Raw genomic sequence first — 240,884 nt, 5'->3', positions numbered from 1 at the left:
GGACCCATTGAAATCCTAGGTCCAAAGTTTTCTGATTTTCCATGGAATTAGTGGTATCCTTAAGGCTTAGTTTATAATTTTCACTTGTGGTATATATATGTGTAACCTCACAGCTGTAGCTTACCAATATGTTTTTACACTGTTATTATTTTTCATGACTACTATTTATTTTTAGATGTGATTATTAGACTAGCCCAAGTCTAATAAGTCCAAGTCTAAAAAGAAGAAAATATTGGGGGTATCTTTGTCTCTTAATTAGGATAAGCTATATCATAATCCTAAATCCTTAATTCCTAAATTCAGAAGGCTTCCATCAGTCTCACAGTACTTTGTGCTCTGAGGTGCTCAGTAAAAATGTTGGTCAGAAAGAATGGGTTAACTCTGCTTTCACTTCTATAAAACAAATCCCGAAAGCACTGAGAAAGAGAAATGCTGTCTTTCTGAAAAGTGTGCTTTGCAGGGTCGATCTAAGCACAGTAGAAGACAGCTCAAAGACATAATTTCTCTATAATCCTCATAATTCCCTAGTGGTAGAGCTGGTTTTTGTAGTGGTAGAATGTACATACACATGAAGTTTTATGAATATGGAAAAATGTATTTTGGGCAAAAGAGAAGAAAACACTAACATGAGCATAGCTTCAGCTGTTTAAGAGCACAGCCAAGGCTGATGGGGGATTCAGGAAAATGATCCATTTTAGGCTTTGATTCTCATTCTGGGGCACTGAGAGATGCATCTGCCACTAGTAATAGTGCTCATCTCAGAGTTGCTCCAACCAAAGCCACCTCCAAGCTGAGATGCTACCACCAAAATGCACTGGCACCACAGCTCCCATATAGCATAAAGGAGCCTTAGTTCAGCCACATATCATGTGTCTTCATAAGGAATAGATATTAGAAGCCTTCTGCTTCCATTTGCCCATATATTAACATTTCTACTGCCATGCAGCAAGTCACACAAGAATGTTTTTCATATTCCTAACTTGAAAAAGTGCCCCCACAGACAGCAATTCCATTGCTGGGTCCCAGATAGCAAATGAAAGCTCTCACTGAAAGGGACCTACACAATGACCTTTTCAGCTTAAATGCTGTACAGCCAGCCCTTTCTTAGAGCAGCTGGTGCTCTGCTAGCAGCCAGACAAACTGAAAAGAGTGTATATTTTAATATTGCAGCCATTTCTAGCTTGGGGCATCATCCTACAAACCTTACCGGTCACCCCCAAAGCCTTTCTAATTACACATCCCTGAGCTGCACCCGTACTGGTTTGAACAGATGACCCTTCCATGGACCAACTTCTAATAAATAAATGCTCAATCTCTTTGTATTTCACCAATGTACAGGAGTCAGTATGATATAAAATATACCTTGCCACCCTAAACAAAATGTAAAAGCTGCAGTGTCCATGCTTGCATTCCTGCAAGCTCCAGGGTTGAAGTTTCTTATTCTCCTTGTGCTGTGTTTTTGTAATTAGCTCCACTCTGCTTGTGCTCAGAGGTCGTGTTCTTGATGCTTGTATAGAATACCAATGTGATAAATAACACTGAGAGTTTGATACATGGGGCTCGCAGAAATATTGTGGCTGTCCTTTTAACTTGTATCATTTTTCATTGATTTACCATGAAAATGTAAGGTAAATGCTTTTATTGTATAATGTGACAGCACTTTGAGTTGCTAAAAAGACATTTTAAAGTTCAAAATGTCACAAGCATGGGGACTTTAGAAATGAGCATTTCAGTGTTGTCTTTTCTAACCTAGTTGCAGAGAAAATAAGTTCAGCAATCATAAATTTTCACTTTCTTTTATCGTCGTTAGAAATGCCTTTACCTACAACCCAGTCAACAGCAATTCAGCAGTAATTCATGGTTTTAAAGCCTGAATTGTGACAAAAGAAGTCATAAATTGCAGGAATTATTTTACTTTAAAGATGATGGAGTATCTACTCTGACCAGAAGGCTTTTAATCTATTATATTTCTTAAATAAATATGCCTAAGCAACTAATCACTTGCTATTAGCAGTCTCCTATGATCACTTCAACTAGCATAACACTGTATCACTTAAATAAACTGGCAGAGTCCACAGGAGAGATTTATGGGACTTAATTTCTCAGCTCACACTTGCATTCACAGCAAATCCTAGAATGTAGCTGGCGGCTGATGTTTGTTGGAGCTGTTTATTTCATATTTGGAAAGAAACTAAAATACTTGCCAGCTAGTTTTTTCCCTTATATATTCTGTACGATAAATTAAAACCTATAATAAGTTTAAAAAAGGAAAGGAAAGGAAAGGAAAGGAAAAGGAAAGGAAAGGAAAGGAAAGGAAAGGAAAGGAAAGGAAAGGAAAGGAAAGGAAAGGAAAGGAAAGGAAAAGGAAAGGAAAGGAAAGGAAAGGAAAGGAAAGGAAAGGAAAGGAAAGGAAAGGAAAGGAAAGGAAAGGAAAGGAAAGGAGAGGAAAGGAGAGGAAAGGAGAGGAAGGAAGAGGAGAGGAAAGGAAAGGAAAGGAGAGGAAAGGAAAGGAAAGGAGAGGAGAGGAGAGGAGAGGAGAGGAGAGGAGAGGAGAGGAGAGGAGAGGAGAGGAGAGGAGAGGAGAGGAGAGGGGAGGAGGAGAGGAGAGGAGAGGAGAGGAGAGGAGAGGAGAGGAGAGGAGAGGAGAGGAGAGAGAGAAAGGAGAGAAGGAAAGGAAGGAGGAAAGGAAAGGAAAGGAAAGGAAAGGAAAGGAAAGGAAAGGAAAGGAAAGGAAAGGAAAGGAAAGGAAAGGAAAGGAAAGGAAAGGAAAGGAAAGGAAAGGAAAGGAAAGGAAAGGAAAGGAAAGGAAAGGAAAGGAAAGGGAAAAGAAAAGAAAAGAAAAGAAAAGAAAAGAAAAGAAAAAGAAAAGAAAAGAAAAGAAAAGAAAAGAAAAGAAAAAGAAAAGAAAAGAAAAGAATGGGATGACAGCAATGCCTTAGGATGACACGATGGCATTGCAAAATGCTTCTTTTTTTAATCATGACATCATGTTATCTCTCCAATGGAACAGCAGCGGTTAGGGCCAGCAAATGCTTTGTCACTCTGCTTGGAGTTACAGAAGTCCTACTGATGTACAGAGGGACCTTCCCAGGAGGGTCTGGGCTGCCCCAGCTAGCAGATCTCTACATGTTCTGATGGCTTGCCATCTGCATGGTGCCCAAGCAGGTCACATTAGAGCTCGTGTGATGAACACAGGCCATCCATCTGTTGTGGTCAACACAAGTGATGTACGGGAATGTTTTTTAAAGTTGTTCCACGTATGGAGACAACAAAAGAAAAGTTGAGCTGACAGGGAAAGACGCAACTCTTAATGCAACCCTTTTCTCATCCTTCACCCTCCCCAAAAGCATATAGAAGTCCCCAAGGTAGGAGAGACAGAGTGACTGGGGGACATAGGAAAAGGCCAAAGCATCCACATTGCTTCATTCACAGAAGTCCTGGCAGCCCTACCAGCACTTCTTGCCTATAACCACCAGAGCTGCGGATGGAACAGATATTTTTTAAATGCTAGTTGAAAACAAACTAAATAAAGGACAAACAACAAGGGAGATCTTTATTTTGGGCTGATCCAATGTTAATTGCTTTCAGCCCGCTGAAAAATTTATTAGGGATTAAGCGCATTTTCTCAGCCTTAAGAAATGATTTTTCTTTGATTTAGAATTTTAATTTAAAGAGATCAAGAACAAAAATCCAATCTGAATGGAAATCTGCCAGATAATCTGAAACATTATTTGTACTTTGCTTCTTCCAGCCTTTTTTGTGGGGAGCTATTGGGGGAGCTTTAAAGGACAAACAACTTGGCAAAAATTAAATCTGATTTTGTAAAATCTTATGATATCATCACATCTGTATTTTTCATAGAAAATTTTGTAGCCAGCTCTAACAAACAAAGCTAGTAGTCAGAAGAGGCATATGGCAACCACAGTAAACACAGCTCAGAAAAGTGATTATTTCCCATTATTAAACAGTACATCAGCTGGAAGTAAAAATATAAATAATTTCTATTTGTAGGACTTTAGTTTCTCCAAGCAGCATTTCTTTCTTCTTTAATCACTACTTCCAAGTTCTTTGCAGTTACAGAGATGCGATAAGGCACCACAAAGACACAGAGAGGCAGATGGAAAGCAAATGCAGCCTTTTCATGCCTTGAAGTAACAAGATGCAAATGCTAGGGTGGCAATGGCTGGCCCAGGAGCAACTCAGACACCCGAATCCTTGGATAACTGGTCTTGCAACCTTGGTGTGGTTCCAGAGACCAGAAGAGAGGCTCCCCACATGCCCTAGGCTGAGAGAAGGATGGTGATGGAGCCCAACAGTGCTGGGGCCCATGAGGGTCTGCATGACATCGTGAAGCCCTGCTGTGAACTCCAGCTGTTTGCTCCTCACATCCTCTGGGAGCTTGCATGCCTTTCTAGATGGCTGAAGGACAGCTTCCATGGTGGTTACTCACCATTCATGTTCTTCAGAAGTGTCTTTAAAGAAACATGGCCTGGTGTGTCCAACTTCTTCTACTATATCAGGCTCAGTGACTCGTATATGTGGTTTCTGCAAGCATTTTCTATTGGTCCATAAACTTCCATTAGCTTCCTTGGTGCTTGCAGGGAAACCACTTATTTGGGAGAGCTTGTGGTATTTCCCACTCTAGATTTTCTTTGGGAGCTTTAGCTCTTCACCTCGAGTAGTCAATCTGACCTTGGTAAGAAAGGTAGTTTGCAGTGATTGAGTAGTAGTCAAGCACAATGGCATCCATGCAAGAGTAAAATTTCTTGTAAGAATCAAGAGTGCTTTTGTGTGGTAGTATTTTAGAAGATGAATGGCCCAGTATTAAAGGTTTTTGTTCTTGTTCTTGCTGTTGTTTTAGTAGGCTCAGACTCTCATTCTGCACGTTAGGTGATACCTGAAGAAATATTGTGTAGAAGGCCAGTGTTTCTTGCTAAGGCTTAAGCAAAAGGATGGCAAAAGAAATCTCAAGATAAGTGCCATTTCTTAACCTCTTATCCCAGCTAAGAAGAAATAGTGCTGGGTTTAGATTTAAGTAGCTTCTGTGGAGGAGTGGGAGGACAATGGAACATCAGTATTTATCTGCTGGCAAGTTACAGATCAGTCTCAAGTTCTTCTATTTTATCAGTGACTTAACTTTTCAAATGTTGACTGCAGCCATCGCTAATTTATTTTGGACACTGCAAGTAAAGAAGAAGAGGAGAATTGACAAAGATAGCAAGATTGCACACTTGTGCATCCTTACCCCTGTCCATCCACTCTGGGCTATTTCCAGTGCTATGGCCCTGACCCACATTCATTTTCATTTTTAAAGACTTTTGAAGAAGAGCTCCCTACTCTGCATAGTTCTGGTCTTGATTCACTATGTCAGAGTGAGATACCCTCCTCGATCCTTGTGCTCAGGCATTAGTAAGCCAGGGCATCTTCTTTGGTCCCATTTGAGAGAACAAAGATGTCTCCCGAATAATATTGAAATGCATGGTAATTTAACCTGCAGGGACATGCCTTCTCCCTGCTCACATATTCTGTTCACATCATCCTTTAAAATTAATTGGCTAGGTTCTGTAGGAAGTAGTTTTCCAGAATCTAAATACTGCCTTTTATTTAGTTTGTGCTTGTTTTATGGAAAGCAACATGTTTTCAGGTCAGTGGTCAATGGAATTCTTTTTACAGCTGCCTCCTCCTGTTTATCTTTATCTGTCAGTAAAGTAAACTCTCTTCTAGTTGTTTAGAAATGAATGTATTCCGCACCACTGTATCTGGGCATGGCTCTGTTGAGGCAGAGCACGAGCCATCATTAACATTACAGGCAGTGTCAGAAAGCACTGCCCAACAAGAGGCACAAGCCTGCTGCAAGATAGGTATGGCACAAGGGCTCCTGCATTGCTGGCTTTGCTTCTGAGTACTCAGAAGCAAACTAGAGCCTCCACTTAAAGCCTCAGCCCAGGGCTGGAACAGTCATTCACTGAAAAGCATCACTGAAACACTTCATGCCTCAAAGTGATAGCCTTGTGTTTATGAAGGAAAACAAACAGCCGACAACATGCCTATGCTCCACCTGGCTTGTGTATTTCCATGAGAAAGCATATCCAAGAGGCTGCATTTCTTCTTTTATTTGTCCACATGCTCTCATTGTAGTTATGTTCTTTTCATAACAACCCTATGCTAACCATACATTATTAGCCCCTGAAGACAGAAACTTTATTTTAACATTTTTCTGTAAGCACTGTGCAAACTGAGGGTATAGCACTAATGTCTTTTTTTCCCCTTTTTCTCTGTCTATTCTTTAAATATAACTGAAAGGGAGGTCAGCTTTAAGAAAGAAACAAAAAACAATTGAAGGTGGAGCATCCAAATCTGAATTATATTCTGATAGAAAGGAGCATGCAGGTGGTAAAACATTTGTTCTCTCTCTGGACTTTAGGTATCCAGCATGGGCTCATGCTTAGCAGGTCTTTCCTCTTCCATATGTGCTTCTTACAGAAAGTTTAACATTTGCTTGTTGGAATCTTTGCAACATTTTAAAATTCAAATTAGTCATAGAAAAATGATGCAGGTGTTAAATCACAACAACATTATTTTCCATAGCTTCTGCAGTGAAGATTCCCCTCTAAGTTACAATAGCAAGCACTTTGCCCTGTGCAAAGTTTAGGAACTCTCCTAATAGAGACACCTGTGCTGTCCCAGTGCTTTAACATGCTTAAGAAAAAAAAAAAAAAAGCATTTCCAGCCCTTGTTTCTGCACTTTAGGGCAAGAAAGTTGCACCAAGACATCTCAGAAAATCCTGCAATGTCTTGAAAGTCACAAGATGAGGTCTGTCAGGATATAATTAACAGATGTAGACAGCCGCTATCTCAGCATGACTAAGCTAGTTTTATGCTGGATAAACCCAAATTGTATTTATTTTCATTTCACAACACATTCATAATTTTAATGAGCCAGTGTGAGATACAAACAGGAAAGCAAGGCACTGTGACCAATCCTCCCCCCTGAACTGCTGGGCTTGGTATGTTAATGGACAAAACCAACACAGAAATTTCAATGAAACACAAATTGTCCAAAAAGATTGAGCAACGCAGCTGGCAGGGAGGCAGCCTCTATCATTACCCACTTCTGATCGGATCAAGCAGTTGCAGTAACAAGATCTTAAGAGTATGGTACTTCACTCCAAAGTACTCTGTGACAGATGCCAACTGCAGTAATTAGTTAGCAAAATGCATTTGTTGGGCTGAAACAGAAGAGGTGTCTTTTCATCGAGAGCAACAGTACACAAATATGTAGTAAAATACATGGGGAACAAGACACACACATGGGAAATGGAGGAAAATGCATAGGTGGACAAAGGGCTCCAACGTAAGCTTGACCTGAACCATCTGCAGCTTTACTGTTTCTGCTCCTGAAGCTGAAAACGAATTTTCTAATCCGCTGGCCACTGTTCGGCAGCTCAAAGGTGCTCCACAGTTGTACTTGTCCACCAGCACTGTAAATGCCAGTGCTGTCCAAGTGTTCACTGCCCCAGATAAGGCTTTTTCTTTGCAGCAGTCACAAACTTATGCATCTTATTTAAAAAATGATTGTGTGGTATCATCAGAACATCACATTGAAAAATCTTAATACAAAATCTCATAACACTGGCTGAAGTCCAGCACACTTTGTGGCACCAAATGCCATGGTCACACCAAAACCACTACTTCACCTCTGAAGACTGAAGAAATGGTGGGTTAGTGCTGGACTACTCAGGTCTGAGCTTGGATGGAAGGAGACAGTGATTGTATTTGTGCTGTGGAGTAGGAGGACTCACCTATCCTTAGGACAGGGCAGTATGGAGCGCCGAGGAGTTAATAATCAGCATTGCACAGAAATCCACTCAGTGCTTGCAAGCTAAAATTTCCTAGGTTGTTGTTCACCAATTTATGTAGGGATTTCCCATTTGCTCTTGCAACTGCTTTACAGACAGGCATACAACAGCCTGCTACACCCAAGGGAACTTTCACAGCTGGCTTAAGCTACAGTTCTACTCTCTTCAGCACATGTCTCCAGCACTGCTGAGTTGCATAGTGACAGGTAGGAATGGGGTAATAAGGGTGGTGATGCCCCCAGCATTTGTCCAGGCTGCAGACGCTGCCATCTCAGGGGACTTCCAGAGCCAGTGTATAGTGACCCTTTTCCATACTTCCCTTCCCATTCCTCTGGGAGCTGTGTTAGCCTTCAACATCCACAGTATCTTTTGGCAGGGAGCTCCAAAGGTCTACATCGCGTTACATGAAGAACCACTTCCTTTTATTTATTTTTGCTTGTTCTGTTTTTTGTTGGCTCTAGTTCAGCTTCCTTTGATGCTCCATTATTCATTCCCTCAGATATTCCTTGCAGCTTCTTGCTACTTTCCAAACCCTTTTTACTCATACTGCAGTTGTGCATCCTCATACACATCCTCTGCACATGGCAGAATCCAGAGAATACTGCAGTTGACCCAGGATTTCTACTCAGGATTTTGAAAGGCCACAAACTGATCCATCAAAGATCTTACAACATGGCTGCATGAGGTTTTGGGTTTGTGTCAGTTCTAAATTCAATTGATACACTCAGTTATACTCACAAGTGTGAGAGTTTATATTCTGAAATTATACAAAGCCTCAATCCTGTTTTACGGTACTGCTGGACAGCTGAGAGCATTCCTCAATGGAGAGAGCAGGCAGAGAGGGATGACTTCTCAAGCTGCGCCCATCACCAAAATGTACCAAAGACAAATGCAGGACCACCAATGGTAACTCAATCTGCAGCCTAGACTCTTCTCTCTTGTGGGTCAAAAGTCAAGCTCACACTTTCCAAAACCTGGGCCAGAAACAACTCCACTCCTTCAAAGCACAGCTGGGAATGCCCATTTCTGTGCGTTACCCAGATCATCTGTGTGCACCATGTGCTCTGCTTCTATTCCATCTTCTCTGCTGTGCAGTGCCCTGCTGAAATGTGGCCATCTTTGTGGACCCTAGGGAGTACCCGATCACATCCTTGCTATCCCAAAGTCTGCGTAACATTTGGGTTTCAGTGAAGTGAGGATTTGATTCATGGACACTCTTACCAAATTTGTCAAGTCATTACGTGCTACAATTGAAAGCCACTCATTATAAAAGGGCCAAAATAAAAATCTAGACAAATGCAGAAAAAGCAGCACTACCACTAGAATTTATGGAGATAATTTTGAGATCCTCAGAAGGGTTTTCTTTCATGGCAATTTTCTATTCAAATTATAATCATAGGACTGGGTGTGGAGTAACTTCTCCTTGGCAAAAGGCTCCTGGACAGAGGGAGTCTGGGCATGCTGCAAGGATAGGGAGAGGGACTGAGGTATGGGCATCCCCTGCAGCGGTGCTCTCTGGGCGTTACACATTAGAAGTTGCCTCCACTTTAGCCTGATTTTCATATTTCTCTCAAAATCACTAGTATGCTGAGGAGAGGAGGAAGGGATAGGAGAAACTTATTGTGAAACCTGCATATATCTTTTGTGAAATCAGAGACCACGTATTTCATTTTTGGCTTGTGTATCGTTTTGTGTTAGTGAAGTTTCGTTTCTCACTTTCTGGACTTAAGCCGGAGCAATGAAACCAGCCAGGGTCACCTCCCACTGAGAAGTGCCAATGGTTTTTATGCATAAAACTTCTATTTCAGCTGTTTAATTTGGGGATTTTAACTTCAGAGATGTCTTCTAAGGAGGATTCTGAAGGTTCTTCCACAGTTTCCAGCCCCTTAGGAGGAACCTCACACATTTCTTTTCCCTGAACATTCCTGACAGACTTTGTGTGCCCACGTGTCACAACAGCAATGCTGACAATGGACACTGTGACAGGGAGTGTTGCTGGGCTGGAGAACAGTACCAGGGTTCTATCACAATTCTGAGCCAACCGTTGCATTGAAAGTCAGTCCCCTCCAGAGTTGCCTGCATCTTTCTTTGGACTGTTTCAAGTCCATCTTCTGGGAACACCAATCCCCAACATGTGCACTCATACTTCACATTCTAGATAAAATTTAATGAAGTAACTACATCCATTAAAATAAATAAGTGAAGAAATGACCTAAGTGCAGGTGGGCCATCAACTGAAATCTTTGATAGCAGCAGGAGAGGTCACCAGATCAGTTGTAGCTGGAGAAAGCAGGCTGCAAAAACAGAGAATTGTGAGCTTTTTCTTTCACACGTGAAACTGAAAGAAAAAAATCACAATTAAAAAAAAAAAAAAAAAAAAGGCAAAACAACAGCTTATTCTGGCCATACTGCAGCTTATAACTGAGCAGTTGCAATAAATCACCATCCAGCTTGGCTGCTCAGCTCGGCTCTTCTCTAGCAGCACAAAGTCGGGGGGGAAGATGCAGCATTCCTGGGATTTGTCATGAGGAGGTTTGTCACATCTTCCCAAAGCTTGCGTAAGGAGACAGGCTGCAGAAGGCCAAGTGTTAGGCAGAAATTATTTCACTTCCTCCATGCTCTTGCAGCATGAAATATTTCTTGCCATAAATCAGCTCTGATTAGTTTATTGTGGATGTTTAGGTTAAACGTCTCAATTGCTCTTTTGTTCTTGGGAATCCAATCTTATTTTTATAGATATTTATTAGTACAGCTTCTAGACAGCTGATTTCATTTCCCATCCCATTCCCATATTTCTGGCTGCACTGTGGGAAGGACTGTGTCATAAAGCTGAAATTCCTGCAGACAGAAGCAGCAGGACACAGGCTGTCTCCATCGGCCATGCAGACGCAGGGCTGCGCGGTTAGCCAGGCTGTGTGGGCAGAACGTGAGGCCATGCAGAAAACAACCCTCCTCTCCTCCTCTCTCCCACAGCCTTTGGGGGAAATGTGGTTAGCCAGGCACGGCTGCTGGGCAAATTCTAAGTTGCTCTGGGACAGGCAAGCATGCTGAAAAATCAGTGTGTAGAAATGTTTCTCCAATCCCTATGTAGGAAAGGTGCAGAGCATGGAACAATTTAGTCTCTGCATTTCCCCGGTTTAAAATCACTGTGCCAGAACCTCCTGGGAGATGAGCTGGGATGGTCTGATCTGAGAAGAAGGCTGGTGCTCCAGGCCACCAAACCTCCTTTGCTTCCACACAAATTCCTTGGTGAGCTGCTGCAGGGACACAGCTCACTCACCCATGCTGCAGGACTGCTCATTACATAGCATCAGTTGTGGAGAGTGATTAAACAGCAGAGAGTTTAATTACATTAAACACTGCAGAAGTACAGATGTGCCAGATGTTGCTTATTTCAGTTTTGAATCTTGCTTGCTCGATATCAGGGCCCTGCAACCCATGCTATGCACCTGAGTGCTCAGCTTCACAGCTTCTCTCCTGCAGATCGGTTGCGCTGCTATGCTCGCTATGTCCACACCTCATATAACACTCACACTTGGCTTCCACTGCAGCTGTTGAAAAGAGGGTGGAGTGAACTTGACTTCAACATGTCTGGTAAAAGTTCCCTGCAGACAACGTCTAACAAGGTTTTGATTTTCCAAAGTAAACTTACAGCAGTTCGCACAAATGCAGAGCCCCTTCTGCTCCCGTAGCATCCCTTGACGGAGTAGCTTGCACTGCCCATGGGCAGCCCAGGAAGAAGAAAGTGGTATTTATAACAGGGTGCAATCCCAGTTGCCAAAAGCCTTTCCAGCAGGTTACAGAAAAGGATAAAGATTAACTTCTTCCCTCTGCATGAAGGAAAAGTAATCACGTGCTCCGTGTGTGGAAATGGTACCAGAGAGTGTTACTAGCACTTCCTCTCCAAGAAGTCAGAAGTAGAAAAAGAAGTCACTTGAATGATGTAGGAAACTCATAAAATGTGCAGCTCACACTTCTCTGCATTACTCATCAAGAATCCCAAACCAAGTAATCTGTATCGTAGATGGGTTCATGCTTGACCATATTATTTCATAGTTTGATATTACTTTTTTTTGACTGTTTAACATGCATATTCCTTTGATTCTTCTTCATTTCATGGTGTAAAAGCTCCTCTAGCATCTCTGTAAATAAAAACTTAAAGGTGGCCTCCTCTTCGAGCTAATTTTTCTTGTTATTGACTCATAAGGAACAAACAGCATGACCATAGGAGCAGAACATGTTTTTCCCTGAGTGCTGCATGACTGGACTTGGTCCAGATATCAGTGCTAAGGAGAAACATCAGGGATGGCATTCAGACTGCTTGCAGATTAATGCTATGCCATGACTTCTTTTGCCTTGAAAGTGTCTGATAACTCTGGATGTCAAATTCCCTGAGTCACTTCTTTGCTCACAAGACCATGAAAGCCATACCAACGATGACTACCTACTTCTCAGGGGTTATCCATCCAGCTTCATCAGACACAAGCTTCAATGTTTGCCATCCATGTTGCTTCTACTCATGCAGAAAGCAAGTGTTAGTTCCGGAAGCTAGCCATACTATCCTAAAATAGTTACACTGAAGATTGCCATCTTTTTCTTGGTGTTGAAAGAATCTGGGTGACAATTTTAGGCTGAACATCTCAAGCCACATGTTTTAATTTCAGGCCAGAGTTTTCTCCTTACCTACATCCTTTTCACACAGCAGCTGGTCACCACTAAAACCATTAAGGTTTAAAAAGACCTCTAACATCACCTAGTCCAATTGACCTCCTACTACCAGTATTGCCCACTAAACTATATCCCTCAGTACAACATCTAAATATTTCTTGAACACCTCCAAGGTTGGTGACTCCACCACCTCCCTGGGCAGCCTGTTTCAGCACCTATCCACTCTTTCAGAGAAGGAATTTTGCCTAATGTCCAACCTGAACCTTTGGCTCAAGTTGAGGCCATTTCCTCTTGTCCTATCACTAATTATGCAGGAGAAGAATTCTTCCCTGAGCTGCTTCTTCTCCAGACTGAGCAATCCCAGCTCCCTCGCCACTTTCCATCAGACTTGTGCTCCAGACCCCTCACAGATTCACTGTCCTTCTCTGGACACACTCCAGAGTCTCCACGTCTTTCTTGCAGTGAGGGGATGCAGTGGCCAAGAAACTCCAGCAGGCACTACTTTCTCTTTCCTCCCAAACTCTGTCCACAAGTCACCTCTCAGACCTCTGTTGCAAATCTTCTTGTTTTCACCACAGGTTTGGCACAAGAGGGATGAGGTGGCCATGCTTGAGAGACAGGCCTTCCAAGTGAGATTTAATGTAACAGGTGACAAAGGACAGTGTGGTACCATGCAATTCATTCAGAGAAAAGTCAGTACTCAAAGCTGTTGCATTGCTACATGCTGAAGAGTGGATAACTACATCTAAATTCACCTATCAGATATTCCTCTATATTTTTGAAAATATATTTTCAAAAGAAGAGATCACTGTGTATGATTCTAGAACCAGAAGATAATGATAGTAGTTTTAAGCATAAAAACTAGAAGGGCTCTAGATAATTTTCTTGTGAAGGCTGTTCTAGCTAGAACTCACTCGTTTAAGTCTCAGCAGAGGTATAAAGGTAAGATCTAGAGGAAATTCTTTACAGCACTTAAGGTGCCTGTAAATACTTTCATCGGAGACAGGGAGACACTGGAGTTAATCTTGTGACTTCAGAAAACTTCAAAATATGTCAGCAGAATGAATGGATGTCAGTCAGAACTACTATTAAAGCATTTCAGAAGGTGCAGACAAAATGTATTCTCTGTTTATTATCCAACTGATGGGGCACAGCCTGAGAAACTTGGTTTGGTCAACCCTTCTCTGAGCACTGAACCAGGCAGTTTTCTCTTTCACTCTTTCTCTTTTCAGCTGTCCTGTGACTCCGTGATATTGTAATTATGATGGTAAAATCTTTTTCAGACAAATATTTCTGCATGAGACAAATACAGCCATAAAACAAGCCAACAAATACAGCTAACAAACAAACAAGAACAAAAACAACAAAAAAGTAGAACTATTCTTCCTTCTGAGGAACTACCCTGACAACAATATGTTCATCCTTTTTCTCCAGGGCATTAATGAACAACTAATACAGGAGGCTGTTATACCAGCTTGACAAGACCTGAGAATTCTGGCAAAAAAGGGCAATTTCTGGTGAGTGTTAACCCTTCTGACCATTTGCATTAGCAGGTAATGCAAGATCAGACAATGCTGCAATCCTGCTTCCCAAAGAGACTGAATTAAATAGGGTCAACTGTCTCTGGTCATTTCTCATTTCTTTTTCCAGCCATATGCGGGACAAAAGTGCTTCCACTTTCACTTTTTTGTCATCTCTCACATGGTCGCTGTTTCTTCCTTAGGCTTATCCAGAGCTTTTCCCAAGCATACCTTTATTTTTTCATGACTTTTTTTTTTTTTTTTTTTGCAGTCTTTGTCATCCTTGTACAAGCAAACAAACTGCCATAACACAACACCTACCAGGAACTACTAATCTTGCAATACTTTTTCATGCAAAGCTTAAAAGTGTTGGCTCTTATCACTTCAGAAACCAAGCAGGTATTTCTCATAAAGCTTCCCAGATACATATCATCAACGGATTTCATTGAAGTTCTTTCTTTCTGTGTCAATGCTATGAAAGAAAATGTTGAATGAGATTGGGATCAAGACTCATATTTAGGTCCTCCACAAGTAATCTTCCTTCACCTTGGTATTTTCCTTTGCAGTTGTATCAGTTTTAAAAATAGATTGAGTTTCATTTTCCTTACACAAGCAGATTAATAGCAATACAGTTTATGAATTAAATTGACTTTGGAATGTAATTATAATAGCTGGGAAATAATTTAATGATTGCAGAGAAGGATGAAAACTCATGTTGTCCAACATTATATGGAAAAGGAATGACACAGAGGATGGCAGATTACTAAAGGGAAATTTAGGAGAAAGATTTGATGAAAACTCAGACTTTGTGAAGCGAATTGGAATAAAATTAAGAGCAGAAAAAATTGTTAGCAGAAAAGAGGAAACAACCTCCATGAGAGGTTTCATGCATTACTGGAGACAAATGGAAAAAGAAGAGTGTTTCCAGAAAATGAGGAGACTGTACTTGCTGCTCCTCTTTGAGTATGATAACTATCTCCTGGCAGGTTTTTCATAGTTCTACTCAGAAAATGTTCAAACACATTACCTTCAGTCTCTAGGCAGTCTGGACATGCATTTATTAACTTGTTTTCTTACGATTCTTACTTCACAGTTTCAACATTCTATTTTTCCCACAAAGAAAAATAAAATTGAGAAAAAAAAGCCACTTAGCATCTGAATTCCTGTGAATGAAGTTTTTTGTCCCCTTCAGGTACCTCAAATCTCTTCAACCATTCTTCAAAAGATGTCAAAGTAGACTGTACTAAATATTCCAAGAAATTGCAATTATAAACACAATCATTTGTACATTAGTGGTAAAATGCAAGGAAGAGCAGCATATCTAACATACACACACATGTAGATAAGTGTCTACTTTTGAGATGATAACTGAAAAAATGATTTGAACTGCCAAAACATTATCTCAAAATCAAAATAATATTTTCATCCCAACAGTACTTCCTCAAGAAAGCAGGCAGTTTATTTATTTATTTATTTTGATTTGTTTTGTTTACAACACTTTTTTTCTCTCTTTTGAAAAACAAAAACGTTGTAAATCTTTTTGAACTAAATGATTTACTGGATAAACCCAGACCTCAAATCACAAATTTTTATGTTTTTCACTGTTAAAGTAATTACACTGAAAGTATAAAAGTCTAGATGAGTCTAAATCTTTAAAGAAAGGTGGCACGTTTTCCCTCCTGTAAAAGAATTATATATTTTATCTTTCCCTTAGGTTTAAGGGAAGGTTTAAACTGCAGAAAACATTCACCTAGAAAATCATTTTCAGAGTAATATCAAAGTGAAGTACTAATTAGGAACAGCTTTTGAAGTTTGATCTGGATTTCTTAACTGTAGTTAATTTCCTGTCTTGAAAAACCATTTGTGGGTATGTTTCTCTATTTTATCTTCCATCATCGCTAAAATATTTTGTAAATAGGAGAAATTGACTGACATCTCATGTCAGGCTGTCCCATCTGCATCCCTGGAAAACATGGTCTTCCAAAAAGTGAGTTAGAAAACCATGCTCACAAAGTAATTCTCAATTCAGTAACTACAGAAAAAATGAACGCAATGAGGCTTAATATCATAAATCATAGAACCATAGAATGGTTTGGATTGGAAGAGACCTTTAAGATCCCATAATTCCAACCCTCCTGAATCATAGAATCATAGAATCACAAGGTTGGACCTGCAAGATCATCTAGTCCAACTGTCCTCCCATTACTGTTGCTACCACAAGCCTCTAACCATATCTCATAGATAGATCCTCATCCAGATGCCTCTTGAACACTGCCAGGGACAGTGACCACCACCTCCCTGGGCAGGCCATTCCAGCACCGGACTACTCTGAAAGAAAAAGTTTTTCCTTATGTCTAATCTAAACCTCCTCTGGTACAACTTGTGGCCATCTCCTCGGGTCCTGTTTGTTGCCTGGGAGAAGAGGCCAAACCGCTCCTCATCACAACCTCCCATCAGGAAGTTGTAGTGTGCAATAAAGTCTCTGAGCCTTCTCTTCTCCAGACTAAACAATCCCAGCTCCCTCAGCCGTTCCTCATAAGACTTGTGCTCCAGACCTCTCACCATTTTCGTTGCCCTTTTCTGGACACGTTCCAGGGCCTCAACGTCTTTCTTGTAGTGAGGGGCCCAAAACTGAACACAATATTCAAGGGGCGGCCTCACCAGTGCTGAGTAGAGGGGGATGATCACCTCCCTGCTCCTGCTGGCCACACTATTTCTAATGCAGGCCAGGATGGCACTGGCTCTCTTGGCCACCTGGGCACACTGTTGGCTCATGTTCAGCTGAGCATCAACCAACACCCCCAGGGTCCCTTTCCTCCTCACAGTCATCCAGCCACTCATCCCCAAGTCTATAACACTGCATGGGATTATTGTGGCCCAAGTGCAGGACCCGGCACTTAGCCTTGTTGAACCTCATCCCATTCACCTCAGTCCAGCAATCCAGCTTATCTAGATCTCTCTGAAGGGCCTCGCTATCCTCAGGCAGATCAACTCTACCTCCCAGTTTTGTGTCATCTGCAAACTTACTGAGGGTGCACTCAATCCCCTCATCTAGGTCATCAATAAATATATTAAACAAGATGGGCCCCAGTACCAATCCCTGGGGGACACCACTTGTAACGGGTTGCCATCTGAACTTAAATCCATTAACCACTACCCGTTGGGCACGGCCCTCTAAACAGTTCCTTAGCCAAAGAAGAGTATACCTGTCTAGGTCACAGGCAGCCAGTTTCCCCAGAAGAATATAAGAAACCATATCAAAGGCTTTGCTGAAGTCTAGGTAGACTATGTCAACAGCCCCGCTATAGGCAGGGACTCTTCCCACTAGACCAGGCTGCTCACAGCTCCATCCAGTCTGGCTTTGAATGCCTCCAGGGAGGGGGCATCCACAACCTCACTGGAACTCCAGTGTCTCATCACCCTCACAATAAATAATTTCTTCCTGATATCTAGTCTAAATTAATTCTCTTCCAGTTTAAAGCCATTTCCCCTCATCCTGTTGCTACACGCCTATATAAAAAGTCCCTCTCCAGCTTTCATGTGAGCCCCATTCGGGTACTGGAAGGCCACTATATGTTCACCACAGAGGCTACTCTTCTCCAGGCTGAAGAGCCCCAACTCTCTTAGCCTGTCCCTGTGGAGGACGTGCTCCAGTCCTGTGATCATGAAGATTCATGACCATCCTCTGAACCCACTCCAATAGCTCAATGTCCTTTTTGTGTTGGGTGCCCCAGAATCGGATGCAGTACTCCAGGTGGGGTTTCATAAGAGCTGAGTCGAAGGGCACAATCACCTCCCTCGACCTGCTGGTCACACTTCTCTTGATCCAAACCAGGATACCATTGGCCTTCTGGGCAGGAGGAGCACATTGCCGGCTCAGGTTGAGTCTTTAATCAACTGACACCTCCAAACTCTTCATCATAAATATTCAGTGTTTTCATTAATGGCGTGCATATCAGCAATAGGGAGCTTACTACATGTCATTGGTTTTCAGGCTGGTTCTGCCTGGTTCCATGACTAGGGGGGGAGAGAGATTTTGCAAATCTGCACCTCTGGAAAAGGGAAACATGGGACCCAAAAATAATTAAAAACAGAAGCAACTATCTGAAGAGAAACAAATTAATTTACTAAATACGGTATCAGAATGCAAGATAACATATTATAATACAATATAACTAGAATTGAAGCTAATAAATCAAATATAATGAGAGAGAGTGTTCAAAAGGTGGATAGGCCTCACCATAAAACTGAGGTGAGATGCGCAGTCTGGTTGAGCAGCAGGGAGGAGAGCCTGATGAAGAAGAGAGGTCAGATTACCTACCAAGGCCTTATATGTTCCTCCTGAGCAGAAATAATAAGAATATAGCGAACAGTCTTCTGGGGAATGTAGTTCTTCTTCTCTTCTGGAACAGATACACAGAACTGGAGCATTAACACTTTAACTTCCAGTGCACTACATGATGTTATGATGTGGAATACCAATAACCAAAAACCATAAAACCATGACACCATATTTGCTATGAGCAATCTGGTACCAAAGTACCAAAAAGTAACAAACTGAGAAAGAATAAGCATTCAAAATCATCTTGACAAGCTAGAGAAATCAGCTCCAAAAGTAAGATGCAAGCCAGTAAGGTGAAATGCCAGTTATAAAACTCACTGGGGAATTGTCAAGTACGCAAACACAGAGAGGAAAACCAAGTGACTATCTCATATCTCTGTACGTAAGACCCTAAAAATTATGGTGGTTCACAAGAGCATAAACCGGTGAAAGTTTTGTCATTGTGAAGAAGGTGAAGAATTATATTTGATTTACAAAGAGCAGTACCGTTTATTGACTCACAAGGGATCCCTTCTGCTCTGTAAGCATTGGAAATATCCCACAAGAGCTCCATGAGCATGGAGGAATTGCAGAGATTCCAGCTTTTCTCTGAGACTTCACCAAGAATGACAACATACCATAATGCCTTAGCAGATTTTTTTTACAATGTGTTATGAGGTGTTATTACTGAATTCTTGTCCCAAAGATCATGGGTTACTTTGAAATAGATTTTAGTTGGCATGGGCTAAGAAGGCCACTGGGCCCATTTCAGTGCATTGGGATGAATGAGTTTGTGGATAAAGTGGATGTCTCCACCACTCGCAGATAAATATGCATTGTAAAGAAGTTTCATTCTTCTTCTGTAGTTTCTGTAATACCACCTCTGTTCTCACAATTAATGTGTGCTCATTTTGGCATTATAGTAAGAGGATCTTTCCTAAAGACAATTGGAAAATGCTACACTCAGTTGGCAGATGTAATAATTCTGTCAGATTATTTGCCACCAGTATCCTGGGGTACATCAACTACTGAGTCCAGGTCTGGGAACCCAGCACAAGAAAGACATGGAACTATTGAAGTCCAGAGGAGGGCCAAGAAGACAATCAGAGGGCTACAGCACCTCTTCTATAAACAAAAGTTTTGGGGAAAGTGGTACTGTTCATCCTGGAGAAGGTTCTGGGGAGGCCTCACTGTGGCCTTCCAGTACTTAAAGGAGAGACTGACTTTTTACATAGGTAGGTAGTGACTGAACAAGGGGGAATGTCTTTAAACTAAAAGAGGGGAGATTTAGATCAGACACTAGGAGGAAATTTTTTACTCCAAGAGTGGTGAGGCACTGGCACAGCTCCTTGAGAGTCATGGTGCCCCATCCCCAGAGGCATCCAAGATCAGACTGGATGGGGCCCTGGGCGGGCAGCCTGATCTAGTGCGTGGCAACCTGCCCACAGCAGGAGGTTGGAAATGGGTGGAGTTTGAGTTCCCTCCCAGCCCAAGACATTCTAAGATTTCTGTTTTTCACTGGAAAAACACTACAGCTTCTTGCACAAATTCTTCAAAAAGGGGCATTTCACTAACACAGTCTCACACAGTTGTGGAGACTGACATGTTGTAAATGGTTTCTGATGGAGAGAGGGTGTTCTAGTGTATACAGACTGGCTTAGCTGATGGGAAACTGGCTCTATATCATGGCTACTCTAACTAGATGTCATGTTCAGTCCAAGGTACGTCCACCATCATGATGTTTTCTACAGAATTCCTGCCTTGATTCATGGCTCAAAGAAAAGATAAAGTAATACGTATTCTAACAGAATTACTACATCTGCTGAGTGTAATATTTGCTGTTTTTTAAATAACATTTTACTATTAGAAAGCAACAGTTTCTTGAGAGCAGAACTTTGCAGGATGTTCAACTCTATTCACCTTCATTTTCTGCTGCAGGCAAAACTAAACCCCGCTCTTCTATTTCAGGTTAAGTCATGGAAAATTTTCACCTTAAAATTGCAACTATATACAAGTTTTTGTTGAAAGCATTGTCAGATCAGCACTGGAAGATTTTAAATCAGGCAATACCTCTGAATGAGTGTATGAATAGGCCTTTTGTGGTCCTGTCATTTCTCAGGCACAAAGTCTATGTAGAAAGCAAAATATTTTGGCCATTCAAGTTTTCACTGTGTGATTTATAACATTTCCCAGAGACCTCTGTGAATTTAAAATGCTATGACCATGCTTTTCAGAAAGGAATACTTAATTTTAATATTCCCAAATCCTCATTTAGGTTTTTAAATGAGTCCCTGATTCTGCAGATACTGACATGGGTGCTTTTTAGTTAAGTATAGGATTGAATTTTGGCAGGATCAGGGCCTAAATAAACTGGAATTTTAAAAATATGAAGTGGTTTCCAGGGTTCATTGCAAGCCATAGAACACAGAAGTGGAACTATTTTGCACAGTCCTGGTGATTTCAATGGAATTATTCAAGTGTAAAACTCTTGTTTCTTAGACAGAAGAATAATAATTAATAAAAATTGATTTGAGCTTTTAAAATTGCAAAGCAGAAACTTGATGTACATGCTTAGTTCTCCACACTTGTTGTTCAACCACTGAAAGTAAACAAACACTGCTAACTTCTTAAATCTAAATGAATTCATCAACACCATTCAGGAAGAGGTTATGCTTACAGCATTTTGCTAAGTGGTGCCTTTCTCATAGATTGTCTAAGCAAATAAAACCAAAACCAACGCCTTTTTAGAAAGCATTTTATTGTTTCAGAAAAATAATTAGGAAAAAATAATGAAATATGAAAACTTCAGTTTTAAAGGCTACCAGTTTCTACAGAAGCTTAAAAAAGATTCAGTCTTAAACTTTATTCCCGAATGCTAGAATGTACTTTGTAATGTATGATACTACAAAGAATCTTCAAATAAAAATAAAAATGTAGCTTCTTTGGATACTTCATTTTTTGAAAGATATATATCTCACTTAAAGTCAAGGATGAATTAGCTAGACCATGTCTAAGGTGAGCTCCCCAGGAAAGGGGTAGTATATAAGGTAAGTACAGTGATGTCCTTAAGTCTTCCTTTTGTCTGAATGATTCTCGGGGAACATCTGAAAAACAGTTGATCCTGGATACAGTCAGCAGTCAAAGACTGTTATGATGCAAAAATGTTGTGAGCGTGCTCTCTTTCCCCACATAAAGATGATAAAAGATCTGCTTAGAGGCTGAACTGATTTCAAGGCTGGCACAAACAAAGCCTTAGGAAACCAAGGGATCTGCAGCCGTGTAGTGAAGGATGGGGATAAGGGCAGTGCAAGAGGATTAGAGCAATATGTCATCACATACCGTAAAGATTTCAGCTGAGTGTATAACAAAGCTTTTTAGTTTTATAGCTCAACATGGTGTGGAGCACCAGTCTCTCAGTTTCTCAGCCAACACATAGCTAGATGTCATCAAAGAGATCCTCTGGCTCACAAGTGTTTTCCAGTGTTTCAAGAGACATCACATCCGGGGAGTGCTTGCCTGCTGTCTTCTGTGAGGAGAGATCAAGTCTGGAAACATAAAGCAAAGAAACAGATCTGAAATAAATACAGATACAGATATAAACAAATCCAATGTATGCACTGTCAAGGTGCACATTTAACAGTGTGTTTTGAGATTTTTGTTAGTGTTACGTGTAAGAGACCTAAATATGTGCTGAAATGACAATGGCAAAACAAACAGATGAAATTCAGTTTATAAATATCAAGCCTTTAGTTATTTTCTTACAACTTTCAAGACCCTGAGAATGATCATTTCACCCACCAGATCAACACAGCGAGCTAGGGAGAACAGAACAAATGCAGAAAAAATCTTGAGGACCTGTTCTGCTGTCTCTATACAAGATGTTGCTCAGCTAACTGCTTTTTATTTTTTACTCTGGTACTAAGCATGTGTCTGCTGTCCATCAGTTTGGCACAGAGGCATTAAGAAGATTCATACTGAGATGTCTCAAAGCTCTATTGAGGGTGCAAGCCTGACACCAAACTGCAGAGCAGAAGAAAACAAAGGTAAGTGAGAAACCACACTGACAAATACAGAAGATTACATTTGTGACAGCTTCCAATCCCTACAAGAATTAGTATGTGTAAACTGGATCCACAAAAAATCTCTGAATCCTGCACAGACAAACTTGTTTCGTAGCTTTAGGAAGAGCATTACTAATTACTGGATTTCTCACTGATGTGATCTTCCAGGGTGGTATCACTAGCAGCTTTGAAAATGGGAGCTAATCTCTTAAACTTTTTCACAGTAGACTGTAGGGAATTGGTATAGGAAGCAGGGAGCAGACTTGATGTGCTTGCACTTTAAGGTTTTATGCTGGTTGGAAATTCATGAGGATTGGTGGCTTTGTGCCCAGGTATATTCCACTAGTGTAATTTTGACAGAAGTTAAAAAATCTTATATTACCAAGGCTAACACATGATCCACCAGGATGGGAAGAACTAGACATGGTGGAAAGTGTTACACTGAAATGCTGCCATATGAGGGCTTAGTGTAATGAGGCATTCAAAAGCTATCTTAATTTCTAGACTAATTAAAACCTTGAACTACTCCACAGCTGCCAATATAGTTAAGTAAAATCAGGACTTTTGATTGCTGTTGTGTAATCTGGCTTTATAGAGATTCAGAACCAAGTTTTCCCAAATTCCCATTCTTACAGGAAAGCTCCAAGGAACAGAAAATTTAAAAAAAAACTGCAGTCTTCCAAATGTATTAATTTTCCCAAGACCTCAGCCACTACCTGATTCATAGCTTCTTACCTTTCAAGTTTATCAATTCATTGGAAGTTCATAGCTCTCACTACAGTGTTTCCTACTCTGGACTTGGAGAATTATTTCCTCTTGGAGGTGAACCCTTTGTAGTCCTTGGGAATCAGTAAAAACTCATTAAATGCTGAGTCTGGGATGCCTTCCCTTCCTACAAACTTTCCAGTTCTTAGAAGAGTTTCCTCACCACTGTATCTGTCATTCTAATTCTGCAAACTGTTGTAAGTTCAACATACCATTTTTTTTTCAGGTTCTGATCATTACTTTCTCTAGAAATCTAACTCGGTTCTTCCATGAACTCTTCAAAACTCTCTTGTTCACATCTGAATATATAGTTTAAAAGCATGCAGTGGCACCTGGAGAAAGAGGGCGTGACATCAAAAGTCACTTGTACTAAATACAAGCAAATCCTGCCAGATTCAGACAATTTAGCCACCAACCTCTGGTCAGCAGGATCAGATCATTCTGTATTGTTCTCATTGCCAGTGAGCAACTCATTTGTATCCTATTTTTTTTAAGTATAGTTAGTATAAGTCAACATGATGCGATGTTTGATTTAGCCAATGAAAAGGTGCATTTCTTTTACCTTTCTGGGTTGGTTTAAAGTGATACATCTTCAGTGAGAACAAAGGCGAACCACATAGAGTGTAGCAGCACTCCCATCAATTAATTCAGAGTGCTCTCACCAGCAAACAAATTAGGCCACGAAAGATCTCTATACCATCACAAATTTCAGATACTGGAGGTCATATTTAGAGTAGCGTAGGAATTTTTCACTGTCCATATGCCACATGGGCATTATGTTAAGAGTTCTGAAACCCCAGATTTGTTAACTTTCAGGTACCTGAATTTTCTAATTGTAAAAAGTAAGCTTGACAGTGCATAAGAACGGCAATGCCAGTAACAATTCCATCATCATTGGGGAAATGAACTGTTTTCAACACTAGACTTGAAAGCCCATCTATAAGCCAAGTCACTAGTGGGTTTTAACACTGCACAGCTAGAACTATTAAACTTCTGTGTTCTTGTAACAACATGGTCCTCATTTGATCTCCAGAAGCTGTAATACCATGCTTATGAATAAACCCAACTGCACTTGCAAAGTGGAAGCATTAGACTCCTTGTATGAAGTTCATAAGCTACTTAATTTTGGCTTTAAGACTGGATGATTCATATTTGCATGGCAATTATTCACAACATGCCAACAGCTTGCTTTGTGCTGTGAAATTATTTTCAGTCATCCTCGGTTCTCACTGGAGCTTTATTACCATACCCTGATGCATAACATAGTTAATTTCTTTAAATTGCAGTGAGTTGTATAGCCCTGTCTTGCCAAAAAGCCTGTAAGTAAGGCATTCTTCTTGAAAGTTTATTCTTCTGTTGGATCACTTTTTGAAGTCTTGCCTTCTGGTAAACTTAAACTCCATTAACACATCTGGAGAACTGCTGACTCTAAGAGATCATTTCATATTTCCTGACATTTAGTTCAAGCCCTTCATAAACTGAGACAGTAGACCAGATCCACAGCTGGTGTGAATCACTGTAGCACTAATAATGTCAGTGGAGCTCTGCTGACTTACACCAGCTGAGATTCTGGCCCAAGATTTGGAAGAAAGTGGTTACATTACTTGATATTTCTTTCCACAGCTGAGTAAGAGCCATAAGAAACAGAAGACATGCAACACAGCACTTAACTAAGCAGTACAGTAACAGCATGATGGTTTTGCAAAGCTTGGGAGAAAAAGCAGCACCTTCTTTTGCAGTTGGACAGATGGACCAATCCTATTTGTTTCACATGATAAATTGTTCCTGAATTCACAAAGACCCCAGAAAAAATCAGTCCTGCTGCAATACACAGCCAGTTCCACTTGGTAATGTTTTTGCAGGAGTTTGAAGGAGAAAATAATCTCTAATGTGACTGCTACAAAGGACACTGTTAAAATGAACTTCCTAGTAGTAAAAGGATCAAACAACTTGTAGCTGCTCTGAAGCAAAACCAGGTCAGAGGCTGCAACTCTGCAAAATTGCTCATCTTGAGGTATTCTTGCCGGAAGGATGAAAGGCACAGAGATATGTTTGCCAGTGTGCATACCTTGCTTGCCCTCAGTGCTGCACATTGTGGTTATGCTTCTACTAAAGATTTTGTTCTCATGCAACACTCATGGGACTGGAAAAGAACAGCACTTTGGTAAATTAACATAGCTACTACGAAAGCTTCCTAAAAAAAATTAAGCAAACTAAGAGCCATTCTTGTATCCTTAACCCACAACATTATCTTCCCCATATGTCTTGATAATTCAAAGAACAACTTCCAATCAAAAGCTGAGATTTTACTAAAATGAGATTTCAGCTCTCCCAGCTGTGCAGTTTTTTGTTGTTGTTTTAAGGAAAAGGCTGAAAGACTTGGTGTGTGTATGCCTCTTCTTTGTTAGGTTTAATGGTTCGTTCCTGTCATTAATGTGAAAAAACACAAAGACTTCATGAGTAGATATTAACATGGGATATAATCTGATGTATACTTTCTTCAGTATCATAAAAAATAGATGGCAGCAGAAGCACATAAAGAGAAAATTGGTAGTCATTATAGCATAAACTGTGAAACAAAGGTGATGCACATTAAATGCTAGTGAGCAGCTGCACTGACTGAGAGGACAAAAGCTGAGAACAACATTCTTGCTCTGCAGATGATCCGCCTAGCCCACTCTGAGAAAAGATTTTTTGATTTATCAGCAGTCTGCTGTCTGGGTGAAGACAACTCCGTCTTCACAGAAAGTCTACAGAAGAAAGGTACTCATCAGCAGTCATTCATAAAGAAGGATTATAAAAGGAGCTTTATGTATAGACCTGGGTGAAACCTCAAAGACCTTGTGGCTATATGTAAAACCTTGGTCTTAAAAAATTTTTTTCCCAGGGGGTCATCACATGGGCTGCCTACAGCTATTGGCAGAAAAGAGGAAAATTGAGACATGAAAAGTAAAAGAAATGGTGTGGAGGTAGAGAAAACGCTTCTTATATTTATAGATGCATCAAGAAAACTATGTGCAAACATATATTTTTAGAGACGAATTTGAAAATATACTTTTTTCTGCTACTTTCAATCATCTGAAGAGACCAGGGGCCTCAGGCATCATCACAGCCCCAATTGGAAGCTGGCCCCAAAACAAATTAACAGAGGACAGAGAAACATGCTCAACAAAGAATATAGATAGAAAAAAATAAAGATTTCTTAGTTAAGGAATATAATCTCCATTCCTCTTAGAGAACTTTCCATGTGTGGCATTTTCACACATTCAGCATATTAAACAAAATGTCTAGACACAGTTGAAGTCAGCAGACAAACAATAATAATAGTAAGATTGTTCAATTATACTGTAAATGAAGAATATTTCCAATGCAGCTACTAGGAATTTAACTTTCAGCCAGGGAATCAGTGTTCTTTAATAAGTTTCCTCTGGCTGCAAGCCAAGCTGCAGCTGCACCTGTGCTCATCATAACCATGTCGAGAGAGGTACGTCTGTAATTCTTGCAGAGCACAACGCTTAAAGCATAACATTTGAAAAAAGGACAACTGCTAAACCCTATATTAAGCTCTTGTGAGTGCCCTTTTTTGTTCTCTAGAACTACAAACTAGCAAAAAGAGGACAATTTTGTTTTAAGTTATGCAAGTTCTTTTCTTCAGGTGTCACTCTGCAATCTTTCAAAATGAGAAAAGCCAAATGAGAATCTCTAAACTGTGGTAGAAACAGACACATTTATTGAAGCAAGAACAAACTTGCAAACAAATCTGCTATGCTAAGAAAATAACCATCTCTCCCTTTTAGACATACTGATGACCAGCATGGATGAGTTCTCAAAATCATTTTCATTTTCTTCTCTATCATCTACTTAGTCCTGAAAAAAAATAAAATAATAATAATTCTAAAGATCCTAGAAAACCCCACATAATGTCTAAAATGGCTGTGCAGACAACATATCATGTAAATGAACAACTCTGACAGTACTATTTTAGGAACTTCCATTCAGTTTCAAATTTCTAATTAACTTCAGTTGGCATAGGTGCAGGCCCTTCTTTGAAAAGAACATTCGAGTTTAGGAAGATAAATATAGCCTTGGATCTTTTTGTCTAATCAAACACACTTGCAGATGCTTACTAACAAAGATCTACTTAAAAATGCAATAATAGATGTGACTTGAAAGGAAAAGCCTGAACTATATTTGTTTTAGACAAGTGGCATACATTTCTGTGGCTCATTTCCACTTAAACTCCCTCTTGCTTAAATAAACTAGACTGCATTCAGCTTGAGCAACACGCTAGCACCACAGCCTTCACTGGCAAAAAATACAAATCTCTTAATCATAACTACAAGCCCATGCAGTAAAGGAAAACTTGGTTTGTTTAGGAATTTTGTCAAGGCCTTCAATAAATCCGGTACTTTGCGATTTTTTCTGGCAAACGTGAGAAGCAATTTCTCATAGTCATTAAGCACTATTTATCACACATACATTTATATAACACCAGCAATGGCTAAACTGTGTCATCACCCTTTTCCAGACTGTCAAATCTCCGAGACTGCCTTCTCTCCTTGCTCTTATTCCCTAGGGTGATCATGAACAGTAACAAAAGGCCAAAGGCGGCAAATAAGAATCCCCAAATGAGCTTCTCACACAGAAATACACGTCCTTGTTCTCCTCCACCTGCTGTCCCAAGCCTGCCTCCATTTCTGGGACCCATCCTTCCAGTCAAAGCATGGGCTGGCTCTTTGCTCTGGTTGTAATAATACCATGCTGATGATTTCCACTGTCATGACAGCCTGCAAAACTGTGTTGAATCCAATCACAAAAATAAGGCATTTAACCAAAAGAAACTCAGAAACAATGAAACCTAAATGGCAGTTGAAACCTTTCATGTCCTCTCCGCTCCTTTCTAGTACTAGATTCTAAGTGGCTGTTTAAATCCCACTGACTTCATCTGTTTCTAAACACTTGCTTAAAGTTAAGCATGTCCTTAGAAACTCTCCCGAACCATGGTCTCAGCTTATAGTTCCCCAGGGCCTACTCGTTACACTGACCACCACATAAGGAAACTTAAGAATATAATAAACCAGTAAAATTAAATAAGGTCATTCTTACAGAGAAATGGGTTAGTCCAGCATTCATACAATGAAAAGTCTTCTCTTCAAGTCAGGCTTGATTAGTCTGATATCTTTACAAAATAACTAGGTACAGTTAAAAAAGATCCAGCTATCTGAAGGGTGTAAGAGAATACACAGATGTCATCTTAAAACTGTATTTTAAACACTCTCATGACTAAATTAAGTATCCTTTTTCTTCCCGCTGGACAATTTGTACATATATACTTGGGCACTGGCAGAAAAGTATTATTGCCTAGATTACGTATTATCTGCAGATCTGCACAGGAGGTTTTGAATCATTTATTTCAAGCAGTTTACTGTAGAAAACCAGTTTGAACTAGATACAACTTATGACAAAATTAGCTCCTGGAAAGACAGAGCTGCAGTGAGTTCTCATTAAATATATGAGCAATGAATTGAATGAACTAGGAGCAGGTTCCAATTTACGAGTTATAGCACAGCAGATGAAGTGTATCAGGCTTTCCCCCTCCGTCAAAGGTTTCTAGTAGGTCTCTATTGAACATAAAATTATTTTCATAATGAGAATTGTCTTTTCCTTTCTCAGAACTCCCACTCAATCTGTCCTGTGTTCCTTCTGCTCTCTATCAGCCACAGACTGGATTCATTCACAATTTTCTTAAAGAAGTTCAAACTTTCGACATTTAAGATAAAATCTTTGCCTATAGTGATGTCTTGTAAACTTTCCTGCTACACTGCACATCTATGAAAATGTCTATTTATTTGGCGGAGTAAAGAAACCACTTTCAAAATATATCATCTATTACTATAAAAAAGCAGGAATCATCTGCAGACCATGATGTGGTTGCTGTAAGACAGAGACAACAAACATGCACTCTGGTCTCTTCAAAGATTAATTTTTCTCCTTTAAAATCCCAAATGGTCTCCATCCGTTCTAGCTCTTGGGGTCTGCCTTGGCGGTGATATCTGCACTAAGTACTTTACCAGGAACACTTAACAATGGAGCAAACAGCCAAGCCATTACTTGATGGATAAATGCTGTGAAAGAGTCTAGACTATAAGATTTTAAAGAAGGATTGTACCACCTCCAAAAACAACAAAATCCCACCTAACCAAGAGGACTGGCCTGGCCCTGTGTGCTTCCTTCACAAAAATTGTTATGTTAACTGGATTTCTCTTTGTAACAAACCTCTTTACTTTTTTTTTCTTTTTCTTTTTCCTTTTCTTTTTCCTTTTCTTTTTCCTTTTCTTTTTCCTTTTCCTTTTCCTTTTCTTTTTCCTCTTCTTTTTCCTTTTCCTTTTCCTTTTCCTTTTCCTTTTTCTCTTTCTTTCTTTTTTTTTTTTTTTTTTTTTGTTTGTTTGTTTTTTGTAACTGCTCAAAGTCACAAAAACGTTTTTTAGCCCTAAAATTTCAAAGATTTCCCTTTCTGGCAGAACAATTTTCATGCATGTTGCAACTGAATTAAGGGACACTCTCATTTTACTCATGCATACTTGCGCATCCCTTATTGTTGTAGTGATAGAGCTGGAGACCTAATTGCTTCTAACTCTAAAGCACATCCTAATTGGCCATGACTGTGCTGGGCTTGCGAAGATCTGTCTACAGAAGTCAAATGGAGGGGATGCAAAATGGAGAACACTCAAGATATGCCTCTGCTTTAGCAGGCCACTTATCCCAGTCATGAGAAAAGAAATGAGACAACCAGTAGAAAATATGAATTAATGAATATGGCAGGCTGAAAGACAGTAGTCAGCCCTACATTTTGAATGGAATTTTTCAGTTACTACTTTTCCATGAATATAGGCCCAGTTTCAGAGAGCCCTTATTCCATCAGTCCAATTGCCAGATTTTTCTGCTCCAGCTCAAGGCTTTTAGAGATGCTCAGTCAACCCGGAATTAGGAGAGGGTCTCAGAAGGATTGTAGGTCACCTGAGACTATCAGCTTCTTCAGTACTACCAACCAAATACACAAATGCAACCCTGAGAGTATGCAATGCTAGTGTCAGACAGCCAAGCCCCCAGTGCTCAACACTGTGACTTGGGAGATCACCTTACATTTCATACTCCAAGCCTGCCCAGCACCTGCCTAACTTGGCACTCAGCTTGGACACCTGCAATTTCTATTTCACACACATCATAGCAAAAAACATTCTGCCATTTTGGTCACTGTGGCCTGAACTAGACTGAAATAAGTGCCTTCCTGGAATGAAGAAATAGGTCGTGTCAGCCAATATGAAACAGATAATGAAAAAGATAATTTGCCAGACTGCTTAGAAGATTGGAACAGCTGTCCTAGGTCAACCCAAATTAGACCAGAACCTCATCTCCAACAGTGGCCAAAAACAGACACTCTTTGAAGCATGCAAAGTGCTTTTTCAGTTGCCAACTGATTGTATCTCAGAGATTTCCTGAGTTATGGTGTGTTTCTATGTATTTGACAACATTCAGCATATGTCTCTGTCACAAACTGGCTCCAGAGCTCACATGCACCTCTGATAGTCCCAAAACCTTCAAGGATTTCTACATGTAATACACAGGAATGGAAAAAACATGGCAGAAAACACAGAATGAGATAAACAGAGGAATGAAATGTGACAAAATAGATCTGAAACTAATGTATTAGTCTTATTGTATTAGATTGATATTCTCCAAAAAGTTGTTTTAGGTCAGCATCCTAAATCAGATTTTAACTTATCTTGTGATACATTACTGTACACCTGAAATAGCTCCAGCAACATTTTCTTGTATTGGTCTGGTTCAAACCAGCATTCAGACAACTTTATAAGCTTTATGAGCTTTATAAAACTGCAGCCTGTAGAGAACACTGATAATTGTGCTGATACTGTGCTGCTGACAAATTGAGGTGGCTTGCCTTTTTGTCCTTAAAAGGACTTTTTATCTTACTAAGAAAAAAGGGAGCACTGTATGGGTGGGCAGCTGGGATTTTATTAGGAGAATGTGGATGCCAATCAGAGTAGATTAATCATGTTGTATGTGTGAAACAGATACTGCTTGTGTAAATAAGCCAGCGTGCTACACACATGAATCTCTGAAAATGCAATTCTAACTGTATCTTTAGTCATTGGTAATATACTTATTTGAAACCCATAGTATAATCCACACTACAGTATCAGGGAACAAGGAATGAGTAATGCCCATTTTTTAGGTACACTTTCTCACCTAACACCTCTTTCCTGAGAAAAAATCAGAATCTATAGTAGGTTTGTAGTCCAGCATCATATGGAAATCACTGTCCTCTGCTAATTAAGATTTTGACAGTTTTTACATTTGGAAACTTGTTTTTGCCCGAATTACATTGTCTTTACGAGAGAGAGAGAGAGAGAGTAAGGGGAAGAAAGAAGGAGTTCAGTGCATTAATTCCTCAGCCATTGCATAAATTCTTGTGATCAGAATGAACACTACAGATAATACAAATGGATGCAAACAATTTAGAGGACTATATGATTTAAAAAGCTGTGTTTTTTTTCTTTTTTCCTAATTATTTTTTTTTTAATAAATAAAAATGTCTGTTTGAAAAGCTTCCCAATAAATCTAGCATGCAGAAAGCATTTCCGGTATCATTAAAAAACAAAAGAGTTGTCCAGAACCCAGTCTGAAACTTAAATTTTCAGCTCAAGAATAGCTTAGCTCTTCTTTTAATAAAATCTGCTTCACTCAGAGCAGAGTTGGGCTAGCTAATTGGCATTTTTTTAAAGATATGCACATTGAATTACCAATGCTCTGCTGCTCTGAGGACACATCACAGGGGTGACAATTTCCTCTCTGTTGTTGCTCCAGCAGCAGTAGAAGGTGTGCTGCTGCTCCCTTTGTGACACTGCTGGCACAAAGCCTTCCTAATCATCAGCAATTCCTCACAAGAGTTTTATTATCAGCAATATGCAGCAGAGCAATTGACTGTATTGCATATACTCCTGCATGCTAACAATTATAGATCTGGTCATAAAAGATGTGGTCATGATATACTAACTAAAACCCACTGGAATCTATGTGAATTTCCCTATTGACTTTGTTTTTCTTTGGACATCTTCTTTGTACACGACAAACCCGTATGAGCCTCCCAAAACAGCATGGGCTGGTGGATTGTTTTTGTAATCTGTATCCACAATTTGCTTTTTTTATTTTTCACCGGTTACCTCTGGACTCATCAGTGAGGCAGCATTCCAAAGTATATAGCCTTCTTGTTTATCCTTCAAAACAAGTGACTCAAACCAGAAGGGAACCCCAAGCACAATCTGCTCACTGGTTATGTTTTGATGGTATTATTTATACATTAACATTTGTATGTAACTGCTCCTGCTATGTTCTTTCAGATGTTTCTCTGAATGTAAAGTATACAGGAGAATCAACAGAGGAATTAACAGATACTGAAAAATAGATTTTATTCACATTTTTAAATTGTGAGAACATATAAAAAGTAATGAAATTATAAAATATTTGACAATGATCCCTACAGAAGTCATGATGTAAAGTAGATAGTTAGTACAAAGCAAACTGGAAAGCTTATTTATTAGTGAGGTTGTTTAATCACCAACATGAACTTTAAAAATGATTTATCAACCAACTTTCTACCATCTGCTATATAAAGAGGAATCCATTCTATCTTTTCATATTCAGTATTGGTAAATGCAGCAAGCTATTCAGGCAATGGTAATAAAAGCTCATTCTAAACTTGGTGAGAACTGATGAAAGTGATTATGGTGAAAGCCTAGTACTGTCAAACTGTCAAGTTTTATAATTAATGTAACTCTTCAGAGTTTATGCCTTTCCTACTCATGAAGAAAAGGACTGCAAGCCAATTTCCATTGAGAATGCAATGAGGTCAAGGAAACATCATTTAGCTGTGGAATGCTGAAAGAGTATACAATGAACCAATAAAATTTTATCTCATTTCACAGAAATTTTTCAAGAAGGGAACCATCTTGCACTTCTGGATATTAGTAGTGAAAAAAATATGACTACAACCTTGAGGTCCTCGGCAGGGAGTGCTAGAAATTTCAGAGGTCTATGAAGAGCATTCATTTAAATTTTATCAATCATTTCTGTTTTCCTAGGCTGGAGAAATGTTCCTTTATGGAGGATATAATGTAAAAAAAAACAAAAAACAAAAAACAAAACAACAACAACAACAAAAAAACCCGACAAACAATGGGGAATCATTAGGTTTAGTCTGAATATTGCCCTTTCATCAGCAGATAATATTTTGACTAGCCTGCAGCACTATCACTGACGCTAATACTCTATACGCACACACTTACAAGTTGCACAAGCTTTCTGATTATGAAACACATCAAAGGAGATGCAGTCTACGTCCTATTCATACGAACAACTCAAGTATGATGCATGCAGTAACACTGACAGTACAACTCCTGATGTGTGCTTCATCTAAACCCCAGAAGAGTTAGCTCCACAGAGCCAAGAGGCCCTTCATGAACAGCAAAGAGCAACTGGTCTGTACATCAGCTTCGCCTTGGCTTACCAGCTAACGTTCCTTGTGATGGTGAAAAACAGCTAATGATGACTGGATGCACGAGGAGGCTGAGTATTACTTCATCTATTTGCTTCAAATATTCCATGAAATAACAGCAAACCTGATCTGCAGATTAAATTTTTGCTTAGCTTACAGTGAGTAGTCAGCAATCATAATGATCCATGAAGTTGGTGACATTGGAGGAAATATTCCACTGTTTTAATTCTGAGGGAATGAGATTTTCTTTTTTACAGTGGTGCCTGGCACATTAATCTTTATGAAAGATAGGACAGCGTGGGGCAACAAACAGGACCTAACCAATGTGAAAGGGGTTTGGTAGAGATACAAAACCTTGGCAGGCACAACTGTTTCACCCAGTTCCTACTTTGTGAGTATCAAGGTGCCACCTATGTCTTTTATGTTTTATCTGCTTTCCTCTGGCAAAGAGGAGGTGTGGCCAAACTATAGATAATGGTACATAAATTTTCTTCATATACCATTACCTATAGTTTGGCCATATACCATTATCTATAGTTTGGCCACACTTCCTGAAATCTTTATAGAACTAGTATTAATAATTAGTATTGGGTAGTGAAGGTTGCTACATTTTTTATCTTTAAAACTTTCCTATAACAACAAGATAACAATAATAACAATAGCAACAACAAAAAAAAAAAAAAAAGAAAGAAAAAGAAAAAAAAGAAAAGCAAATGTGTTAAGTTTACAGCCTAGGGGACTGTTTAGGGAATAAATTAAAACACGTATGTCCCTGGACATAAGGGGCAGAAAACAGTAAATATAAAGCCACTTTTGGGCACAATATCATTTGCTGCTCAAGGATGCTGAGCTACAGAAATGGATTCTGTTCCAGACTTAAAACACTTGTATTCTTTCCTGTACAAAAGCTTTACTAATACATTTAATTGATTCCTACTTCATAGCAGGAAGTGAACTAACAGACAGAACTTGGTAGACAAGAAACAAAGAATAAAATTCTTATTTGATTAATACAGTTGTTGCAAAAGCAAGGAAGAAAAAATATTCATGCTTCCAGATACAATTTGTTTTCTAAGATGTTATTTTGCTTGCTGCAGACATATTGGAATGGTTCCTAGTATTACCAAAATGAGCAGATTCAGAAGGCTTGGACTTGGATTGGAGGCTTATCAAAACTACCCGGACCTAAGGCCACTAGGCCCAGTAGAAAATAATGAAAAAATATGCATCTAGTGAGATTTCTGTATTACTGCTTTCAGAAATATGAGAGGGGGAAAAAAGCAACACCCTTGCTACAGACTGGGATGAAAAATGGAATAACATGAACACTCAGGACAATTCTTTTGAAGTTTGAATCAAATTTGGAGTGGGAGGAGAGAACAGAAAGTTTCTACTTTCATACAACGAGTCATTTATTTTCAGCATTTCTGTGTGTTTCTGAAGTGTCAATAATCACAGATTAGACAACAAAATTGTGATAAAACTAGCCATTCCTTAAAACCACTCACAGAATATACATAACTCGAAGGTGCTGTTTTAAAATTTTAATTGCTAGCTGAGAAGACAGAAACTCTAGTGAAAATGTCTCTGTTGAATAGTTCAGTTCAATGCAAGGAAAAGATCTAGAATTTAATCAATAAAGGGGAGAATGAAGTCAAACTATTTTACTTAAAGAAAAAACCCTAAGTGATTCAAATTCCCTCAGAGATACTGCCTTGCCTCACTGGAGCTGACTGACCTCCACAAAGTGTGAAACTGATGAGCCACTGTGCTGATAGAATATGTTAAAGAAAAAAAAAAAAAAAAGATTTTGTCCGGTATTCTCTCACTATGGGTATAGCCTTTAGGGCTCCCACTCTGTCCACCCCATGATCTGAAACCCTCCTTCAATCCTAATACGGATGAAGGGTGAAAATTGAAGTGTTACAAATCTAGGTGAGGGAAAGAAATGCATCTGTCTCCTGAGAATCACTTGAAGTAATGAGAGTTTGTACAAAAATCACATTGGTGCCTGAAGGTGGCTGCTAGAGAGAGGAGGACATCATTCTATGTAGTAAAAGCAAGTTGTTATTGGCACAACTTTAGAATAGCCACATTGCATACGTACATTTAAGCTTCAGTGCCTTATGCAGCTTGTCCCAAACAAGCACCCAAAACACCTATTTTCCCACCAGTCCTCTCCATGCATTTCATTTATTGCTTCCACCCTCATCTTCCAGCAGTCCAAATAGCAAAATCCAAGCACTGCCTCTGACGGCCTCTGGTGGGAACAGTAGCTGGCTGGCATAAACCCAGTGCAGGTCCGAATCAGAAGCTGGATTGAGGCCAGCTACAGAATAGGCAGCTTTTGGTAACAGGAATAGGTTTTAAAGGTTATGTATACCACATTTTAGCAGAACATCCAATGGATGTATTGCTACCCTGTCCAAATGTGAACTCCCTTAATAAAGAAGCAAGTTCCAGAATCACTAATTTGCTGAGGTAAAGCATTAATACTACTTCTTTGAGTTATGGGAAAGAGAATCTTAAAAAAAACAAAACAAAAACAACACCACCAAAAACACAAATCCCAAACCCAAACCAAACCAAACAACTAGACAAATGTACAAAAAAACCCATCCAACCTTGGGAATGAAAGCACCCGGCAACCCAACCTGAACATTTGTTGAGATTTTTACTGAAAAGAAAAACTGGGAAAAATCATACAAGACAAGTGTTGGTAAGACTGTTATTACAAACAAAAACAAAAACAAAAACAAAAACAAAAACAATCAAACAAATAAACAAAAACAAAAAACAACATAAGCAATGCATACTGAAGTAATGAATATCTTGCAAGGCCAAATTCCAACTTCATAATTCAAGAGAAAAATAAAACAACCTTAAACATGAGATTGGGAAAGACTCTTCCAACACATCTTGAAGCCAGTTTGGTAAGAAACTGCCCAGTTATCCATGCAGACTTTGGGCTCCAGCAGTCATCACATCCTGCAAAATTCCACCTCTTACAAAAACTCCAAGGAAAAAACCACAATTCAGACACATCCTGAACTTGACCCCTCTGTGACAGCTGTCCTTTGCGGCACAAGGGGAGTACCTCTAATTCTGAGCTACCTGAAACTGGAGGCTACTGAGTAAATTTCATAAGGAAATATTCTTGCTGATATTTCCTAGGAATAATCTATGTGTTTGAAGTCAGTCACATCTGTGTTCTCTGATTGTTTTTCAACTAAATCCAAAATACATATTAGATACAGAACCAAGGAAATTTTAAGGAAAGTTGGGAAACTAGGGCTTTGGGTTCATAATTATACTTGTCCACATACATCATTTTTCCTATTGGTGACACATGAAATGGCTAGCATACTTTACAGTCCTTCCTGAAATTTGTTGTGCAATGTTCCTGTCATAAGTGGTACTCTGTTCTTCTTCATAAAAGGACTGGTTTAGAGACTAAACCACATACATTGTCAAAAAAGTTGTCAGGCCTCTCCCAAATTTAAATACCTAATTTCTGAGAAGAGATATTAAAGCAGGCTTACAAAATAAAATGGTATGTTACACTGTTCAGCATAAATCTTACATCCAGTATTGATGAACATCATAACATACTCCACCTCATCTTGATCTGCAGGAAACAGACAAAAAACAACATCTCATTGGATTATTTTATCAATTCTATGCATTTTGCTTGATGCAGCACTGAAGTTGCTACCATTACCCAGCATCAGTCTGTCAACCTTGTATCATGCACAAGGTGAGGGTTACTCAGATGAGTAAGAATTTCATCCGGAAAAATGCAACAGCAATGAGCCATTTCCAGTAACATAGAATCATAGAATCACAGAATGGTTTGGGTTGGAAGAGACCTTTAAGATCATGTAACACCATTCCAACCCCCTGCTATAAACAGGGACACCTCCCACTAGACTAGGTTGCTCAAAGCCCCATCCAGCCTTGAATGCTTTCAGGCAGGGGCATCCACGGCACTGCTGGGCAATCTGTTCCAGTGTCTCACCACCCTCACAGTAAATAATTTCTTATCTAGCCCAAATCTACTTTCTTCCAGTTTAAAGCCATTTTCTGTCATCCTGTTGCATGTTTACAGGTGTTTACAAAAAGTGAAATGCAGATAATACTCTCCTTTGTATCTGAGCTTTTAAAAATGTTCTGCCCGTTATACAAAGCCATTACTGTTTCCCTTTAACATCACAGTACAATGGGAGCTGTCTAATGAGTGAAGGCAAGAAACTCATTGATTTTATAGGTTTGCTAGACAACAAATAGAAATGGTGAGTTAAATTTGTTTTTGAGTCATCTTGTCACAGAAGCAAACAGATGAGTCATTCTACTTGTTCCTGTGATGGGACAGTCTTTATTCTCAGACCTCAGCTTCTCTCAAACATGCTGAACGTGCACTTCAGTGTGGACAGAACAGAGTCTAGATGTAAACAGTAAACTGATAATTATTTCCAATTTATGAAATAGCCGTTTCCAAAACGAGCTTTTACTTTCAGCCAGTCATTTCAGTACATTAGTCACTTGAACTTCTGCACTAATGAGAGTTTACTAGGACAATGTAGTAGAAATTAAAAATCCAACATATTTTTCCCTATATATTCATATGTTAAAGTAGTATTTAAGAAATAGTAGTTGGGACAAATACTCCAGTCTGGACAAACATAGCTTTAAAGTAAATGAAAATCTCCAACAGGACTATAGTTATTTTAACAAAAAATATGTTGAAAATCTTTGCATATGTTCATTCTACCAATTCATTCCCACATAAATATTTTTAATCTCAAGTGGTTCATTTTTGAACAGAAAGAACTGTACTTTGGTTTCAATCAAGATGAACACTGACAACACATAGTGCACAGAAAATAATCCAAAATGAAAAAAAGAGATTTTGGAAAATGACATTCACTTGCTCAGCCAATGATGAGTTGTTCTGGGTTGGGGTTTACTAGATTTGATTTGAACCACAAACCATTCCTTAACTTACAGCTCTATGCAATAATACTTCAATGTGACTGTGGCAGATTTCCCATGCTAAAAATGTAATTATTTTCTTGGCCTAGTAAATAGTGGCTTGTTTTAATGATGACATTGTGAGAAATTCAGACTCTTAATTAAGTGTAGTGTAGTTGAAATGAAGACAGATCACCTTTTAAATTCATTTGGATTAGTTGGCATTAATTTTCCATAAAAATATCACGTTGGTTGCTTTTTCTATGACTTGATTTTTTAGAGATGGATTTCACAGACTAATTAGGATCTCTGATTCAGACAATACCATGGTTTTCCCTATATACATTTTCCATATGGCACTTGCAAGATTACAGACATCTCAGGCAGAAAGCTGTAGGAAATACCTTCAGAAACTCAAGTTCCGTCATAATAGGTTCAAGAACGAGGAGTTTTGCCTCCTTCCTATCTGTGCTCTCCAGACACAGCTGAAATTCATAGCCATCAGTCTGCATAAGCACTAATTTTTAGTACCTTGCATGAAACAATTGACCAAATTATTTTACAAGGATTCTGAGGAATGCACTAATTTCCTTCCCTATTTCTTCTGGTTTTGGTCAAATACCTCTATTTGTCGCTCTCTGCTTTGATACTGTGCTCTATGCTACAGTCAGTTACTGTTGATGTACGAACAGCTGAGCCAGGATTACAAACTCTGACTTTGGACTCTGCCAAGACTGTAAAAGCTCAGTACGAAGAAGCAGTTCAGTGATACGAAGTTCCTGTTGCCTAATCGGTCCTTTCACCCTTGCTATGAGGCAGACATGCTTTTGCTGTGGTTTTGCAAAAAACATGAATTATACAGCAGTACAATGAACTATTAATTACTGGCCCAATTTGCAATGCTGGGAATCAAATCCCAAAGAATTTAAATGATCAAAGAAGAACCGTAGGTTGCAAATTTTATTGCTATATTTTTACTGGAACACAGTTTACTCCTCTTAAAGTCATCCATATTAACACAATACTTGCATGGTCTGGAGATGTTTAAACAAAACCTCCTTCTATAGCTCAAAGTTTCAAGGAAATTAGCCAACTAATAAGACTAAACATTTTCTTAGGAGTATTAGGAAACATAGAGAAAGTTTTGAAAGTTTAACTTTTGACCCTGAAGACTTAAATTGGAATAATTTGGAAGTCAACCACACAGCATATCTTTTCCAGGTAATGAAAGGTATTTGCAATGGATTTTACAATTAGATGAATGAAAATTGTTATAGAGTCTGTTAGAAATTATCAAACAAGTGTAAGGAATTCACTACTACATAAAATCATTTATTTTCTTGTTAACATTTTAAACTGTGGAAAAAAAGCACACTAAGAAGATAAGGACTTAATTTAATGCAGAGAGCAAAATATGAAGGTAATAAATCAGTTTAGGGGATGCATATAGCGTATGCATATGCAGCAAACAACACTTTGTTTTCATTGTTCTCATCCACTCTACATCCTGTTGCTGGGAAATCTGAATGTGCATTGCTAAAATTACTGGAAGCAGACAAAACACAGACTTGCAGTCATGTTAGCATGAGCAAGATTTAAACAGATGAATGTGCTGAACTTCTTGTTGCCACCATCCATGCTTTCATAAAAGGAGCTTTAGGAGATAAAGAAACTCTGGTAGCTTTCCAGTGAAGTTGAGCATCCAGGAGAAATTTAGGCAATATCAGACTGTAATCACAAAAGAACACCCCTTGTGAATTCTAATAAGGTTCTTCCTCTGGTTATGTAACCAAGCAATGTCCTTACCCTCTGACTGGAGACAGAGTGTGAAAAAAAGAACTATTTTGGAGGAGACCAGAACAGCATATGTCTGAGAGAACTTATTTCAAGCTGCCCCAGGGGCTTCCTGCTCTTTTTCTATAATTCTGCATGCTGGAATCTTGCACTTGAGAAAGAAAGAAGGAACTTTGGAGTCTCTGCTAGCCTTAATCTGGCTACCATAATCCCACTGAAAACAGTTCTTCTGCAACCAAGAATCTGAGAAGACATTCAAAGAGGTGAAACTCTCCTGAACATGCAGAAAACACACTTTTTTTCAGTTGAGGTAAATAGGGAGTAAAATGGATTTAACTAATGATTTGAGAATATAAAAGGAATTGGAAAGAAAAAAAAAAGAAAAAAAAAGAAAAAAAAAGAAAAAAAAAGAAAAAAAAAAAAGAAATCGAGTGAATAGATGCATACATCAAGGTGAAGTAGTTTTGTAGGATCCCATAGGAGCACCAAGCAGGAAGTTCTACTGTATGCCAGGCATGTTGACCTGATCAGTAGCTTAAAATAATTACACAGGAATCTGAACATAAGGACTAAGACACAGCTCCCATCTTCGGCCAGCTACCAGCACAAGACAGACTCATACATACATACCTTTTCAGTCTGCAACCTCACATGCTCTCAAATTGAACAGTATAAGCAGACTATTCATAATATACTGCAAAAAACCTGTACTGATCTTACAAAAGATGCACACATTATATGAAATGCTTTCCTAAAAAGCACTGAAAACTGAAGATCCCATAGCTCTTCTGTGTGCCACTGCCAGGAGAGACCGGATGATTCATTTTACCATAGTTCGAACAGTTGCAGAGCCCACCTGCCTAGAATGAAATGAGAAGCACCACAGAAAGACATGTTCTTTCCTTCTGCACATCTCAAGTAGTTTTACAGAGCAGTTCTGTATATAGGTTCACCCTCTATGCGCTATCTGGCTATGTTTCCAGGCTCACTAAAAAGTAGCAGTGCTTTAGTTCCTGAGAGTCTCAGTTTTCTAGTGTTTTCAGTGCCTCAGAAAACTGTATCCTTTGCTTACAAGAGAACGGTATTTTTTGCTTACAATAAATCTGATACATGATGATTACTCGAGAATTTCAGGCTCAGACAGTAGAGGAGGCACATATTCTCATGCACTGAATATATTGTAAAGTTCTTTTTACAGCATCCAAAGACGATTTTTAAAATCAGATGAATTCATATCAGCAGAAACTACTCCTTAACACAGATGTGGCTACCACACATCCAAATAAGCATCACTTGAACTGGTTGTACTGCTAGCCTTAATGAAACCACAACTTACGATCATGTTCAGCTTAATAAATCCCAAAACAATGAAATGTAATTGGAAGAATCACAGAGAAAGAAACTGAGGTGACAATAATGGAGAGAACACACTTTTTATCCATATAAGCTATTTCTAAGAAAATAAAATGCATGACAAGGAAGGAGGCAGGATGCTCTGGCAATTTGAAAAGAATTTTGCTAGAGACCTCAGTGTCTACAGCTATCACACAGTGCTAGTCCTTGTACTGGTTCTCTTGCATCTCACACTAATTCATTTCTCTAACTACATTCGTTTTCTGGAACACAGTACTAGAATAGTACTTATTTACCCATAATTCCTTACAAATAAACTCTGTGAAGTTAGCACTTGAGACAAATGCATCTGTTTTCTGCTACAGAAGAACCTTCCTCATTACTTGCGTTCTTGCAGCACAGCTCTAAACAAAGTAAGAGATGCAGCGTCTTTTTTCTTTGGAAATGTTATTTTGCAAGCTAATAGATATAAATGACAAATTCTTAATACATTGTTCAAAAGCTTTTTTAAATTTCAACTCATCTTTCTTAATCCCTTTTCTCATATTAAATTCTCTGCTTCGTTTTGATACCCTTCAAATATTATCAAAAGTTTTCTTTGTTGTCCTCTAACCAACCTGTATGTATTTAGCCTAAAATTGTTCTTTAGAAGTCTTGGCTCCAAATACCTTTCCCAAGTTCTTCTCTCCATCTCTCCAGCTGTCAATATCTTACTGCTAACAAGACTTCTGTATCCCAAGAGACAGGAGAGCTCTGCTCATTCAGAATAGAATCAAATTGATCTTTATTGCTGTCAAATCAGCATGCTAAATTCATGTGTAATTTGCTGTCAGCTGTTACATTTAAGTTTCGTTTGGCACGACTTCCTTCAAGTTTTCTCTCCTCCAAGGTTTCTCTCATTCATAGGATCTATCTCTCAGATCATTTTTTCCCTTAATAGTCCTGCACTAATTAACACATCTAAATTGATTTTAAAATGGAAAGTATTATATAAATATTAACTGTTGTTATCTATAATGAGGAACATGGTCCATTATAGAAACTTCATATCAACACACTTTATACATATTTCTTGGTTATGGACACAACACTTCCCTAAAAAAAACATCACCAATGGAATACATTAATGGGAAATACATGTAGGCTATGAATGCATAAGAACTGGGGCAAACGTATATGCTATGCACACAAAATATAACTCAAACAACTCTATCTGTTGTTTATGTATATATATATTTCATATAAACGGAAATTTCATCCAGTTTGCAATTTTGCATATATATTTTACACTGATTTTTACTGTATAAACACTGTCTTACTGAATTATTGACTGCCTAACAGTGTTGGTGCAGGGAATTGTTCAGCACTGAATGAAATGACATTTGGTATGGTTAGGCATCTTAGGTACTAATTATGGGGAAAAAAAAAAAAAAAAAAAAAGCAAAGTCAAAACATTAAGAAAAAATCTGTACTTGTGCTTCTTTGTATTTCACAGATTTGAATTGTGTGCGTACAGTTCCAGAAAGAAATGCAAAATATATGTCTGCACTTCAGCATCCTTAAACCACAGGCAATTAGGAAGACTGCAAGCTCTGTTATTGCAGATACAGTGTGGCACCCATTCTCAGCAAGGAGCCAGTGTCACACGGTGCCCTCGGGGACTCACAGTTCATGGCTTATGGGGACATCACAAAAACACATGTCTGAGGGGCCAATGAGCACAGGAGAGGCAAAGGAAGGAAACTGACCCAGATAATTCGTTAAAGTAGGCATTAAATAGATTAGCAAGGTTTGTTCTTACTAAATGCTGCATACTTGGTCCTGCTCCAGTAACTCACTTACCATAGCAGTCAATTGAAGTATTCAGAGATGTGAAGGTTAAATTTGTGTTTACATATTCTTTTTGGTCAGGATCTGCACAGTCGGCATAGTTCAGGACTGTCCCACCATTTAGCAAGGTTTTTTTTTTTTACCCTATGAGCTTGTGACTCAGAAAGGATTGTGACAGATTTTCTGCAAGTCTCACACTGACAAGAGGTGGACAGAATAGTTTCACTTTTCTATTTTTTTCCAACAAATCTACTTAATATGGAACATTTTTTGAGGCATTTTAACATATTTCACCTTTTTCTGGAACAATGTCCATCTCCAAAATTCAGACCAAAGAACAAAACCAGCACTTAATCTTCTGAAAGACTGCAAGTAAAGCATTCTATTCAGCAGCCTAATGCCTTTGTATGATAGCTTATATTTGCTGAAGCACACCTTGTGATGACAACTTACAGTGTGATACCTGCGTGGTCATGTGTAATGGCCACTATTCCTTTCCACAGGTGGTGGCTGATACACCTGTTTCATATTTGCTAAACCATGGTTTCAGATAAAACACACCAGCAGATTGCTTATTTTGGAGATTTTTTAGGCAGAACAGCACACAGCCAACGTACCCGTCATGCCACCACCAGATCAAAAAAGCTGTGTTTGCCTCCCTTATAAAACACAGAAGGAGGCCCTAAACTCATATAAAATGTCTAGACTTTGGATAAACAGTACCAAAAGCCAGAACTGCTGCTAGCTACTTAACTGCCATGAAGACAAAGCTGTACCTCAATTGTATCTAATTCAACATCAAGGATGAGAAGCGGATTTAAGATCATCTGTGTCTTCTACAGCCCCGAAGGTGTGGTGACAAGAAGGCCTCCCTGTGACAGCAGTAGGCCTGGGCAATCAAACTCCATGATGTTCAAGCAGCTGAAGAAGCAGGTGGTCCTCAGCCCTGTCTGCTCATTGACTGAAGCACGTCTCATCTCCTGAGGCTCAGCAGGAGTACGAGAAGACATTCACATGCTGTATCTCTACCCAAATCTCTTTTGCTATTTATAATTTTGTGCACTAGTCTCTTCTGTAACACAATAAAACAGCTCAATAAGTTTGCAAAGGACTCCCCTTCCTGCTAGATATATTCATAAAATTCATGTCGAATTATTATGATTTCAGGATAATCTGCACAAGCACAAGGGAAATCTAAGGTGAATCAACAAAACATAAAGACAAAGGACATACTTCTCTAGACACAAATAGTTTCTTTCAGTAGTATGGAGTACTTTGTCCTACGTCAATCTCGTTAACTTAATCATGCAAGTTCAACCTGCTTTAATGTATACACACTCACACAACACTTTAAGTTGAATATTTCTCTCCATGCATTTTGGTGTGTTAAAATTGCTTCATATTTTGCTTCTTGGAAGGAAGTATTTAAACTATGACAAGGCAGCTTTGGAAAAAATTTCTGCATTCTTATGGTTACGCAAACAAAAAACACATCAAATTTTTATTTGTACTATTATTCATACTTAGAATTATATTCGCAGAAGATAAAAACAGAATTGTTCACAAAAGATAACTACTAAGACGATAAGGATTATCACAAATGACTTGCATGGGATTTTTATAAAACATATAGTTGAGATGATTACAGCATCCACAGTAAAACTGTTGAAAAATTCAGACAGTTTAAGAAAGTGATAATGCTACATAAAACAAACATACATATCAGTAATGATTTTGTTTTACAAAAGCAGGAAATATAATCTACATGAGAAGTTAATGTTTGCCTTTGCCTTCAAATAAAAAGTAAAGAATGCAAAAATTAAAAACCCTACATGCACTTCCAATTAGATATAAAACATTATCCATTTTCAACAGTTTAGCTTGCTGCTCAAGAGCATTACTGCAATTCCAACAGCTGACTGCTTCCAAAAAGACCACGGATGGTGGTATCTCAGGAAAGAAGACAAGAACAGAGCTCAGCACAGAAGAGACAGGATACCTCCAGACAACAACCTTGCTTCCGTACCTGTACTCAGACCCCACTAGAAAGGGTGTGTTTTTCTGAATTTCAGCTCTTGTGAGAAAAGGAGGCACAAATCTGGTAATCTTGAGAATTAATCCAAGAACAACTGTTCTGATTCTGACTTTATTGCAAATGCTCCTTCCTTAGCCTCCTTAGCAGAGACTGCAGGAGCTGTAACAAGTTGGCTGTCTGCATCAGTGTGTTCCCTTCCTATGTAATCTACTCCATATTTTTTGTACTGCAAAGTACAAAAACCAACCTGATGGTGAGAAAAGCACCTGTTGCCTTCTCCACAAGCAGCAGTTTTAAAAGATCCAGAAATGGAGACAGATTGGAAAGAATTTTACAAGTTTTTATACAGGAAGGCCTGTACTTTTGCAGAGAACTAGGTGGGCTCCGTACTTCAAAATGGTTTTGCACTTCTTAATCAAAGAATCTGATGACAATGGGAAATATTCGGAAGATTTAGGATAAGAAAATCAGATCCATTTACATCAGTGACCTTGCAGCACCTTGAATCTGGATTTAGATATGAAAGGTGAACAAGTCCATTCTTTTCTTCTGCTCATACTTCAAGCTACAGAAGCATAAACAGATAAATGTGGAAATAAAATTCATTTTCTTTTATTGCACAGTAAGCTCTTATGAGTAACCAATCTCTCCCACCACATTCTTTTTCAAGAATAATTAGTTCATAGTTAAAAGGCATGTATGCCTAGTTTCACCTCAAAATAAATTTTTTACAGCAAAGTTATAAATTTTTGAAAAATGGGTTCTATGTATTGACATACACTTCACTATTACAAGGGCACAGGTATCACTGTAACAAACGATGCAAAGTTTAGTTTAAACATCAGACCTACGGAAATCCTTTGGAAATCACCGAAGGTCACTAATATTTTATTTTTAACATTTTTAAGAAAAAAAAAGAAAAAAAAAAAATTCCCTTCCTTAACATTTCAGTCTTTTCCCCCTACAAAGCAAAGAAAATGCAGATTTAGATTCTTTGTAATTAGCAGGATTGTGTTTTTAATGCTAAACAAAGGACAAGAAATGAAAAGTTAACAAATCATTAGACATCATACATTGCACTGGAAGAGAACTGTAGCAAACTGCAAAATAGCTCAGGATACACGAGCATGAGGTCAACTGTTTTCTGTAGATAACTGTAGGTATAAGCATCTTTACCTCATGGATAAGGCATGCAACATAACACAGGAATATTCTGGCATTTTCAGAACAACTATATTTGCTTTCCATGTTATTCTGACAAATACAGAAAATAAGGTCACTAATCAAAATTAAAATGTAAATATTACAGTTTTTTTTCTTTCTTCTCCATTCCACCTATTTTTTCTGCATGCCATCACAGTTTCCATAGCTACACTGTTTACACCACAATGGCCTTGTCCCTCTCTTTGCTAAGACTTCATGATGTTAAAACGCACTTTAACACCTACTTAGCTTTGAAACTAGGAGATTCCTATGAAAGCCGTGGTACTCTGAGGAGATGACTAGATGCTTCACTCAGTGCAGGAACAAAAAGAGAATATACCATGTGACCTGAACGAAAGGAGAAATGCAACTGTCTGTTCACTCTTACAAAATCCTCCTTTTCCAAATGCCCCTCTGTTAAAGTGCTCAGCTTCCAACAGGTTTCACATGGTGATTCCAACTCCCCTTGAGCCAGTTCAGGGTTGCATCTGGTAGCCTCCATGTGCTAACAACGTTGTGGACTGATCAACACTGTACTTTACATATTGCTGCCATCAACATTTTGGCTAACTTATAGCAAGTGCAATCTTTGTATTTAACCAAAGGCACCCTCTGAGGTTCTTAGAGACAGCATCAAGCCTTGGATGTGAAAGCCTCTGACAGCTCCATGGTATGGCCCAAACCATACAGCTCTCCTCCATAATGGATACTTGACCAATGCTGCAGAGCAATGTACACTACATTAGAAATCAACCAGTTGGAGGAGCTGTGCATCCTCATCTTCCCAGAGACTTATGCTCCATGAATGGACATATTCATAACCGCCAGTGTAATGACAGACATCATATTATAACCTTGCATGTAATGTACACAAAGAGGGACAATACCTGACAACTTGCCCCCACAAGCCAACACAGCTGCAGGTAACAGAATACACTGTGAGCCGAGGGCAGCAAAGAAGAAGTCTTGGTGTCATCATGTGGACAGGTAGGTGTTGAGATGCCTTGGAAATGTGACAGCATTCTTGATTCCTCCAAGTCACTGTGAATGTGCCACACACTGCAGCCAACAATTCACTGAGTTTATCCTAAACTGAACATAATAGCACGTGTGCTCTTGAGTGTCCTCAATCTCAATTTATAAATTTGATCTCAAGCAACTTCAATCGTCATGTAACACGCAATGTCACACCTTTCCTCCATCAATAAGCACTTCATACGGACCATCTGGCCTGTATTTCTTCCTGGCTACAAAGGTTTTCTCCCCTTGAAAATTTGGCCATCTTCACTAACTGATTTTCTCAAGCCACCCACAGAACTCTGGCATAAGGGCAGTGATTTAAACTCAATGTGCAAAAAATAATAATGTAACAGCACCAAGTCCAAATGTCAGAGAATATTAGACAGGCAATACTTACCATGTGAACAAAATAATTCAGGGAGATTTGCCAAATGGAAGTTCTAGTTTTTAGTTTTCTCTTGAAAAAGAGAAAAAGACATTACTTGGGAAAATGGGGGAAGTGTACACTAGCTGTGACTGAGTCTTACTACTTGCTTTGCTCTTTTAGTTTTTCCAGTTCTGCTAAGCACTCTTTGCACCACGCATCAGGAAACAATGACTTTATTGTCCCCAGCAGCTTCCTCCTCTACAGTTGTCATGGCTGCTTCCTGTGGCTTGTCCTCTCATTCACAGGGCTACAGAGAATCACCTGGCCAAGCTGCAGATGCTGCTGGAATCATCAGCTCCATCACCTCCTCCTAAGAAAAGCAAGCAGGCTGCAGGCTCCAACAGCCATGTACTCAGCAGCTGCTTGCTTCACCTGTGCCTGAAGCTAGCTGATATTTAAGCTCTTCCTCTTCTTGAAATGAACATTTTAATCCAAGAAATATGAATATTATCTGTTAGACAGTTTCTGCAGCTTTTTGCTTCGTCATAACAACTCTGGCTCTGATTCAACAATGCACTTAAGCAGATGCTTAATTTTAAGTAGGTGAATAGGCCTGTTGAAAATATGCTACATTTAAATATAAAATTGATAATGTACTTTGGTGTTTTGGATTAGGCATTAATTGCAGGAAAAGTTTAAAGCCACATTGTATAACATTTAAACACTGACCCACAGACAAGCTTATGCTTCCCCTTAAAACAAAAAGTTACTAGTGCTCCCTCCAAGAAGCAAAACATAGTTTTGAAGACCTTCAGGATGAAACTAGTATTACTTAGAAATGTGATAGATGGACTAGGAAAAAAAAAAAAGGATAAGTGATTTTTCAGCTAATCTTTCTTGTCACAGACAAAAGTCTTTTTTTTCATCAATCTCTGTAAATTTTATTGTTTTGAAATATCAGCACAGTTAGGGTCTTTTTTTTTTTTTGCTGACGTGCTCTGCACTCAAGTCCAAAATGCAGTAGTTCACATCATTCACAATTCTGACCACAGTTATGTCAGCACTTCTTACACAATTAACTGGAAAAATATAATGCTCTGTATTCCTATCTTCCTTATCCTACTTTTAATACAGAACAGTATGATAGCCTTATTGTGAAATATCCCAAACAAACTCTTTAAATGACAAATAAACAGCATAAACAAGAACACTGAATACATATTCTTTTTCTCTTTCATTATTAAAAATGTTTCTTCTGTATACACTTAGCAAAAAAAAAGGAAATTTGTTCCAGTCTGAGAAGTATCATCCTGTTTAATTTTAATGTTTAGGATGGTGAACTTCATTAATCATGGTGAAATGACAGTCAAAAGTCTAACAGAATTCTTAAGCCAAATCTAGAAATTGGAAGCACTTCAGCACATCATTGATTTCTCAAGTAATGAGATGTGCAGAATTAAGATGCTTTAATGAGAAAAACTTTCTAGATATGATTATAACCTAAAATGTGGACTGGGGATAAAGATAGATTCAAATTACTGAAGACAAAAGATGAACTTTGGTACTAAATGAACAAACGAATCAGTCATGAAGCACAAAGCATGTGACTGAAATCCAAGAACCAGAAGGACTGTGAAGTTCCTAAATTAAGGAAAATGCTGGGTCTGCAGCCCCAGCCTTCAGCTCTCTTCAAGTCTTCTTCAGTCACTTCTTTAATAGCGTAGATTACAATTGTACCTCTCATTTCTGATGAGGTCCTGAGCAAGGCATGGGATGACGCATCAGCTGTACCAGTTACAGGAAAATATTTATGGAGTAGTTGATAGGAAAAGCACACAGCAAGAGGAAAGGATTAAAGAAAACCAGACGACATCTCTCTCTGCAGTTGTCAGTAGGAGGCTGCACAGTGAAAAAAAACTCCAAGAAGTTTTAGCAGCACTTAATTCTCAAGAGGCACAGACACAATGATACCTATTCAGTAGTCTGAGCTTCAGAAAAACAGAGAATTATACTTCACTCTTTCTCTGCTCACATACATTGTCAAACAGCAAACAAGACAGAGTTTTAGTAATAAAAAAAAGAATTATGTATTTTTGTACTCTCAACATCTTAGAAATGCCAAACTCTTATTCACAGCATCTACGTGGTAAGGCCTCTCAAAAGATAAAGAAAAATATTTTACCAGCCTGAATCAATACTGGACTTTCTCATCAAACTGCAGTACTTTATTCCTACAGGGTTGTCTGAGATCTAATGTTTGAAAGCACTGCTATCACATAAATCAGGTTTGTTTTTTTTTTTTTTAATTTAATAACAAAAATTTTCCTTGCAGTTTTAGTGGTAACAGTGTCCACATATTGATCTCTTTAAAGTATTTCCAGCACAGTCATGTATCTCTCCTCTACTTCACCTTTGCAAATAAAGTCCCTACAAGTTATAAGAAAACACTGCTGCTTGGTGTGCTGTGCCTCTGAACTATCTGATTTATCTCTCCTTCATTACAAAAGACTTTTTAGTGATTTTTCAATGTGTGAGATAAGCACTTTTTTTTTTTTTTTTTTTTTTTAAATCAGTCCATTAGATGCTTCCAAACCAAGCAAGGCAGTACAAACACTTCTCAGGGTAACATCTAGTAATCAGTGCTAAAGTATACTTAAAACATACGTCGAATAAAAAGTACTGTTGTTAAGATTGTAAGATAACTCCACTCATTGATTATTTTAAAATTTAAAAATTTTCCTTCAAAAATCTATGGAGATAAAAACAACCAGATTACTGGGACTAAAGATATTACAATATCTTTAGATATTTAGGTATCATTAGAAATATCTTTAGATATTTAGGTTTCATTAGAAAAAAAAATCTCCCTAGAGTATTTCAAAACATTTTTACTTAATGATTTCTTTCTTTTTTGAACTGAACATGCTTTATATTAGATGTGACTGAATCAGTATCTTCTTTAGATTATGTCAAAATGACATAATGACATTGCAGAGAAGAAGGCACCCCGTTATTCTCAGTCCTAATGAGCAACAGAAAGTAGCATAGGCTTTGATATGTGTACATGGTTGGTTGACTTAGGTTTGAACCATGATCATATAAAAAAGTATCTCTGGCATGGCATAAGGTGCCACAGCACAACCCAGTCATTATAGAATGAGATCACTGTGATTGGATCTTTTTGCTTGACAGAGTATAAAATCAGAAAGTGGGACAAAGGGAAGCACAACAAATTAGAGTGGCACCATTACTCACAGTTTCATATTTCATTAATGTTAAGGCTTGCACGCCTGAGTAATTTTGCATGCATATAGGAAGGACTAACATCCTCATATTCTTCTGAATTAAGTCATTATTGATTTATCTTGTATTTTTGTTCCTCCTCCATTCTCTTCAAATAAATGTACAGAAGGGAGCTTGTAGAGGGGAAAACTAACTTCAATAATACTTGGATGACAGGATGCAGAACATTGTTTTCTCTGATTTAGGTTGATCAAAGTAACAGTATCAGGGAATATAATTCTCTTAAGAGAAGATTTACTCTGCTGTGTGACTTAACTGTCATTACTTAGAAGACATTTAAAATTTCTCCTCATCACGCTATGTCCAATGGTACTGACATGGGAGTGTAATCTCTGGCAATGGATGAGAATTTTGAAAATATTGCTTTAATGATTACATCTGATAAACAAATAGTTTTCATCTTTGCAAAAAAAAAAAAAATTATAAATTGTATTACTTATATAAATTCTATGCAAAAATAGTTTTTTCATTTTTAGACCTGATAGTGATTTCAAAATTTCAAAGCAATATGGCTTCTGGGTGATGCAGCAACTTGTATATCTCTCTTAACGGCTTTTTTCTAGACAAGCTACATAATGCAATAAATAAAATCAGTGATTTTTTTTTTTTCTTTTTCTACACAGCCCAAGTAAACATTCAGAATGGTCTAATTCACTTTTTCCCTTGGCAATATCTTAAACAAGTCAAAGTGCTACAGATTTGATAGATTAATGCCTTAGATTCACAGCTTTTTTATGAAGCTACAGTTCACTGGTATACAGTAATGAGTTGAGTTTATCATACTGCAGTGCTAATAAATTGCACTGTATACACAAAGGTTGCTGACAACTTACTCCTAGGTGGACTCTTCTTTTGTTTTACCTAATTTGCCGTGGACTTAAAAATTGCATGAGCTCCACTGTGTGTCTTATCAAAATCTCTTTACAGTATTGCCATTTTTTTGGGGTTGATTTACAAACTGAAAGTGGATTACATCAAATCAGATTAAAAAATTATTTTTTACTTGGCAACAATATTGTGCTGCCATTCTCATCTTGATGTCCACAGACATAAAGTTAGAATTACAGAATTGTTTGAGTTAGAAGGAACCTTTTAAAGGTCATCTAATCCAACTCCCCTGCAATGAACAGGGACACCCACAGCTTGATCATATTGATCAGAACCCCATCCACCCTGACCTCGATGTCTTCAGAGACAGGGCAACAATCACCTCTCTTGGCAACCCGTGCCTGTGCCTCACCACGCATCTCCCCTCTTTTACTCTGAAACCATTTCTTCTTGTCCTATCACACCAGACCTCGCTAAGGAGTCTGCTCCCTCCTTTCTTACAGCTACCTTTTAGATACTGAAGGGTCACTCTCAAGTCTCCCTGGAGCATTCTCTTCTCCAGGATGAACGGCCCCAACTCTCTCAACCTGTCCTTGTAGGAGAGGTTCCATCCCATGAGTCATTTCTGTGGCCCTCCTCTGGATGTGCTCCCAAAAGTCCATGTCTCTCCTGTACTGAGAACTCCCCATCTGGACGGAGTACTCCAGGTGAGGCCTCGTCAGCACAGAACAGAGAAGCAGGATCATCTCTGTCTACCTGGCCACGCTACCTTTGATGCACAGCATACAGTTGGCTTTCCAGGCTGCAGTGGCACACTGCTCAAGCTACAGAGGGCAATGAACCTGTTGAAGTGTCTGAAGCACTTTTTATGAGAAGCGCCTGAGGAAACTGTGATTGTTTGGTTTGAAGAAGAAGTTCAGGAAATACCTTATTTCTCACTACAACACCCTAAAAGGAGGCTGTAATAAGGTGGGGATAGGCCTCTTCTCTTAGGCAACAGTGGTAGGAGGAAAGGTAATGGCCTCAAGCTGCACCAGGGGAGGCTGAGTTTGGAAATTAGAAAAAGTTATTCTCCACAAGAGTGATAAAGCATTGGAAGGGTCTGTCCAGGGAAGTGTCAGTCTCTCTGGAGGTGTTAAAAAAATGTATAGATGTGGCACTGAGAGATGTGGTTTACTGGACACTGTGGGGATGGATTGGTGATTGGACTGGATGATCTTAGAGGTCTTTTCCAACCCTTATGATTCTAAGGTTCTATGAGTATGTGGTGGTTAAAAAGGTTCACACTCTCTACACTATAATGTCTTCACATACAAATTTATTACAGTGGTATCTTAATGCACAACAAAATAGACAAAAAAAAAAAAAAGCGTTTTTCTTACTAGCATAAAGGAAAAAAATATTTTCCTGTTTTTTTAATGCAATGAGTAGAAAAAACAGTATGAAGATATTTCTAAATATGTTTTAAAATATTGTAAAAGTAGTAATAAGGTAACAGATTTTTTTTTTTTTTTCCCCCAAGAATGTGAATAACTATGAAATATACATGGAGTTAATGCTATGTCTTTCTGTAATGTGACCTGGCAGTATGGGTCTTAAAATACAGTCTAAATCCAAAAGGCATTGTTCTGTCTGTGACACACCAAATAATAAAATAGCAAACTCTCTTATTAATGTTTATTGGCCAATGGTTTACAGGCCAGTTTGGCCCAGTTCCATGACTAATGGGTTGGGAGGACTCATAGATCCACATCCCAGAAAAAGTGGAAGGGGAAAAGGTAAAAGGTAGGGAGATGGGTCTGAAAACAAAACAATGGCAACGAGCTAAGGGAGAATGATAACAGAATATGGGGTAACACAACATAATACATATAACTGGAATTTAAGATAATAAATTAAATAAAATGATAGAGTGAGTATCCAAAACTGAAGGCCTTACTCTAATGCTGAAGGTGAGACGGCTAGGGAACACACACCACGGAGACGAGCAGAAAAAGAAGGGACAGAAGAGAAGAACTGTATCCTCACTCTCATCTGTCTCCCCTGTGTTGTAGTCTGTATCTCTTTGTAGGCATCTTAATCCAAGACCAATGTTTTGCAATGTTTATTTGCAGGTGTAATTGCTACTACACCAAGGAGTCCCATTGAAGTCTGAGAAAACAATAGAAGAACGCATCCCAGGAGACCAGTTAAGTCTGAAGAATGTTGACAGGGTGTTTAGAGAGTACTGCACAGTGAATACTAGAACAGTCTGATATTTACGTAAATTTCGTAGTCTTTTCTAGCAGAAGAGACTCTTCAAACAGTTTAAAAGTACTAAAATGAAAGTTAGTTCAGGGTATGTCATCCTGCTTCAGAAATCTCAGCACTAAATTTTTAAGAGCAAAATATAAATGACTTGTTATTTTTTTTCCCCACTTAGGAACACACTCATATATGTAGATTTGTAACAAAGAAAACATCATTAGACTTTTCTTTCAAATAAATGCTAGGCTTTTGAAGCCTCTGTTTTTACTAATACAAAATAAAGGTGGATACTTGCACAGAATTACACTACAAAGACTCTGTGAGCAACCAGTTTTGAGCTGTCTTGCAGAACACACTTCAGATGGCTAGTTGAGAGAACATGTTTATTGTCACATGCCTAGCCTCTCTATGAACCCACTTTAAAAACAACAATAAAAGAAAATAACAACAGAAATCCTCCCAGCACTCATCAATACACTCAGGTGAGGCAAGTGGGCTTTCAGATATCTCTGTGATGGTTCTTCTCTGCCATGCAAGTTGCTTCTTTTGACATTAAAGTGCGAGGCAAACTTCATGAAATACACGTTTGGTTGCAGATGCTGAAATTTTAACATAGCTAGCTATGATTCTTTACTGCAGATATTTGCATCAGCAGCATGTGTTCCATTACATTTGGCATTCTGTGATATTTGATAAACTAACAGCAGAATGGAAATACATTTTAAATGAAGATGCGGCTAAAACAAAGAACCACCTCACAGGCTGGCTAGAAGTGATATGATGGTGGAGGAATACCACCAAATTGGTAGTCGACACAGCAGTGGTGTGGTGGGTGCAAATAGGCAGCCAAGAGCTTCCCGTACAAATACTGTCTTTCTTCCACTTCATAAGCCAACATTGTGCCTCCTGGAGTGAAAGAACAGCCTACACAAGGTCCAAACACGTGTTACACCCACACCAAATGAGTGAGTGGAGTTAAGTACTCACATTGTATAAAATACATTTGACCAAGTGACCAAGGATAAGTAGGTGAACAAAGTTTCTCTTTACTTAATATCTTGTAGGAAAACAAGCAAATAAATCACAAAAGGAAAAAAAGAAGTTGTAGAATTCAGATAGGGAACAATTATTTGCTTCAAAGTAATGAGAAAAGAACCTTCCACTAGGGAGGGTGGTTTTTGTGGTTTTGTTTCTTGATTTTTTTCCTTTGTATTTTTTTTTTTCTTGTTTTTTTTGCTTGTTTGTTTCCCCTGGAAATAGACTACAGCTGATATCACTTCTACCTTTTGCACTAGTTATTTTAAGAGCTAAAGATGATTCTGCTGCAAAACAAAATCATGAGTATCCTACACAGTGCATCAGAAAAGACAGCTTGAAAATGTAGTCTTTGTATTCTACAAATACTACTCACATAAAGCAATTCATGTTTTTTCAGCCTTCTAAACAGGTTTCCAACACCTTCAAATTTTATGAGCTGTCACTCATTTCAGTCCCAAAGGTACCACAATAAATATGAACTTAATGATCCTGGAAAGTATGACTGAAAATTCCTACTGTATAAAAAGGTAAATTTAAAACACATCAATAATAGAAAGTAAAGAAAACAAGAATGAACAAACAGAAAAATCCTAGCAATTTCTATGAAATAATATTTGTATGCCTTTGGATGCCAGCATACTGTGAAAAATCACAATTTGGTCTTTGCAGGATGAAAATGATTCTCAAAGACAGTAAGTGACATCAACTTAAGCCAATAAAGATAACAGAATACTTGGGTTGTTTTATTCCCACTTTAATCCTTTACAATATATTATCTTTCCATTTCACTGTATTCAAATTTTTATGACAAATAGAAAAAATTCTGTTAGCAATCAAGTTTTACATAGTAGCCTATACAGGACTTCTAAAAATCCATCCTAATGCAGACTTAGAATTTAAGCACTTTACATTAAAGATTGGGATAATCCATGCAATCTGTGCACTTGAAATTCAATGTGCTTCATTAAGAGAAAGCCAGCACTAAGAAGTCAAGTAAAATCACAGATATTGACTCTTTCTTAGGTGGTTTTTTTTTCCCAATTTCTTTTTCAAGGGGCTCACAAAGTGGAGAAATTAAATATTAATAATGCGTTCCAGGGCAGTGATCAAAGGAATCTAACACTTTAGCAGAAAAAGAGAGCGAACAAATAGCTACATCTACTGTGTTAATGTGCCTGCCTGCCTGCATAAAACTGACTGAGTACTTTATATACAATACTATGAAGAACTTATGTCTCCATTTGCTTATATGCTATCATGAGAAGCAGTGGAACTGTTAGAAATAAGTTAAAATCTGCTGGAAAATGTGTTATCAATTTTCCTTGCCTCTTTGTTCTAGCTGTTTTTTAAAGAACATTTGGGAGATTTCAGGTCAAAGGATTCAGCTGATATGAGTTAACACACTTCTCAGCTTCACTGTAAGCCACTGATTTACAGAAGCTAAAGTATCAGATCAAACCAGAAAGCATAAATAAAACAAGGAGATTTACCCTATATTTACCAAAATGTTCCATGTTACCAAGATGACAACTTCAAAAATCAAATCAATTACTCAGTCTGACCCAAATGTTCTAACAGTTGTATTTCTATTTATCAGATACTCGAGACTGCTTTTAATTTGATGAATAAATACAAAAAGATAGTATGAATAGTCAATGCCATACTACTGCTCTTTGTTTGATAGGATAAAACCAAGGTATTTTAAATTCATTTAAACTTGTTAAAAATCAATTTATTATTACAAAATTGAGAAGTAATGTACTTTTGCATAAGTTTCAACTAATAAAACCTACCAGGCAAAATGAGAAGAAGGTTGCCATCACTGATGACAAAGCTAGTAACACAGCAGCTAATGTGATTGCTAATGTTGATGCACATAATATTAAACCTGATAAGTGGAAGTGCTAGAACTACAAAGAGTTCCTGCTTAGCATGAAAAGAATAAAACATTTCATATGAAAACTTTTTAGTAATAGAAAGTACTGGCAAAGGACCTTATTTTCACCAAAAAAATCAACATTCAGATCTGTGATAGCAACCTCAAATTCTTCCCAGCTGAATGGGAGTAAAAGACGCTTTGTGGTCATCTTCTACAGATCTGACAGCCCTAGCTCCAGACAAATGTGGTGGGTATGGACAACATGGTCACCACTGCAACTGGTGCTTCACGTTCCTTGACAGGTTCAGCAGTGGACAGTGTAGAACTGAATGAGTAGGACAAAATATAAACAAGACAGCTTTGTGCCCACTTGTGTCCACTTCTGTTCAACAGAAACTATGATCTCAACCTTCAGATCTACCAGTTTGGATCTCCTTGAGTGCTTGTTCATTTTCTGTGAGGAAAACTGCCTTTAAACGGTAGGATGAGTTATGTCTACCTTTCAACAAAAACCAGTAAGCGCCTATCTGATCAGACAAACTGCCGCTATACATATTGGCTAGCTGTTTGTACAGTAGCTAAAAGAAAAGGGAAACAGTTGATAACATCATATCCTTGCTTATGCCAGTGTATAGAAAGTGTCCTTAATTTCTAAAAAATTAAGTAAGCAATAAAATGAATGAGCAAAAAGCCTACCCTCCAATAACTCCACCATATTACTAGAAGTGTAATTGCTTTTTTTATGTTCTTAGGTTGGTTTCACTAAGTGCTATTGATTTTCAGAAGTGTTAATTTTATCCTTCATTGTTTGGCTCTTCTTATATCATTCTTTTTCTCTGACCTAAAATAGAGTTCTGTAAAGCTTAGGAAGAATGTGAAATATGGCATAAAATAATAATGGTCAGAAAAAAAAATGGCTCAAATTTTGTGTGTTGGTTTTGCAACCTCACTGTGGACTTTCAGACAACACGAATCGAATGGGTACAGGCTTCACCCACAATGACGGCACTTGCTGTGAATTCTCAGTCTTCTTATCTTGATTCAAAAAGAAAGCAAAAATATCTAGGGACTATTTTATTCTTTTAATGTTTTTTTAAGTGTTGAAAATGGAGCACAGCTCCAAGGACCAGCTAATATTTAAAATAAAAGTACTTACAATCTATGGAGAAATTCTGTGGAGATCATACTAATATCGCCACAAAGAAGAACAATACCTGTGGGTAAACATGTGGCTTGTCACTGCATGTTTGCAACGATATGGTGCTTCTCAAATTCTAAATTTGTCTAAACATATCACTGAATTCTCAGACAGATGAACATAAAAATGGTCCTTATCTTGAAAGCACTCAACCTGTTACAGAACAATATCAAAACTGCACAGAGTTTTCCTAAAATCAAAAAACATTTAAATAGAACCTCCAAGACCATTGATTCCTTATCAAAACACTCCAGTTTCCTTGCCAACGTTCTAAGTTTTGAAAATCTGCAGTTGATTAATTCTAAAGCAGTGACCTCTGCAAGCTGAAGCTGCAGTGTGAAAAACAAGCAGATGTGAGGGAAGTGGATGGACATGGTGCAGTATTTCAACTGCTCATACTCTAAAAATCAGGTTAATATTTGTGCCAACAGTGGAAAATAAAGCATGCCAGCTTTCAGCTCCATCAGAAGCTTAAGGATTGTGATGTGATCCGTGATATCCAATTTGGCCTTCTTTTCCATGCAACTTCCTTCCAGACCATTTAACCATTTATTTCATAAATATTGACTTTAAACAAAAACACCACCACCAAACCAACAATTTTCCTCCCCAAAATTGAAATCTAAACACTGTTTGGTATAATACACAGGGACAGTGAAACAAATGCTATTTATAACATCCAGCAGTAGTAACCCAATATCATCAGGTATTCAAATGCATGCCTTCAGCTGCAGCATTTCCCTAAAGCATTCAATCCTTTTAAAGACTCAGGTTTTTTTGCAGTTAAGAAGTTAAAAAAACTTTTACCTGATTAAGAGAGCTATTTAACTCCCTAAAGGTACTAGATGTTACGTGTCAGGAATAAAGACAAGAATTGAGCCTTGTTTCACAGAAGAAATATTAAAAACACTAGACGAAATCAGTGTCACTGCAATACGTTGATGAAATACAGCGTTTGGGAAAGAGCTTTGGTTAAAAGCTGCTGGCTAGGACCTAATCCAGGAAACAGCAAAACCAACACATACATACAGAAAAGAAAAAAGAAAAAAAAAAAAAGTAGAATTAAAAATCAGCAAGCTGCTTGGAAAAGCTTTTAAAACTTGATAAAGACTATCAGCAAGGGTTTGTGCTCTCATTGTGAAAGAAGCAGGCAGATTGGAAGTCACTATGTCTAACCTCTCCACAAAGAAAGATTCAGTGTTAAGTGTCAACACAAAGTGAGGGTGGCAGCAGGAGGGACCTTCTGTACAGACTGACGGAAGAAACAAATCTGCTTACAAATATTAGTTTTATGAGACAAGTAATTTTATGCATGATAAATAATTAAGAAAAATAAAAGAAACAAAAGATGAATTCTGTCTCTCGTGTGCTGTAGGTCTGGGGTTGCTAAGGGGGTGCAGGATGAGTCAGATCATGACTCAAAGAGCACAGTATGGCAGGGATGGAGAGCCACCTTCTGTATTACTCTCAAAGTGGGTGATCTGGGCTCAGCAATGCTTACTATTAGTCATTTGACTGTATTAAATTTGTGAGACTTTAGAGAGTATTTGCCATAAACAAGAAAGGCCATAGAAGTAGAGAAAGGATAAAAGAGCAAAGAGGGAGCAACCATGTGGATGATCTCTTATAACACAGACCTTCTCAAATTCTGGGTGGCTGCAGACTCAAAAAACGTGGATAGGAATCACCTCGAAACCAACTCACAGCCTTTAAACCATACAGGGATTAAAATTCAGTCTGGGCTAGGTTACAATATAGTTCTATGTGAGTTTTATACCTCGCATGTGTTATATGTGAATTACATAACCTCACACTCAATGAGCAGTCTACAGTTCTCTTAATGAGCATGGATCTTTATACTGGTTTCAGTAGAACACGTCAGGTGTTGGGTGTAATTCTTATAATTCCAGCATTGGCCTTCATTAACTTCAAAAACAAAATTTCTTCTGTGACTTAATGTTTCCAAGTAAGGTAAGAGTTGCTGAAGGGTGAGGAAACTATATTCCTCCTGCTCAAATGAAGGAAGTTCAGAGACTTTAAAAGTATGGTCAGAAACTCAGACGTTCACAAGAACAAGACTAGAGAAATGGAACACTATTACCAAATGCCCTGTTCCAGCCTGAGGGCTTGTCTGCTGTGAACAATTCCTGAATTTTGGCAGGAATATATGCTAGCTTAATTTGCTTCTGCAAAATATTGTTTACTTGCAGTTCTTTCTTACTAATCCACAAGCTGTTTTGAGCTACCACTCCTACCATTATTAAAACATATACACAAACCTGAAAAGCATTTAGCTCATGGCTGCTTCATGGTTTTCTTCCTGAGGGCATATACAAACTAAAGGATTCACAGATTTTAATACATTCAATACGACTGAGAGCTATCTGTCTTAAAAATGACCAGGATAACAATGAAATTAATTAGAAGCTTTGAATTTTACACCACTTCTACTTGAGGCAAATAACCCTCATGTTAGGATTAAATCAATCTAAGTTGCATGGAATTAAATTTTTGCTAGCGACAAAGACTTCAGCATGACAGTGTCAGAATTGTCTGAAACTACAGAAAAATCTCTTATTAAAAAATTTAAAAAAACAAAGTCTGGAATTGATATTTAAATGTGGCAGTAAGATAGGACTGTAAACAAACATACAGAGAGCTACAGAACAAATTTAATTATTCATCATTGCAAAAGATGGGTTTTGTTGATTTAAGAATAAAAAATCATTCATCAGTAAAGGAAAATAAAAAAAAAAATTAACTTTCCAGAACATTTTCTGCTTAGAGAAACACAACCAGTTGTAACTTCCTTTTCTTTCTCCTTTGCTTGTCTATTAATTAATGTGGTAAGGTACACAGGAACATTCTAATATTTTCTAGCTAGGTAAAAAATACTGCATAATAGAACAAAATGAAATAACTTAATTTTCCATCCAGGATGTGGAAGATGTAAAAGGGACTGTGAGACAAGCCTTATTCCTTTTTAAAAAGGTCGCCTTTGTCTCCCTAAGATACAAAACCTCAAAAAATTAATCACCTGGAAAAAAAAAAGACATAAGCATTTCTGCTGCCCACAGTATGAGATGAAACTCTACTGAGGGTGCTTAACTAGCAGGAGGAAAGGAAGGGCAATGCAAGAACCGGACAAAAAGGAAATAGTGTGTTATCAAAGGGCTATTAATTGCTCCCAAAGTAAGCGCAAGTGATGATCTTCTTCCTTTATTTACTTGGACATTCGGCTGTTGAATCAAAGAAATGTTGTCTTGGTTGTGCTGAAAGAAAACGGTACCTTTTGTTTCAGTTATTGCCCACTAGACCTTAAGGGCTTTCATTTGATTGCTTTTATAGCTCACTACTGCACTTTAGAGAAAAAGAAGAACAGCAGACGGTTCCCAACATCAGCTTATATGGTCAGTAAACAGGAAAAGAATTACAGAGCAGCAGTTCAGTGATGTTTTGTGGCTTTCATTACTCAGTTGGCCGTTCCTCTAAAGCTGACATTTGAAGTTTTAGTGACTTTACTACGTTTGGAAATCTGACTTTCTAATTATAATTAGTATTAATATTCAAACCAATGGATTAAAAAAAATTAAAAACGAATCCCTTTCTCTTTCCACAGGGAAGGTTTAGATCAGTGACACAGAGTTGTTTTGGCTACCTGTTTTGGCTTTTTGTAATTTTTGTAATACTTTGGCAAGTATTACAGTGCTTGCAGATAGCTTCTGACAGAGGAAACAAACAGAAAATGATTTCTTACTACTCCACAAACCTTGGTGTATCAGATTCTTTACTTCAACTCTATAAGCAGAATGAAGAAAATATGGAAATGCCCCTTTTCGTTTTGTCTTTTGCTCTCTCCATTCCCCTTATAACATCCACTCACCAAAGAGTACCAAAGGCCTGACAGTATTAGAGCACTTCAGTTATTATAGAACTAATATTATTTTTTTTTAGATACTGACTAAGCAGGGTAAACTTTTCCTGGGAATTTGAGAATGAAAGCATACAAAAATATCCTAGTAAACTTATATCTGCATCCATAGGAACAAGACACCATCAAAACAGCCAATCTTCAGGACATGATTAAGCTCATGTTTTAGCAGGCCTGGCCACAAGTTTGACATCTTGGTGAAGCAAATGCACAAAAAGGCAGTCTAAGAAAAATCTTGCATCAGAACAGCAGAACAGCATCAGCTACAGGTCAAACTCTTACTTTCTGCTCCCTGTCCCTCTTCCCCCTTTGCCCTATCTGAAGGAATGAGCAGTGAGATGAAAGAGGAGTAATCAAGTGCACTAAAAGTGCTTAACTAGCAGAGATGGGAAGGAACATTTGCTGGAGCTATAGCAGGAAGCAACAACACAAGGTCATTGTGTCCCAAACTTGCCCAGACAAAGGCAGGTCTGTCAGTCTATTTACTTTCCCAGTTTGTCTTTCTTTGTGCCTTTGATAAACTGATAGAATTAGTTCCTCCAAGGACTGTATTCCCCAAAAAACATTCTCTGCCGGCCTCACATATGGTACAGCTTCTTGCACTTCAGAAGCCGCTTATGAGAGTTCTCACAAAAACACTTCATGTTTTCCACAATAATTTTTCATACTTTTTGCATTATTTCCCCAGCTGTGCTGTGCATGGACTGAGCAGTACTACAAATCTTTCCCTATAACATTGCTTACTCATAGCTAGTGCTGTGTTCTTGTGTGCCAAGTCACAGGCATATAAAAGAAACAAAGATTAGCTAGCAGAATGAAAATATAATTTCAGTGTATGCAAAAGCATTATCCAGGCACTGAAAATAGTAATTCAGATCAGTTCATTTGGCTGTAAAGAAGCTGAATGCTCAGCTTTCTCAGCTCCAGAGACATTTTTCAAAAGCTGATCAAGCAGAAGTACCTCTGAGAAACTCAAGCTCATGAAACATCTATTTGATAACAGTTTTTAAAGATCTTGAAAGAGCCAGGGCTTTTCTATTTCTGAAATATCCTGGAAGAGCAATTGCAGATCAATTTCTCATATGGAGCTTCTTGGGCAATGTGCCTGCCTCCTTGGGGCTAAGCTTTGTCTCCCTCGGAGCCAGAGAAAGCTGAAGTACAAAAAGTGACAGTTGTGGAGTAGGAGTGTCATTCAGAGACTTGTGCAATATCACTGCTCTTTAAATTCACTTATTAAATTAATAGCTTGTTTAGCAATAATTTATCTACGTAATCAGATTATAGCAAAGCCCAAAATACAAGAACTGTTAATACCAGGATGACTAAGCTGTCCAGTTGCAAAAGCCAAGGAGAGAAACAGGATAAAATGCATGTTTGAAATGTTCCACAATGAGAGTACAGAGTGGCCTTTTTCTGAAGAGTGGTGCGTGCTCAGCAGCTGTCACCGACCTCATTACACTCTGCTGAAATTAAACTTCCTTTTCTGGTGCTTTCCTAGCAGCATAAAGGAAGAGGATTTTAAACTTGCAAGTCATGGTTGCTTAGACATCTTCCTTCCACTGGTAGTCACAAGGACTCAGATGCTGAAACAGTACCTGGTGCTCTGCAAAACGTTGTGCCTAGCAAGCCAGCTTTCTGTTAAGCAGTTTTCACTTCCAATAATTTCACCTGCCCATTTTCACTCACCACTCCCTTTGGGTTTCAACAACTACAGTTCAAAATGAGAGATCACCTCTGGCAAACCTGAAATAGATTAGTGATAAATTGCTTCTCCACCTGCTAAGCTGTTTTTCAGCACATTATTCTAGTCAATTCACTAGGTGATACTTCTGACTGTGAAAGCACAGATAATTGACTGAATGAGGATGAAAGCTTTTTTCCCACAGATAACCATGGTACATTTTTGACTCATTAAAGGATCTTATCTAATTTATTAAACAAAAAACAGATTGTTTACAGTGCTCTCTAAATGACAACTGTAGTTGATTATCAGCAAATACAAATTCAAGCATAATCTATATTTGAGAACTTGTCCATGGCTGCATATAAGCATTGCTTGCCTGTCATCAGAAATTTTGAGCATTTTTTGTTGTATCAGTAAGCTTTCATTAACCTAAAGTAGCAGTGTAAATATTTGCGTCATGCACAATTCAAACTGATGGCTTCAGTGGGACAACATGCACCAATCTGAAACATCATGTTCCCATACCCTGCTCTTGATGTCACTGAAACTGTTCAAGTTAGGCACCAAAAGTGTAGCCTACATTATAATAATTCGCTGTAAAGCACTTTCTTTATAAAGGAGCTGCCATCCCAGTCAGCAGTGGCTTCTTGAGAACGTGGGAGTTCTCAGAAGTTCTGTCTCTGGAGACACACTGGAGGACACCTATACATCTTACCTAGCATTCTCATTCACACTGTCACACATTCACATTCACACTAGACTCTTGCAGGCTTTCAGAGAGAAATAAGATGCAGTGGTTTCCTATTTTCCCTTGTTGACATCATCTTGAATAGCGGTCATGGGTTGATTTTATGCTTTTGTAGACCGTATCTTTATAAGTTTGTCATCTGACAAAAGTTTTAGTGGAATATGGAGAAAGAGAACAGCAATTATATTTTCCTTTATTATTCTTTCACTTCCTTTCTATTTCCCAGTCAAAAAACTATGACATATAAAAGAAAGACAGATGAAATTTTGCCTAAATCTGAAAAAAGAGGAATCCAACTGTTCAGCAAAGTCATGCAGATTGTCTAAAATGGTAAGACTTACAATTTGGTCCTATCTTTTCTGAGACAGCAAAGTTATTGATCATCTATTTAAACAATTTCTGGAGAACACAAAATAGAAAATTGAAATTTCAATGCACATAGATAAAAAACTAGTTGTTTCTTCCAGCTCCATGTGATTATGGCATTCACAGAATCACAGAATGGCCAGATTGAAAAGGACCTCAAGGATCATGAATCTCCAACCCTGCCACAGGTAGGGTCACCAACCTCCACATTTAATACTAGACCAGGCTGCCCAGGGCCCCATCCAATCTGCTCTTGATCACCTCTAGGGACGGGGTATCCACAACCTCTCTGCACAGCTGTTCCAGCACCTCATCACTCTCTCTGTAAAGAATTTCCCCCTGATATCCAACCTAAATCTTCCCTCCCTCTACTTCAAACCATTTCCCCTTGTCCTGCAGTTATCAACCCTTTCAAAGAGTTGATTCCCCTCCTGTTTGTAGGCTCCCTTTAGGTACTGAAAGGCTGCAATGAGGTCACCCCGCAGCCTTCTTCTCTCCAGGCTGAACAAGCCCAGCTCCCTCAGCCTGTCTTCATTGGAGAGGTGCTCTAGTCCCCTCATCATCTTCGTGACTCTCCTCTGGACCCTCTCCAACAGCTCCCTGTCTTTCTTGTACTAACAAGAACCACATCCTGAAATAATAAGAGAATTCAAGCCACCAGAATAATATTTTTCTGCTTGTCTTCATTCTGAATAAAAAATCTCGGTGTGACTGCAAAAACGAGCAACCAGAGGACTGATGAAAGCATTCCATAGAGTAAGTTCAGAATGTAATGATAGAGGTGCATGCAAATGTACCATTCAAAGGCTAAAAGCAGGCCAAGTTCCCAGTGATTTTCTTAACTGATGGGACTAGGAGAACAGGCTGAATCCATAATAGGAATGATATTTATTTCAGATTGGAAAGTGTCTATATTCTCATCCATTTAATTATGCTGTATTGATCACGTGTTTGCTACAGAATTGATTTTTCCCTAATCTCAGTGAACTCCTTTCTATAGGCTCACTCTCTTATGCTTACTACTGTTAACTACATATGTTTTCCAAACTTTGAATGGAAAAATGCTAGAAGAGAAAATGGATGCATATGAAAACCTTCAGGCACTGCATAGTTAGGTCTACAATGGTCCCCTATCTTCTGCACAGTACTTTTGCAGCCTTACAAAAACATCACAATAACCTGAATAATTGCGTACTGTACTAGAACACAAAGTTACAATAAAATTAGTCTTATTTACCTTTGGTGAATTCAAAGAGAAAATATTATTCACTCTCAATATTTTCCAAATGTGAAGAAATAATTGTAAATTGCAAACAGTAAACATTCTGTGTTGAATAACTCTAGGGACCACTTGTCATGCATGCAAAATTTATTACTTTGTTCTTTTTTTCAGAGGCAGGTGAGCAAAATACAAGAAGCACTACAGCAATTATCAAATTGGGTTTGGGAGATTATCTTAAAGACAACTGTTTGGATAGATAAAGGAATATAAATAAAAACACACAGTAGATTTCATTGATTTAGTCCACTCCGAGTATGTAACTCATCTAGATGTTTAAGAACATTTAGATGTGTTGTTTGAACAGCATTCTATGTCTGTCAGTGTTTTGAATTTTAAATTCTTGCATTAGCTTCAGGGAATAGCAGTGGATGTACTCACTTGTATGAGGAAGAAAAATAAGGAACATCAATATAAAAAAAAGCAAGAAAAAATGCATTTTTCAAAGTGTTAATTATTAAGTTATGAAGCAAAAAGGAAATGAATAACCCAATGGTTAAATGAATGATAGTGATGGAGTTCACAGTATAAATATAAATTTAACTCAGAATAGAATACAGTTTTAACAGATATGTTTTCTAACAGACAACTGCTTTTTCAGTTTACAAAGTATTTTTCCTGGATTTCTGAATGCATCGAAAAAACCCTTACCTTAAACCTATCTATAATATCAAAAATCATACTAATTTGAGTAATGACAGCCGAACAACAACAATAACTGATAGATCATGCCTGAAATGGACTGAATATACTCATTTTGCTCTGAATTAGGTTCCAGTCTACAGTAATCGCAAGAAGCTACTCCAACAGGTGTACCCACTGATGTAACATATTGAGATAATTGCATGGCTGAGTGGATTAGATGAATGAGCTTAGCAGGCACTGACTTGTGAGACAATTAGTGCAGTGTTGTGTAGTCTTGTGGAAAACAAGGAGTTTTCCTGTTCTATGGGTTCATTAAAAGTCCAGGAGATTTTGTGCTTACAAGGTATCATCTACCCAGAAATTAAGAAGAGGTACCTGTCTGGTCTATAGGATCTGTACAGTGGTAGGTAAGGGAAAGTTCTGTACCATTAGGTCTCATTTTGGGAAATGCCTAATGGATGAGAAGTATGAAAGAAAATAAATATATCTTGCTTTCAAGTCTAGATATAAGAGCAAAGGGATGTGATGAAAATTGTGCACTCTAATCCGACTGATAATTGCACACAATCAAATATCAGAACCTCGGTCTGTTATTCACAGAAAATAATACTCTAGTTGGATGAATTGAGGACTCAACTAGTCTAAGTAAAATACACTGATGCCAGATTATTTCCTTAAAGCACATGCAAGATGAGGGGCAGTGGATCTTTGTATCTGCACCAAACAGAAGTAGTTCTGCCTTCTTTCCAAAATTCTCGTAAGCAAGAGGTACAAGCCACTGGGATTGGAAAGAGGAGAGGGGATGGGAAAAGGTTAGAACCCAAGGAAGGGACAAATACATTGAGTTAGTCCAACCAAAGAACAAAATTAGGAAAAATGCTACCAAAAAAAAAGGTTAACGTCTTATTAACTGGGAACTCCTCGACGAGAAGCACTGAGGCACACACTTGCCACCCAGATAATCTCTCCAGTGAGGTTTGCTGTCTCCTCAGAATACATGATTGAGACATCAAGAAGAGATTATTGGGTCTGACAAAGTCAGAAGACTACTATCTATCTACTCATTCAAGTTCAGTTGCAGGAGGCTTTAGAAAGGAAACTACAAAATGTTAAAAGAGTAAACTTTACATCTCTTGGAAGGATGCTGAAAAGATCAGGAATGCAAGTAGTGTTCTTTGCCCTCCCATTTGGAAGCTGGCAGCCGGGAAGAAAAAGGAGAGAATGAATCAGGTGAATGATTGGCTTTGTGGATGGTGCCATGCACAGGGCTTTGAGTTCTATAATCTTGGACAGGCCTTTGAGATATCAGGCATTTTGACATCATATGGGATGCAACTGACCAGGAGGGGCAAGAATGTTTTGGACAGCAAACTGACTGCACTGACTGCACTGATTAGCAGAGCTTTAAACTAGATTTGATAAAGGAAGGGGATGGACTTCTGGGTGACAGAGAAAAGCCAGGGAATGCCACCACACTAGAAATCAGCAGGAAAAAACTCAGATTTGTTCCCAAGGAACTCAGAATGGCTTCTGAAGGAGGGTAACACTGCTGGTAGCCACTTCCCATCACATTTGAAAAGTCATGGCTGTCAGGCAGAGACTGGAAAAAGAGAAACATCACTCCCATTTTAAAGAAAGGGAGAAAGGAAGACCCAAGGAACTACAGGCTGGTGAACCTCTGTGTCTGGTAAGATCCTCCAGGAAGCTCTGTCAAAGCATATGTGAGATGAGGAGGTGATTCGAGACAGCCAGTGAAGTTCAACCAAGGGCGGATTGAGCCTGATCAGTGTGATGACCTTTTACAATGTAGTGGCAGCACTGGTGGACAAAGAAGGGCAACAAATGGCAACAGATGTTACCTACCTGGCCTTCTACAGGGCCTTTGGCACAGTCCAACATCACATCCTTATCTCTAAAGAGGAGAGAGAGATTTTCAGATATTTATAAGCATTGATAAGATCTCCTCTCAGTCTTCTCCAGGCTGAACAGCCCCAGAACTCTCGGCCTTTCTTCATAAAGGAGATTCTCCAGATCCCTCATCATCTTCAAATTTCCCTTTGTCAGACTGTCACTCGAAATTCTTTCTCTCTCTTGAATTGAGGAGCCCAGGACTGGACATAGTAATGTGTTCTCACCAGGGCAGAGTAGAAAGGGAGAAAAACCTCCCTGCTGGCCACACTCTTTTTAGAGCATCCCAAGTCTCTAAACAGACGAAGATTTTCTTTTTTTGTCTCCCAATTATATCTATGCATTTCTTATGCCTAATTATGTTTTCTTCGTAAGAGCTTTCCAATAAAATTGAAGCCTTCTACTTAAGCTCTTGTCACACATCTGTGTCATACTTGTGATATCAGTTCAGTTATAATTAATAACCAGAGAGCTTTATGATCTGTCAGTCAACACTTATCTAGGAGGTTTTCCTATTTATCCAATTGAATAGGTATGCATTGTTAAACATTGCATGTATTATTTTCTTATTTTTATATTTGCCTGGTATTGAAGCACTGTAAAACTTCAATTGGTATGTATATACTAAAAACAGGAGAAAAGTACTTCTAAAATCAGGTAGTATTATAATAAAAAAAGGATCTTCCAGCTGGTCCTATCAATGTATGTTCATGTAAGCTTCATATATAAATGAAGTACTGAATTGTTATTACAAATCTTAATGTAGATTGTGCCTCAAATTCCTTTTTGAGTTAATACAAATTTTATTATAATTTACCCACAAATCTGGCAGGAAAACACATTTTGATGAAAGATGAAGAAGAGCAAGGAGATAAATGTTGTGCCATATTGAAAAGAATGGAGTATAAACAATGACAATGTAACAGTTTGAATGTAAATAAAAATGTAAAAATGTAAAAAAAAAACCAAAAACAAAAAGCCCAGGGACATGTCTGACTTAAACATTCACAGTAAAATTTGAATTTGCTGATTATATCCTAGCAATATCTTGTTTTGCACAGATTTCTGTATAACTAAGAATTAATTTTAGATACTCTACAATGGGATTCTAAAATTAAAAACAATAATAACCAACAAGAACCTTAGAGAAGACTTACAAATTCTTCTCTGCCAGCAGACCCATGAGAATGCAGTGTAGAAACTGGTATGTCAGTAACATCTGTAAGAGCTTATAAAAGATGAAGGACGTTGATTATGTCCTGTCACTCTGATGATTTGAATTAATTTATTCTATATCACAGAGTCCAAGTATGAAGAGTTTCCAAGAATACAGACATTGTCGTCAAAGTTTACTAATCCTCTTGAATACATGTGTATTTCAGAAGTTTTCAGTTAAAATGTGACTTCACACTACCAACATGATTCAATATATTTAGTTATATATGTTAATATTGGAAATTTTTTAAATCTCTGAATGATATTGCTCCACCAAGAAGTGAAACCATTCATTTAACAATTGAAATGGCTATATGGTATAAATATTTTCGAGTAATGTCCAATTTCACAAGCATCTGAAATCATTAAGCATGCCTAATGTGGCCTTGCACAGAACTCTCATATAATCTAGAATTAGCAGCTAAGCTCCATGTCTCTATCAAGAGAAACTTCTAGAAAAGAGGCTCAGAAACTCTGATGAAGCTCAAATCAAGTTAGTTATAAGCTCAACATAAATCACGTTGTGCCCCATTTTCTTATAAATGAAAAGAATTGCCTATTGGATGTTCAGGGTGGGTGTACTACAACTTTTTTCCAAATTCATCAGACTTTAAATATTCATATGGATCTGAGCAACTCTATGCGTCTCATGCTGAATCTTTATTAGATAAAACAGATTGTTCATTGCATTTCTTCAAAGGTTCCTACTTTTGTTGATCAACCTTGCAGAAATTTAAGCAGGTATGTTAATCAAACAAGACCTAAGACCAAACTTAAACTCAGCTTAGATAGTGGTCTCAATTTGACACCATTTATGGGGCAGAGTGGATTTCAAAAGCTAGTCTAAGATGCTAATGACATGGTTAGTTACTGCTTCCAAAAAAAAAAAAAAAAAAAAAAAAAGCAACTGTGGATATTCTGGATATCCTGTCTGTGTTTTTATCTTGTCCATCTAAATATTTAATTGAAATTACTCAGAAAGACAATCCGTCTTCTCTTACTTCCCAGCTCCTTTATACATTTTATGGTTGTCACATTTTTTTCTGGCAGACAACAGAAACACTGTTACAGGAGGCAACATAGTTTTGTAAGAATATACAATTGAATAATAATATTTGGAGATGTTAGGTGACTGCAAGTTAGCCTACATACAGGTGCATGTTTATGTAGACAGTGTTAGGTTCCATATCTCCAGATTATTTTCTCAATTCCACATCAAATTGACAAGGTCTAACAACTGTGAAGTTTTCAGTGTGAAAAGCACTTGTCAACATGACTCAGTCAAGGAACATATTTTAAAACATAGAACTCAATTACACTTAGGATGTCGGTGTCCTGCCTAGGACAGCAATTTCAGGTGTGGCAGAAAATTGAATGCTAATGATTTAGAAGTCCTAACTAAGACTCAGCTTTTTAATGAGAGGAAACAGCATTCAAATAAATACCGCTGAATGTTTTAAGACTAAATGCCATACTTAATCATTAGTCGTTAAAGGAAAGTCTAGCAAAAATGTGAAGATGTGAAATAAAAAAGTGAAGAGCTAGCTTAGATTCAGAAGTTTTCAAGTCGTTTGAAAGGCTTGCATTGAATATTCAAACTTAAACAGCCAACGAAATTTAGGCCTGCTTATTCTCCACAAAAACAAAAAAAAACTGATAGTTAACGTTACTAACACATTATATCCCTTAAATCTGCACTTTCTTTCACTCACATATTTCTCTACTGAATAAAGATATGTCTTTAGGTTGGTATGTCATGAAGCTTAAAAGGGTTTTGGTAAATTCTTCCCAAGAACTCATTGTGGCTCAACTTCATTCTTAAGGGAGATTTATCATTCATTTCTTCTAGGCTAGCTTCCAAAGTGCTTGAAAAATATTTTCAGTGTTCTCATTTTGAAGTCTTTTTTTGTAATGTTAGCTATAAAAACTCCAACAAGTCAAATACTAGCACAGGAAGATTCACATGCTGATACAACAAATATCACTGTATTCATTACAAACTATAAATTAGCAGGTTTTCCAGAGAGATCTCAGCAACAGAAGGGTTAGAATTATTGAGGAAACAAAATTAGTTTTTTTTTAAATCTTGGCAAAAGGAGAATATGATGGGCACAGGACTCACTGCAGAACTGGGAGTGATGTTCAAGAAACCATGAAAAAGAGAAGTGCCTGGCTAACAGCGTCTTAGACGAAACATTGAATTTTTTGTAAATCTAGTCTAAGAAAGGTTACAACAGCATCAGAAAAATCTCAGCTTTGCAGATCATCTCACTAGAGACATTGTGAACTTAGAATTGTGGTCTCTGGCAACATCCCACATCAAGTCACACTGAATAAATAGTCTAACATGCATTCCCACTTCTTCCTTGAGGGTGATGTCTGACTTGGTATTACAGCACAAATAGTGTAGATGCATATCAAGCATGCACATGCACACCTCTGAAGTGCTGTGCTGAATAGGAGAGAGCACGAATACAAATAGAAGACTGAGAGGTCTGACACAGAAGAATGAATAAAGCGTTACAAGGCTCAGTTAGGCAATGCTGAACTGTACTCCACATAATGATAATCTCTCCAGCTCTTAATTTTTCTCAGTATCTTGAGATCTCCTTCAGTTTTCCAAGACATCAGCTAGCATTCAACTAAAGGTACAGGGTCTAAGAACTGGACAACATAATGTTGTATGAGCATAGGTGTGTCATCAGAGCCATGGGTGAACTGTGTGTTTCACTAGGTCATTCAGTGACTGTCCATCAAGGGATAAACAGGACACTATTCCTCTGTGGCTTGTTGGCCCAATTAACCAGCACCGTTCCCAGCTTTGGGAAGTGTAATGTGTATAAATTTATAAATAAATATTATTTAGATATTTGCTAAAATTACTTATAAATATCTAAATATCACTCAGATAATTATAAATATCAAAAGGGAGATGGGAGATGGATGAGGCTAGGCTGTTCTCAGTGGTGCGCAGCAAAAGGACAAGGAGTAATGGCCTACAATTTGAACATAGATATATCTGCACTAACATGTGGAAGAACTTCTTCACGGTAAGGGTGATGGAGCACTGGAACAGGTTGCCCAGACAGACTGTGGAGGTATTCAAGTCCAGGCTGAATGCCTACCTGTGTGACATATTGTAGGGTACCTGCTTTAGCAGGGGAGTTGGACTCAACGATCTCTTGAGGTCTCCTCCAGCCCCTGCAATTCTGTGATCCTGTATAACGATAGTAAGTAGCGCAAAATGGATATGTACTGTAGCATGGATGTTTTGCTTCTTTCTGCTTCTCCCTTGCTTCTCTCCCACACCATTAGCACTGGTTATAGAGATACTGGTTTGAAAGTTGTCCTTATACTACTCCTTAGATTGCTCTGACTTGCATCAATGAAAGCTTGGTGCTTTTGGTAGTTTTTGTAACTTTGAATCTGGGGCACATAATGTACTTTGAACTCTTGTAAGGTGTCAGGAGGGAACTCATGATGATATTTTATTTACATTTGCAGATCTTCAGGCATTAGTGTAGCTAAACAGATACATAGATAATGGTGACTCTGTGTATAATAACAGAACATTTTTTAATCTGAAGTTTGATTATATCTTGCCAATGACATAGAATCTGAGCAGAAAAATAATTCTACATACTCATGACTGCCAGGAAATTAAATAAGTATATTTCTTGCAGAAAAAATATATTTAATGATGTACTTTATCCTAAAGACTTGAGAAGTTTATTTACATAAATACATATTTTTTAGCACATATTATAATTGAAGTAGAATTTGTCCAGGTAGCCTAATAGTTATTCAGGCAGCAAGCCCAGAGAGACGAAAGCATAGCCTGGCTATTTCACAACACCACAGGAAAATAAGTGACATGATTTATCATCACTTTATCTCAGTTTTACACTTTTGGAACTTCAAGGTTCAGGGAGCTGCAATGGAACACTGAAGTGATAAATCAAGTACGATATTCCACTCAGAGTGAAAAATAATCTCTATGAAAATATTCTGAAGTGTTCCATAGGAATCTGAGGAGCAGAAGGGGGAGTAATTTGAGTGGGGACATTCTAATGTAAATCAAGCATTGATAATTGTTTTCTTCCTGTAGTCAAATAATAATCCAGAAGCAAAATGATTATAAACTTTAACAAAAAAGTTACCAACTTTTTCAACAGTTTTCTCAAAATTATTTTCCCAAGTTAAGAATCTTTACTCTGCGTTATCTAGAAAAATTCAAAACAAGAAGTTTCATTTTAAAATGCAAAAGAAAGATCTGTCACCTTGAAGTGAAATTCTTTTTCATACCTACAGAAGTGGTATAAAAATATTTAGTTCTTTAGTCTTAAATAATTATCAGCTTTTAAAGAAGAAACATATTAATACTCTCATCTATTTCTATAATGGAATTATCCTCAGTAACAAAAAAATAGCATTTACATGCACATTTGAACCTTTTCCTGTTTTAATTGTTATTACTGTAATCATGCTAAATGTACAGAATGAAATATTTGTATCCGTGGTTAGACTATTGTTGGATTTTAATTCATCCTAGTATTTGATGTCTTTTGAATCATTAAGATCATTTCAAAAAGACTTATTCTAGCAAACTTCTGCTATTTAATATGCATTATAATGTTGGCTATTTTGGGTCATCTTTTATGAACACTGAACATTTTCCCTCAGTTTGATTCCAAATTAGTATTCGCACTTTTAATAGTTGCTAATTAGTAATAGCTAGAAATAATTGCTCATTAATAGTTGCTAGTTAATGATATGAAGAAAGTATAAGCATGTACTTAATTTCATAAATATATTTTTATTTTCAAAACATTGTACAAGCTGGAATGATGTAATAGCTACATGAAAATTATTATGAATAGTTTGACAGCTGAATAAAGTAAGGTACTTATTTAAGTGCTATTAGTTAATCAAGAAAGTCTTCTAGTGGTATTCTTTGTAAACAAGGATATTATTAATCCAATACTGTACATCCTGCAGCTTTTAAAAAGGTCTTGTTTTTGCTTACCTTTAAGGTAATTGAAACAGTGGTCAATTTTTTTAATACAGCTATGAGGTTAATTTGAATAATACTTTCTCTTTTTCTGCATGTTTTTAGACTTTATGCACAAGAATGTGCTTTATACCTTCTCATAGATGGCAGAACTTATCAAAAAGATACCGATTAATGTTGTGCTGGATCCTGATCCAAGTTGACAGAAACAGATGAGCTCTCTCAATGTACCATGAAAGTGCATTTGCTCATACCATATGTATTAGTCACAGTGTATAAATTTACGAGTATTTATCCATAAAGACCAGATTTGGAAATGTTCTAAACATTATTGAAAATCCACTGCCATGGATTTTAGATGTTAATGTACTGCTTCACAGAAATACATATACACGTGTAATAAAAAAGTAAATGCACAGTGTCTCCCACCATGCTCCCTCTCATCTCCCTGCTCATTCCTAGTGTCATTGCTCAACCTTTTCTGCACTACTCTCCAGACTTTTTCTTGCTCCTTCTCCAAGTCATTTTGAAAGACCAACCTCTTCTGTGAGGCAGAGGTTACAGGATTAAAACAAAACTCATCATAAGTCCTTTTATTCAGTCCTTTTCCCTTTGGTTTTTCAATATTTTTGCACTATATTTCAAGCATTCTGGAAAATAAAATCATTTTATGTCTGTATCTTATTCATTTTCAATAGCATATTTGGCAAATATGAAACAGTAAATTTGATGAACCTCACATAAAAGGAGGTGGACAGAAAGTCACGGTTACTGAGTCTACTTGATATTATACATTATATATTGAAGATCCAGCAGATTACTTAAGTCTCTATAATATTTCTTACTGGCTGGATTTAGTTGTTCATCATTACGAGTAATCAGTGAAATTAAATAGGTAAAAACAAGTAGGCCATTTAGACATGGCTTTCATAGTCTAAGGAGAGAAGTCACTATTTGACAGGTAAACTGCATGGATTTAGTTCTGTGGTTATTACACATAGGAGCAAGCACTTATTTTAACATAAAGAAAAAAACTGTTGCCACTCTAACTGGTAGCCTTGTAGTTTTGCATTACTGAGATGGGACTCTTTGGAGAACAGAAGCAAGGAAGAAAATACAATTTTTTATTAAAAAGCTAAGAGAAAGGACAATCAAAAAGATGAATAGCTTCATGCTCTGAATCCCACTTCTGAAAAGTCAGCACAAACTGAGCAGAAGCTGAGCAATTGCCTCAATGGAACAGGAGAATTTGCAAGTATTAATAAAATCATTTTCCAAATCCTACTTTTTAAAGTACTTTTCTGTATAAGATTTTCTCCAGAATGTTTTCTTGGATCCACAATGAGTTAAAACAATATTTATCTTCACAGACAGTTGTGCAGTATGAAATACTCTACTTTAATCCAGTGTAGAAGCCAAAGTTCATGATCAGTCTAATGAACAAGAAAAAAAATCTTGAAGCAGTTTTATCTCATTAACACGGCCAACCTTTCATCTCATATTCTTACGCACTATTTTTAATATCAGGACTGAGCACAGAAGCATGATTGCATAGGCTTTCCATCTCTATCCAGTGCATACAACCAAAATCTTAGGCAGCTACAATACCTGTTTCTTCCATTAAAAGTAATGTGAAAATAAGCATTCCTGATGAGCTGTTTTAGGAAATGTGTACTTAAATAACACCTTCATCATGTCCTTTACAGAAATGTTCATAGAATGGCACATTTACTGCTATATACCAATAATGAGAAGTTATGGGGGGCTTTTAAATACTTCCTTCTTTGTTATTTTTAATGCAAAGTCCTTCTTTTCTTTCTTCCCACTCCTCCATTCAAAAGTCTAAAATATTATAGCCTGCTCTACATCAAAAGACAGGCAATATTTCAATATTGCTAATTAGTTCAGGTACAAAGTCTTTCCTGTTTGTTACCTTAACTTACCCCTGAGAAGCAATTCTTTTGCTTCTCACATTAAAAAACACAGACAGGAATTATTTAATAACATAAAAAAGGAGATATTTAAAAGAAATAATCTATGGTGCAAAGATATAAAAAACAAACAGCATACCTAAAAGAGGTTTCAAATATAAAATTTAATGCAAACATCATTATGTTGTAAAAATAATATTAGAAAGGGAAGAGAACACTGAGGGTTTACCAGGTTTACCAGAAAGGTAGTAGAAAAGCACACTATTTCCATTCTTTAAGTCATCCTCTTATAATCTCACAGCTACCAGTTTCATTAAAATACATTGTAGATTAATCGTTTGAGACATACATGTCACCAGATTTGGCACAGCAATAAAATCCTGCTCTAAAGCACGTGCCCTGAGAAAACACAGGGTACGATCCTGTCAGCTGCACAGAGTAATAACTTATCCATCAACAGTCAATTATTAGACTATTACTAGAGAGAAAATTTGGTGAGATGTGCTACAAACTACAGAGATGAGTGGCTTTGCTCAGGAGAAATTGCAACCTCAAAGGTCAGCAGATAATGCTCGTTTTTCTCTGCCTCAGGCTTTCAGCCTTCATATTTTCCTATCTTTCCCTTGGGAACAGGGTGAAACGACGACATGGATATCAATTCCTTGCACTTTTGATGGAAATAAATCACCCCTTCCCACATGGATTGGGGAAGAGTTTCTAATTATCTACCATTCGATTAAAACAAAGACAGAAAAACAGAATAGAGTGTCTCGTAGGAGAAAGCAAAGGTAACAGTTCTGTGGTGCATTTATTTCTGCCTTGTCCATTCCAGATGGGCATAGAATTACTTTAGATGTTTTGCTAATGCTTTTTTTTTTTCCTTTTTTCACAGACATCGCTATGTGTTTTAATCAATGATTCCATTCTTTTGCCTCTGACTACACCCCATTTTTGTATTGCCACAAGTCATACAACACAGGTAATGAACACAGCCCTTCTTTTCACTCAAATGTTATGCAAGATTAAATATTTACAGAAAACTGTTCAGAAGATTAGTATCACTTATCAGAGCTCCCATGGGGCCACACAAAGTTACAGCACAATCTTTAAGATTCATGTGGGGTAGTCAAAACAGTCTATCTGGTAGGACTGGTGATCTACTGCTCCTTGCAGTGGCAAGGCAAAAAAGGAAGGAAAGAAAACACTCAAACTTAGTGAAGTCAACTCCCGTATGAGGAAAGGCTGAGAGATCTGGGACAGTTCAGCCTTGAGAAAAGAAGGCTGAGAGGGATCAATGTGTATAAATATCTGAAGAGTGAGTAGCAAGAGGATGGGGGCCAGGTTCTTTTAGAGTTGATCAGCAACAGAACAAGGGGCAACAGGCACAAACTGGAACAAGGAAAGTCCTGTCTGAACCTGCAGAAGAACTGCACTGTAAGGGTGGCAGGGCACTGGCACAGGTTGCCCAGAGTGGTTGTGGAGTCTCCTTCTCTGGAGATGTTAAAGACCTGTCTTATCACTTCCCTGCGTCACTTACTGGCGAACCTGCTCAAGCAAGACAATTGGACTCCTTTCTAATCCCCACAATTCTGTGATTCTCCACAGAAATTATTCCTGTTCTTCTTAAATAAGGAAATAATAAACATGAGTGAGACCCATAAAGGACTTAATTCAGTTATGTCTCATTTAATTGTCACATTTGATTCTCAAATGAACTTGACTGTTGACTTCTGAAATATTTCTTAACCTCTTTATATTACAACCTATTTAATTTAATTATCAAAAGCTTTATAAACACTGCATTTCATAAATTTATAATGATACCAAAGAGCTCATCCCTCCAGTCCAGAGGCACTACAGTAATGCACAAGTGCTTACACTGGTGATTATAGTCCTTTGTCTCACCCTGCAAAGTTCTGCCAGTTCTTTCCAACTGTATCAAATAAATACACTTACTGTATAAAAAAGTAGCAGGTCAACATGTACTATCAGAAAGGTCTTTCTTTACCCTTGGCAACTGTGGTGTTAACTTTATACTCCCCTCGGACCACGGGAGGTTATGGTATCGCTTTCAGTGGGAACTAAATTTCACTTGGTTAAACCTTTACTGGAAAAAATTACTTCACATGTGAGACAGTAATACTGATGTCTATGTGTATCCCTCTGGGAAACTCAAATTCCACGACAAATCTATGTTTTTGCTACCTGAATCATAGGTGGTGGCAAACCACATTTTAAATAAACTGTATGTTAGAGCTTAAAAATGTGACCCTCAAACAATAACTCACACAAACGCAGAGAGGATCTCATGGGGGTTCCTGGCAAACCACAGGCTCTGAGTGCTTTTAGAGGGGAAGGAGGTTATCAAAAGAAAGACAAATCTAGCTTCTTTCAGTGCTATAATATAAAGCTGAAAGTTTTGTTATTGATGTTTGTTTTTTTTTCCAAATAAATTATAGTATGGAGACTACAAAAATCTTTCAAAAATGTAGAAAGAGACAAGAGTATGAAAAGGAAAAAACAAACAAACAAACTTGTTTATGATTAACAGGTAAAAACTATGCAGCTGATCCTACACACAATTACATGCGTGACTAACTTTAATAGACCCTCAAGTCAAGCACAAACCCTGAATGTGAAGACCGTAACAATCTTATTTAAAGACTCAAAGTAAGAATGTCATTCTCACTTTGGCCTCCCCCAGTGTAGCAGCTGATGGCAATTCAGGTGGCACAAAATATCCTCGGCAGCTCAAGGCACTTCCAAGCACCCCATCAGCATTCTGTCCTGCATCTGAAGTTATCTTTACTTTCTTGACTCACTTTGTGGTGAAGGTACAAAATTCCTTCTGTTACCCACTTGCAAAATCTGATTATGATGTTTTCTTTCACAAAGATTTTTCTGAGAACTTCTAAATATATGGTGATCACTTCAAGCTCCCTGAAAAAGAAGTATTTGTATGTAAAAGAAGAAAGACAGTACTAGTGGCAACAGCCTTCTCAAATTCAGTGGGTTAATGGCTACAACAAAATATTTCAGAAAAATCAAACAAACTGAAGGTAAGGGAATGCATCTCTTTTCTTTGATGTAAATGTAGGCCTAATTGCAATAGTCATTCAGTGTTGTCAATCAAAGCAAGAAGAACTACACCAGCAGCAATCAAATTTAAATACATTTATAAGAACACAGAATAAAAAAATAAGACATTTTCTGTCTTATCCAGTAAAAGTTTTCCTCTAGGACAAACCTATGTATGAATGAGGACTATATACTTAAAGCCTTCAGTAGTAAAAAATAACAGATGAAAAATTGAAAAGTTTTTCATATTTCTGATTTATTTTTGTTTTAGACTACAGACTCTGGCACTGAGTCTAAGTGCCTCTATTAGCTCAGACAAGACAAATTTTAAAAAGCATTCTCTATCTAATGACAAAGCTTAGTTTATAAAATGTTATAACTTTTTTTTTTTTGTCATCATCTTCAGTAGGTATTATGTTTTCACAAATAGGCTCTAACATTTCTGAGCAAAATTATTTTAGGAATAATCAGCTATAGACAGGATTCAAGCTGTATACTTAAGCCTTTATATCACATGGATATTCTGCATAGCTAGTTGTGTTATTCATATGCAGTCCCCTGAGAGATTTGGGTAATGCATCAATAAGCGTAACATCTAAATGTGAATTGGGATTGCTTTTATTAATTTTTCTCCTCCAAGTATAAAATGCAAATTATGAAAAGTAGAATTTGCATCTTAACTTGCCTTACATATTATCTCTGCTTAGCACCTTAGGAAATTGCCAGATATTAAGTTACAGTCAAAGCTTCACAAATACCATCACAATTAACTGGAATAAGCATAATTTTATTTTACTTCCTGAGTCAATCATGCTATGAACTGTAAGAATCATCCTTTGTCGCATTTTAAAAATGCGTAAATTGTGAGATATAGTTTGACTCTTATCAACTATAAGTAATGTCTGTCTGCCTAAAGATGCATTTGCTTTCATGAAATCCCAGATTGGAAAGCAACCCACTAAAAAGACAGATAAATCAGCATCTCAGCAGTTCAGTGGCTGACTATTTATGCTGCATTTATACTTCATCCTGAAGACATAATTATCTCAGCAACTAATTTAACAGTTAATTTAGCAAATCTTGTGAAATAAATCCTAGCTCAGTTCTCTGATGATCTCGTGGCTACACTACTTTCACTAAGCTTCATATTATCCAAGTTTCCTTAAAAATTTTATTTAAGCCTTGAATAAACTGTCAAAATAATAATAGATGTCTATATAGACAAATACAATTCAATTCCTTTTTCTGCCATTGTACCCACACAAAAAGCGTGAGAGAGACAGTGCTCCTTTTGCCCTAATCTCTACGTTAAACAATTTTTATTTGCATTCTTTTCAGAGTTCTTGGTCATATCTAAGTATATATTTTCATTCCATAAGACTAAATAATTGCCACGTACCTAGCCTCAGAATCCATATATCTAAAATATTTGTGGAAACAGAATCCCTTCATTTGTCATGACTTTGTGTTTACTTAAGATGCTTTTAACTTTAAGCATAAATGGTACATTCTTAGCAGACTTAACAATCCTACAAGGAATAAATAAAATTTAAGATATAATTCCTGTTATGCGATTCCACGATGACTGTGTTGAAAAACACTACAAAATAAAAATTAAAAAAAAAAAAAATTTTTTTTCAAGAAGTACGTAGTGAACCCTCAGGTCCTCGTATTCGGTTTGGAAAGACAAATAGAATATAAGATGATCTAATTCTGCAAAGAGGTATTTTTTCTTTTCATTTAGGGTCTTGTATCAAGTTATGATCTAATAATGTAAAGGCAACATTATGCACTTAACATTTGCTTTATAATTGCTCTTTCATTGCCTAGCAAACATGAAGCAAGCACCAGTGATGTCAGAAAAACTTGCACAGAAATCACAACTAAATAAGCTTTAGTTCGTTAAAGCTAGAACTGTGGGATATGACTTTATCAGATAGCATCTTAAAGTATTTACATCACAGGTAAAGAATCAAATCCTTCTGCAGGTCTGTGCAGGAGAGTTCAGAAACATGGACTCAGTCATGCATTTGCGAAGGTGATTACAATCTGTCATTTGATCCGTCTGCCAAGCAGAATTGCATGTCGTGCTTCCAAGATTTGTGCATCTTTCATGTTTGTGATGGAACGTTTCCAAAGGTGAAGGAGTTAACTTTTCCCCTTCAAAACAGACTGGAGTGGTCTGCTTAGATTCATAATTTTTCGCTAAGTGACACAATACTAGAAAACATTTGGGGCAAGACCTCAATGTACCACAGCTTGAGATAAAACCTTTCATGTCACGAAAGATCTAGCCATCTGTGAGTAAAAATCATAGAAGAAGCTTCATAAAAGTAGACATCTGTACTTACAAACTGGATTACAACACTAATTCTACATTTCCCTACTACTGACAGGCTGAAGAGAAGTAAGAGTTATTAGCCAAGGAAATTGGTTGAACGCTTGATTAGCAGCCAGCAAAAGACATAAGATGAAATTCAAAAACCAAGAACTTAACATAGACATTGAAAAAAATAATCAGCTTACTTTTGTAATTTTCCTGGTAAACAAAGGAGATCCAATAATTTCTCATCAAATAAAGGACAAGTACTACCTCTGTATTTTAAATTAAATGAGTCAAAAATATATTTTAGTATTGAGTGATATTACATTTGATTTCCAAGTCTCTGAGGGATCAGAAAGAAGCATATGGCTTTTTATCATTGGAAAAACTTTGTAAAAGGTATGTCACAAGCCAAAACTGAAACCTGGAGTGCAAAGCAGTTGTTTACAATACAGTTCACACATAATAAATCAAAAGAAAAGCAGGGACAGAGACTTGATAGAACGAATGTTTTTTGTTCACTAAGCCCAACAAGATGACTAATCATGTGGTAGCCAGAAAGAACCACTCTTCAGTTTCAGCTTTGACTTGATTTTCTTGATTTTGCAAGCATATAAGAAATGCTCTACACAGTATGAAAAATCTAATGCTGCTCTATTTCTCTAAAATTTGCCTAACTTAAAGGAATTAAAACAAAAACATTGATATCATGTCAGTCCTTCTCCAGGGCACAAGAGTCAGAGGATTACTCAGCCCAAGGCATTTTTGTTCTCCTTTGTGATCATTTGCCTCTGTATGTTTTCCTTCCACAATCGATACTAAAAAGAGTGAAATTGAATTTCAGGCAAAGACGGCCAGAGTCTCAAAATCAAACTGTCTGACTGCATGCAATTGGCAAAGAGTGTAGCTCCTTGTAATACACAAGATTCTAGCAGCAGAGAAGTCTAGAATTTGATATTTTTCTGGACCGTTCTAAAATCTAATATTCTTTTACTAATAAAACAGAACTGTAACCTTAAATATTCATTGCCACCATCAAGTCACCATCTTTTAAGTCAAAATAAGATAATTCTCTTACTGATTTAAACAGAAATATTTGCTAATCATGGGAAATGTGTTTCCAGTCTATCTGTGTCTATGTGTGTTTAAAGAGTTCATTACACATTGCATACTACAGATTAACGGGTGAAATAATAATTTTCAAAACTAATTTACCGTAGCTTTTAAAAATTATCCATTTTTGAAGAAAATACCACCAATCAAAGAGCGGCTCTGAGGTAATTCTACGTATAAACCCCATTCAGGTCATGTAATAATATCTCCACATGTTAAGAGTGACAAAGAAACAAAAATATTTTTATCAAATGTATAAAATATGACCCATTGTGTTGAAGAGTGATTTTTTTTTTTTTAATCCCAAGTGATCTTATTTTTGAAAGAAGTCTATCTGGGTCTATTAAAGATAGTACTGTGAATTTATTTCACAGAAACTATAAAGACATATTACAGGATCACTGAGGTTGGATGGGATCTCTGGAGATTCTCTAGCCCAATCTCATTTCTCAGAGCAAACTCAACCAGAACAGGTTGCCCAATATATGATGCCTGGTTGGGTTTGGATTCCTTCCACAGACAGAGACTTCAGAATCACTCCAAGCAACCTATTCCTCTTTTGATCACCTTCAATGTGAAGAAAGACAATCCTAGCACTAATTTCCACGACACAACTTAGCTCAAGATCCCCAGCCTAGTTTCACACTCTAAGTGAATTTTTCTGTGACTGTACAGTTACAGGGTAATCCACAAAATATCATTTTAGTAGGCCTCAATCTATTTGCTTAAAATTATCTAAGTCACTTAAATGTATCTTATAATCATCACTTCAGAGATGTTCTAAATGGAATAACTCCTTGGGCCTGTCTACATTTAATCATTCACTTCTATTCAAAGCTGTCCTGAATTCATGTAAATAACTACAAAAAAATGCCACAAAACAGTGATTAGGTACCTGAATATTATGAAACTGCACAAGAAAACACAAAAAGAACAAGTATTTATAGATATAGTAACACCTCAGTACATTTTGAAAATGACTTACTTTTCCTTTGCTAGCTTTTCTGTCTCATAAGTTGCTATCTTAGCTTCTGTCCCAGTGGGATTTATTGTTCTTTGTCTTCTCTTTCGTCTTGGAGCAGTACTGATGACATCAGGACTACCCAGTAGGGAATCTCTTCGTTCTGGTGCTGCCAAAAGTAAAAAGAACAAAGTTGACCAAAGTCCTGAAGGTAAAACACTAAAGGAGAATTCTTAAACTATTTTTTAAAATTATTAAAATCACTATATTGCTAAAATGGACTCCAATTTGATAGCAATTGCTGTCAAAACAAAGTGATTATATAAATGGAAATTCATAAAGACCAAATTCAAACTAGAAAGATCAGCTTCCTTTGATACCTTTGTGTAATCACTGAAGAGTAAGATGAGTAAGTTTGGACTACAAACATACTGCTAGTCTCCTGATCCCTCCTTTTAGACTCTCAGGTGTCCCACAAAGACGCTGTATAGATCTCAGTTTCACCAACTTGAAGTTAGTCTTTGCAATCTCCAAATTAATTGAGAAAGACATGCATACAGAATGGGAAGAAAGGAGATTGGATGTTTTGCTTACTGTATGGTTTTGTTCAGAATCCCAAATCTGGGCAATGCACAATCAGAATGGAAGAGCGTCACAGAATTTTTTATATCCATTAGATTAAGTCCTTGAAAGAAGCTTACCGTTATAGTCAAGTACTCTGTTTTGCTATATAATAGTCATTCAGCTACCACAGACCACCAATCCATTCATCTCTAGGGGTTCTGCTTTTCCACCTGTAGACAGAGTGGACAGCCTGGTGTATGTACACAGAGGCAAGAAATCCAGCTGGAGCAAACCAGTACATAAAAGTACTGGTACACAATTTTTGTTCCAGTCATCAACACTTGCTAAAAGTGCTTTTATTTGGTATATCTGCTTTAAAAATAAACTCTTTAATTACTTTGAAATTTAAAGATAATGACATTCAGAAAAGCAAACATTTAAACTGAAATATATCAAACAATAATGAAGTGATTGAGGCTATGGTAACTTTCATGATTATTACTTTCTGTGTGTTTTAGGAAGGTTTAATCTTTACGTGGGTGAAAATCACCATAATTTGAGATTCTGTATTGAAGTCTTTTACTGAAAGTAAATAGTGGTGGTTTCTAATTTTCATTCCCTTCACTGAAACCGAAAGAGGCAGAAAATATTCAATAAATACTTTTCGTATTTTTTAAAAAATGGTGTTTCTACAAATATTGCTAAATGAAACATGCAGAAGCTCCCTAAAGCCCATGAAACTATTGCTTACTGCTAAGCACATGCTTAGGCATCGGAAACTCCTTACTTTTGCCAGCAGGAACTATATTTATGCTACACAGACTTACAGATTGTTGCAGAGTGACAACAAGCATAAGGTGACATATTTCCAAAGTACAAGATAATTAATGATTTTCAAAGTCCAGTACAGACAAGGTATGCTGCCTACAATAAATGTTGAAAAAGGTTAAGTTACAACTTAATCCTTTCCACTAATCTTTTACTAGCTATGCATACTTTTCCAGTGCTAACTGTTAAAAACATGTTCATGGGTGTTAGTTACTATTTAGTTATTATTTACTTACAGCATGCTCAGAGTAGTACACCAAACACTTATACTAATATTATCTCATATATTGCAGTTTCACTTCCTGAAGTCAGCCTCTTCTTAATTAAGATACATAAAATAATTTACAAGAAAGAATCGAGCATACATCAACAAATTCAAATAATTTAGTTATGACAGCTCATATCCTTCGTTGTTGCAGTTCTCCTCTCAGTCTCTGTTTTGTTAAAAAGTAGATAAAAACTAACCATTATTGATGGTAAATAATGCCTTTGTAATTCTAATTGTGTAATAGATAATGGTGCTCTGTAGACAAGCACTCATGCTTAGGATTGCCTAAAGCTTGTGTTCTTCAACTGTCCCACTGATGTTCATGTAAAGAAAATGAAAGAAAAATGTCAGTCTTTGCTGTAAAATGCATTTATTTCCCAACTTCATGTTGGGAATGCAATCTCATGAATAGTAACATAAGCATTCACCACCACAGGCTTTTTTGTCTTTTTGCTGTATTTTGTTTTTTAAGCCAAGCTACCTCTATGGTCAGAACCGCTAATAGAAAGATGACATACACTTGAAGCTTAAAGTATCACACATTATCATAAGACTTTAAAAACATACCCACTAGTGCTGCCCAGAAATGAATGCCATTAAGGGATTCATTTATAGTATTTGACTAAAGGCCAAAGAAAGCTTCAGAAAAATATTATTTATTACTTGACACAAAAGCATTTGGAATAATGAGACACATCTTGAATATAAATCTTTTTTTCATTCTGAAATCTTTTTTTTTTCTGTCTAAACTTCAACACCATTTTAAAGAAGCAAAGATCCTTTACTTCTCACTAAATTAAATTTCTTACTTTGAAATTATACGGTTGAGTACAAATTATTATTATACTCTTGAGAAAACCTGTATCAATTTCTATATAGGAACAAATGCTGTATGATGAAAGTCAGTTAATAAATCCTATAAAACAACAAATGTTGACCAAGAGAAGGAAATGTTCCAAATACACTATACCTCTTCAAGGTGAATAGTCAAAAGAAGGCAGATTGACATGATAGTAATAGGGAAATACCGCTTAAGCATTAAAAGAATATCTGTGCAAAGGTTTAAGATTTCAAATAAAAAAGTTTTCTATATTCTTCACTGTCATTTTGAAGAGTGCTATTTGACAGATTGAGGGAGTTTTAAAAAAATAAATAAATAAAAAGGACACTGAAAACAGAAAATACATCTCCTGCATCACATGCAGGAAAAATGCCAGTACTCGCTCCCAGAGAGTCAAGAGGCTTGGTCCACGGAATTGTGCATCCATACAGAACAGTTCTGGCCAGCCCACATTCCATGCTGTAAACCTGGCTCTACCTGCAAAACTGCTTGCCTCAGCCAGCACAGAGCAAAATCCTTGCAGCAATGAACCTGCTAGCAACTAGATGGGGCAGACAACACAGTTAGCTGCCAGCACAGAGGGCATGTCTGAAAATCTACAGAGAGGAACAACTTTCTACATTTTCCCACTAGTTAAAATAATTAGAAGTAAGCTTCAGGTACTATTTTCACATTATTGGGAAACTATCAGAAAAGAATAAGCATCTCATATCAGAATTAGATCTCTATAGGTACTATATAATTAATACTATATACTATATAATTAGATCACTATAAATACTACAAATAGTTTTGGACTGCTGTCATCTCTGGTTCAATAAGGGAGACTAAACTTGCATTTTTTTCCTGTAAAAGAGATGTTTAAAATGGCTGAGTGAAGCTCAGTCAGGTCTGTAATATCATAACAAAAACCTCACAGAATAACAAAAATGGTAACTTTATCTAGACACATACTTTGAAGAAAAAGTAAACGAGTTGCCAAAGCACTCGTTGATGAGACACCATGACTCTTGAAAACCAAAGGCATTTAGAAATGAAAATGTGTAGTTCAGTTAAAAATACATGTCCAGTTGTATTTTAAGATATTTATTATCTCTCAGGCTCTTGCATTTCTTTATATCGCTATGCAAAAGTGATCTGTCAAAACAAAAAGAAAAAAACTTCCAATCTATTACATTCACCTATAAACTCAGAAAAAAAAAAACAAATCACTTTCATTCTTTGCACATCATCACCTGTAATGAAAATTCTACAGCTCAGATATGTCTAATTGCTCACAACAGTACTGAACTCACATAAGAAAGTAGAATCCAGCCCTTCTTTGATTACAAATTCTACTCTCATTAAAGGACTAAAAACAATACTGAAAGCTTGGTATACATGGGAAAAGGTGAGCAGAATTTCAGCAGAAATATTTTACATTTGAGCAATCTGTTTGCCTGTAATGATTTATGTTCACATATGCAGAAAATACATTCTCAACACCTAAATTCCTTCAAGAAAGTAAAAAGTTGTTGTTTATAAGAGTTTACACATAAGAAACATAGTCATGGACAAAACTTTCATGGACATAACTTCCTATCACTTCACTCCGTTAGATTATATTCAAGATGAAAGAATGGATCTCCAAACTTTAAGACTTCATTTAATTCATTCATGTCACCCAAAACATCTGTTCGCACTGCTATGCATGCTTAGCTAAACTGCTCCTTGGAGTTTCAGATTAAAACCATTCTAATTGTATCTTGAAAATCATCTATTGCTGACTTTTAATGCAACAAAGGTGAAAACAGAATCTGGATCTTTCTATTTACTGTTGAAGATGACATCACTGTTCTCATTTAGTTTTTCACCTCTATTATTGTCTTTTTGCTTCAAAAAACACTATGGTTTTGACGATCTTAAATACTGTTGTTTTTTTTTCACTTGGTAAAATTGTTTTTTCTCTTAATGTTTGTACCCCTCAGCCTGCTGAATTACATTACAATGGGAAATGTCTTTTGCAAACAGAGCCCTACATTCATAAAACCTCACAGAATTAGTTCCCAGGCTTATAGAACTGATTTTAAGTTAACCAGTCCCTCCAGAAATAGGGATCACTAAATAATAAAATATATTTAAACAGCCTACTGCCATCAGCTTTATATTATTGAATTATCAGGACATATGACCATAATTCCAAAACCAATTAACAGTGTCAAATGAGTTTAAGGAAAATACACATTTCTGGCACGGCCCACTAAATAAAACTTATTTAGTACACTAATTTGCTTTGCTACCAATAATTGATTTGAAGTTAGAAAAAAACCTTTTCTATCTAGACTGGAATGGACAGGAAGAATTAGCAAAGGATATGGACGCTTCATCTTCAAGAAAAGAATGATCTTTTATTTAAATTATACAGATGTTACATACAGCAATACAAAAGTCTACCAGTTTTAAATTCTCTTATGAACGAAAATTTTCCCAATTAATTTTCCTTCAGAGTAACAAGGACTCACTCCTTCAGGGTACTAAGGACTTACAAGCAGTTACTAAAATTTCTTCACATTACCAGACACTAATGCTGCCATAGGTCTCTAAGTTCTTCTCAGAGTCCCCCTGTTAATGGAACAGAATCTCCTGCTTGAATTCCACCTAAATGCAGGTAGCATGTGGTAATCAACTGGACTTTCAAACCCTGCTGTCTCTCTTCAACACAGCAGATGAAATTACTCAAAATCAGTCCCTTGACTGAGGATCCTGGTATTTTCTTTATGACATTTTTTTTAAGAAAGCCACCCACAACAATTAATGCTTCTTCTCCTCCTGCCCTAGCACAGTGTTGGCAGCAGATAAACTGGCCTGAAAGCAGAAGAATTCTCACAGAACAGCCACTGAAAGCATGCTAGGTCTGTGTGTGACAGCTGCTACCCAAGCCACCAAATAAAAAACTAAAAAAAAAAAAAAAAAAAAAAAAGCAGAAAGGGAGCAAAACTCATCACTTTAATCCTTGACTATAGTGTAATTATGTGGTTTCTCAATCTCAGCCTAATTCCCAAAGGATCACCATAGCTGATAATAATTAGCATCTCTTTGACATTCTCAGCAGAGAGTCTCCTAAATGAATGGGTATTGAAATGAATGTGTCTGACTGATGTAGGCAATTCCTATAAAGTAGGATTAAGTCATTTCTGACAGGCAATTTAGGAAATACTACTTCTACCTATGCTAAAATTATCCTTTGTGACACACACATTGTGGACATGATTTTCACAAGGAATAGATCATATAGGTCACACAAAGATCCAAAATTACAGACTGATATTCATGGTTTGGACATATGCTTCAGTGAAAGTAACAGGAATGTGTCACTATTTCAATTTTATGAAAGTAAAAAGAATCATTCTCCAGTCTTTTTTCGCTCTACTTTATATTTCATTCTTTGTACAAATTTGGCTATACTGCACCATAATCCTCTGGGGCCTAAAGGCTGTTAAGCCTGCAGTTCTATAAATTCTCTGTCAGTCAGTTATTAACATTTATTTTTACAAAGAATATCTCCATGGGAAGTGTTTATGAAGACACATTTTAAAACAACTCTAGCAAAAAGTTTAGATCCAGCTATACAAAATTTATAAATTGTATCCAGCTCAGTACGGAAGTTTACATTTCACCCTGCTAGACTGTATTACCAGTGACAACATATACCAAATCCTCTGCAAAGCATGTACTCTTGCTCATGTCACCCTCTCTCAAAATCTTTTTCTCTTTTACAGTTTAAATGTCTTTTTAATTAAAAAATATTATTTCCAACTTGTAGGGAAACTTCTTATGTTTTAATAAAATCTGGTTGACATATGGTTTACTTCTCAATGCTTATTTATCTGAGACTGCTCAACCATTACTAGCTCACATTGTCTTGAAACTAGATGACAAAAAAATCAAGGCTAAATTTTACAAGCAAGTAAAAATTTTGACCAGGATGAAAGAGTCTTTTTCATATATCAGAATATGAGAGGGCAAAATAGGAATGAGCTTTCACAAATACCAAGGAATCTGAAATAGCTCATTAATTTTAATAATCAAAATCACAATCCCTAATAGAAAGTTTTCTTTTAAGAACACTTTGATATGGGATATTTTAATGGATCATATGTACTTTAATAGAAGAGAGATTCATTTTCAATTATCCTGAAAAATATATGTTGCTACAAATACTATAGTAAAGTCATAATTCTAAGAAAGTCACTCGTTTTTAAATTCCGTCAAAGGCTATGATCTATCAGTGATGTAGAGTTCTTGAAAGTCCTTATACATAGCCTATGAAAATGTCTCCAGCTCCTACATAGCAGTACTTCACTTACAATGTAACAGTGAAAGCTTTATAATATCCTTAAAAATCCTCTGAAATGAGTCACAGGTAGATGCTTAATTAAGAAGTTGTGAAAGCTAAGAGATTGCTTTTGCAATATCTGAAGCCTACTAACAATTAAGTTGCTTTCCCTGCTTTATTTTTTCTGGGTGCTTGAGAGAATCAGTGGCACTGCTGGTGACTCAGATGCTGTTGTGGTTTCTGACTGGCCAAAGGCAGTTCAGTAAAGAGTAAGGCTGCTCAGCAACAGCATGCTCCAGCCTTTCAGTATTCCTCTGGAAGTTCAGATTTATTACGTGCAGTTTTAGAAATTTTTCTCCATCTCTTGCCCTCAAATCATTTTGAAATCTGTACTGATGCGGCCTGGTGAAGCTCATTTCTGTACACCATGCTTGGATGTACAGTCATCTAGCATGCCAGTGCATCCCAGCTCAGGCAAGAGCATTAAAAAAGTCTTCATGTGTAAAGGCTTTGATGAGCTCACTGTCTCGGGTGTGACTATTCACTGCAGTCATTCTCTGGAGTCCCTGGATGTCCTATTTGGATCATCTGTACCACCCAGGGTGGAGGTAGGAGGCTTCTGAATAGCATTCCCAGGAGATATTAAAAAACATGCAGGTCAACTAAACAAAACAACAAATCAGATAGATGGAAGAATTAAAAACATGAAGCTAAGAAAAGCTTTGGAAAAGATGTCTGAGCTGTGATCCTTCAGTTCAATGTGATGTAATTGGAGCCCAATGTAATTTCTCACTATGCATGTAAAACATACACCTCTTGACTGAAATTCCATCCAACACTGGCACCACTCCTGCTCTACTAAATGTTTCTGTTGTCTACAGCTAATGTTGCCAAGTTCATCCAAATGAACCTAGCCCTGGCACTGACAGCTTTGAGCTTCCAAACATCACCTCTGAGGTTATCCTCTAAGTCAGACAGTATGTCTTACTTGCCAAACCCCTAGCTGTATGCAACCAGATATTTGAAAGCTGGTCCAACAGAACAGTTTGAATTACAGGTCGTTATATTGCTTATTTACCAACTTTAGATCAATAACAGATTTCTTTGTTAAGAGATCACCCTACTAACCTTATGCAGAATGGTAATCTGTAATGCTATTTAGGATATGTGTGTAAAATACAGCTGGTTTAGAAGATCATCATCTTTACACACTGTTCTTTATTCACAGAGGAATCACAATGCTAGAGAGATCTATCTACTGGGTACGGAAGGCAGTCTTTGAAAAACAGAAGAGCAAACTAAGGTCATAACCTCCATAATGACCTGAAGTTGCACCACAGTGCTTTGAAATAGTTGGAGCTTAGAATTCCATGTGATGGGAATGCTTTCTTTTGTCATTAAACAATTTTTGAGGAAATCAATACAACTCAAGGGAAGCTACAAGTTGTAATAACTCTGGAAAATGTATGTTTTCATGGTGCTGGCATTTTGCATTGAATAAATTACTAACCTCTACCAATAACTGTATTGTGTAGTATCTTCAAGACTACTCAGATTCTTTTTTCAATTATATTATAAATTCCATAATTGGACAGTACAGGTATTTTTGCTTCAGGTTCATTAATGGGGGAAAAATCTAAAAAAAGAATCTGTATTTAAACACGAACTTTAACTCCACATGGCTTAATACAGATTAGTAGTAAAATACAGTAAAATCTACACAAAGATTATATTCAGTTCAGAAGCTATTTTGCCACTTATAGTATACATAGCATTGCATAGTAACATAAATAATGTGTGGTTCTATCTGTTCTGTTTGAGAGACAAGACGGATTTCAAGTTTCGAAGTTATTTACTCTAAGAGTTTATACCAAAAGTGACACAAGCACTATGTCTCTTCATAAAGATATGCTTTTAATCTTGGGACTCCAAAACAGCAACAGTAGAAGTGTTCCTACATGCAAACATACATAATTAATGATTGGATAAAGCATAATTCAAAATTTCATCTTCAGAGGAATAACACTGAGAAAGCATTAGGGGAATAAAAAGGAAATAAAGCATCTCCTGCAGTTTACGCAGGGGTTCTGTATCACTAGGTATTAGAAGTAGCCTAAGATGCTTATATACTTAATATATATAAAAATTACTAACATGCCTTTTACATCTAATTCCCCACCTTTACTTCTATCTGTGCTCATGGCAACTAAAAGTCACAATTGCAATCAGCTGTTTTGGAGTTAATATGAGTTTATTTAATTTGATCAAGCCCTGGGAAGCCTTTGTTACTGATTACATGCTGATGCTCAAGTCATCTTTGGTTACCTACATGTGGATGAAATCTCTGAAATCTGTAAGAAGAATTCAGACAATCTCAAATCCTCAACATCTACAGTATTCTGGTGTCCCATTCTGCAAAGAGGTTTCTAAGGATCAAAATTATTCACTGTACAGGGGTTTGCACTGCAAACAGGACAAGGAATCTCTTCTTGATCCTACCAATACCTTGATGAAAATTGATGATTCAGTTCCTTGTGTGTAAACCACAAGCAATGTCTACTTGATTTTGTAAAATACCTTACCACTGAGAAATAAGGAACGTACAAGCCTTGTCCAAAGGATGGAGACACCTCTGTAAACACTGAAGAAGATAAGAGGCAGTATTACTATAGACACTTCCTGGTAATTCCAGTAAAGCACAAAGATGTGCACTGCTTGCTCTCCTTGATTTAGACTGTGTAATATGGAGGCTGACATAGCATGCCAACACAGACAGCATGGTCAGCAGAAAGTGAGAGCTGTGTGGAGGGAGATGAGAGAGGGCAGGAACGCTGGAAGCTGAGTCCTCTGTGGAAGAATCGGTGAGTTCTAGAGCAGGAAGGCATGACAATCTGGCCAGTTTGGTGAAAAGTCATGAATAAACTTTGGATCTAATGGCCTGGTGAGCCACTCCAATGGCCATCAAAATTCTTCACCATGAAAAAATGTTCTAATAATCTACCTATCAATGACAACAGAAAGGAGCTGAAAGAATTAAGTCTAACATAAATCATGCAGTACTGTTGACAGGATTAAAGGTCATGCCAGTACTACAAACAGTGAAATGAAGAAGAAGAAAAAAACCAACCTCATGAAGATGAAACTGCCTGAAGTACTCAGTGTCTTGAATAATGAACTGAATTGCTGGGAAGTTAGATATAAATCCACAAGACATTATCATAAAGACCTGTGCTTTGCTTTGGCATACTCTTCAGTGATGACTAATGAAAATTTTCAGTGAAGCCTGTAAGATTTGGTACTGCTTTCTTTTCTATCTTTTCACCTTTCCTTTTTCTCACTTCAATAAATTTTGAGAGACAGAATGAGTGTACTGAGGTGAATGATAAAAGGTCCCAAGCCCAGAAAGTGACTACACAGGGCTCCTGGCAGAATTACAGCAAGACTTCAAATACCTTTCTTCTGAAAGATTGTTTCATAAGAAGTTGGTGCTTTTTCTAAAAATCTTACTGCAGAAGTGATTTCTAGAATATTTATATCATGCAATATATGCAAGGTATAAATATACCTTTCATCTAAATTTAATAAACTTATTTCTATTGTATATATATTTTCTTGTTGTACAATCAGTACAACAAGATGCACTTCCAAGCTCTGGCACAAATTTTTTAATGTTTGCTATGAAACAAGAAACCTGATCTGAGATGCCAAATGTCATTCACCAAGAAAAAAAGTTCTATTTACAACACTGTCTTCCTGGAACCATTTATTTCCATTGAAATAAACATAAAACCCCCACTAAATCAAAGAAATACCAAGAATATTATCTAGAAATTGCTGTTAGCTGCTCTTTTCATACACTGTTCCTAAAAGGCTTTTCATGCTGTGAATTTAAAGACGGTATTTAAGATGTCATTATGGCATATCTTTATATACAGCTGCCATTAAGGTTTTATAATGGATTCAGAAATGATGAACATAGAAGGTGCACGTGTCTCAGTCAGACATGACATTAACATTTTTATGGCAGATGCACTGGTACAATTTCAATCAACATCACAAGATAATTTTGCCGTGGAAAATGCTACTGATAATTTTGGCTACTCTAGGAGGTTCTGAGAATATATTTAAACAAATTTAAAGACCTCAAACACTACCTTGAGAGCAGAAATACATTAATATTTATTATAACACTGAGCAGTGCTTTTGGAATCTGATAAAGATGTTTAAAAACATTAATATATAGCTAACAAACATTAATCAATTAACATGTTTTAATCAGAATAAAATAGGCTGGTTTAACTCATCACAACTTCTATTTATATTTAGAAGCTTTTAAACACTTAAAACACAGTCTTTAAGACACACACATGGCACAACTTTAAATTTTATTAATCTTTTTTTTTTTCACTATGAATGGATTATAATACTTACTATTGGACTCAGGATCAGTGTTTACATTCTGACCCAGGCTGGTTTTTTTTTTTACCTATTCTCTGGACATCAACAAAGCTTTACTGATTTGGCTGGGCTGTGCATGAATGCGAAGATCACCACTAACAGCTGAAGATGTAGTTATAAAGGAGTGCATCTTCACACTTCATGAAATTGTTGATCAAACGCATTCTTGTTGACAAGTGGAAAGATATTCAGGGAAATTTTAAAGGGCAATGATGTTGGAAAACGATGGCAAATAGCTTGGTCCCACGTTGGTCAGACAATTCAGGTACATGGTCAGGATGCAAGGCAAAGTAATTGTGTGGTATCATGGTAAATCACAGCCAGACTCTCTATAGAAAACTGGCTTTTACTCCCTGTTATCTACTAACTCTGAGATGGTCTTTCCCTATGGCAAAAACTCCAGGCTGAAGCAGAAGAAATAGGATCCTGCCCTGAGCTCTGTTACAGTTACATGTATCCTTCCCTAGTAGTCAGCAGGGCCAAGAGTGACCATGCAAATTCTTTATTAAAATGGAAATGACAGATTGTTGATTACCTTGTACAGTAAACCCAGTTGATAATACAAAACTGTGTTCAAATCCAGGAAAAAAGCAATTTTCTCCTGATGAAGAATCCTTCTGCTAAATCTACCTGATACTCGCACCAGTCTTTTGCAGCATGCAGCAACAAGAGAAATTATTCAATGGCAGCTTGTACTGGCAAAGCTCAAGTCAATTCCCTCACTATTCCCACAGTAAGCAGTGATTCTAAAAAAAATGGAGTATCTATACATAGGGAAAACATATTATTGCTTAGTGTTTTAGGAAAGCTCAAAAAACCTACAGAGAAAAAGAAAAGATTCTTCTACATTACGTACATTTTGAAATTTCATTATACTGAGAAATTTTTGTGCTTCTTTGCCACCAAAAAATAATTTAATTTTTTAAAATCCTGTGTAGATTTGAACACTTCCTGACATTGCTCCTAGCAGCCACTCTAATGATAAGGAGGTTTCATTATGAAAAGTAATACAGTCTCTCTGTAACTAAAGAGAGCTTGGAGAAAACACGATTTACATAGATGATCCTTTTCCCACTGAAATACTGAGGTTATCAGAAGAGCAATACAGACGATCAGTGAAGGATGAGAAGTAAATAAATCTTCATTATATAAAGAAAAAAATGGGATGCACGTAGATCTTTCAGACTAAATGAAAAAAAAAATACGGAGATCATTTCCTTTAAGAGGAAAATTACCTTTGATCACCCACGAAACAAAAGAGGTAAGAAAAAGGCAGTATGGCAGCATCTACCTTATGAGATAGCTGAAAAAGCAACCAAAAATTAATTCAGAAATAGCAATGCAGATAACTGTAGTTTCTAAAATCTCCTTCTGAAGACAAAGGAATAAATAACATACATACTCCATCAGATTAAGAAAAAAAAATGATCAGAATGCTAGAAACAGTGGACAATTTACACTGACAAACTGATCTAGGCTAAAGAGTTTTTTTTTCCTTTGACACCCTGCTACATGGAGAACAAAGAGACAAATCACCATGTTATAAGCCAGATACTAACCTATAGCAATTAAATACCGCAAGAGTTGCTGTTTTCAAATAAGGAATGCTGGTGGGTAATTTCTAGCAAAATTTACTTACAGTATTAGAAATCATGCATTGGCTTTATAATGACATTTTCTGAAGTAAAAAGAAAAAAAGAAAAACATGTTTTGGGCTACAAAGATTTATAAAATTAGGTTTACAAACAGTTGTATCAGAATGAGGTCACTAGTTTAAGTGGCTGATATGTAGGATGACAGGAAGCCATAAAAAGTTTCTTTAAGCAGAAAATTACTACTGTAATTTCTTCCCAAAGGAAAAAAAAAAAAAAAAGAGGAAACTTAAAACAGATAAGAATCTTGGAAATCATATTTTCTCACATTACAGACTATAGCTTGCGATTATCCCAGCCATCGTGAGCACTACATCATCTGGCAGTATGATTCTTGGAAATGATAGCATTGATATTATTTAATGTTAGATTTCTTGCCTTTAACTAATGTTATTTTCAACCATCTTAATACCTGTCTAAGTGTTGTTTAAGAACCTACGATTTTCTTTGAATGCAATAGATTAATCATTCTTTGATTGGTGTAATTGACTTGAAAAAAGAAATCACCAATTCCAAATCAGACATTTAGAAGTGTTTTATTTCCCTGTATGCTCACATTTAACCAATGAAGTCTTCACAGTACTGCCTTCAGTCCAACACTCACTGATTCTGGCTGTTATTTTGGCAGCAGTCTTCCCAGATAACCAAATCTGATTAGACTCACGGAGCAGAATACCATGCATAAGAACAAAAACATAAGCATAAAGTTCAAAAGCGCAGGAAGATTCATCTAATTCCTGCCCATGCATACCCTGTTCTGAACAAGACTCCCTTTGTTGATCAAGAAAAAACACATTAAAACATCCAGGACTGAGTATAAAATACTAATGTGAATAACAGCTGTTATGATGACTAACAGTTTTATTACATATTCAGAATTGAACACTCTGGCCAGAAACTAAGCCAGAATAAACCAGGACAGCCCCTCTGGAAGTTAATGAAGCTATAATGAATTATACCAATTGAGAATTCAGTGTATTATTCCGAGATGGTTTGCTGGGGAAATACACAAAACAAATAAATAAAACAAAGCTAATTGTCTGTGCCATGCATGAACATAGGATTTTAAATTTTATATCCTGAAAAGACAGATGACTCTTGACTTTTTTTTTTTTTGCTAGTAAAAGCTATATACCGTAGCTTTTAAAAGAAAAAAGTATGCTAAAAGGTTTACAGTAGATTCCTCTTTTTCCCCCAAAAGATCCAAATTAATAAGGAAAAAATCATCACCCTGTCTATACCATCAGACACAGAGTTTTAACTTATTAGCACAACACATCTCCCCCAGATCTGAAGTTCACTTTCTCATAGTAAGGCTTCCTCAAACTTGAACAAGTCAAAATGAGCTGTATGGCCATATCCACCCACAGAGGACATTCCCAGTGGCTGCTGAGGTCTCAGCTCATGCAGCGAGCCACTCTCCTGCATGGTTGCGTCTCAAGGCAGCCATTTCATGAAAAGGGAATTATTACATATCTTGTTGATCTACTCCCAGTAGCCTTTACTACAAAAGAGTAGTTTTTTCTCTAGAACTATTTTTTTTACAAATAATAAAAACTACTGATCTCATTATCCACGGATATCTACAGAAAATATAGCTGTTCTGTCTTTACCAGAAACTGCTCAGGCTCTTCCTTACCACAGATCACCATGTGAGCTCAGCAGTTCAAAATGCTGCTTTTTCACAATCAGGAATTTTAAAGTTTCTTGGGTTTGAGTGCAACAAGGACATGATTTCCTCTGAAACAGTGCCACAGATTTAAGTGGCTGTATGCTGCCATTTCTGAATGGCAGGGCAACAGAACAAAGCCTGACAGCAACACACCCCACCGCTAGCATGAAGGGCCTGTGTTTTGTTTTGCCTTCTGGTTTCCTATCGCAGACACTGGGTACAGCTATGTGACACAGATCAGGTTTAAAGCACTCTCACAGTGAAACAGCATCAAGAATGACTGAAGCTGGCTACTGTCAGCAAACGAGATTGCACTTTTCTTCAGTTCTACAGAATTATGGCACTTCACATTAAAGAAATGGGATGAAGCAGGAAATAGCTTACACTCAAAGGGGTGCCACTTTTTACCATCTGACACTGTACTTTGTAGAAAAATAAAAAACAAAAACAAAACACCTAAATAGAAACAAGATATCATCTGTTCTGCCTCAGAACAGATATAAAGACAGCAGCAGACAGTGAAGCAGACAGTCTGACCTCCACCAGGCTGGGAAAAGCTGCAGAAGAGCATCCCCAGCCTGCACCACGAGCTTCTTGTTTTGCATCTAGCTAGGTGGAGATGAGGATCATGGGTTCTCCCATCATACCCCAGTGCGGTGCTGCTTGCCCCATGCCAGCTCTTTTTCTTCCAGCTGAGCACAGCCTTGATGGCAGACAAGTTCCTGTCCAAGGGAATTGACAGGCTTGTTATTTTAAGGCAAGTTCTGTGTTGCTCATGCAGAGAAAATCCCCCTCGGTAGGCCAAAGATAGGGCCCTACTATGGCTTTAGCTTTAGAAAACTATTTAAATAATATACTTCAACCATAAAATATAAACATCTTCTGAAACTGCCTGCTTATCTGGATTCTCAGTGTAGCTCTTTAATATCTGTCACTTCAAAGTACACAGGAACACTCACAAAGTAGGCCTTTCTTTGTACATAAAAGTACCTTTAATTTCCCTAAACATCAGTCAAGCTCACAAGCAAGGCACACACTGAGGGATGACACACTACCTACTGTGGGGTCACTGCATCTCTTCCGTCATTACTTATGTTATCTTAGGGTATAAGCAGCAAAACAGTAAACTCTTTTGAGCTCTCCACAGCTTTATCGCTACCTCGCCAAAGACCGAGCATAAGGTAGACAAAGCCCTCCTCCCCTCAAGATGCTTCTTCTCAAAGTAAGGTGCAACTTTCAATTCTTACTTTCCTAGATTATTAAAATATAATTATGGCACAAAGCTAGTCAGGAAGTACTCAGATACTTAAACATCTTTTTGATGTTAATCTGCCTAGAAAGAGGTTTCTTTCACAAGGCATTTCCTAAACCAAATGCTATAGCTGAGTACAGAATAAAACATCACTGAGCAACCCAGCAGCCTCAAATCTAATGTAATTCATTCACAGAAGCACTAATGAGAGGCCATTTACAATTTTGACCTTGTGGACGCTTTTTGAAAGCAACTGACATAAAATCTCACTAATTTTAGGGAAATTGAAAGAACTGATAGCACTAAAAAAATTCCCCGTTGAGAATCTTGTCACTCCTGCCACATTTCACAGATAACAGAACTGTGACAGGATTCACAACTGTGACTTCACCCTTGGTTGGATTCAGTCATGCCATCAGTGTAATGCTTACCTATGCAGCAATACCTTTCATTTCATTCTCAAAAAAATTAGTTTTGATGCAGGCAAGTGGGAAATGGAAGGTCATACTTCCATCATTTATAACTCACCTCCATCTCAGTCCACAGAGAACATGCAGATTAATTCATGTCACAATTGCCAGAAGTTTTTATAAACACCTTTAACATCTCCTTAGAAGCTGAAAGCGTCAAGTATCTCTTGAAAATATAAACTAGAAATTCCAGGAGGAAAACAGCTCTCTGTTCTCTACTTTGATGAAAAGATAAATTATTCTCATACAAAGAGCTTCATCTGCAAAAGCTAAGTGCAAAATAGGAGCTTATCTCTCGTGAGCAACTGCAGGTGATGTGTACTTAATTTTCTTCTCCATCCCGGGGGCAACTTGACCTTGTTTAGTGATTTGTTAATATTTTCACTTCTGACAAACACTTGGCAGAACAAGTTTCTGAAGTTCTAGTTTAATAATATTTTTAAGCATGGGGGAGAGAGGGGGGAGAGAAGGGGGGGCGGGAAGGGAAGGGAAGGGGAAGGGCAGGCATTAACAAAAGTAGAAGGAAAATAAGGCACTTCATGGAAGAACAAATGACAGAAGCATATTGTAGTAGTTGAAACTGCACTCAATCTAAAAGTCCATCCACACTTTACATCTAACCCTTGGACCTGTTGGAGTGCCACCAGAGGAGGACCACAAAAACATTACAAGGGATGGAATACCTCTCCTGCAAGGACAGGTTGAGAGCCAAGGCTGATCAGCCTGGAGAAGAGAAGACTGTGGGGAGACCTGAGAACAGCCTTTCAGTGAAGGGTGGCTATAAGAAAGAAGGGGTCAGACTCATTAGCAGGGCCCGTTGTGATAGGACAAGGGGAAATGGTTTCAAACTCAAGGAGGGGAGATTTAGACCAGATAGAAGAAAAGGCATTTCAGCTCCTATGGCAGCATACTAATGCATACAAACTGCACTAAACAAAATGATCATTTCAGTAATATTTCTGAAAACCCACCACTTGTTTTTTCCACACAACCCTAACACTCTGAAGACAAGAGTCTTCTCCAGTGGAAATCAGTGATAAATCACCATTCATTTACCTCAGTGCATGGGTGATAACCATTCAGCCAGGGTTCTTGGCTTAAACTGGGTGCTGTATCCACAAGATAACTCACCTATTAGCAGCATAAATTTATTTTAAACAATAGGACTAAGGTATATCAGTTAGAATTTTCTTTTTAAAATCAAGGTAGCTGACAACTTTTGAGTCAATCATTTTTGCTGAACAAAACTGGATTCAATTTGGAAACAACTTACCAGCAGCTTGAGTTGGAGGATAAATGTTTTTAACCTTCCGCATAAAGAATCACTTCTAAGCAAACTACTGCACAAACACATACTCCTGTTTTGTAGGGATGTTTATTAAGCATACCTTGCTACACAATTGGAAACAAGTGAGCACAAGGTACTGTGACTCATATTTGCTGTTAAATAAGGAAATCAGGGAACTGTGTTTTCAGGCAGCCTACAATCTGCCTCAGTTAAAGCAAACTGTGAATAAGTGACAGACCTACGCCAAGGATTGAGATGAATAGAATGCTTTAAATGCTAATTTGAAGGAAGGAGCAGTGTTTGAATAAGCTGTGGATGAGGATTCATCTTTGAATAGAGATGAAAGCTAATGCCAAGCAAGTAATACACATGATGATCTAAGGCAGGTGATTTTGTCAAACAAAAGCTCTTTTTGCCAAGCTTTGTTCAGAACTGCGGCTACAATCAAAGTGACCTGTTGTGCAGTCTTGCACTTCTATCCCAACAAATGCAGTCAGGTAATAACCATAGACATTGCAGACCTACAGATAGTTCTATTCTAGCCATCTTAAGGTTTTTTTTAAAATAAACGGGCAAACATATCCTGTATCCAGCACCAAGTATTCTATTGGTAACACCTATTTTGTTCTTTTATATGTCAACGTTTCTTTTTTTCCAAAAATACTTAAAAAAAAATCTGCAAAGCTTTCACATCTAAAAATCCAAAATCATGGAAGACCAGGACAAATAGTCTACTCAAAAAAGTATATCCAATGACTCATAAAAGGTAACTGATGTTGAGAAACAGCAATCCAGTAAGCTATTCAGAAAGGTTCTCCCCTTTAAGCTCTCTTTCTTAGTGCACATACTCCTGCAATCAGATTCCCTAGCATAACATTTATTCTAATATACTTTAATATATGAAGTCATATTGGCTATCTGCCTCATTTACAATTCCTTTGGCATACACTGATATAGGATGCAAGAAGCCAGCAACTCACTTCTCAGAGAGCTGTCCCAAATCTCCTTTTTGCTATGACACATACTCCTTCCATGTCTCCTCAGCTGTGGGAAGTGACTAAGTGGCTTTATAATCTGCACTGTTTCTTCACATCTTAAAGAAAGAATAAAATAGCAAAAAAACTTTCATTTCTGTCAAAATTCATGAAGACTTGTTTAAATCAAACAACTGCCAAAAATATATGTATTTTGATGCTTTAAGCAGGAGTGATGAGCTACTAGAGAGCCATTTAGTTAACAATACTGTTTCTAAGGAAGACCATGTTTTCTGTGTAACTAAACAAGTTAATATTTGCTGAGATATAATGAAATAAACTGCCTTCAAGGACAGAAAATGCTTCACTTTGAATAATTTTCTTTTAAATGTATATTTTCTTTTAAATTACTCTAAAATCTTCATCAAATAAGATACATTCACATAACATGAAAATGCTTAATGCTGTTTTAATTTTGTTTCATCAACTGAGAGTGCTAGAATTCCCATATCACTCTTAAGCAAGGACTAAAGGAGGTTACAAATTAGATTAACAACTCTGCTTTACATAGTGCATCTGAAGCTCATACTCCAAAGCCTTCCAAATTGCCACACGTTTCCCAGGAAGGGTCTTAAGGAAATTGTCGGCAATCAGATATTCATGACCTGACCCTTCTCTTCCAGGAACTTAAGTAATGTGTATCCTTGTGAGAATTTGACTCATGGCCATAGATTAAAAGAATCGTTTTTTTCTGAGCCCAAACAACCATGCTTTTCCCCTACTGACTTAGAGATAGCTGTAACTTACAGAATCAGCGCAGGAAGTCTAGAGACTAACCTCTACAAGCAGAGACAATAGTTTAGTGAAACAATCAAACATGGCAGATCAAAACTCTCCATTTCTGGAACAGAGTTGTGCATTGAAGCACACTCGCATAGTTCCAGACTACTTTCCTTCTTGAAATAAGTAGATTCCTTACAGATATCTGGCTAAAAGAAGATAAGAAATAGCCAGCAGCTTAAAATGTTGATTATTCTCTCCATACACTCCATAATGCTAGTTCTAATTAATATTCCTTAAAAGAAAAGAAAAGAAAAAAACTCATTTAAAAATAGGTACCTGTTTTAATTTATATTTAGCTATCTAGATGTGTGCATTAATTCATAGAAGAATGGCCATAGAAGTATTGAGCAGCTCACTAACCAACCGAACATTTTTTGGATGAAGAGAGTAGTAGTGTGCTTCCTTTTCACACTCAGTAATGAATATAAGTTATAAATGAATTGTTTTAAGAAGGTCTTAAGATATCTTAATTAAGATAATTTTATAAAGTACAAAGGAAGAAAAGGTTAGCATCTTGTCTCTGGAGATAGCTTATTGGGAAAAATTTAAATGAGCGAGGAATACAAAGGAAGGCCCAGTAACTTCAGTATGATAACTAGTCTTAGGTGGTCATGATCACATCCACTAACTGCTATCTCACACTAAGAGATGTGAATTGGGGATGAAAAGTTCAGAAGATCATTTCTCTAATACTGTGTTTATTTAAATCTATCCTTTATTAAGAAAAGTATATGCATATGTAGGCATCAGGGACTTAAACTATTTAGAGTAAAAATAATCATGTATTAAAATACATACTGCAAAATATTAGAGGGCTTTCTTCTTATATGTGAAGCTCTGACTCCTGTGAATTTACTGTTGCCTATTCACAGAAGGTGTGAGGATCTGTCACATTATCCATGTCTTATGAGAATTAAATAAATAAAACATATAAATAGGTGAGTAAAGGGAGGGATTTGTAAACATGAGAAAGTACATTCTCTCTCTCTTTTCCATCAAATTAATAGAAAAATAAAAAACAGAGTTTATCAGTTTATCATATTCTCAATTAGGCATCATTCCCATTAATTTATACAGTAAGTCAAAAAAAACTACTAAGTTGCTGCTAGCAGCTTCAGATTTGAAAACATCTCTTTCCTCCATCAGGTCACATTTGAATAAAGCTGTCTTTCAGAGTGTGTAACATAACATTTGATCTTCTTTAAGACAAGCTTTTTAAATAATATCTTCTTTATGAGTTAATTTTGCCTTTGTTGGCAAAAAGGAGCATAAATCAAAAACCTTGGGTTAAACTTTGAAAACAAGCAGAATATACAAATATTAATAACTATAAAAATGATGCCTATTATATAACTATAAAAATAATTAGTCTTCATTTATCTACTCTCTCTGAATTATTTTAAAGTCATTTTTTCCTTTTCCACTAAGGAAAAATGTACCATATTTTACATGAAACTTGTATGGCAATGTATGTAGGGTTGTGCAGACTGAAGAAAGCTGTCCTGAAAGAGAGCCTTTCATCATTACAATGAAAAGGAGTTTCTCAGCTTTCCAGTATAATGCTCGACAAAACTGCTGTCCAAGAAATCTAACATTGTGTAAAACTTTTTCTGTGAATTTGCGGAGTTTTTATCAACTAAGGAACCTTGTCCTAAAACAATTTTCTGTCCCTATATCATTTCTCTTTCAATAGTTTTTAAACTGAAATACATGCTACTTTTAAAATAAAACCTAAAGGGTAAAAAGGAAGTGATTTGTGACTGAATCTGTCACTTGAGATGTATATAAACAGTAACAATGCTCAATAAAGATAAAGGAGAAAACAAGAAGGGAAGAAGGAAAAAATAAAACTCCCACACAGTAATCTGTGGTATTACATTTGCAAGCTTTAGCCTACAAAGCAAAAGGATTTTCTCCTTCTTAATCAAAGTCTTTTTAAAGGACAAAAAAGAAAAAAAAAAGTCATTTTCTACTCTTATTTTACATAGTAGGAAGGTTTTTATGTTTCTGTAGGTCTGAATTAAGTTTCTAGTCAAGTACTTATGGGATATCAGGATACAAAAAGTGGCTCCAAGAAGCATACCCAATTGGAGAAGCCAACTCTTAAGTCTAGCAAATACATACCAGAACCAGAGCATAAAGTCAGGTTGAGAAAAAGTCAAGTTAAATCAAGTAAAATGAAGTAAAGATGCATACTTTAACCTGTACCATGAATAAATCAAGGAAATTGCCATATGTTATAGCACAATCTTCAGTATCATAGCTGTTAATCAAGATACACTGCTTGCAGTGTCAAATAAGACATTGTAATACAGATGGGAAGTAATTAAGAGAATGTTAGACAGGTAGCTTGAGTAAATGCTTTTCTGGCATTTTGCTAGGGAACAGCAACATTTGAACTTCAGAACTGGAAGCTTGTTATTGTACATAAAATTAACGTAAGCAAAAAGCAGTGGAAAATTTTGGTTGCTTGTGTTACCACCAGTCATGACAAAACACACATGAAGCACGATATATATAATCTACACATATTAAAATGTGAAGAGATGTTTTAAATTGTGCACATAGCCAGAAGTTTCAAGTTATGCCAGCAAACTTAGCTTGAATGCTAACACAGAATTCTCAGGTCTGCAAGAGTCAGCATCCGGGCTTTGTTGGTTGCCACTGATAGGCAGTCTATTCAATAGATGAAGATAAGAGCTTTTATCCAAATGTTCAAGGTTATAGAAACTCACTATCTGTATTCCTGCAGGAGCTATTTTTCTCAAGAACCAATGCTTCCCTTTGATGAAAGGACATTTCTTCATGAGTTGATACTGCTAAAATCAAGACAAATTCTCCTAAAGTATGTCCATGCTTCCAAGTGAGAAAAGAACACAAATGTATTGTGTTATTATCATGTGAATTGTTTTATTTGATTTCTACATAATATGAAAAAATATTTAAAGATTTTGATGCCTTGCCTTCCTCTCTGAATTACCTACATTTTAAAACCATTCAGCCACAAAAGCAAATATCTGTCTTTGTAAACATGCCCAAGAAAACTGCCATAAATAAATGATGTGAACTAAAAATAAAATGAAAAATATTAAATTAGACACTATAAGAATGTATGCTAAAGACAGACGACCATAACACAATAAAAAGCATCAGAAATAAAATAAAAGTCTGTATCTCTGTTTTACTTTTGCAGAATAACACTCAAGAGAAAAAATGAACTTCTGCCTGTATCTCCAAGTAAACCAATTTATGACCCGCAACTCTAAGAATTTTTTAAACCATCTCCCTGTCCATGGCATGAGTGCACAATGAATCAGGTGCAGCATATATAAAAATAAAAAAATGTTGTTATGTTGCATTCTATTGTTTCTATCTTCTGTAGTACATGTACTGAAGTATATTTTGGTAAAAGAATAATAATTATCACTAGTTTTTAAATACAACAGATCCCCAGAAGACCATTATGCTGGATACTAAACAAATGCATAGAGTCAGGGCACTAAGAGCACAAGAACAAACAACATTGTTAGAATGGGGAATAACACAAGAAGGTTGCTGATGACTAGCAAAATTTTCCTATTTACTTGATAAGCAGTTGCTTTTTAACTATTTACTGAAGGAAGATAAAACAGTGAAGGGGTATTAGTTGCGTTATTCCAGCACCACTAATGCTCTGGTTTCACAACTTTTGAATTACATACTCATCCAATGTGTGTTGAAATAAGTCCTCTGTAGTTCATGAAGGATAGAAAACAAAGAAAAGGTCATATTGAAATAATGCTGCCTGGCAGATGGTCAGGTTACAGGATTTTGCAAAGGAAACCGGTATCAGAATGTGCATGTCCAGTGAAAAAGTACATCCAGTCACAGAATTTATGTCAAGCTCTTCTCTAATTGCAGCCTGTTTAGTACATGTACTTCAGTTTAGTACAAGTACTTTAGTACTTCAAGTACTTTAGTACAGATCAGTGTGAAATACGAGCAAGAACAGAAGGAGGCTTGACCTTGCCTTTACCTGTCCTGAAGGAACACATCAGTACTCACACAGATACAGTGTGCATTTATATCACTGCCTCTTTTTTTTTTTTTTTTTTCTAATGCAGTTTAGTAGTTTAGGCTCTCAAGTCACAGCTAAGTAAATCAAGATAACCAGAAGGAACATTAGAACTGTAGCAAGCAACAAACATAAAGCTGGCTTACTTCCTTAGGTGGAAAACCTGTTTATTCATGGAAGAACATAAAACTAATAAAAATACAGCTAGGTATTTTAAAACGATTGGAACTTCAAGTTATCTGTTAATGTGTGAAGGGATATATAAAACCTAAAGTAAAAACATACAGTAATTCTACCCAGCACCAAATTTATAATATTGCACTATGTAAACTATCTTTGTTATTATGTGGGGAGACAAAATACAGCAGTATGCATAGAAGGCACTATACTTGGACTTCAAATCTGTAATGATTCTAAAATTCACTTTATAATTAAACTTGATTTGATTTGATTTGGCAATGATTTGAACAGAACATTAATTACACATAAAAAATTACAGCCTACCAAAGAAACAGAGTTCCTTTATACTTAACATTAAGTAGTATGTTGACAATGCACCAAAAAAAAAAAAAAAGTTTTTATTCCTGATACTAGATAATGCCTTTGCTTCTAACCTACAGTGTGCTGACTAGTTTGATCAGTCATGAAAAAGTAATCCACAGTAATATTCTCAAGGCATAAATCCATTAATATTATATCATTGTGATTCTATACCCTGAATAAATATTAATTCATCCAAAGGCAACCACATTCAGGTAGATTACTTCATGTACTGACACATGTATACTAAGAAGCATAGCTGTACACAGTCTTGATAATTTTCAGAGTGATATATTAAAGTAAAACTTTAATAATGCCTCTCACTATAATATTTGTAACAGATGTTTTAAAGAGACATAGAATATTGCCATTTTTACTTTGACAGTATTTTGACCAGGAAATCTGGTATAACATGGATGGGAAGCTGCTGGGCAAGCATAGACATCTTGCATGCATAAAGACATCAGGTTATGGAAAAGTAGTGGATTTGGAGCAGTGTTTCAGATAAACAGCTTTAAGGGAAAGGGAAATGAGATTATTCTTTCGGACTAGCCATTTCCAATTATAGCTTGAAAAAAAAAAAAAATTAAAATAACAATTTAAGCCCAGAGTCAATTAAAATGGCCAAGTTCTAAAACTCCTTAAAATAAGCTTTAAAGGGGAAGCTTTGACAGATGGAACTTCAACCTCGCAGCACAGTTGGGTGCTGCTATAATAGGCATTTTTTAAAATAACTTTGATCAAAGCTTATTAACCAGCAACATCAAGCTATTGGAGGTTTGGACTACACAAGAGAACTAATTAAACTTAAATGGCCATAGCCTCCTGAAGGCACAACATTTAATCCGTAAGTAAGACAGTAAATGAAAAAGAAGAGAATATGTGCATATTAAAAAGTGAAAAATGGCAAGGTGCTCACTCTTATTTATTTTAGGAATTACTGAGGGCTTATTAGAACTACTTTGGTCCCCATAAGGAAACATTCAGAAATGTCTGAGTATTGCAAGTTCTAGAATTCAAATGGTATAGAATGTTTCCATGTAGATGGCAGAAAGCACAGAACATAAAAATTTCATTCAAGCCAGCAAGGACCATGAGGTCCTTCTAAATCCTAAGGAGCAATAACTTCCACCAATTTTAATATGAAATATGACTAAGGATTTCGTGGGCAAGAGAAAATTAAATAGAGAGAAAGCAAGCTGACTATAGATTGGTGCCCAATAGCCTCATTTAGATGGCCACAGATAATAGCATTATAAGTGAAGATAACAGCAGTCAATTACAAAATAGTTTTTTCTATTGCTTATCTTCTACCTGATACATTATCATTCACATCTATATAGAGTACAGTATATAACACCTATCCCCCAATTTCATCACATTCTTAGATAAAGGAATAATCATCCTTTCTAAGGTAATCTTCCAAATCCTGTGAAAAGGAAACCTTTTAGCCCTTGTCTACATTTCAGTTTCCTTGGAAGTAAGGAGAGAGGGTACGCAATACTTGTTTCTGTTTTAAAATCTTCCTGCCATATGGAGCACTGAAGTATTTTTCACAGTTAACCAAAAGGACTTCATTTGTCTAACATACACATGATTGCTAGTCAAGACATCAAATCTTGTTTTCTTAGTCTGATAGTCTTACTGTCTTTTTAAGCCTTCTAGGAGAAAATACTCAGACCAAATAAGAGTAAAAATTATCATTGAAAGAGAAATGGATGTGATGAACTGAGACCTCAGCTGGTCTGTTCTCTGGGCTGTCCTTAATTACAGTAAGTGTTTCTGCGTCACTCAGCAACAGGAAGCTTCTCGGTGTGTGGCTTCTGAGTCACCACATCAGTCTTGTGGGCTAACAGAAATATAGAGGTCAGAAAGACTGGCAATTTTCAGCTTTTTTTTTTTTTTTTTTTTTTAATTTTTAAACATCCTGTTAACAAAAGAATATGAAAAGAACTGAAGATCTTTAAAAGTCTTACCCCAATCAATATCTTTCTGTAATCATTTCAAGCCTGCTCCAGATGCTTCTATCTCTGTGTATATAATTCTTTCTGTTATCATGGGACCCAAACAAGAATGATGACCCTGAAACACCAGACACTTATCAAGCTAAACAAAATATCAGACCTTTGATTAAAGAGCCGAAGTACAAGCCTGGAAACAACATGTGAGCAAGAAGCGAAATAAATGAGATGGTGCTAAAGAGCACATCACTAGTAGCAAATGAGAGGAACCTATGAAGTTACTGGAACTTAGCCGAACTATCAATAGTTAAAGTAACAACCGTATCTCAGTTTTCCATGGTCCAGTTCTTACCTTACCAAACCTTAAAAAACAAAATAAAAACAATCTCTACCCAGCCCCAGGAAACATCCAAATGTTTCCTATTTCTGAAGAACACCCAACAGCAGGAGGATTTCCTTCCTGTCCTTCTTCTAAAGGAGAAACTCTCTCCAATAGAAGTTCATAGCCATTTACAAGGCCCTGGCACACCATTTCTAACTGCTGCTTAAGAATTCAATAAACTGAGTGAACATATGAGCTTAGTGTGTTTTTCAGTCTTGTATTCACAATACTAACCAATGCACCAAATGAATGTAGCTCATGCATACAGACTGCAGAGCAAAGATATTGTACAGAAAAACACATAGCATTACTTATAAACCTTGTACTTCTTATAAATATCTTATGTTTTCCTGAGAGCTGTATTTACTAATAACTTGCAATCCAATTTAAATTTGTTCATCTAGAGTACAAAGCATTAATGACATCAGTATGTAGATTTGAGACAATAATTAGCATATTTCAGTTGATTTTGGATTTAAGTCATGAAGTAGACTGCCATCAAAAAACAAACCATAAATCATACCTACTAATGTTACTATAAGTGCCAAACCTCTAAATTTTTAAGAAAACTTTTAGTTATAGATTAATCATTATTGTAGGCAAAAGGTCCTTACACAAAATTTCTGCAAGCTAAACAGATAAATGCAACCAGCTGCTGCGCAGAAGTTGAGAATTTATCTGACAGCCTGGAAGAAAGTTCAAGCATGAGTAAATGTCTGTACGTAGATGACAAAAAGGAGGCTTTCTTCTACAATTTGACTGTTCATCATATATCACAGAATCACAAAATCATAGGGACTGGAAGGGATCTCTGGAGATCACGTCCAATCTACCTGCTAAAGTAGGTTGCAAGAAAGTGCCCAGACAGGTCTTGAGTATTTTCAGAGAAGGTGTCAAGTTGCAGTTAGTCAAGTTAATTGATAACAGCTGGATAGAAGGACCATCTATCACTGAATCACAGAATCATCAAGGTTGGAAAAGATCTACAAGATCATCCAGTCCAACCATCCACCTATCACCAATAGTTCTCACTAAACCATATCCCTCAACACAAAATCCAAACGTTCCTTGAACACGTCCAGGGCCAGTGATTCCACCACCTCCCTGGACAGCCCATTCCAGAGCCTGACTACTCTTTCAGAAAAGTAGTATTTCCTAATGTCCAGCCTGAATCTCCCTCTGGCACAGCTTGAAGCCATTCCCTCTAGTTCTATCAATAGTTACACAAAAACTAGTTACACTAGAACTAATCTACTATCACAATGTCTCACCTGTAGTTCCTTTTAGTACATGACTACAATGGCTGTTGAAAATTTGTCTCAGTAGTTCATGTAAGTCATTTGCCTTCAATGTCATCACTATGTTACTGTCCCCTTCTTTCAAGTTTGGATGCTCAAATTTGATGCACTCCTCTGTCAAGGGGCAAAGTCTTGTCTTTACTCAAAAATCACACATTCACTTGTATTTTACTTTTTTAAATCACTGATTGCTCATTCTTTACTTCCCAAAGTAGCCTCTGCCAACAAGTAGAACTGGGAAGACACAAACTTATAGCAGGTCAGGCAGAGACTATATGAACCACTGTGGTCAAGTTTTAAGCAGCAAGGTCAGGCACAGCACTGCTGCAGTCCCATAATGGGTACGATATGAAGCAGGATGCAAAAGTTGTCCAACAAGCTCTTGGACTTGCTCTATGGGTCTGCAGGGGGAAGGCAAAGGGACAATACTCAGAGGTATCCATCTTTATGTAGTAAAAGGGACTGGACCAAGCAAAGCTAGAGATATTGCTAATCTTCTCAAGCAAAGGGCAGTAGCTATCAAAGCATTGCAAATCATTGCATTACACTATGTTAAGAGTACCTGCAGTAAGGTTACAGCCAGTGTTTCACAAATGCAAATTGGTTTATATAAATTATCTTCAACTTCATAATGTATAGACAAGAATGATAATTTTCCATTTGTATATTCGGATAGACATATTACCTTGTTTGAGAATCTATATACCATCTACTAGGTTAATTTCCACATTCTGGTTTCTTGAACAAAATGTGGAGCAGAATGATATCTTACAGAAGTCAAAATCCATTATTTTCTCTTTTTATCTTCTTCACCCTGTTGCTAATCTCATTACAGAACACAGAAGTATCTAGCTTGCATTCACCAGTTTCTGCACCTGCACAAAGATTGGAACTAACCATTTTTATTCTTTTTCTTCACATTTTTCTTCATTAAGACCTGCTCTGACATTTGCCTCAGACTGACATCTGAGTCATACATCCATAATTGAATATATCATTTAATTTACTTTTTCTTTTGGTCAATTTTGGCAGCTTCTTTTCCAAATCACCAGGAATCCTTTAAGTGCTCCAAACATTCCAGTAAAAATGTACTAGAAACTAAGAAATAGATAATGCAATTGAAAGAACTCTTTAGTCACAATCAAAGAACTTTATCTCTCAAAGGCAACAGAAAGCGTTTTTCTTTTACAGCTTTTTTAATCTGCCCTTCTACAAGATCATTCTAGGCGCATTAGGCATAACTCTGGGGACTCCATGTTGACCTGTATCAGCTTGCATTGTCTCTAAGACAGTGCAGAAATAAATATAATTTTTCTCAGAGATAGTAGAGGGAAATATGAGCTTTTTTTCTGTTTTCTCTCTTCCTAGGGATAGTATAGCTACAACACAGATGGCAATAGACAAAGAAGATAACCATGGTGGCAGCACTGAGAAGGAAAGTGAAAACTTTTTTTTAATTTAACCCTCAAATTTAAGTGAAAACTTTAGTGAAAATAAAAATGCACGTGTTGTTTTATTCCAGCAATATTGTTCAGTTCATACCCTCATTATAGCTTGAGCAGTGGAGTTTTGTTTCTGTTTTTTGAAATCATTTGTCTGTCCCAAACATCTCCCTGAGCTAGTTAAGTCCTGTGGAACCTCGCAAAAGAATCAGTATTTTTTTTTTTACTTCGCTTGTGTTTTCACTAAGTAGGAAGTACTGCTCTCAATGTTATTTGAGCTTACCAAAAATTACTTGAAATAAATGTTTTCTGAACTAAAGATCACATGCCAATATAAAATCATTTATTTCCATAGCTGCAGATTCTTTGTTTATTTTCTGCATTTGTCTGAAGCTCTGCCTGCTTTATATTAGATTAGAAAGTCCTCAACAAACAAACTTACGATTTACGAATTCTAATACCACTTCTGTCAGGGCCTCGGACATTTCTGCTTTCCAGCTGCACACTAAACAGTTGTTTATTGTTCTTAATTACCTTCATCTATAGCAGGAATAGAAAGCACCAGTGGGAGAACCTATTAGATCTGAGCAGAAGTTTATCATAACTATATGGCAAGTGCTACTGATGTTTTAGAACACTGATAGCATTTATCTTGCAGATTCTTACTACCTTGCCAAAAAACTTCTTATGATTCACGTATAAATATCTTATACCGCAGAGTGGGCTATGTTGCTTTACCAGTACTAGAAAACTCAGTCAAACTGAATTTTATGAGCACCTTCACAAGGACAAAGATTCAAAAGTGAGTTAAAATTAATTCTGCTATAAATACATTTTTATTCCATTTTATGATGCAAAATGAGTGCACAGCTTTTATTTATTTATTTACTTAATTGCAGTTAAACCTCTTCTCTTTCCCCTTTTTAAACATTGCTGAAACTGTCAGGAACTTCATTTTACATTTTAGCAGTTACCGGATATGCATCAAGATTCCTAGAATTTAAAATTAAACTGTTGATAGTTCAGGTACTATTAGACTGCAATTAGTTCTGCAAAGTATGCAATTTGTCATTTTGGAAGAAAAGACAGCACTTTCACTCATGCAATATGCATTTAAACTTCCTCTCTTTAATTTGAATATGCCAGTATTATACTCTTCTCAAACAGAGATATTTTTAAGGCTTACAGGTTGGCTTGTCATTGATTAGCTTGTCAGGTAGTATTTTGTCTTCATTAAGGTTTATTTTTACGAAGTGACTGTCCTCCCCATTATATTCCCCAAAGACAGTACATTCTGTCTTACCTGATGGTAACGAGGACTGTATTAAATTTTCACTTTCCTCCTCAGTGCTGCCATCATAGTCATCTTCTTTCTCTGTTGCCATCTGTGTTGTAGCTATACCATCCCTCGGAAGAGAGAAAACAGAAAAAAAGCTCATATTTCCCTCTACTATCTCTGAGAAATGATCTTTTCTGCACTGTCTTAGAGGCAATGCAAGCTGATACAAGTCAACATGGAGTCCCCAGAGTTATGCTTAATACGCCTAGAATAATCAGGTTGAAGGACAGATTAGAAAAGTAGATAGAAAACAAGGCTACATAAAAATGGTGAACAAACAGAAGCATGTTGTAGCATAAGAAAAGTTCTTAGACTACTTTTAAAATTAAAAGCACATAAAAACATGGAGATTTAGATGTTTTTGTTTGCCAAAGAGGAAAAAGGATCAAAGAATTGGAAAAGAAAGCGTACAAAAATACCACCTATAGAAATGGCACAATGTTTGGAAAAATCAATTGTACTCTAATAGAATACTGTAGATGAGAAATTCAATTAATATTTATTTATTTGCTATAGAGCCCAAAACAATACACTGCTATTTGCAATGACTCTCCAAAGAATCCTCTGCTCCCATGAGTGACATCACTGTTTTGGATAACCAAGAACTTTGCCAGAAAGAACTATCACTCAATGCTATGGCTAAAGTAACAGAACCAAAACATGTGCCAGATGTGACACCAAGTGTCTCGGGTAAATCAGGAGATACCTTGTACACTGGGTATCCACTGCAGATTCTTTAGCTTCATTCAACAATTTCTGCAAGCTTCTTATCTTCGTCTTCTTTTCATTCAGCACCAAAACAAACCGATTATAAAGATCTGCTTCTAGTTCTTCTTTAGCTTCTACACATTTTTCCAGCCTACAAGACAAAATTAACTGTTGCTTACTTTACACATCACATCATTTCTTTCTAAATATTTGTGTGTTTTTTGGAAGAAAATTCAGTTTTGAGGACAGCCTTCCTAATACAGAAATTCCCATAATATACACTGCATAACTAGTTCAGCATCTTTCAACTGAAACAGGCCAGAAGCAGCTTCTTTCACAGAAATGTGCAATGAACTTCACTACCAGAAGAACAGCATTTTCAAGGGGAAAATTTTCTCTTTATATATATTTATTTTTAATAGATTCTTACACGTCTCTCAGGCAACTCAAAGTTAAGTAGGCACAACTGCTTTTTCATTTCAGTGCTGAATTCACCAGAGTGGGCATAGCTTAGCAGGATACACATAATGAGATTACAAATAGATACGATTAAGCTTGACAGGCACCAAATCTGTCCTACATACTCTGACTTGAAATACACTTGAAAAGGAGAAAAACAAAAATTTCCCCCAAAACAAAAAAATAAGAAACAGATAGAACTCAGAGTCAGGCCAAAGTGCCCAACATACACTCCAGGACACTCATGCACATACACTCATACACATGTGGCTGATACAGATGTCGATTCAGTTGTTTTTCATCAGCAACTGAGCATGCCTTGCTCTACTGAACAGCAGCATGCAGAAACTCAGCAGGGCACTGGAGCAACACCTAATAGCACCAGTAATCCTTTTTTTCATTCAAAGGCAAAAAAACTAAAAACTCTAGTGTGGTGGATTCCACTTCCAAGAGATACGAAGCTGAAATCCTGTGGGCACTGGAAGCCACCATACTCCTGAACCAGTCAGAATTACTTGTTAGGATTAAATTTTTTATGAAATTATATGAAAATGGTCTTAAAGATGTCAATAATTTTCAGAGCAAACAAAATCTCTGTGTTTTTAAAAGTTTAATGTGCATCTGTAGGTAACTGAATTTCAACAGAATAAAGCACAATCATTTTTTAAAATTAAGAATGTGTATGTATACTGAGATATAGGAACGGCAAAACTGGAATATAAATAAACACAAGAACATTGAAGAAAGTGACTTTCAATTAATGTGCTCATTTAGTTATTCTAGTATTTTATAACTTTTTAATCCTTGGGTTGAATCCAAATATTTCAATAGCAGATGGTAACAAGTAAACATCTTGATGATCTTACTGATTAAGATAACTACTTGTATTACTTCAAATAGCAATAACTTATAAACAGCATCCTTTTCACCAGCCTGTGCAAATATGGTGAAAAATGTTTAGAAGGCTTATTTTGGAATTAAACACATATGCATAACAGATTTAAAAAATATTAATTTATAAGATTTCAACATATTTGCTATATAAATTCTGATTATTTCATTTGTAGATCAAAACCATATATGATGTAAGAAGAAAGACAACAGAAAATAATCTCATGAAGTATTAAGCCTACAGTGCAATGCTTTAGGGACATACTTGATAAATAATTCATCTAATTTAAATGCAAATAACAGAACATCATTACCATATAGATCGGTTCAATAATTCCTAAATGAAAGATCATATGTACTAATCAAGTATCAGGAGGCTTTCCACCTATTAAAGGAAAGTTAACTGTTTAGTGGTGAACAAACAGACAAAATATTAAAGCACAAAGGACCATAAAAATTAAGACAGGGCCTAGGCGTGCACTGACTATCTCACAGAAGAAGAAAGGTAAGTACAGGGATCACCTCATGCTTATCAAGTAGTTTTCAGACATTACAAAGAAAAAGAGATTAAAAAAAATAAAATGCAACAATTGGGCAAATTGTCATTTACATGCTTGAAATTAATTATTTCCATATACATAAAAATGGAAAATATATTTTTGTTCAATATGGTGAGCCTAGATGTATCAAGTCGCTTAGAAAACCCCCATCTCCCCCACAAACATTTTAAGTAAAGGAAGTGTTTACTGCTGTTCCTTTACTTTCACTGTGAACTGGGCAACGGCAGAGCAACTGACGTCGATTTAAACTGCTACATTAAGACATTTCCATTGCTTGGCCAAAATGGTGCCAGCAAGATAACTCCAATAAAGTCCTTTGAATTCTGCAAAGATAACTTCTCATGAAAATCCATGTAACAACCTCAGTGGAGTACATTTGATACTGCCTGGACATTAAGAAGCATAGAACCCATTGCAAGACTAGCTGGCTTCTTGATGCTCTGGAACAAAATAAGAGCATGCAGTCCCTATATGTATGTAAGAAAATATTAAGTGTTCTTGGTGGAAGGACATAGTAGGTAAAATAAACTTATAGAATGCCATTACTTAATTATACATGAATTTTCATTCATGTCGACATACTTTTTCCTTTTAAAAAAAAAAAATTGTTTAAAGGAATTCATGTATATATACATTCCTCACATACAGACATTTAACTGGTATAGCATTAAACAAAAGGGCGAGTGTGATATAGTTTCACAGTAATGCTGCACTTGCAAGTCATTTGGCTTTAAGTAATAATATTATGGGGCACACAATACCTAAAAATGTAGCAATCTTCTGCTGCTTGAGAACAGGGATGCACTGATTGCAATACAAATATGTGCATTTGAGGGGGTGGCTCTGGCTGCAGCTTGGTACAGCCTTTAGGATTCACTCAAGCATGCATTACCTGAATGATATACCACTAAGTAAAGCTGGCTGGGTTTCATCGCAATACCTCATCAGTTACAAATACAACCTTTCACTGCAATTTGTCACATGCCCGTGTCTGTGCGTGATTTGTCTCACCAAAATACAATCTCCCTAGATCAAACAAGGGAGCTACTGATCTCAAAGACAACTTTCAAGTATAATGAAAATAAACAGCAGTTAATGGCTAGAATGGGGTGAGTCTTATTTGCATGAGCTTTACGTTTTCTACTTTTAAGATCTGTCTTTTATACGAGTGCAATACTTAGTGAGCCAGTCATACAAGTTGACATCCATCTAAAAACTTGCACATGCTACACAAAACAGCTAGTATTAAGAATGATTATGGTAAGTAATTCAGAAAATAATGTACCTGTTCAGTCCTTCTGTGCTGCCTAAATGTAGAGATCATAGATGCTTAACAAAAATTAACATGAACTATGTAACTTGTTGACATTTATGCATTTTCCACACTCAAATATTAGAAATATGCTACCTATCTATCCTTGTCTTTCATGCTTTAAAATAATTGCTGCTCTTATGGCACCTTCTTACTACACTTCAGATTCACACCTCCCTTCCCCCAGCATTGGTGTTGGTATGGAATTTCAATGAGCTCTTGCTGAAGAGTCAATTTCAAGTGCCAAGCTACCTAACCTGCATTTTTATACGTTGTTTGTGGTTTAAACATACTGCTGCTATAGCTGACCACAACATCAATTTGTAGATATTTTGATTTTGGTTTGTCTACCCTAATTTTAGATGCTTGATAAAAAATAAATATCACATGCAAATATTTAACTTATGCTTTATTCACCAACAAATTATTTTGTTAAAGATTATTACTGTTTTACATTTATTACCTTAATTATCGACATGAAATAAAAGCTACAGCTACCCTGCTTTGATACTTTAATTCATCCATCTCTGAGGTGTTCATACACACACACCCACAAAAAAAATACTGTTCTGCAACATAGTCAGAATAATCCTTTTGAAAATTTCTACAGCTTTTCTATTTACAGCTTTCCAGGTCCTGTCTTAGAAGCATTTATTTTATGTTTATACATCAAACGCAGCACAGTTCAGCTATCCAGTAACTTTAATACTGATGCTCTCTACATACAGTCATTTCCTAAAAACAAGGAAAGCTTTTTCCAGGTAAAATTCTACTCTTCGATCACCAAGCTAAGAAAGACAATGAAAATTAAAGATGGTATATCTTCTGCCAGAAACACTCAACACATCAGACACCACACAGCTCTGAGTAGAATAACCTAAGTAATTAAGCAATTTGAGGATGCAGGCAATTTCTTTTCAAAAGGATTTTTAATGTTATCCTGACTTTTCCCTTTCTATGGACTTAAATCCCAAGGGAAGTGGCACAAGCCATTCCTGGAGATGTCAGCAAACTGCTGACAATAGCAAGCCGTACACAGATGAGTGGATTATCTCATATACATGGGTCACTCTGAAAATAACGCTTCCTATTTATTTCTATGGAAATAACAAAAGATACAAAGAGTACAATAACCCCATTTGATAGAGCAAATTCTCAGCTACAAAACATTATTTATCAGCATAGTCACCATCATTAGCTGTGGCAATGCACAAGAGCCTGCATGCTATGATTGTAACAATTGGCACCAGTGAAGGTAACCCACTTTTGCAACCACTGATGAAATGCCCCACCCATTACCTCACTGTGCTCACATCCACTCTTGGTCTCCATCAACATTCAGCAAGCATCAGTGAATGTTGATGGGTACCATTCTTTTCCACATGGAAGAATTCAACAACACAGCTTTGCTTTAACCGCACTTCCATGTCAGACACCATCTTGTCAGACTCCCCCTCTGCTTCCATCTGTCACGTGGAGGCAAAGTATAGTTAAATATTGGTGGGAAGGTTCAGTCTCTACTGCCATAGCACCAAAATCTGCCTCTGATGTCATAGGTTAACCTCACAATGGAGGCGTTACTTTCGGAGCAGCTTGTACATTCAGGCAATTGCCAACAGCAGATCAGGGTTGCATTTAGTCTACAGACTGCTCACGAGGCAGATTTAACTTTTTGAATGAAACTTGTTACTCATTTTATTGAGGCTATGGAAAGGGCTTTCAGGAGAACCAGGAACACTAAAGGATAAGGATTTTCCAAATCTGCTGAGCTGAGCTCATTAAACTTTTATGGGTGTCAGAAAATTAGAGAGGGAAAATGGAAAAGAGATGAGTGAATTATTCCATCTAGTTCTCCATGCTTATTATTCTACCTAAATTGAACAAAAAAGACCTTGCAAGTCTGCACTCTGTTTTGATTCTATCCTGAAGTGAGCGACTTTAAGTAAGGAGAAGTGTTTTATTTGAGCTGATTTGCCTTAGTTTCAGGCAAGACAGAGAGAGCTATTCTCCTACCATATGCTTCATACTCATCGTCTTTTTTTTTAATTCTCAACCACAAACTCAATACAGAATGTGAAACTTGAAATACTCTCTAGTGAACAACCACAGGCAAAGCTTTTGTGCAGATCCACTAAATTTTCAGCAACTTGGGCACAGCAACTGAGGCCAAAATAGCAATGAGGCACAATGGTAAACTGGGCTGAGGCAAGAAAAAAAGAAGAGAAAAATCTAATGTTTGGACAAAAATTATTTTTATACTCTAGAGAGCATGGTCAAAGTTTGACGGTGGCACAACTTTCAGTATTTATTTTGAAAAATCATATTTTTACTATCAAGATATACTAGAGAAAAACCAACAGTTTTTCAAAGCCTTGAATACATTGTTTTACACAGCAAAGGTTGTCAGGCAACTGTGAATCTTTCTTTGGGGTTACTCTTTAAAAGTGGTACACCACCATGGAAATTGATATAAGCACTAATGCCTATTATACATTTGTGTGTAACACAGTGCTGCATACTGGTTATACAATACACCATTGTTCAATACACTGTTAGGCAGCAAAAAACTATTTAGGAAGGCCATATGCTTGTTAGGGAGATTGTCAGGAAAAAACTGTTACTCACTTTAATGAGAGAGAAACAAAACTAACTCTTTCCAAAAGCTAGCTCTCCTTTTCAAGATAAATTAACAGCAATTAGCTACATGCTTTCATCAATCTTCCTAAACATGGTTCTTCAGATAAAGCTACACAAAGCCAAGATAAATCTCTGACTTTTACATGCTAACCACCCTATACTAGCTAAAGTAGGCATAGATGACTTCACTGCAGTGTGCAGTACCAGGCAATTCAGATCATAAATGAAATGGTAATTAATGAGATATGCCACACGGTCCTTTTTCCTATAACAGCATCCTCATTTTTTATTCTGGTTGCTTCCACAGACCAGATTAAAGCAATGGCAACTTACATACCAGTCAAAACTGTCAATGATTCGAAGTGCTAACCATAAGCATTAAAGAAGGGAAAGAAAAACATAGCCTTGCTGAAAAGAGTGGAAAGGATTCTGCAGAAAAGAGGAATTTGTTTTTCACAACATAAAGCTAAAAACAGCTTTAATGCAAGATATGGGATATCAGTGTTATCTTTGACATAGGAAGAAGACCACATACGCTGCATTTAGGTGAAGAACTCTCCTCGATCGAAAAAATATCATGTGCATTTTTCATTATATGACTCAAAATGTATCCATCAGCAAAGCCCACACTGACCACAGAATGGCCTAGGTTGGAGTGGACCTCAAGGATCATTTAGTTCCAATTTTCCTGCCATGAGCAGTTTGCCCCCCACCAGATGAGGGAGCCTAGGGCCCCACCCAACCCAACTCAATGCCTTCAGGGGTGAGTCATCCTTAGCTTCTCTAGGCAGCCCATGCCAGGGTCTCATCACCCTCCGAGAACTACAGATGTATGTGATTTTCTCAAGAATGACATATGAATACCCTTTCGAACTTACCTTTTCTCAACATCACTCAAATCACAGAAAAGCCTCTCATTTTCTTTTTGCAAGTGCTCATTTTTCACCTGGAGTCCTCCTAAGCAGTCCAGACAATAGCCAATCAGCTCTTTAACCACATCAGCTGGATGTGAAACTTTTTGTAGCTTCAGAGATCCAAGTCTAAACTAGGACAAAAGAAGAGACTGAGTTATTTCTTCTGTGAAGATCACAAAGCACCCTTCCAGAAAATTCACAAGTTTTGTAAGCGTAGATATAAGAAATACTTCACAGTCCTCATGTTCAAAAGGATACAATACATTTGTAACGAGAAGCAGCATGTGGAAGAATATACTTGCCATTATTTAAGCAGCTAACAATGTCTTACTGGACAACTGCCATTCAATATGCACAGGAAGTAAACAGTGACATAACCTTTTAAAGGTAGGAAAAGCTGTACAATACAGGAAGTGTAACATGACATAGTAACAATCTGCTCCAGGACAGAACTCAGGTAGACAGCAATATAAAGGTATAATCACAAGTTTTACAGAAGAGGCATGGGAGTAACAGGAGCTGAAAAACCTTACTGTGATGCTAGTATCGTTCTTGATATTTGACCAATGAAATATGTAATTTGCTGCCTGTTTTGGCAATTCCTGCATTAAAACAACCACAAAAATTAAAGATAAAACAAAAGAACACAAATTACTTTTGATTTAAAGTAGCTCTACAAATGCTCACCTATGATCCTTGCCTATACCTGATATACAGAAACTAGCCTCAAAGTTTTCCTATTTTGGGCTCAGTTGTAAAGCTCTTAATAATAAGAAGTGACCTTCAATTAAATTGGTAGCCTCAATAATTCACTGAGACAAAAAGATGGGATCTATAACAAACAATTGCATTTCTTCTGCAATGAGGATGATATATAGGATGTACAAGAAGTCTGAACAGCTTTGTTCTGTCTGGTCTGGCAGGCAGAAGGTTGTTGTTTCTAATGTTCCTAAAGGAGGAATATCTCAGCCATATGCACAAAGCTCTATGAACCAAGCTATAAATACAGACAGCTGGATGAAGATATAAATATGTACAACATGACTGGGAAAAGTGCAGAAGTATACAGAGGCTGTGTGAACGTGGTCACACACATGATCTAAGAGAAGCAAATCAGGAATGAAGGACCTGACTGGTGCTCTTCTATAGGTAAATGAAGGGGATTCTGAAGTGCCTTCGGCTGCACTTCTTTTGCTACTCAAGTACACAGAAGCCTTAGGAGGCACCACCATCTTTGCCTGACGTTTGAACAAGATAGCACAGAGAGCAAAGCTATAGAAAAGCAGATTGGGCTGGACAGCATAAAACAGACTTTGGCCAGCAAAAACTACAGCAAAAACTACAGCAAAAACAGATCTTTTGGAAACGGAGACACCAAAATGACTAGACTTTGATTGGAAATGCCTGCAGGAAGGTTGAGTACATGGAAGAAGAGTCCTTTTGCATGTCTTGGAATCTCTAAAAAGATTCACAGCTCCTGTGGCCACTCCCTACAAATAGAACTATTGCACCTCCTTTCAATTTTAAATTGTCATTAACTTTTAAAAGGTATAAGTGGTAAATGCTAGGGAAGATTTCAGTCTGTGTTGTGGCACCTCATCTATTAAAAACTGAATTACCTTTTCATACATTTTCTTCATTTTACTCAGGAAGGTATCGCAAACATCTAAGAAAAAGTCATCCATGAAAAGAGTAGCATTTGTTAACTTTCTTTTTTTAAAAAAAAATGCTTTTCTTAATGCTGATTTTAAAAATGAAGTTAACTGCTACTATATATAATGGTCTGCTTAAAAAGGCCATGTAGGAATTGCTCACCAAGACCTTTAGGAATGCTTGAAGTAAGTATCAGTTCTTCAGCTTAGATTAGATACTTAATCTGTAAAGGAATCTGCAACAAATGATGATGCTTCTTCAACGAGTCTAATTAATCAGAAAAGATTTTGTTTCAAATTCTCGTCTGATTTTTCCTTTGAATTCACATGTATAGGGTCTGACTTACTGTTTCCCTTTAACTTACGTACATCTGATGGCTACAGATAAGAAGATTCATTTAATTTATTTTTGGAAATTAGATTACATTATCAGTAACCCGCAAAGTGACCTGTGCTCCCTGGATATCACACTTGCTGTCTGACAGCATTAACGAAGATGGATATTTGCATAAAGGAAACTGCTTTTCATCACTTGCAAGCCACCATCACACTAGGCGGATAAAGAATTCATGCCACACTTTAGTACTAGCCACAGAGACAGAGCAGCATAGCAGCACGGATAAATAGAAACATGATCTTCTACTTACACTGTGGAGGAAGCAGCAAGAGTATTCAGTTTTGTCTCATACTTTAATATAATCAGTTGAGATAGGGTAAACGTAAGTATGTTTAATCAGGACAAATACACATTGTCTGACTTGCTGTTTACTCAGCATAGGACAATAAAATATGAATATTCCTAAAAGAGGTTAGTGGGAATGAATTTCAGCTGAAGGCTGGGTTCTGTTCACAATCAAAAATCACAGCAAATACATGGCAGACATTTCACAAGTACACAATTATAAGCAAACAGCAGTTCAGCTTCTTAAATGCATTACATAAGCTGATACTGCTTATGTCATCTGGGGCTTTCTAACTGCAAACTATATCCTCAGCTTCACAGACCACTGCCACAAAAGAACTTTTGAAAACCTGTAAGGAAAAATAGCATTCTTTCTACAATAAAAGCTGACTCACAGAATACCATGAGTTGGGAGGGGACCATAACAGTCATTGAATCCAACTGCTGGCTCCACACAGACCACCCAAACCCAAATCTTGTGTCTGAGTGTGGTGTCCAAATGCTCTCTGAGCTATAGCATCTCGGGGCCATGCCCATTGGTCTGGGGAGCTGTGCCATGCCCATCGCCCTCTGGTGCAGACCCTTTCCCTCACCCCCCAGATACACTCCCCCCCCAACACAGCTCCTTGCTATTCCCTCGGGCCCTGTTGCTGTCACAGAACAGAGTTCTGCGCTGCTCTCCTCTCCCTGTGAGGAGCTGCAGCTGCCGTCAGGCCTCCCCTCAGTTTCCGTGCTCTAGGCTGGGCAAGCCCAAGGGCTGCAGACACTCCTCACATCTCCTGCCTTCCAGGCCCTTCACTGTTTTTATAGAATTTTAGAACCTAGAGATACAAAAGCCAGCCTTTGGTCAAGCTACCATTTTGATGAATGCTGAAAAGAGAGAGGAGGAAAGTCAGGCTGCAGAGAGCAGAGCACATGGTGCTGCTGCTAACCCCTGAACCAGAAGGTGTGGGTGGGACACGAAGAATAAATGAGACATCATTTTAAGTGTTCGTTTTAGAGTCTGTCTTCTCAGAATAGTGCAATTGAAAGCAACACCTTACACCTCCATACTGACACCGTACCATATCACATTTTCTGCACATCAGTGCAGAAAAACTCTGGATATTTAATATGGCCCTTATTAAGCCAAAGGTAATGTGATGTCGGAGTTGTGGTTTTACTTTGCCACCTTCATACAGAATCTTACACATCCTGTACAGACAAGCCTTCTCAACTTGTTTCTTCAGCATGAAATTATTACAGCCAGCTACTATACTGCCAATTTAACAAACAGAAATGTTAACACTAACAATAGAAACATTGTTATCTGAGCAAATTACAACTGATTGGCACTCAATGTGGTACAGAGCCTAGTGCTGAGAGGCTGATAAACCGTAAAAGGCAGCCAAATCAGCTTTGCTTCCAAAGCATGAAGGTAAATCATGAGCCATTTCTAAAACAATACGAAGAAAACCAGGGCAGTTTTGCTCTAAGGTCCTTCTGCAATTCCAGACTGGAAAGCAAAGTGGTAAAGGAGCAAATGCACAAAATAAAAAAAATTTAGAGCTGAGCATTTTGAATTTGGGACAGACATATACACTGCAGCACTAAGACAGAATTCTTTTAAATTTTAATGTTTGGAGAAAAAAATCACAGAAAAAAAAAAAAAAAAAAAAAAGGAAAGCTTGTTTTTTCTACATATTATTCTTTTTTTCATAAGCACTTAAGACAAGAAATCATTCATTTGTCCAAAAATACACTTGTGAAATTGGATAGAATCTTAGAATGATTCAGAAGTGGTTTAAGATACCATAAAAACCAGTTAACTATTTAGCATCTGTGGAGTCCAGAGTTGCACTTCATGATCTTTATGGATCCTATCCGACTTGGGTCATTTTATGATTCTCAAGTCCCTTGCAGAATAGAGAAAGATCTTCCTGACTGTGTTGAGTGAAATGTCAACATTAACACTTCATTAAACTAATTTTACATACCACATATCTGATTTGGACTACATTCTCAAGGCAAATCTCATTTTGTAAATTCCTGGACGCTGCTGCTGCTCTCTAGATGAGTTTGTACTTCTTGCTGTTCTTCCAGCTGCTGCAGCTCTCTCTAACTTTGCATCATCTGCAGATGTTGCCTCTCACTTCCTCTTTCAGATAATTCAAGAAAACAATATGTAAAACAGTAAAGCATTGAACACTTAATTCACACTGAGAATGACCAGATTTAGAGCTCCCAGGGGACAGCAAACTGACTGTAATTGATATACTGCTCCTCTTCAATGTTTGCTTTATTGTTGACTGGTTTTGATGTTGTTTGTTGGTGGGTTTTTTTTTTTTTTGTTAGTTCCTAAAGATGCATTAATATGAATAGAGAGTAATTTAGAAAGTTGTGTCCTCTTCATCAGAAATCACAGCCAGCACTTATCGATTAAATTTTAGAAATAAGGACAACAATTAGATATTTGTAACAAAACCATCATTTTCCCATCACCTCTCACTCTGTCCAAACTCTGTTTTTCTTTACAGAGGAATAAAGAAGTGTTTTCAACTACAAGGCAAAAACCATTCTGGCAGTAAACTGAAAAGCTTCTCAATTTTTTCTTTTTATATTTTTAAAGCGCTGGTATTTAAATGAAGAGGCTTTGCTCAGAAAATATAGTGTCATTAAAACATCTTCCAAGAATCTTTTCCATGGAAAAGTTTGAAACCACATGAAAATTACTTGACTATAGAGGCAATAGACCTAGATTTTATTTTTCATTAGAAATGCATATATGCTAAATGATCTCTGCATCACCACATACCACCAGAACTGAGGGTATCATATCTAAAGCAGTAAGTACTAGAGGTCATGCACTGAAAGAAAACATCTATGCAGAAGTGTCTGAGAGCTCTTTTCCAAAGTACAATTTAAAGCTAGATACTAACATGGAAATAATTTTCAATAGCAATAATTTTTCATTATGACATACTGGTCTATGAGGACATGGGCTGCCTCTCCTATTCATTTTATATTCTTCATTCCTAACCCCAAAATTTTTGCTTTTTTTCTTTGCTTTGAAAATGATATTACAAAAAATATGTACAAATAACATATTCATAGATAGGTCTGATTTTTAAATCAAAAATATTTCCATTGTGAGAACTAATTAATGGAGTTTTAACTGTGTGAGTTAGCATACAGCCTGTTACAAAATCACAGTCTCATTCATCTTCTCACTCAGAGAACTCTGCGCTTTCCTTCAAATTGTGCTAACTTTCATCTGGTTTACTCAGCTAATAACTTTTACATCCTTGCAGACAGGTGCTGCCTCCTGCAAGGTACTGTCTAAGCATACGTCCTTTCACCAGGGAAATATTAATGAAGAACGTGTGTGAAAAAAATATGCCTGCATCAGCCCACCAGCATGGAGCAGCTGTAGAGTCTCTCCCAGCCTTTTTCATAAGCTGTAGTCCATCACAGCAGATGTGACCCCTGAGCTGAAGCAGGAAAGCCCTATAGACCCATAGAACAACAGATCCTTTTGTCATTGCCCTATCCTGAGTGTCTCTCGACACCTTTCTCAGGCTAGGATGGAGCAATGCTAGGAAGTATATTTCTAGATAGTGCTTCTTGCTTCTTTAGTCTTTCCATGCTGTTAGTGCCATTTCAGCTGGGTCTTTGGGAATTAAGTGAGATGGGGGGAAAATCAGTGTTTTTATTAATATATCCTCCACAGTCTGAAACTGTACGCTTTCAATGTTCAAAAAGCCTCCTAGATTAATTCCAATGACCAAACCAAAACAAAATATTTACTTTTAATTTTCCAGATCCTGCACAAATTTATACCTGGAAAATTTTGGATAAGTTGCTAAAAGCTATCAGCTAAATCATCCTTAAGTCATCAGCTGATCACCTTGCCTGTGGATGACACTGAAAAGAAATTCCTTACCGCACAGATAGAGATTAGCCATAACATACCAGACAACATTTAATGTTATGTTAATTAAAAGTAACACACCCCTTGCACCCTTAAATTACATTATCCAGTGTAAGAGACTGATTTTCTCCTCTTGGTTAGAGCTGGAACTCCTGAAGACAGACAGACTGTGATTTCTAGAGTTATCCTAATGTTAATACCAGCCAAACATCAACAATCTCATCTACTCCACGTAGGCACAAATTCCAAATTAAGATAAAACCAAAATTTTGATTAAAATTAAAAAAAAAAGAATTAATGAAAATTTGTAAGTATTTTAAAAAAGGAAAATGTTAAGGACAATTCATGTACAGGGTTAAAGAATATGATTACAGATGAATTAATGCCGACACTTAGTTGCTTATACAAAGGAAGTATTGTTACAAGCTTGTATCTGGAAAGCATTATACCATTTTTATTTCTTAAGTCAATCAGTGAGTGGTCTTGATTTTTTAAAGTTTTGCCACTATTGTCTCCAGGGAAATCATTCAACAGTAACCATAACATCCCCGGGTGTGGTAAAAAAAAAAAAAAAAAAAAAAAAAGAGTATACTGGACTTGCATAATACAGTGATGATAATATGTGAAAGCAGAAGTTGCTTTTGTAACAGCAAACTCTAGGAAGCTAGAAAAATTACAGACTACCATGGAAGCCAAGAAATCTTGCCAGTTACATCAGTCAGTATAAAAATATGAACACCAGTTAAAAAATCAAGGTTAAGACAAAAATTCTGCCTTTCTACACTCTTGCCTTTCCCTCCTGAATGTTATTTATGAGAAAAGCATTACTTCATCACCACCCCCCAAAGAAAAATCTACTTTCCTTCGTGATGAAGGCATTACATTTATTCTGAAGCAGAACAGCTGACATAAGTGATTGCTATTTTTCTCCGGTTTTTACTACCACACTGCAGAAATCTTCCACATAAACTGCCATTGTATTTGCTGCACATCAACTAATGAAATTCCATCTGGATCTACTACTTTTTATGGAAGGGATTCCCAAATATTTTGGAGTGCTTTGCTGTTTTTCACACCCTCAAACCTACATATTCATGGCAGCATGGATCCCTTGCGACTACAGGGCAAGAAGTCTATATGCGTACAATAAACCAAGCAGAAATTGGGAACATTGCCAGGTACTAGAATATACAAGCATTCTATACACTGACAGCTCTAGTTGGGCCCCAGCTTGTCCTTGGCCCATGTCAACTACCACTTCACAATTGAGCATGCAGGCACATCTGACAGATTAGGACACAGCAGGTACTGTTCCAAGAGGTACTTTGCAAGCAACCATCCTGTCCTGGAACCTGAAAAAGACTAAGAGTATGGACCCATACCATTTCCCACCATTCGGCCTCTGTACTTGGGAACATTCTCAGAAAATTTTAATTTACTTGTCTAGATGCAACCACAGTAGTCCTTGGAATAGTGCTCTGTCAGGTTTCTGGCATTAGTTATCATATTTTACTTGATTACGAAGGACCAGGGCACAGTGCAGAAATAGCTTTCAAGATTCCCTTTTGAGACCTGGACTGTGGGGAAGGATGCAGAAGTAAAGCTGAAAAAGGCTTTATCACCTAAAAGTTTTTTCCATTCACCCCATTCCAATCCGTACACTGGAGCGCAGGAGTAGACTGAAAACAAATTCTTATCCTGAAAACTCTTATCACTAAGTAATGGATTTAGAAAGACCTCCAGAGGTCTCAAGCTCAATCTCCTGACAAAGCAGAGCCAGCTCAGAGATCAGACTGTTATTGCTCTGGGTTTTATCCCACTGGGTCTTGGAAAGCTCCAATCACTGAGACTGTACAACCTCTCTGGACAACCTGTCCCAATACTTGACTAGTCTAATAAAGAAAAACTTTTCCACTGTATCATACAATGTCTGGGATTGCAAGGGACCTTAAAACCTACCCAGTTCCAACTGCCACAGGCAGGGCTGCCCCCCACTAGATAAGGCTGCCCAGGGCCACAATCTGGTACAACTCGGCTTTGAATATCACCAAGGAGGTCTCCAGAGGGAAACTCTGGCTGCTGTTATGTCTGCTGTCCCTCTCCCTCCTGACACACTTAGTCCCATCCTCTCAATAACTTCAATAACTGAGGGTATGCTATTAGCTTCCTTCTCAGAATGGCTGAGGACTGACTTTCATTTCTCTTTTTCCCCCATCACATTGACCCTGCAAGAATTATTAGGATATGTGAATTATCAGAACTCCAGAATACCAGGTTTTTCTGATAGTTCTAGAGTAAAAAAATGTTGCATAAAAATACTTAATACATCAGATACATCAGATATTGTTTAAATACTCATCCTTTTTTTTTTTTCTTTTTTCTTTTTTAGGTGAGCTGTATTGGTAGATAAAAGTAGTGGTGTTAGTGCCTGTAAGAAACATATCAAGCAACAGGTGGATATGTTTCCTTTAATGAACAGCATTAAATCTATATCTCTTCCTTCAAACTGTTTGAAAATTTCCTTTATTTCATGTTTATACTCCTTAGAAACATCCTGTTTCGTGTATCTATACAATCAGCTACTTCTGTGAAGCTTAATCCTGCCAGTGCTGAAATGGTCTTTAGCTACTGAATTTTGACAGCTGTGACATGGTCTGGTCAGGATCTAGCCAGGCTATGATTCACTAGCATTAAGTGCTCTGTAATCATTTTTCCAAACTTTTTCTAAAAGCTGTCACTCATGAGGAAACTTTTTTTCCCCATTAACAGTGACATAAACTGATGAAATGCTACATACTATAATTCAGTCTGAAAATACTTCAATTAACATTGCATCCAGCAAATTGATACATTTTTAGAACAGAATTAACTGAGTAAAGTTACAGGACATTTACACGAAATCAATATTCATCTCCCAAGGTGCTAAGCTACAGAAAGCCAGTATTGTTTTTTTTCATCACCACTACATCACTGAATTATTTAAAGCTAAAAATGCTCTGAACACTACAATGTGCCACAGCAATGGCACTCAGTACCTGCAACATTAAGCATTTCTTTGAATTCCTTTTGAATGGTAGCCCGACACAAAGTTCTACTTCCCAGCCAAAATAAATAAATAAAGAAAGAAATAAAAGCCCTGAGATGAAAAGCCTAGAGGCAGAGCTCCCGAAAGATCAGGTGCATTACTTATTTATTAGAATAATAAATTTTGATTTATTTATTAGAATAATAAATAAGGAATGGACAACTATACATTATATTTCCACAGATAATGATAATGCTCATGATTACATAAAGAAACAATTCAGTTACTCGAATTTATGATGATTTACAGCTTCACCACAGAAGAACTTGTGGTTTTGTATTTTATTCATTCATCCAAGTGCTTTATCTTCTTTTATAATTCCCTTTTATCACCTCCTTCTCTACTTCAGGCACCACTATCCATTCAACTCTTCACTAACATACTGCCTCTGAAGTTTACAAAGACTGAAGCAGGTCATCCTTAAAAGATCTTTTTTTCATCTTCTTCTTCATTAATTCAATGTATCTAGGAATAATCAAATACTTTACTATCTCTCTGAGTAATAAGCAGGTCTGTGAGCAATGGAACCATTGAAGCCTGGTTTCCTATGTATATGACTCTTCTGTTGGATCCCCTAATGTCTAAGAAGGTGAGAAATCCAGTCAAAGCTTTTCCCTTATTTGGGAGCATTAATATTTTCTCTTTCCCATGAGGATTTTCTAGTGTCTAATAATACAGTTGATCTCATTCCACAGTTTTTTGGTTTTTTTTTCCAAAGCAGACATGAATAGGGTCTCTCTTCTCCACCCAGCCACCTAGTTCCATGAAACTACTAGGAACCTGATATCTGAGACCTTTACTCCTGTCAAATCTATTTGAAATTGGCCAGTAGTTTCAAAAGTTAGGGGGAGAGAGGGGAGAGGAGGTAAGAGACTGGCAGTCAGCAGAGGCACACAGCATAATCGCATAAGCTTTGTTTCTTTAGGAAGCAGGGTAAAACCCTTGCACATTTTATTATTTTAAAAACTGTCCCAAATGTGTTACAGAACGAGCTTTATTTGGAAATCAAAACTTATTTTCTTCCTTGTTTAACATGTAACTTACATAGGGCTCAAATACACAAATGGTTCACAACTCCATTAATTTAGCTTTCAGAGGGACACCCTAATAAGATAACCTAAGTCAGAGTGTATTTGCTGTGGACTAAGGACAAAACATGAACCACTGCCACAGGTCAAATGACACACAAACATATCACATGGCAACACATTTGTGTTTGAGGCTTGAGTGTCCAAAGTATGAAAAGATTCTTGGTAAGGATTTTTCATTTAATACATTGGCAGTGGATTTTTTTTTTTATGTCAAATATTCTGCATTCAGGTTCAGGAATTCAACAAAAAATTATTCTAGAACCAAGCTTATTTAAAAACTTTTCAAGTAGGAGTGTGAAACTTCTCCTGCACTACGTATTCTCTACATTCTCTATAAAAATATATAGTGGCTAAAAAATTAATGTAACCTTTTTGATAACCTCCAGAAAGGTTACTACAGATGCTACGAAACATGAATCCAGATGAATGCACTACTAGCACAGATCTCCAAAATAAAAGCAAGGCCCGCAGGAGTGCTTGTGATATTACTGTCAGCAAAAGTTCCAAGGTAACAAAATATGAATGATTAATTATTTCAAGAGTAAAAAGAAAAGTCAGCACTACATTATGTGTTAGATGCTGCATAATGGAAGTATTTTGGAACTACTTGTCAATTGATCATATTCTTACATATGAAACCCAGACTACAGTTTTCTTTAAAAACTTTAATAAAATGTAACTGAAATGTCTAGAGTAGTAAGTGTCAGATATGAAGACATGTCATGGGAGCTACTTCCCCTCAAAAATTTACCTCTGGGTGTGGGAAGCAATGGAAACTATAAAATACTTCTTGAATACACCTTGGAACTAGCATGTCAAGATCTGCAGCAATATAAGTCTGACTTTCCTTGAATATGTTGTACTCTGAGAGTTAACAGTTCAATATTTCTTTGCTTGGAAAGTAAATGTATAACCATGTGAATAAGCATGAGATATTGCCTAGGCCAAAACAAAATACAAAAGTTTTCCCAGCTAAGTACTACAAGCAATTTTCCAGTGTGAGTAATAACACAGTACTCATTGAGAACACCCATAGACTATTTTCTGGGTGTTATTTTTCTCTTTTGTTTACAACCCTCTTTTAGAACACTGACAGCCACTTGCTAAAGCCTTTAAGATCCAGACATCTAACTACTTAATAAAAACTTCATCCCATTGAGTTATTTTATTCCTCTCAAGAAAACAAAAGATTGAAGATTTTTCTCATTAGTACTAAGGTCACCTACCTGAGCAGTGGTGCACATCTGTGTGTACTCTGCTCTACACACAACATGGAACTTCTCAGTATGTAGTGAATATGACAAATTCCCAGTAAATTCAGAACTCCATATAGTGTTAACTGTGCAGAAGAATTTAAACAGTTCTATAAAACAAGATGTGAATACCATACTTCTTTCCACTTGAAAGCTGAAAACGAATAAAAACAAACTTTAATTTCCCTGTAGAAAGAAGTATCAGCTCAGAATGAGGAATGCTGTGCATGTGAAATAGACTGTCCTGAGTTATATGTTCTACTTATCATGACCCTTTTCTTACTGTTCAATTTGACCATTAGCAAGAGACTTCCTTCCATCTTCAGGATTTAAATTGCTCCATAAACATGCATTGTGCAAGACCTAGACACAGGAGCAAACTCTTTTAGATCTCCTTGATGAACACATGTTTTGTCTTCAAGAAAAAATTCACATAATTGCAATTGCCTTCAAGACAATTCTTCTATTATTTAAAAATAAATAAATAAATAAATAAATAATCAAGAAGTATTCTCCAGTGTCTCCATGTAAAACACTGTCAGAGATGTATAAATCTGACCACCAATACTTTCTGCAAACTGCAGACATACAATGCACTAATAGTGTGTAAATTTTTACAGTTAATGGAGATCCTCACCATTACCATATTGTAAACAAATAAATAAGTGTATAACTAGCTTGCTTTTTTGATACAAAATACTTCAACAAAATTTAAACTATAGCGCAAGAAAGATCATTCAGGCATTAAATTTAGAGCGATCTATGTATTTTGTCATGCAATAATAATGAAAATTATATTTTTCTTCTACAGGTAAAGGTCACTGTAGAGCATTACATTCTTCAACATTAATGGGAAACCTATTCAGTTTTAACATTTCAGTACCATTTCTAAGAAAAAACCTTAAAGGCAGGAGAAAACTAATAAATCACAGTGGGCCATCAGACCTTAAAATCACTCTGAAATGTTGATGTTACAGCTCTGGAAGCTAAGCTTTAGTTTCATGGTAAGATACTAGTGCTACAGTGCATGTTTCTTTGAAATGTGAAATCAGCATGCACCAGACAAGCAGCTAAACATGCATAATTAGCCTTTCACTGAAATTTAGGTGAGGAAAAGAACTCAGTTCAATTAACTCTTATAATTTTCAACTTAAGGATTTCATGTTAAAAACATTTTAGTGTCCAACAACGAAGACTTTCATGTTAAGAAGTTTCTTTCAATGCCTCATGTTGCTTATTTTGCCTTTACACGTACAGTTTATTTTCATTTTCTGATTTAATTTTGTTTAGATTGAAGCCAGTTTTCCACTGTCAAAGGGATAATGCTTGCTGAGACAATGGAATGCCCTGAATTAAATAGGATCTGAAACACTCGTGTAGATTCTTTTTTATTTTTACTAGGATAAAGCATATATCTACAAGGTCTGAACTCTCTTTAGATTAGTTAGTTATCTTCAGCTCTCAGATATTCCCTTCACTGTGGTTCTCAGCAGTCTGGATCAGTAAAGATCTGAGCAAACTTATTCATCCCAAATAAAATCTAAATGTATTTCTACTTGAGGAAAACAGCAAAGATCCACCAGTGTTGCTGAAACTGTCAACTGGATTGCTAAACTTGCTTCCCATTAGAATAACACAAGGCTGCTCTTAAGCATATATATCTAAGGCCCATGAAACTGCTACTTGAAAAAAAATCCAGCCTTACATATACAGAACACACATATATGTGAACAGACTTTTGAAGAGAAGCCATATCACACTCTTGGACAGTTAGTTTAAACATATAAAAGGCAGTTATTTATTCTGAGCTGTAAGCCTAAGGAAGCAGTCCTTTCAAACTCTTCATAGCTGAAATGAAATGACTAGTAGCCTGAAATAGACCAGATCATGAAGTAAGTGGTGTAAAGTGACTACATCAGCCCACACAAACACATGAAATAAATAGATCAACCAAAGCAGCAACACAGCAGACTGGAATGGCTCTATATTGCCAAATGCAAAAGTACAAGAACACATTAAATGAAAAAAAAAAAAAAAAAAAAAAAAAAAGCGAGGAAAATTATTTCAGATTTTGCAAGACTAGGACCCTGTAGTCAGTAGTGAACATCACTCAGACCAGCTTCAGACCGGAGCTTGTGAGATTTTTTTGGCTGACCAAGACTCAAACAATCACTAAACTAAATAAAACTTAAGTAAGGATGTTCAGGTATTCTATACAAACATCTTCCCTTAATTTAAGCCAGCTGAAAGTGATGGTGATAATTACAGCCAAGGCTATATGTGATAAGAATATCAATGAACAACAACAGAAAAGGTAAATGCTACTCATGAATCTGCTAGAACATTGAGTTGGGTCTTTTCTTTATATATATATGCTTTTTTACTTTAAGTGTAATCACTTGAATGTTAGAAATCAAAGTGATAATAACTGAAAGTGGAGAAAAAATTGATAATCATGAACAGCTTTCCAGTGATGAAGCAGATCTATGAAGTAATCATCCATAGTAAATGTAGCAATCTTCATTAACACCGTTCTAAAGATAAAATCAAAATATTTAGTCTTCACAATTCACAAGTATAACTGAGAGAGTGTAAGAGACAAACAAATGCTTTCAAGAGAGGAATCACAGTGCCAAATAAATCAGATAACAGATTACTATGGCTACCACAGAATCACATAACTGTAGGGGCTGGAAGGTTGGACATTTAGTCCAACCCCCCTGCCAAAGCAGTCTCCCTGCAACAGGCTGCACAGGTCGGCGTCCAGATAGGTCTTGAATATCTCCAGAGAGGGAGACTTCACAACTTCCATGGGCAGCCTGTTTCAGTGCTCTGTCGCTCTCATGTGAAGAAGCTCTTTCAAATATTGGTGCAGAACTTCCTATGTTTCAGTTTATGGCCATTTCCCTTTGTCCTGTCCCCACCGACCACTGAAAAGACGTTGCCCATATCCCTTTGCCTTAAGATATTTATAAACATTAATAAGATCCCCTCTTGGTCTTCTTTTCTCAAGGCTGAAAGACTTGCTTCAAGTAAGGAAACAAAGACACTCTATTCATCTAAGTAAAGTGGCTGAGAGAATAGGAGTTGTCTCTTCTGGAAAAAGTGGAAACTTCATCACTCTCTACAACAAACTGAAAGGAGATTCCATCGAGGAAGGTGTCAGGCTCTTTTCTCAGAAGACAAGTGATAGGATGTGAGCTAATATTCTCATATTGCACTAGAGCAGATTTAGATTGCATATCCAGAATTTCTTCATGGAAAAGGTGTTCAGGCATTGGAATGGGCTGCTCAGTGAGGTGGTGGAGTCATCATCCCTGGAGGTATTTGAGACTTAGGGATATGGACACCAGTCAGTGGTGGAATTGGCAATGTTAGGATGGTTGGACTTGCTGGGTCTTTTCCAACCTAAATGATTCTATTCTATGATTCACAGACTAACACTTTAGGTAGTATTCTCTGAAAGCGATAGAATTGCACTTAACGTTGTGCAATTGTGAAACTGTTTTTAGGAACAATATTCTCTTTTCTCTGCATTCTGAAGTAGCACACATCAAAAGAGAACAAAACATTTTTGTCAATCACCACCCAGGAGAAAAGATAGCTTTTTGCAGAGGAACTGGAGGATAATTCGCGTCAATATGAGAAGAAATCATAGCTACTATGAAAACAAATACTGTATTTCAAAACTCACTGGGAGGATCTTGTTGTGCAAGAGATCAGAATGGTTAGTGCGTGCCTACTAAAGCTTGTGAATTGCACCTAAGGATCAATTTATTTATAAAAATGACAAAAGTCCTCTATCACACCATGATTATTTCCTTTATTTTTTTCTTTTATCAACTAGTAATATGAATTTGGATTCAGATAGGCTATTAATAAAACTTCCAGAAACAAGGAAAGAAATGTTGTTTTAAAGGACTTAGGATAAAGTTTGATAAACAAATTTACTCCTTCCAGAAGAATAACCTCCAAAGTAACTCCACTTAATAAAGACTCAACATTCATAGATATCATAATCTCACACAGCTACACAGGTGCAGGTGTTTATAGACATATTTAGTGCTGCTAAACTAAGCACTTTTCACTAACCATCTCATTTTGTGATGTTTGCAGGTAAGATGCAAGACCAGTATTTCTCAGAAGGAATAAGCTTTTGATATTTTTTTTGGAAGTTAATACTTCCAACAAGAAGCTCCTTGCCTCTTGCATTTCTTCACACTGGAGAAGAGACAGTCTTCTCTGCAGTTCACTGCAGTTTTCAGTACTTCAAGCACAAACAAGTTGATGCAGAAACACAACACTTCCCTTGTCTGGAAAGCAGCTCTCCTATCACCTAATGGAAGAGAGCAGCTGCTGTGCCAAATTGTCCTGGTTTGATGATTTCTACTTATAGTTAAAGATGAAGGACAACTTTTTTGGCAAGCCCAAAGTCTGGCTTCTCAGTTTTTTTCTCTGTCTCACAGTTAATAACATAAAGTACCTACTTCAGGAGGTTTAAAGGAGAGAAGAATTTGGTTTGACATATCCTAAAATCCTTAAGTACTGTAGACCTATTTCAACTGAAGAAGAAAAACAAACCAAAATTACACATTTTTGTGAACTACAACTTTGACTCAAACATTAAGAACCCACACTGCTAAATCTGCTAAAGAAACACATTATAAACAGATGTGGTATATGCAGACAATGACAGTGTAAGACTCCTGAAACATTATTTGACATCACTTAAAGTTCTGCGCATGCCCTCACTTTCCTGCCTGAGAATATACAGAGGTTGTCACTTTACATCAGTAAACATGATTATGGTTTGTATTGTGTACTATGTTATACCAGGAATTGGAGAAAGAGCAGTCGTTGATTCCACTGGGAAAGACTCCAAAGAAAAGATGTCTAGATGTAGTAACGTAGAAGTATTTTGGAGTTTGATTTCAATTTCTGTATAATTAATTTCTGAATATAATACAGAAAGCTTAATAAGCCTATTTTGACATTACTTCATTTCTCATCTACCTTTAGGAAGATATGAGACAAAATGAAATTCAAGTATTCCTGTAATTAAATGTTTAAGTTCGAATTCTACTTGAACAAAATTAAACCAATTAATCACGAATTACAAATACTTTTATCCAGAAACACACTTTTCCTTAGGAAAAAATAGAGCAATGCAACTTCCACGTCAAAAACTGAAAAGTGATGGTGCACAAAGTTAGGGGTAAACTTCATCTTCTATATATTGTCATGCACTGTAACCTGTATTTTTTGTACAACTTAATTCACAGTTGTTCTGAAGTTGTTCCTTCTCCTCCAGAAGCTTCCTTTACCTTACTGTGGACTAACACAGTTTATTGATCTTATCATAAGAAGGCATTTAAATTATGTTAAAATCAGGAACCATATAAATAAACAACACACAACTTTCTGGAAGCCTTGATCCAGAACTAGATTGTTCTGCCTTGAGCTAGATTTATGACTGCTAACGTTTCTGCCAGCTGTCTTACTGCTTTTAAGGCAGACTCAAAGAAACAGCAGCCATTTGTTCAACATCTTCATCAATGACCTTGATGAGGGTATAGTGGCAACCCTCAGCAAGTTTGCTGATGATACGAAGTTGGGAGGATTGGCTGACACGCCTGAAGGCTGTGCTGCCATTCAGAGAGACCTGGACAGGCTGGAGAGCTGGGCAGTAAGAAACCGGATGAGGTTCAACAAAAGCAAGTGTAGGGTCTTACACCTAGGGAGGAATAATTGCATGCACCAATACAGGCTGGGGGATGAGCTGCTGGAGAGGAGCTCTGCAGAGAGGGACCTGGGCGTCCTGGTGGATGACAGGTTGGCCATGAGCCAGCAGTGTGCCCTCGTGGCCAAAAAGGCCAATGGCATTCTGGGGTGCATTAAAAAGAGCGTGTCCAGCAGGTCGAGGGAGGTGATCCTCCCCCTCTACTCTGCCCTGGTAAGGCCTCATCTGGAGTACTGTGTCCAGTTCTGGGCTCCCCAGTACAAAAAAGACAGGGATCTCTTGGAAAGAGTCCAGCGGAGGGCCAGAAAGATGGTGAAGGGCCTGGAGCATCTCCCCTATGAAGAAAGGCTAAGTGAACTGGGTCTGTTTAGCCTTGAGAAAAAAAGACTGAGAGGGGACCTGATCCAGGTTTACAAATATCTGAGGTGTGGCGGCCATAGTGGTGAGACCAGTCTCTTTTCAGTGGTACGTGGAGACAGGACAAGGGGAAACGGGCATAAGCTGCAGCATAGGAAGTTTCTCACGAATGTGCATAAGAACTTCTTCACGGTGAGGATGACGGAGCACTGGAACAGGCTGCCCAGGGAGGTTGTGGAGTCTCCTTCTCTGGAGATATTCAAGTCTCGCCTGGACGCCTACCTGTGCGACCTGGTGTAGGGAACCTGCTTTGGCAGGGGGGTTGCTCTCGATGATCTCTAGAGGTCCCTTCCAACCCCTACAATTCTGTGATTCTGTGATTTAAAAATTCATGACAAAAGCTAAATTATTGTTTCCATAGATAAAGTGGAAAAATAATTTTGATTATTGCAGAATATGTAGATTGAAGGCATCTGCAGAGTTTAGTATATCTGAACTCTAATGTCTATTCACATCTTTTCACCCATAATATTTTGTGGAGTACACAGGAATTCCCAAAATAGTTTCTATTCAAACACTAAATTTACTTATTTTTTTAAACCTTATTTGGCTTGTAAAAATCTAAGAGGATTATAAATTTATAGCACTAATATTTAAGTCATGGCATCACTGTAATTACAGCAAAGGCATCGCGCAACTTCTGTGATGTTTACATTTCAACAAGTCTCTTATTTATCTTGTAGAATACTCAATCCATAGGCAAAAAACAACAACAACAAAATCAACAAAAAACCATCCACAGCAGAAAAACACCAACCAACAAAACCAAACCAAACCTATATGACCAAAACATTAATGCAAGTTTAATATTAATTGTATTTCGAAGCATGCGAGTTGGAATTCTGTTTTCCATAACATCAACCAGTTCACAGTTGTAATAGCCATCCTATTTGGGAACAAACCCATGTTTACAATGACTTATAATAATATGCCAGTCATGGAAGAGTTTTTGATGTCAAGGACTCCATTATATGTTTGGGTGCAAGTTCAACAACAGCTGCTCCAGATTTAAAGAAGGCAGTACTCAAGGGACAGACATTTCCTGGATTTATTTATAGGGACTTACAGAAAATGTTCAATATGTACCAAAATATACATTGTTCAAAGACTTTCATGCTTGAGAGTGAAACTCTCAATGTTTGATTCATAATGGCTATTTCACAAGCGCTTACAGGAAGTAAAACTGTTTGTTTTAATTGCATGCAGCAAAATGTTGGAAAAGAAAGATTTATATTCTCCAATGACAGTGAATGTTTGGGGCTAATTTTTCATGGTAACGATGGACTGAACATAAAGGAATATTATTTCAAGCGCTATTCAAATTCTTAGACAACTTCAAGTTTAGCATCAGCAAATACACATACTACTCTGTGCAGACTACAACTCATTTTTTGGTGTATTACTATAGTATCATTTCAATATAGGATATAATACCCATATAATTTTGTTATTTTACCTTTATTATAATTCTCCATTGATAGGAAATATGAACAAGCAGTCAAGATGTTTGTTTCTTCATTGGACTCAAACTAAACCAATAAAATCCAAAATGATTCTAGATCAGGGTATGTTTAGTATGCTTATATGCACTCTATGGTAATTGGAAAATAATGCATGCACTCATTTCTTTTAATGTAGCACCAACTCCAGTCACAAAATTATTTTCTATTTCTGCCTTTCCTTTGTTGAATACCCATGCAGCATCATGCACATACAAATTATTTATGAAGATATATGTTTTGTTTTTGATACTTGAGTTGAACAATTATAGCAGCAGTTATAGAATACTTAAGATATCTCATGGAGTCAATACAGTTTTTTGCTACAGCTTAGGCTGGTTCTTTCAAAACAAAAATCGGAAAATTAATGTGTCATCATTTTCCTGTTGCATAAGATGCAACTAAAGACTAAGATCTTAGCTGAAGAAACATGAAAAACTTTCATCTTTCAAACAAACATTGCTATCTGCATTTTTGTAAAAGTTCACAGAAATTAGTTACACAAAGAATTTATTGAAAAAGATGAACACTGGAAATTTGAGGACAGTACATCCTAGGCAAACAGAAGTCAAAAAACAAAATTTTATATAAGATATAACATTCCAAATTGTTTTTTCTTTTAAGATTCAAATGTCTTTCAATATCTGTATCAGTCAATGCTTCAAAAAGCAGTATCATCTTCCCCACCCAGAGGGTGTGGTTCATATCTAGTCTAGGGGAATTTTAGATTCTCATTATTTTGAAATATCTTCTTGGAATTTAAGATTGTAAGGGTATCTGATCACATACTGCTGGTTGCTATTGTGTTTTGTAACATGCTGTTTCAGCCAACAAGGTGTTAACTGGAAAGATGATTGAGCAGAAATAAATGTCAAAGTATTACAAATGCATTTTTTCTGGCTGTTGAAATAGTTCAGCTTTAGCATCACAGGTCCTATTCCAGAATCTTTTCCTTCCATATTCTAAGATGCCAACTTCTGTATTAGCAAAAATAAAACATAAAATACACTTCCAACAAGCTTTCATCACAGCAAAGGACAAATCTCAACACAATTCCAATGAAGATAATTATCCTGTGTCAATTAAAACTCCAAGAAAACTATAATCTTCCAGAAGTGTCTTAGACCTCACAAAGTACTAGGAAACACAGCTATCTGTCCACAAGCATGGTCTTTATTTGCAGAAAAAAATGCTTTCAGTATGAACTACGAGAGATACAAAAACTAAAAGTTCGCCTTCCATTTCTTTTCTAGTCCATTCCTTCTACTACTAAACTAATTTTCTCCCATCCTACACAACTTGATTGAAGCACTGTTTCTTGTCATAAACTATTTAATTTTAACCCCCACTTTTTAATTTTATTTTTTATTTATTTTCTATAACAGCATTTTTAAATTGAAGGTTTAGTTTTTTTACATGGTTTTGGTTTTTACACTTTCCTTTACACTTGGCATTTCACTTTTTTTTTTTAATAATAAACTTCAAAAATATAATTGAGTGCAAAAGAAAATTGGATTTTTCTTTTCCTTTTCTGTTTTCATAAAGAAGTTATCATATACGTGTTATTTCATGTCAATCTGAAACTGAACAGAATTTTTGCAGTTTGCAATTGACTAAGAAACCAGTTACTTACACCACTTACATTTCCAGAATTCTAGAAATCATGACTACCTTAAATTTACCTGAACAAAGTGATAATTCAAGATTTAGATGTATTCAAATGTTCCTCCTAAGCCTCAAATTTCTATCAGAGATTCTCAGATAACATCGAGAAAGTAAACTAAGCATATTTCTCATGCACAGAATCTGTTTCCTCTTGTCTTCAGCAGTTTTGGTGAGCTCTTCTCCAGATTTTCCTCAAATTCTCTTCAACATGGACTCAAACTTGTCTTCCACCATCCATCCCACTTTCACCTTTCTTTGCCTTTTATCATTTAACCACTTCAAACTACAGCAGCTCAGTAGGAGAAGTGAAGGAAGTATTCAGCAATGCCAAAGGAATGCAAAAATTGTATTTACTTTTTCACATTACATTTCAGCATTCATAATCTATTTAGAAGTGCTGGGTCAGATTTTTTATGACCCAGAAACTGTAATATTTTAAAATGAAAGTTTTTGAAATTATTTTTTCTTAAAATTTTTGAGCTTCTAAAATTCATATTTTTAAGGCTTTTCTGTATCTTTCAGAATGGAGACTCTCAAAAATCAAGTGAAAATTAAAATTCTTACTTTGGCAGGTAACTTCAAGAGCTAAGCTCTGAACAAACAAACAAAACAATCAGAAATAACACACGTTTCTCCCTGAGATTCTGTGTATTACTGTTTAGATTAGATATTTCTCAACCCAAGAGCTCTCTTTCTTTAAGACACAAGCCTAAAAAAAAAAAACAAAAAACATCTAGATACTACAGTAGCACACACAAGCTCTGCAGAAAGAAATTGAAGCATAGTTTAAAAAAAAAAAAAAAAACACCAAAAAACAAACATTGTATTTATTCTTTGATTAACAGATACGGAAACTACACTGCAAAATCAAGTAAGCTAAGACTGACAATGATTATTTCTTGCAGGTTTGACTCTTCTCTCACCAACACACAATTACATTTAGAACTGGAATAGTCGTGTTGGCAGGAACCTATAGAGATAATCTAGTCCAACTGCCTGACAACTTCAGGGCTAATAAAAAGTTAACACACATTATTGAGGACACTGTCCAAATGCTCCCTGACGCTGACACCATCTAACTCTAGGAAGCCTATCCCAGTCTGACCACCATCATGGTAGAGAAACTTTTCATCATGTCTGATCCAACCCTTGTCTGGTACAGTTCTGTGATGTTCACATATGTCCTGCATCAGTTCCCAGGAAGAAGAGATCAACAGTTCTGTAACAATTAACCATGCTTATAACCCTATGTAATTACAATCCAGTTATGAACAATAGAATATTAACCTTATGTCTTTTAACTGAGTTTATATTTCCATTTTCTGCGAAGCATCACAAAAAAGAAGACAAAGTCTTTAACCAAAGTTGTAAACAATATCAATTAAAAAAAAATTAAAAAAAAAAAGTAAGTTATTTCTCTGTAATGTTACTGATCAGCAACTTGTATTATTATTTAATTTCAGAAGGGCTGGAAAAAAAAAAGTGAGTTGTTCTCTTTGGTGTCCATTAACTAATTTATATCCTTTTATGGAGCTGGCTCACATTGCTGTGTGTTACACCGCCCAGCATAGTGACTCAGGGCATTAGGTAGTACTAATGAATCACTGAATTTCTACTGCAACTTTTATGAAGCTCTGAGGACGTTTTCCTCAGGTTTTTCTGCCATTCCCAGTAGGTCCTCCCTGATGAGGCAGAAACACTCTTCTCAGAAACCATCTCTATTGGTGGCAGAAACATTGTCTTTTTTAGATCCAGATTCCTAATTAATCAGCATGCAATCATAATTCTGCTCTGCAATGTCCATCCTTCCATTTGCTTATCGCTACTGAGATTGTTCTCACTGTAAGGTCGAGTCATAAAATAATTGCTGACCTCACGTTCTGTGTTTAAAATATTTAAAAAAAATCCTCAAATGTATCAGATTTCCTTTAAAGTGCAACTGTCCTCCTGTCCAAGGGTATACCTCGAAGAATGAATGAGAACGGCCCACATGTTAATAAGACCGTTTTCCACAAAGAGGTTATCTGATCACTCCATTCAAGGGCCAGTAATCTATCAAAGCCTTCTCCCTACCCCATCACATATCTGAAGGTGACAGAAAACGTCTCCAAGACTAGCTGAATGGTAATTCATATTGTTTTCAGCGACACAACTCATGTGGTACAAAGAACCACAAGACTGCTCCTCAAAGAAATCCTGCTGCACAGATATAAAGGATAGGGCAGCTGAAGTGCTTTGCACAGCCTAGTTCACATTCATTGTGCAAGGGAACATCAGAGCAGTAGTAAAAGTGTGGACAAACTTTCAATTGGTATTAATTAGAAATCCTTATGAATGACACTCTTAATAGCCATAAATAGGCATAAATTAAGTAAACTCAAAGGGGATACATTTTCTGTGACAAGCTATAGACAACAATCACTGTGCTGTTTCTCTTTACACAGACCTTGCCTTTAATATGGTGGGTGTTTATAAATACATATAAAATACACATAAACATTAATATATATGTATATAACAGCTGTTCTGAAAACAATGCCTCCTATCTTAATATGTTGACTCAGAACATCAGAGGTGGATATGGGTTGGTAGTATGGGAACAGAGGCTCGACGTTCCCACCAATATTTCATTACATTTTGTTGCTGTGTGACTGATGGCAGTAAAGGGGCAGTCTGGCAGAATGGTGTCTGACATGGAAGCAAAGATGTATCGTTGAATTTCTCCGTGTAGAAAAAATAGCACTCACTGACATTCACTGATGCTTGCTGAATGTTGAAGGAGATAAATCAATGGGTGTGAGCATAGTGATGGGTGGATGGTACATTTCAACAGTGGTGACAACACATCACCTATTCTGGAGCAGATTGTTAGAAGTGTGGCATGCAGTACATTTCAGTCCCACTGAGACTTAGAGCACAGAATTCTCCCTATATTCTTTAGTCAAGCAAAGAAAGAAGTTTATTGGAGCTTTGGTGACAAACTTGAAAGAAGCGTGTTTCAATGATGTAGCATTTGGAACTTGTTCTCAGTAAGAGCGCTAGACTTCAAGGAGATGTAGAGAGAAAGTCCTTAAAGCAACTACTATCTGGATCAACATTTTAAAACTGCTAATAACACAAAATCCTAAGATACCAATAAAAACAGAAAATAGTTGTTTTCCAAAAAAGATTATCAAGAGATCAAAAGATTATGTACCTTCTACTGTAACCCAACTCAAGAGGCAGAAAATAGCCTAGGGATGGGAGTCAAGGCAATTATTATTAAGTGTTGAGATACTCCTAAATTTACGGTAAGTTTTCAGTGAGGGGCTCAAGACAACAAGGCATCCTTTATCTGTAGCTACCATTTTAGTGAAAAATACTGGCATTTGACCACCAAAAACAGATGACTTTCGTAAGTGCTGCTGTATTTTTTCTAAATAATATAGCTGGTATACATGATGATAAGAACAGCATATAAAGTTATCCTCTTTATTAATGAGAGTAGCAGGAACTTCATCTATTCAGGTTAACTGTGCTCTGGATATACTTACTAAAATCTTCCCTGAAAAGATAGATGAATGCAGTATTTGGAATGTGTAAGGATGTGCAAGGAAAGTTACAAATGCTAAGGAAATACTTCTTCAAGAGATTAATAGAGCTTTTCTAAAGAAAGAAATCCATATCAGAATGTTACAACTTCTTTAATAAACCAATAGAAGTTTTAGAAGACATTTCAAAAAAAAATGAAATGATACAGAATAAAAGCATGGAAAGAGCAGACACTCACTGTGTGATGACCTGTAACTATAGCTAAACAGAAGTTCGTCATAATTCAGAAACTTGGTGAGGAGACAGTGCTGCAAGCTTTTCCACTGCTATTGTCCAGCATGTGAGTAACCCACAGGAACCACCCTGTCTTGGACTAGGAGTGCATCTCCCTCCTGCCAGCTCAGGCTTCCTGACAGTTGTAATAAGCATTTTTAAAGTACACATGCATAGCTAAAAATTCTGGCTTAGCTGTGTGGTTTGTTTGTAAACTTGAGGTGTAAATGATTAGAAAAAAGAAAAAAAAAAAAAAAGGAAACCACAAAAAACACACTGAAATAACCTTTTTGTTAGGTTCCTGAAAGCAGAGTAATCATATATTTTTTTTTCTTCAGCAATACAATCATCTCAAGTCTTCACATAATTCTTCTCATGTATATTGAAATATAAGTTCATATGAATGAAAGATAAAAGGAGGAACAAGAGATCTTAAATATTTAGCACTGCTACAAAACAGAGATGGGTCTCTGCAGAAGACAATCTTGTAAAATGAACTAACCGCTCACACACTGAGTTTAAGAGAGATTATATTTTTTCCACTTGTTTACTGTCTGGTTACCACAGCAATACACAGTCTGTTTGCTTTAAACATTACGTGGACAGTAGATTTGCTAAAGGCACTTTTTTCTCAGCTTTATACTGTACACTCACTGATGATTTCGGGCCAAAGAGGACGCAAGACCATGAATGCACAAAACCCCACAGAATCCAAAATGAACTTCAGCCAATCTCAGATTTAGAGCACCAAAATGTCAAACTACAGCTGCTCTGCCTTAATTAAGAGATGTTCTGCCCAGTTTAACCCAATATCTTTCTTCCACAGAGGAGCATTAATGACCAAAACAGTTTATCCAAGTAGTGTATATACCTGAATGAGAAATACCCTGCTTCCCATTCCCCTTTTCACAGTTTTCATCTCGGTCTTAGACAAAAATATACATGACAATTCACTTCAGTAAAAAACCTTCTATACAATTTTTAAAGACTTAAATATATATATATATTTATTGAGTCACTATGCAATTCTGACAGTCTATAAGTCCTTAAAAAAAGCAAACTAATTTCTTGAATAGACTTAGCATAATTTTTTTTTCTTTTCTTTTTTTTTAAAAAAAGATGTCACTGGGCAATAAAAAATATTCCATAAATTTAAAAGATAATTTCAAAATAGAAGGGATGAAAACCTCACTCATTCTTTTTCCACTTTTCAGGTTAGTGCAGCATGCAATTTCCCATATAAACTGCTTTAAACCCAAGCAAACTGCAACCGTCAGTAGCTACTGCAGTTTTTCACAAATCTTAGATACATTTAGCACTGCTGGAATAAGTGCTAGAGAACTTAATGGTTGTTCTTTTTAAACTATTGCCTTACGGGATTTACAGCAGTATATATATATATATATATATAAATATTTGCTTTCCCAAATGTAACAGCACTATGTTCTCCTCTAATTCAAGAATGAGAAGCAGTCTCTGTTCGCCATATTCAATCTAACTCAAAGGTTTCACAATCACATTCCCACTGCCAAAACATTTCCTCATGAGCAGGCCCTGATTACTTAATTAAACCATTTTATTTCTTTTCTTTAAAAATAAAAAAATAAAAAAATAGATCTCAGAATTTTCACCAAATCTCTTAAACTGCTTAGGAGATTAAATAATAAATATGTTTTTCAAACATATTTCTTCCAGCTCTAGCATACAGCAGAAAGTATCTGCACATATTCATTTAGAATTCAGATCAATAATTTCAAAAAATTCACTGCCATTCTAGTAAACCAACGATTAGCTCAGATTTTGTTATGGACAATAACACATATCATAAAGTTTGCATCTGTATAAGTTTTAGATGGCGATGTCTGCTGACAGCCCTAGAAATGAAACAAAACAACAAAGAAAATTTGACAGTGCAGTGACTGTAACATGGAATTTTGTGCATACCTGCATACCTGAAATGCAATGCTACATGGCTCCCAACTATGCAGAGTTTACACAGAAAAAGATTACATTTCCCTGAGCTTATAGTCATCTGTATTCCCAACCATTATAGCTATAATTACACTATTTTAAATGCACATATTCATTAATAGATCTACTACCAGCAAGAGTTTACTGTGAGAAAAGAATTTAACTTTTTGCTTTTCCAGTTGTCAAAAAGCATCCACAAAATACAAGCACTGTGACAAAGTATTTGAATTCCAGTTCCTATGTCCAAGTTTTATCCATAGTTCAAATCACTATGATATGATCCCAAACACAGGAAAACTGTTTGACAAGAAGTACAACTCCATCCTTCATTTAATCCTCTTCAGCAAGGCCCCTCGTAAGAAACTTTAGAATATCCTTCTATATTGTGCATATCTTTCAGCTGAATTCTAGAACTGCTCAACTTGAGTTTGATTTTTTTGTTTGCTTCCTTGTTTTTCTTAATGAGGTGATAACATTCAACTTGCTTTCAAGACAATACCAAAAAAAAAAAAAAAAAAAATTGCCTACTTGCCTCACGATAACCTACTGCCATTTCCACCACTCAAAGAATGCACTTACACTTATTTGTTCTTCATGTCAGTCTCAGTGATACTGCATTCTTTCTACTATGTAGACGATAAGCATTAAAACAGATATATGAAGAGTCAGATCACTTGCAAGCACATTTTAAAATGTTTGGTTTCTGATAGAGTTTTAAGTTCTTGATTTTATTTTGCCTTATTCGATTTAACTAGAGACTGCAGTTTCTAGGTGTTCAAAAATTAAAAAAGAAATAAATAAAAATAAAAGGAAGGGAGAAAAAGAGTAAGAAGTCTACTATCATTTTAAAGAGTGTAGCCTGTGAGAAAAAAAAAATATTATATCTTACACTAGTTTTCACAGATCTTCAACTTAAGCTGCTGTAAATGTCTTAAAATTAAAACACAATAAAAACTGAGACTGATATGTAGAACTTGCAAGCCAGTTAAATATTTAAATTTCAAAGCATGGTAGAAAAAAGGACAAAGATTAATACAAGTTTTGACTAAATATTGTGAGAATTCAACAGCTTTTTATTCTCTGAATACAGGTTAAAATATCATAGTAATATATCACAAATAGCAAACAGCTGTGTCTTCAAATAATTTCAAGAGAAAACAAGATTTCATGGCAGGTAACCAATCACATGCTAGGCTGTGAATGGTCAGTAACTAGTTTTGATCAGAAGTATTTTTCAGAAGTATCACCTCATGAAGGGTCTATCTTAGCACCACACAGAGAATGATCTACATGTTTCCTTTCAGTTCACTTCAGCTAAATTATCTAAATTTAACCTCTAGCCTTGTTCTTTCCTATGACTTACTACAGTTGACAGAGCAGACCTTAATGACTTTTTGTCGTGCATTTGGTACCTTTAGATTTATGTTGAAAAATCTTGAGGAGACATAACAGGATGTATTATACTAGTATAAGTCTTCAGAGCAACAGATAATAAAATGTCTCAATCACTACTCTTCTACTGTTGAATTTTTATCATAGAATCACACTGGCAGCTCATCTTAAGCTATCTGCTTCCTGAGGTCTCCAAACCCATTTCAGAGTTGTTAGCTGTACCATAATCTCATGTTCCTTGTTGCCACATCCTTTATTTAGCTTGGTAATATATCGCATGTATTGTGTGCAAATGGACCTACTTTACCAAACAAAGTGAATGATTGTTTGTACCTCTAATTAACAACCCCTTTATCTGTTTTTGTACTACATATGTAATTTGGAAGAATAACTTTGGAACAGTGTCAAGCATTCCCCATGATTTTCCCGAATTTCCTTATTCAGTGTCTGTTTACCAATGATTGACAACTGCTTAGCAAAAGAACTTGCCTGCTGAAGACAGCCACAGCCTTTTTCAGTGTTCATACAAGGGGACTTTATATTTTCAGTACCCTCTTTAGAAATAAAATAGATACAGTTCAATTACTGTCTTAGAGTCACTGCACAGTACAAAAGTAAGAACCATAGCTACTACTTATTTTACTGAGGCTTAAATCCTTAGATATTTCTTAGGAAATATTTAAAAGCAATTTTCTTGTAAAATATGGAAAAATGATAAGTTAAATCATAAAAAACCCACAATCTACAATAATATCCCTCACACACACAACTCCTTAACTCCCTTCTTCACTTTTATGTGAGTCTCTGCAATTTTATTTTCCAGGTAAACTAATAACTACAGCTATTTCAAACTTGGTCCTTTTCTAGGGCACTCCAAGAAGTCTGTTGCTGTTAAAGAAATAATATGGGATAAACGTTTACCACCAACCACATTTTCATTCTGTGATCCCTTAGTATTTTAGCAGACTTGTCTTTTGTTTGAGACTGACTACAGCTCGGACAGCTTCAGACTTCAAAAAGGACAAGTACATATCCACTATACACTGACAGAACAGTAGCAAGTTTTTAAGTCTTCCCTAACATCCTAAGTATTTAATATTAATAATTTACTTGAACAAGCCATAAATCAGTTCAAACAATCCTTCTTACTCGCTTGAACACTTTTAAATTATTATTCTCCCCAAGTAACTTGTGTCCATCTATGTAATATCTTCCTTAGTAACTAATGGATTGTCTTTGTGACATACAAATATTTTTGCTTTTTAGATTCAGAAGAGAAACACTAATGGAACATTTTGGCCTTTTCTGAAGTAATGGGAACAATTTTTTCATCATTTGGTACTAGAAATACATTAAGTGTCAGAAGGCTACATTTAGAAAAAAAAAAAGAAAAAGCTTTGCTGCTCTAATTTCTACCAGTTGCATATTTATCCCTTTTATTACTCTTCTTCTGATTTATTTTTATAACTTCAACTTTTTTCACACCTATTTCGTATTTTCAAGCTCCCACTTAAGCAAGAAAAGTGTTACTTCTGTTTTCTCAACTAAAAAAGCAGACTTTTAACCATATAAATGCTCTAGAACACAGTCATATAGATTGATGCATTTAATTCAGAAAACTGTATTGTCATTACTACCTCTTCTGAAAGCAACACGAGGAACAAAGTGAATGAAATGAAACAGCCCCTGTGTCTACATAAAAAAAGTCCACTGTTATCTGCACATACCAAATGTATAGCTAAAGAAAAACGTTGAAAGCTACTTTTTTGGTTGTCAAAAATACCTTCGGTCCTGTTGTGTAGCATCATGAATTCAATCTCCTAACTGCTGAAACATTTTAATAACTCACTTCATAGCTGCCATGTGAAGGAACACACAAATTTCTTAACCTCTAGAGTAATAGGAGGACAGATATGAGGATACCTCACTCAAAAAAAACCTCCCAGACAGCATACAAGGATACTGCCAAAAGGCCACAGATGTATCCCACATGTGCAGCTGTAGTGGTGGTACTGAGAAACATGGAAATTCTTTGTTTATAATACACTTGTGTGATTTAAAGGTGTAATATGCATCAGCTCAGTATTTCAGTCTTATATTTTAAAGCTATAATAATTTTAAAGCTATATTAACAAATAGACATGTTTTTAAGAAAGGAATAAAAAAAATTAGATAAAGAAAACTGGAAAGTAAAACTTCTGAAGAGGAGATGAGAATTATTTTTCTCCACTTATGCTTGTTTGGAGCTGAATAGAAGTTACTGCAAAAATGTAATCACATTTTTCTATTCCAAATTCAGACATTAATTTTACCACTTTTTTTTTTTTTTTAAGCAAAAGAAATAGAGAAATATTCTGCTCAGAATAAAGTCTCCATGTAACAAGCTGTATGTGAATGAAGTACTTTTGCACCTTTATCACCAAAAATATCTACAAACAGCGCCAAGAAATAATACTGTCAAATTGAACATCACTAGTCTGGGGGAGTGGAGTGGAAAAAGAGATGGAAATCTGCCTGAGCTGAGCCACTGTGAAGACAGAGTAAAGAATTACTGCTGTACAAACCCCAAGTTATTGAGACACATATTGGCTGACCTAACAGCTAGTTTTTAAAGTGTAGAACAAATACGAGAACCAAGCTCTCCCTTCATATCCTGCACTTCCCTTTCCAAAAAAAAAAAAAAAAAAAAAAAAAAAAAAAAAAAAAAAAAAAGGACAACTAAACTTCTGAATTGCATTAGTTTTCAACTGATGAAGACTTCAAAGATTGGAAGTGATGAGAAATTTGAAGTCTAATCTGAAAAGCTGCACTTCAGAGGAGTTTGTTTCAGTAAGATCCAACTAATCATCCAAGCAATGGGTAATATTTCTGAAACCTAAACTCAAATGTATTTGACAAGCAACTAAGTTAAAAGTTCCAAGGACAACTTCTTGACTGCTCTATTACTGACTCACCTCACCATGCTTTCTCATTTATGTGAGGTTTCTCATGTAAAGTTTGGAATAAGCTTGTTAGTAGCAAAACACACAGATTTATTAAAGAATATGCTCACAAAGCCTTCATAAAGATTAAAGGACAAATGCAGCTACTTTGGTTTTAAAAATCACTATGTGGGGAATTAGGACATACTGATGTCAGCAAAAAATTTACCATTCTTCTAGTGTTATTCACAGCTGAACTGTCAGCAAAAAGATTGCATTCACAGAGGAAAACATCCAAGCCAATATGGCTACAAAGTAATAGCACTACTTTTACACTAACTGACGTATAAAGTATTCATTCCTTTGCCAGTAAATGTTGCCGTCTGTAGCAACGGTTACATTGAACGAAATAAACTAAGTGAATACCACCAGGTGACTTCAAGTGCTCTGAAATAATGAGTTCAACTGTTTATCTACCAAACGTTCTAAAATTACTTTCCATGCCCATGGGAAAGAACTGATGGAAACTCAAGATGTTGCCTATCTTCTATAGGTGTCAAGTTGATAAGGAATGGAAAATTTAGGACTTGTAAAACAGCTGTGCATCCACTCTGACCAAAAGATAATCCTTGAAAACAAACACTAAGGAAACTAGATCCTATCTCTTAAACAATTATCCCTAGGCTATGGCTATGAATACTTTTCTTCACTGAAGAGAGCAGCTGGGATCTGTAACAGAGCGATCTCCTAACCTAAATGCTTGAACTGAGTGGAAACCAAGAGCTCATTTATTACAGACGGCACTTGGGAAAATCTTGTTTTTAAGAAAGCGGTATGGACTTACCAACATTTTAGTTACAACTGCAGATTTAACCACTGTAATCATATAGCGAAATTTCTGGCTTTTTAAGATGAGGCTTATAAGGAGGAGGGGAAGAGAAGAATGGCCACCATATGAACATTTCAATGAAATGGAGAGGACTACTTGGATGGAATTCTCTCTTTATTTTGAGGAAAAGTTGGTGGTGAAGGAAAATCATGTGGAGAATTCTCTTAAGCTACAATCTCTACCGGAAGTATTTGATCAGCCAAGAACATAGCTGGTGTCTCTACTGAGGAAACAGTTTTGTTTAGGCACTGGTTTTGTCTGCTATGCAAAACAGATACAAAAATTTTAATGCTCACAGATGAAGTATTCCTCTGAGGCAGGGGTATTCTTATAGCAAGAAGAAAGAGAATAATTTGGAACATACAGTGTGCCTTGGAATACTATCACAGAATGGTTTAGGCTAGAAAGATATTCTGGAGATCATTTTGATTAACTTCACCGGCTCAAGCAGCGTGACCTTCAGCCAGTTGCCCACAATCATGTTCAGATGGCTTTGGAATGTCTCTAAGGAGAGTAACTCCATAATCTCTCAAGGCAACCCTATTATTATCAAGTGCTTAATCTTTCTTCATTTATATACTCTTCCACCAGTATTTGAAGCTGCTCAGTTACACATCGGGTTATAAATTAAAGAAAAGATTTTGTGATCCAAACTAACTCTACAAAACATACATTCCCTTAGCTACATCTGCTTTAGGGATACTTTCACAAGGCTTTGTTTATGTTTAAGTCAAAGAAAAGGTGAAGTAACGTAATTTGCTTCAGAAATCTAATCAAAGCAAGGTTATAACACTGCTTGCTAAAGCTAGCAGTCACTCAGGAGGTAGATGAAATCATATATATTTTTAAAATCAGTGCATATTGCTATCATCCTTGAATATGTCTAGGGAGAGCTCAATAAAGCCTGGTGCATCTCAGCTTTCCACCACATACAAATGGCTCTCTAAAGGAAAGATAAAGAAGACAACTTTCTCTGAGTATACATTTCCTCTTCAAAGGTATTGAAAACAATAACATCAGAGTAATGAAATGTTAACACTTTTATGCCTTAATGCCTTAGTTATGGAGAAACCCACATGAATATTTATTTAACATATATTAATAAATTCTTTACCATATGAAAATATATTTCATTCTGAAGTCATGGTACAGAATAAAGTTGTAAAAAGTTGAAAAGCCCTGCATATTGTAAAACTAGCGTTATTGTCCAAAAGTACATGGACCAGAAATCTAGAAGCTGCCTGTTTTTTGTTTGTTTGTTTGTTTTGTTTTGTTTTTTAATCAAAAGTAGTTGAACCAAATCATTTTTCAGGCTGAAATGCATGAACTATATACTTTTAAATTTCTGGTAATTTCTTCCATATTGTTAGGTTAGCAACCTACATTTTAGGAAGGACTACTCTAATCAAAAGAGCAGTTACTCTTCAAGTCTTACATATTAATGTATGGGCTAAGCTCCTTCCTGTCATAGTTTCGAAAAGACTCCAGTGGGAAAAAAAACATGACCCAGGAGAAATCCAATGCATCTCAAAAAAATATTGAGGATTTAACTGTGGATTCAAGCCTCACTTTATTCTGTAGAAATGCAGATCTTTGAAATCTTTGGAGCATAGAACTGACATATGGTACCAGGAAAATTCTGGTAGATATGAAACTTGCCCTTACCTTCCTGTACAAGGTACCTCTATGGGAATAGGGAAATTCAATTTCGGAAAAGGAAAAGGAAAAGGAAAAGGAAAAGGAAAAGGAAAAGGAAAAGGAAAAGGGAGGAGGGGAGAGGAGAGGAGAGGAGAGGAGAGGAGAGGAGAGGAGAGGAGAGGAGAGGAGAGGAGAGGAGAGGAGAGGAGAGGAGAGGAGAGGAGAGGAGAGGAGAGGAGAGGAGAGGAGAGGAGAGGAGAGGAGAGGAGAGGGAGGGAGGGGAGGGGAGGGGAGGGGAGGGGAGGGGAGGGAGAAGGAGAAGAGAAGAGAAGAGAAGAGAAGAGAAGAGAAGAGAAGAGAAGAGAAGAGAAGAGAAGAGAAGAGAAGAGAAGAGAAGAGAAGAGAAGAGAAGAGAAGAGAAGAGAAGAGAAGAGAAGAGAAGAGAAGAGAAGAGAAGAAAGGAAAAAGGAAAAGAAAGGAAAAAAATACAGCATAGAGGCCAGGACTAAGACTGGTTATGCACACTGCCAAATTGTCACTGAACCTTGCATGCATGGTTATCAACTTGAGACACTTACATGCCATGAAATGCAAGCCTTTTTTTTTTTTTTTTTTTTTTTTTTTTTTTTTAATGTTACAGCAACAGAGTTAAACAATAACTAAATAATAAACTCATAGAATGGCCTGGCTTGAAAAGGACCACAATGATCATCTAGTTTCAACCCCCCTGCTATGTATAGGGTCGCCAACCACCAGACCAGGCTGCCCAAAGCTACATCCAGCCTGGCCTTGAATGCCTCCAGGAATGGGGCATCCACAGCCTCTTTGGGCAACCTATTCCAGTGCTTCACCATCCCCTGGGTGAAAAACTTCCTCCCAATATCTAACTTAAATCTCCCCCATCTGAGTTTAAAACCATTCCCCCTTGTTCTATCACTATCCACATACACACTATATATACATACACCATAAAAAACACCTGAAGATCCCTTACCAACAAGTAACTGATAACCATTTCATTGCATTTGCATTTTCACCAAATTCTGAGCTGAATCAAAAATTAGTAAGTCAGCTGTGTTAATTGTAAACAAAAGAATATCAATGTAAGTATCTTCTGTAAACATCTGAATTAGCAGTGCTATCAAGCACAGAATCTCCGTGCACTTAAACATGATGGAATCATGAAATCTTAAGTCTCCCTACCAGTTAATCTCATTCATGCAATGAATGAAACTAAAAAGTTCATGAATGTGTCCAGAAGCTTCCTAGGCAGACAGACAGGCCTGTCACTGAGTCATTTTCATGCTTCTCTTTCAACCCAGAAATGTAAAGGATTCTGAGAGAGCAGTAAAAGAAACTGAATATTCATTTGGTGTGATCCATGCTGAGTTGGATAGATTGCTATAGGATTTTAAACTTTAAAAATAAATCAGAAGAAGAAAAAGCCACAGAAAATTTCTAAAAAAGAGGGGAAAAAAAAAAAAAGAAAAAAAAAAAAGGTTTCCAATGAGATAAAAAGAGCTAGGGCTATTCTGCCAACAACCAAATCTAGCAATACTCGAATTAGCTAGTGTAGCTCTATAGAGCACTACCAGAAGATCTGGAAAACAAAGCAAAACAAACAAACCTTTCCATGTACCCCCCAACTACTTACAGACAATTTCAAAGACTACAAAAAAAAAAAAAAAAAAAAAAAAAAACAGGAGGGAAAAAAAAAAAAAAGGATCAACTTGTTAACATAAGTGATATTATTAAACTAGAAAGCACTCACTTGGAATAAAAAATTACTAAAATCTAATGGAGACAGTAAGCACTGTAACTGTGGAAGACATACATGCAGTTATATCATTCAACAAAGATCAGTTTTACAAGTGTGACTGAACACATCTTCCTGCTTCCTGAAATTTATCTGAGAATATATAGGCAATACAACCAGCCACATTTCATTTTCTGCCCCTTACCAAGAAACAAATGTGTTTGTGTTCTCTACTTGTCCTTTTAGTATCAACTACATAACGTTAGCAAAGCATTAACACAAGAAATGGCCAAAAAACATGTGTATATGAAGAAAGTGGTACAACAAATGTGAAATGATTTTGTGGATATCTTTCTTTAGAAAGACGTGGAAAAAAATGTATTGCCTAAGGAACAGAAGATACCAGGCAATTCCTGTAGGCTTGTAGTTCTCAGCTATTATTCTTCATCTGTTTCTATTACCCTGAAGCTCTTTGAAGATTTGGACACTAACTAATATATGAAAAAGTAAAAGGAAACATGGATAAAGGTACTAGTTCCAGAGACACAGGATCCTGAATGAAACATGATATGGTCATGCCATCCAAAAAATGCATGTGTAGTTCTAATTTTGGCATCCTACTGATTATGTATACTGCTCTTTCTAGTCCTTCCTTGATTAAAGACCTTTGTTCAGAAAGGGAAGCACATGCATTTCCAGATGGCATAAATATGCCGCAATGACTAAACATTTCATGAACACATGCAGAATTGACAGCACACCAGAAAGAAAACACTGCATTCGTATAATATAAGTAGTCTAACAAACTTGAAATAAACCATGCAGCTCAATTAGGATGGGCTAAACCTGAAGATATACCAACTTCTAACTTAACAACGGTTAGTAAAAAAGATAGAAAGTAAACTGTAGTAGTAGATAGATTTTAAGATATCAGCTTGTTCAACAAAGGTCAAACAAAAACAAGGTTCCCTATTTCTGATCAAATGTTTTAAAGCGTTAGTTCACACAAGGTTAGCTTTCAAATATTCTTTCTGTTCAGCTTGATGTCTTACTTTTCCTGTATATCTTAAATCTTGTTGATATTATTTACACTCAAATTCAGCTCCTCTCTCTAAGTTGATGACCCTCAGTCCTATTTATATTTCAAGACCTTTTACCTCCCTCTCTCTATTGCCTTAAAGCCCAGTCATCTGCTCAGCTTGGCTAAATCCTACACTTACTTACTCTTCCACTTTCATATGTTGCTTTTTATTGTTTAGGGTTACAGATATCAGAATCATATCTGCCACTCAGGTCAGTAAAGCATGCAACGGTTTCAGCTCAAATCTTTCCCTTGACCTTCAGTCTAACATCACTGTTAATGGGAGGAACACCTTGCTAATTATTTTCCTCCTCCAAAAAAGATGACTTTTTCCCTCCTAAAAAATTTAGAGCAAGCATAAATTTTTGTCATTTTTCCTCCACTTTTCCGTTTGCCACAGTAGCTACAGGATCCAGCACTGTGACCAAAGAATGTAATAGTAGGAAAACAATAAGTGTTTACCCAATTTTTCACAAATCAAACAAATTTTGCTACAGCTAATGGCTTCAGTCTTACCTTGTGGAAAATATGATGCAATTTATCTTCTGACATTCTAGTCACTAAGAGAAAGGATTTCAATCACTTCAAGAACTCCTGAGGACTACAGTCAAGAACGAAAAGTAAATAAGCAATGTAAATCAAATGTACTTGCAATACACACAGTGAAGACTTGACTAGGATTTCACTTGCAACAGCATGTATAAGGGCCTTGTTAATACTGAAGAGACCAAACATTCTCATTCTTAAAATCATTATTATCCATTTCCAATGCCCCTGCACCAGTTTTGACTTGAAAAACAGCATTATTTAGCTGCTCTAATAGAGAGCTAACAAACAAACTCTGTCTATGACACCTCTGCACACAATCTGTAAGAACTATTTTTTAATCACAATTTTAAAAGGACTTTAGCTTGAATAACTGCACTCTTTAGTGCCCTCAATCATTAAATTGCTAGAGCATTGTCTGGTTAAATATACCTTTTTCTATTTCAAGGTATTTGAGATGAACATGAAGAACACTGATTTTCTAACCACAAATTATAAAGGGGGAGAGTTTAGAAGAAGCTCTTTAAATGAACGAAAATGAAATAGCTGAAGCTATTACAAGAAACACTGAATGCTTGTATAGAAAAAACAGAGAGACAAACTTCATTTCTGATCAAGTAGTTTTGGAAGTGACTATGGAATAAGTTTAATTTGAACATTTTATTAATTCTCTCTCAAGACAAAGGACAGATATTTAAGCTTCATTTTTCAGAGAGGATTTTCTTTCTGCAACCATGTTGTTTTTATCTCCAGACTATGTCACTGAAAAAAGAATTTTGAAATGCAACTATGTTAGGCAGGTAATATGCATAACATACCCTGGTCAACTGATTAGAACAATACTTCTACTACTCTACGTCTAACTAACTTACTAAAGTACATTTTTTACAAATACCTTGAAAAATAATTTCTTTCACAACCTCAAAGGACTCCTGGTAGCAGAACATCTTAATTAGTAACTTTACAGGTGTTTTAAACTAACACACAATTTACCACCAGGTTGATTATTCCTTGGATATCTTAAATGAGAGAATTCATTTTGGCCTATTTACAGCAAATGAAAATATATTTTTGCTTTCCATAACAAGAACAAAAACTTCAGCATAAATTCTTAGTAGTATAATTGATTTGCTGTATATTTTACTGCTGTAAAATGTATATTTTGTGCAGTGCAGAAAAATTAGAATAAATACTTTGTATTTTAATGAGTTGTATATAAAAAATAGACGTGATGGGCACATCTCTGAAGTGCACAAATTTTTCCACACAATCAGTAAGTTTGCTTAAGTAGTAAATTTTCTTACTGACTTGCAATGAGAGCTATTTCTGGCAATGAGTGTGGCTGTCCAGACATCTCTACACTCTAGGCCAAGTAGGGAAGAGAGTGACCAGAGAAAAAGGCTATTTATTTCTTCACAGTTGTCAGCTTGTAGACAACTGTCATTATTAATACATGGTATTATCAACTCCATTCCTATATTGTTTGGGTGGAGAGGGTTGTTTGGAGAATAACGGATTAGAAGGAAGATTGACTTTGCAGAAATCTTCACCGTGTAAAAGACATAAATCAAGACTTCATTTCAGTGGGCTCAATTATTTACATAGACTCTATTGCACATATAAATTGCATATGACAATTTTTCAGTTTTGATTCTTATTATACATGTGCATATACTTGAAATATCCCTCTAAAAATCTTTCAGTTTACTATTCACTGTTAAGTGCACTCTTGGTAACAATACCAATTCTGAGCTATGTTACAAATAACATTTAGTTACTTCTGAGAATGACTTAAAACTGTGTTATTTGATGTATGTCAGCATAAAATATAAATAGCACAGACAAAAAGAAAAAAATCAAGGTGGTGAATGGCTGATTTACATCACCAGTTTCTCGAAGAAGGTAGCAAGATTATACTTGCTGTTCCTTTGTTAGATCAGGAAACACAAAGTGATAGTAACTTCTATTTTTTAAAAATGTATCAGCTGCCTCTCTAGCCTACTTTAAAGAACATACAGTCTCATCAGATTCCTGATCATTCAGTAGGATTTCTGCTTAACTTCAACAATATTTTAAATAGTAGATAGTAAAATAGTGCTTATAAAGGTCAAGATAAGCTCACAACTTTTCTCTAGCTGTCTTTCAGATTTCCAAGTCTACTTTTTTTTGTTGTTGTTTGTTTCTGTTTTTTTTTTTGTTGTTGTTGTTGTTGTTCATTTTTTCCTGAGAGTGATTTTGTTCAGGGAACATGAAAGTAGAGATTTACACTACAGTGAAAAAATACAGTCAGCACTGTTCCAACTAAATAGTAAAATCAATATATATACTGTTTCTTGGATGGATTAGCTGAATACAGACTAACAATTTCTGTTTTTGTTTTGATTAGAATTGGACAGGTTCTAAACAAAGCTGCAAAGTAGTATGAAGTCATTAAAATATATTTTCTGTTGTTCCCGTGAGCTGTATAGCAACAAAGTGCAAAGAGGACTTGCATGGAACTTTACAAGAAGGTGTAAATTTCAGGATATTATTTATACTTCTGCATTAAATCAACCTACTTAAGTTAAAACTTCATCCAATCTAAACTGCAAATGTTACACATCACCTAAAAATAAAGACCATGCTTCATTCAGTATTGCTTAGTAATTAAATAAAACAGATTTAGAATAATCAAACAATAATTCACAATTTACATATATATATGAATACACTATATATACATACAGACAAACCCCTCTTGTCCCAGATTATACAAGATAGCTTGTATCTGATTACAAAAACCATTGATAAAAAGCTTATATCAAATATATAAAACATAGGCATGCAAAGCAAAAATGACATACAGCTATTCTATTTACAGCTCTGATTACAATGTCACGGATGTCCTTTGAAGTAAATTCCACAACAGCAATTCCTAGGTTGGAAATACAGGTTATTATCGGAGAGCAGAGGACAGATGTTTGTAACTCTTCTTTTCCTACTGATACCTTACTGCATTTTTTTTTTCCCAGATTTTTTGTTTTCCTCAAAATATTTAAGTCTTGCTAAAAGATTTAGAACACTAAAATGTTGCAGTAATTCAGACTGAATGAGCAGTAACAATCAGCTGACTGTTTCCAAACTGCTTTCCAGTAGCAAGGACCTGCCACAAGTTAGCATGTGTTCCAACTGTGGTCTCAAAATAAATTCATTCTTACAATTCTGAGAATTTAGAAGCATCTGAAATTCACTTACTAAATAAATGCAATTATATGTTAAAGAAGATATCAAACCAGCACATCGCTATGTCAAACCAAAACATCACAGAGAATGCGTGGAAAGCTCAGTAATACATCCAAACAAACATGAATTTTCATGAGTGGACTGTAAGACTTGACAGCAGTACAAAAAATCACCACTAACAACAACAAACACCATCAAGTATCACAACTCTGCTTCAAAACACAACCTTACTACAGCATCTAAAAGCACTATCCTAACTTTGGCAAGAGGAGCTATTTCTCTAACAAAATTAGAGAATTATTTATTCCTGTCCCTCCACTCCCACTCATGAAGAAGACATAATCCACAAAAAAATTTTCTCATCAGTCTTCTCTTCTTCAAGCTGAACAAACCATCCACTCATCATAGCTCTTTCCCCCTAGGCAGTTACCATCTTTGTAGCCCTCCTTGAGATGCTCTCTAATAGTTTTACGTCCTTTTTGTCCTGCAAAACTGCACACAGTACTCAAGGTGAGGCTGCACCACTGCAGTGTAGAACATAACAATCATTTGCCTTGACTAGCTGGATGCTTGCATGCTTGGTGCACCCCAAGATATGCTCGGCCTCACAGGCTGCCTGGGCACTCTGTCGACTAGTGTTCAACTTGCTGCCAAGCAAGACCCTCAGATCTCTTTCAGCTGGGCTGCAATCCAGCAGAAATGCAGTGCTGGGAAGTGGGAGGAAATTATCAGCTTGGGTTTTAGTTCTGCATAGTGAGACCCCAATGGATTTCTAGTCTACCACCTTAACCACTTGGCCACAGCTACATCAGTGTATAACCTACAAATATCAATCATGCACTGAGAAGATGCATATGCCTTATACAATCAAAACAAAAGGCACGGAGCTGAAAAGTGGTAAAGAAAGAAACGCTTCACATTCCTAATGATATAATACCCGCAGAATAACAAGGATTTGTGTTCTGAAAACACAAAAAAGGAAACTAGCATCAGTTATGTTTTATATTAAGCAAAGCAATTCAAAGTAAATCTTAGATGAAATATTAAATGCTATTTGCAGGAACCCTGAGATTTAAAAACCAGCAAAACACAATGAGACAAATACTCTTTTATGGAACAGTTTCTCACACAATGATACCAACCCAGAATTCAACGACCTAGAAATATATTCTTGAAATTGCACAAAATATGTCTGGGAAACATGTTTCTGTAACAGAACCACATTCAAAATTTGACAAACTATCTTCCTAAGCACTGTTGAATTATCTTATAGAACGCTTTTAAATGAAAATTTGATTCACCAAAAATTTAACATATATATGAAATTTGGCTTCAAATTTCAAATCTCAAATTTAAAAAAACATAGAATTTATCCTCACTGACAGAAAATAAAAAATAAAAAATAAAAAGTTATCTCACATGCTGTCATGTGTCCTAACCCTAACCGCTAAGTAGTTAGTGTTCTCCAGAATTCTAAGTTCAGTTTATAGCATTTACAGTAGGGTAGCAAAATTAAATTAGTGCTATTCTGTCAGGAAGCAGCTGATCTTTATTTGTTTATTGGGCAATGAAATTAGGAAGTTCAGAGCAATTTCTCTTCTCTTCTCTTCTTCTTTCTCTTCTCTTCTCTTCTCTTCTCTTCTCTTCTCTTCTCTTCTCTTCTCTTCTCTTCTCTCTCTCTCTCTCCTCTCCTCTCCTCTCCTCTCCTCTCCTCTCCTCTCCTCTCCTCTCCTCTCTTCTCCTCTCTTCTCCTCTCTTCTCCTCTCTTCTCTTCTCTTCTCTTCTCTTCTCTTCTCTTCTCTTCTCTTCTCTTCTCTTCTCTTCTCTTCTCAGAATTACTAATACACAGAGTCCCCATGACACAAATGAACAAGCAAGGATGCATAAGTTTGGCTTTGTGACAATACAGGTAAGAAAACATTAGGAAGTACAAAACGTTCCTCACTGCCAGTACTACAGCCAGTTTATTTCTGCATCAGATTATGAAATTACAATTCTGATTTTCTCTCTTTCTTGTTTTGTTTCTTTAAATACTGTACAACTAAAAGATAACATTATTAAAACTGTACTAGATGGTTTTCCCGTACCTTTACAGGAAGAAAAGTGAATGCTTTCTCTGGACCTGCAAAAGTATTTCTGAAGAGAAATGTAGGTATGATTCTTGCTATTCCTCTGACTGTTGCTTGTCCGTATGGGAAATACTGGACTAAAGTCTTGTAGCGAAGTTCTAAAACCTGACACAGAATAATGACTTTTCCAGAGCATCTACTGTCCCTTGTATCTTCTTCTCGGGAAACTACAATTTGTCACTAAGCAATGATTTAAGAAATTCCCTCCTAAACTGAAAGCATTTTTTCTCAGCTGTGTAACTAACCCCTGATACCTACACAGAGATTTGATACACAGCAGGTATTCCTAAATGGGAAATGTTTGGGAATTGAAAGAGGATGGGAGACACTATAGTAACATTAGGCAGAAGAATGGAAAATTGACCTTTTTTTTTTTTTTTAATAAAATAAATTAACATATGTTATTTTGCTATTTTCAGAGCACTTAACTATTTTTACACCCTCATGGCACTTCTGGAAAAAAAAAAAAAATGCCCTTTACAGTGGCATTTACAATAGGCTTTGATAAAGTGAATCAAGACTTTTGTTCATTTGGTAGTGATTTCCAGACATGATGACAAGTAGATAGAAACAGTAGGAATATTCATTCATTGCTGCCTTTGATTCATCTTTTTTCAATGATCTCTTATTTTTAAAGATGCATGTTACCAATATTTTAAATATTCTAATTCTAATTTAAATGTTCTTTCTCCTCAAGCACTTCACAAAACCAATAAAAATGTTAAAATTGTAGTTAACCTGGGAAAACACTATAGCCTAGTTCTCTAGAACTTCTGCCAAATATACTATGTATATTAATGGGAAGGGAGAACATTCTGTTTTTTTTTGTTTGTTTTTTGTTTTCCTTTATATTCTTTTTTAACCTAAAGGTTATGGAAAGTGATCTAATGTATTTAAAATGTATCTTACAATATCTGAAGAGTTCTTAAAGTTACACATCAGGTGAGATGAGGATAATCGTGTAGCACTCAAGCCTGAGATTATATAATAGCTACACCCGTGTTTTGTTATGTACAGCATATAAACATACTATTCCTAAACTGAGCTTCTGAGAAACTAATTCAAGTGTATGTTCTTAAATCCTCAAGTACGTTGATATAACTGATAGAGAAGAACGTTGCCCTTACATTGAGCTACTTTCTAATCATTTCGCCTCTCCCAAGGCTTTCCTCTCTTCTTTTTAATAGAGCAGTTAGTCGAATTGCTTGGGAAACAAATCTGAACTCTCGGTGACCTTTGTTATCCAAACAGCATATCCTTGGTGGTTTGGAGCAAAGTAACTATTTAAACCTTGAATCAGGATAGTTTGGACAACATGAGGAGTTTTGCCATTTTACTTTCCTCATTCAGTATACGTTAAATTTTGGTTACTCTGCACTTCTCAGAGTATTTTTAAGTTGTAGCAGACTCGTAATGAACTCATGGAACTGACCATAGAAAAGTAGCCATGGGAAACTGAAGAGACTAATAACTGCATCTTTTCCATCAGCTAATTACTAAAAGTATTGTATCTAAGGTGGAGCTAACATCCTCCCTGTTTACAAGTTTACTTAAAAGGCAAGAAAAAAAAAAAAACAACAGAGCCAGTCGCATTACTGTAAGAAAGAAGACTGCTAGCACTCAAATAATTGTTTATCAAAGGACATTTAATCAATTTAAATGCCAGTACAAAAAAAATCTTGCCGGATTTCCATTATTTATTATATGTGGAGTGACTCGCTAAAGCACTTGGAAAGATTTACTTCCAAGTGGTCACTTACTTAGATCAAGCTCTAAATCACTGACTCTGTGATGGTGTTTGTTTAGGTGGCAGCAGTTTAGCTGGCTGAGCCTCAATGGCCCCTTACTGAGATCTCTGTGTGTGTGGCCCATTTCGCGCTGCAGCTGGCTCCACACACAAGCCCCACTGTATACCAAATCCATTGTTATTTTAATGTGACTCTTAACAGTCTGCTTTGCCCTCACCACCCTAAAAACAGTTCCTAAGGACAGTGTTGAATGCCCTCCGGCAAAGCCACCTGTCATAAGGAAGATAAATCACAGAACAGAATAAATTAGAAGTTTTAAATTTGCAACATTTCAGGCTCAGTTACACCAGGCTGAGATGCAGCTAGAAGTAGTATTCCTACAACTCTTTTTCTTTTACCACTCTTTCAAAAAAGCTAAGCATGAACATGCAAAAATCCTTATGGATTTTCTTTATGTTAAATTGTGATTCTTACTCCGACGCTTTTAAAATAACATGGTACAATAGCGCTACAAAATATACCATGTAGATCTTTCCTCTCAATCAGATAGAAATTCTTTATGACCTCTAGAAGTTTTCAATCCATTCAAAACAAAAAAATCATGACCTAAGTAGATCCACTTATGATACAAATCTTCACAATGCTTAATATACAAAAATGCAAAATATATAACACCTTTATGAGGATTTAATAATGTAGTTTTGGTTTCACTCAACCAGAAAGATAGTGGAGTGATAGAAATCATGTGCTTTCAAGCATCTAGTTTTGATGATGAAAATCAGTTCATGGGAGGAACCTACCTGCTTATCAACAAAACAACAGGTGAATTGGATCATGAACAGCAGAATGACACTGCAGATGCTGCCTATGTGTCCCCAGATACTTATGCTGACTGGAAGAGTAAAAAAAATGGTCACAAGAATTTTACATCTGGATACAGCTTGCCTTCTTATACTCCCTAAACCGCTGCATGTCTCCATGGCCTTCAAAATAGGGGTTTGGATAATAAGGATAATTCCATCCTTATGGATCCAGCATTACAGAGGGAGAAGTAATCTGTAGACAACTCTGAACTTATTTACTTCCATAAACAAATAAAGAATGATTATTCTTCTCTATCAGCTGGGAAAGGAAAGCCACAACAATCCTTATAGGCTTGTTTGTAAGTTTTCCTCAGTGAAACATTTAAACTGCCAACTTTTATTGTTATAGTGGAGAATCAGTCATACCACTGTTAAACTTTCCATCCAGACAACAGAAGGCACAACAAGCTTTGAACAAACAAACTGTGGCACTTGAAGGAGAATGATAAACCTGTCTTCCCGAGGCAACTTGCAGAAATTACGTCCTCTATCCTCTTGGTCTTCAACTTCATGCACACGTGCTTGTGATGACGTGGACATGACGTAAATATTACTTCTACAGTAAAGAAGTTCATCACATCACAGGCTGGCAGAGTTCATGTGTATTATAGCCTGCGCAAGCAAGCAGAGACTTGCAGGTTTTAGGGGTGGAAAATACCTATTAGGTCATCTAATACATTACACTGCCAATACAGCATGATTTCTTACAGTGCATTTTTCCATTTCTTTGACCAATCCAGCCTTAAATGTCTGATGCAATGGGGTTGCTACCACTTCCTCTAGCCAATGTTTCAACAGTCAAACAAATTTCAACATTAGAAAGTATTTCCTAATAATATGCCTACATTTTTCCTTCGCTTAATGTCACTTCATTATTCTTCTTTGCACTCCTGTAGACCACCCAATGTAGCTTTGGCACTTTCATTCGAGTGAGGTAGATCCTTCACAAACTGCTACCAAAAGTGTTAAAAGTAATTTCAGGATGGCAGTTTACTGCACTTATGGGAAGTAAATTTCAGTAGCTAGCACATTTTATCATCAAGTGACTATCACCAGTCACTAGGCAAAAGTCATCAATAGATAGCATTATCAGAAGATTGGAAAACAGATCTAAAAACACAAGAAAGAACAAACAAAACAACAACAACAGAAGAATAGAGTAGTGCAGATTTAAACAGTCATTAAAGTCCTGAAAATACCTGTGTATGTTTATATGTATGTATACGCACACACACACCATATATTTAAATATAACTATCAAACTGAAAAAGGAGATCATCAAGATAAAAAACAAGGAATATTGTTGGCATAACTAACTTTATATCAACCAATCATTAAATTTCTGTTCCACAACACTTTTGAAAAGCTTTTTTAGCCTTTATGTTTTAAACACTAAGTTCCAAATGAACTAATAAACCACAGAAGATTTACCACCTGCCATATGAAAACTTCTGTTTTTATGACAGATTTTGAGTGTTTATAGTACTATACACAGTAAGCTAATTGTATACAAAATACATTTCACATATGCAGATACCCACAAAAAGAAAATAGGGAACAATAAATACACAAAGATGGTATACAAAGCTGTAGTAATATGCCTTTACCACGTGGTTATTGTATGTAAAAAGACAGTTCTATTTTATTGCTATTTTCTGCTTTCTCAGACACTTTTTGCCAATTGAAGTAACAAAAAATAGCAAGCACCATGTTATTTTTAGCTACTGTAAACAATAAATGCATTAAAATATTTATTTCAGATTATTCCTTGATCTAAATATGAGTTTTCTTAACAAGGGAACAGAAAAATATGTGACTTGTCTTGCAAACTGCAAAAGTTTACTGCCATACAACTCGCCTTCGTATACTTCCTAAACCTTTGCTTGCCTCCTTAGCCTTCACCATAAATTATTTAACCTGCTTTTAACATGCCTATTGCAATTGGGTTATATATGTTACGGATTCAGCCAGCTATTATTCATATACTGAGGGATATATATGAGGGATGCTCTGAAAGTAATGCCTTCTGTTTTATTATGTTGGCTCACTACATCAGAGGTAGATGTTGGTATGAAAGTAGAGGCTGAACCTTCCCAACAGTATCCTGTTACATGTTGTTGCCATGTGACAGATGGCAGCAAGGGGCAATATGACAGAATGCTATCTGACACAGAAGTGCAGATGACATAAAGGTGTGCCACCGAATTTCTTTATGCGGACAAAAAAAACCACAACAAAAACATACCCGTTGACATTCATCAACACTTGCCGAACATTTATGGAGACCAAAGAATGGATGTGAGTATCGTGGCACAGTGAGGTGGTCACCTCTAATGGTGCAGAATTTTTAATGAGAGTGGCATACTGGCTCTTGTTCATTGCTAGCAAAAATGCATAGCTAATGGTGGTGACTATGTCAAAAAATGTTTTGTTCTAGCTTAGAATTTCCTCTAAAAAATAGTTTTATTGTGCTCTTTCTATCTGTTGTAGTTACCACGGATATACCATTTCTATGTAAGGCACCAGGCCATAACTCAACTGAACCTATGATATATTTAGAATGGAAAAGGTAAATGATTTTTATTTTTTTTCCAAAGGAAATCCATACTTAATTTTTGATAGGAATTAGAGGTTTATCCACACTGGATGGAGCACTGCGGCAAAGCTCTGCACTGGAAATTACTGGTGAAGGTGGGCATAGGTTGCTGTGCATAATCAATATCATGCTCTTGGTAAGTTTCATGAAAATTAACTAAGATAAATTTTGTGTATAAAGTATTCAGGTGCATCTAACAAAAGGCATGTGAATTTTCCCAATGTACAAAAATAAGCATCTGTATATTCAGTAGATTAAAAAAAATAGCAATATTAGTGCACGAGCTGATATCCTTTTTCTAGTTCACAAATTATATCAATGCTTTTCAGGTTTGTTTGTTTGTTTGTTTGTTTTTTAACTAAAAAGTCTTAAGTATATTCATTAAGACTAAAAAAAAAAAGTTCAGTATTCCAAGATCCAATCAACTATGTCTTTATGCATACTTTCCCAGAATTTTTCCCTTTGTTATACATCTATAACTATACTGATTTAAGAATACTGATCTTCTAATTATTTCTGATAACTCAATAGACCAGTCTCATAATGGGGATTGATAATATGAGGTAAGAGAGAAGTACAGAACTTAAAGTATGATGTGCACTTCTGTCAAAATTGGAAATAATTGCTTCCTTTTCCCTCATGATCAAGTTTTTAGGTAAGAATACAAAGACTAACAAATCTTTCTGCTTGACTGAAAAAGTACTGCATTTCTTTTGTTAGTTGTGCATTTCAATCAACACCTACACCGTTCCCCACTGAAGAAGAAAATTGCTCTTCTGAAGACTAGGAAGGTTTTAGCTTGTACGTATAAACACATCTGCTGAAACAGGAAAAAGAAAATACTCATACTGACTAAGCAAGTTATAGATATACATTTGTTTAGAAAAATAACTGCTGGTAAGAAACAAACATGACTAAAATTCTGTGTTTAAATTGCATGAAGTCTCTCTAGGTTTTCATAGCAGCAAAAAAACATTGAAGTGAATTTCAGCCCTCAGGATGTACAGAGCCCAAGAAGATTATTTTGTAATCTGATGCCAAAAGATATACACCATGAATACTTTCCCAGAAACTTCAAAAACTGTTTGAAACATATTCTATTGCATACATGAAAATTATTTATATTTCTGACAAAGGCTCTGGCAATTTAATTGGTAGCATTAGTATAACACGTAGGAAAAAAAGATGCGTTTTCACCCAAGAAACACAAACTACTGTTTTGATGCCCAAGCTCAAAAGCACGTATAGCAATCAGGACACTTTATTTTTAATTACTTTGGCCAAATTATTTTCCCAAACTGACATAAAGATGTTCTCATGTGAATTAAGTTTCTCGTAAGCCTTAATTGATGGAAACATATTAGGTGGCCCATATATATGAAGATATTTTCCCTTAATAAAATATAGTATGTATTTCATCTGTCTGGTATTTAGAATATATTATGTGTGACACAGACAAGAAAAACAAGATTGCTAAAATTACTGGTCTTATTTTCTAAGTAAAATTTTGGTCCTAGCCTTGTAATACTGCTGCAATACAGTATGTAGTATACATACTAAGCCTAGAGCTTTTGTGAACAGCAGTAAGATTGGTGTGTGTACAAGTGTCAAGAAAGTGATACAGAGCCCATAAGGTCTTGGGTAAATATACAGAAGAAGTGATAATACAGCTTGAAAGACTTGTATCACCTAATTTTTGGGCACCTTAATCAAGAGCTTGAAATTTCCTAAACTGTATGAGGAAAAAGTCTAGCCTATAATGAAGCACTTTTAAGAGGCCTAACTTCATGCCACTGAATCTCTCCTTCTCCACTTACTAAAATATAGTTAAGAATCTGAGCTTGGCTTCTGAAGCACTTAAGTGAGTTGCTACAGGTTAGTGAACAACCCTCACTTTACAGGAAACTTATCCTCATCTCACCTAAAAGACACAACATACATGAAATACACATGTATTGCCGTTTCAGGTTTGTAACTGAACTCCATGATGCATTCTTAAGTTCTTTCCAATTTAGAGAAAAGAATACTTCCATTTTCAACAGAAGTATTCCAGATAAGGTAGCTTCTTTAGGGTTGGTTTCTTTGGTATATGTTAATTTCTTAAAAGTTGATATATGATAAAATTAGTCAAAGGAAGAGCAAAGTACGCCTCAATAGTCTGAAGCAGAAAAACAAAAAAACGAACAAACAAAAAAAAACCAACAACAAAAACAAAACACAGGTGGGAAAATCCTTAGATAATTTCCTTCTGGGAATAACTCTATTATGGATTTTTTTTTCTGCAGGAATGAAAGATCTGCCCAAAGATACTGCTGCTTTTCTCTATCTGCAATCTTGTTTCTGTTCTTTGCCCATAATTTTCTTCCCCATAATAGCGCCAATAAACTGATTGAACAACAGTGCCCTGAATGTGATTAGGCCCACAGTCCAGTCTGAAGAGCTATTTGTCCTAACAGTCAAATGATTTCACTGATGTGGCTGAGAAGTCAACAGAAGTCAAATCTCAACAATTATCACAGCACTGATGATATAGTTACAAAACTTGGCAATTGCATCACATTTAATTTCAGAGAAAAAAAGGTAGGAGCAAGCAGGATTTCCTTAGATTAGCTTCCCAGGAAAAGTTTCAACACCAAATCATAATCTGAAACAGCCAATGATATCTGCAGATACAGGCAATACTACTTTGTTTCTTGCTTTAAGAATCCTTTCCTTTGCAGTCAAAAAACGAAGTCACAATTTAATGCGGTTCTAAGCAGGAAACCACTTCATTGTTAGTTTTCAAAATATTTAAATTAATACAAAAATGTATTTTAAAAATACATTTTCTCATTTGAAAGTAAACTTAGGGTGTTTTGGTTTTTTTTTCCTTTTTTTTTTCTTCTTCTTTTTTAGACAAGTATAAAGGAAAAGGGAAAAAAGAAACAAGAAGTAGAAAAGCACTAGAGACCTGAATTTGAAGAGGGAGGGAAGCTAGGAGTAAAAACAAAATTGCAATGTATGGAACACACACAATAAATTTAAATTAGAGAAATAATACTCTTATTCTTTACATTTAAGATAGATGTATCAAAGAAATAGTTCTAGTTGATAGGTTTTGACAGGGAACTACAAGTTTTTTTCTAATTTAAGCCAAAGTGGAGCTCAACATATTTATTCAATCTGAAGTAAGTATAATATTTGTATTTGATTTTAAATAAATTAAAATATAGAAACATACCAACAAGGCTCTTCTCGTAATTAACAGTCAAATTTAAACATTTAATCATACTTACAGAGCCATCTTTCAGATTTCTTTCATAGGAGAAGTGACACTGTGTATTTTCTTCATCCACTGAAACAGTGAAGTTGTATTTGCCAGCTGATTCTTCTCCAAGTATCAACGCTTTCTTCAGTTCTTCAACATATTTTTCTCTGTTCATTTCCATGTCAGCAGCCTCTCTAGAAATATCAGCTTCAGACACTATCACCAAGAAAAAAAAAGAGAAATTAATATTTACATGTGAACTAATACGTATATTTATATATCTCTAAAGATAAACACTCACACGTTCTATTAGTTTTCTTTGAACGTGTTAACCCCAGGCAGTAGACAGACAACTGTCACCTCACATATTTTTATTTTACTTCTTCCAAACTCGTTACTTGTAATCTTACAACAAGGTAAACTGTCAATTTACAAGTGAATATGCAGGTGAATCCATGTTGTACTGTTTAAATACATGACCCACTAAGTGGGAAATGTATCCCCACTTTGTATTAGATCAAATGTACTATGAAAATTTTATTCCTCTCCTTTGAAGATAAAGAATGGTTGAATTCAGAGCAAAGCAAGCCAATAAAGATGTGCAATCCTTACGAACCATGATGGGGCTTTCCCATCTGCTAGCATATTTTCTTCCTATATCTTCTTTCAGTTAACCCTCAAACTGAAAAGCAACTCACCAAGTCTTGCCTTCTCTAACCAGGAAAAAAAAGAATGGCATTAATTTTACCACCTGAGCCCTTGCTGTTTTTCCTTCCTTTATAATTGATTCTTAAAACTGCTTCCACAATACTTTTAGAGATCATGTGTTCATTAGAAAAATGAACTCAATGAGTGCACTTTCTTTAGCAAAGACTCTAGGTTACAGTAGTATTTCTATAATGTAGTGCATGCTTTAATGGATAGTCCATTGTACAGAATTTTCAATTCTTTACTTGATTCATGCAGTGTTCACTACACTTCTGACCAACCTTCTGAGGAAGACTGCTCTAGAATGTCATTTATCTTAGCTTATTCTTAGACTCCTCTAGCATTTGTCCAGTATTTGAGAGAGAATAATATGAAAAAGGAGATTAGTTTGTGACAGCCTAAAAAAAAAAAAAAAAAAAGCAAAAACACATCCTTAACACAACTACAAGTGACTTTAAAAAAAACGGCCTGTAGCAATATTTTTTCTTTATACAAATGCATCTGAATATAATTTCATTTTAAAACATAAACCTGCACATATATTGAAGTTCTACTGATGGAAATAGAGCAGCATCTCAAGACAAAATGAGCTTGTTTAAATTGCCTCATTTTTCTTCTATTTTCATCTAGACACAGTAGTTAATCTCATACTACAAAGAAGGCAGCACTTATCAAATCTATCCATCATCTAAAAATACAGCAGGGGGGTAAATGTATAACTATTTGCTGGGAAGCCACATTCTCATACAGTTCAGTATTTCGGAGAGATCGTCTAGTCCAACCCCCCTGCTCAAAGAATAGTCAATTATAGAGGTTGCTCAGGACTATGTCCAGCTGCATTCTAAATATCCCCAAGGACTAACCCTCTCTGGGCAAACTGTCCTGGTGTTTGGTCATTCCTATTGTTAAAATAATAATAATAATAATAATAATAATAATTCATTGTATTTTAAATTGTGCACATTATTTCATGTTCTGTAAGTGGATATTACTGAGAAGAGCTTCACTCTGTCTTCTTTACTATTTCCCATCAGTGCTAACACATGTTAATATGATCTCCCTAAGCCTTTTCTTCTCCAGGCTCCACAGTCACAGCTCTCCCACCTTCTCCTAGTAAGGCAGAAGCTCCAGTCCTTCAATCATCTTCAGCAACTACTAATTGATTCCAGTATGTTCACAAAGTTAATGTCTGCTGCTGGGAAGCCCAGAACTATACACAGTGCCACATCTGCCCAGTGAAGGATGATACCCCTTGATCTACTGGTATCACTCCTCTTAAAGCAGCCCAGGAGGCTCTTGATATTATTTGCCACAAGGTTGGACCATACTCAAATTCAACACAAAGTACCTACTACCAGCCAGACAACACAGTGCAGGCATCAGTGCAGACTAAGGGCTTATTCCTCAACAGGTGTACAATGCATTTCCTTTTGTTGAATTTCTTGAAGTTCTTGTCAGCCCAATTCCCCAGCCCACCCAAGGCACTATGAATGGAAACACGAATATACTCCTATTATTTTTACATTCATTTTAAAACTTGCTAAGGATGCAGCATATCATCATCCAAACGATTAATAAAGATGTTAACAGCATAGGATTTTTTATCAGCTCCTGGGGTACAAAGCCTCCCGTTAGACTCCATGCCACTGATCACAACCCTTCAAAAACTGTTTGATCTGGCTGAGCTCAATCCATTTCTACACTCAGCAGTTTACTTACTCAGTTTGCACTTCACCATGGGGATGTTACAGGATACAGCACTAAATGCCTTGCCAGCTAAACTCAATATAAACAACATTCCCATCCTTCTATTCATTCAACAAGTTAACCATTACACCAGAAAAAGCTGTCAAGTGGATCAGGTATGATTTTCCATCTGTAAGTCCATGCTGACAACTTATCTTCTCATCCTTTATTTTTTTGGAAATGGATTCTTGGAATATTGTTCTAACATCCTCTGGCTAGTTAGCTTCTAGTTATCCAGATCCACCTATCACAATTCCAGAAGGCAGAAGAGATGTTTCTTTTAGACCTAACAGATCTTCCTTCATCAACAGCATCCTGTGAATATATCAAGACAGCCTCACAATTACATGGGCCAGATCCCTCAGCACATACTGTCTCTGTCCATCAGGTCCAAAGATTTGTACAAGTCCAATTTCTTAAGATATTCTTGTCTTGGTTTCATGATTTTTGGTTATCAATATTCCACATCATAACATCATGTAATGCACTGGGGATTTGACTGCTGATGCTCAAGTTCCAGGTGCCTGTCCAGAGGAGAAGAAGAGCTACGTTTCCCCAGGGGGCTTTGCGGTCAGTGAGGAGATACAACTCCCGGCAAGGTCACCTGATGCTCTCTTCTTTGCCTGCGCTGCTTCGCTTGCGCTTCTCCGCCTGCGCTTCTCCGCCTGCGCTTCTTCATCGGCTCAACTGTACTGCACTTCTCATCTCAGCATTGTGGTGAGGCCGATCCACCTTCCAGACACACACTCTCTCTCTCCTTATATTCTGCTGATACTATATTTAGTAAATTAGTTTGTTTCACCTCAGATTGTTGCCGCTGTTTTCAGTTATTTCGGGGTCCCCTATTTTCCTTTTCCGGGGGCGCGGATCCGCAGATTCCTCCGCCCTTCTAGTCACGGAACCGGATCGAACCAGCCCGTAAACCGTTGACAATTCTTTAATCCAATCCTCCTATAACGATGAGTAGTTCATCAGTCTTTTCCATGCTTTTTATCACCATTTTCCCTGTCCCATTCCAAAACAGCCTTTGTCTCATTTTACTTTTGCTGCAGAAAAATCAGAAGAAGCCTTAGTTGCCTTTCACATCCCTTGTCACACGCTACTCCAGGTGGGTTCTGACTGCTAACCCTATCCCTGTATGCTTAGACACTGTCCTTATAGCTGTCCCTGGTCATCTGCCCCTACATCCACATCCTGTCAATTTGCTTTCTATGTCAGGTTTAAGGAGTTCCTTTCTCATGCATTCAGGGCTCCTCACACCTTTGCTTCATTTCATTTTCCATTGAAATAAACCATTGTTGAGCTTGGAAGAGGTGATCCTCAAAAATATCAAAAATCTCTCTCTTCTCCAAATCTGTATTAAATGCAATTCCCTCTAAGAGATATTGGAACAGGTCAGAGTTTGCTTTTCTGTAATCTAGAGTCATGAATCTTTTTTTTTTTTTACTCTTTTCTCAGGATCCTGAGCTTCAAAGCCCAATAACCACTGCAAGCAAAACCATTCTCAACTTTTACATATTCAGCCAGTTCTTTCTTTTCCATAGATAGTAGCTTTTGCTCCATGTACACCTTAAAATGTACACCTTAAAATATGGAAATTGAGCAGCTTCCTAATCTTAGATTTAGCTTTTTTTTTTTTTTTTTTTTTTTTGTTGTTGTTTAAATTGCTGTTTCAGGGGTGAAAGAAGGAATGGGAGGGTTGTACTGTGGGTTTTTCTTTGTTTTCTTTTACTTTTAACAAAGATCACAATACGGTACAGGATTATTAGTTACAAAGGTTACCTATTCACAAATATATTGATTACTTGTGCACACAAAAAAAAACCCCTAATTATTGTATTACTCTAAAATCTGATAAGGCAGGTCAGTAATTAAGGCACCTGTTTGTTACCTTGTAAAACAAAACCAGAACAGCCAGGTGAAAAAAGAGATGCAGATGGCAAAAGACAGCATGCTAATGTTACAACCACAAGCGAGGACAAAGTATTCCCACCTGTGGAAAATCTGAGCCTGGAGATATACTCAGTTAAAATGATACATTAGTGTCAGAATCAAATTAGCTACACACTAGCACTAGGCATTTTTTCCCTAGGCAAATTCAAATCTGTAAAAGCTACAAAGCAAAAAGGATGCATAGGAACCGAGCTTCCTCAAAGCTTTTAAGTTTTTAAGAAAAATAAATAAATAGTTGTTTGGGACTCAACAAATATAATCACGTCAGTCTTTGTCACACTCAGACGTGAAAAGTCATACATGTGTCAGTCTGAACTTTGTCATAAACTTCCCTGGATACTTTAACTGATTGAGTATTCTCTCCCCACTAGGAAAGAGAAAACTGCAAAGCTGTCACATTCATATTAGCTTAACATAAAGACCTTTTTTTATAAGCGATTTTTTATAGAGAAGTGCTGCAGAATATGCATGAGAAGACTAGAAATAAATCATTCTCATTATCAGCATTTCTAGATGGAAGAAGATGCTTCTATCCCTACATTTCAAGTTGCACTATCTATATTAGAGAGAACGGGGTAAAAGAAAAATTTCAAAACATGGAGGGTGGGGAAAAATTGGTCAGAAGACAGACAGTTATAACATGCAAAACCCTACAGATTTGTAATCTCAAAATCTGTCCCTCCTGAAATAAAGATTGTATTTTGCTATCTGTTACAGCAGATGTAATAGAAAATTATATATAACAGTTTTGTATACAGCCTAATACTGATGAACTTTAGGGCACTGAAGTACTGAGACACATAATAAGGTACATGTTGAAATCATATTATCATTGTTTTAAGAACATGGTTTTATTTACATTAGCATTACACTTTTCAAATTTATTTACACAATAAAATAATATAAATTCAAGCAGAATGAAGAGGGCTGTAAGCTCACATTCTTCTAATCTAAGGCTTAAATACTGTTATGCAAGGTAACAAGAAAGAAAGGCAGGAGAAAGAGGGGAAGACAAAAGGAAATAAACAGATTTTTTTTCCCACCCACTGTAAAGACATCTCATTTTTTATTTCTAATATGTCAAACCCCTTCCTAATGCATCAGAAAAACTAAGATAGAAGGCCATATATACTGCAAGTTGGTACTGTCCTACAAACTGGACTTTGTGTGAAAAACCACACTACAGAAATGTTAAGCTGCAATCCTGCATAACAACCAGATACATCTGCAGGTGGCATACAGGTGACATGAACAAGTGAGAAAATAGCATGCAGCACCACAAACATGGAAAGACCTACAAACAAGCCAATATGAAGTCAAAATCAGTTGAGGATTAATCCTTTCACATTGAGACTGACAGGCATGATTTTCAGAACAAGACTTTGAGCCATCAAATACAGCACTGCAGCGAGAGCTATAAACTCACACCAGCCATGATACACACTACCAGTTCTGCCCTACCTGATTCTTAACCAAGCCAGTCATGCTCAAACTCAGCCACAACTCACAAGTCTCTACAGATGAAGTATTAAAAGCATTTTGTAAGATTAAATAAAATATTTTAAGCATAAACCAGATGTCATTAGGAAGACTTCAGATTTTAATAACTTCTGTTTTAAATCTAAGAGCAGCACTTTTAATGTTAATGTAGAAAACAACAGAGTGGAATTACTGATAGGTACAAATAAGTAAATGAGCCTACAAGCCAGTGAAGAATGGGGCCTACAACACTGATCAAGCAAGCTCAAAAAAAAAAACAGGCATACTAATGCACTGTAAAGAGCACAAGGATTTTTTTTCCTATTGCTATGCACTTGCAATGTGTTCCTTTACCTTTTAATACTATCAGATTAAAAAACAAACAAACAAACAAAAAAAAACAATTGTTAGAGAAACATCAAATTTATAAATGCTTCTCTCTGCAGTTCTTTAACTTAATACCAAGTGAACATAACATAATCTATATTAGTGTGCCTCTCCTCCCCTGAAGATTTTACAATATTTCGTTTTCTAAATAAGACTCCGAACACTTTTCATCATCATTCTGAATATACAGGAACCATAAAAGACAACCCCATCAACAAATCTCATTCGTTTCCTGGCAGGTCTTCCAAGCAAAATAACCTACAGCATGAAAAACCCAAAAGGGATTTCCCACAGCAAGAATTTTCTGACCACTGCTTTCTGTTCTCCACATTTTGAATCTGGTATCTAGGCAGTTTCAAGAATGATGTAATAACTAAGAAAAAATGATCAAAAGCAACAGTGAGTGCACGATGACAGATAGATGCAGCACGAAAGCATTGTGCAAAAGAATTTCAACTCTCAGTTAAATTACTAAATGGACTATGAATCTCATATGAATTCCTTAGAAACTGATCTGATTCTGAGGAAAGGAATAAAGGCTTTCTCCTTTGTATGAGTATACAATGCTCATGATAAACCGTTCCTTTTCCCCCATCATCTAACAGTATACAGTCATCTTGCTTTCACTGGTCCTCTCTTTTGGGAAGTTACCACCCAGCAGTTCTGCCAGATGCAGGAAGTTACTGAAACAAGAACTGTGTGTATATATTTTTTTCTATACGCTCCCTGCTAAAGTAAGTCTAGGTTTTACCAAGAAAGTATACATTTAAGAAGCAACTTTTTTTGTGTGTGTGAATCTTAAGCTGTTTATTTTAATGTTAACTACTTTCCTTAGTGTAACAGCGTAAAAAAAAGCTTTTAAAAAAAAGTACTGGAATCCTCATTTATCAATGTTAACACTTTTGCTATTATTGTGAAAATAAAAAATTTGAATATTCAACTGTAAAATTATTAAAAAAAAACAACCTTTCATCCTAGACTACAGGGAGCCGATAATTGAATATATGCATTTGGCCTATGTAGGAACCCTCAATCAATAGAATATTTCAAATGTTAAAAGAATTGTGAAGAAGAAGATTTAGTGCATACATACACATATTTTAAATTAGTCCCACTTCCTAAGTTTGAAAAGAAAAAAAGGATTAAAGTTACATTTAAGAGAAAGCTAAGGAATGTTAAAGCTTCTTGTAATACACAAGGTAATAGATTAAACACTATAAAACAACAAGCCTATCTGAAAGTTTGGGTTATGAAAGTACCAAGGACAAACAAGGTCCAGCACACAGAAAAAAAGAAGAAAAAACTCAGATAAATGCTGTTATAATTTAGAAAAAAAGAGTCAGGAAAATGTTTTTGCCTGTCTTTTGCTGTGTAAAACACATCATTCTTTCCTCTGAAACATTTGGACCAAGTATCCAACACATGTCTAAAGAAACACACAAATCCTTCCTTCTTTCACTAGACATGAATGAAGGAAACATACACATACTAAGAAATCCACCCTCTTGTTCACATTTCTGGGTGGGAAAAAAATGCCACAGGCAGTGCTTTATTGTTTTTGTTTTTTCTTGTAATTAACCACTGGGAATAAAATTCTTGTATTTCAAAAATGCAGTTGAGTACCAAGCACAGTTACACTTAACTGTTAATATCTTAACAAACCTATCAAGAAAATATTTGCAAATAAATGCTTCATGAACTACAGCTTGCAAATGTTAACTGTATTACACGCTTATTCAAGAATCTGAAGGCATACACATGATGATGCAATATCACTGCAAGAAATTGTATTAGTAAGCATGAACAAAACATAGCATACTTATATGCTAATAGATTAGTATTAGTTTTGACATATACATTTTCCAGATATCAAAGATATCTGAGCATGTCCCTGAAGACTATAAATCTAATCTCCTCCCTCAGTGAGATGATAATAAAATCTTTTTGATGCAAGTTATGGATTACAGACTGGAAGGTATTTAACAATAGTAAAAAATAACAGTATAATTTTAAACAGTTTTCTTTTCATTATTACCTGTCCCAGTCCATGCACGTTCACCATCGGTAAGTATTATACCAAAGCCACTGCTTATATTTTTTTCCCATGATACTTGTAGAAAATACACTGCTTCGGGATCAGAAACTGGATGAATTCTGATCAAAGTTTTCTCCATTCTCCAGTCACCTGTTACAGACACAACAGAAACTTATTACAATCAGTGGCATATTTTCTGAGATACTTAGCAACAGATTGGGTGGGGAGGGGAGAAAGGTACATTTATAAGCACTTAGCTTTCCTCCACAAATACAATTTTTCAGAGAACTGCTGATGCTTTCAAGCAGAAAACTGGATTAAAACAGTTAACGTTTAAGTAAAATTGTCAACAATCAAATATATTTGAATAGTACCTAAATAAGAAAAAATCAGGAAGCTGGGCAAAATTAGTATACTAATTTTGCATTCCTCTGCTTCCTGACATTTAGTTTCTTATTTAGGGACTATTCGAGCATTTCCCCCCTGCATTTTAACTTCATTGTTCACTATCATCTGACATACAACACATAGAATATGATTCAAAATAATTAATACTTGCTGCTTGAGAGAATGCTACCAAGCTCCACTGCAGCACATCTACTGCACTTGATTTACTGACAATCAAAGAAATTAATTTTAAAAATGAATACTAAAGAGAACTAAACTTATGATGCTACAGTGATTTGTGTTATTCTTCCCCCACACAACACCAGAGCAATTTACCAATCTGCAGCTGACAAAAGATCTTATGAGTAACACTATATATTTTTATAAGCAGCCCAGCCTGATAGTAACGGCTGTCACTGTATTCAAAACTTTCATAATAACTTTTTTAAATTTGCGCCATGGAATAATGAAGAAGCAGTCAGTTCTGAAGTTAATATTGGTATACAGTATTTTCACTGATAAAACCTCATGCTGTCTAGTACATGAACATTTGAACAGTTTGTTTTGTGGTGCTCCATTCTTTGGGATCTTTTTTATTTTAAGGAAGAAAGTAGTGAATGAGAAAAGGGACTATGCACTGAATACAAAAATGCTTGGGTGGGTGGCAACTAGAAACAGTTCTATCTAGGTTTCCATCCATAATGTAGCACTAGGTAACCAGGAAGAAACAGACCTGGGAGAATAAGTTGATGTTTGACAGAACATGAGCCAGTACTGTGCACAGGTGGGCAAGACGGCCAAACGTATCCTGGTTTGTATCAGAAATAGTGTTGCCAACAGGAGCAGGGAGGCAATCATCCCTCTGTACACTGCTTTGGTGAGGCCATGCCTCAAGTACTGTGTTCAGTTTTGGACTCCTCACTACATGAAAGACATTGAAGCCCTGGAGCATGACCAGAGAAGGGCAACGAAACCGGTGAGGGGCCTGGAGCACAGGCCTTGGGGGGAGCAGTTGAGGGAGATGGTATTGTTCACACTGGAGAAGAAGAGGCGCAGGGGAGACTCATCATTCTCAACAAGTATCTGAAGGGAGGCTGTGGAGAGATGGCGTCAGCCTCTATTCCCATGTAACTAGCAAAGACTAGAGGGAATGGCCTCAAGTTGCACCAAAGAAGACACGCTGGACATTAGGAAAAACTTCTCTGAAAGAGTAGTCAGAGACTGCAATGGCTGCTCAGGGAGGTGATGGAGTTTCCCTGGAGGTGCTCAAGAAACACATAGATTTTGTACTAGAGAGCACAGTTTAGTGGGAAATATTGGTGACAGGTGGACACTTGGACTGGATGATCTTTGGAAGTCTTTTCCAACCTTGGCAATTCTGTGATTCCGTGATCAGCACCAGTTCAGGTTCTGAAGTTCCTCAAGCAGTAGCAGTAGTAAGCTCTTTGCTTACGTGTATTGAGAGATAAATCTAGATATTACTGGCTTCCCAAGAAGTGAATTAAGGAGAAGTTTTAACTGCAGTTGCCCACACTGTCTGATCTTTGCACAACTATGCTTAAAAAATGCCTTTCCCTTGAATTCCAGGCACCGTTTGGACAAAAGCAGCAAAATACATGAATATAAGACTTGTTTTCCAAGCACAAGGCTGTATTAACAGCTAAACAAGAACTGCATTGTCAATAATATAAATTAACTACTTCGGATGGCCAACTAAACCACAATACTGATCAACTTAGACTAACAAATTGCATTTCTAAACAATAAAAGGAACATCACATAAATTGTCTGCTGTGAGTACCAGACTAGACTATGGCTGGAAAAAGTCACTAGGTACTTCTAGCATTCCTGATTATACATAACATTTTCCATCACAAATTAGCAAAGAGCAAACTTTATTTCAGCTTAAAACTTAAGGTTAACACTGCTTAGAATGTTTTTGGAAAGCGTTTAGGATTCAAAAACGATGGTAGGAGGAGGAGATAAATCATTAACATATAACAAGGCATAAACTCTATTTAACAAAAGTATAGGAGACAACTATTATTTATATCCATAGACTACCACTGTTTATACTATAACAGATGCCATACTCTAAGTTTCTGTTCACCAAAGGAGTGTTGGAGACTAAAGTGTAACTTCAAAATAATATTGAAAAATTAGCTTAAGTCCTCCACAAGAATATTTTATTTCTATCACCAATTAACTGGTCATTTCTACAAGTCTACAGTATGCCTATGCAACTGTAAACAATAACAGCAAATGAAATATTTAGAGGCCTGGAATAAGGCCTTGTAAATTATCATTTACGGAACTGAACATTTTAAAGATTTGTAGTGAACCAATGGCCTGACTATGGGTCAATAAAATACATGACAAGAAGCACAAATAATGTGTGTAATATATTTAAGCATACAAATACACATTTTCCTTTGCCTGCTGGACTACCTTCCTCTTTTAGCTTGTTCTGGAGCATTACAGAGTCTTTTATGAAATATTTTGATAAAAGTCATTCTCCAAAAGACTAGTAAAAAGACTTTAATTATTCCTTTTTAATTAAAGGCTTTAAAGAGTTGCATGCAACCCAGAGAGACAGCTCAGGACTCAATAATGCATATATATATAGTTTAACAGGGAATTTTTGTTTGTTGCATTTGATTCTCATCACAAAGCAGAGCCGCATTCACTGAAATCAACCTCCACAAGAGGCTTTCTTTTTTATGTAGGCTGTTTATAACAGAAAGTAAAAAGCTGGTCTTCTATTCGTGTGATGATAAAGAGGATGAAGCATCAGTCCTCACTAGTAAAAAGCAATGCAAAGAGTTGCACACTAAAAATAATTTATTTATTGTTTTGCAAGATACACTAACAAGGTCCCCAAAGCCTGAGATGAAAATTGCATGAACTCATAATATTGTACATTCTGTACATCCATCCTTACATGCTAGTATTAAGTGTAAGCAATGTGCAACAGCAAAAAATAAATATTTTTGCATCATTCTTAAGAGATCTATTTCCAGAATAAGTGATGAGCACATCAGCAGAACTGAGAAAGCTTTCACATGATTTGTCTACCTGTGGTAAAACAGTACTTAAATAAAAACAAACATGCTGAAGAGATCTGGCAAGAAGAATGTTCAATATTTCAGAACAAAATGAAAGATAGGGTTGACAAGCTTTTCCACATTTCGCTGTGCATCTTGGAACAACTTTACAAGTCAGCTTGGGGAGCTGGACCCTATGATCTCTTAAGGTCCCTTCCAACCCCTGCAATTCTTTGTGTGAGATAGAACAAAAACAGTACCCCTTTCTTCCCAGCTTTTATCTCCCCCTGCCCACTGACTTCTGAGATGAGCATTATCTATGTTACAGAATTATAAAATTGAGTTGGAAAGGACCTTTAAAGGCCATCTAGTTCACCTCATCTGAAATGAACAAGGCTACCTACTACTACATTAGGTGCTAAAGAGACCTGTCCAACCTGGCTTTGAATGTCTCCAGGGCAGAGGCATCCACCACCTCTCTCAGCACTCTCTGCCAGTGCCTCCCTACTCTTACCATTAAAGAGAACTTTTTTCTTATTTCCAGTTTAAATGTTTAGAAGCTGTCCTGCAAAGTAGAGTCTTGCATGTAATCTCTAGTGTGTCCTTAGTTTTGCTTGTGATCTCTAGCCACTTGACTGTCAAAAGCAAAAGCTGAAGGATCTCTTGGTTGGATATATCTTGGCTACTACATAATCCTCTCCAAAAGAAGCAAGCTTTTCCAATCCTTACCAATGCTTTATATAGAAACATCATTGCAAATGAAAATATTTTCCCTCACTTTAACAAAAATCTTCCTGAAATATCCCAACACAACTCTTCCACAATTTTTTGTGCAGTTGAGTAAACTGAAAAACAACAAACAGCAAAACATAAATAAATAAAAAATAGCAAAGGATTTATCTAGCCCTCTAACAACAAAGAATTCCCACTAGTGGGGGGGGAAAAAGAAGAAAGAAAAACAGGAAATCAAAGTTTTTTCTTATTCATCCTCTGTAAGGCAAGAGCATGCATCTCTTCCACTCAGTAACTCAAATAACTCAGTAACAAAACTCAGTAACAAGTTTGCAGCACTGTATTACTGAAATAAATATTTCAGCAGGAAGAAGTGAGAAATCCTACTTGAATCTCTGAAGTTAGCTATATGTTTACAGGATTCACAAGTCACTTTGTTCAACATTTTGAAATATGGAGTGATATATCTCTTTTAAAGAATGTTAGTAAATTAAAACACCCCTTTTATAACTAACACATTTCAATTCACCTCTTTTCCCCCCTCTATTCTCTCATCACCCCGCCAGACTTCAGTAATGTCAAGAATAGGTGACTCTTGACAGATCAAGCACTTCTTTGTAAAGGGGAATCATGCAGTGGATGGAGCTTCTGCCTCCGGGCATCCTTAGGTGGAGGAACACTATGTGCTGTCAAAGTGAGGAATACATGAAAAGCAGACTTGCTGAAGCAGATTATCCTGCTGCCTATCCACAAATTAATACATACATACATCAAAACAAAAAAAAAAAACAAAAAACCAACCAAACAAAAAAAACCCACTTACAAAGAAAAACCTACCTTGTAAATATTTTAGGTTGGCTGCTGTATGGGGCTGCTGAATAACGGCCTGAACCTTTGATTGATCACCTGAGGTGAGCAATGAGTCAGCCAAGGGAGCACAGGTGAAGGCAAATCACCTGTGCTGCAGGAAGGGGTGGAGCCTGGCTCCACCTCTCCTAGACCCATTTAAGAACTGACTGCCAGTGGGGAAGGATCTCTCTGGAGATCTGCTCCATTAGGAGTTCATCTTGCAAGCCCAGGACAGGGTGAGTGACTTTCTCTCATTTCTCCAATATAAATTATATTAGCCAAGCTCCTGGATATATATATATACATATATATACACACCATCTGTATATCCATTGATTAAACAGCTGCCAATGAGTGCTATTTCTCAAGGAATGAAGAAGCTCTATAAATCTACACTTGCTCTATCGTATCCACAGATGTCACATGCATACAAACAACCATAGAATCAAAGCTGAAACAGATGAAGTTTCCCATTGCTACTGACATTATTATCACCCAAACCCTAAATTATTTCTACGGCCTACATTTAAAACTATAATATTTTCAAGCTGTTATTTAGATATGCTTCAGAAGGCCAGTTATTCATTATGATAATTTGTAGTCATAACCACCACACATGCAAACTGTGGGCAACATCCCACATGTGTTTGTCCAAGAATTTACCTTTATACATTCAAAAGCAATCCCACTAGAAATATTACTAGAGATTTTTTTAAAAGGAATGCTGAAGTATTCCTCTGTTTTAACTACTATCTCAATAGATCCATTAGTGCTACACAAACAAGTGAAGAATAAATACACAACAAAACAAATCACAGCTCTTTTAAGTCATTAATACAGTAAGAAGATGAATTGACAAAGGAGTCTGAGAAATACATGCCGGTGTGGGACTTGAGTTGCCAGAGAACTAGTCACACAGGCTTGGATATAATGCTACTGTTTTTCAGATTTTACAAATACCTCTAATGAGTATGCATGAAAGACAGTCAGAAATATCAGGAAGAATGAGGGACCAATGAAACTCTAAGAACTAGTCCTACTTTGGTATCTCTTGAAGGAAAGTTAGCAACACAGGCAACAATCACATTAGTCATCAAAACAGTTAAAGTGGTCACCTGAATTTCTGTACTATTCCTGTTTGCAGGAAGCCAGTTGCTACTGGGCTTTCTAAAAAAAAATCATTGAAAAAAAGCAGACTATTATAGCTATCCATCAATTTAAATTACTGAACTCAGACCCTCATTGTACAAGTCTAAAAAGCATCTAGCAGTCAATTAGAATGGAGAAGTAAGTACTTTGGAGGGCCTTTGAAGGTTTAGTAACTTAGGTGCCTTTCATTCACTGTCTTGATAAAATGAGAGCAATCAATACCTCTTTCCTCCCTTGATTGCTTATAAAGAAAAGCTGCAGAGAAACTGACTGATTAGGACCATAAGAAAGCCAGCCTTTTTCTCCTTAAGGGCACAGCAGGTCATACACTACATATCAACACCTCACCAAGTCAGAGCCAAGGATCTGAGACAAACTTGCAGGTGGGAACAGTGGAGCTGCACCCTAAATTAGTAAATCAGAGGTTTTATTGAAGCTGTTGAACAGTTGAGGATTGAATGTTTATCTTTAGGACTTTGTCCCTTTAGTTTTTGGCTTCTACTGATCTATATTAGGCAATGTTTCTTTCTAAGGAGAAATCAGCTGTTGGCTGGTCTGCAATTGATTGGAGCCTACTCCCTGAACAAATAGTGTATACAGTTGCTTCTGAATAAACAAGACACTTTTAAAATCGGTTTACAAAGAATTTTATATGTTGTTTTGGATAGCACTGGGCATAGACTAAAAGCCAAATCTTTTAGACAGCTCCAACACAGCATCATTGATGTTTTGAACTTCAGTACTATTTTTTGTCCATGAAGACTAATGGCTTTTCTCCAAATTGCTTTAGCTGCAGGTGTTTCAAACTTTAGCAGTTATACATGGAAGTCTACTTACAGATCAGAAAGAGCTACTATAGCTTGCCAATGGAGCAATTAGCTTAAGTGCTTTCTTGTTGAGAAAAAGAGGACACTATCTACAGTGACTTCAGAATGGAAAACTAGTACAAACACCAAGCTGTCAGTAAAGGCTATAATTTGATCCCTTCTGCTATTGTCTGGACCACAAAAAATCTGAATTGAAATTAAAATTAGAATAACAGGCATACTTAATCTAGTAAGAGAATAGATACTATTCATGCGACAAATCTCAATCCATTTATAAATACATCTGTTAAGACAGTCAAAAATATCTCAATGTATTTTAAAGATTAAAACCAACTATTAATACATTGCCAAGCATAAGACAATTAGAAAGTGCTTATATTTATGAATATTTCTGAGATTCACTGCATACAAGTTTGTTTTCTCTCATGTTAATTTAAAATTCCATCAACTCCAATCTTCAAGAGAAAAAGCATTAAATTATCTGACAAAAACTTCAAAGATGACTCAGTTAATATTAGGTGGACAGTAGATCAGATAAGGACTTACTCTTTTTTCTTTTCAGAAAATGTCTGGCTAAAAAAGTATGAAGATAAGAACACAGCCTCCTTCCTTCCAATTACCTCTTGCAATGAGCCTCCCATTCTCTGGGCCGCAATATTTGTTTGACGATGAAGAAACATTTATTATTAAATCTTCAGCTGAATATCAAACATACATTTGAAGACTAAAGAAAATAAAAATTTTTGAAGAGCTCTTATCCTAACGAATCAAGAGCTAACACATTCTTGTATGTAACCTAAAATTATCTAGTTGTTCTCTTGGTTGACAAGTTGTTCCCTTGTTACACAAGGTTCACAATTCTGTTTTCTCTCTTGAAGACAAAAAAGAAAAAGGCACCGGTTATAAAGAAGTAACTGAATGACTTTATAACTTCTTGCAGACAGGTGAGAGGCCCATCTTAAAAATTCAATGCTGCACAATAAAGTTTGATTAAGAGACTAGCTTCAAGAAGTTGCAATCAGTAGTTGGTCCTCAAGCACCCAGTTGCAGAAGTAAAGCTCACATGGCTAGCATTTGCACTCCTTCTTTCCCACTGTTCTGTGCCAGCCACAAAAGTATTGTAAACACGCATATATTTTTGTGTAATTGTTAAAAAAAAAAAAAAGGCAGTTCTTTAGTTTGTCAGACTCCATGGGCCACAAAAGATCTGGAATCTACGATAAGGAACAACACTTGTCAGACTTATTTACTACAGTCACCAGCTGAAAAATGAAGAGAAGCAGAAGGAAGCAGATAGTCAACAACCTTTAGTTTAGGAATCTTACTAGCAAGCTTTGATCTAAACTGTAGCCTGGAGACAAAGCCCACCCTGGTGTCTTTCATCCCCTTGAAGTGTGGAGCATAACACACCACCAACTCCAGGCTGCCAGACTTGACAATCTCACTTGTAAGCACCTATATTAGGAGACAGTTTAAGCCGCAAGGTTAAAAAACAGGAAAGAAAAAAACAAAAAGGTCCTTAATACTTTTAAATAAATATTCAAGAGGGAAATTATACCAGTACATACTAGCAAATAATAGAATAACTTGATAGATTCCGAAAAAAGACAAACCACTCTTATTCATATCTCTCCAGGAGTTCTTCCCAGCCTTAACAGTTCAATGTATTCACCATCAAATTTCAACCTTCCCAAATCCATATCCGAAAAAAATTCTGAGGTTTCTATAGATACAGCAGCATACACTGATTGGATGTTTCCAAGACTTAAGAAAATAAAATGCTATCTCACAATTGAAATCTTTTTTCACTGAGTACTAAGTACTTAATTAAAAAATTACTAAACAGCACATACAGAACTGAGCAGGGATCAAAGAATAAAACCAGACCAGATGGGACAGAGAGCCAGCAGGCATGCCTGAGAGATTCAGACCAGGTTCTCTACTTCTGATGCCTCTAGGAGATGAAACTTCAACAAATATTTCATGACTTCTATATGGCAGCATGTCTGCCTGGCTTTCAAAGGTCCTACTATAGCCAGGGGTGGCACGAAGCCATACCTATTTTGCAGATTTCAGTAACTTAGTATTATCCATACAAGAAAAGTGAAGCTGAAGAAAGAAAAAAAAACTTGTTTTAACTGCTGTTTGCCTATCCAAAAGTACTCAGATACACATGTCTTTTTGATGTATGTTTGGATAACGTGGTAGACTGGTTGAGATATCATCTGTTTTCCAAAACACTGCCTTCTCTGGGATTAAGAATTATCAAGATATTTGTTTTCTGTGTTGAATATCTCCTACAGACCTCCTTTGTTTTCTGTTCTTTAGTCCCTTTCTATATATAACTTTTGTTAAATCTCACTCAGTCTGACATGTTTCTGTAAATGCTTGACTTAGTAACACTGAGCAATGGACTTCACTGGATGGTTTTAATTATTACTTTAAGCAAAACAAATTCAGTGCTATTGAATCTATATCTGATCTACTGGCAAGAGTAACAAATCTGAATATAGGATAAATGGAAAAAAAAAATAGCAACAGCTAGGTAAGGACACATACACTTCTGTATTTGAGAGAGATTTCTGAAGAGTTCTTAAAAATTAAGCTAGTAACCTGGAAACACAAGTTGCATCAAATGTAACCACTTGAGTGGGATATAAAAAGCAGGTATAAATAAGAAGGCTACTCTCCTCCCACTTCTACACTCAAGACTTTTCAAAGAGATGGATTATTTTAATTTCATGTTCCTGTCAAATTAGTACTAAAAAATAGTCCAGGACTCTAAATTGCTTTATCTTGCTAAACATTTTCCTAAGGCATTCTCTTTGACGAAAATTCCTCCTTTACTCTGTATTCACCTAACAGAAGTTTTATTATGTTTTTCTTCCCATTTTCTATTTTTTAGCTGGAATAGAAAACATTGATCTCCATGAAAACAGAAAGCTCACACTACTTCAATTTATTAATTTAAACATTATAATTCATTTTGCTTTGTATGGCTCCTACATAAAAATAATTCAGAAGACATTTTCAGTGAACTTTCAGTGCACTTAAAACTTCAATTTTGCAGCTCTTTATTCAGCCATAGTAATCAGTTTGCCTTCAAAACAAATGTCTTTTGAGTCAGATTAGGTTGAGCAATCAGAGGTAAAGCTGAAGCAAAGAGACATCAATCCATATTGAACATTGATTTCAACGTTTTCCACAGATGGGCACAAGTTCAGCTTTGGTTCTGTAATCTGCCTTGAATACCAAGACATGAGATTCAACACAGTAATGTGACATTGTGCCCTACAATACAGCACCTTCAAATGAGGTTAAAAAAAAAAAAAAAAAAAAGCTCATCATGAGGTTAGGTTAGCTTAGGCTTATGTGATAACGCACGCTGAGAGAGGGAAATGACAATATTTTATTATGAAAGGGGTCCTGTGCACAGGTCCTAAAACCACAAATCTGCGAGCAAATGAGAAAAAAAGAGAGAGAAAGAGAGAGAGAGAAAAAAGAAAAAGATGCTTTGACACTTCCACTAAGCTAAACAAATTTGGTGGCTATTGATTTTACATTCCAAAAAAAAAAAAAAAAATCTCAGCTCTACTACCAAGTGTTTTGTCTGCAATATCTAAAAATAGAATTTAGAAAGGAACAAGGACATAAAGAGCATCAAAACAGTAATACTTTTGTTAGGTCCTCTGAATAACAATATGAAGCTTTTTATTAGTGTCATGGTTTTATGATTTTTGTTATCGGTATTCCACATCATAACATCAAGTAGTGCTCTGGGAGTTAAAGAGTTAATGCCCTAGTTCCATGAATCGTTACTATTTCTGGGTACCTGGTTCTCAGAAGGGAAGAACTACATCTCCCAGAAGACTTTCACTGTTCCATTTCTGTTTTCCATTTGGAGAAAGATAAAACTGCTGGCAGGTCACAAATCAGTCCCCCTTCTTTCACTGCTCATCTCTGTGGTCTGTGCTCCCTAGCTGTCTCACCTTCAACATTAGAGTAAGGCCTTTGGTTTTGGACTCTTTCTTTCTTTCATATTATTTGATTTATTAGCTTCAGTGCAATATAATAAAATGTAATTGGAATCATCTTGCATTCCACTATCATATTTAGCAAATATGTTTTCTCCCTTAGCACACCGCCACTGTATTGTTTTCAGACCCATCTCCCTACCTTGTACCTTTCCCTCCCCCTTCCCCCTCACCCAGGGAGTGGGCCGGTGGGTCCCCCTACCCCATTAGTCACAGAACCAGGCCAAACCAGCCCGTAAACCATTGACATCAACATAGATATCAACCCACTGGTTATCTTAGTAGTTTTCTTAATGCTTTTGCATGGCGAGTTTTGTTTTTTTATTTTTATTTTTATTTTTTTTTTAAACAATGGGTCAGGCAAAATAAAAAAGCAATCAAAATATTAAACCTTACCTAAGGCATTCAGTGTCAGGCAGGGAGTCAACCTGAGGAAGCATGCTTTTCAATGTTAGTTTCCCTCACAGCTACTAAGGAATGCTACCTTGAGCTATAGTGAAACTTGCAGTCTAATATGAGGACACAGCAGAGGCATACCACTAGAAAAATGCTACTGAGATTGAACTTAGAGGGCAGTTAGGTACTCAGTAAGAAAATATAGCACAGAAGAACTTTGATATTTCACCATTTAAACACAGTTTTGAAATCTTAAGAGTGTAAATTACTAAACAAAAAACATGTGGAGCGTGAGCATGTAAGTTTCAGAAGTGTTGCTTTACAGCAATTGCATTCCCATATAAATTACATCATTTTTGTGGAATTATGATAAAAATTATCAGAGAAAAAAAATAAAACAAAACAAAACAAAACAGTGGATAATTTTTAAAATAACTTAGAAAATACACTTCCCTGCATATTGGGTCACATTTCACCATCAGAGGTGAGGGGGTGGCCAGAGGGGTGGCCAGCAGGGACAGGGAGGTGATTGTCCCCCTCTACTCCGCCCTTGTGAGGCCCATCTGGAGTACTGCGTCCAGGTCTGGAGTTCCCAGTACAAGAAAGACAGGGAGCTGTTGGAGAGGGTCCAGAGGAGAGCCACAAAGATGATCAGGAGACTGGAGCATTTCCCTGATGAAGACAGGCTGGGCTTGTTCAGCCTGGAGAGAAGAAGGCTGCGGGGTGACCTCATTGCAGCCTTTCAGTACCTAAAGGGAGCCTACAAACAGGAGGGGAATCAAGTCTTTGAAAGGGTTGATAACTGCAGGACAAGGGGAAATGGTTTGAAGTAGATGGTTAGGGTTAGGATGGATGTCAGGAGGAAGTTCTTTACAGAGAGAGTGGTGAGGTGCTGGAACAGGCTGCCCAGAAAGGTTGTGGATGCCCCATCCCTGGAGGTGTTGAAGGCCAGGTTGGATGGGGCCCTGGGCAGCCTGGTCTGGTACTAAATGGGGAGGTTGGTGGCCCTGCCTGTGGCAGGGGGGTTGGACATGCATGATCCTTGAGGTCCCTTCCAGCTCTGGCCATTCTGTGATTCTGTGATTTATGTCGTTGGGCTTTCTGTTTCTCAGCCACAAAAGTTAGCCAAAGCCACTAGGACACATCAGCACCTTAACTCACAAGTGTCCAAACTTTTGGCTTGCCTGGGTCCCACTGAGTGAAGAGGATTTGTCTTGGGCTGCCTATACAGAAGTTACTTTAAAGTAATGCCCCCTTTTTGTCTAATGGGATATTGGTGGGAAGGTTCAACCTCTATTGTGATACCACCAACAACTGCCTTTAATGTCTTGGACCAACATCATAGAATAGGAGGTATCATTTTCAGAACAGCCCACGTAAAATATGCAATATCATTAACATATAACAAAATAGTCCTGATTTTTAATGTTTTTATTAAAAAAAAAAAAAGAACAAAACTATAAGACTAGTTGGAAATTTGACCTTGTCTTTGTGAAAAAAAATGCATCATCCTCGTTCAGTGTCAGTGGTTGCAATCCTTAGAGAGATCTCAAGGTCTTCATCAGATTTTTTAATGACATATTACTATTCAAGTGCTTCATCCTTGAAAACAGTTGTTCACACTTGTGCATACTGCCAAAAAGCTATAACATGGTTAAGGTGTGGTTGTAAGGGAAGAATATTTCTCTCTGATAAGAGAGGCCTTATACAAGTGCAGAAAAGAGACGCAATCAGATTTTTTAGTTGAATATCTGATTGCTACTCTATATACTCCCCTTGAAAACTTGCAGGTCAGACAAGTAGTAACTAAAAATGGTGTCATAAACATTAATTTTTTTTGAAACCCACGCTTTGGTTTCAGTCAACACAACATCAGTAGCACAACGATGTTTGGTTGTTGTGAGCTCTGGGGATGCTGCAGGAAGAGCCACTGCCTTTATAGCACAGAGCCGTGGCCAACAACTGCATCAATCAAGATAGCAAGTAATTTGGCTGATTTCTAGATCAAGAACACAAAAGTTCTCAGTCTTTACACTCTTAAAACCACATAGGATCAGTATCCTTTTTCACTTATTCTGCTCTATCTGTCTGCTCTGTTAGAGCACAGCCCTTCCTACAAGGCCAGCCTCAAAACTCACCTAGATGTCTGCAACTCAGGTGTAGAATTGCTTTTGTTACTCCACTGATTTTCAAAATTCTATAAGTTTGGTGGTACTTAACGAAATAATCTTTCATGTGATTACTAGTATGTCTCAGAAGAATAACACTAGAGGCTCCTAGACACACACATAGTAAAAATACTTTTTTCATCTTGGAATACTTCCTGTAAGATTTGCTAGTTACATTTATTAGTTTTGTCTGGGCTAGATTAGCAAACAACAGTAATTTGTTTAGTGGTTCTCTTCTTAATTTTACCTTAGCTTGTGCCAACATGATATCATATATCCTTCAGTATGTCTTTTATGTCTAGGCTCCAGAGGAGACCAGTACTTCTATCTAACATCAAGTTTCTACACTAGTAATCTTCTCACTCAGAGGGCCCTTCCACCACTTTTTTTTTTTTTTTTTTTTTTTTTAATATATATTATTTAGAGCAACAGAGGGAGTAGCAAAGTCTAGCATCCAACAAAGACACCCTGAAGACAATTTTTGAATTTAGGAACAGGACACAGCTCAAGTCAGAAGATGGACCAAAAGTGGAACAAAGCAAAACATACTTTTTGTTGCAAAAAGGTTCACTTTCTGGACCATTTGGCTAAGAAATAATATTCTACAGTAACTTTCTAGATATCAAAAAACTCCATTTTTCAGTGAAACTAGTCCAGTTCAAAATTAAAATGTGTACACACATTATTTTACATTTTCCCTGTAATAAGGGCAAGCACTACAAATTGTTCTGCCAAATAAAACAGTGAAGAAATCACAGCTGTATCCTATTAACCTTAATGACAAATTACTGTTTGATATATTAAAAACTTCACCCTAAATTCCTCAAAAATCCTCCTAATCTTCAAAGGCACATGGCACTTTTTTTCAGACTCCTGTGCTACAATTTAACACTGTGGAAGCATTCTCCATTTAAACTCGTAGGAAACCAGCCATAAGGATCAAAATTTCCCATCTATAAGTGGCACCAAAAAATATCTGCCTAACTACTCAATTTTCGTAGATGGTATCAACCTTGCTATCTCAGACACTTGTAGTTGGCTTTCCATGAAAATATCTTGATTAGGAGAAAAAAATACAAGGAAAACTGGAATATATAACCAAAGAACATTTCCATGCTTGACATGCTATCTTTCAAATAATAGCAAGGTCCCACAGGGTGATAATGACTATCAAATAGCATTTTTCCTCACAAGAGCAAAATATACTGCTGAGAGCTTTCTACAACAGTACATAATCAATGAAAATTCTATTCCAAATAGAAGTGATAAAATCTTCATTCAAAAATAAAATAGCTCAGGTAACAAAAAGTGTTTTAAAAGATCTGCAAGAGAGTTCATAAGCAAGTTTACCATATAGATAGTAGATAACATTAATAATAATAATAATAATAATAATAATAATAATAATAATAATAATAATAAAAGAACTACCATAAAGAGCACCCCCACAAACAGAATTACAGAGCTAGAGAACGTTAGACAATCACATGTAAGCAGGCCTGACTATGCCATAAGTAGAAATTAAGCATTGCAGTTTCCTAGAGGCAGAAGCAATGTTTCCATTTCAGTAACTAATTCACATTGAGGAACCAGAAGTGCAACAAAACAGGAAAACCAAACCTGTTTTCTTTTTCCAGCACAGAGACACAAAAGTTCAAAAGTATTACTGTTCCTAAAATTTAGAGTCTTGATAGTCAGTAGAGGTTTAACTGCTCATTGCTTATACCTATAACCTCTTCAACTGAATTCTAACTAAAGTAAATGTGAAAAATCAAACACACTATTATCAGGTTACACTAGATAGTCAGGCTGCTTTTAGAACTTTCTGCATGTTAACAGGTTGCCCAGAGTGGTGGTGAAAACTTATCCCTGGAGACACTCAAGGCCAGGATGAGCCATCTCTGAGCACCCTGATCTAGCTGTAAAGTCACTGCTCAGTGCAGGGCAGTTGGACTAGGTGATCTTTAAAAGTTCCTTCCAACTCCAAAGACTCTATAATTCTGCAACTCAGAATAGTAGTTATCTAAGCTGCTATTCCAAGTCACTTGTTCTTCCACCGCCTATCTTTCTTTTATGGTTTCAAGCATTTTAATGGAATAACACCTTGATTCCATTACAAAAGCATACTCAGTACAAATGACCTTGTTATCTTGCACAGCAACTTCATAAAGTCATAGGTATTGGGTGGGACCTTTGGAGATCATCCTGCTAAGGCTGCTTCCCTAGAATAGACCACAAGATTGTTCATAAACATTCAGAAATCGGCTGTGACAGCAACACTTCAGCATGTTACTGCACACATAGAATAGCCACAGCAACTTGTCACAACACTTGCAGCCTTAGCTTTACTGAAGTCCCTGACAGGCCCAAATGTAAACTCTCAAAGAAAATAAAAATAAAAATGAAGGAACAAAGCAACCATAACCAACCAACAAGGAGCAGGGAAGAAAAATCCCAGACTTGGTTTAGACTGAAAATGCTGCATGATTTTCACAGTGAGCCAAAACAAGGCCACCCCTTCTGAATGGTGTGATGGCAGGGCCTAAGCTTCCAAAGTCAGCTACCAAATATGTAATATCACTACATATTTTTACTAGCTCCCCTTACAGACAATAAAATGACAGCAGCAACATGAATTTCTAGGATCCTTTAATCAATTGGGCTCTTAGCTTATAGAAAACACGGTGTAGTCATGACAAGGGAACATATTGCCTTTATCCAAGCACTGTCAGCATGGCTCTGTGACCCTAGCACCACACAAGCGGTCTTCACCAAGACAGAAGAAAGGAAAAGAGCAAATGCAGAGAGGCACTGCCCACCTCGTGCTGTTCAAAGCACCTGAGGCACAAACCGCATTCCCCTGACGCTCATAGCAGGGGAACGCCGGTTCGACAAGTGCCAGAAGCAGCAATGGCTGCCCCGCCCCATAGTGCCACTTCCGAAACGACGAACACGCACTCAGGACCGGACCCCGACACCGGCCGGCTGTGGGGGCGGAGCGCCCGCACTCACCTCCTTCCGTCCCGCCGCGCCTCCGCCGCGCGCCGCTTCCGCCCTCACGACATGGCCGCTACGCCGGCGACCGGCAGCCAATCAGCAGAGCGCGTTGCCCCTTCGTCCCGCCCTCTCTGGGCATTCTTCACCAATGAGAGCGATCCGCCCCTCCTCGCCTCGTCCCTGAAGGGCGCCGGCGCTTTTCGTCGCTTCCGCCGGAAGTGTGATGTGGCCGTGAGTGCGTCGCCATGGTAAGCGCGGGGCGGCGGGTGGGACGTGCTGGGCCCATGGAGTCTGTTCGGCCGTGAGCCCTTTCTGTCCGTTCCAAGTCCCTTTCTGAGGGGCTGACGCTCTCACTTCTTTGCATAGGGGCCCGAGCCCGTGAGTTCAGCCGCTTGAACGGACAGTGGGGCCTCTCTTAGTGCTCCTTAGACAGCAGGCCTGTAGCAGTACCGGGCCCGGCCTCCGCACCCCGCAGGACAGCACGGGGTTGTGCTGCGCCTGTGGCGCGTTGCAGCGGGGCAGCGCTTTTGCCTTCTCACCCTGCCCTGTCAGGTGCCGTTGGTGCACCTGAGGCATGTTTTGCAGTTGGAGCAGCAGGCCGGCTTCTGACATAGGCTCCTGTTGTTTTTCATGAGTAGCGTTGGATGCCCAGTAACATTGGGTGCCTGTGTCCATTTGCTTAGCGAGAAACTGTGGGTGACACACACGGACTTGACCTAGAAGCCTGTTAGTGCTGCCGTTCAGATTTTTTGTGGTGTGTCTGTTTTTGGTTTTGTTTTTTTTTTTTTTTTTTCCCCTCTTTATATGTTCTGAAAATATAAGCAAAGGATTAGGCTTTAAATCTTTATCAACTAAGATACCAAACTTTAAATGAGTGGCATGAGTACAAGATTTGAATGTTAAAAAGAAGAACGAAGAAATAGCTCAGAAAAGAAAGTCTTACTCTGTGTAGTGAAAGGTTTGTTCATAATTTTTATTTCAAACCAGAATTCATTTTAAGATTAGCATTTTCAGAATATTTTGGATTAGTTACTCATCAGCAATGGTGTATATACTGTGCAACTTTAACTGAATCTTTCAGTAATCCCCACATATTTATTAAAACATTAGTATCTCTTGAACTTTATGGCATGGTTCAAGAAAAATCTCTAGATTCTAGATCTTTTCACTAAAAGGAAAGTGTAGGAAGTGGTTTGCCTCAGCATTCCTTAGCAGATCTTTCAGACGAACCTGGGTTAAACATGTGCCAGGAAAGGTTGTGTAGCTGATCGTCTTGAGTGAGATCACATGGCATGCATAGGGGGCATCAGGCCCTGTCAGCATGGGTTCACAAAAGGCAGATCCTGCTTGACCGCTTGACCACCTTGATCGCCTATTATTATCCTTTTGATGGATGAGGAAAAGGCTGTTGATGTGGTCTGCCTAGATTTCAGCAAAGCCTTTGACACTATCTCCCACAGTATTTTCTTGGAGAAGCTGACAGCCCATGCCTTGGACAGGTATACTCTTTGCTGGGTAAAGAACTGGCTGGATGGTAGGAGCAGAGAGAGGTGATGAATGGAGTTAAATCCAGCTGTCTGCTGGTTACGAATGGTGTTCCCCAGGGGTCAGTACTGGATCCTGTCCTGTTTGGTATCTTTACTGATGATCTGGATGAGGGAATTGAGTGCACTCTCAGTAAATTTACAGATGACATCAAGCTGGGAGGAAGTGTTGATCTGCATGGGATATAGAGGTATCTGGACAGCCTGGATTGCTATGCCGAGGCCAATAGGATGTAGTTCAATAAGTGCTGGGTTCTGTACTTTGGTCACAACAACCCCAGGTAACACTACAGGTTTGAGGCTGAGTGGCTGTAAGAAATGGACCTGGGGATGTTGATTGTTACCTGGCTGAATGTGAGCCAGCAGTGTGCCCAGGTGGCCAAGAAGGTCAATGGTATCCTGGCTTGTATCAGAAATGGCATAGCCAGCAGGACCAGGGAAGTGAGGCTGCACCTTTGGGCTCCTCACTACAAGAAAGATATGGAGTTGCTGGAGCATATCCAGAGAAGGCTTCAAAGCTGATGAGGGTTCTGGAGCACAAGTCTTATGAGGAGCAACTGAGGGAATTGGGATTACTTAGTCTGGAGAAGATGGGGCTTAGGGGAGACTTTATCATTCTTTACAACTGTCTGAAAGGATGTTGTGGTGAGGTTCAGCCTCTTTCCCACATAACTAGCAATAGGACTAGAGGGTACAGCTTCAAGTTGTCTGAGGGGAAAAAATTCTTCTCCAAAAGAATGGTTAGGCACTGGAACAGACTGCCCAGGGAAGTGTCTAAGTCACCATCCCTGGTGGTGTTGTACTGGTAGTACTGTTGTACTAAGGGACATGGTTTAGTGGGAAATGTTGATGATGGATGGACAGTTGGACTGGATGATCTTGAGGTCTTTTCTAATTTTCTAACCTTGGTGATTCTGTGATTCTAAACCGTATCTCCAAGCAGTGGCCAAAAGGCTGTCATGATAAGAAGCAAGAAAATGTGGCGGGTGAGAATGAAGAGGCAAGTCATCACCTTTAATCAGTGTCTTTAAAAGGTAGATGTTACAGAGGTACATCACCACCTTGCTGTTACCACAGCACTTCAAAAGAGACTGCAGCAAAAAAACAGGAGAACCTGGATGATCAGTGAGGTACTACTTTACATTGGTCAGTTTAGTATTTATATGTAATATTAATACTTACATCTAGCACAAAGGTGATGGCATGCTTATGGATTCTTGTGAGCTTTCTTTCTCACTGTCTGTATTACTTTCAAGAGATCGGGCTGCATTTTAAAGGTAAAGTAAGCTAGAATTTCCTTAATGAGGTTGTTTTCATGAATTTATGGAGGTGAAAATAAATTTCCTCAGTCTTTTGGAATTTTAATTTCCTCAGTGATACAATAATTCCTGTGGTGTATCTAGGACTTTGGATTGTTTGTGATGCTGCTTCTGGTGCCATTGCTCTGCTGAGGTTTACCTTGTGGGATTAACAGTCATGAACTGTTGTTTATTATGTTTTATTTTGCATGCATAATTGACTGTGGGACAGGAAACAACTGTGTCTAAGTATCATCAAAGGGAAGAGAGTATAATTGCATGTCCAGTTTGTTCTCTTTCTCAAAAAGGAGAAAAAAAAAAAAGAGCTGCACCTGTGACAAACTGGTAGCTTTGTAAATAGAATAATTTTTGAAAGAGATAACGTCTACTGGAAATTGTGCTTTAAGTTCTATCTCACTGTCCCCCAAGCTTTCTAATCACATAGTTAGTTTGTAAGTCTAGATGTATGTTTTGTGAGAGGCCAGCTACTGCCAAACAGTATATATGGAAACTGACTTGTACCTCTCTTTTCCTTTATCCGAAAGCACAAATTTTTGTATTTGTCTCTGTTTCCTGCCTGTGAGTAGCACAGGTTTATCTTCAACTAACTTTGATAAGGGGATGGATGCTGCCTAATGAATTAAAACAATAATTGAGGGGAAGGAGTATAAAGAACAGCTTCTCAGTTTACGTAGAAGCAGAAGATCTGCTTTTCACTAATCACTTTGTCAGTTTGTCCTGTTGACTTTTGAAAAGCTGTATTTCAGAAAACTCAGCAGAAGTTCTGCTGTTGAAACTGGAAAATGTACCACACACATGGTGGGAAGAGGGTAGAAGCCTGAAGTAACCTCATATTAAAGATGATGAGCCTTTCACTTTCTGAATGGAGGTCTTCAGTTTCTTTTGTAGTGAAAATATGCAACTGCAGCCAAACAACATGAATATGTATGAAAACTTCATAGTAGTTATGTGTTTGTAATTGCAGTTCAGCGGTGAAGAAGGAATGCGTTGTAGTAAACTTTGTGAAGATGACTTCTTCCCCTTCCCACTCTGGTTATGACTGACCTCAATTTCCACATTGTTGCAGCAAATTTAATTTGGAACTTTCCATCAGAACAAACCTTTCTGTCACAACCTCTGTTGCTGTCTTAGGATGGCTTTTATAGAAGGAAGGAAAATTGCTCATAAAAGCTATTCTAAAAACATTACATAGTAAATATTGATCCAAGACAAGCTTTCTAATACAAACAGTATTGTATAAAAAAAAAATGCTTTCAGAAGTCTTTTGTGTCTGGAACTTAAAAGGAGGAACTAATCCTGATTCAAATTTTCTTACAGCTTTTTCTTTGTAATGAGGTAAAGAAAGACAAGATTTAAAAAGTTGTCCTAGTTCATCTTAGGCATATACATGTCTTTATATTATGAGTTTATTTGGAGCAATGACATGCAGCTTTTTGCATGTCTTTTTCATAATACCATCAAACATGAAATGTCTTAAATAAGAAGTGAATAGATTTTCTGGGAGTTTCAGCTACAGTAACAAAGTTCTCATGTGATAAAACCTTTGCTGCCCACCTAATGTGTTTTTTGTTAGTAGTCTGAGGTTTCTACTCTTCGGCAGAAGCTGTAGTGCAGAAAGATGCTATGACGTCCTTTGTGCCCATGCCACAACTGACTTCCATCCCTGTACTCACCATATGTTGACCTCATGCCAGCTCTTACATGTTCCTAAGTATAAGAATAAATGCAGCTGGCTGAGGATAAAGTAAGAATAATCTGTGCTCTGTACATTTTTTTCTGTCCAAGAAGTGAAAAGGGGGGAGAGGAAAGTAGAAATACTAGTGTAGCTAAGCAGGGACGAAGAAGTAAGCTCTTTGCTACTCCACTGTTGTTGCCTAGTATGTCAGATACCTTTAGTAAGTGTATGTGCTGCTGTGGGGTCAGAAATCTAATTGATGATCGCTTAAGCGGCCCATATAGATGCTTCTGTGTCAGTATGTAGGATGTGAAAATATGTTATTTTTCTTCTATCGTTGCGGAACAGAGGAAACCATTTATTCTGCCATTGTAAGATGCATGTTTAATATCTCTCTTATTCTGGTTTTGAAACTGTAGGATGTTTTGGATCTACTTTAACAAATTTTACCACAGACCTCAACAGTGAAGGAATGACAACAATTGAAAGAAACCATTTCCTTGTAGAGTGCCTAACACTTCTTACTCAATGTTTTTGGCAATGTGTCTATTTTTAAACAAATGGATGCGGTAAAACCATGAAAAATGTTGAGAAGGTTACTTTTTTTTTGTGCAGGCTATTTGAAACTAGTAGTGGGCTGATTATCCAAATCCTGATTTAAAAAAAAATAAATCACAAAGTAATTGTGGCAGTGTAAATTTTTTTAAAATCAACTTCAGCCTTTAGCACTGTGCACATCCACTGCAGTAGCTGTAGTGCTAATGCATAGAGCTTGGGGATCAATCCCAGTGAAGATTTTCGGTTTCAACTTTCTAACCAAGAAACTACTTGGCGCTTGTCTTAAAGATGTTAAAAATCCAAACCATGCTCCTGAACTGCACCAAACAAGGGGTGTAGTAGATGCAGTAGACCTGCCCAGCAGTGATGGACATAGAGACTTAGCAGAATTTTTGTGTTTCTTGACTAAGTATGTTTGTTCCTGAAAGAGACATAATTATTTTTCATGTTATAGAGAGACGATTCTACTGTTGAAGAACAATAAATCTAATGGTATACATAACAGTTCGAAAACATATATGACATTTTAGGTAAATTGTAGGATACGCTTTTGTTTAGCCTTTGGAACAACAAGTAGCTACTATCCCATATTTGAATGCTGCAACTTAGGCTTTTTGTAAGCATGCTCAGCAGTATAGTTCAGCTTTGGATTGCTCAGATTTTTTATGGAGGTGAGATGCATTCAGGCAAATAAGAGGCATATGTTTTTCTTCCTGTTCTGCAGTGGAGCATATACGTGGTTAATGTTTGATATGATAGAACTTTAGTAATCAGACACTTGTAGGAAAAAAAATTAGCTAGTCCTTGATGTTAAAACACTGTACGCAAAAAAGCAAAGCAGATTTTGGTATCTTCAGTTTTGAGAGCTTTGAGTTTCTTTTATGTCCATCTTCATATTCTTGTTGCAGCTTGTATTGCAAATCAACTTTTCCCCTGACCTTGTTTGAATGCTGGTTTTATTAGGGTGGGATATCATCCATGTTAAAATTACTCTTACCTCTCCCATTCATACAGACTTCTTATTGTTTCTTAAGACTCTTATAAATATGAGGCAAAGTAAGCCATACAGTGTGCAATTTCAGAAAGGAGAGTTTCTAGCTCGACGAATTGTGCAGCTTTCTTATCAAAAAGACAAAGACAGTACGAGTAAATTAACCATGCAGTTTCACTGATCAGCAAAAGTGGCCACAACTGATTGTGGGAGAGAGTCTTTTTCTTTTGTATGGATAATTTTTCTCCTTCTGTTCAAGTACTCTCTAGAAATCTCTTTGGTACAGATTTTTAAGGCATGAGTGGCGAAAGAGATAAAAGACAATATTTATTTCCACTAAAAGAGCTCTTCTGATTATTACCTACTCTAGGTATAGTTCCAGAAATTTCCATTATTTCCCTGTTACTCTGAAGAACTTACTTAATTTCAGCATCCAGGAATTGGGATGATAGAAATCATTCCTTATTAAATGGGGGGAAAGGATGGGAAAAACTCCAAGCTACAACCTTCTGAGAAAAATCAGAGGAAACAACATCTCGAGTTTTTATTGACACATCAAACATAAAAGCTGTGTTTGTTGAATAAATATATAGATGATGCATCATCCATGTATTAAAAAAATCCTAGTAAGAGAAGCTTAGTATTGTAATCTTCAGTTTGCTTTTTAAGATTTTAGGGAAAAAGCTGCATTTGCTAGCTGTTTTGCACCAAAAAGTCAGTGTTGAGAGACTATTGACTAGATATCAGGACAAATAGAGAACTCAAGTGAGCCTGCATTTTCAACATTGCCAATGCAAGGCATCATATAAACATGAATTTTAATTGTACTAAAGAAAAATAGTTGCATTAAAGTCAAGAGCTTATGTGGAGGAGAGTACTAACGAAACAATATCTAGATTCTAAAGTTCAACTGCGTTTTGTCTAAATACCTCTTGCTTAGTTATTCAGTGTAGTTTTGCCAGTAATAACATCAAATTTAACAGATTTGCAAGTTTTGTATTTTTCTTACAATTCTAATTAAGCATTTGCAGAAGAGACATGCTATTTTCTATTCATTTTTATAAGATTATGTTTAGCAGGAATAAAAAAACAAATTGTTTCAGAATAAGTTGGAAAACAGTTATGTGGATGTTTTAATTTTTAGCAATTGCTTTTACCTTCAGCTGGAGTGGTCTTGCATGTTTTATTTCCTATTATTTTTTCCAGTTTCATACTCCAAAAATTTGAACTTAAGCTGGGAAAATGAGAACGGCACTACTTAATGGAAACCTTACATAGTAAGCATTTGCAACTCTCTAAGGGCCTCTTCATTTAAATATTATTTAGATTGATGTCAGTTTTCTGTTGAATGGCAGTTGAATGGTACCTCTGAGTTAATACTATTTTAATGTAGGATTTCAATCTGATAAGCCTGGTTTAAGCACAGTTTAACTACAGTATGAGCTCTTGCTCACATTTTAATATGAGAGACAGCTAAATGACCAGATACTAATATCTGTTCCTTTGTTTCCAGAGACTATAATCATCCATCAGGGTTTTATTGTTGTAGATGGGAAAGACAACACAAGAAAACTTCAGGAGTATTCATACTTTATTTCTCCATATTATATGAAATTATTTTTACTGAGATATGGTATCATTGAGGTGTTTAAATTTGAGTTTTGGGAAGGATTTGAAAAGAGTCTTAGGGCATGTAGCTCTTAGCATTAAAATCCATGGTCTTAAAGATCTGAAGACCTGCTGTCAAACTTGCTCTTGCAAGTCCTGCTGAATACAATATCTTCTTAGTGCTTCAGGTAATGCATTTATACGCATAACTACCTGGAGAGAGCACATAGGAGAGGGAATTTAAAAAATAATTAAAAAAAAAAACCAAAAAGTAGTATACCTAAGCAACAAAGAATGTAATGGCTACTAAGGTGCTTCCAGCATATCAGAAATAGTCTAAGTGCAGGTATAGAAAGTCCAAGCATATGTAGCTAAAGCCACAACTGACATAACTAAAATCAATATATAATACCAGTGGTGATTCTTTTCTGCATTTGCAGTCTGAGCTTTGAGAAGATATCTTTGCACCAACATGGAGAGAATCTAAAAGACAGCATCAACTTTTCTGTGTTGAGGAATTTATCTATAGCAGTGAGTATCACAGAATCACAGAACGGCCAGGGTTGGCAGGGACCTCAAGGATCATGCATGTCCAACCCCCCTGCCACAGGCAGGGCCACCAACCTCCCCATTTAGTACCAGACCAGGCTGCCCAGGGCCCCATCCAACCTGGCCTTCAACACCTCCAGGGATGGGGCATCCACAACCTTTCTGGGCAGCCTGTTCCAGCACCTCACCACTCTCTCTGTAAAGAACTTCCTCCTGACATCCATCCTAACCCTAACCATCTACTTCAAACCATTTCCCCTTGTCCTGCAGTTATCAACCCTTTCAAAGACTTGATTCCCCTCCTGTTTGTAGGCTCCCTTTAGGTACTGAAAGGCTGCAATGAGGTCACCCCGCAGCCTTCTTCTCTCCAGGCTGGACAAGTCCAGCTCCCTCAGCCTGTCTTCATTGGGGAAGTGCTCCGTCTCCTGATCATCTTTGTGGCTCTCCTCTGGACCCCCTCCAACAGCTCCTTGTCTTTCTTGTACTGGGGGCTCCAGACCTGGACGCAGTACTCCAGATGGGCCTCACAAGGGCGGAGTAGAGGGGGACAATCACCTCCCTGTCCCTGCTGGCCACCCCTCTTCTGATGGAGCCCAGGATACCATTTGCTTTACGAGCTGCAAGAGCATGCTGCTGGCTCATGTTAAGCTTTTCATCCATCAAGACCCCCAGATCCTTCTCTGCAGGGCTGCTCTCAAGGACAAGTGGGATCTACATGAGCTCAACCAGCAGTGTTTGAAAAATGCTAACCTGGATTAACCAAGTGAATTTCAACCCACCTGTATTACAGCATTTTGCAAATTAATTTGATACGTTAACACTTTGTCTTTTAAAAGTATTCCAAGTATTGTACTGTTCTTATGGGTTTAATTACTGTTTCAAGCAGTTGGATGCAAATTGCCCTTTTCTGTAAGTTCAGTTGAAGTGTAAGAATTACTTTGAATGTAAAGTGTGAAGCTATCCAATTCAGAAATAAATTATCATTTTCAGTTTACAAATGCTGACAAATTTTGAAATATGCCTCTTTCCTTTTAAGTGACCTGTAAATATTTGTCTAATTCAGAGCGTGTTTCCGTAGGAAGGTACACATAGTTATAATGATGTCCTATGCTGCATATCTGGGGAAGCACATGAGCAGTCCAACAAAGAACAATTATGTACTGCCGCTATTGATTGATTAATAACACATTTCATGAGTATACATTTACATTCCCTGCCTGGTATGGAGCAAATGGGACAGTGTGCCCTTCTGCCATGTTGTGCATCTGAGTGCCCAATAGCACCATGCTGCTGGGAGCAGCTGCAGTGGGAAGCCTGCAGGAATTCATGGGAACCGGGCGCTGGAAGCACTGCACCATGCAATGCAGAGGGCATCTGTCCCAGAGGACCGGTCGAATTCATCGCTGATAGAGAGTATCACATGGTTAGGAGGCAGCCGCTCCTGGATCAGCCCTGCAGGAGCTGGTAGAATGCCTAATGTGGGCAATTGAAGACTTCCTAGTCTCTGAATCTGACAAGTGCTTGTGACTAGTCAAAAGGCAGGGGTATGCTGACAGAAGTAAGCAGCGTTTTCTCCAATATACATAATCTTTCCATTACTTTAAGTGCTGTGGATAAGTGATTCAGCTAGCTAAGCTAAAATACTAAAGCACACGTGATGATTTAGCTAATGCCTTGGCTAGGGAGAAGACGAGGTAGATGCACCTTGAGGACAACAAGGCTGTCCTTAGATACTGGCTCGCTGCTTGGCTTGTACAGTATCCCCTCTGTGCTCTCTCTTGTTTTAGAAACCTTCCTACTTGTCAGCTACTGCATTGTCATGTATTGTTTGCATTCTTCCACTGCCTGCCGTACCTCTCTGCATCCTAGTAATCATCACGTTTACCTTTTTTTTTTTTTTTTTTTAAATGGTCCTCCAGGCTGTTATCATAGAACATGAGAACTGAGGGCACTAAGTTGGGAGTTTATTCCTGTACAAAGGCAGCTGATGCAAGATATATCCTGCTTAAGACAGAAGTAAATGGGAGAATTGCACGCCCTTTTATGAACCAGCTAACCTTGCCATGCTGAAATTGGTCCTCCAGGCTGTGGAGATGGAGTTGTTCAGCTGTTCCTTGACTTCTGTATGCGGCTTTCCAATCAAGAGTTGCCTGCTGCATGCTGTTAGCTGAAACATTCTCTTTGCTTTGTGTATCTAGCCCTGTCTAGTGCATGTATTCAGACTGGCAGCTCTGTGCTCCAGAGTTGTCTCATGTGATTCACAGACTTCTCCATAGCTAAAGATGCATATGATTAATTTGTGTATGTAATTAATTATATTTCAAATCTCAGTATCAGAAGAGCAATAGATGTTCTCTCTAACATGTGGTTAGTACAGGAGTACAGTGGTGAGCTGAAATCCTATGATTTTAATTTTGCTTAATTATGTAGAGAAATGCGATTCTCAGAGCTTCAAAGCATTAGAAAGTTGTGATGTATTAAGAAAGTGCACATCAATCAACAGAGCTGTGCTTCAGGCTGTGGAAATGGGACCTTTCTTCTCTTAACAAAATCCCACTCAGTTCTCTGCCTGAAGAAGGAGATTGCAATGTAATAACCCTTTATAAGTGCTAAGTATTTACACTTAATTAAATACTACTACTCAGCATTCTGAGTTAAGCAGTAGGGAAAGAAAAAAAAAAGGTATTTGACATAAATTTGTTCGTAACACAAAATTCCAGAATGAAGAATGTATTCCATTTGCTTTTCCATTTATTTATTTATTTGTGGTTCTGAATAAATAGAACCTGAAAATGACAGTGGAGCAAAGCAAAAATAAGGCACTTCACACTAAACAGTTGTCTGTTGTTCTACCTGGTGTATTAAGTTGACAAAAATGCTTTTTGAGGTATGTTATCTTCGAAATAATTTTTTTTGTTTAGTGCAGGTTCCTACATCTGGATTGTTTTAATATTGCAAGGAGAATCTCAGTCTCAGATTTGAGACTAGTTATTAGAAGCTATAAATTACAAGGACAAGTTGCCAAATATTTCTTCCAACATTTCCAGGGAACATACTGCAAAATAATAATAATGTTGCTAGTGTATTCTTTATTGGAATGGTGATGTAGTGTTTGCTGGAAATGAACATCAGCAAGCTTTCTTTCGTATTTTGTACTTAATTTGGAGATGCAGAAGTCCTTACGTGAGCACCTGTTTTCCCTCTGTATGTGTCACTCAGTGATGGTTACTAATAATGTGATGACTAAAAAACGTTTTGACCTTGCAAGGCTCAAGCACACTTTGATTTAAAAAAAATAAATACTGATGAGGTTAATTTACTCTATTTTACTGATATTTAAACTTTAGTAAATGACCAGATATTGTAGTAGTTTCTCAAGAATGGCTTTTTACTACTCACAGGCAGATTGATTTCACTATCAGACAACAGATCCTTAGTCCTTTAAGTCAGTTCCTTTGTTTATCCAACACTTTCCTTATGATTAGAACATCTCTAAATGTGATTATAGCAAGGTATTTTAAAATGTAAAATGAAAAAGTGATTTCAAAGTAAAATTAATCAATGTCTTTTTGTAGTTTGAATGGCTCTAGTTATATATATTTCTACAAATACATTAAATTTTGGATGCCGTTTTCATGTAGAAGTTTGTTAACAATTGCCTTTCATATTTATTATTTTACTCTGTCTTGGCTGCTACTGGTTTAGTTAATTACACTTCACATCCACCGTCACCACCACCATCACAGTACTCTATTGATGCAAACTACAGTTACACTTATTGTTGGCCAGGTGGGAATGTCTGTTTTCTGTAAATCTTAGCCTGCTGCTAATAGGTTTCAAGAAATTGGTTTGGAACAAGTGCCTGGGAGCAAATCTGTAAGATTACCCTTTTGCCTGTTCTTTACCTTTTTTTGAGAGGAACTGGGAGGGGAAAACTCCACTCCTTCACCATTGTGCACAGAATGATAGCTATTAGAAGTGGGTTTTTTGTTCACTGACAACATAGATTTTGATTGTTTTCTTTTTTCAATGACTGTTGTATGGGGGATCGTTTGTTTTCTCCAGTTTACAAATTGAGATAAGTTTTCTACTGTGAAGGTGTAATTTTTCTTTTCTGATTTTCTTCCTTAGTCTGCCATCTTCAACTTCCAGAGTCTTCTGACTGTAATCTTGCTGCTCATATGTACCTGTGCCTATATCAGATCCTTGGCTCCCAGCTTACTGGACAAGAATAAAACTGGGTATGTAGTCTAACATTTTAAAAATTCACAAACTGTTCAGTTTTCACTACAGTGCTTTGTTCTTACTACCTTGTAATGGTAGTTGATAATACAAATACTATTTTGCAAAATGTTTTTCTTCTTTAAAGATAAAAAACTTTAGGTTGTCTTCAATAAAGATCTTCATTGTATAAGTTCTTACTGTAGAATATTGAAATTAATTGAAATTTTGCATTATGAATTTATTGACTTAGAAAGCCAGCTAATATTCCTTTTTTAGTTATGTTTTAGACTTGCAACATTTTCCTCGGATGACATAGGAACAAGAGACAGAAAGAAAACATTTTCCTACTTTCAGTTGTTGCTGTTGTACAGATTTATTTATTTTTGATTCTTATGGGTAGAGAATTAAGTCTTAACAGCAGAAGCTGTCCTGCTATGTTTTTTTTCCCCCTTGTGTTGTTGTAATTGTATTTCTCACTTATATTCTTGAAGCACATTTTTCTGGATGGCCACCCTCTTTCTGTTTAGTGTTCCCAGTTCTCCTGGAATGTACTTGATGTGCTGCTGTGAAATAGCTCTGTGCCCTGTGCAGTAGCATGATTTTTGTGTTTGGTAGGAAATGAGGAGAGACAAATCTGTGCCTCTCTTATGCTTTTAAAGCACATTCATGTTTTGGCTTAGCAGTTTGCTTTGTACTACAAAGAATATCATGGAGTGTTGGATGCAATGAGCAGTATGCAGAGCTGTGATTTAAATGCTGTGTTTTTGAAGTAATGATTGGGCAATTTTGAGCTAGAATGTTGACTGAGGCTGCCTTAATACTTCAGTCTTGCTGTCACTGAGGATTATTACAAAGGAGATAATGCTTGTAAAAATGGGAGGTAATTCTAGCTGGGTAGGGAAAAAATACAAGATTTTAGTCTTTGGATGTTTGACTTCCACTTCTTCCATTAGGCTCTTTGCTATTAAAAAGTTATGGTTTTTTTTCTGTATCTTTGGACACTTCTTCTGCATTTAGTTTTCATAAAAAGTGTCAAGTTTGTAATAGAACCATACTATCAATAAATATCTTCCTTTTTGTCTTTTGAAAAATCTTCATTGTGATTAACTTCTGGAATTGCCATTTGATCACACAAGTTTTCTTTTAGTAATGTGAACTACCTAGAGTGCAATGGCTTTTTTTTTCGGTTGGGCGTTCTGGCATGAGAATGTTTGTGTCTTTTCTAATGAGATCACACGGTTACCACTGACATGAGAAATTTCTTTCAATAATAGTAAAGATGGAAATAAAGGATGACTACATAAAGGACTGTTCTTTTGTTGTTGTGGGGTTAGTTGGTTTTTGTTTTTTTTTTTTTTTAATCATGGAAGATAACACAGTAGTCAATGAGGTATACATAGTAAGAAGTAAGAATATTTATTTTACTGATTAAGATTTTAGTGCTCTTCTTGGGATGGATTATTTTCTGTAATCTGGAGATGCTTTGTTTATTCTTGAGGTATATCTGTCTCAAGTACAGTAGAAGCCTCTTCATAAAGTGTTTTCAAAGGGTGCTGACTGTGAAGGAGTTAAGCGTTTGATCTGTAAGCTTGTATTTATATAGATGTTGGACATACAATTTTATTATATATATTTATATACATATGTAGTCTGCTTTGTACAGAAGAATAAAATATTGGCCTGGAAGCAATGAAATTTGTATCTTGAATGGTAGATGTTTACATGGAGCTCATGTGCTGTTAAACCTCTGTCCCTCTTCACTAACATATTCCATGCTCAAATGGAAATGTCTAGACATAGTGGGTAAAACAAATTCTACTGATACTTCATTTTACCACAGAGATGATCTTACCTCATTATTCCTGCTCCAAATTAGTAGCATAAAAAAGTAGCAATAAAATATTAATGCAACAGAGAGGAAAAATGTTAGTAGTTACTAGCTATATTTCTGACTGAGTGATAAACTTACTGAAGATGGAAATCTGTTGTGATAATAATTAAAGATAGTAAGTAAAGAAGCGTGTTTCTGTTGGTTGCAGTGATGTCGCCCTTTCTCATAACATTGTATTTCATCTGAATGATTTCTGCCAAAATGTGTATTTTTCTACCAAGTCAAACAATTTTAAACCTTCATATTCCCTGAAGTATCATGAGTGTTTCCATGTGCTTTGTCAGGAGCAATAACTTTTAAGATTGGGAAAGCAAGTGGAGATTTACTGTTTCATACTAAGTGGAAAAGAATGTGTACCACAACATAATTCTCTCTATTAACCAGAAAGATGTGTTAGCTTATGAGCAGTGGAGTTTGCCTTTGACTTGCCATAAGCGTTGCATTGAGTATATCTCATATTCCTTCCTGCAGTTGCAGAGGGATTGTCCTGGCAAACACATGGCAGGAGCATTTTACAGGATTCTCAGTTTAGCAGCCAAACACTGAAGCCCCCTAAATCTTTCCTGTCTTGCTTGCTTCCATTTCTTTGAATTTTTGTTTGGTGATGTTTTTCTTTAGATAGCCAACATCACCTACAGTGAAATCAAGCAACATGCAACAACTCATGCATATATTTGATGTTTCTTCTAGAAAATTACAGGCTTGCCAGCCAGACTGACACCTGCATTAAAACAAGGATGAGGATGAACATAAAGGCAAGAATTAGGAACAATGCAATTACTTTGAATAATTGCTTAAGGAGGAATTTTTTTGGAGCAGATTCATTCAGGGAATCATAATTTCTGTAATAATCAAGGCTGTGACTTAAGGTACTTGTTGTGGACCTGAGGTGAGCAGTAAAGTATGACTATAGGAGAGCAGTGGCTTTTCTGCCACAGTGAGCTCACCAGTATATCCAGAGCTTTCCTATGAGAGTGGTGAGGTGCTGGAACAGGCTGCCCAGAGAGGCTGTGGATGCCCCATCCCTAGAGGTGTTCAAGGCCAGATTGGATGGGGCCCTGAGCAGCCTGGTCTAGTACTAAATGTGGAGGTTGGTGGCCCTGCTTATGGCAGGGGGGTTGGAGATTCATGATCCTTGAGGTCCCTTCCAAGCCTGGCCATTCTGTGATTCTGTGGTTATGATTATGGATATTTTGAAGCTTCACATCTCAATTTGCTAGTGCTCAGCAGTAAAGTATGTGAACAAACTCGTCTATTGAGCTGTTCTGATAGGAGCACAAGCATCTCAAAAGGATGCTGTTTTTACATGTTAGAAGGCTTGTCAGACCTCATGTCAGTGGTAAATTTAAACTCATGAAGTGTTAACTGCACTAAGGGCATTTGATGAAACCTTTATTCTGCTTTCTCCCACCCCCACTAGAAGGGAAAATTCTTATCTCCACCAGCAAAGAATTTTTGTAAAGCTAGGAACAATGCACAATACTTTATGTAAAAGTTTGAACTTTACTTTGTTTCTCATGGTCAAAACACCCTGAGAAGGTAAAGAAAATCTGCTGAGACTGTTACAAACTACAGATTTGTAGACTGCCTGAAAGCAGTCTTTTTCCCAGGTAAAATTTTGTAAGTGTGCATAAGAATAGAACAGTAATGTTTTGTTTCATCAAGTTCCTGGGCATGCTTGTGAGAGATGGGAACTTGTGGTATTTGACTGTGGAAGATTTTGCAAAATGGTTTTACTGCATGCAGTCTGCAAGTCTGTTTACAGATAACAGTTTTAATAGTTTTGAGTGCCATCCACATGGGACTCTGTGACTGTATATCTTGCTCTGTAAGAATTTACACATGAATGTTTTTTTACTTCTAAAACTGTATAGGTATCTTCAGGTTATTTTTCTGAATGACCTCTTAACCTAAAAAGGTGTGATGGTCTACATGCAGAAATTTTCACTTCTGTTTGTGGAATTAAACAAAAGCTTTGACTATAGGTAATTACTTACGGCTTGAAGAAGAAAAAATGTAAAAGTCAAAAAAAAAAATCAACTTTTTTTTTTTTTTAAAAAAAAAAGCAAATGTATTTAATGTTGTTAGTAAGAAACTGGTCAACAAGAATTGCAGTGGTCAAAAAGCATTTCACTTTCCTTTCGAAATTATCAGTCATTTTCAGCCTCTTGCAACTCTTGCTTCTGACTTAGCGAACACCAAACAGAAAGGAAAGGCTGCTGAATGGATAGAACATTCTAGAACATAGAAATGGATAGAACAAACAAATTGAACAAAGATAATAAAAGAGCTCTAGATAGAAATATGAAGTAACAGCAATTCTCTTTAAAAAAAAAAAAAAAAAAAGTGAGATATGCTGACTGTGCAGTATGCGTGAACAAGTGGTCCAAACCTACCTGTCTGCATTTACGCATGGAAAAAATTACCAAAAGCCCAGGAACAGCAGATAACCAGACCAGGGCAGGGACAGGTTCAAAGCATTGTGGGGAAGCACCTGGAGAAATGCCATCACAGCAGGTAGTAGATGAAGACACACAAATAATCTAGACCAAAGTTTTTGTTAATAAACATGTCATGGGAAGGAAGAGAAAAACCTCAAGGGTTTTTTTAGTTCATAAATATGTGTGTAGTCAATGTAGTCAAATCCAGATGTTTTTACTGTATTGCAGCCAGTTATACTACAAAGCAAACCTAAAACCTAAAGTTTTCAACAAAGTTCTGACTGATATTTAAATGACTGAGAGTTAACTGCCTTTCTAATTCTAGATGCTTTAGTATTTCTATTCCTCTTCCACAAATTTTAAAGCATACCCAACTGTTTTCTTGTTTCTCTTGAGCAATCAGTATGAAGTCACTTTAATTATGTGGAGAAATTACAAAGATGTGGCCTACTTGGACTTTGTTTTTTATACAGAGTATAGTTGAAGAGTATAGTTATACAGAGTATAGTTGAAACCTGTTTCCTTCCTTTTATTAATTCCACTTGTGATCATTAATACTCTCAGTGGGAAAGATTAGAGAGACTTTACCTCAGTAAACCTGTGTAAAACACTAAAAACAGACCTGAATAATTGTTTTGTAGTCTATTTCAATGCAATATTTTGTAATACCAGATTATACCTGCAAGTATGCTCTGATGGAAAGCACATTTTCATATATATTGCTAAGAGAAATATAAGAGAGATGGTACGGCATTACATTTAAAATGCTATGATGCATAATCTCTTACAACTGCAGAAAAAAATTTTAAAAAATCCACGTATGTTGACACAGGCCTTTTGGCATTTTGTATTTTGTGTTTCTAGTTCTGTTTTGGGTTTTTGTTTTTCAGTGAGGTTTTTTTTAACAAGATTTTCTGTCAGGGCTGCTTTAGTGTAGAATGTGGTATTATGTAAATTAAATTTGAAGTACAGTCTGTAAACGCACCTTTTCTTGCATGTAAAAGCCTTGCTAGGCTTAGAACATTGCTGTTTGTTTAGTTCATAGCTTGGACCTCATGCAGGTATCTGGTGTTTCCTGAAGTTGAGAAGTTAAAAATCTGTTTATTTGAACTGCAATAGTTTGGAAGGACAAAGATCAATTAACTGAGATTTTTCTTAAATGACTTTATGAACTCCAGGGCCTAATGAATTTTTTTTGTCTTTGCAGACTATTGGGAATATTCTGGAAGTGCGCCAGGATTGGTAACTTTTTTTCTTTGAAATATCTTTTATAAAATACTTTTCCTCTTGTGTGTTACTTGTTAGCATAGTGTTTCCAGGCAGCAATGGAAACCACACTTAACGCGTTATCTTTAAAAACATAAGCTTTACCTCCATTAAATACCATGGAGATTGGCTGTGGAAGCTATGACTATCTTACTTAGCACAGTGGATCCCTGAATTTTTCTAATGCTAATTCACATCTAAATTGTTAAGTTTCAAAAACCTTTTGCATGTTTTACTGCATGAAATCACTCAAAACAGACTTACTATAACTTAAAGAGAAATCACTCATTCCTGAAAAACTAGCGCCTGTTTGAAAACCTAATGCAGTGCTGACAAAAACCAGCTATTTACCTTAGAATAATAAAACAATATGGAATTCATAATGTGTTAAGATTCTGCTTAATCACAGATGTTTTTTTCTCTTTTTGTTATTTTCTCTGTAGTTCCAAATTATTCAAAGCTGTTGGTGTCTAGTGGAATTTATGGGAGGGCTGATCAGCTGTATCTGATTTTAGGCATTCTCCCAACATTTATGGTTGTATAGTTTTTTTATCGTAATTCTGAACTTATTTTTGAATTGGAAAGGGAATATGCAACAGAATTCCAGATTAAATCTTGAATATATGTCAATGCTCTGAAAAAATAAAAATCCACTCATTGAAAACTGTCCTGCAAATTGCATTGTTAATGCAGAGCAAAAGTGTTGGGCATGTAATTTTAGGTGTTGCTGCATGTCATTGAACCTAGGGGAAAACGTATGGTTCCTTTTTCTTCATTCTCAGCCTTTTAACGGGACATGACATGCGTTTTTCAGCATGTCAAAATGCACTGATGCAAAAAACATTCTTTTGTGAAGACCTGCCATTAGAATGATTGCAGGTATTCTCCTGTTTAGTTAACAGCCATAGCTGAACCAGTTTTAATATTGTAGTTGAAAGATACTGGCAATTTGGCAGCTGTTAGAAATGGATTCTGGGCTGCACTAGCAAAAATAAATCTAAATTTCAGCTGTATTAGGGTTTGTTCAAGGTTGAAGAGCACACTTCACTTTACCATCTTCTTTCTATTTAATTAAGCACAAGCATATTTTTTTCTGTTAGCTGTGCACAGCAAATAATTTAAAAAGCCATTTAAAGGAATATGCAAGAGCTTGAGTATGCAAGTCAACTTCATGAAGTTAAGAACCTCTGTTGATCTGGTACAGACTTCCACTGTCATAATGTAGCATCTTAATAAAGTTCTACATTTTCTGCATGCAAGACAGTGCATGCATTCTTGTGCCCAATACTGAGCTGCGTTCTTTTCTCTCCTTCATGTAAAACCAGTTTCTTTTCAGTTTACATCTGGAATGATCTAGTCTGACTTTCTTTCAAACTGGGAAATGAGGTAGTATTTTAACATTCCTCCTCTGTGTTTCCTTACATAACACTGTCATGCCCTCGGTAATGGGAAATGGCTTTTGAAGGGGATTGCCACCATTTTATTTGGGTTAGTCACTAAAAGAGAAATGGAGAAAAGCATAGGCTTTTAAAAATGAAAATATCCACTGGCTCCTTTTACATATAAGTTGCCCAGAATGTTTAAGCAAGCTTTGCAGAATGCGCATAGGATTTTAATAATCAGCAAGTGGTTACATATTTACAAAGTTGTGCAAAATTATGTTTAATCCTGCCACATAGTGTTTTCTTTTTCAAGAAATTTAGGAGCAGGAAAGTATAACCCTTACGAAAATAGTAATACTCTAAACTGTAAGAGTTGAACTTCCTCAACTTTATTTTAAACAGATGTGAAACAGCAGACATTAATTCATTCATTTATTTGAAACTTAATTGTATATATGCTGGATCTTTACAACATCTTGTAATGGGATGTGTCACTACAAGTATCTTATTTTTATTTCTTATGGAAATACTGCTGTCTTTGAGGGTCCTGCTAGTGAAGGAGCCTCTTTTCCTGAGGATTATATCTTAATACTGGACTTGCTCTTTTCCATTATTGTTTCTCCGAAAACAGTATCTTAGAAAACATTGTTTATAGTAAGATAGTAAGATAAAAGACTATGCAGTATGAAGAAATAGAACTTTGTTTAAGCAAACAGCTACAACTCCATCTTTATGTTTCTGAATGCACTGAATCTGGAATTTTCTCATGTTAGAGCCATGGCATTGTTAACACTTCTTACAGTTTTATAGGCTGGAAGAGGCATCCAGTGGAGGAGGCCCTCTCTGTTCTCCAGAGGAAAGTCAGTGAATTCCTACAGAATGTGGTTAAGCAGAAGGGCAAAAACGATTTCCTCTCTGTATGGAGGAAGTGTCCGTATAAATCATTAGCAGTCTAGTGAATATCTTCCTATGACAGTGTTACAGTTCTCTAAGATTTTTTTTTTATACAACTTGTTTGCTGAGCAAGAGATACTTTAACATTTCATTCTGAGTAAAAATAGGTGAAAATAGATCTTGATTGTCTTTGCTACTGAACATAAATCTTTTAAAGGAGTACAGTTAACTTTTGTCCATTGTCTGCCATAGAAAGCTACAACAGTAATTTGAAAGTGTCAGAAATAGAGGTCTCAGTGCAACTTGTTAATCTGTTGATCACTTTTCTTTCTATGAAAGAGGGTTTATAGGAACATAGAGGTCCTTGCACTGAACATTGCTTAAGGAAGACAACTCCAATTCTCTCTATATACAGCAGCATGTACTGTCCTGCATCTTAGCTTTCCCACTCCTGTTCATATTCTTCTCTGGTACGCAGCTGTGGCTATAACAGCATTTCTCCAACCAAAAGTTTTGAATGTTATTTTGCACATGCAATCTGATAATTGTAATGTTAGGCTAGGAGCAAGCCCAGATCTATGTAGTTATGCCTGAGTTGTATTTTTTTTTAATCCCTCTGCCCCCAGGTGAACGAAAGAGCCCCTACGTAGCTGTGTGCTGTGTGGTGATGGCCTTCAGCATTCTGTTTGTACAGTAGCAACTGGAGGTTGTCCCTTAGACCCTGCTACCAAACAGCAAAGCATGGAAGAAATTACAGCAGGAAAAAATTGAGAAGCATCATCAGTTCTCCTCCCACATGCTGGATAGCCAGTCTCTTGGTGATCATAATGTAACTAACTCCAGAATGATATGTAGATAATAATGTCACATCAGTACTGAAACTCCTGATGTAACTTAAAAAGATGTCTGTTGTGTTTTTGAGTTCCACAAGAATATATTTTGTACCATGCAATTGAAAAAGTTTTTAATGTTTTTGTTTGATAGACCTGTTTAATTAAATTTAACAACTATACATCTGGCAATAGAACCACTCTTGTAAGAATGAAGAACATTATAGAATATGTTTACTGAGTATTTTCAGTTCTTAATGTCTGAACAATTCCTGTGATGTTGTGATAGGTATGATCACTTGTTTAAAATGGATCTCTTAAATGTCTAAGTCACATTCAGCTTCCATTTTCTAATCTTGTAGTTTCTTAATCTATCAATATTTCTGTTGTTAAGATAAAATATAAATAAGGATGGGGATCATAATTGTAGTGAAGTCTGACTATCTGCTGAGGATACACAAATGTAGGATTTGAAAACCAGAATTATTCTCTGTGTGTGTGTGTGTGTGTGTGTGTGTGTATCTTTACAGATCAAGCTCACAGGTGAATCATTCCCTAATATTTTTTTCTTTTCAAAAAGATTCTAGTGGCTCTACTACTGTTCCTAAGGCATTTAATACAAGGCTGTTAAGTCAGCTGAGGGAATAGTTAGCTTCTCAGTAGTCCAGAGATAGGAAAGTTGTATGTCCCCATGTTCTAAAGGTTTTTTTTAAAAAAAAGGAAAAAAAAAAAAATTTACACTATTAGTAAAAATGAAATAAACCTCATTATTATTTGCCATTAGTTTTTATTCTAGTTTTTCAAACTTCTAGAAATTTAGTAACTTATTTCAATAGTGCCTAACTAGTGTATTTATACCAGCCAGCTATATGACTTCATATTGACTGCATTTGAGAGAGTTATTTGTCAGCAGTATTTTGGGTTGTTCTGAAAAGGTATGTGATCAGAATGAGCTTAGCTGGCAATAAAACGATCTAAATGATATGTACCTCTTGTCATTTTTATTGAAACTCTTCTTTGGTAGATCCAAATCACCCTGTACTTAGAAAGGAAGTAGTTGTTAGTGATAAGCTTTGTATTATCCCATGTATATCTGCATATCTAAATCATCATTACACATACTTAGTTGTCCAAACTGTTTTCTAATCAGCAGACAGGAAAAATAGCTTTTTCCAATTTAGGTGCAGTAAAAAGCATTGACTGTAAAACCTGCAGGCTCAGACGGTACAGAGCTGCATGATGTTGACATCCATGGTGTGCACATGTACAAACCTTAAAACAGATAGGAAGTCTGAGGAATAGCCAAGTCCATTTCTTTAAATATGGGTACTGCTCCAAATGTAGCATCAGAGCATCTAGGGAACTCATTTCTGTGTATCAAAGGTGCCATTCCTAGACTGGGGGCGAGAGATGCTCATAAGGAGACTTGAGTTTTGACTCATATTATGTACGTGTTCAAAATAATGTGTAGGATCACTTAGAAACTTGTATAATTAGTGAGCGTATTCTAGTTTTAAATATCTATTGGACTTTATGATAAATAATGGTGTTTGTAGATTACACGTCCCATGCATCTGTCTAAAACTGTCCTAGTTGTCACATTAATTCTTGATAACACCTGTGTTTACCTGTGATTAGAAATACCACTGAAGCAACCCTGGTAATTTTTTTAAGCCTTGAGAATCCAAAAAGCATTGACAGACCACTATATTGCTAGAGCTATTCTTGTTCATAGCAGTTTTTTTCGTTGAAAAAGTTCAAATAGGCAGGCCTCTTCATGTTTGTCACTTTTAGTTCAGTCCTTAGAATTATTTATTTACAGCAGTTTTTCATTTTGTCTTAAATACAGATAGCTAATGGATAAATCTTTGAATATTCTTTTCACTATTCCTTTTATGACGTTTACAGGATATTTTGGGCTTATTAACTGCATACTTTCTTAGCAATACTACTTTGGCAACAAAGAAAAGGACAGATTTCTCAGCAGCTGCTAGCAATGCCTGAGTTCAAAAGTAGCTTGTATGCAAGCTTTAGAAAAGATCGTAAGCAGAGATAAGTGTTGTCTATGATGGGGCTATTCAAAGTGTGCTTCCAGTAAAAGCATTTGAAAACAGGATCTTTAAACTCTGACAAATGTCAGTTGTTTTGAAATGACTGCTTCAGGCAGGTGTTCACCTCAGGAAGACTTCTTTGTACTTCAAAGTTTTGGATTTAGAGAGATTGATGCCTCTTCTGTCTTACTGTTTAAGATAGGAAGAAAATGATGTTTTTCCCATATTAGAATCTTTAAGCTATTTCATGTTCTCTGCTCTTCTTCTCTTGCAAATTGCTGACACTTGAGGAAGGTTTAACTGTTAGGAGAAGGAAGAAGAAAGCATAACATTGTGAGCACACCTGATAAAATTTTACAAGTTTCCCTTGAACACTGAGCCTGGACTATATCATTTTTAAAGAACAGTAAGTAAGTTCCAATGGATCTCTGTCACTATAGGTGTCAAGGAAAATTGTTTTCCTGAACTTTGCTCTGATTCCTAAACCAAGTGGAGAAGGAAGTACTTATTACCATATTATGCAGGTGCTAAAGCTTTAGGCGAATAGGCAACTGTAGTATACCTTAAGTTGAAACAGCTGACAATGGCTATCAAGGTAATTGAGAAGAAAGTAGCAGAAATTCCTGGCTGACATACAGAAGTTTACAACCCTATCAAGTCTGGGGAGATCTTATCCTCTTTAGAGTTGCTGGAACTTAGAGAGGAAATAGTTATTTAAATGTGATTTAAGCTTGTAGTTGTGCCTACTACTGTAGAAAAGTTCTCATTGTTTTGCTTACACATGGATCAGCTAGCGAGCTTCTCTACCTCTCCTTGTTGCACACATGTTGTGAAAGGTGAGGGTAGTGTAAGCTTTTTACATGCAGTTTAGGGGAATGTCCCATCTGTTTTCCTGGAGTAATTAGCAAAGTAAAGATAAACAGTTTCCAAGTTGGAGTATTCTTCTTGAGAATTGGGTAGTGAAATTGTAGGTGGGGAAAAGGATGAGAATGGCTGCAGCAGAAGGTGCATGCACATTCTGGAGAAGTAGGTAGGTCTCAAACTGAGTAAGATTACTAGAGATAGATTGCTTTCAGAAACCAGTAAGTTGTGCATTCATAAGGGTAAGATGCTGCATATTTTTCTTCCAGTGGCTGAAATTATTAAAGTATGATTGTGCTGCCCCTGCATTTAACCCTACCAAGCAGAATACAGGAATGTAAAAGGGCACTTCCCATAGGAGAACAAGCATTTGGTGGTCAACATGATGCAACTTGAATAATACCAACTGTTCTTCCTTCAAAGCGTGGGTTCTATACCTGGTCTTTGTCATATGACAGAGGCTCTTAGAACCACGATTGTTATTGATTGAATGTCATATCAATATACCTGAGCCATCCTGTGTTTGTACAGAATTGCAGGCAAGAATAGGAATCCATCTGCAAACTTCTGTTCTCAGGCACTTCTGTACTGAGCTGCCTACTGCCACGGATGTATTGCTCTTGCTTCGCTTAAGGTATACAGAGCTAAAATTTACTAGAACAGCACAGATTTGCAATCTTTGAACAAAATGCAGCAATCTATTTGCTGCACTCATCCAAATTTACTGCTTAATTATGCAAGTAGTAATTTATACAGTAATATCTGAAACGTGATGTAGTGTTCTTTGAATGGGTAGATAATTTTTTATCCTTGCATGTACTTGCTTTGGATTAATGGCATTCTAACTTCCATCCACGTCTTCACTCTAAGTGACCTCAAATTCAAAGCAGGGATTTAGAAAGTATTAATCGAACGGTAGTAATTGCCATGATGGGAAGTGAGTAAAGCAAGCATAAAAGATGGGATCCCTGTAAGGATCTGATGTTCTGGAGAGACTGATAAGCAAATGGGCAGGCATAGGTAGTTTAGGAGTAAAGAAAAAGTGAAGTCCAAGGAATGACTCAAGCATTTTTTTGTGCTTGGAACAAGGTTGTTGTTCTGTAAATACCCTTTCTATCATGTTAACCGCAACCAGTGAGCCTTAGAAATATGTCACCGGAAGGTGAAGTTGCTGTGCTGTAGAAGGATACAATTACTCTGTTAGTGCTCTGAAGCTTTTATTCATTCCCTTTGTTCACCTACGGAAACAATTCGAGTTGCCTGTAAAGACAATGTATCACAGATAGAACACCCTGTGGTCTTCTCTACCGCACTGGTGACCAACCTTCTGGGTTCCCTGCACTGCCCTGAGTGAAGAGGAGTTGTCTTGGTCCGCTCCAAAATTAATACCTCCTGTTTATTTCCATGGAAACTACAACAGATACAATGAACTCAATAATACTGTCAGATAGAAAAGTTTCTCAGATCCAAAGTATTGTTTTTCAACATAGTCATCACCATTAGTGTGCATTTTTGTCTGTAGTTAAAAGAAACATACGCCGTGCTCATAAAAATTTGCAGTAGAAGAGGTGACCACTTGTCACCATTGTTGAAACACACCAACCACTGCCTTGCTGTACTTCCGTCCATTGGTTTTTCACCATCAGTGTTCAGCAAGTGTTGACAAAAGTCATTGGATGCTATTTTGTCCATGTGGATGAATTCAGTGACACACCTTTGCTTCATCCACACTTCCATGTCAGATGCCATTCTGTCAGACTGCCCCTCTGCTATTGTCTGTCACACAGTAACAATATGTAATGGAATATTGGTGGGAGGGTTCAGTCTCTACTGTCATATCAGTATCTACTTCTACTGTCATAGGCCAACATCATAGAATAGGAGGCATTATTTTTGAAGTAATTTAATTAATAAGTAACAACGACAACAAAAAATAATATTTTTTATTAAAGTGTAAAAAAAAAAGAACAACAAAACCAAAAAACTAGTGAGGTAGTTAACCTTGGATTTGTGAAACAAACATATCATATTCTGTGATTCTTGAAAAGAGTTGGGTACAAATGTACATACTGCCAGAAGTGGTAACATGAATAAGACATGATTGTGAAGTGAGGAGTATTGCTCTCTGATAACAGAGGTCATAGAGAAGCCCAGTAAAGAAACGTGATCAGATTTTTGAGTTGAATATCTGATTCTAATCTATATGTTCCATTTAAAATTTGCAGGTCATGTATTTATATTGACTGCAAATGGGGTCACAAACATAAATTGATGATTTTTCCAGCACTCTTGAAACCTATTCTAAACTCCCTTGCTACAGGAGAAAGCATCACTATATTCTTTGCTGTTCACAGGACTACATTCAGCCAATGTATCAGAGTGCACATGGTTATGTGCTATCACTGAGTTAGCGCTGCACTGCACCCTGTGCCCTGGTTCCAGCGCATACTGTGCCAGTATATCCTCTCAGCAGTTTAAAAAAATAATCTTTGGGGAAAAAAAAAAAAAAATCCAGCAGAAACCAGGGAAGTGTGATTTAAACCTGCTTTTCATGCTCCAGCTTGCACAGAATCGCAGAATCACAGAATGGCCAGGGTTGGAAGGGACCTCAAGGATCATGTATCTCCAACCCCCCTGCCACAGGCAGGGCCATCAACCTCCCCATTTAGTACCAGACCAGGCTGCCCAGGGCCCCATCCAACCCAGCCTTGAACACCTCTACGGACAGGGCATCCACAACCTCTCTGAGCAGCCTGTTCCAGCACCTCACCACTCTCTGTAAAGAACTTCCCCCTGACATCCATCCTAACCCTAACCATCTACTTCAAACCATTTCCCCTTGTCATGCAATTATATACCCTTTCAAAGAGTTGATTCCCCTCCTGTTTGTAGGCTCCCTTTAGGTACTGAAAGGCTGCAGTGAGGTCACCTGACAGCCTTCTTTTCTCCAGGCTGAACAAGCCCAGCTCCCTCAGCCTGTCTTCATCAGGGAAGTGCTCCAGTCTCCTGATCATCTTTGTGGCTCTCCTCTGGACCCTCTCCAACAGCTCCCTGTCTTTCTTTTACTGGGGGCTCCAGACCTGGAGGCAGTACTCCAGATGGGCCTCACAAGAGCAGAGTAGAGGGGGACAATCACCTCCCTGTCCCTGCTGGCCACCCCTCTTCTGATGAAGCCCAGGATACCATTTGCTTTCCAAGCTGCAAGAGCACGCTGCTGGCTCATGTTAAGCTTTTCATCCATCAAGGCCCTTCTCTGTAGGGCTGAGCTTTAAATTATGTCATCATAACAGTCCTATCTAAATGTTTTTCAGCCTAGATTTTTTCCTTCTGTATTTTGTCATATTTTTTGAACATAAGTATTAGCCATTCCAGTCAGAGTCTATGAGTGTTTTCAACACACAGTATAATGTCTGTAGAGGTTCCACATCCATTTGATGGCTCTTATCTAGCTGAAAAGTAGTATTCCTTCATCTTCTATAATGGAGTGTAATCAATATGATGGATATTGAAGATATACTTAAGTACTGTAGAAAGGATTTGAAAATGTGCCCTAATTGTTGGTTACTTGACTACTGTTCTTATATTTTATAAATAACACTTTTTTTCCACTATACTCCCAAGTTTATTTGCAAAGCAAAATGTGTGGAGAAATACCATGCTGCAGGACCAGCTGGCAGCTGGGGAAAAAAAAAAAAAAAAAAAAAAACATAAAAAAAAAAACAAAACAACAACAACAACAACAAAAAAACACAAAAACCCTCAGGCAGGGAAAACTTTTTCAGGTCTAAAATGACAAATCTCACACGAAGAGATAATCTGTCCTCTTTCAGTTTGCCACTACTGTTTCCATCCCAAAGAGCTTGTGTACCCACAGGCATATACATTTCTTTCCAGTGTATCTGACAAAAACATGACTGTAGAAAACTTATGTATAAATTTCATAACTTGTTCTTTGGCTCATTGATCACAGCTAGCTCTTAGTAACCTCCTGGTTTGGAGTGTGCCATTCTGTTTGAATATTTGAGTCTGAAGCTGTGCTTCCCTAATGAAACTTACATCACATTGAATCTTCACTCAAGCTCCAAATAAAACAGTGTTGACACTACAGCTCAACCATTGCTTCCCACTTAACAAGAATCACCTTAGGAAGATTTGCAGGTGTTTCTTTAACCTAAATTAGAAGCACCTTCAGAAACGAGTATACTTCTAACTCACATAATTCCCACACCAACATCTCCTCAATGCTCTGACTATAAATATTTCCATTGACATACCTATTTCTGCTATCTTGTTTGTCAGTACAAAAGGTATAATTTACTAATGGGTTCTTCTATCCAAGGTAAAATTCTGCGAGAGTCTCATCACATCATTTGTATTACTTGAAAGAGATCCACCATGAAAAAAGAGTTTTTTCTCTCCAAATCAGCTGTGTGGGAGACAGCCAGTATATATCTCCAGTACAACTGTGTGTCCTGTGACAGTCATTTCGTTAAATTGCCCTAATTGTGTGTAAACTGGTCCATTTGCAGGATCTATCCTTGTGTTTGCCTAATTTAATCTCAATTGCTTTCCACACAATGTATAAATCAAACACCCTGTTACGTCCTACATAAACTGCTCAAGATTGCCTATTGTCTGCTAGATGATGCCATCACACCAGATGAGAGCATTTACATTTGATAATTTCAATGTCTGTGATTAGAATGTACTGTATTTTCCCTATAAAAAGACATAGAAATTCAAAAAGGGCAAAATTATATATGATTTCATTTATTCCACAAAAGACACCCTTGTTTTAAAACACAAAAGACTTCTTTTAAAGCAAAATAACTCAGGTCAAAATATGAAAGTACCCCTCTTAGTTCTAAATCTTCACAGCTGGTCCTTCCCGCATGCAAAAACTTAAATAACCTTTCAGGGCTGTTGTAGGCTTAAAGAAAAGTCCAAAAGAATGATAGATGTTTTTGGACATAAATGTCACACCCAGTGGAATTCAAAGGAAATAAATAGTAATTTAACAGCATTGGCAAGCTGCTTTTTTGACTGTGTAGCACCGCATATTTTATATGTGTATCACGGTCATGAATAAGCTAAACCAGACACACATATTTACAAATTAGTTTTGATTTCCTATTAAGCTAAATGTTTTTTTTTCCTTTCCCCACCCTTTTCAAATAATAAAGGAGGCCAAGGGACACACTGATCTTTGTCTCTTTGGAACAAATGTTAACTCCAGATTCTCATGATTGATTCTCATAGACTGGTAAAACTTCAGAAGAGAAAAAAAAATAAATTCATGCCTAGTAATAAATCATATTTGATTTTTGAATTATTTGTTATTTACTAGAGACATAAAATCCTAATACCAAAGATGGCATTTTAATTTATCGCCATTACAAGCATTGTGCAGGGTTAGGGGCTTCAGCTGAATTCCCCATTTAAAGAAAATTTGTGAGCATGCAGTATATCACTTCCTTGCACAGAACATGAATCTGCCTGCCAAGGAACAAGTTTTGCTGTTTAATTCAGAGGCTGGGGGCATGGAAAATATTTTGGTCGCTGGGTGCATGATGGCTTCTGGAAATAAGAGGAATGGACCTACTTAGGCTTTTGCAAAGCACAATTCTTCTCTGCAGCATTCTTGCTCTAAAATGGAGAGGTATGCATCAGACAGGTGGAACACTCAATGGATAAGGAATTGGCTGCATGGTCTCATTCAAACAGCTGTAGTAAATAGGCTCAGTGTCCAAGAGGAGACCAATGATGAGTGGTGTTCCTCTGAGGTCAGTATTGGAATTGATGTTATTTAACATCTGTGTCAGTGACATGGACAATAAGACTGTCAGCAAATTTGATATCAAAACGATATAAAGCTGTGTGGGGAGGTAGACACTCTGGAAGGAAGGGAGGCCATGCAGAGAGACAGAGAGGCCTGGACAGGCTTGAGAGGTGGCATTCTGCGCACCTCATGAAGCTCAACGAGGCCAAGTACGAGATTCCACACCTGGGTCAGGGCATTCCCAAACATGAGTATAGACTGGGTGATGAGTGGGTTAAGAGCAGGCTTACAGAGGTACACGTGGACAAATGCTGAATATGAGCCAGCAGTATGTGCTTGCAGCCCAGAAGGCCATCTATATCCTGTGCTGCATCAACAATGAGGTGGCCAGCAGGGAGAGGGAGGTGTTTCTCTCCCTCTACTGTGCCCTTGGGAGGACCCATCTGGAATACTGCATTCAGGTCTGGGGCCAAGAAAGGTCTTGTGCCGGGGCACAAGAAAGAGGTGGAGCTGTTGGAGTGGATCCAGAGGAGACCCACAAAGATGATCAGGGGGCTGGAGCACCTCTGGTATGAAGAAAGGCAGGGGAAATTAAGCTTGTTCAGACTGGAGAAGGCTCCAGGCAGACATCTTTGAAGTCCTCCAGTATCTAAAGAGGGTCAACAAGAGAGTTGGAAGAGACCCTTCATCAGGGAGTGTACTGATTGGACTAGAAGTAACATATTTAAACTAAAGGAAGATAGATTTACATTAGACATCACAAAGAAGTTCTTTATTCAAAGAATGGTGAGGCCCTGGTACAGGCTGCTCAGAGACACTGCAGATGCCCCATCCCTGGAGGCACGCAAGGCCAGGTTGGATGGGATCTTGGGTAGCTTGGACAGAAAGAAGAAAGAAAAAAACAAAATTGATAAATAAAGATGAAAAAAGAAGAATGTATGACAGTATTGCAAGTAAGTTGCATGCTCTGGGGAAATCTAATCTGAGAAAGATGATTAATCCAAATGTGAGCTGATCAGTCTAGCTTTGCCAACGAAGAGTACCTACTCTTTAAGATTAAAAAGACAAAGTCCAGTAAAAAAGGAAGAAGACCTAACTGGTTAAAGTTCCTTGTTTCTTTCCACCTGTCTTGTATTTTTCACCCTCAATTTTATCTGCTTGATTTTAAGAACACCATGCTACTTCAGTTTTTTCCTAACGCAATACAATGCAACAACGGAGAGCAAAGCATTTATTGCTTTTCCATCCTTTTCCTTTTTTGTGGTGGTGAGGTGATGATCTTGCCGGCTTGCAGTCTTGATAAAATGATTCAATATGTGGTCACAAGAATCATAACAGTACAGACTATTCCCTGAACTCATTTGGTCTACTCACCTCACATTTGGAAAATATGTTTTAGGGGAAAAACAGGTCAGAAACCACAAAAGTGCTCCCTGTTATAAGTTTATTATATTTACTTGCTATGTCTTGGTGAAGGGGTCTGAATTGTGCATATACAAACAGACCTCATCACTCCTTGTCATAATAAAGTATAATATAATGCACAGACAAGTGTTCTAGTGCTGTGACCTGGGGGCAGGAATGGAAGCTTTGTCCTCTTCAATTCCGTTACCAAATAATTCACAATTCTTGGGGAGTCATTTATCAACTCCTCGCTGAACCAGTAGATTGTATCCTAAAAAGCCCAGCACCACTACCTGCCCTTTGTCATCTCAGGGTTCAGATTCCACATGGAGAAGTGGGCAAACAAAGAGCCTTTTAAAGATAATTTTTTTGTACCACCTTAAGCAATATGCGACTGTAGAGATCACATGTCTACAGCAGTCCATGTCCTACAAACATTGACCTAAATATTTGTTTGGTTAGGCTCCAGACCTCCCTAATGTTAGCATTTTCCCCTGCAACTCTTCCCCAGGCAGATAGTCTGTACTCAATTAGAAACTGACAAACTTATTTCAAAACCATCCCATTTATTCAAGATGAACAGCGTGAAACACACGTAGTATTCACAAAACACAGAGAAGGGACAGGGATGGAAAAAAAATTAAATCACCGGCAAAAATCAACATAAAGAACAGATCAAAGAGCAAGAAGGAAAAAACAAACAGCATGGACTAGATCACCGTTATGTGATACTTCAGTCATCCAACACATTTCATCATCTGTCTGTGAACTACTAGCTTCATGGTGAGCACCATAAGGTTTCTTGTCTCTGACTCTGATAGAGCAGCCACCAGAGAGGATGTGAGCTGCTTCTCACAGAGGCAAGTGAGGAACCTGCCTTCTCTTGTCTAAGTAAACAGAAACAGATAACTCCAGATTACTCAGAGAGATTTTGTATGAGTAGTGTGCACCAGTTTTGACTAGCCAGTTTCTGTGACCTTGGAGAGAATATTTGAGAATACTTTCACCATTCTGTAAAGTAGGCACAGCCACTGATAACAGCTTTACCTGAAGTCAACTAAAATTGTTTTTAAAAATCTGTGCTTAAAAGTAGCTCTAGTGAACATGTGAGGAAAAAAGAGATTGAACAGTCTAACATCACCCAGCACAGAAAGAAAAGTTGATTTTGCATTTTTATTACAGCCATCTTCTCTTAACCCATAATCCATTAATTATATGTCTTCCAGTTTACTTATCAAATGCAGCAGTGTCCTGTTCCTATTTAATCCAAATTCACTCCTAGAACAGTTTCACTGTCAATGCTGAAGGTGCTCAGGACCTCTTAGAAAATACTTGTGTCAACACCACGTGTCTGAGCCAAGTAGCAGTGCAGTGCTTCTCTGCCAGCACTGGAGAAGCCACCCAAGGCCCAGGGTTTGGCCAACGTTAAGTGGGCTCTGATCAGATAGTATTGAACTGGCAAAGACATACAAAAGCAAGCTCTAGAGCTTAGCAGTAGCACTATTTGTACTTTCTTTTTATCCCTCTAAATCCAGCTCTGGAAACTGCATTACAGTATTTGATCCTCAGGAGTAACTGAATGGTTTCTACTGACATTTGTTCTAATATCATATTTAAACAGAGTCAGATTTAAAAAACAAAACAAAAAAAAAAAAAACTTTCAGTTCCAAGAATTCTGAAAATAGAATAATTAAATCTTAAAATACTCCTTGTTTTAGATACCATTCTGCTGACCAGAAACTGAAACAGCGACAATTAAGAACCTTGCCAAAGTAAACTGATGGAATTTTCAACTGATAACCTATACCTTTAACTGATTCCACTTCCTAGGTAGGAATGTTGAGGCATCTTCACAAGAAGCTTCTAAGTTTTTCAAAATAACCACCAGAAACCAAAACCAGAACTCATCAAGTTATGCGTGATCTTCAGTCAGTTTGGGAGGTTGTCTGTGGTCACATCCTGAGTTCTTTTCTAGTGCTCTCTTCATGCTGGCTTAAACAGAAGATCCTGTTGACTCTTCTGTCACAAGTGTACTATCAGTTTCTCTATATTTGATCCATCTTCATTCCATCATTATGGTGGCACAAAGGAGGCAGAATGGTGCAAAAAAGGAAACAAAGTGCTCCATGTCCCTGTATTGCAAACTGTATGTTATCCACTTGCCCGCAGCAGCTCAAAATAGGAAAGGAATACAGCCCCTGTTATAAGAAAAACTTGATCATTGATAGACTCTTAGTCAGCACCAAGTAATGTGAAGAGCATTCTCGAAGTAACATTTACATGTGTAGAGGGCAAGACGTATATTTTGCTCAGGGTACTAACTGATTTAAGCAATACTCTAGACCTTACTCATTGAAAAATAATGAAGTAAGATAACCTGAAGAATATGTTTTATAACATCATCATGGATTGTACATGTAATTACCATGTAAGGTGCTGCATTTGGGCCTGGGCAATCCCAGGTATTTATGCACACTCGGGAAAGAACCGCTAGAGAGCAGCCCTGCGGGGAAGGACTTGGGGGTTCTGGTGGATGAGAAGCTGGACATGAGCCAGCAGTGTGCTCTTGCAGCCCTGAAGGCCAACTCTATCCTGGGCTGCACTGAAAGAGGGGTGGCCAGCAGGGAAAGGGAGGTGGTTGTCCCCATCTACTCAGCTCCTGTGAGGCCCCATCTACTGCTTCCAAGCCTGGGACTCCATGCACAAGAAAGATCAGAGCTCTTGAGCGGGTCCAGAGGAGGGCCACTGAGATGATCAGAGGGCTGGAGCACCTATCCTATGAGAGACCTCACTGGGGCCTTCCAGTACTTGAAGTGAGCTTATAAACAGGAGGGGCAATGACTGTTTCCAAGGGTGGATAGTGACAGGACAAGGAGAAATGGCTTTAAACTGAGACAGGGGAGGTGTAGGTTAGATATTAGGAGGAAGTTTTTCTCTCAGAGGGTGGTGACGCACTGGAACAGGTTGCCCAAGGAGGTCATGGATGCCCCAACCCTGGAGGCATTCAAGGCCAAGGATGTAGCTCTGGGCAGCTTGGTCTGGTGGTTGATGACCCTGCATATAGCAGGAGGGTTGAAAGTAGATGATCATTCTGTTCCTTTTCAACTCAGGCCATTCTATGATTCTACGATTCTCTTGCTTTATCCTGTGACGCTGTCACTCCATCCCAATGGGGCTACAACCATGGGAGAAGCAAGCCGTGCAATCTTGCCTGCCATGCCCTGCTTCCCTGCTAAGAACCCTCCCAGTTGCTATGATGTACAAAGTGCTGCTGCCACTCAGTTGCTGTGTAGACGCTGGTGCTGCTGGTGTCTTGATTGAGCTGAGGTCAGAGTGACAGCCAGAGAGCAAGTCACAGGAAGGTACAATGCGCAGCCTGGGGTTTTCCATAGTCCTCGTCTTCTGCTTGTCCTTCCTGTTCTCTGGCAGCTTTGCCCATTCCGGACGCCCTTCCTGGGCTGCGGTTATGTGGGATGTGGATCCCCAGGACATGGAGAAGCCAGGCATTGGCAAGGCAAGCTGGAATTACTACCTGCTCTATCACCTGGACCAGCTTTGGTCTTCATTTGAGCACCTGGACCCACTGGGAACCATGGAAGTGCTCTACAAGAAGAGCACAGAGCGGGGCCTTCTCCTCATGCTGATTTACCTGTGGAGAACAGTCAGGAGGGCCTGCAGAGGGGTTAGTAATGGAGGTCAGGCAAGCCAGACGGTGCCTAAGTTTCTCAGGAAGAGGCACACCCAGATGCTGAGATCTCAGGCCCCCAAGGCCCCTGCCCTTTTCATCACGCCCCCTGCTCTGTCATTTCCAGAAGAGCCAGCCACTCTCAGCTGCCCCAGAGACAGACTGCCAGAACCACTCCTGCAAACGCTGCAAGCTGCTCTGCCAAGTGAAGGCAAACCCTGCCTTGATGGAGATATACCTGAAACATATGAAACACCGCTATCTGCAGGAGGATCTTCCCAAGAGCCAAAAGACGGCAAAATCATGAGAAGATGGGGAAGAAAACAGAGACTTTTCTCTGCATACCAGCACATCCCGAGGAGCCCCAGAGCAGCTGTAAACTGAAGGGGATCCGGCCAGAGACACCATCACTGCGCACAGGGAGGGCGCTGCTACAGCATGGGAAGGGAGCAGGAAGCTATCCCTAACTCCACAAAAAATAAGGCTGGAAGGAAATAGAATCACAGAACACCAAAGTTGGAAAAGACCTACAAGATCATTCAGTCCCCCCATCCAGCTATCACCAGTAGTTCTCACTAAACCATATCCCTCAACACAATATCCAACAGATCCTGAGAATTAATATGACAACTGTTAATTCTTAAAATATCATATCTAGGGTCACTTCTTCAGCTGATACAAAATCAGTCCAATATCATTCATGTCAAAGGCACAAATACAGCTTCCTGGTTACATTCATGACCATCTCAACTATTTTGTGATTGCCCTGCTCTATTCTGTGATAATAATGCTCTATTACATTTATATTTGGAAGCCTCTCCTTTCTTCTAGTTTCATTTTCATATGTAACATTTCTTTTTCCTCAGATGTTAGATTATCACCAGTATATTCCTACAATATAGTAACTATGATAGGTGTTCTATCTTGCTAGGTTATTTGCCCAGTATTTTCTTCCCTTTCTAAGGGAAAACTGGCAACAATGGAGGCCTACAAGATAGGTATTCTATATTGTTGCTTTGCTAACAGTAACACTGAAGAAATGATTTTGTTTTCTAAGGACTTAGTTTTCTTTGACCATTGTTTCTTGCTCTTTTTTTTTTTTTTTCTACGTGGTGGGCTCCTTTCCATAAACAGTCTGCAAGAGCGAGTCAAGGAAAACTGTGTGGCCTCAAGGGAAATCAAATGGTGTAATTACAAATGACACAAACACTAAATGAAAGTCTTTCCTTCCTCAGGCCCTTTACATTTTGAAAGGCTCGGGTGACTGAAATGTTAGGATTAATTAAATACAACACCAGTGAATTCTGCAGAAGTGGAATAGAGCTCTCTTTTTTTCTTAACTGTTAGAAAACCAAAGGGACTAGAAATGGAAAAATGATTCTCTTTCCTGTTACAACTGGTTGAAAAGGGGTACATTTTTCTAGACAAGCATGAAAATGGAGATGAAAGTATTTCCATCAGTATTTGATTGTGATTAAGTAGAAGTTAGGAACAAACCAAACCAGAAGAAGTTGCTCCAAACTTATATAAATATCATGGCTAATTGTCAGAATTTAATCAGGCATAAGAATAATCATAGCTGTTTTCTCTAGTCAGGTTCTTCGTAGCTAGCAGATGAGAGAAGATCATACCATAATGCTTATCTGGCCAAAACAAGCTCTTTCACTTTAAGTAAACCTATGGAACTGTAAAATCAAGGAATCCTTAGCGTTGGAAGGGACCTTAAAGGTCATCTAGTCCAATTCCTCTGCGATGAACAGGGACAAGCACAGCTAGATCAGGTTGTCCAGAGCATCACCTTGAAAGTATCCTGGGATGGAACATCAATCAAGTCTCTGGGCAACTCATTCCAGTGCTATAAGAACCATGATCCACCATTGCACAGATGAAATACTCATTGATATATAGTAGCAGTGAGCAAGTAAAGCAGAAGAACTTGAGAAGAAAGACCACTGTTCCAGCCAAAAATCTAATTTCTGCTGTTCTCTGCTTTTAAACATCATCTTGAGAAAGTGCATGAGTCTCTTTGATTCACCAGCCGCAGGCTCTTTGCAAATAACAAGTTGGTTACCACAGGACTGGGACAAAAAGGCAGATCTGCTCTTCATTCAGAAGTCATCTGGCCTTTGTTTACAAATGTCCTTTTGTTACTAGAAGCTTTCATCACTTGCACTGGAATAATGAAGGACATGCAAACTACAGTGTACCCTTACCAATCTATTCTCATGAAGAGCTCAAATATCAAGCCCCCAGCTGTCTCTCAGAGAAATGCATACAGAGAGGGATATGAATTATCATCTTAGAGATGTTGTAGAGATGCCTAAGTTCTAACATTTTTAAATTAAAACATCTGTTAACAGTGTGGCAAAAGAACCAGATCTGCAGGCTGGTTTGTAATTACATGTGACCATGATAAGTCTATTTGAACAATGCACAGTCTGATGGTTAGGTTTTAATTTCATTAGGAACAGATGGTAGCTGTGCCAAATCACTGTTGCAAAAAAAAATGAAAAAATTGTGTCAAGGAATCTCTTATGTTGTATCACATTTACTTATAATGCAAGTGTGTCGGGAGATCTGGATATTAAAACAAATGATTTCAGGAATGAGAGCAAATACAGATTTCCAAAATGCACAGGCCTTAAACCATTGTGGCTCCGTTGCTCAAAACCCTGTGCAAATCCACTCTTTGGAATAAACTTTGTTGTTGAATCAGAACCAGATAACGCAGAACTCTTCTTCAAACTACTGCAACCCTAGTGGAAGAAGGATCCTGCCTTTCACTAGAGTTCCTCAGCAGTTTGAAACTGCAGTGGCATTAACCCCTCTATAACTGATATATTTAAGAACTATGTTTTTTCCCTCACCAGAAATGCCAGTGCATCCAATGAGCTTGAATAGTATTTCTTATCCAGATTAGTCATGTACATGATTCTCTAGGATACCAGAGAAATAGGCCGAGTCTGTGTGTCATTGAGAAAGATAATAAGTCTTTGAAGTCTTGTCATTAGCATTTGGCCTTAAAAACAGCAGAGCAGCTAATAAAATATTTAATTCCTGCTACAAGGGAAAGATAACTATCCTTCATGCGTCAAGTTTCTCTTAAAGATCCAAGGAGCATGCTCCAAAAAGAGAACCCAGAAGTTTCGTTCCCCTCTTCCTCAGTAATTGCTCTGTGGCACAGTAAAATACTCTTCCAAATGTATTAATATTGCATCTTTCCCATGCTGCAGACTGTTCATAAAAATTTTCCAGCTCTAGATGCTACAGAGAAACATACTGGTTTTTAGCTTGAGTAGCAGCAGTTTTGTTTAACACTATAAATGCAGGGTTTGGTTCCAATTGTTATAACAAGTGTGTGAAGAGAGCTATTAGTGTGTACAACCGTACTTTCAAAAAGCCCAACCAGTGGCCTCATTCTGATTCAAATGACAAAAAAAATAGTAGATACAACTGTGGCTGCTTAGCTTTGACTCTAGACTTTTGGACCAACACCGTGCTTTCAGAACGCCCACGGACACTAGTAACGCCTTTTGGAACTGATAAATGTTCACTTTTTTTTCTGGTGAGTATGGATCAGCTGCAAAACACTTACTATGGCTGTACAGATCCAGCACCGTAGTTTTACAAGAGCTATTGACTTGCATGTGTTGCTTTGCAAGCCGCAGACTTGCCAATTTTTTACTCCTTATGAAGAAAATTTGGGGTTCATTTTAAAACCTGGGCTTCCTCATTATTTCTCATCCATTCAGCTTTATTCTTCTTCTTCCCACAAAATGTATTTAAAATTACTATCACTTTTGCAAATTCATTTGATTCAAGATTTTTAAAAATCCTGATTGCTTAAGACAGTACAGACGGTGTGATATAAAGTGTAATAGTCATTCAGAAGGCCTTCGGCAGCAGAGATCATAACAAAGAAATTAAAAATAAGGGGACCAACTAAATCATGATCCAGAGACAACTACTGCGTCTTTACGAGCCTGAGTATCCAATCTACACTAGGCTGGTGGGTAAGGGTAGGACTGGTGCCAGACCAAGGTCTTCTAAGTGTAACAGCTAGAAGATATGCTCAAAGTCACCGTGTCCTGGGCAAGACATGCATGTTGAGGCAACTGAAACCACAGAAGGTGTCTGCTGTCAGGGCAGGTTCTAATGAAACACTGGTTATGATCAGAGCTGACAGGGCTCATGGAAAAGGTTACATTTCTGAAGTGGATTTTGTTTCAAAGAAAACCGGCACAGCAGACTGAGGAGAAAAAAAAAAAAAAAAAAGAAAACACCAACTATTTAGTAACAGAACAGTCTGAAATGTTTTGAGCAGGTAGAGAGACAAAGAAGGCCAAGGACCTGGAAGTCAGGGATGGAGAGTAAGCAAGCATGGAGAAGTTTCACAAAGGCGACATTACAAGCAGAAAAAGTGAATTTTAGTGGAAGAATCACTTACATCTCTGTAAGTAAAAAGTCAGAAAAAATAAACCCTATGCAGTTAAATCTCAGTTTCACTTTGATTGATCAGGACAAAGTGCCTTGGTGACAAGCATGTAGTGAAAAATGAGTTCCAACTCATAAGCAGAAGGACAGCACAGCACCGTATGCTGAATATAGGTAAGTGATGGAGTCTAAAAGGAAAACATAAGGAACTCCGAGAAGCCTGTTACATATTTGAAACTCATTTTTCATAAATGTTAATGCCTGAAGTCTGGAGACTGCAGGAAAATTGAGGTCAGAATTTTCACCTCAGCAGAAATCTACAGACCTACTTTTCAGAAAGAAAACAACAAGAATGAAAATGGTAGCTGAAATGCCAGGTTTTCATGAACAGCAAATCCATATCTGAGCACACACAAAGCTGCACTGATTTATACTGTTGACTCCTACCCATAAATACTGCTGACATGAAAGACTCTTCATGTAGGAATGCCTAACAACTCCCCCTTTCTATCTGCAACACAAAACTGGCAGGAAATTCCAACTACCCAAGAAGTCGAAGTCCTGAAATGAAAGCTACCATTCAGAAGAAGTTGTATGAGGAAACCAAGGTGCATTTTAGAAATTAAGCAATATCTGAACCCTAAAACCTTTCTGATATATCTTCAGGAGATTTTGGCCTAGGTGGATGGAAATGCACAACTGACTTTGTGATATATTACATTAATTCTAAACATATAAAAAAGTTTGGTATGAAATCATGGTTTGATTCTTATTTCATACTGGATTCTGTAGTACCGTAACTATTTTTTATTGAGGGTGACATGGTAGGATCAGATTTATACTGTATTTGAAGAAAATTCTAGTATATTTCACACTTTTTCTTTCTTTAAAGCTTGACTTGCACAAGATAAGGTGAACACTGCAGTGACTTATGAACAGCCACACAGCAAAGACTGGAAAGAAAGGCTGTTTAGCCTGGGTTACCCTGCAGGTAATTCTGAACCTTACAATTCCATTTTTTTACAGATTATTCAAGTACCAGTACTTCACAGGCTGTGATTTATAGTAGTAGGCTATATATTTCAATACTTTTCCTACATATTTCCTTTCATATTCCAAGTGATATTCAGAGAAAAAAAAAAATCTGGAGAATAAATTCTTCAAGATGGGTCCATTAATGATCTATTGGTTGGGAGAAGACTTAGGAGATATTTTCAAGGCCCATCTAAGTTGAAGTAGAAGGCTGTGACGTAGAATCTGAGATAGCAGTAACCTAAAATTTTCAGTTTTTATTTTGGATACGATCTTTTCCAAAAGAATTTAAGTTCATAATACTGATAATTCCACATGATGAAACTATCAGCCTCAAAATAATGGCACCAAAAATGCATTCATGGTGTGGCTGAGCTTTTATTCTTGCGCTCCCCTTCACTTTTGTTCTTAATCATCAGGATAATTGCATACACCTACTCTTGTTTATTCATGATTTTTATTTTTTCAGTCCCTTCAGGGTGGTTCATATATTCACTTTTTCCCATGTACCTTTCTAAATTACAACCTGGTTGTACAATTACAATCTCTGGTGTCTCTGTCTTTCCATATTATTAGAATACTCCCCACGCTGCTTCAAAAATAAGGGGGTAAAAATATATGGAGTAATGATCAGTTGTAAACAAAGACAGAAATTCTTGGCTTTCTCATCAATGACACAGCTTTCTCAGTCACATCTTGAGCAGTTAGTATAAAGTTACTATAAAATATCATGGGAGAAAAACTAGCACTGAACTCCTCATCTTTTTTCCAAGCAGCAGATAATATTATTTGATTTCTTGTCTCAGCAATGTACATTGTTGTGCCCATCTTGTCAAATGATGGCACAATATTATTGTGAGAGAAGGTTGAGGAAAAATTATTAGAAGCCAGATTATGTGCATTCACACAATCATACACGGAATGGTTGGGGTTGGAAGGGACCTCTGTATTTCATCTGGTCTAACCCCCTGCTCAAGTGAAGTTCACCTACAGCACATGTAGGATGTAGCATAGTATCAAAAGCAACTTCCACAGCTCTTCTCTCATCTACCCAGCCAGATAAGATATCACAGGAAGCTATCAGATTGGTTAAGTATGATTTCCACTAGTGAATCCATGCTGATTACTGCTGGTCATCTTCTTTTCCTCCACATGTTTAGAGATCCACAGAGAGCTGTTCCATTCCATCAGCTTTTCAGGGATGGAAGTGAGGCTCACTGACATTGTTTCCTGGATCCTTGCTCATCCATGCTCTCCTTGCACTCTTTACTTTTATGTAAAACTGTCAAGGTTAAAAATTGTTCTTAGAGGATGATTTACTTCATTAATTTGGGCATCTATGAACTTATGCCAGTACAATTAATTGCATGTATTTTTTCACTGCAAAACATGAATCAAATTTAGATTTCTTAAAACAACTAAATCAAAGTCTGTCATCATTCACTCTACTAGTATTAAAAAAATCAAATAGAGTTTTATACATAAGTCAAATGTGGCATACATATCATAATAAAAAGCCAAGATGAAAGGTGAAACTGCTTTTCCAGCTTTCAGGAAAAGAGTCCCGAAGAAGAGTTAGCTGAATTTTATCTGGACTTTTAAAAACTCTTTCATAGGATCCATCATAAGAGGCTAATAAAAAGATCTGTGTAGACATAAGGCATAGCAGAGACGCAGCCCAGAACCTGCCTGCAAAGTGGAGAGATGAGCATCTGCACAAGTGATAAGAACAATTTATGGGAAATGTGTGTTAGAAGAGTCAGGCAGAAGATAAGGAGATTCACCTTAGTTATGTCTGGTGATGCCTGAAAATGATTTCAGAATGCCCTC

The 240,884-nt window shown here is 37.1% G+C and overlaps 2 protein-coding genes across 5 annotated transcripts; one reads left to right on the top strand and one right to left on the bottom strand.

The window, feature by feature from the left end:
- Positions 1–21,109: 21,109 nt before the first annotated feature.
- XRCC4 (X-ray repair cross complementing 4) lies at positions 21,110–198,765 on the bottom strand. 3 transcript variants are annotated; one of them, XM_085214368.1, is made up of 9 exons: positions 198,652–198,765; positions 182,054–182,203; positions 173,774–173,961; positions 122,913–123,079; positions 116,174–116,326; positions 115,432–115,535; positions 85,051–85,195; positions 69,350–69,398; positions 21,110–21,913 (listed from the first exon to the last, which is right to left on the bottom strand). In XM_085214368.1, the coding sequence occupies exons 2-9, from the start codon at positions 182,190–182,192 to the stop codon at positions 21,908–21,910; spliced, it is 951 nt and encodes a 316-aa protein (XP_085070494.1). In that variant the 5' UTR covers positions 182,193–182,203; positions 198,652–198,765; the 3' UTR covers positions 21,110–21,907. The 3 variants fall into 3 exon arrangements, with proteins under 3 accessions (XP_085070494.1, XP_085070492.1, XP_085070493.1); XM_085214366.1 differs by lacking the exon at positions 69,350–69,398; XM_085214367.1 differs by lacking the exons at positions 69,350–69,398; positions 198,652–198,765 and adding an exon at positions 198,459–198,632.
- Positions 198,766–198,841: 76 nt separating this feature from the next.
- TMEM167A (transmembrane protein 167A) lies at positions 198,842–220,792 on the top strand. Of its 2 annotated transcripts, none has more exons than XM_085214370.1 (6): positions 198,842–198,884; positions 205,930–206,000; positions 206,772–206,862; positions 211,012–211,121; positions 216,644–216,678; positions 219,605–220,792. In XM_085214370.1, the coding sequence occupies exons 2-6, from the start codon at positions 205,966–205,968 to the stop codon at positions 219,673–219,675; spliced, it is 342 nt and encodes a 113-aa protein (XP_085070496.1). In that variant the 5' UTR covers positions 198,842–198,884; positions 205,930–205,965; the 3' UTR covers positions 219,676–220,792. The 2 variants fall into 2 exon arrangements, with proteins under 2 accessions (XP_085070496.1, XP_085070495.1); XM_085214369.1 differs by lacking the exon at positions 198,842–198,884 and adding an exon at positions 199,795–201,310.
- The last annotated feature ends 20,092 nt before the right edge of the window (positions 220,793–240,884 follow it).

This window comes from Meleagris gallopavo, chromosome Z (genome assembly GCF_905368555.1).
Source record: "Meleagris gallopavo chromosome Z, MGAL_WU_HG_1.1, whole genome shotgun sequence".
Taxonomy (NCBI): Eukaryota; Metazoa; Chordata; class Aves; order Galliformes; family Phasianidae; genus Meleagris; species Meleagris gallopavo.
This window is presented reverse-complemented; position numbering and strand designations above follow the sequence as displayed.

Coding starts and splice junctions, on each gene's coding strand:
- XRCC4 (XM_085214366.1), bottom strand. CDS start 182,192: ATGGAGAAAACTTTGATCAGAATTCATCCAGTTTCTGATCCCGAAGCA. Junction 123,080..173,773: donor GAAATCTGAAAGATGGCTCT/GTAAGTATGATT, acceptor CTTTTGTCCTAG/TTTAGACTTGGATCTCTGAA. Junction 85,196..115,431: donor ACAGTCCTCGTTACCATCAG/GTAAGACAGAAT, acceptor TACTTTTGGCAG/CACCAGAACGAAGAGATTCC.
- TMEM167A (XM_085214370.1), top strand. CDS start 205,966: ATGAGAACGGCACTACTTAATGGAAACCTTACATA. Junction 206,863..211,011: donor TGAGGAATTTATCTATAGCA/GTGAGTATCACA, acceptor TTTCTTCCTTAG/TCTGCCATCTTCAACTTCCA. Junction 216,679..219,604: donor CTGGAAGTGCGCCAGGATTG/GTAACTTTTTTT, acceptor CTCTGCCCCCAG/GTGAACGAAAGAGCCCCTAC.